The sequence below is a fragment of the Ambystoma mexicanum genome, chromosome 6q (assembly GCF_040938575.1).
Source record: "Ambystoma mexicanum isolate Mex_15411 chromosome 6q, UKY_AmexF1_1, whole genome shotgun sequence".
Classification (NCBI taxonomy): Eukaryota; Metazoa; Chordata; class Amphibia; order Caudata; family Ambystomatidae; genus Ambystoma; species Ambystoma mexicanum.
In genome coordinates this window covers 1359739171-1360027528 of record NC_090937.1, presented here as the reverse complement: position 1 = coordinate 1360027528, position 288358 = coordinate 1359739171, and the positions used below count along the sequence as shown (strand labels likewise).

General features: G+C 43.2%; 1 protein-coding gene across 1 annotated transcript; it reads left to right on the top strand.

Moving 5' to 3' along the window:
- Positions 1 to 85068: 85068 nt before the first annotated feature.
- On the top strand, positions 85069 to 276697 carry C6QH4orf50 (chromosome 6q C4orf50 homolog). Its single transcript, XM_069630223.1, has 11 exons — positions 85069 to 85100; positions 137971 to 138109; positions 139512 to 140207; positions 183961 to 184371; positions 187648 to 187704; positions 193365 to 193436; positions 210539 to 210668; positions 219548 to 219684; positions 234465 to 237659; positions 242377 to 242499; positions 276476 to 276697. The coding sequence occupies exons 1-11, from the start codon at positions 85069 to 85071 to the stop codon at positions 276695 to 276697; spliced, it is 5214 nt and encodes a 1737-aa protein (XP_069486324.1).
- Positions 276698 to 288358: the final 11661 nt, after the last annotated feature.

Sequence of the window (288358 nt, the reverse complement as noted above, 5' to 3'; positions counted from 1 at the left end):
AGTATGTGTGTCCTTTCTCTTTGTTGATGCCAGGGTGGCGGGGCGACGCCACGGAAAGGGAAGAGGCGGGGTTACCGCCTAGGAGTTCAGTTGGGCGCGGATAATAAAGAAGAGTAGATCTCATTTACCCCTGCTCCCGCGTCTCATTTCATGCACCTGATTTATTTGCATGCTTTATTGATCACGGGGTTCCGATCCCGTCGGAACCCAACACACTGGAGTTTCTTCCTTGATTTGTTTACATGCATTGATCTTTGACCAATCCGTCTTTCAGGACAAATTTGAATAATAGTCTGTAACTCAAATCCCTGGCAGCAGCAAGTTCTTCAGCTGGCCAATTGGCAGACGCCTTAAGCAAAGTAAATGTATCTCTGGACAGTACTGCTTGTAACAACTGATTCTGATCAACACAGGTGGGGTGATCACAGTCAATAATGACCTGCAATTCCTCCCGGAACATCACAGGATCTTCTCATATCTGTAGAAACCTCTGAACAATGTTAGACAAATCAGTAGTGCTCCATGCGGCATGCACAGTCACTAGGGTATCACCTCCTCCCGGGAGCTGTCTGAGCGGGAATACTCCAGCACTGGTATTAAGGGTTGTATTTGTAAACCCTTCAAATGTGCCTGAGGACTGTGAAAAGAGTTTAGAAATCAGACCTCATATTTCATGAGTAAATGGACCAACCATATCTATTGTGGTACACTGATGATACTTTGGCCGTTGACTAGAGTCTGGACTAGCCAGTTGTTGGTTGGGTGTTTCATTAAGAATAGCCGGATTGTAAGTATCCAAGATATCTTCTGGACTTTCCTTTAACAGGTGCTTCCCTTGGAGTACAGAATATAATCCTGTGTACTCAGTTGTATGGGTTAGTACATGCAGGTTTGACTGCTCAGTTTTCAAAAATTGTACTTGCTTCAATGCCTGCGTCTTAGATTCAGTGTGTCTCTTAGTAGCTTCGGTATACCAGCCAAGATAACTATCTGTAAGAGTGTAGGAGTAAGACTCTCCCATTGTATGTTGATTGGCAAAGACTTTTCTTATAAAAAAAACAGGGTTTTTTGAGGAAATCCTAGATAGCCCTATCTCTAAAAGGAGGTTCCCTGCCTCAACAAAAGTACCAAATGAAACTGTCTGTTCCAGAATGTCCGAAGTAAAGTACAGCATCCTTTGTCAGAATCCTAACTCATCCCTCACAAACTAAACTTAATATAAGGTGAAAAGGGAAAATGTCTCTTGGCTGGCCACCTGCAGCCCTGTATTGTAGTTCTCCATTAAAGTTAAAACAAAAAGGAAAATTGCTCCCAACAAATGAAGTTCCACAAATTTCAAAGGGGTTGTTTATCTCCCCTTTGAGTCTTGCTGGCTTCCAGGTACTGCGATGAAGAACAACAGCCTGGGCGCCTTTCCCAAGCTGTGTTGAGGGTCCTAGACCCTAGTGAGCAGACCCAGATTCCAGGTACTGCGACAAAGAACAACCTGGATGTCTTTCCCAAACTGTGTTGAGGGGCACAGACCCTTGTGAGCAGACCCGGTTCCTGGGCACTATAATGAGGTTGGGATGTGGGTCTTCTTTCTACTAGCAACAGGTCCCAGCCCCTGCTTTCTGTAGCCACTTGGTCCACTCTCCTGCCAAATGGGGTACTCAATACTTTTACTCTCAAAGTTCTTTTCATCCACTTTCACCCCAACCCACAGCCTTGGTTTACGCTCCTGCCAAGGGCTGTGTGTCCAACGCTCACATAAAATGTTTGTATTCCTCTTTAGTGCTGTTTTGGGGCGAATTCCCCAGTGTGGGTCCCAGATCCCCTTCACCTTGTTACTTTGTCTTGTGAATATTCATGTAGGTCAGTCCGACTCTGATTCTCCCCAACCCCGGGCTTAGTGATCCTATTACCAGCAGGTTCTTGGCCGTTGGCCTCTGGTTGTTTGTGGGTCTCCCAGGATCTTCTGCGGCGTCTCCAGCTCTCTGGACTCTTCTCAAATCTCCTGCCCGTCTCTTCAGTTGTTCTATTGTGGTTTTTCTGCACTCCAGCACCCCCGGTTACCAGCAAGAGTGTTTCCTTCTCTTTGGTGAGCTTCCTGCTTTGTGGAGCTCTCGCGGATGCACTTCTCTTCCTGATACTGTCTGCTTCTCTGGTCTGACCTTCTGTGCATAGTCTGACAAGCTCTGGCTCTGTGCCAAGATGAAGATGCCATGGTTATCTTCCCTCACTTGTTTTGAATGACAGCTGGCCAATCGGATCACTCGAGAGAAAGACTAATGCGCTTATATAGGCCGTTAGCCCGCAGGCATCAGGGCGCGTTAACACAAACAAAACACAAACTATCTAGTGATCTTAGTGGTGCAGCTAGAGGAGTAAAATGTCTAAAAGTGGGATTACTTGAAGAGGTGAGTCTTCAAGTATTTTCAAAATTGTAGGTGATTCTCCTGTAGTCTCAGAATCACTGGAAGGGAGTTCCACATCTGAACTGCCAGCACAGCAAAGGATCTGCCCATTGCTGATTTAAGATTGTGTTTGGGGACTGCAAGCAAATTTTTTCCAGCCGAGCGCTGCTGTCTCTTCTGCATATAAGGTACGATGCTCTTCTTCAGATAGTTGGGTGCTTTCCCAAAAAGGCATTTATGCATGAGCGTGAGGGATTTAAACCTAATCCTCTCTTCGACTCCTAACCAGTGTAGCGCTTTTCTAGCCGTGTTAATATGGTCTCTTCTCGTAAGGTGCTTGATTAGTCTTACCGCATCATTTTGAATGACTTGGCAGATGTGTAGATCTTTAGCACGAGCGCCTATGAGAAGGGCATTGCCATAGTCTAACCTAGACAACACCACCGGCCTGGCAATGGTGACCAAGTTGTTTTCGCACAAAAAAGGTCTAATAATCCTCATGAGCCGCAAATAGTAGGCTGTGCTCTTTCGCAAGAGGTTGGCCTGGGCTTCTGAGTTAACAGAGGAGTTCATCATCATACCCAGGGTTTTAACCTGGCTGGATACTGTTATGATGGCCTCTTTGATCTGAAATGATTTGTACTCCCCCCACCCCCAGTTTAGCCAAACAACATGCGTTCCATCTTAGAATCATTGAGGCACATCCAGTTGGCTTGCATCCAATCATCTATTTTACTGTATATAAGTCCTATCCTTTCACTGTCTGCTCTATGAGATCCATCTAGCTCTAATATTAGCTGAATGTCATCAGCGTAATCAGTGAAGAAAACTCCGGATTCCATCAAGATGTCACACAGTGCACGCATATACAGATTAAAGAGCATAGGTGAAATGCTAGCACCCTGGGGCACTCCAAAGAGGATTAGAGTAGGATCAGAAAAATAGTCTCCCCAGAGAACTCTAGCTTGGCGATTCGTGAGAAATGAAACTAGCCACTTCTGTGCTATATCCGAGCAGCCCACAATGACTCGCAAGGCTTTGACCAGTAGATCATGATCGACCAGATCAAATGCTGCACTAAGATCAAGAAGCATCAAAATCCCAATTTTACCCCTATACATGAGTCGTAGCATGTGGTTTTGGAGATCCAGCATGGCTGTCTCTGTGCTGTGTGCCGCTCTAAAACCCGACTGTTGGTGGTGTAGGGATGCATGGGTTTCTACATGGTCTTGCAGCTGCTGGGTAGGTATTTTGTCCAGGATTTTAAGTATAAAATTAGAATTAGTGATAGGCCGTAATTTCCCTGGTTCTTTGGGATCCAGCCCAACTTTTTTCACTAAAGGTGTAATGGTAACCTTTTTGATTTCATCAGGAACTAAACCCTCTTTAAATGAGGCATTAATAATTCTTAGTAAAATGGGAGCAAATTGCTCTTTATTTTGAAGGATGATGTTGGGTGGTAAAACATTTTCTGCACAAGACGTGGGCCTCATGTGACCAAGCACCTCCAGTAGCTCTGTTTCAGTTATGGGGGTGAAAGGGAAATTCTCCTGTCCTTGATTTCTAACCATCTTCGTGGTGCTAATGTCCTGTTTAAGTTTATTCCTGGCGTTGATAATGTTCTGCCTGGCTTTGGCTATTTTGGCAGAAAATGCATTTTGCATGGTATCGCAGTCTTCTTTCGATAGTGACAAAGGCGGGGTAAGGTTTTGCGGTTTCTCTACACTCTTGAGTATTTCAAAGAGTTTGCTGGTCTTGTTATCAGCTAATTCAATTTCCTTGTTAAAATAGTTGGCCTTGGCTAATCTTATTTTATCTTTATACTTCTTGTTTGCTGCTTCCCATCTCTCTTTATTTTCAGTGGTCCTGTCTGAGTGCCACTTCCTTTCAATAGCTCTTTTTTCTTTTTTAGTGGTTTGTATGTCCTGATTATACCATTTCTTTTGATTGTTGATTTTCCTGGCTAACTTAGATTTGATTGGGGCTATTTCGTCTACTAGTTTTTGTATGTGAGTAGTGTATTCTGAAGCAAAACATCACATGTGTCCTGCTCCTGAAAGGAGGCGAGTACTGCATTTAAGCATGGCTGGATATATTCTGATGTCAGATTTTCGAAATTTCTGCTGGTGACCTTGACATGCGGGTTATGTGTAATCAAGGGAGCATTGAGTTCTATATTCAAAGTGACTAAATCATGGACACTTCAGATACATGGCTCAGTCTTGCAGTTTTGGTATTTTAAATTATTGACTATAACCCAGTCCAATTGAGTTCCTTGAGGAGTGGTGGCTACCTCATTTACAATCATGAAATCTAGGTTATATAGTGCTTTCTCCAACGAGATAGCTTCCTATCCTTTGAATCCCCCCGCCAATAGTTGAAATCACCTACCACCAAGGAGGATGTATTAGTGGATTTCAGATTGACTAATTGGGAGCATAGTTCATTAGAAAAATCAGAACTCAGTGATGGAGGTCGGTATACAACTATTAAATTGAGGCAACTATTGGGGGTGAATGTCAGTTTCAAATGGATGGTTTCACAGCCATCACAAATAAATGAGGCTTTAAACAACTTATTATAGCAACACCCCTTCCCATTGCTCCCTCTCTGTTAACATTATAAATAGTGTACCCAGATGGGACCGCTGTTTCGCAGGTGGGACCTATAGGGTCCTTCAGCCATGTTTCTGTCACACAGCATAAGTCAAGATTTTTTTCCAGTATTAGTTAATTTATGTTGTGTGCATGTTTAACCAGTGAGTGTGTATTGAGCAAGCCCACCTTAAGGTTTATGTTCTGCTTGTTGGTTTTTGGCATCACCTCCTCATTAATCTGATTAGAGGCAGTGAACTCTGTAACCCCAACTAGTGAGCTGCTTGCACTATTATCTATATTGACCATAATGGCGCAATTAGCGCACAACAAGAATGAGATGAAAACAGTACCTTGAATGGGACGAAAGAGGGGTGGCAGAGCAGGGCACACCCGGAGCAAATCGGAGTTAACCGGCCCCTACGCGCCGGCGCTTACGCACCTGACGTAGAAATAAAAGCGCACAGGAACTACAGGTTTGCTGGGACTTGTAGTTTTCATGTGTTTCAGCTGCCTTGCAACACACGAACAAGGTAAAATGCTCTCCTGGCCTCAAATCGAATCTAGCAGGTCCTTGCCTTGCTGTGCACAAATTTAGCCAAGATACATTGACCAGATTTACAAATTTAAGCAGTTAAAAACTTTAAAATCAAATGAATCCTAAAATGCTTAAAACACACAAAAGTGCTGCTGTATTAAAACGAAATGCTAACTAGCGTTTCTGCGTGCCCTGCCTACTTCCAAATCAAAAAAATAAATAAAATCAAAAAACAAAAAAAACAAACAATGTAAATGCTAATAAGTGTTGCTTCTGCCTACGTGAAATCGAATCTTTGGAACATCTCCTTACTACTTGCACGCAGACAACAGCAAAGCGGATCGTGCATTTAGGAAACTATAGTCCTGCGAGCCCAGAGTCCCGAGATTGGTGGTCATTTGCCATGGCCGGTAGTTCTGTGAAACTAAGCTGTGCCGTAGTTGACTTCATAGACTCTCTAGATTTGGAAGCGAACGTATGACCATGGTGGTATAGTGGCGAGCATAGCCGCCTTTCTGACCCCCCTTGTATTTTTTAGCTATAATGTTGGAGCGCCACAGCTCGCATCATATCGGCTGACTTTTGATTTTAGTAAAGGAATCAACAAAATCACCAAGTTGTAACAAAAGTCTGATGTCAAAGTGTGTTCCTTGGTTCGCATCATTGATCTTCATTGCTCTTGGCCTCTTCCTTGTCACAGTTTTGCTATTATGCAACCTTGGGTCTTCACTTCCCAGTGGTCCCTCCCTGGGATGGATAGCAAAAATACATGGGGGTACCCGATAGGGCGGTAGGGGAAGGTAGATAAGGAGAGGTGGGCGGATCAAAAGGGTACTGTGTTCTCCCGGGATCGTCACTGCTCTGATTGGAGGTTTCCCTTCCCATGAGATTCTTCCTCTGAGTACCAACCCCAGGGGGACTCTCAGGTAGCAGCCTCACTTCACTGGCCTCATGGAAAGGGGCTCCCCTATCAAAAGCAGTGACAATCTCTTGGGATTCATCACATATCCCATTCGCGTTGGTGTAGGAGTGAACCATTCATTGCTAATACTTTTCATAAAATTGTTATCCTGTCTAAATTTAATGTACCCTCCTGGGAGAAGTGTCTAGGTGACTCATTCTGTGTATATTCGTGCCATTGTTCCAGGTAGTTAAATGCTTTTGGCGAGTAGTGAGTAAACATGAAGTGTGGGAGTCTTCCTTTAGGGAATTGGAACTTGTCTAGACTTCCCTGAATCCATTCTCTTGTTGTAAGACAAGTTATGGCTTATTACGGATCCAAGTCCATTCCTTACGCCATCTGCATCGGGACTCGATCGAGTCCCGTGGCCGGCGACGTGGGTCCAGCTCATCAGCTTAACCGCTCTGCCACGTCTATTCTGAAACTCAGAGACTCATGTATCACACCCAGCCTCTGTTCCTCCCCAGTACAGAAAATTCAGGAACACAGGTGTTGGTCAGATTCAGATGACTGCTGGTTCACAGACTATATCCTGCATTACACTACCCACAATGCAGAGCACTGTATTCAGCTTTTCAGAAACACAAATGGGTAAGAGTCAAAGATAAGATACATAATCAGTAGAAACAAAGCCTATAACAACTCCCGTACTAGGACAGAGAAGAGTGTGAAATATAAAGCGGGATCCGGACTGTCATCAGTTGCAAAGGTATCTGATGAAGCCCTGGAATGATTTATCTCCTTTCCGACCAACCGTACTCAGCAGGTCAAAGTTAGCCCATATCTTTCAGACTCTATGGGCCCCATTCCGAGTATGTAGGTAGCCATGCCGCTTTTAGTGGCATGGCTACCCCCATACTGGGTACTGGGTTTGGGTTCCCTGAATGGGGAAATACCGGGCCATTCCGACCTTGGATGGTCCGGTATTTCCCCATTCAGGGAACCCTGACCCTGTACATTCCCATTCCCATACGAGCCCCCATAGGGCTCAGTGGGAATGGGGAGGATGCAAACAACGGGCCCGTTAATGACGGGCCCGTTGTTTGCACCCTGGTCTGCTCGCGGGACCCGCTAAGGAGATCTCGTAATGGGGCGGTAGGGGGATTACGGGGCCGGCATCTCTACCGGTCCTGTTATCCCCCTACTGCATACCTCGTAATGAGGCCCCATCTCTTTTGACTATGGGGTGCCCAAGGGATCCTCTCCGTCCATGTTGCTGTTCAACGTTTATACTCGCCCACTGTTGAACATGTTTTCGGAGTTTGGCCTGTGTTATCACTCATATGCTGATGACACCCACATTTATGTACGGCTTAAGCAACCATTGGAGGCAATGGATCAATTATTATTCTGCGCAAATAAAATAAAACCTGGATGCAGGAAAACAAGATCCAACTAAACCCATCAAAAATGGAGGTTAATGTATTCGGCTCCATAAAAAAGGTAGCAAATGCCCTGCAATCTACCTCTTGTCCAACTTTGGGGCTCCCACAACATTTTATGATACAGTAAAGAACCTTGACTGGATTTAGCAATGCATGCCAATCAGACGGTCAAATCTGTGCACTATCAAATAAAACACATCAAACCCCTACTGACTCTTATTGCAGAAATAGACCGCCCGACAGTGGTTGGCATACTTACAAACTCAAAATTGGACTATTGTAACGCTCTTCTTATGGGTGTTCAAAGATTTCAAATACAGAGATTGCAGGATGCACAGAACTCTGCAGTTAGGCTGATTTTGGCACTGTAGAAAAGTCAACAGTTTCACATTATTGGAAATCTTCCTTGGCTTCCAGTGCAGCAGAGAATCCTGTTTAAGGTTCTGTGCCTGCTCTTTAAATGTATCCAGCATATTTGATTTACACAATCCAATTTCATCACCCAAATGGATCACTTCGATCTATGGGACAGGGCCTTTTGCCGGTCGCTTTTGTTAAAACTACAACATGGGGTGGTAGGCGTTTCTCCTCTTTTGGCCCTCGCTCTTGGAATTTTGAACCACTGGACCCGCGATGGATTGAATCTCTACCTGTCTTCAGGAAGCAACTGAAAACAAATCTTTGGGCCTCATTACACGGTAGGTGCTAATTACCACCCCATTCCGAGGTTGGCGGGCGGTAATTCCCCATGCCGCCATGCCCTTCCTCATTCCCATTTTTGCCCCATAGGGCATAATGGGGAAGGCTCTAATTACGGTACCGGTATCGTTGGCCTATGGAGAGCACCGGGAAGTGCGCCTGGCGACCCTTGGCCCTGCCGCCATTACCACCATCTTACTACTAGCCAAGAAAAACATTGCCCACTCCAACTTCCCTCTTTTGCAGTTTGTCATCCCCATTGCTCTTGTTATTCTTGGAGCCCATGTTGTCCTTGTTCCCTCAACCCTTGTGCCTTTGACCCATTTCAGGCTGCCCCACACCCTCTGGTCTGGCCCTGGCACTTGTAATGGGTCTGCCCAGTGTGCTCACCACACTCACATCTTTAACAGGCAATCTTGACCTCTTCTGTACTTTGCTACCATTTTGCCTCCCCACCCCCATTCTCTTCACCCCACCCACTCTTCCTTCTTTAAGGGCTTCCAGAAGCACAAATTGACACCGCAACCCCACCAACCTTCTCTTGGGCCATCACTGCAACACAATCCTTTTTTGGGTGCGTTTTAACCCCATCTGACCTGCAGATTTCCTTTTCTGCGGATGTCACTATGTGCCTTGCCATTGCTGGACCACTGGACAGTCCATGTGGGTCGGCGTCACACATCATTGCTTTCTCCCTCCATTCCCCACAATTCCCCAATTAGTGGGATTGTTGCCTTTCTCAGAGGGGCCTCCTTCTGTACCTTCTGTACCTCACTAGCCACTTTACCCATGCTCTGCTTTGAAGAACCCTGTGTCTACAATCTGACTCCAGTTCAAATTTGATAGCTGCAATCCCTAAAGATTACCAAATATAAATCAGCCTAGATGAATGGAGTGCAATGAATGGAGTTGCAGTGTTGTCTACACCTGAGGAGTAAACACCAACAAATACATAAGTGTTAGACTTTGCAAACCACAATAGCCTATCTGGGCCATCATCACGGAAATGTTTCGCTGGTGCAGAGCAATTTTGCATGGAAATAACAGATGGGCCAAAATACAATGTAAGAATACGTATTTGCACTAGGGCACATTTTCCCCCCATATCAATGAAAAATAGCACTTGCGCCAGGACAAACCTATGTGCAGAGGCTCCAGGTGTTACCTGCTACCTTATCTTTTGACAATGAGTGATGTGAGAAACTAGATTGTGGTGTCCTGAATGATCACGCCAGGCCTTGGTGAGGTTAGTGTCTTTACCTCTATAGAATGCCTTGTTCTGAACACAGTTGCCTCACTTCAGCGCATCCTCTACATTTATAAGGATCAGTTCTCACAAGCATGTATGCATATCTTATTTACAGGATCAGTATTCCCAACACATCCCTGTAGGAGGAGCGCCGGGGAGCATGTGCTTCGCACACTGCTCGTGCTCAAAGCGGCATGGCACGGGCATCTGCACGTGCATGTCCGCTTTGGTTGCGCGAGAGCTGATACCTCGGCCTCTGGTGAGACTAAGGCCCTCATTAGGACCCTGGCGCTAAGTGTTTAACGGTGCTGTAAAAGGCTGCAGCGCCGTTAAACACTTAGCGCCTTACTACGAGGTCCCTTTGCGGGACCCGACCTGAACGGCTGGTCTAGACCATCTGTTAAAGTAGGGACCCGCAAAGGGACCTTGGTGCTAAGTACGGTACCGCAATTTGCGGTACCGTACTTAGCGCCTTCCCCAGTCCCATTGAGCCCTATGGGGCAAAAATGGGAATGGGGAAGGGCCAATGTTCAATGGGGAATTACCGCCCCGCCAACCTTGGAATGGGGTGGTAATTCCCCATTGAACATTGGTGGACTCGTTACGATACTGGCACCAACCATGGTGCTAATAGCGCCATGGTTTAGCGCAAGTATCGTAATGAGGGCCTAAGTCTGCCACATCGATATTCTTTACAACTCTAACAAACTGGAAACTTCTTTCACTTGGGTCTTATTAAGGTGGATCTGCCTAGAAATAGCAATGAGGGTTGTGGATAGAACCTCTTCAGCTTCAGGCGTTACAACCTTTCAAGTTGACGACATCTATCTATCTATCTATCTATCTATCTATCTATCTATCTATCTATCTATCTATCTATCTATCTATCTATCTATCTATCTATCTATCTATATTTGTTTTTGTATAGCGCAGAATCGCCCGAGGGCCTCAGAGCGCTCACAAGGACGAAACGGAACAGTCAAGGACAAGGAAAACTGGTGGAAGATAGGTTTACAGACAATAAACGGACAGGATAGAAAACTACTCCTTCGTCAAACAGCCAGGTCGTTAGCTGCTTTTTAAATGTGTTAATAGATCCACAGTTTTTTACAGAAAGAGGAAGTGAGTTCCAGACCTTAGGGGCCCAGAAGTTAAAATTGGTACTGCCAACTCTTTTTAAAAGTTGACGTGGTTCGAATAGGTCCTAATAGTTGTTTGAGCGCAGGTTTCTCCTAAAGAGAGCTTTCTTTATTTTATCAGAGCAGTATTTTGGTGCGGTACCAGATATACATTTGAAGACTAACATTGCCTCTTTAAATTTAATTCTTTGTTCAACTGGGAGCCAGTGAAGATTCCTCCTCTCAGTAGAGATCTCAGAATGTCAGCTCATACCATTCGTTGCCCTAACCGCTCCATTCTGGATGGTTTACATTTTTTTTTATATTGCATTTAGAGGTGCCCATTAATAGACTTTTACAGTAGTCTAGTTTTGAGTTTATAATGGCACCAGCAATGATTGGGCTTGGATAAATATGGGCGAATTTGTCAAAGAAGATTAGAGAAAAAGGCACGCATGGATTTGAGATAAGAGGCATGCCTTTTAAAAGATAGGTGAGAATCCATAAAGATACCCAGAGTTTTTACACAGTCAGATACCATAATATTGCTGTTGTTGATTTTAAAGCTTTGATATTTATCCTCTAGTAGTTTTGGTCTCTGGGGTGTGCCAATTATCATCAGCTCGGTTTTGGCCTCATTAAGGGCCAACAAGTTTGATGCCATCCACTTTTGTATGGCGTAGAATGCCTCTCTTACAACATGTGCGTCTTTTATTTCATAGTCTCCTGACAGAGTCAACACCAACTGGGTTTCATCTGCGCAGTTCGTGAACCTGACACCTAGGGTTCGTAACATGTTGCATAATAATTTTCAGAAGATGTTAAAAAGTAGAGGCGACAAGCACAATCCCTGTGGGACATCACCTAGTAGAGCAATTATTATAAGTTCCCCTTCACGACTGCTGCCGATATGGGACCCAAGAAGGATTTAAACCAGTCTGCTGCAGCATGAGAGCATCTACTGCAGTGGTCGAAGTGTAGGAAAAGAAGTAGTGGAACTGGCCTGCATCGCTCCCCACAAACCACATCGCCACACACCCTCCCACGAACCATACAAACCCCAAAACACATGCTCCTCCTGTTAAGGGGAACGTTCAGTACAGTGCACTGAAAGTGCAAGTTTTAACTTCTTCCTGCACTTTTATTTTAAAATGAAACCATTCCGGAACGGTTTCTTTTTAAAATAAAAGTATAGGAACATAAAAACTTAATTCAAAGAATTAGAGGAGTGGTTGAAGTAAATGTGGTCTCTGAAAACACATAGGGCCTCATTCCGAGTATGGCGGTAGGGGGTTAACGGCACCGGTAAGGATGCCGGTGCCGTTAACCCCCTACCGCCACATTCCGCGGTCCCTTAGCAGGTCCCACCAGGAACGGCTGGTCTGACCAGCCGTTCTTTGCGGGACCCATTAATGGACCAGGGAGCAAATAACAGGCCGCTATTTGCGGGCCCGTTATTTGCTCCTTCCCCATTTCCATTGAGCCCTGTTGGGGCTCAATGGAAATGGGGAAGGTTTTTCTGAATGGGGACTTATCGGGTCCTTCAAGGTTGGAATGACCCGGTAAGTACCCATTCAGAGACACCGGTCCCGGACCCGGGCTTGGAGGCAGCCATGGTGCTATTTTATCTTTTGAGATGTGTTTGATATAAATGGACTGCAACATATAAGAACATGCGTATACTTGCTTTGTGCATAATGTCAGTATAAGAATACATGTCAAAACTGGATCTGCCAAAAATGCTTCTATCCTGATGTAAGAACATACTCTTGTTGGCTTTGCCATTAAAAAATGCCATACCACAATAAGAATGCCAATCCAGACTGACTGCAGCAATGTAGGTCAGTCTAGACATGTTATCATGTGTTCTTTATCATAGATGCCCTGTAAAGAATACCATGCCACCTGCCTCCTCTAACATGGAAGCATATTTCCTTATCATGCAAACACTGTCCCTTGGATCCTCAATAGTCTCTAGAAGTAGCCAGAATCTGGCACAAAGTGATATATTAATAAAGTTGTATTCTAATACCTTCTGCTTTGTGTAGGCATTGTTCCATAACACCTACCTCAAATGGAATGCACCCACCCTTAAAATAAAATGCCTAAGTCAGACATCGTTCCTTACAGCCTTGATTTTTAAGCAGGTATCTTCCTGTAAAACCTCTTATTTTCAGGCATCATTTCATAACCCCTCCCTCAATGGCCTTGTATCTTCCCTTATAGACCCACACATCAGGCAAGTATCCTCCCTGATAGCTTTTATCTTTGAGCAGGTATCTGCCCATTAAACCTCGCTCCTTTTGCAGGCAATAATCCATAAAGCCTAATTCAGTGGGCAGACATAGTCCCTTTAAATCTGCCCAATAAAAATAGCCATTTACGAAATGGATGAAGCTGCCACAAAGTGAGGCTGCTCGTGTGTTAAACCCTTAAGTGGCAAGAGACTTGCATAATAGCCTGGCACTTTCATGTGTACTTCTTTCAAGATTTCTCCACGTGCCAGCAATGAGACTGTTTACCAGACGGTTTGGAAGGTGCCCTGCTCCCTTGAATCGACAGCAGTAGATGCTGTAGTCTATTCACTTATGCAGAGGTCCCCTGCCTCCCACATTGCCCCTTGAACATGGCTTTCTCCGCACACTTGGTTTTCTTTCGTTTTTCCTTTTTTCAAATATCATTGAATGGATTCATAGCCAGAGTTAGCTGATCCCTCCGCCCCCGAAGAACTTTTAATGTTTGTTTTATTTTAGCAGTTTTCGATCGTAATCATTGGTCTCCCTCGCTTCTCACTGTCCCCCTTCTCACCAAATTTAAGAACAAAGATGTATTAGCCGCACAATAAAATAGGGCATTCACAGAAATAGACAAGTTGTGTACTGTTTTTGCTCGACTGCTGTGTTAATGAGCCGGTAGCATGCCTTCCATATTACATTAACTCAGTTCACTTATCGGTTTGCCTCAAAGTGTGAGCATGTTTTAGAGTTTTGGAAAAAATATTTTGCCTTTAAGAAAACGTGGTTATTCTGATATCTTACTTTCTTGAGTTTTGTATAAAAAATAACGCCCGAACAAAAAAAAAAAAGAACAAAAAAAAGAATACCATGCCACAATAAGAAATGGCAAGAGCGATTGCACCAACATGCCAGCCTAGCCATTTAATAATAAAACATGCTCCTTTTAGACATAAATGCCTGGAAGGTGCGAAAACCGGTGGTGGGCGCAGCAGCGCAGTGGCAGGGCCTTGATTTACATGCTTAGGAATGCAACTGGTGATGTTATTGGACATTTAAAAAGGATGAAGAAAAAGTTGAACACATGGAACAAGCAAGAAGGTGAAAAAAGAGAAAAGCTGGCTAAAGAAGTAATAACTAAAAGCAGAAAAAGGAGTCAAGAAGACATATGCTCAACTGAATGAGGTATTGGAATGTGAAAAAGAGAGTAAATAAGCAGTAAGAAGTACGAGGTAAGTGAAAAAAAAGTAGAGAGGCAGAGGTGCTGGAAAGTGAAAATTGAGCAATGCTGTAGTAAGAAGTATAAAATAAAAGTCTAAAAGGAGTAAAGTGGGCATAAGTCCGATCCAAGAAGGTATAGGAAATTTTAAAAAAGGGAAGGAGGAAAAAAAAGACGCAAAGCTGGAGAAAGTAGGAGTAAGAAGTACGAGGTAAGTGATAAAAGGACTAAAGAAGAAGCGGTGTTGGAAAGGAAAAACAGAGTCTAAAGTGTGAAGTCAAAGTGCTAAAAACAATAAAGAAGTAGGACAGATTGAAGGTGAAAAGAGGTTTGGGGTCTGCCCTCCCGAGATACTCTGCAGCTCTTAAGCCAATTGCTGCATTGTTTTGCCTGTATTCTAATTTTAGCATATTCCCCTGCTGTAGGCAAGGGGTCCCCCAAACATGTTGAAATGGGCTCCTACAAGCTCTGACATATCTTCAGACAGCCTTATGTGAGGGAATTAGGAGTTTGGCAGAAAAGCTTTATTGATAAAGGGACGGGGTAAGATGGTTTGGGGTAGATGGTGCCTGGGGGAGGGTTGCACTTACCACAGTTCTCTGGTCATACGTCTCCACAGTAGTGTACAGGAGGGCGGAGCGACCTCTGAACGGGCCCATTAGATTCAGTGCTTGCCCTCCGGCACCTTAAGTCGAGATAGCTGCACCTTGATAAGGATGGGGTGCAGGATTCTCTTACTCCAACACCACTCAATAAGGACAAGTCAATGGTTTGGCAACGGGAAGTCTGTTTAATGATAAGTACAAAAAACGGGTAAACAAATGGAAATCATCAGACCTGCGATCGCCTGTCTCGCTTCAACTTCCAAATTCTTCATGCAAACAGTAACCTTTATAGCAAATTCTCATTATCATTGACGTGTAAAACTCATAAGTTTGACATGCAATTCTATTAGTTGGAAAAGGTAACTTAAGTATAGGTGCTATATCTGTAGTGTGGGGATTGGATAACTCTTATCGGGAGGGCGTCTGTGCCCATCCCTCTACATCACTCATGATAGACGTCACTAAAAGTACAATGTCTCATTGGCTCTACTAGCTATAGGACCCTAGATTATTTGGACCATTGTGATTGGGTGGGTTACACCCGTAGGCTTAAATCTTCACTTTAAATAGCAGCATGCAGAATTGTCGCCCAGGTGCGGGATGGCCCAAGATTCACCCTGCCTCCCTTACATCCATCACTACCCTCAGGCCCATGTGTCAATTAGTTGGCTGAGGATGGCTTCGAAACTGTAGCTTCTTATCGGGGAAATTTATGGCATCCTCTGGTTTTGGGTGACATCAGGCATTGGTACCTCTTCGCGCTTGGCTGGTCACGTGTCAGTACACTGCGAAACTGCTTCATTTTCCATCTATTTGCATATTTGATTCTTTGTTCGGCCTCGCCACCTGCCTGGGCCTCCTTATCTCGACCTTCAGGGGGCAGGCTTCTATGTTCTTAGGTTTCAATTCTTCGGAGTTTCTGCTTTCCTCCCTTCCTTGGGTTGACCTCGAATTCCTAGCCATGAGCTGCTTCCTGCTAAGTTTCGATTCCGCTCTTTCGTCCGACCTTGTGCTGGTACATGAATCCTGGCCTGTTAGGCCCCTACCATCCTGGGCTTAATTCTGCTTTCGTAAGGAGTCGCACTTGTATAATGTGCTTCTTGAGGTAGACATATAGTTGGCGCTTGCCGTTCTATCCTCCTACTAAGCATTGCAAGCAGTACCATTTCCTTTGCATCTTACATTCCAGGCATATTTACAAGCATTTGGCCAGTTACACATTTCCTTCCTTCTCTCAATGGTTACGTTTCTTTAAAGTTCAGCGTTGCTTCTTCTTCTATGTCCATTACATCATGGTTCACAACATTTCGTCTTTGTTTTATCTCCTTTTTGGTTGTCATTTCTTTCATCTGACCGTCTGTCTGGGCCGTTGTGTCATCACCATTCACCTCCAATAAGAGCCCTTTGGGTCTCTTCAGGGACAGTTTGTAAGTGGTCTTCATTTCGCGTCAGCTGCTGGTATGGTTGTCTTAATGGGTCCCTTGCAGTCCATGGTTGTCTGGTTATTGGCTCTTCAATAGGTATACAAGTCCTTCTGATGGGTACTGGTCAGAGCCCCACTGTGGCTCTCTGTTGGTTCATTTGCTTCTTATACATCACGTATCTTGGTGAGTATGCTTCTGGTATCTCGAAATGGGTGGCTGGAGTGCAGGGCAAATTTGGGACCTCCTCTACACACCCCCCTCTGGTCGGTTTATCGACCACTTGTTCTTCCTCTTTCAGATTACTCTTACTTGGTTCTTCTATATCCAATACTTCGTCTTCTGGGTTTGTACATGATGGTGTGAACGTGTGTTTCTTTGGAGTCCATACTTTTATCACTCCTTTCAGGCTTCCTGCTGTTCTTACATGTTCGTCTTTGTTCCAGGTCACAAGCTGACATTGTCCATTTGGGCTGCAATAGATCCATTTTCCTTCATAATGTCTACATCTTCTGGGATACACAAATTTTGTTCCTTCTGGTGCAAATTCGCTGGCCTTCACAAACTTTCTTATTTCTTCATCAGTCAGGTCTCTGGGCTTCCATCCTGGTTTGACATCGATCATGATCTTCATCCTCATGGCTTTCTTTGCACTTTTCTGGCATTCTGTGATGATTATCTTGATAACACAAAACCCTAGTAGTATCATCAATAGTAAGGCTCCCAGAAACTTGAATACATCTGCCATCCATTGTGGGACCCATGAGAATAGTGTTCCAAACCAGCTGTCATCATCTATCTCGTCAGTTTCGTAGATCATCTGGCTCTGTAGTGTTCTGTTTGTCAGCATACTGATGGCTTCTGTTAAGGTTCCATTTTCTTCATCATGCGAAGGTATAAATGTGCAACATGATTCTCTGATTTTTGCACAAACACCTCCAACCATCGCTGTGATCATGTCAAGTACATATCTGTTCTGGAGAGTCATCAATCTGATTTCTCTTAGTTTCTCTTTAATCGCGTTGAATCCCTTTATGGTAGTGTTAATTGTCTGCAATAACTCCCATCTGGTTATCTGCAACCATTTATTGTTTGCTCCAACCTGGAATCTTGGCATGAGGATTGTTGCGAATACTGATGAGGTAAGACTAAACAGCCTGTTTGCATGGGATTGCATGAAATGCTTCCTCTGATTTGGCAGAAAAGTAATTCTCTCTCTTTATTCGGGATATCAGTTCCACAGATCTCCTTTTCCTCAGGTGAGCATCTGCTTTCGGGAAACTGTTGATATTCAGGTCACTCTTCGGGATCACTAGTGCAGGAACGTGGACGTTCACTATTGTGCATATGCCTCCCCAGTTTTTCGGCAGTCTGATGTATGCTTTGGATCCACATGCCCAGTAATGATCCATAATTACTGCAGTTCCATGAGTCATTCCTGGAGCTTCAAAGATTTGTCTGCAGTTCTGATTCCCTCCCATCTTCCTCGTGCCATTGTTCGTGAAGCACAATTTCGGGCTTTCCCACAGCACTATCTTCAAGGGTCCTCCTCTGTCCTCGACCCATGTCAGTAATCTTGTGAGTTTCGGCCATACAGGTCTGCACAACCTCTGTGTGTTCTCTATTGCTTCCTTATAGGCTCCATAGACCATCCATGCTCGGCAGATCACTGCTCCTTCTTCCCATCCGTTTGGTGAAAACACTGTTCCCCAAATCTGCATTTGGCCTCTGTTCTTCCAATTTTTTGCCTCTTTTGGAGTTTTTCCTTGGACATTTAACTTTGGGTTCACTTCCCATCTGATTGCTGTTCCTTTAACTCCAGGCTTCTCGTACCTGATCACATGATTCCTAGTATGGGCTCTGTTTCTTGTCATAATGTCTTGTATATAATCATCTTCATCGGGATAATTTGTCTCGGTTGCCCATATCAATGAGGCATCTCTTCCCATGAACTGTCCTCTGGTGTTGCACATTGCTACGTGTGCTGTCGGGACGTCAATTTCTACAGCCACGAAGATCTTGAATTTCCACATGCTGTACGGTAGAAGTGCACAAACGAAGCATTCTCCTTCTGATTTTCTTCCAACTTCTTTCATGTGCTGGGACCAAATGTTGTTTCCTAGATGTGCTGTGCTATCTAGGTAGTCGTTCAGTTCACTGTTATCTTCATGCAGGCTTCTCTTGATTCTCAGTGTCTTCCTGTAGTTCGCTATAACTACATCTCTAAACGCGTCTGTGTGGCTTTACCTTGCTGGGGGATTCTCGGGCACTCTGGTCGATGGAGCAGGTTTCCTTCTCTGCATCGATGTGGTAGGTGGAGGTTTTGCAATTCTCTCCTTCTCTTCTTGCATCCTTTTCCTGCCCTCTATAAGTGTCTTTATTAGCCACAAACCTGTAACTGGCCCCATGTATGGCTGCATCACGGTCCTGGTACTTATTCCTTGTGTTGGAACTTGTGTGATTGGGCTGATTGTTCGGTAGGCAGTCTCGTGCTCTCTGCTGCCTTTGCTTGAGGTTCTGCAGCCATTGACACATGCCCTAGTTCGTGTGCATTCGGTGTATGGGTGCGTGTAGTAGTTAGTGCTATATTTTCATTCATTCTGTGCTGACCCTGTCCCCAGCTTTTATCTTCATTCGTTACCTCACGTGTGTGTGTATTACTGCTAATTAGATTACATTTTAGTTCATTTACCTTACCATCAGATGTTCTTGGGACTGGAATGACTATATAGGGTCTGGGTGCGTTTGTGGGACTCATGCGTACAGTATCAGGTGGATGCACTGCAATTGGACCGTTTTGTGCACCAATAACGAATGCAGTTCTGATTGTTAATGACAGAAAGACAATGATAATCACCATGCATATACATATAATCACGCGGTATGAGAGGTGGCAGCATTTCCTTCCAGGGAAGCCGGGGCGCCCCTCTGCTGGTGGGATGACCAGGTTACTGTTCTGGACCCCCATTTCAATCATCACAAAAGGTCAATGTTTATTCTTTTTTTTTCCCAATTCACTAGCTAGACTATGGAGAATAGGTTACACTAACACTTAGATAAGTCACTTTTACTTTATATATTCAAAATAGGTAAGTTCCTAGTCCACCCCCTGAATCTGCTTCAGTCCTGAAAACATGCTGGAACCTGTTCTATGTGAAAAAATAGAAAACATGGAGAATCAAAAATCAAATCAAAATAAAAATAAAAAAATAACAGGTGAAGTTCTTGTCTCCGCTCCCTCGATCTGTCCCACGGCAGAAAGATTAAGTACTTTGACTCTGTCTCCTGGATCTGTCCCACGGCGGATGGTTTCACTGGAATCTCCTCATGTAGTCTCTCTGAAAGTTGGACAGCTCCACTTGCAGCAAGATTCTGTGGAGGAGCGTTCCCATCTGTACGACGTTAGCTGGATCTCTGATGAAAGTGAGGACGTCAACCTCGACAGGTCTCCCCATCATTTCCGGAAAGTCAGTGACTAGGCGAAACAGGACGTTGTGTGCCAGTCGGCTGTCCTCGGGTGACAGGGACATTTGTCTTGCTTTGTTGGATTCAAGATTACAAGCCCTTATTTTGACGTGCACAGTCCTTACACTTTACTGCCACGTGGATTGTGACCAAGTAGTTCAGCTTAATCCACAGTTGGGTCAAGTGTTCAGTGTTCTTTGGTTCTCTGATGAATGTAAGAGTGTCTGTAGTTCTCCCGATAAGAGCTGGGCACTCTTCGAGTATGCGAAAGAAAAGTGTATAAGTGAGTTCATCTATGATTGCCTGTTGCGGAAGCATTTGTGTCCTTATCACTGTATTCTGGCAACGCAATGAAGGCTTCCGCGATGACAATGAGCAGTTGCCAAATTACTTTCTTGTTGGCAGGATCTTGGATGAAGTCTGTGACACTGGTGACTCTCCCTACAAATGATGGATATGTCTCTAGCACTAATTGGAAATAGGACAGCACATCCCTTGTGATATTTCTGCTGGGTAACACCGTAAATGCTGCAAGGCGACGTCTTGCTCTTTGATGAGTCAAGATGCTGTGTTTAGCTCTTGGCAAAGTCTTTGATCACGATTTATTTGAGTCTTGTTTTCACTGACGCTTCGGTGTGTTTGATTTACAAGTTCGTTTCAACAAACGTGTTGTGGCTTAGATGCGCAATTGTCTTCTTCACCCTACAAATGCATAGAGTGTCCATTATGTCCTTATCCCCTTTTTTGCTTAGAGGAACTGTCTAGTTTAAGCCACATCTTGCAAAAGAGTTTGTGTCTTGTCTTTGCTGCTCATGCGTCCTTCTTCCTCATCATGGATGTCGTCTGCATGTGCTGAGGTTCTTTCCTGTTGTCTGTATTGTTTTCGCGGTGGGGTGCAGCTTAAGGGCTTTCTCCAATGCAGGGCTTAATGTCATTGAGAAAAATCCATGCTCTCCTGCCCTTCAATTTTACTTCTAATGAAGTGCAGTCTTCTATGATGAAAGGACCATTGAATCTCGGCTCGTCCCACCTTTTCCTCGTGTGGTTCTTGATTAGGACTGCGTCTCCAGGGGAAACAAATGGAATATTAAGACCTTGAGCTGGGTCTGTTGCAGTGTCTTCTGCAATGCTTTGTGCTGTGCTGCACCCTTTTAGTCGTCGCTGCAGTTGATCTGAAATTATAGTAAGGCTGGATGGCATCCAGTTCAGGTACTCTTGTAACTCGGTTCGCAGGACCTCCCGGGTTGGCTGGGCATCGCATCTAGCTCTATTTAGTGGGGTAAGTTGGGTATTCATTCTCCTTCCTGTGACTATCTCGTGCGGCGTAAGATGATGGTCGGAGCCTGGTTGGTTCTGAAGAGCATACAATGCCAGTGGAAGGCAGTGCAACCATCCCCTCTTTAGTGTAAGCTTCAACTTGGCTATCCTTTCCTTTAACAAGCCGTTGAGCCTCTCGCAAATACCATTACCTTCCGGATGATACGACGACGAGAACTTGTGCTTTATACCAAGCAACCAGCTGATCTGCTCAAAAACTGCGTTAACAAAATGAGCCCCGTTGTCAGACCTCATCACCTCGCAAACCCCCCATCTAAGGAACACTTCCCTCACCAGGAATTTGGCCGCATAGGTAGAGTCTGGGTGCGCACATGGTCCTGCTTCTATCCATCTAGAGAATGGAAACACCACTACAATTAAGTACTTTTACCCGTTACACACTTGGATCATGTCGACGTAGTCGATATGTAAGTGCTGAAAAGGCCCATTTGGCCGGGGGAGGACTCCTCTCACTACTTTTAATGTGTGCCCAGCGGTGAATTGCTGGCAGTTTATGCAGTTCACCATAAAGAATGCAACATGCTCTGCTAAATTCGGTATAAACCAGTCTTCTGCAAGCGTTGCTGCTAAGTTTTCCTTTGTCATATGTATGGGGTAATGTAATTGCTCCAATGCTATTTTTAGTAGGGCTACAGGCATGACTGGTTTACCAGTGCTGTCTTGCCGCTACAATCCGTCAGAGGGGTTTAAAGAACACCCTCGACGTTTCCAAAGGTTCTTTTCATCTTGAGGTGCCTCCCCTTGAAGTTCCATTAGTTGCGTCTGCCCCATATTACTATAGGCTTCTTGTGTGGTTCGTGCTACCATCATCCTTTCATGGGTGCACGCCACTTCCACTTCCATGATTGTCTCATTTTTGGATGCCATACGCTTGGCTTCCGTGTCTGCTGCGTGATTTCCGTGCGACATTAAATCGTGGGTATGGGCAGCGCATTTCATGACCGCTATGCCCAGTGGGAGCTGTAGTGCCTTAATCAGCCTGTCCAATAAGGCTGCGTGCTGCCCTGGTGTGCCGTCCGCTCAGAGGTAGCCCCTCCTTTTCCAGCACACTTGGCCTGCGTGCACTGTGGATGTCACATAGGCGGAGTCACTGTACTCTGTTACTTCCTGGTCTGCGTGATTCTCGAATGGTGAGTATCAACGCCAATAACTCTGCAGCCTGTGCTGAGTAATGGGATGGTATTCGTGCACTGACGAGTACTCGAAAATTCTTCGTTTGCTAAGTGTTTCATCACAGCTACGCCTGTGTATCTGTGTCCGTATTCTTGGTCGATTCTCGAAGAACCGTCAATGAAAACAATCTCTCCTCCTGCTAGGGCATTTTCTTTCACCCTGAGGATTTCACCATAGAATTCCTCATAGTTTGCACAGTCATGTATTGGTTCTCCTTCAGTGACTGGCTCGGCTATGAACGTAGCTGGGTTTACTGTTTTACATCAAACTATTTTGATTTATGGATTAGATATAATCACCTCATAGGCAGAAGCTCTTTGAGATGTCAACGTACCCTTTGGTTTCTCTAAGATGGCTGTCGTCTTCTCTATAGCGAACGCTGCGGCAGCTAAGCTTTGTTCGCATGGGAACTGGCCTCTCATTACTGGGTCCAGATTCCCACTGTAATACGCCAGGGGCTTGTACCCCAACAAGGTTCTCTGAGCAAGCACTGCTGTCATAATGCTGCCATCTGTGTGCGTGAACAGGTAGAATTCAACTGCATAATTAGGAATTCCGAGAACTGGAGCTGTACAAATCGCTCTCTTAAGTTCTGTAAACCCCTATTCCATTGTCTTAGTCCATTCAATCTTTTCCTTTGTCACCCAGGCCTTCTTTAGGGCCTGGAGCAAAGGCTTGGTATATGAGCTGTAATCGAAGACCCATGCTCTAACATAATTGCACAGGCCTAAAAAGCTCTGCATTTGCTTTACCGTGAGTGGCTTTGCTGTGATCAAGATAGCTTCAGCCCTTTCTGGGGTTACCTTTTTCCCCTCATGCAAAATTAGCTGGCCTATGTACAGCACCTCTTGTTGACAATATTGCAGTTTTCCTTGTCAATCTTATAACCCTTCTCAGCCAGTACAGTCAGTAGCTGAACTGAATCGCGCCTGCATTGTTCTTCTGTTGTGCTGCAGATTAGAATGTCATCCACATACTGCAAGACGATGCAAGAAGAGTCTGGAGGACTCTGTTAAAGATGGACAGGGACTCACAGTACCCCTGTGGCAACCTCGTGCTTTTCAGACGCATTTGTCTGAATGTGAACAACGTCAGATCTTGTGAATCACGGTGCAGTGGGATTGAGAAAAAGGTATTTTTCAAGTCCATCACTGTGAAATACTTTGCCTCGACTGGTATATTACATAAAATTGTAGATGGATTAGGGACTAAAGGGAACTCGGCTTCAACAATATCGTTTAATGCTCTTAAATATTGGATTAGACGCCAAAACCCTCCCTTTGATTTCTTGACAGGATAAATCACTGTATTACATGGTGACTCTGACGTCACTAGGATGCCCTGTTCCATCATGGCAGAAATGGTCTTCGCGATCCCTTCATCCACCTCCCTGGACATGGGATATTGTCTTGCTCTTGGTAAAATTGCTCCTGGTTTCAGCTTAATTTTCACTTCTCCCACCCCCTTCAGAAAGCCTACGTCATAAGGTCCTGTAGTCCATACTGAGACAGGCACTTGGGCCATGTCATCATCAAAGCATTCAGGACGTACCAGTGCCAACATCATTCTCTGAGGTACTTCTCTTTTAATCACTTTTACCCAAAATATGAGACTCACTGCCACCCTTGTCTCCTCTGAGTCTGGTTGTTCTTCAAACAGATCGTCATCGGTGATGTCAGTCACTCGATACCCTTCTTCATTGGCGATAATCGCACACCATTGTCTGCCTTCGTCATCGTAGCCTTCAACTAGTGCTATCCTACCTCGCTCTGCTGCAGCATGTATCATCAAGGGAAATATTTGTCCCTCCTCTTCATGCATTTGTATTCTGGGCCTGAATAGAAATTCGTCAGGGTTTCTCCTGGCCTTGTCTGCAAGGCCTGGTAATCCTGCCATAAGTACATGTATGCCATATGTGAAAACCTCAGGTTCCAGCGGTATAGCTCTCATGGCTCTGTGTCCTGAATATACCCTGGTCATATTGCACACGTTCGAATAATGCATTGCCGGAGTAGAGCATACTATGCCCTCCTCTGTAAACGAGATGGCCATATTCAATTTTGTCATTAAATCTCGACCCAGAATGTTTACTGGGCTCTGACGCGAATACAACAAAGGTACATACATTTTGCATTCCCCTATGGAGACTGGGAGTGCATCTGTAAAGGTGTCACAATGCCTGCCCCCGGAAAGCCAGACCAGGCCCAGCAACCCCGGAAGCAGGCATCATGCCACTTGAAGCATGCCCAAAAACCCCAGTTAGGGGCTATTTGGCTACAGTCCTGGCACCTATGGCGCCAGGCTCATAAGAATAAAGTCAGTCCTGGCGCCATGGGCGCCAGGCTCATTACAGAAAATGTACCTGATGCAGACCATGCTGCATACCTACCTGATGCAGACCATGCTGCATGAAGCCACAAGCCAAATGAGGCTTAGAGGGACTATTTTACCTCAGGGACTCCTTTCCTCTCGGGTGGGGCTGTGGAAGAATACTTACCTGGGACTTCTTCCAAGGCTATCTAAGCCACACCCGGACAGCCACAAGTGCTTTGCATTATTCTGCGTGCTGCAGCGTAACGCTCACCGTGTCTTCAGCAGCTCCAGTCTTCAGCCACGCCCGCTTCAGCCCTGGAACACCTGGAACAAGAAAAGGAGAAGGAGAAGAGATCAGAACAAAACCCTTACCTGAATCCTTGACCCAGCACATCGTCGATCTGGAAGAGAGAAGCCTACACAGGTGCGTTGCCACGCACCTCGCAGCGCCGCGCTGAACTCACCATCCGGGGCTGCATTCCTTTACTCCATCGCGAACCCAGCATCTCCAGGCCATTCTTCAACACCTGGGGGGGAACAAGAACAAATAGGTGAGCAAGGGCAATACAAACCACCCCCAAAGACTTACCTGATTACCACAGGGGGTACTCACCTCATCTCGGGTCGGCGCAGTCAATCCTGCATCACCGCCGCACCCCGGCCCCTAAGGGGAAAACAAGGACAATACAACCTACCCCCAAAGACTTACCTGATTACCACAGGGGGGTACTCACCTCATCTTGGGTCGGCGCAGTCAATTCTGCATAACCGCCGCACCTCAGCCCCTAAGGGGAAAAAACAAGGACAATACAACCTAACCCCAAAGACTTACCTGATTTACCACAGGGGGGTACTCACCTCATTTCGGGTCGGCGCAGTTAATTCTGCATCATCGCTGTACCCCGGCCCCAAAGGGGAGAACCACAATAGACTTACCAGGATCTTACCAATTGCCACTTGGAACTCTTCTAGTGGTTTAAATCTGCAACCTGCAAGGAATCTGGCAGAGTGAAGATCAGACTTTTGAACTCTTACGAACGATTGGACTTTAGAGTCAATACTGGAACTCGCCAATTCCTCCACGCCAGTGAAGTTACTGGTCACCTACGCGCCCCTGCGCTCGACGCAGGATGGAGAGCTCTTCTTTCCAAATCATCAGGTGAGATTAAGAGGGGACTTCAGGAGTGTTCTGTGGGCAGACAAGGGGAGTGGGAAGGCGGGTTAACGCTCAGATTACGGGAGGTTAATTCCCCTTCTCCATTGCAGAAAGATATTCGTACGAGTCCAACAAACGAAGCTAAGTGGGTCTGTCCAGTCTGTCATCTCGGCTCTATGTGTTACTCTGGTGGAAGCAACAGCGGGCCAGTCCAGATCGACGCCCCCATGGAAATCAGGTGAGCGTAACAAAAGGGAACTCGACTGTGAGCTCCTGTAAAACTCTGAGTATCTATAGCCTCGCCGGACAAGGATAACTTGCCTTCTCGCATGCACAAGCGTGTTGCACCTTTGTCAACTAAGAAGGAATATTCTTTACCCCCTATGGAGAATTTCACCCTAGGTTCCCTATTAGGGTCTGGTGTCACTGATAGGAGAGATCACATCAGGGTTCCCAGTGAGCCACCCCTTTCAGAGTTTGTGCCCTGAGACATTTGCGGTGGTGCCTGTTGGAGTTGCCCTCATGGCAAGATCCCCATGCTCAGGGGTTGAACCCCCTGCAGCGGTGCACCCTGCTGAATGCCTGGTGCTTGCTGCTGCACTGTGTGATTCTGTGCACCGCCCTGTTGGGAGATTGCAGGTGGATTCACCGTGCCTGCTCACATTCCTTGGCTATTTTGCCATTTAGGGTTCTGCATGAGCGTGCCAGATGCCCCGTCATTCCACACAGAATGTCCCCTATAGCTAACGTGACACCCCCTGTCATCTTTTCTAACTCGTGTATCCACTTCCCAGCTCCCGATGTCAGCATTGGAAGCTTATTCTTCAGGTTTTCTCGATCCATGTGTGGCCATGGAATATATTACGGCCTTGCTCCCCCTTCTCTAACAGCGGAAATTGGAATGTACAGCCTTCTTTCTTCTTACCCATAGTTCTTCTGTCTATCGCTGGGGTAACATTCCCGCATCGCTGTCTACCTGGCAATGTCCTCAACCTGTCCACATAGGCGGGCGCCGGCACCCCACTCTGACCATGCGGTGTTCCTTCGTGTTAGACTGTAATGTAGATTCAGATGTCCTTGGTGCAGACTCGCTAGCGTCTGACCATTTTACCCCTTTGTCCCTTGGGAGCCGCTTTTCACGCTGCCTCCCTTCTTCATTTGTTTCGCACTCCGTCTCCTCTCCGGAGTCGGACAGTGATTGTTCCCAATTCACGCAACTCCTTGCATCATCGTCGTTCTTACTGATTTCTAGCCTATCCAGGGACAGTCTCCTGCTCCCACTACTTCGGGTGACATCCTCAGTGTCATACAGCTGAGTGCTTTCCAAGTGCTTGTCTTCCCCTTGGGATATTGATTCTAACCCCATTTCATCATATATTTTATCGATCGTTTCCCCAATGCTTCTGGTGTCGAAGTCATCCTCAATATTCGTCCCACTATTGCCTGGTACTGAATCGTACGTAGGGAAGAATTCTTCAATGTCTTCCCATTCTACAACAGGATTGGGTTTTTTAACTTCCCGCTCCAGATATTTGAGATTGCGTCCCCTCTGTCTACGCTTACGTTCAATATCATCATTGAATTCTTTGCGCTTCCTCGCTTCTTCTCTGACCTTATCTTATTCCCTTCTCCTTTCATTTCTAGATTCACTTGCCCTTCTAACTTCCTCATCCTTTCGCCTCTTTATCCCTTTTTCACGTGCTCTTTGCCCTTCTTCCAATTTTTCCAGGTTCTGCCTGTACTTGTCATAGGCTGCACTCTGTTTGCGACTGAGCTGCTTTCCTTGCTCTTCGCAATATAGCTGTTCTCTCCGTAGCCTATCTTTCCTTCTTATTCTTTCATCCCTTATTTCCCTCTCCTTCTCCTTCTCCCTTCTCTGTGTCTCATCCGACTTTTCTCTCGGTCTCACATCGTCACTTCCTTTACCATCGAGTTTCAACAGTATCTGTCCTCCCATCCGTTCGTCTTTCGCGAATGCTATCTCATAAATTCTGTCTTCGCTTCCTTTCCATTTTGTTCCCTCTCTCTCCTTATCGAGAGGTGCACTTGTCTGTGCCTGATCCTTCCTCTCATCATCGCGTCTCTCCTTGTCCTTCGGGACTGCGGAGGTGAGATTCTTATCCTGATTCTTCCCTTTTCGTCACTACTGTACATAGGTGACTCATATGCGGGGTTGCTGTACCCTGCAGCTGCCTTGAGCTCTCTTAATCGGTAGAGTCCCTCTGACTTACTTCCTTCAGTTTCTGTTTCAGGCGGGGCAGGTGGCGCGGTAGGCATCTCACCCCCCTCCATGCATACATTTAATATCCAGTCTGCCGGTGGCTCTTCATCTTTCGACTGTGTGAACATTTTCCAAAGTTCTAGACCAGCAAGGCGTTTCTCTAGTTTCTTGCCCGTATATGTGGCATGCAAACAAGTCATCATATGTTGCAAGACGGCTTTAGATAAGGACCTGTTCTGTGGCCATGGCATGAACATCTTGTGGGCGGTACCCTTAACCCACTCTGTACTGTATTTCTTAAGCTTAGGTGCATATTTAGGCAATTATTTACATAAGTGTGCTAGCGGAGTAATATCTTCCATGCTTAAATCTGTTCTAGTAATACTTTCATGCAACTTTACCACACCCAACAATATGAGCGAGAACCAAATATCGCAAGCTCCAATCTAATCTTTTCCTGCCAAATTTTATATCACCAATTTACTCAGAACATCAATTCATGTGCGATTCCCTCTCAACTAAAGAATCGCGTAAAATCCCTTGATCAATTTCAAACAACAAGGAGACAAATTTCCTTACATGTGACACATCAACAGAACATGTATGACAAACGTTAAACAGACTAGACAGACACCAGCTGGACACAGATATCTCTACCTTATAATCCATACCCTGACATGGAGTTCAAACGAACTCCTTTTACGACGTCTTAAATCGTCGTAGTAGCCTAATCTTTCCCTATTATGTGAGACTATGAGTTCACGTTTCTTCTGACTGCTATATTAAAGTGCAGGTACAAGGTGTATACTTTACCTCGGGTGTCCTCCCCGGTATCCTCTCTCTTTATCTCAGGTGTCCTCCCCGGTATCCTCTCTCTTTATTTATTCAGTTATTCTCGAGTCATTATCCCCCTATATATATATACAGTCTTCTCTACTTCTGATTATTTTGTTTTCTCCACCTCCCTCCGTTACCTTTCCCCTTACTTGTTCTATTGCTTAAGGACATGTGCCAAACCATCAATTTTCATTTCACTCACCGCTCGCATCGTTCCTCTCTGTGTCTTCAGGATCACCACCTTCTTTACCGCCTTCTTTCGGTCTTTCGTCTGATTCACTGCCCATAGGAATGGAAGGGTTTATGTTTTTAAAACGGGTGCTTCAACCCACTGCAGTTTTTTGGACAGTATTACGCTATCATTGTCCACTGGAAGCTTCACAGTCTACTCGGCCAAAATGGCGAAGGACTTGTGATATTGCGGAAGACTTAGGGCCTCATTACACGGACGGCGGTAAGGGTTAACGGTCATCGTTAATGGTACCGGTGACCGTTAACCCTTACCGCCTTACTACGAGGTCCCTTTGCGGGTTGGAGACTTTAACCCCTGCTTTTTGCAGGCGTTAAAAACCAACCCGCTAAGGGACCAGGGAGATAATTACGGTACCACAATTTGCGGTGCCGTAATTAGCACCTTCCCCATTCCCATTATGCCCTATGGGGCAAAAATTGGAATGGGGAAGGGCAATGGGGGAAGGGGGAATTACCGCCCCACCAACCTTTGGAATAGGGCGGTAATTCCCCTTTCCTCCAAGGCGGTGCCGGTATTTTACCGGCATGGACCAAGGTGCTAACAGCACCTTGGTCCACCGCCGTCCGTGTAATGAGGCCCTTAGAGTTACTTCGTGTCCACGGTCAATAGGTGTCTTATCAATAATCAAAATTCAATAGTTGATGGTCAAAACCATCCTCTCTGCTACCAAGTGTACTGGAGGGTGAAGCGACCTCTGAATGGGCCCATGAGATTCAGAGCTCGCCCTCCGGCACCTTAAGTCGAGATAGCTGCACCTTGAGGAGGATGGGCTGCAGGATTCTCTTACTCCAACACCACTCAATAAGGACAAGTCAATGGTTTGGCAAAGGGAAGTCCGTTTAATGACAAGTACAAAAAATGGGGAAACAAATGGAAATCATCAGAGCTGCGATCGCCTGTCTCGTTTCAACTTACAAATTCTTCATGCAAACAGTAACATTTATAGCAAATTCTCATCATCATTGACGTGTAAAACTCATAAGTTTGACATGCAATTCTATTGGTTGGAAAAGGTAAATTAAGTATATGTACTATATCTGTATATGGTAACAGAGTGTGGGGATTGGGTAACTCTTATCGGGTGGGCGTCTATGCCCATCCCTCTACATCACTCATGATGGACGTCACTAAAGGTATGACGTCGCATTGGTTCTACTAGCTATAGGACCCTAGATTATTTGGTCCATTGTGATTTGGTGGGTTACACCCCTAGGCATAAATCTTCACTTTAATTAGCAGCATGCAGAATGGTCGCCGAGGTGCGGGATGGCCCAAGATTCACCCTGTCTCCCTTCCATCCATCACTACCCTCAGGCCCATGTGTCAATTAGTTGGCTGAGGATGGCCTCAAAACTGTAGCTTCTTATTGGGGAAATGTATGGCATCCTCTGGTTTTGGGTGACATCAGACGTTGGTACCTCTTCGCGCTTGGCTGGTCACGTGTCAGTACACTGCGAAGCTGCTTAACTTTCCATCTATTTACGTATTTGATTCTTTGTTCGGCTTCGCCACCCGCCTGGGCCTCCCTATCTCGACCTTCACGGGGCAGGCTTCTATGCTCTTAGGTTTCAATTCTTCTGAGTTGCTGCTCTCCTCCCTTCCTTGGGTTGACCTTGAATTCCTAGCCATGAGCTGCTTCCTGCTAAGTTTCGATTCCGCTCTTTCGTCCGACCTTGTGCTGGTACATGAATCCTGGCATGTTAGGCCCCTACCATCCTGGGCTTAGTTCTGCTTACGTAAAATGGAGTCGCACCTGTAGAATGTGCTTCTTGAGGTAGACATATAGTTGGCGCTTGCCGTTCTATCCTCCTACTAAGCATTGCAAGCAGTACCGTTTCCTTCGCTTCTTGCTTTCCAAGACTATTTACAAGCATTTGGCCACTTACACATTTCCATCCTGCTCTCAATGGTTACGTTTCTTTAAAGTTTAGCATTGTTTCTTCTTCTATGTCCATTACATCATGGTTCACAACATTTCGTCTTTGTTTTATCTCCTTTTTGGTTGTCATTTCTTTCATCTGACCGTCTGTCCGGGCCATTGTGTCGTCACCATTCGCCTCCAATAAAAGCCCTTTGGGTCTCTTCAGGGACAGTTTGTAAGTGGTCTTCATTTCGCATCAGCTGCTGGTATGGTTGCCTTAATGGGTACCTTGCAGTCCATTGTTGTCTGGTTATTGGCGCTTCAATAGGTATACAAGTCCTTCTGATGGGTACTGGACAGAGCCCCAATGTGGCTCTCTGTTGGTTCATTTGCTCCTTATATGTCATGCATCTTGGCGAGTATGCTTCTGGTATCTCGAAATGGGTGGCTGGAGTGCATGCCATATTTGTGACCTCCTCTACAGTAGCAAAAGTGCAATAGGCAGACCACCACCTGAGGAGGTAGTGCGTTTATCCAAAATGTTTACACTTTCTCTAATGTGGAGGGATGTGTGTAGAATCCACACGCAAACTACTCGTTTACGGATTGGCAGTTTCCAGGGTGGCTTCCTTGCAGTGACAGGAGCCAGCACACAGGATGCATAACTGGCTCATCATGCACACACACCCGTAGCAAAATGCGACTGCAACAGAATTGGTGTAAATTACAGAAAAGGTCGAATTACGATTATCCAACATTTTCGGTAATTATCACCTGCTGGGAATCTGGGTCTATAAGTTCCATGCTGCAAAATAATGACAGCATGAAACAACATTTATTTAGCGCCACTGTACTTTCATTACACACACTGAAAGCATTTGCTTAATAAACTACACAAGTTATGGAGATTCTTTGACACAAACATTCAGCTGGTTATTGGACATCAACAAACCTTTTCTTTTGTCAAGCTAGTACATATCATGAGTACATATCATGGGCAGTAACACATCTTTGAAAGGGGGCTGTATTCGGTTACTCACTTTAATTGATTTTGAGGTTGGCCTAGATGTGCAAGATAACTGCTGCTGCTTTGGTTGTTCACGTATAAGAAAGGCTCTGCTACTGATAACAGAGGACATGTGTTTGCCAGGTCGTTAGGGTGCTGGCTGCAGAGCCACGATGCCATTTGTGGATCTCGGCCGAGCAATGTCTTTAGAAAAGGGCAGTGCTTGCTCATCCGAGCCACCAAGCTGATTCTCAATTTGGAAACAAATTGCATCCACGGCTCTTCTCATGAGGCTTTGAATAAAATATGTGCACTTTGAACTTGCTACCTCTGAATACATTGAACCATTTATTTCCAAAGCACTGCTGTTGCAAGTAGCCCAAAATAGCCCAAAGAAACCCACCTGCTTACTCCCAGAATTTCTAGTACAAACAGTTTTTCAATAACACAATTGTGCAGGAAATAGTCGAAATTGGCAACCCTTCATGGGAGGGAGCAACACACACAAGGGGCGTGCAGGCAAAGGAAGGAGCTCTACGTCAGTAAAGATTGAAAGCATGTGTTTTCAGACAAGGCCTGTGATTGTGAAAATCATTGTAAAACACCACACATTAACCCACCAGGGAAACGCAAAGTTATTGTCTGATGGTGCACATTTATGCCTGAGCATTTCCATTTACCATGTCAACCATATATCCTGCTACTGAACAGCCATGTTTCTTTCCTGTGCTAGCAATGCTTTGCCACATAGGTGGCACTAGCACCACCAGATGCTCCAAAACCAACATGGAATGTGCAATCCTAAAATAGGGCTATTATGTCTAGAGGATGCAAGAGAGGAGATCAGTAAGTGTATAGGAGAAGAGTATAGGAGAAGTGCAAGGTATATACAAATAGACAGTCAACCTGTTGAAGTTATATAACTACCCTATAGAGCTGTAATCAGGCAACGACCTACGGGCGGGGGGAGTTTCAGCAGGTAGGCACCAATAGTCCACGTTGATCTAAAGAGCATAGAGGGCAAAGACATCATAGGTTTTGAAAGCCTGCTTGAACAGCCAGCTCTTGAGCGAATTCCTGAACCTCAGGTGTCTTTCATTGGACCTCACGGGGAGAGGGAAGTCATTCCAAAGAGCCACGCCTGCCTGCATCAGGGATTTGCCCCCTATCCTTTTCTGCCTTGAAAGTTTCAGTGTGATTTTCATGATGCACGAAGAGGACAGGTGTCTGGCAAGAAGGTGGAGTCGGATCGTAGACTGAATGTATGAAAGACAATTCTTCCAGACAGTGCAAAGGATGCCGCAAAGAGATGAAAGGACAGTTGCTGCTTGATAGACCACCGTTGAACTGAGCAGAGTGTAGTAGTGGTGCAATATAATCCCTCTGTTTGAGGATGTGGATCATCCTCAAAAGTAAGAGCGTTATTATTGTTCTCCCTTGTTCCCCTTCCTTGCCTCGTTGCGCTCTGAAACACTTGTGTATGAGCGCGATACAAATAAAATATCAATATTAGCAGACTATGTTTAATACTGTGCATTTACATTTTAGGGAGGCCCAGTTTTAGACTGTTGCGTTGTCGAGCTAAGGAAGGACCATGGCCATAGAGGCTTCAACTTTGTGAGACATGTTCAGCAAGTGAGATGACATGCTAAAAGGTGCAGCTGGTTATGAGAGTTTTTGTGAGTTTATGGTTGGTTTGAGGATGTGGATCATCCTCAAAAGTAAGATTGTTGTTTTTGTTCTCCCTTGTTCCCCTCCCTTGCCTTGTCGCGCTCTGAAACACTTGTGTATGAGTGCGATACAAATAAAATATCACTATCAATATCCTAGTAGACTACGTTTAATACTGTGCATTTACATTTTAGGGAGGCCCAGGTATAGACTGCTGCAGTAGTTGAGCCAAGGAAGGACCATGGCCATAGAGGCTTCAACTTTGTGAGACATGTTCAGTAAGAGAGATGACATGCTAAAAGGTGCAGCTGGTTATGAGAGTTCTTTGTGAATTGATGGTTGTGGCTTTGGAAGGATAGGTTGTCTTCAAAAGGATCTTCAGGTTGCTGCTGGAATTCTTTTATTCCAAAAAAGGTGCATCCTCTCATTTACCATTTCATAGAATACAATCCCACCCAACAATTATGGGAAAAGAAACAGACTGTGTTCAGAGATGAATCTGTCATTTATTTGAATCAATCCAAACCAGGATGGCCCTCAAACTTTATTTTGGAGAGGTCACCACAGTAACATACAGACATTGGGAGCTGGTCAATCAAAGAAAATCAAATTGCCAGCAACATTCCACTCCATTCACACACATACATGATTATATGAGTGAAACAGTATTCTATCTACACATCTATTTCTAAATAGCACAATGTAATTTACATTTCCCTTTGAGCATTGCCGCTTATCGGCAAGTGGGTTTAAATATTTTGCAAAGCATATACATCTAACTGACTTTTTTTTATGAATGAGAAGGTACACAGAAATTATGATTTTCTGAAATGCAACTATTCCCACAACTCTTTTGGATGATTCAGGTGTATCTGATTCAGGGTTCTCTCATTTCAAAGAAATGTCATTGGTGATTTGTGACTTTTTCTTTGAAATTACATAATTCTACATGGGATGGAAGTGATAAGGCTAAGGTCCCTTTCATCCCACTATCTCTTTTTTAATATCTACGCTTTCACTGGTGTTGATTTATACATTCTCGGATACTCTGATAAGCTATGAAGCATGTGCTGGGGTTCATAGCCCTAGTTAATGACTAAACCTTTGAAAAGACACATGGTTCAAAGTACTTTGCTTTGCATTTCTGTTTAAATTAATCTTAGTTTGTCTTTAAATGTGCTCAAAAAGTAAAATATGTTTCACAACACTCAATCTGTATTCAATGGTTTATAGTTTATTAGACACTATGCCCTGCGCACAGAAAAATGCTATTCGTTCTACAATAAATCAGATCTCACTTGGGCATGAATATAATGAGAAAGCAAGATGCATTTCACACTCCATTTATAAGGCATTCTGTTTGGAATAAGTTCCTCTCTTAATGACTCCAAACCCAGTTGCACCCTCTCCAGGGACTTAGAAGACAACATATTATAGAGGACCGACTTATTTGATTAGTCCAACAACATTGCAGAAAAAAACAAACTGGATATCACATGCAAAACCTTGTGTTTACTCTAGCTACTGAACATTTATCAAACGATTTCTACTACTTTGTCAGGCTCCACTTCCAAAAGATGGCAAACACGCATACTCTGCACTGTACATTTGTTAAATCATTGAAACAATATAATCAGTAATTGATTAATGAATGTGACCACAAGTGTTCATGATGGATTGAGCACCCGGATGAATATCCCTTTTGTCGATCTTTAAGTGGGATTGAAACATGTAGATGCAGTGTTATGCAGAATCTGTACTGGCAATTGTTTTCCAGTGTTATTCTGCTGCTTTTTTCGGATGCTCTTAATATTTTAATAAATGTCCTGCTCTCTATTCTTTATTTTACTGTGCACATAAGTAATTGTGTGCTTAAGCATGGCACTTCACCCTTTTTGGCGTGTCTTTTTCCCATGAATGTGTTTGTTACTATTATCTATTGTCAATCAGGATATATTTTGAGTATTTTATGTCTCCTATATATTGATATACTTTAAAAAAAAAAAAGAAGCTTTATAAAATAAGTATGTCTACAATTACCTTGTGGATAGCATTATATCTTGAGAAGTAAAGGCATATTAAGAGCCTCCCTTTTAAAGTATCAGTTAACGACTGTAAACTGCCACAGAAAGCACAGAAAGTTATTTTCGAAGGAAAGCCTAGTGAGCCCTTTAATGAAGTGCTCCATTAACAGTAACATTTCTCTGTTCTGCTCTGTGCTGGCTGTATCAAAAGCCATAATGACTTCACAGCTGTACTGTAAAAAGTCATGACAGTTCTGATGTTATGCTATTATTACTGGTGAATAGTAATGTCACAACTGTGCTCTAACATATATGCTATCGGACCCCCTACTGCATGTTATACGGATATTTCAAGTCACCTAGGAGTTCCGTGACCAAATAGAGGAACAAGACCGAAAGCTGAGTTCCTTTATAAGGCCACTGAACACTAAGGTGACTTGCAATTTCCTTTTTAAGCACAATAGGGGATATTGTATTCGTTATGATACATGGCCATACACCATTATCCATTTAAACCTAATTGCGGGAGTGGGCACAGCCTACAATGATTTCCTATTGGAATGCAGGACGAGACATACACGACCTTAGCACTTAGGGGACATAGATTTGAACACCAACTGGCATACGTAATGCAGAATGTAACCATTTTTAGTTTGGGCAATTAGGTGGCACTAAAAGCGCCACTTTAAATGCCGAAACCATTATCGTTAATATAAGAGCTTCAAATATAAGCTTTGACTGAGGGTCTGTAATTTTCATTCCAATGTAAACGACATTTGAGGAGGGATACACTGTTGTAATCCCTCCCATTCCCTGCCCCTAGACAATGCATTCCCTATGGCTAATACCACCCATTCTTGCTCTCCTCGGAACTCTTTGATTTTGAGTGAGCTCTTCCATGGAGGTAGCCATCTTGGATGACTGTCTCTAAGGAAGCTGTTGGGAAACAAGCCAGCCATCTTTGAATGAGAAAGATACCATGCATCTTCCAAATAAAATAATACATTGTTTAAAATAGGTAAAGTCATTTGCATTTTGAGAGCTTGTTTTGATTTGCAATAAAATGAGGGCTAGTTTATTGTGAAATCATATTAAATTCACCATTATTACAAGTATGGGATATTGCATTTTATTGTCTTTTGTTATGCTTGCTGAATACATAATAAAATGTGCTTTAAGACAAAAAGCCAGGCATGTTGCTGTCACTGTTGCAATCAGCAGGATTAATTCCCTGGGACTCATGCTCAGCCTTCTAGCCTGCATTTCTCACCCACACGGGGCTGGGCTGCTTCTGAGACTGCCCGCTCGCGGTCTTGCAGTGAAATCCCATTGCCATGTGCCGGGCTCTCACAGGGAGGGGCCTGAGGGGAATGCCCGAGGGGAATGCTGCTTGCTGATGCTTGCTCATATGACTCTGGCCGCAGACTGCTGCCGGGGTTGCCCTGTGTTGCAAGCAGGAGCATAATTTCCCTGGGACTCTTGCTCAGCCTTCTAGCCTGCATTTCTCACCCACACGGGGCTGGGCTGCTTCTTAGGCTGCCCGCTCGCCGGTCTTGCAGTGAAATCCCATTGCCATGTGCCGGGCTCTCACAGGGAGGGACCTGAGGGGAATGCCCGAGGGGAATGCTGCTTGCTGATGCTTGCTCATATGACTCTGGCCGCAGACTGCTGCCGGGGTTGCCCTGTGTTGCAAGCAGGAGCATAATTTCCCTGGGACTCTTGCTCAGCCTTCTAGCCTGCATTTCTCACCCACACGGGGCTGGGCTGCTTCTTAGGCTGCCCGCTCGCCGGTCTTGCAGTGAAATCCCATTGCCATGTGCCGGGCTCTCACAGGGAGGGGACTGAGGGGAATGCCCGAGGGGAATGCTGCTTGCTGATGCTTGCTCATATGACTCTGGCCGCAGACTGCTGCCGGGGTTGCCCTGTGTTGCAAGCAGGAGCATAATTTCCCTGGGACTCTTGCTCAGCCATCTAGTCTGCATTTCTCACCCACACGGGGCTGGGCTGCTTCTGCAGCTGCCCACTCCCGGTTTTGCAGCTAATGTATTATATTTTCAAAATCCTCTTAAAGTCTTAATTATTTTAAAATATTTAAATAAATGTGTGTTCTTACAGAGCCAAATAAGAAATATTGTTTTTATAAAGTTGCTCAAAGTAATCAAAAGCACTAATACATATTCGTAAATTATATTAGATCGGATAGTTTTGTAATATTGAGATCGACTAACAGGAAACTTGAACATAAAAAGTCTGTCACATTTACACGTTAATTATATTACAAGATGGCCGCCAAGCCTCAAACTGAGATAGATCTGCCCAGACGCCTTGAATCGGAACGTTCTCCACCTCCACACCTTCTAGATGCTACTGGTTGATTTTGTGGAGGAAAAGGGTGGGCTGTTCAGGAGCAGTTAAAAATTGCGGCACCGGTACGTCACCTGTCTGTGACTGGTTTTCCTCTGGTATGATCAAAGTCTGCTTCCCAAAGAAGGAAGCAAATAAGAACAATGACAATGTTCTTTAAGCAGGTTTTATGAAAGGCAAAGAAACGTCCTATAATCTAACAATTAAAAAAAGTGCTTAATTTGAGATGTGTGTTATATGGTACCACAACTTTATTAATAAAATAATACTATTATAAACACGTTTTATTATTGCTTCCTTTCTAAGATTTCTAGCTATCCGATTTCAGAGTGCAAAGAGGGTTGTGCTATTAAAATGCTTGGTGTTTTGGAACAGAAATGCAATTATTCAAGCGGGAGGAGAACATGGAAACAAGTCAAGTATTAAGTATGTGCTTGCTTGCTTTCGAACCACTAGCTAATAGATACGTGCGATTCAACCTGTAATCGGAAGAAAAAGGGGTGTAATGGGAAAAATTACACATTTACACAAAATCAAATGTTCGGGTAAAAGATGCACTGCTGCTCTCCTCACAAGGAACGTCTGAGCTCTCCAGGTGAGCGGCTCCTGTACGCTGTGTAAGGGCGCTCAGCTTCTGCTAGGCTCAGAAGAAAGCACCCTCGCAGGGCACGGAAAATCAGCATGTCGTCTGCCTGGCATCTGCCGGCGCTCGCAGCTACTGTGGGACAGCCTCCCCCTCTTCACTGGACGGGATTTCTTTCCCCAGGCCGAGCACTTCTGAACTCTGCCCAGATGCTTACACTGTCAGCCGCTGTGGCGACACCTGTCAGTGCAGAGATCAACGGGAGGAGGCGGAGTGAACGCTTGTGTGTGTTAAAGCTGTTGCTCTCCTTGAATTGTTAAAAAAAGTACTAAAATCTTGGCTTCTAGCGTCTTTGCTCTCTGCACATAATAGCCCAGCGCTGTGACCCACAGCAAGCTAATCCCTATGGCCATTCCTACCCAGTTCCTACCCCTTCCGCACAAAACTCCACCTCATGGGAAATCTTTGGGCGTGCTTTAATCAAACTTACCACTCAAAGTGCCTGCCAGTGTTTTTTTCGTGCAGCCCTCTGAGAGCTAATGACTAAATTGGAGTTGTAAACTTGCTACTGGTCAAATAAAAATGCCTAAACTAGGTCTGCCTTCATCCACTTGATGTGTAAGTACTATAGTGTCCTTCACTGAAGTCCTGTTAAAAACTGGCACTGGCAAAGACAATTTTGGCTTGTGTGTAAGTATTAGGCATTTGCCAGGCAGTGCTATTGGATGCCCAGGTACTCGCACCATTCTGCACTCGCTAGGATCAATGTCCAGTTAATACCACTATGGCTGTGCTTGGCAAGTAGCCTTTTTCCCATGCCCGCGCAAAAGTTCAAACAATTGGCATTGCCAATGCTTGTTTTAGCAAAAGTACCCATTCTCCAAACAGGTTCTGTAGACAGACATGATAACACTCTCATTAATTGTTGAAAGTGAATGATCCTGTAGTCGTTGTTCCTCCTTACCCTGGCATGGTGCAGTTTGTTGCAGTGCATTACGGTGCAAATATCTCGGAAGTCGTGCATCCTAGGGCCTTGAAACGTGGTTGGGACATCGAGTTTTGTTCCTCGTGTCGGGCCCGGTTGAGAAACAAAATGTTTTTCTTTCCCTTCCTGGTGAACATGGTTTACGGCTTCGTTGGCAGGCACCATCTGGCAAAAATCCTCTGGAAAAGTAATTTTACCTGATGCGGCAAATATTTTTCTTTCCCTTCCCAGTGAACATGGTTTACGGCATTGTAATGCATTGTAACGCTTATTTAGAAACAAAAATGTTTGTTTCCCTTTCCGATGAACATGGTTTTTACGGCTTAGTTGGCAGGCACCATCTCGCAATAATCCTCTGGAAAAGTAATTTCACGTGATGCAGCAAAAAACTTCTGGAGTGCTACCTGCCTTCACGTTCGTCTCTCAGTTCCATTCGCCTCTCATATATTTTTTGTGTCCCTTCCTGGGCAACATGGTTTGGGGCTTTGTCATCATGCCACAAACACAATTTAACTTTTGCTGAAATCTGGGGAAAGGAATTGGGTGTCCAAATGTCAGGTAGCCAGTAATGTCCTCCGTAGGGTCCTGACAGGTAACTATGCAACATTTGGTGCAGATTGGTGAAACAGTGTGGAATTGCATACGGGACAACGCTTCGCTAAGCCACAAATCCCCACATTTTGACTTTTGCTGAAATCCGGGGAAAGGGGTGGGGTGTCCAAAAGTCATGTAGCCAGTAATGTCCAGAGGGTTCTAACAGGTAACTATGCAAAAATGGGTGTAGATTGGTGAAACAGTGTGGAATTGTATAAGGAACAACGTTTCGCGTCACAAACCCACACATCCACAATAAACCTTTGACTTTTACATATATAGCTAGTTCTGAATATGATGCATGCTTGCAGTAATACATTATTCCTACTTTCTGATATGTCACAGACAACAGTTTGAGCCATCGAACCAGAAATAGTTAAAAGCGTGTTGTAAACTGAAACACCTTCATTCAGAATGCAGGCCTCTCGATCTGGAACTCATGAAACTAAACCATGTTATTTTCATAAATAATTAACACCGGTTTGTTGCAAAGACGAGTCAGAAGGTTGATTCTGCACAAAAGGCAGCAGCTCAAGACTGCCAGAGCTGGAAACTTCATCATAAAGATAAAGTAAACAGCACCCATGTCATGCAGCACTCTTTGGAAGTAGGAAGTGCAGTTTGCCAGTCTGCTGAGGGGCTTGAAAACGAGAACCTCGGCCTGTTGCACGGCCATGTTAAATGCCAGCGGTGCCAGGCGCATGATGAAGGAATACTGCTTCAGCGAGAGGCGAGTGGAACCGGCCTGCAAACATTCAACCCCCGAATGAAAGACGTGGAGAAGTCGGAACAGAGACTGAGAGAAGCCCCACAGAAGTCCATGGAGTCGGACCCGCAGCTCCGAACCAGGTAAAGGATTCTCAATGCAACAACAGGCAATTATTGTAGGAGAATTACGTTTTTTTTTTTAAAAAAAAAGCAGCCCATACAAAGTTATTGAACATACACATAGGAGCACATTTTGGATTTCCCGCAACTTAAATAAAATGCTTAAAAGCCCTGTGTAAGACTTTTACGCATTTTGTTTACGTCACAACTAATTTTTAACAATTTGCATGGCCTAGAGAAGGGGCAGATTCCACGTTATAATTCCACCTTCCTCTCCGCCATGCAAATACTCCAGCATTTGCGCCAGCATGCATTTTCCTGCTGCTGCAAATGCTGTGTATTCCTATGGAATTGCTCTGCCTGTTACACCAGGAAAAGGCAGGCATATTCTGTAGGAATTCATTGTAAACGCTGCCTGCCATGAGCACAAGGCAGTTGGGGGGTACTCATTTTGCATTGCCGAGGGCAAAAGGATGGCGTACAATATTGTACACCAACCTTTTGCAGTTGTCTTTTGCACTTTGCTGGGCAAATGTTGAAAATTACGCTGCGCGTCAGGGTGCAAATGTAATGGGACCTCTCAGCGCCAGCTGGCAAGCGCTATGTGGCATGAATTAATAATAAGAGCTGTTGTGCGGTGTTGACAATGGGCACAAGTACATCACCTGATATTACATCTTCCCCCAATATATTGATATTGTTTGTGACTTTGCCCTTAACTTCTCCAGGCTCCTATGTTCGTGTGTACATTATCAGAAGGCTACTTATTTATATCAGTGGAGTAGCAAACACGAACAGTTTTAGCTTTTGTGTCTGCACTGGATTGCCATTTGCCATGCACTGCCATGACATCATTAACTGACTATAAGATGTGAACAGCTGGGAAATGGTGTGAGTACCTTGCCATATAGCGGCAGTCCCCGGCAAATGCTGAATTCATATGTATACAAGAGCCAAAATGTTTTGCTTTGCCAAAGACTCATTCAACAGCAATTTGGTGCAAGGTACAACTGTAAGGACACACGTATTATAGCATCAAAACTCTATCCCAATACAGCTCAAAAGAAGGCTACCTGCACATATTTTCTTCCCCTACTGAATGGATTTCGCGCTGCAGGGGGTATGAGGATGAATAATGGTTAAACCACCTGCTCAGCCTGAACACTTCTACAAACCAACAGTGATCCCAATCATAAAGGTAACACAGGCACAGCCAAGATATACACCTTTTACAACTTTTGTGGTAATGTGGGCAGAGAGAAGGCTATATAATCTCCAAAGGGGTGTGCATGTGATCCGGTAGTGACCCAAACAGCAAAGTATAATGGTCCAAAATAAAGGAATAGCTAATCAAGGTTTAATAAACATGTATACACTTTAACTTAACACACCAGTGATCAAATAACTATTAAAAACGCTATTAAACCCACCCATGTAAGAGAGGACACAGAATATGCAAACATATTAAGATGCAGCATAATGGCTAATGAAAATGGGGGAAAAGGCAATATACAACCAATTAATTAAAAAAGGATATGCTTCAGCATTTCCAAGTCATATCAGGTTGTGCCCTTTTATTCCTGTTTCTGAGGACAGCACCTGATTGAGGCATTCCTACTCGAGGGAGGTGTTACCCAACCTCACAAAGGATCAGACGAGAGCCATACACATGCAGTCTCCAGCTCTACCAGTTGGCAGGGCCAGGCTCTCTGACCAGAATACATATAACAATAACACAGCTGAGCTAGGCTCACAGAATGATATCAAATTGATGTGTCTGTAATAAGCTTGAGAAATGCTAGCCACCATACCATAAACTCAGGCATGGCTGATATTTAAAGTTTACAAATGCCACCAGAATAGTAACGCTGTCAGTTATGTGGTTTTGGAATAGAGGTGCACATCTTAAATGCAGCCCCTGTGCTGCAGTGACTTGGCTTTCACTGCAGCTGTCAAAAAGGGCACCTGTGAACTTTGAACCTGCTCACTGTCACTGGGGAGCAGGCACTGCAGATCAGGATACTGACTCAGCAGGGCACCAGTGTGTACACTATATTTTTGGCATGGAGTTTGCTGAAAGGGGAGCCTAGTCAGCTCCTTTTGAGACAGAATTACCCACATCATTTTATCTATATATATATATATGTCAAAAGTTGTGTGTGGGTTTGGGGTGCAAAGCGTTGTTCCTCATACAATTCCATACCGTTTCACTAATCTGCTGCATATTTTGCATAGTTACTTCTTAGGACCTTCTGGACATTACTGGCTACCTGACATTTGGAAACCCCACCCCTTTCCCCGGATTTCTGCAAAAGTTAAAATTTGTTGGTGGGTTTGTGGCCTGCTGATGAAGCCGTTAACCATGTTCACCGGGAAGGGAAACAAAAAATGTATGAGAGGCGAATGGACTTTAGAGACGAAGGTGAAGGCAGGTAGCCTTCCAGAAGTTTCCACATTTTGGCAAGTAAAATTTATTTTCCTGAAGATTTTTGCAAGATGGTGCCTGCCGACGAAGCCATAAACAGTGTTCACCGGGAAGGGAAACAATAAAATGTTGTTTCTAAACAAGCTTTACAATGCCGTAAACCATGTTCACCGGAAAGGGAAACAAAAATGTTTGCCGCATCAGGTGAAATTACTACAAGATGGTGCCTGCCGACGAAGCCGTAAACCATGTTCAACGGGAAGGGAAAGAAAACATTTTGTTTCTCAACCGGTCCTGACATGAGGAACACAACCACGTTTCAAGGCTCTAGGATGCAAGATTTACGAGATATTTCCAGTGCAATGCACTGCATCAATCCAGGGCAAGGTGGAACAGCGACCTACAGGATCATTAATTTTCAACAATTAATGAGAGTGTTATCGTGTCTGGCTACAGAACCTGTTTGGAGAATGGTTACTTTTGCTAGTTCCCAATAAAGCAAGCATTGGCAATACCAATTGTTTGAGCTTTTGTGAGGGCATAGGAAAAAAGTCTACTTGCCAGGCACAGCCATATCTGTCTACAGTACCCGTTCGGAGAATCAGTACCTTTGCAATTAATAAATACAAATTAAAAAAATGCAGGATTTCTACACCATTACCAGAAGGCATTTCCTCATGTTAACAGTTTGGGATTTTTTTGTAGGCAATTGTGCGCGTGACACTGTTGTTCAAGCAATTTTAATTCACTGTATTTACCCTTTGTATTCATGAGATGCAAAGCAAGACGTTCGGGTGGACCCAAAATACACGTATCAAAATACAAAGAGCTGGTGACCTGAAATCCAGAACTAGCTGGATTTGGGCGATTTTGCAGTGCTGACGGTCCCTTGTCAAGTATTTACTTTGCAAAAATAGGTGGTTTGTCATTGTGGCGAAATAAACATGCCTACATATTTAAAACTCTGCAAAATTAGAAAAAAAGAAACAGAAAAGTGTTTCATGCTAGGTTTTGGCAGTGAACCTTTAATATGATCTCTACTTGCATACAGCACGTACAAAAATGTAGCCAGGAGGTGCAAGCACTAACAAGCAAGTGTGGTTAATACACCTTCTACTAGCGATTAACAGTGATGTAATTAACTTGCTGCTTCCATCCTTGACTATGCTCTGGCATTATATTTTTTTATAAACTGAAACACACACTTCTAAGTAGAAGAGGAAGGGAGACGTTCCCACTGCGATCATAAATTGTACAGAATCAGTTGAACTATCTTGTCTGCTAGTGACACAACAAACAGCCAGATATGACTCAGCAGAAGAGGAAACATGTAAGCACTGCAATAATTGGTAAAATGTGTAATAAAACATTGAAATATCTGGCATCAAAGGAAATGGCAGATTTGTCTATTGCTGTTTTGCCTCCCAGTAACTATCCATGGATGCATAAAACTTAATGAAGCTAAACACATCAACAATTACAGATGGTTTACCAACCTAAACCATATTTTTTAACATTAGCAACACTGAGTGGCAACCACAAATGCACTGTTTTGGGGTGAAGGGAAGAAAGGAGACAGGAATTAAGGTGGCAGAGTGTTAGGTAAGATTTTCACAGAACTGGTAAATCTTCCTGACCTGGGTCAACCACATGAACGTTTTGCTTTACTAGTGGGATATTTTTCCTTAATACCTCTGTGAGTGTGAACCTTTTTCCGCACACACAGAATCTTTTACTCTTTTTACGGGTGTCATTTATTTGACTCTCCATATTATCTTTTTAAAGTTATCCTCTCCCACAACATATTGCCAATAAGTGCCTGTTGTTGCTGGGTTGCCCTAGGGGCTCACCTTTTATCTTTCTTTTGCTAACCTTGAGTGAACTCCAGTTCCCAAGGGTAGAAAGGATCTTTGGATCCCTTTTACATTTTATTCTGTGAAGCCAGCACACCCCACCTTATGTGGAGTGCTAGGGAGATACACTGTATCCCCTTTCCCATTAAAACTGTAACAATTCTGTTACAGGTACAAGCTTACCTTCAATGGCTGGTGGCAGTTATACCTTGTACCTTGTACCTAGCCTGGTGTGTAAGACAATTCGGAAGTGTCGGAAGTGGCCTTCCATTCCTGTTACGTTGTTTCCTATGTTGTTCCTAGAGAGGTGCGGTTTGACACAGTCCTTGCGAAGGTCCTTTCCTCTGATACGATTGTGAGCCCATGGCAGTGGGCAGTGAGCGGCTTCGAGAGAGCGGCTACGAGAGAGAAGTCCTGCAGAAGTCCTCAATGGCTCTCAACCCCTCAGTTGACTCGCAACTCTCCTGCTGTGCTGCGGTTGCGACCGTAAGGGGTCCCCTGCAATTGTGGATTGGCTCAGTCCGGCTGGCTAACGTAGGTTGCTATGAGGGCTTTGTTTGCTGTGAGCAACGTGTGGGCTGAGTGTGGGCTGAGTCTGTTGGAGTTGGTGGGGCAACTCTGTAACCCTCAACCCAGGAGGTGAGGCTGCTCAGCTCAGCTTGCTCTTTTGAGAGGTGGTGTTTTACTGCCCACATTCTCCCTCATTGTTTGATGTTTTTTTTGTTTGCGTGCAAAATGTCAGCCGCAAAAAGTCAGCCGTGTTATACTCACGGATCATTGGTGCACCTGTGTCATTTTTCTTCAGGGGCTGCAGGCTTTTAAGCCTTTGACCCGAAATTCAAGGTGACTGGAATACAATTGTAGAATTGTGTAATTGTACGTTCCTGCCCCATTTGGAAGGAGGTCACCTTAAGACTACCTTCTATTGTATGAAACTTGGCTCTTTTAGGGGCTGTGGCAGAGTGGCAGTGTGTCACAGTGACTGCAGGCCTTTGCCTTTGAGCTGTGACATCTGCCTGAAGTTCTTTGTGGTGATTGTTTTCACTATACTTTGATTCACCCCTGGATTGCATTACTAGTGAACCATAGTAATAGCTTCTTGTATTATGGTTACCTTGAGAAGTGGCTTTGGGGCCAGTACCTGTGATATGAAACCTGATCAAGCTGTTAATCTGGGGGCTGGACCACACTTGAATACCGACTTGACACATAAATCCCTGCCTGTACTTATTTCTGTGGTGGACTTGCCGGTGGATGTATTTCCTCTAAATCCTTCACACTCACATTAAGGGACTTTGGATACTTTGACAAATGTTCCTTTAGAGGCTGGACGGCTCGAACTTACAGATGCATAGTGCCTCCAGGAGCTCCTCTGACTATGAGAAGAATTGTCAGATTCCACGCTTCTACCCCCCAACCCATTGGGTTCTTTAAATCCAGTGCCCAAATGGGGAAATTTGGGTTGGCTGGTGGGTTGGGGGGATCATTCTCGGACTGGGGTACATCTAGGATGCCGTCTTATTGTAACAGATCTAATGTTTTTGTCTTTGGCAATTGTAATGACGGTGAGCCCTCTAGGAATTTTATTCATCATCTGCCTGTAAACAATGGGGGTCATTTGCCACAACAAGGCCCTGTAAAGTTCCCTCTTGTTATACCACAACAGGATCTAACTCAGAAGAGCTGTTTGGAGGACTCATTCCACAAGGTGGCTAATGCTACTATGGACTTGCTGCAAGATAATATTGACTTGGATTAATCACCTGCTTTGCCCTCTCAGGATAATGCTCTCCCTAGACTGAGTACAACAATAAACTCCCCGAATGTTCTGTGTACTTTAAAATCAGGTATATCCTGTGAAACCCAGCCTAAGAAGGGGATACCTAAAGGCATGTCTGAGATGGGGATATGTGAACTAATTTCCCCTCTTTTGTCTAATTTACACATTAGTTTGAACTTGGCATTAAAAGCCTTATGTGATATGCAGGAGAATTTGTGGGGGGGGATCATGGCAGCTCTGCTGAAAGCCTTTAATGATCTTACTCTTTTTTTGTCTAGCTATGAGAACCAACTTAATAATCTGAATTCTATTAATAGATCTGTGGCTATGGGTTGTAATGCTCAGGATGATTATAATTCTAGATTGTTGATGCTGGATGAGAAAATGTCTGTAATTTTGCACTTTTGGTTAGACCCCACGTAGACATTGTAGAATGTTGCCCCAATGGTGGGGAGCCTGAACAATTTGAAAGAGTTGCTCATGCTCTGTCAATGGATAATCAGGTTGTGAAACGCATGGACAGTCCTTCAGCACTGTTAGAAGCTAAGGGTTGTTTGAATGATAGTGCTGCTGAACATGAGGCAATTTCGGTGGTTGACTCTATTATCTCTACTCCTGCAAAGGATACGGATATACAGTCTGTGCCTGCTAAGTCTATAAGCAGCAAAAGGCGTAGGAAAAAAGCAAAAAATACCAACAAAATATGGCCTCTGTAAAGATAAGGGGGAGAAATTCCAACCTCAAGGCCATTCGTAATTTAAATCATCTGGTAAAGAGGGCTCTGTCGAACTGATTGAGGAAGCTTCTGAGGTTGTAGCCTTAGTGAACAGCACGGGCCTGGTTCCTATTACTATTAAAGGCGATGGAACACCTTCGAAGACTCTCAGCCCCTCACAGAGAACTAAAGGGGGGAGGAGGATGATAATTTGCTGGAACGGCCGCAAACTAAACAGACTAGAATGACAGCGTTTGGTAAGGTGATCAGTGCACTGCATGCCCGAACATCTACTGGATTCTTGCAGCCCAATGTGGCTATTAATGTCCCAGCAGCCAATCTGGTGGCGGATATTGGTCTTTCTGGGATAAATCAGGCAGATAGACAAGTGGCTCATCATAGGAGAGATCTGTTGGTGCTCAATGTTGTGGTGGGACAGTGCGGATCTCTGATGGATGGGGCCACAGGTCCAGTTCAGGCACAACAGGTTAGTAGTAAGGCTCCTAGTCAAGTCTTGGGTGGAGCTGTACCGATCACCTCATGGCCAAGTTTGGGTGCACAGGCTGGTTTGGGGGCTAGTAGGGTGGATGTGAGTGAAGCTGTGCGAAAGGTCAAAAGGTGACTAACCTCAACAGGGTAGGATTATTGGCTCTTTTTTAAGGCAATTCCGCTTCTTAGATCAATAACTACTGATGATATAGATGCCATATCTCTCCCTAGAGTAGCTAATGGTAGAATGCTCTGTAATTTCCACTCAGGTATGGTTGCTACCATGGTTTGGGACCAACAGTGCAATATACAATCCATGGGATTTGACCTCATGGATCTGCCGATTTCTACTAATGCAAAAACGTTTCTCTCTTTTGTAAAATCTGATACATCTATCCCAGAAACAGTTGTGGAGGTCTACATCTGTATCTACGGGTGACTCTGGAATTGTAATATCTCTTATATCTAATCTTCTGGGTAATGGTCAGGATTGGTCTCAGGCTAGGTATGGTACATTTATGACAGGATAGTCATTGGAATAGTGTCGTGAATACCTGTGGTTGTTCTAACTTGTATAAGCTGCTGCTTAACTCCTCCTGTGCTAGTATTCCTAGAATATACTTACTTCAGGAGACTATGCTGATGGCCAATCCTGTACTAGAGGGATACCATACTATCTCTTGTCCTGCGGTTAGGGGGAGGAGGGGTGTCCTAGAGGAGGTCTTAGCATTGCCATTGATCGTAACTTGGGTCTTTCGTGGGAAGTTCGCTGCTGCTCAGAATGGCTTTTGGCAATTGACTTAAATCTGGGAGCTGGTTTCTCTCCGATATTGTTGCTTAATCTTTATTGGAATCCTTTGCGAGTTACCTCTGACATTATAGAGGACGGGATTGGAGAAATTCTCTATTATTGGATTCAGAGGGGATGTGGCTTTCAAATCATCTTGGGAGGGGATTTCAACTCTTTTTGTGCAGAGGGCGCCGGGTTGAATTCACTGGGGGCTCTTCCCTCGGTGCAGTATGTGAACCTTAGGCGAGGCATTGGACGGGATTTTTTTCTCAAGGAGTGGGACTTGTCCTTATTGGATCATTTGCCTTCGTCTCGTGCCTCTAAACATACGTGGCATAGAGGAGCGTCAACCTCACGTATTGATTATTTTTATGTCTCAGATGGTATTAGGAAACAGTTCAGCTATCTAAGTCATCTTAATTCTGATTTGGGTGATCATGTGCCTATCTTTTTCACCTTGTCTATTCCTATGTTTACCCCTTGTATTAGACCTGATCTTGCAGGATTGGAATGTAATAATAGGAGTACTACAGTGTTGTGGAATAAGAAAATTGTACGTAAATTTAACCATCTTCTTTCTGTGTCACTTCAAAAACCTATTTCTGTGTTATATGGCCGTGACCTTGAGGTTAGCAGCGGTATTTCTCCATGTAGCATTATCCTGGCTTGTATTAGCAGGATTAGGGACTCTACCAGTTTTGTGAGTCTTAATAAGAATAGTGTTGTAGGAGATGATAGAATTCTATCCTCTAAAGTCCGCAAAAGAAAAGAACTTGCAGCGCTGAGGAAAGGTGCATTAATACCCTATGAATATGGGAAACTCAAACGTGCGATTATCCTGAGGCATAAGAACTACGTCAAATCCCTTAGGATGGACACGTATTTTCTTTGCCATAAGAATATGTTGGAGTCTCTGAGTAAGGGCAAGGATGGCCACTTTTGGTCCACGGTGAACAGGCTGTTGGGGAATGTCATAGGGACTGCCCTATAGACTCAGCTTCTTGGGTTTCTTTTTATACTAAGAAATATGCTCTGCCCGTTGCTTTTGGACCTTTGGATGACTATGATTTGGGCTCTCCTGTGAATGGATCTTGTAATTGGAACAAGGAGGATATAGCTTGGGTGATTGCCAGTCGAGCTTCTAAAATCTATGTTCGACCATGTCTTTCTGTCTCATACGATCCCTTCTTCCTGGTCAAAGTCAATTATAGTACCCATTTTCAAAAGGGGTGATAAACTTGATTTGTCCAACTATCGTCCTATAGCTCTTACGGATGCCACTAGTAAGTTTTTTTCTATTTTGCTGATAAGGGACCTTGACTAAATTATTAGAAAACGTAATCTTCTAAGTAGGTTTCAGGTTGGGTTCCGTGCTGAGCTTGGTACTTCTTTGAATGCATCTATTCTTTCCCACCTTATACATTATGTTAATCATTCCGATGTTGGGGATGTTTATCTGGCTTCGCTGGATATGACTAGTGCCTTCGATGGGGTGATTAGATCAAGGCTCTGGCATAAAATGCTATCTTTGGGTATTTCTCGTAAAATGGTCCAGTTGATTGCTCTACTTCACTCTAAAACGTCTGTCTGTGTACGATGAACTGAGGACGGTGTTCTTTCTCCCGAAATACCTACCTGTAAAGGTGTTAAACAAGGATGTACGCTGGCCCCTACACTCTTCAACCACTATACGTGCGATGCTGAGGGACTGTGGCAGGGTCCCTTCATCGCACCTGCAAGGTTGGGGAGTGTTAGGTTGGAGTGGATGGCCTATGCGAACGATTTTATATTGTTCGATAGATCCCCGCGAGGTCTTAGAACTAAGATGCATCTCTTCTATGAATATGCAGTGAATAATAATCTGTTCCCCAATGCTTCGAAATCTAAAGTCCTGGTTCTATCAAGAAGAATCAAGGACATTCAATATTCTTGAAACATGGGAACTGATACTGTGGAGCAGGTCAAGACTGTAATTTATTTTGGATACCATTTGGCCAACAGGGTTTGTATAAATTAATGGAAATTTATCTTGAATGATAAAGTTAAGAAACTTACTGCTCATATGAAGTTCTTAAAGCACAAAGTATGTAAGTTTTCTTTACTTCCCCTGAGACGATATTATCTGGCCAAATTTGAGGCAATTCGCCTTTACAGACTTGACCGTTGCTCCCAGAATATGGGTGACCTCTTGAATACAATCCAGGGAACTCTATGCAAGAATGTACTTGGCCTCTCTATGGCTATCCCTAATGCCATCATTAGACATGAGTTGTGTCTGGTGTCATTGAAGGCAAGGTATGTCTGAAGACAGCTTTCTCTCTTCAGAAGAATAATTGCTTCACCTAAAAATTCCCTTTATGAGAATCTTAAGGTTGCTATGACAGTAGGATCTGTACCATCATTGAATGAGCTTAATACACAGATGTGTTCTGTGTTGTTGTATATCTGTGCATCCGAAGAGGATTTCATTCTTAGACCGGGGCATGTTAAAAGAATTCTGTTTAGGTCTGACTGGGCTGAGACCATCAATTGTATTCATTCATATACAAGCTTTGTGGAATATTCTAGGTTTACCCGTGCTATGGAATGTCTGCCTTTATATATTGAAAAGTTTCGCTGCTCTGCTGTACACATACATTTCATGCGTTTTAGGTTTAATCAACTACCTGTCTATGAGAAAGTTAAGTGCTGGCGGAGCATGAAAATGCCAGATGACTCTAATGGACTAAACAATGAATATAGGTTTTGTGGGCTAAGCAATACCCGTGAAACCCTGAAACACTTGGTAGTTGAGCGAACGTTCTTTGATAAGGAACGATTTGGGTTTTTTAAGGATAACACCATTGAATGTTCAGAGGTACCGAGAAATTTGTTTTAGTGTTGTTGTATCTGGGGCACTGCTATTTCCTTAGTTTTATCACTAAATCACTTTCTTGTATGAAAGTTGAATAAGAAAAACTTGTCTTTGGAAGTATAGCATTTTTTAAACTGAAGTCATTCTTGCAAAGTGAATTTCTGTTCTCTTTTTTCTTTGATTTTAGAAGATGTCTCTTGTTGAATGGTATTTTATTCTTTTTATAATCTCTTATCCTCTTCTTCTTTTGTATTATGTTGTGTATGGTTTTCTGTAAACTGTAAATGTAACAATAAAAAAAAAAGATACCTTTTTATTAATTTGGTGCACCTTTACTGCGGGCTGTGTGCACAGCTGCAGTAAAGGCACCTAAAGGTGCTCATTTTACCAAATGGCCCCTTTCTTCTTTTTTCGCCATCTTAGTGTTTCTTGTCCTTTCTTGTACCTTCCACACAATTCCTTTGTGTGATTTTTATCTTCGGCTGGAGTCCTCTGGACTCCCTGCCCAGGCTCCAGTCTGTCTGTGAGGGCAGAAAGCGAGGGAGGAGTCCAAAACTCCACAGCCCTTTGTCTTCCTCCTTGCCTGAATGGGGACAAATCCCAGTGGGGGTCTGGCTGTCCTGATTGGACAACCAGACCACCCCTTCTTGTAAAATGCAGGGAGAGAATGCAGAAGTTGTGCTGTAGTTCCTGTTAAATACTGCGAACCTTGAAGCTGAAGAGTAGTCGACCACTGGTACCAAAACAGAAGGGGATGATGAAGGAAAAGCGGCTGACACGATTTCCAGCGACCGGAGAGCCTGCTTTGTAACCGGAGTCTGCTGTAGCCCTTCCTTTCAATTGACCTGGGGACTCCAAAAATGACGACCCCGACCCAGAGCCTGGTGAGACCCACTAGACTCAAGAAGACCTCCATTTTGAGCCACCCCATGCATTGCTGTGCCCTTGCGTTGCTGCAATACCCCAAAACTCTGGGACCTAAAGAAACTGGTCTCTGCAATTCCTGGTGAATATCCAAAGATACGAATTGAGTCCAAAATGTCCCCTCACCAGAGTGCTGGACCTTTCTAACCATGAGAATTCAACCGCAATTTTCTGTCTTTTTCTGTGCTCCTTGAAAAGGCACCAAATCCGCACAACCGCTTTCAGCCATGAGGAAAACCTTGCATAGAGCCTTCTTCATCGATCCCTGCTGCAAAGTTCCTTCTGAGGTCTTGTTTTCAGTCGCCACAACAAGGAATCCACTGAGCAGGTATTTGGGTGCAGACCCTGAAGTCCCCCTGCTGCAAAATCTTCTTCAATGCTGAGAACGGCGTTGGCTTGGTTATGTACTTACCTTAAGTCTCTTAGGATTTCTGTGTAGCTGTGGGGTGTTTTCTGTGATGGGGAGGCCTCTCATCCACGTCACCCAATCCCACTGCTAGAATTCTTCTAGGGTGTCTTCTGCGAACCCCCTGGACACTCTTCTAACTCTAACGTAAAGTACTCACCTGTTTGCCCAGTCTTCCTAAGGAACTCTGACTTTTGCTACTTAAGACCCTATCCTGACAGTGCCTGTTGGTCCCTAGATCCTAGTGACCCCCCTTCTGCCACTGAGACCACTCATGCTCCACGAATAAGGGAAAGACCTTTAAGGGAATGGGAGTTTTGCCTAGAAAAGAAAATATGTGTTTAAAAGTTATTTACTTGTAAAGAGTTGGTTGGTAACTGTAACTCTGAGAGTGAACAGTTAAAGAAGTTCTTACTTACCTTGGATGTGTGATGCACTATTCTTCAAAGTATGGATAACATCTTTTCTTCCTTCGACACTCTTTTGCCATTCTAATAGAAAGTAGATGTGAAGGCATATTACTCACCTGTGATTAGGTTGTGCCTCTAGCCAAAAGTAATGTGTTGGTTTCACCAGATTATTCCTGCAGGGTAATTGTATGTGTGTCCTCCAACTGTTGCTATCACCAGATTAGTCCTGTTAGGATAATTGCATGAGTGTCCCCCAACCGGTTCTTGCTTCCCCTGACTTGCTGTTAGCTTGTCCAGAATAAGTCTGAATTAGGTTGTTGCCTACCTAGAATAACTTTGAGTCATTCAGTAAAAGTGTAACATTAGGGTTTACTTTCCCTGTGTTATCTAACCCAGAGTCTGTGGTTCTAACTGTCCCTTATAAGCTCTACATCAGTCACTTGTATAGTTGGAAAAGATCTAACCTGGACTCCTTGTGAGTTTAAAAAAGTATATGGGTTTAATTTACCTTGAGTTAGCTGTGTGCCATCCCACAAATAAGTTATAAGAGGAACTGCTTATCTCAATCTGTGTTTCACTGATATCAAAAGCACCTGTAATTGAATATTAGATCCTTATGTTTTACTCACCTATTAAAACTGTGTGTTATCACAAATGTAGGTATAGGTTTTTACTGTACTTAGAATAAGTGTTGAAAGTATATTGTCCAGTTGACTGATTATATGATTTGTACTGAGAGTCATTGTACAACTGGTAGGGTCTACTGCCCTTCCATTGCTGAATGTAATTGTGAAAGTAACCATTGTTTTTTACTCCCCAAGAATAGGTGTGACCTATCCTGAATGTTTATGAAAATGTTTTCACTTCCCTAGAACTACTGTTAAGCGTTCCAAATAAGGTCTATACTTTGGTCTGTATACCTTCAAGCATAGTGTTGTGTTTTTAATAATTGTGATTTCATTTAATGTGTTAGTACTTATTCACCCCTAGATTTATCTGGGCCTACCTGTATTTAAATAAATCATTTATTTTTACATACATAGTGTTTCAGTGTTTCCTTGGACCATTTGTATTACAATTTCATGTGTGCTGATTCTACAGCCCTCTCTCCCTCCTAAAATAAGCCTGGCTGCTCTGTCTAAGCTACCATGTACTCAGGTGGTACAGCCTTATACTAAGAGTGAAGTCTTGTGCTGCATCAGTTGAATGGTTTTACTAAGTCCTTAGGTGGACTTCAGAAAAACTGTCCTAACACAGAGGAAGCTGCAGAAATCTGATGTGGTATGCGGCAGAGGAAAGGAGGCAGGGATGGGAGGGGGGGGAAGACTTTGTATGCCACAGAACATGGCTGCTTAAGAGTTTGGAGATTAAATATAAGCCACACTGCACATAGACACACCAAGAACTAATATAATGCTCGCACCCAGCCAACTCTCAGAGACTCCCGAATGAACTTTAGAAGGAACATACACTGGCACATAGTCCATAAATCCATCGACACTACATAAATGCACACCAACACAATATAATCAAACACCTACCAGTCATCCAAGGCTCTGGACCCCCTTATGGATACAATTAACCAGTGTGCATGACTGCTACCCCACACTAACTTCACATGACCCACACAGCCAACACAAACACTAGCACACATCTGAGGCACTGAGTCATACCCACTCGTTTACAACAAGTGGGGCCTCTTGAACCAACTGCCACACGCAAGACAATGCTCACAGACGCCAGTTCTTCCTGGTTCTGAACCTATCCTATCATCCCCAGCCCTCTTCTCTTGTAAAGCCACGTGAGCGCCTGGAGATTGCACTTGGGTGGTAGGGGTGCACGGTATTCATTAACATAACATAAAATAAGGGCCTAGCAATAGCACACTAAAATAATTCTTTAAAGGTGGAATGTAATTTGCTCTGATAAATAATTCACAGTGTCACCCCATTTACATTGAACAGGTCAGATTACAATTGCACACACACGCATATGCATTCTGTAGTTCATGAGATAAAATGGCTAGTAATTGTACCCATGTCATGAGGCACCTTGAACCTGCCATGGCTCACTTGGCAACAGTGCTTTACATGCTAGAAGTAGCTGCATAATTATGCGACAACTAAACAACGAGTTCTAGGTTACAAAATAGCCGTGGCTGAAAAGCCAGGACTGACAGAAGTGTAACCACTTTGCAGCTCTCCTAAGTATTTCTCCTCTACACAATTAGGGAGTTTTGTGTTCTGGCAAAATAAGATCAACAGCAAAATTAAATAGTAAACCTTAAACGGAACATCTATGTGCATACAGAAATAATACAAAGCTTGCCAGGGGCTATCAGCACTGAAAGGGGTGAAGCCGATGAACCATTCAGAAACATCAATCATGCTCTTACATTGTTGCTTCCATTCTAGAATGAACTCTGGAGTTATTTTTCTACACATCTCAGCGAAAGGGTAAGGGAGAATCGCGATAGGTGCAATACACCTTTATTAGGGATGTGAACTCAAAGTGGTGCATTGAGTTGCACTGAACAAATGGCACTGGTCTATGGAAAATACAGTGCCACTGTGATTTGCTGCAAGATAACATCAACATGGTTTCCACATGTGCCCATTCATGGTAAGCACTGCATAGAATGAATTGTAAAAAGCAGCTTGTGCCAGTAAATGAACATCCGAGGTTTTTGAAGTCGAAACTAGTAGTAGAAGGATTATGCTTAGAATTGAAGTGGCTTGGGCACACTTTGTTAAGAGATATTTATTGCAAAGTGGGCTCATTTAAAGCTTAAAATAAGCCCTTTCCTTTAACAAGACTGACACCAATAGCTGCCCCATACCATGTCATCATTTGCTGTGAAAAGAGTGTCTTGTGGGGGCAGCGTGGGATGGGTTTGGCGTGGACAGTAAAAGGTGTTGCTTTTAGCATGCACACGGGTCTGCACTGTGTGGGGACATAGTCAAACCCCCTGAATGCTGTGTGTGTCTCCTCACATGTCATGATCTCGTTTTCGAGAACTCTCATGTCATTCGTGTTGCCTCACAGATGGTGCTAAAGCATGACCTATGGGCCAAACCTAACCATGATGACACAATAAAGTCCTGTACAGCCTACTTTTCTTTGGCTTGCAAAAAGTACTTAGGGCCTCATTACACGGTAGGCGGTAAACCATGGTGCTATTAGCACCATGGTTGCCGCCGGTACTGGAGGAAAGGGGAATTACCACCCCATTCCAAGGTTGGCGGGGCGGTAATTCCCCCTTTCTCCATGGCCCTTCCCCATTCCCATTTTTGCCCCATAGGGCATAATGGGAATGGGGAAGGAGCTAATTGCGGTACCACAACTACACCAGCCATTAAGGTCCGGTCCCGCAAAGGAACCTCGTAGTAAGGCGGTAAGGGTTAACAGTCACCGGTACCCTGACCGTTAACCCTTACCACCTTCCGTGTAATGAGGCCCTTAGCCTTCAGTGCTGTTTATCATTTCATTAAAACATCCATACAATCGGTACATGTAAAAAAGGAACATAGAAGTGCCACTTTTATCAATCTTGAAAGAAATATGTGTGTGGTATTTGGAATAGCACAGACCTAGCTCCAGGGAGCATAGGAGCGCTTTACAGAGAATATTTACTGAATTAGAAGCATGGAGAACATCAGGTGCTGTACATACAACAGTAGTTTGTGCATACTCAGACCCGTTTTACAGAAAACGTGCACCGGTGCCGTGCAACTGTTTCACCATCACAAAAATATCACCTGTGCGAAAATGACAGTGGGCCGTGACAGCATTTCTGTAATACGGGCCTATATGACAGAAGCCAGGAAGTGAAGGGGGTAACTCATAATTAGTACAATGCCAGACATTACACTAATTAGTTGTTGATTAGTTGTTTTTTCATTAGCACCCGGGATGAGGGAAGCCAACCATTCAGGTTTCTCAGATCGCAGTCTGAATCCCACAATCCCAGCCCTTGTTCAAAGCAGCCTGATGGCTGCTTCCCCACCCCACTATCTTCCCCCCACTCTTCTCTGCCCTTAGATCACCGTTTTCTCCATTCCCTGTCCTCCTCCCCACTCACCTCATTCTTGGAAGTGGGGCTCTGCCTTCCAGCTCCAGAGCAGCCATCTTAGGTAAGATGCGAGGCATCACATTCATTCATACAAAATACACCCCGCGTTTTCAGATTTAAAACCCAGGCTAATAGCAATAATAACTGATCTGGCGTGCTGGATTGGGTGGTAAGGGCACTGGCTCCCATTGCTAAGGCTTTCACTGCGCTTGGGCCCATACCTTAGCCCCGGACCGTTACCACCCAAATCCACCCATCCAGTTACGGATGTTATTGCTATATTATTTTACATGCTCACAGTGTAATAGAGGGGTGGAAATCCCCATTCCTGTACGGAAGGGACAGGCCTGGAAATCCCACGCCCAATAACAGAAGAGTCACAGCAATTGACAAAGGTTGGTGAAATGGGGGGATTGTCGAGGTGAGCCACTGCCCCAAATAACAATTTAAAAAAGAAAATTCCATTTTTTTTGGTACATTGTTTTCGTTAAAACATGCCTCGAGTAAAAGGTTTTCGATAAAATCACATGAAACCTTCTCAAGCTTCACCAGATTAAGACTAAAAAATATGTCACAACTGACGTCTCATTACACTCTTGATTATGGGAAGGTGGGGTCGGTTAAGGGATTTATCTACACATAGAACCTATAAGGGTTAGTTTCTACATTGGTCATGCTTTTTCTGATGGCTCCACCCGAGACCACCCCTAAATTGATTACAGGTAAAAATACATCATCACAACAATGAACTATTGGCTAATGCAACAGGGGCAAGACAGCATCATTTGAGAACTGTGATTGGTTGGCATTGGGTTTACCAAACGAGACTACTTTGCAGTTCATCAGCACATGAGCAACAATAGTGGTGGGGGAGTGGCATCAAGGTACTGTTTTACCCAATTAATAAGACACCATCTTTGATTTCCTAGATCACAAGCCAGGATATTTGGCTTTGAACATGGCTTTGTCTTGTATCTTTGTTTTGAGAACTTGGTGGGAGTGAAATCCTTGGCCTATCTGAGTCTGGAGTTAATGAATAGCTACTTTTCTCCAACTATAAGTCACCTGTGAGGAGGCCTTATTTTGGATTATTCTGCTCGACCTTTCCTAGGATATTAGCTCATATTAATATGGGTGACCTTACCCTGGCTGGCCATTGTAGAGACTTGTTTGAGCTACATTTCCTTCAATATTAAGCCTTAATTAATGAGAACCTGGCTTTCACGGGCTGTTTGTTTCTTTGGTTAATCTAAAAGAAATGTGTCTTACCCTTGGGAATTATTATCTTCTGTTATCTTCAGTGTCAGTCCAAACCTCCCTTTTCCATGGTAACCTTGGAAGGAGTTGTGAAGCCATTGTCTGGTCTGCTCAGGATCTGTATTTTCAGCTGAGTCAGCGAGCCAAACTCCCTGCAGCCTTGAGGTTTCTTCTATGCCTCCCATTCACTCGAACGTGGCTACGCTGTCCATTTTATCCAAAATGGCCACTTCTAACAGTTGCATTTCTACATTAACCAAGCTTTGCATGTATCTTATTTGCGTTTAAGTGTATACATTCGTTATGATATGTTTTTCTAGTATCTATTGAATGCAGGTAAGATTCTTCATGTCTAAATGCAGTTTGACCTAATGTCTGTGTATCTTCATGGTGAGTGCATATCTGCTTTGTTTCTAATGTGCCTATGTGTGTCAGTTTAGCAGTGCTGTCACTTAACTTTTGTCATCTTTGTTATAGCATGTTTATTTCTTCTAGAGCTTGTCAATTCATCTCTTGTACAATTGATCCAAGTTAAGGTCAGTAGGGTTGCCCTAGTGAATAGTGTCTCTCGTACTTGCGATGTGGCTGTGGTGAAGGGGCAGATGCCATAAATGATGCACTCCTTTTGTTCCTATGATATTGAGGTGGGGGAGGGGTCGATGCTATGAATGGGTAAGCCAGGCACCCTACCAGCAAAAAAGCCCTTATTCCCGGCACTGCTGGCAATGATGGCAAATTCCCTCATGGAGTCATATCGGACTCCATGAATGGGGATTTACACCGTCACCTCCGGCACTGGGATCCGGCGGTAATGCTGAGTGCCGGAACCGGTATCTACCTTTGCTGGTATCCTGGCGACTCTATCGCCAGGATAATGGCAAAGTTAGAATGTGGCCGATAGAACCCTATTATTTCCTGGACACATTTATCTTTCAAATGAACATTGACATTACAAGTTTCATATTGTTGACCACAATTTACTGATAAATGTTCACTTACAATTATCTCAGAGTGTTCTATGAATGAGAAATACAAGGCCACGTTTTTATTAGACATATTTTGTAGGGTGGTGGTCAGCACCTCAGATCTGCTGTCAGCCCACCAGGACCACACATATCATCTAATCCACAGTTTAGACTTATTTCTCAGTTTCAGGAGGTCCGTGTTCCAAACATGCACCAGGGCAAAATGCCCTTCCTCTTGAGGAGCTTGTGATGAACATCATTCAGACAGTGCAAGTCTTCCAGAGTCAGTTGTCCGCATTCGTCTTTCTTTGCCTTCCTGGTCTTATGTCATCCTTGATCTTCAACCTCCTGGTCTCAAGGTATACTGCATCTTCATGGTATGAGAGTCCCAGATAAGCATGAGGTTGCTCCAGTAGCTGCATCAATGTTAATAGTCTCAGTTTCAGAGCAAAATGACAGACCTCTTGCTGATCTCCAACAGAATGCCACAAGCTCTTCTGTGGTGGGCCAGCAGAAACAAGCTGCTTACTGGAGAACCTTTAGGGCACTTTGTCCTCAATTGTCAGCTGTCAAGCACATGGAGTCGACCTTTCCTGGCACCAAATGCCAAGGATGGTTCTACTCGTCAGTGGTAGGGATGAGTCCTCCATCCGAACCTGAGGAGCCTTTACTTTCATGCCTATCTACTGAGATGAGGAGATACAAGGAGTGAGATCTGTCAAACAATTATCTGAATGTTTTTCTTTCCACCAAGAGGTTGGCCACCAGGTCTTCCTATCCCTGCATGTGGTAGGAGTTTTTCCCTTGGTACAGCAATGTATGGTCTGGGCACCTTGATCTGGGAAACCTTTCTGGTTCTTATTTTTCTGCTTTTCTTGGTCAAGGACCTTCAGATTACCACTTTGAATGGGTACACAGCTGCTATTCTGGTCTTTAAATGGACCACAAAGCAGGGGTTCATTAGCATACTGTCAAGCGGTTTTGCAGGGGCTATCACATTAGTTTCCACCATGCTGGTGCATTGTTCCTGTATGGGATTTGAACATTGTATTAACCTTTCTCATGGTGGCTCCATTTGAGCCCTACCATTCATGTTATTTCAGTTTGTTCACTCTTAAGGTGATTTTCCTAGTCACCATCACTTCTGCTAGGTGAGTTTGTGAGCTACAGGCTTTATCTGTTAAACCTCCGTACCTTGACTTCTCTCGAAATGGCTGCGTTCATTAAAAGAACTTCCCCGACAGGTCACTTTCATCGAACAGTGGCCTGTCTGGGAACTGTGCATGCGTTTACTGTGCACAGTGCAATTAGGAAGAGGCGGTGGAGTAAGAGTTAATAGGATTTTTGGGGAGGGGTAGGTGTGTGTGTGTGTGCGTGAGGTACCTTTAGGCATGCATGTTTTTAGGAATGGGGGTTGGTTGGGGGTATAGGACTTCAGTGGTGAAGGGATTTCCCCCCACCAGATACATGTTTTGGCATGGGGCGAAGGGGTGGGGAGGGAATAGGGGCTGCTCTGTGTCCATCCCATTCGGGAACTGGTGGGAACGGGGTGCAACAAAGGAAAAAAATGATTCCTTGCAGCACCGACATCAGACTCGGGCATCCCCGGTTTCGATAAAATTGGCCTGCGGGAAATCAACAGGAGAAGGTTACTCTAGGCCCTATAGTCTAGGGTGTGAACACCCTTCACTTCTATGGTTGTGTCAGACTCATACATGTCCTCTGGTTACATCTTCTTGTCTCCCCTCCACCTCAAGTATCTATGGCAGGCAAGAGGTTTCACTGTCTAGACACAGAAAGGGCTCCAAACGAACATGTCTCTCAGATGAGGGACATTGAGGAAAGATAAGCAGCTGCCTGTTGGTTATACTGGGGCTCAAACACGCAGAGCTTGTTACTAAGCACACCCTCTCCAGGTGGATTGTTTACTGTAGAGTTTTATGATCAGGCTGGAAAGGAATTGCCTAACAGTCTTAGGGCCCATTCTTCCAGAGACCAGCCAACCACTTTGACATTGCAGAGGAGAGTCAATTTTGGAACATATGTTTGGCAAACATCACAGCTTGGATTCCTTGTGAGCATGATGTAGGTGGTGGTTTTCTCCTTCAAGTTCTGCGCTGCTTCAGGATTGTACCTAAAATGAGGAATCTGTGAGAGGAACAAATAAACTACCTCCCAGCAATGTTCTTTCTGATGGATTTCTCATTTCACCTATTGATTCATAGGGCCTCATTACGAGGTTGGAGGTAGTCATGGCGCTATTAGCGCCATGACTACCTCCAATACCGGTACCGAGTCCGCCCTCGTTCAATGGGGACTTACCGGTCTATTCCGACCTTTGCGGGACCGGTGAGTCCCCATTGAAAAAGCCATTCCCCATTCCCATTTGAGCCCCCATAGGGAAGGGAGAAGGCGCTAATAACGGTACCGCAAATTGCGGTACCGTTATTAGTTCTGAAGTCCCTTAACGGGCCCCGTCCATAATGCCTGGTCAAACCAGGCGTTAAGGAAGGGACCTGCTAAGGGATATCGGAATAGGGCGCAAAAGTGATTACCGGCACCAATGTCCTTAACGGTGCCCGGTATCCCTTTGCTCCCACCTCGTAATGAAGCCCATTGTCACACTATGGCCATGATGTGCAATTCCCCATTTCTTCCCTGCTACGTTTCTGCTTTATACATCCTTGACATACATTCATACATACATCACCCTCCCAATCTAACCCACATAAGTATAACTCATACACCGCTTGCTGTTCTGCATTCCTTTACCAGAGGGTGGGAAGAAAAAGGTGGAACTGAGGTCACAGGGCAGAGCTGGCTCCATAAATACCATCCTTGATGCCATGCAGCAAAGACGGTGGGCGGTGTTGGTCAGTGCAATAGTGCTTCCCCTGAGAGCCGAAAACATTTCTAAAACCAAATATATGCTGGAGAATTAACATCTAAGATAGGGAATCTCTGGGAAGAATAATTAATACAAAAAAGTACATTACTGAGAGTAATTTATTCCCCTAGAATGTTATTTATGCTTCTATGTTAAGCTTTGCATCTTTTTATGCAACCAATGTCCTAAACTGTACAAAATGTATGGCATTTAAGCTTCCTGTTATTGCACAGTTTGGACTTTTCCAGATCCATAGCCACCTTTCTCGGAAGATACAGAGCCAAACAATGTGATCTGTATGGCTGGAAATCTCATGCTAATCATAGGGAGAATTAAGGAGTATCACACGACTACCGTAACACATTCCCAACATGCTGAGTGTGGGTCTTCAGGTAATTAGGATGGATCAGAGTACCATCTTGATAGATCACTAAACATTGATCAGAATAGTCTCTGAAAATGTAATTATAGAAACCTTGGCCGGATCAATTTTTAAAATGTACATGTATGTTCCACTAACAGCACCTTTCCCAAAGTGCTGACTGCAATATGAGCGATCATTGAGTCCATGGATCTCACTGCCATATTGCAGGGCTGCCTTGATCCTTTAAGAGATTTCACATATTCCTCAGAAGTTCATTGCTCCTTGGCCTGCATGTACTACTTGCTGACAAGATATAGGATATCTGAACGTATCCAGCATGATATTGGCTAGAATGCTCTTTGACCATTCCCCTATCACTATGATGATGACTATCTGAAGCACAGAAAGCACATTTTCAGTCATTTTAAGTAAAGCCCCTGCTGGATCAGTCCTTTCAATCCTTTCTCGTATAAAAAGAAAATGGTATTGGTAGACAATGAGCCTCATTATAAGTTTGCCGGTCTGGGAACTACGGTACCGGTAAGCTTGCCGGGCAGCGTAGTTCCCGGACCGGCAAACTACGAGTTATGCTCGCGGATGCCTTTCTCCCGGGCAGAGCGGCACCCAAAAGCACAGCATGTCACATGCACCAGCACCGTTTATAACGGTGCCGGTGCATCTGACCACCCCATTCCCATTCAAATGGGAATGGGGAGCATTCCGTTCCGGCACCCGCGAAAGGGCAATTACAATTGCCCATTCGCGGGTGCCAGAAATGTTCAAAAGTTTGGCGGCAGCCTACCGGTTATACCAGCAAGGCTACCGCCAAATTTCTAATGAGGCCAAATGACTTTTATCGGTACCCAGTCATTTTACCGAAAATAAAACAGAGTGGTAAGTTTTACCAAAAGCCAAAATACCGAAAAGTATGCCAAACTTTAATTAAATATATATATGGTAGTGGAGTAAGGGGTTAAACTGGGTGGCGATGGGGTTGGAGTGGGGTCAAAAGGATAGAAAAATGAGGGGCCTTGGGTAAACCCCCCAAATAAAAAAAAAACTATTTGGTATTGTTTCAGTATTTTGACCACTCTGAAATATATACTTTACCATATATCAAAGTAATTCGAATTCCTAAAATAATACTTATTAGCACCCAGGGCGAAGGGAGCAGCCAATCAGGTTGCTTGGACCGCAAGATGAATCTACTGATCCAAACCCATGTTCCATAGAACCTGAAGGCTACTTCCCCCGCCCGGCTATCTTCCCTACATCCTCCCTCTTCTTTTAATTTAACCGTTCCCCACACTCCTCTTACCTCTTTCTTTAGCAGCGGCCGCCACCGACTGCTTCTGCCGCTGTGTGGCCACCATGTAAATGGAAGAGTGGCTCTGTATGGAGCCCCGCCTTCCAGATCAATGGCAGCCATCTTGTGCCAGTATTTTCATTCTATGAATGTAACAAGCACTGCATCCCATACATTGAATAAAAATACAATTTTTTTAGCACCAGAGGTTCCCGCATTAGAAACTTGGGGTGCTAATCGCATTAAAACACCCGTTCCAAGGGCTGGGACGTGTGATGATGTCTTGGAGCCCTTGTTAAACACCCTCGCTATGCTCGGGTCTTTAACTCGGGCCTCGGACCGTTATCACAGTTTCCAGCCCTTAGAACAGGTGCTTAACACTTAATTACATTAAATAAGCAAGAGGGTTAGTTAATTACTCTAGAAAAGAAGTAAGCAATTTCTGTGAACACATAAGCACTGGGGAGTTACGTTATGTACCTTTGTAGGAAAAGAAAGTCCTGGGCGCTCAAATACATGAGAGAAGGAGCGGGGGCCCTGGCTTCTGCCATGGTTGACCAGGACTGAACAAGGCCCTTCCAATTTCACCAGAATAATAAAAACTGAAGGGTAACCCACAGTGTGAGGAGCAGGGCCAGCTTGGCATGGACATAAGTAAGTCTTCTCATAGTCAAGTTTGGTAATTAATTTTTGAATGATGTTCTATCAGCTGTATACAGGTGTTTCAATATGCGGGAGGTGAGTAAAGTTTGGTTCCCACTCCCTCATCTTCCTAGGGTCCCAAAAATGTACACCACGTCATGCTCGTTTTCATAAAGTAACTTGAATCCAATGATTCTAAACTAAATGTATCAGAATCATGCTATATCTTGAGTGGAATAGAAAATATTATCTGGCATACATCTATTAAGACTGTACTTCCACAATCACTACATTTCACGACACTCCTCTCATCTGTTGAAGGGATGACATCATCAGTGAATTGAAGGTCCCATCTAGTGGCTAATTCAAGTCTAGTGGCACTTGAATTAGCCATGTGTTTTATGATGGTGTGTGTTCTCCAGAATAGACAGCATGGACAGAGCACAGCTTACAAGAGTCAAAAATGCATATGTTGAATGTGCTCAAAAATTGGGCAAATCCACATTAACATATGGTCCCTCCAAAATTATGTGAGTTTTGAAGTTGGTTTCCATAAAAAATAACCGGATAAGCTGCCCCACAGTTACTGAAACTATCCCAAGACCCCTCGGAGGGTGGTGAGCTCTATGCAAATCGCAAGAGACTTACTCACTGTGCTCTCAAAGGCTGTCAAATTCCCTCACCTCTGCTCCTTCTACTGCCTCCTATCACTGGACTATATGGATAATCAATTCTTGCTAACCTCATAGCCAGCTGTCTTCTGCCACATATACCTGTGCCTGATAATGAATGACCAGGCAGAATTTAGCCCTCTGAGATACATGCAAAATAACCTTCAACAATTCTTCTCATTAATATATAATGTGAAACCCAAGATATTGGTTGGCCTGGTTACCCTGGTTGCGATAAGGGGTCTTAGAAGGTCTGGAGCAGGGATTATTTAGGGTCTTTTGCAAGACAATCATATAGCTCTCCTCAAACAGTAATTGGACAGCTCCAGTGGTCTCTACCCACTTTTCTCCATCAAAAGGAACATACCAGGTGGTATTTTGCTCCGTCTACCCTGATAGGGGCAAGAGGGGTAGGACATCCATGGATTCATGCCTCCTGTTCGCTCACAATAGACCATTAGTTTAGTTTTGGCATAAGGGGCCTAGGCAGAACTAGACAGAATTATGCAGCTTGAAAGGGCAAGTAAAGCATTTCTGGTGTTTTATTCTATGAAGACATGTTTACTATGCTGCTAGTGGAGACATCAAATGTATCATTGCCTGAGGTCATTGTGAGTGCCTTGAAGCACTCAATAAGCTTTCAAAAACTTCACAGTAAAGAAGTAGACATATAGCAGCTAGGTAGCATATATATAGCAAAACAGTGCTTTCTAATGGGCCCTAACACATCATGTGTTTCTCAGCTAGCATTTATCTGTTCATTTAAACATATACCTGCTAGAAGGTAGTATATTAAGGCGGAAAGGAGGTTAAGCCTGCAGCATATACATACACACATATATCACAAATACATATCTAGTTTCATTGCAACAGTGAGTGTATTACAGACTACCCTATATATGAATCTAGCAATTGGCTTTGTGTAGTGAGTCCGTGCAAGTGGCCTGCTTCAGTCTCTGTAACAGCTGAATTACACCGCATCTAGAGCTCCTTCGCCCTTGGTCCTCGGTAGGACTTGATAACCACCTAGACACCATACAAGGTGTGTTTGGGAATTTACTCAGTCCAGAGCTGCTTGTTAACATCTTCCCAGAGCTTGTTTTTTAGGATACCCTTGGGGATAAATAAATAAAACAACGTAAATATGAAGCTAGAGGGCCATGGGGTCTGTGAGCCGAAGAAGCCCAATTAGGGTAGGCAGAAGGGTTTTTTTCACAGTGGAGACCGTTGTAGAAATACTTTATGAATATCCCGTCCTCTGTTAAGCCAGGGCTGATGATGGGAGATGCACGGATGGGGTCTCATGCAGGGTCGGACTGGCCCATAAAATTATCTCGGGCACCAATAAAAAAGTGGCCCGCAGTTGCAAATGTCTATTCGCTCCTTTTGTGACACTGTTTGAATAGTAAACAAGGGCTCGTTTTTTTATTACGTGTGATGCAAATTGTGCATTTTAAAGAATATTTATTCAGCAACACTGGTCAAAACTTCTAGCCGCGAGTGAACTAACTCCTCAAAGTGGCCCAAATTTGCCAAAAAAGTGGCCCACGCTGACCAATAAACTGGCCCATCCCACCAGTTTGCGTTTTTGGTTCGGCCATGGGCCTAATGCCCTGTAGGCCAGTCCGAGCCTGGTCTATGCCATGGTTTGATTAACACATGCTTAATGAAACTGTTTTATGTATTTTAGCTGTATATTTCAATGCCAGCGCTGCCTTTGGAACTGTGACAGTCATTCTTTGTGCCTTGCTTTATGTTCTTTTGTTTTTCGCCTCATATGAGAAAGCATACGCAGATGCTTGGACATGTCTTGGAAGCAACCTTTCGTTAGTTGCATGCCTAGCAGTCAGCAGATTTGCTGGCTAAAGCACGAGGCATTGTTTGGAACTATTGGTATTAGAAGTTGGGAACATTGTAGTACAAGTGTGGACATGGTTCATGTCCCAAGTGGGGATAGTGCTGGGACTCGCGCCAGTAAGTGTGATTAGCGAGATTGGTTGAGGATTCACTTCGCGCCTTGAAACACTTGTGTATAGGCACGTTACAAATGCCATATCATATGATATCATTGTGTCAATAAAGTGTCTTATTTTTGTATTTCCGAGGCTCGTCATTTCTTTGCATTCCACAAGGGATGTTGTGTTGCGTTTTACTTATCTGATCTGAAATATTTTCTGTGCAATGCCTTGTTTTCTGCTTCTGCATTAGGGTACACATGGACTAAAAACAGCTGCACTGTAAATATAAACGGCAAGAAATGGTTGTAAACATGACACACAATGGCGCCTTGAGGCCTATCTATTATTACATGTGTAGTGAAAGCAGAACATTGTCTCTGGGCACAGATACAGAGACAAGTGTGGCGCTCTGCTCCCTAGGCTCGTAGATAAAAGCTTCTTCCAAAATCGCATCTGAAAGTGTTCCAGCCCCCACTGGAGCAGACATCTCTACCCGACTCCTTGGGCGGGAGAACACTTTACTGGCTGAGGGATTGAAGACCAAGATGTGACTGGGCTTCGCCCACTCTGCAGGGTGCCATCAGAATCGACCCACTGACCTTTATTCCTAGACACAACCACAACCACAGGGGCATTCAGATATGATCCAAAACAACCCTGGTGCCTCTGAATGATGATGGCATGCTGACGTATGTTTGCCAGCCCACATGAAACCTACCCTGATAATGGACGTGATGCACACCTTTGGGAAAGGCACAGGACTGCTTATAAGTCCACAGTGTTGTCTATTACCGCTGCAACTAATCACATGATGGAATCAAATGGGTGCAGAATTTGTGAAACCTCAATGGCATACTTCTGCACTTTGGATATCATGCAATGCAAATGCTCTACAAGGTGAACTATTTGAAAGCACTTGTTACACTCAGGAACATAATTACACATTTAATATGACTCTTCTGTAGAATGGTGGTTACTCTCAAGGTTCCGTAGATTTTTCAGACCATAGCCTTCTCCCACATACAGTACACACATATAGTATTCGGATACATCATACAGATGCTCCAGGTGTAAAGGTTGTATTATTTGTCATCTGTAACACTTTGGGCCTCATTACGACTTTGGCGGTAGCCATGCCCTTATTAAGGGCATGGCTGCCACCAAAACCAGGTCCGGGTTCCCTGAATGGGGAATTACCCGGCCATACCGAGTTTGTAGGCCCCGGTAATTCCCCCCACAGGGAACCCGGGCCTGGACCTTCCCCCTTCCCATTTGAGCCCCCATAGGGCTCAATGGGAATGGGTGCGGGAGCTAACAACGGGCCGATTACGACCGGCCCGTTGTTAGCTCCCTGGTTCCCTCGTGGGACCCGCTACGTCCACATCGGGTCCCGCGAGGGAACCTCGTAATCTTGCTTAATGGGTTTAACGAGTCCGCCACCATTAGCGGCACCCGTTAACCCATTCCGCAAAGGTTATAATGAGGCCCATTGTATTGTATTGCAACAAAACGCATTTAGCGCAACTACGGCCCATAGGCGTCTAGTCCCTAAACAAACATAAAGAAATTGAAAAAAGGACGATCTAGGAGGGAGAAGAGCCAAGTTAAGTTCAAACAGATGAGTTTTAAGCTTAAGAGCCTATATGGAAAGGCAGATATTGCCCAATTTCCCTGAGGGTAAGCAGAAGTCCATTCCACAAAGTGGGAGCCAGAACCGAAAAGGAACGGCCCCCAATCGAGCACACTGGTAGCGAGGCACTTATAATAGTGAATAGGACGCTGATCAAAGGGTCCTGGCAGGATAGTAAGGCTATGAATTATTTTTCAAATAAGTGGTTCCTGTGCCATGAAGGGCCCGATGTGTCACACAAAGGGTTTTGAACTCCACTGGAGTCCTTAACGGCAGTCAAAGAAGTTGTTGTAGCAGGCCCACAGACGGGGTCATCCTGGGAGCATTAAGGGCTAGCGTGGCTGCAGAGTTTTGTAATACTTGCAGTCGCTGCACCTGTTGTTTTGGTTGCCGCAGGTAGACCCTGTTACAGTAGTCCAAAGATCCCATGATGACTGAGGTAACTACTTTAATTCGCCAATCACCAGGGAGGAGAGAAAGAATCTTCTTGAGCACTTTGAGTTTCCTGAAACCCGTATTGCAAACTGCTACTATCTGAGTTTCACGGGAGCCGGAATGCAGAAGCCTCACCCCCAGACTCCTGACACACGTACCAGGTATAGGGCATTGGCCAAGGGAGCCAGGTCAAAACTGAGAGCTCCAGGTATTAGCATCTGTCTGGGGACCGAACACAAGAACTTTTTTTTTTCCCCCAATGAGATTTAACCAGTTGGCCGACATCCATTTGCCAATAAAGGATAGACAGTCTCTCAGGTTACAGGGGGCTCACTAGTAGGGGTGTCCAACCGAAACACAAGCTGAGTATCATCAGTGTATGTGAAAAAGTGAAACGCCAGACTCCATGATGAGATCTGCCAGTGTGCGAAGATATAGATTAAATAGAAGCGGAGAGAGAGAGAGGAACCTTGCGGCACCCCACAAGAAAGAGACAAAGAGGAGGAGCGACAGGCCTCAAAAGAAACAGTCTGGATAGGAAATGAGGCGGACCAGGTAAGATGAACCCCTGAAATCCCTGCCTGTATGCCTGATCTACTGGTACCAGCAGGCCATCATTCATATTCTTTGCTGCAGTGTCTCAATCACTATGCTCGCATACATTGGGACATACACCACATAAGTGTGGCAGAATCTCTGCTGCCAGCCTTTCCTATATTTAATTTGCAAACCCGTTACCCCAGTCGCATGGTAGGTTTACCCAAAACCAACTCTGAGCCATCAACCTTCCCAAACAGCTTTCACCGTTCTTTAACCCACAATGCAGCATTCTGTACTTAGAATACATTTGATGTATACACAATGTGTAGTTGTCCCGGACTGAAACAGCATCTTCTTTCAGTCAAACCCCCAAAATCAAATTTCTTGGGCCTCACGCATAGCGCATAGTACTACATTTATAGAGGTTCCCCGTGAGGAGGCCTGTTGTATTGCGGAGGCCCTTCTGGCTGTATTTCATTGAGGGCGTTGCTTCACGTAATGTGAACATCAGCCCAATATAAACAATGTACATCTAGTCACCATCTGTTCTTCCAGACTTAACTCAGTGGCCCCTGACTGCTGTCCAGCTTTACTATTTACCCGTCATTATAAATTCAGCACACTGAAATCACTCTTCATATTCCGTTATTTCAGAAAACATACTTTAGGATCCGCCAAATGTCAATCCAATTGAAACCAAACATGTACATTCTTTTCTTGACAGTCAGGAGATAGAACAACCACAGTAATGTCATTACTGTCTCCAAATGTAGAGATGGTGATCTCTAACTCCCCACAGCAGTGTGCTTAAGCTGTCACCCACTGAAATTGTCATATTGTAATAAGTAGCAGGCCCCCTTACTGGATGAGCTATAATTCTGCATCTTTTGTGTGAGGTGTACATGTTTAGGCAAGCATGATCTGGAAATCCTTTTGAAACAGATCAGATGGAAGAATAGGAAAGTCAACCATCAAAAGATTAAAAATGTAGAGAGGGGAATTAAGGAAATGGAACTGGCCTACTCCTGCCATAAAACAGAAGGAAAAAATGAGAGAGCTAATTAGTTAAAGGTATGGCTTCAATAAAATACTTACTGAAAAAGCATGTCATGCATATTCAAAACAAGATGTCATTATTGTGAGGACTGAGAGAAATGGAGTAGACGGCTGGTTTACAGGCTAAGACTAATGAAATACGAAAGAGTAATTAATGCAATTAAAACTTGTAATGGCACAATGATAGATGACCTGCTGGTGATCAATTAGTAATTTTTGTAAATTCTATGAAAGGGTATACACAAGTAATATAGAAATTAATGTAGAGGAATTGGGAAACTTCTTTTCTAAATTACACTTGCCTCCACTTACTCAACTGGAAAGGGAAAAACTGGCAGAAGACCTGACAACAGAAGATGTAATTAGTGCTGCCAATGGCTTGAATACCGGGAAATGCCCTGACGTAGATGGTTTCCCAGGAGAATTTTTTAAGACAATGGGCCTCATTACGAGGAATGCGGTAGAGGGTTAACGGCGCTGGTAGAGCTGCCGGCGCCGTTAACCCTCTACCGCCTCATTACGAGGTCTGCTCACGGGTTCAGCTAAGGACGTCTTGTAAAACCAGGCGTCCTTAGCGGGACCAGCTAGCAGACCAGGATGCTAACAACGGGCCCATCATTAAAGGGCCCGTTGTTAGCATCCTCCCCATTCCCATTGAGCCCTGTCGGGACTCAAATGGGAATGGGGATGTGTCTGGGTCCGGGTCCCAGGAAAGGGAATTACTGGGCCCTCCAAGGTCAGAATGGCCCAGTAATGCCTCATTCCTGGGACCCGGACCCGGTACCCTGTATGGGGATAGCCATGTCGCTAAAAGCGGAATGGCTACCAGTACCTCCATACTCGTAGTGAGGCCCAATATCTGAGTGAATATGCAAGATGTTTGAAGCTGCATATGATACAGCGATGCGTGAAAGTCAACTACCAGCAACTTTAAGGCATGCTGGTATTTCTTTGATTTTGAAAAAGACAAAGAGGACTAACTTCAGATTGTACACAGACTAATAAGCCTTATTAACCCAGACTGTAAGATGCTCGTGGAAGCCATGGTGAAAAGAATAGAAGTAATAGTTTCACATATAATTGATGAAATCCAGGTTGGCTTTGTGAAAGGTCATCAGTCGGCTGTGAATATGAGACCATTTTTACTCACAATGTCAAAGGGAAAAACAATGAAGACAAATGTGGCAGCATTATCATTAGACTGAAAAAGCATTTGACTGACTAGAGTGGATATTTCTATTCAAGACATTGAAAGTGATGGGTTTTGGCCGAGAAGTCTTGAATCCAAATATGTCCTTCCTTAAGCCAGGGAATGAATATGGATGTACTCTCTTTTCTCTATGTGTTGTATTGGCTTAAGAACCGTTGGCAATATGCATGATAGAGAAAGTACAGATCAATGGTCTGAACTATGGGAGCGTAGAACAGAAACTATGGCTTTACACAGATGACCTTTTACTAGTACTTCAGAATTTAGAATCTACACTGTCAGCCCTAGTGGAGACAATCCACAAATAAGAAGACGTGTCAGGATACAAAGTGAACTGGTCAAAGAGTGAAGCCTTGCTGATTTTGGAACCTTGCCAAAAGTAGCATGTTATTTATTTTGGCTTCAAATGATGTCCCACAAAGATGAAACATTGAGGTATTTGGCTCAAGAACAACCTAGAGAGGATGATGATCTTAAGATAGATTGAGGAAGATCGGCGCCAATGAATCTATCTCTATGGGAAAAGGTTAACACTCTAAAAATGATGGCGTTGCCAAGGATTAACTAGCTACCTGCTGTTAATGATACCCCTTTCTTGGGAGAGAAGAATGTATCAAGAAGTTGTCAGGGAGCTTCAGACCTTAGTGTGGGATGTAAAACGTCCTACACTGGCTCTTCGACAGCTACAGGAACAATTTTTATTTTATTTTATTTTATTTTGCTTGCTATATAGATTGAATTTTGTAATTTTCTTATTGTTAAAAAAGGAGTAGACACGTTATTTACGTTTTAGTTACTGTATCGAAAATGTTGGATTTATGTCACTCGCTTCTTCAGAGAGTGCAAAGCAATGGAATCTGAAGTTTGACATATGATTTATCTGTTACCATCAGTTGCATCAGGTTTTGAGGTGTCTGAGGCTCTACCTGTCTGAAGTACTAACAATTTTCGGAAGGTCCGTGGTGTTGGCTATGGATAAGTTGCCTGACAGAACCATAGAAAACCAAACCGGTTGCCCGTTTCCAATTTCTTCTACTTTTCCCTGTTTATCGGTTGAAGATGTGATTCAGGTAAATTTATGAGGCCTTCACCTGGGGGTCCTTCACCATCCAGAGCCGAGAGGGACAGCAGCAGCGGAGTACTGAAACTTTGTGCCTTAGGTCAAAACCACCACATATGACCTAGAACTCCGACCCCACCCCAATTCCTCCAACACAAAGTTGAAGCCTTATTAGATATTTTACATATATGTTGTGGGGTTAGATAGCATCTAAAACATATTTTATATGCTGATACCTTGATTGTGGCACATTTCGATCATTTGTGAGCCCTCCACCAAATTTGGCACCATTCCGTCTCTGAAAGTGTGACCGCCAAATCCTTTTCCCATCTTTCCATGTATGGGAGCCTATCCCCTGAAGCTGCATTATCCAGAATATGGTACATTCTCAAGAACGCTTTTTGTGCATTATCTTTCTCTATTGTAATTTCTAGCCCTACCGGCTCTCTGGACCCAGCTGCCTTCACTTCCCTATGTGTGATCCAATACCTGATGTGGATATAGCGAAATCGTTCCCTCTCTCCCACATGAAATTTTGCTTTACAATCTTCAAACGAGAGGGGGATTCCTGCATTATGAAAATCTGCCAAAGAGATTGAATTTTGTCTATTCCAATTATTTCAGAAACTATCCCTCAGCCCCGGCATAAACCCATATTTGTACTGCATTGGCAGGAAGGGACCCAACCCTACTGATACTCCCTTCGATATCATTGCCTAGTTGCAGTACCTAAATGTGTTTTTAGTTGCTTTCTGTCATCCACACAGGTGTTCCCCAGCTCCTCTAGAACCATCAAGGACCACATTGACACCCTCACACCAGCCTTGGCCAATTTCTGCAACCACTCTTTTACCACTGAATCTTTCCCCTCTCCCTTCAAGCACTTTCTTGTGCACCCCCCTTGAAAAAGCTGTCTGCCGATCCTTCCTGTCCGGCAAACTACCGCCCAATCTCTATCACTCCTTTTCTGGGCAAACCCCCAGGAAAAGCTGGCCATCTCCCAGCTTACTCTCGACACTTAATCTGTTGGCTGCCTCCATGACCATCAGTCTGTCTTCAGAGCAGCCGAAGGCACAGACACTGCATTCCTGAACACCCGTGAAGTTCTGCTCTCTAATCTTGATTCTAGCTTCCATCTGTCCTCATCCTTCTTGTTCTTTCCTCTGCTTTTGACACAGTCAATCATGCCATCCTGATCAATCATCTCTGTTAGGACCCTGGTATCATGGATCAGGAACTGGCCTGGTTGACCTACTTCCTCTTGGACCGACTCTCCCAGGTCCCACTTGGGTCTTTTCTCCACAACACCTCTCTGAATATGTGGTGTTCCCCAGGGCTCTAACCTCTCACTCTGGCTCTTCAATGTCTATTTGGCCCAACTTATCTTTATCCTCTTCTCTTATGTTCAGTGTTATGCGGATGACACTCAGCTCTCCTTCAGGCTGCCCTCAGCCACCTCTCTTTTCTCACTCATTCCTAAATGTCTATCCACGATTCAGGAATGGTGCACTTCCAGCGATCTCTGCCTTAATTCCATTAAGACTGAGATCCTTCTCATTGAGACACCTGCTCCCGCATTCCCTCTCTCACTCTGGCTGCCCTCCTTCGGCCCTCTTCACCTTCCTACGAGGCAAAAAGTTGGTGTCATCTTCGACTCCACTTTCCCCTTCTCTCCCCACATCACAGACCTTGCCAAAAAGGCCCTCTACCAGCTGCACCTCTTCAGAGGTATTCTTCCTTTTCTCACTTTACCCAGAAGCTCATTTGTCTCCAGAGCCCTGGTTCTCTCTAGGTTGGACTACTGTAACAGTCTCTTTCTCAATCTGCCTTCCTGTACTCTCTGCCCTCTGCAACTAATCCAGAACAGGACTGTGCAATCTCATAATATCTCCCTTTGCATACCACCCCTTCTACCCGCCCACCCTGCTTATCACGCAATTCAAGGGGTTCATCGCCATGGCAAAAATTAACAGGGAAAGGGGGTGCCTCTGACAGGTGCCTCTCCTGATGCTAATCAACACCGATGATAGCCCATTAATGTTACGTTTCATAGATAAGATTTGGAAGTTTGCCAATACCATATGAATAAATCGTGACTCCACCTCAAACACTTCTAACATCCAGCACTGCCACCGACATCCTCTGACCTGACCGTTTTTTCCCCATTTAATGAAAATAATGTCTCTCCTTGTATTGTCCTGGGTGTTACACCCCAGTATAAACCCGGATTTATCCGGGTGGATGATTTGGGGTTATACCACCATCAAACACATAGCCTAGAAGTTGGCATATATTTTGGAATCACCATTAAGCAGGGATATGGAGTGATTACTCAAGCATTCAGTTGGGTCCTCACCAGGCTTAAGAAACAATGACGAGGCGGTGTTAAACAATTTAGTCACCGGCTGTTGTAGCCACGGTTGAACCATCCTGTAATACCCATTTCCAAAAACATCAGGCCTTGGTGTTTTGTTATATGGTCAAGCATCTATCACTCTCTCCACTACCACTGACAATCATCGCCTTTGCAAAAGGTGCTTTTAACAGGCCAATAATATCTGACACCTCAATTTCTGTCACTGGTCAAAACTCATAGTGTGACCTTGGGTTATTCACTTTTGGGTCAGCAACATCATATTGCGTTGGAGTTACTTTCTCAGGTTTAGTATGTTTAAGAGTGATGTCATCGCTGATGTTCTGAATTTCACCCACCATGACATCCTGGATGGCCATACACCATGCCTTATCCTTCGTAAGTTTAATAACAGAAGGACATGGGTTGTCTAGTTCTTCAAGAATCTAATATAACTCTCCGGTATCTGATCTTGCATTCTGTTTTGAGTCATATTCTGACTTCCTGGACTGAATAATAGCAGACTTATATTTCTTAGATGCCAAGGCATATGTCTCCTTATTTTCAATGGTTTTACGTTTGATCCAAGCTTACGTGTGATAAGACTTTTCATTTAGCCACATAACGAGTTTTCAGAGGGGCAATCTGATCCATTGTCTTTGCCAGTGAGTTATGATATACTGGCTAAGTCATCGGCCGTCTCATAGTTTGCTAGGCTGTGTGGGAGAAATACGTTGAGAGGTGTAATAGCTTCAGGGGTAATCTTCCGAGCATTCCTAGACTCAAAAGTAATTCTTTCAGGTCTAGCTTTTTATGGCCGCATGGCTGACATAATGGTGAAATGAATACAAATATGATCTGACCAAGGGCATGGCAGGAGTTCAACTTTATCAATAGAGACATTAGTCCTGGAAAGCCAGTCCAGAGTTTTACCCTTTATGTGTGTTGGTCTATGCACATGATGGGTGGTGTTCAAGTCACTTAACAATGACTCAACCTATAATACAACAGAATCAGTACTACAGATTAAAATCAGCATAGACCACAAAGATAGATATGCTTTTATTTATTTATTTTTTAAATTGAAAAACTACAGTTTGAATTATACTACAAACTTTTGTTTCAAAGAAGCCAGGAAAACTCATCAAACCAAAAACCAACATATCAAATCAGAACTAATCATATCAAATCAAAAGGCAAGAAGAAAAACACCAGAAGAAAGTAAGGAAATCCAAAAGAGCACAGCCAAAGAGAAATGAAGAAGACTAGAGCTCAAGATGAAGGTGAGCTTCAAAGCTAAACTAGCCAAGACAAGTCATTCACAGCTACCATTCTCTGGAGCAACATTCCTTAGACGCGAATTTAGAATTTAGAATTTAAACATCTGTTTTTAGAATCATATCGAGTTCACGGTAGCACAAACAAGTTTTATGTTGTAAACAGAAATGATCCTAGCCCACCACCCCTCCATGTCATCGTCCAAGGGTGCAAATTGACCAAGATGTAAAGATCGTTGGGTGGTTGTTCGCTGACATTCGACTAATAGATGTTTAGCAGTTTCTATCGAAGATCCACAAAAACGACACAGATTGTCTTTTAAAGATTGATCCCTTCTTTGCCATAGAACTTCCTTGGTTTTTAGGATGTTAGCTTGAAACCGTAAGAATTGCTCTCTATGATGACGAGATGGACAGTGTGATAGGTAGCAAGCTGGTTCATTTAATTTCCTAGATTCATGATCCATCACTTTTATTGACTTCAGCTTTTTTCTTGCGTCGTTATTAATGACCATGCCCAATTATCAAATTTCTTTTTTGCATGTTGTGGGCGAGATAAGAGTTATTCATTCCTGATGTTTGCTGCAGATAGATATGCCACTAGTTTTCCGAACCATGCACTAAGAAGATCGCACTTATTCGGCATCTGGTTGAACACAAACAATTTATATGCAGGTGCTGGCGCATCCAAGGACATTTTGCGCAGAGTTGCTAATGAGTTCCATACCATTTTCATGTGTAGAGAGTTAGTGGCTAATTCGTATCTCACAGTAGCGATAGAAGTTGACTGTGGAAGCTTCAGCACTTTCCGCCAAAAATTACCTTCTAAGACGTGCTAGATTTGCTTGCTTATATTCCAACTTGCAACAGCACCAAAGATTATCGCTGGCACGACTTTTTGTTGATAGAATTTGATGACAGGCTCTAACGAGAATTTACCATAGTTCCTATTAATTTTTACAGCTTGCAGAGTTAGTTTCTTCATCTTTGAAGTTAATTCTGTGATCCATTGCTGTTCTCTGATGGAATTATTAAATTGGATACCCAAGTATCTTATTGTGTCAACAGATGATATAAAAGCTTCTGCAATTTTCCACCTAAATGATTTGTCTTTTTTGCTTCTAACATTTCCAATAGAGACAATCTTTGTTTTGGTGGTATTTATGGTTAGTTCATTTAGAGCCATATAGTTTTGCAAACCCGTTAGTAGCCTCTGCAGCCCAATTTGCGTTCAATCCATCAGTACCAAATCGTCCGCATAGACAATACATTTGATTGCGGTTTGGTTTATCTTGGGCGAGAAACATGGAATTTCCATAAGAAAAGTTGGTAAATCTGCCAAAAACAATTTAAATAGCTCGACTAAGGGGCATCCCTGCTTGACACCTTTTTCGGTCATGATGGATTTGGAGAGCAGACCACTGTATTCAGCCTCATTTTGATTGAAGTGTGGGCATGTAGTGCCATAATTGGCTCCAAAATAGATGCAGGACAACACCATTTTCGCAATTTAGCCCACAACAAATTGCGATTCACACCATTGAATGCTTGTTTCAAATCGATGAAGGCGAGATGTATCTTGCCATTTGATTTTAAGGTTTCCAGTTTTAGAATTGTAAGGATGAGTACGTTGACATCTACCCCAACTCCCTTTGTGAACCCAGTTTGCCATATGTCATTTATTTGCAGGGTTTCTGCCCATTTAGCGAGTTTGATACGCAAATTTGAACCAAATATTTTTCCAATCGTATCTAGCAGGGCAATTGGGTGATAGTTGTTTGGATCGTCCCAACTGCCCCGCTTATGGATTGGCACAATAATCGCAGTCCTCCAGGAGTCAGGCAATTTTTTGGCCAGGCTAATTTTGATGAAAAGTTTTCCAATAAAATCTGCCCACTCGCTTGGATGTAATTTTAGATCGATGATTGAGATCAAATCTGGCCCAGCAGCGCGCAAGTTCTTTAACGCCTTAATGGCAAGAATAAGATCATCATGCTCCATCAACACGTCCCAACGTGTGTCCACAGAGCTAAGCGTTGTTACTTCTTTGACATCCAAGGTTTGGAAGACCGAAGAAAAATGCGATTCCCATATGTCACCAGATATGGTGTTTATTACATATGGGGTACTTTTGGAAAGATCCATATTCAGTATCTTCCAAATATTGCGGGTGTGCTTAGTCATGATTAGACGAAGCATGTGTTCCGCACGATCTTGCTCAATGCGACTTTGCCCAATTTCTGTAGGTCGTACGTCTTGCTTTTATCGCTTTTTGGGCCTCCATATTTGGTAAGCGTTTCTTTAGTTGACTTATATTTTTCCGCATAGCCTTTTTTTCATCGTGTAACACCTTGCAATAGATGTGTTGGTGAGACCGACCAAGATTTTGTGACCCGGATCCTGGCATTTTAAAGGCAGTCAGCAAGGCAATGTAATCAGACCCATGATTATCTGGAGTGTTCATAAGCTTTTTACTAAGCCCTTGGATCTGATTGCCACTTAGTCGTAGGCGATTTCCACTAGAATTTACTTCCAAAATGGTGTTGCTAGAGCAGCTTTGCTGAGACATTTCCACCACTATGCAGAGTTGTAAAAGGCAATGATCACTGTATTTCATGTGTATATCGCGCATAAACATGGCCGTCTGCCAACTACTCTCTCTATCTTCAATCGAGTCAAGAGAAACCAACTGATACTTCCCCGAAGAATGCTCATACTTGAACCAAGTGCAGTTCAGATCCCCACAGCAAATAACTGATAAGTTGTTATAGTTCAGCATTGCATCGTCAATTAACTTAGTAATTGCGGATATAAGGGTGTCTGAACTAATCTTTGTCGGGTTCCAGTAAATGTTTATAATCAGAAGGTATTTTCTCGCATTAGCATTTTTGCCAGTTGTGTGCATGATTGTACCTTGTACATATGGGTTAAGATTTTTTGACTCGGGCACAGACCACGATTTTGATATCCTCACCATTGTTATGAGGCCAGAGCTTGGGCGGCCTTTCGCATTTTTTACTGCTGAATTTAAAAACACAGTGAATCCATCGCAGGTGGGAGGTGAGCAGAGCCAAGTTTCTTGCAAACATATAATAAAAACGTTTGCCAATGGAGTTTCAAAATCATTGAATAGATCTTTGTATCCACAGGTGTTCCAGGAAATAAGTAAGATTGAGTTGTCAGAGTTATTTAGTCATGGCTAATGTTGGTTTCTTGGCCTGTGATCCCTGGTATTTTTCCCAGTAACATTTCTTTGCGGTGCTTGATGTGGTCTAGAGGTCAAAGCATTGCTCATAGATTGTCTTAGGAAGGCCGCATCCACTGGTTTCGTTGATTTCTTTGATCCTTCTTTGGAGCATTCAGGTCGATTTAGAAATTCACAATCAGGCTCAGGCAGTATTTCAAAGCCAAAGAACAACAGTTCATTGCAAGCTTTTAAAAGGGTGCTGCGTACCGTTGCTTAGTTGATATGTAACAGGACTTGATCTGAACATTTTTCAGTGGCATACTCCACGATCCGTAGGTCGTCAGACACAATCGTTCGCAGCGAGGGCACACACTTCAACAGTTTCATAATGTTCGTTCCGTTTAAATTTACTTCAGCGTCGTCACTTTGAATGTTTTGTAGCCGTAACTTTCGGCAGCCGAGTGGATCTTTGCGATGGACCGTCTCATGCACTTGACTTTTGAGGTGACCGCGTAAATTGCATTGATTTGCGGTAAATTTAGGGTTCAGCTGCGACACCACTACCTGTGCCTGGGGGGATTTTTCCGAGCCCACAGAGCCTCTTTGCTGAGGCGCCGTCATTGATTTTATTAATTTTACGGCATCCTTGTTTGGGATCGCATCAGAAAAATTAGATGGTGTAACGCGAGAACAAGATGAGATACTTACTACATCATGCTCATCTTGCACTGAATATGTGGACAAGTCACATACATTTGTTGGTATAGAGGCAATTGTTGTGTTACTAGATCCCGAATCAGAAATGATTCTTCTGCGTTTCAAAGAGGGTTTAGAGTTGGCATCACTTTGTAATACAGCGTCCACCTTTGACTTTTTGTTATTTTCTTTCCGTTTAAATAGGCTCAGTCTCGGAGGCGTTGAGAGGTTCCTTATGAACGCTTTAGTCTTCGAGGTAACAGCTGGTTTAGACATTTTTAAAGGTTTTATCGATGTACCACAAACCTGTTTCCCAGCCGATTTAGTAGCAGTCTTTGGTGGCTCAGTTGACATGGTTTTGGCAGGGCCGGTAAAAATGCCAAAAGAGGAAAATTGGCTGTCTGGAGGTGCAGGTTTTGTTTGACGGTTGTCCGAGAGATTCTCAGTGCTGACGTCTATTGTAGATATAGCTTTCAATTGAGCTACGTGACGTCCTGCACAAGTGTCATTTACAATAGGGAGGACAGCTGTAGAAGTACTAGGCAAAGACTTCACTCCGTCAGTCCAAATTGCGTTGTTAGAATTCTTTTGTCCCTCATTATCATTACAGTTTAGCAAATTTCTCGCAGTCTTTGAGTCGGGATTATATGATGTTAGGCCCCCAGCGAGACATGTATTGGTGCTGTTGTTACAGGGAGCATCCTTTGCACATAACATGTGGCATTGACATTGTCGTGATTGTTTCATCATATCGATCACGCCGTCGACTAGTTTCTCCTGTTTATGGCTATTTCGAAGGGCTAAATTATATTGCCTTTGTTGCCATTCCACTGTTCGTTCCACTTCTGACTGGATCTTGTTTTTTAGAAACATATTTGATTTTTCAACCTCACCCATTAGGTTTGCTAACAGCACACCTTGGTCTTGGATCTTTTCACCTAAGGCTTCATAAAGTTTGACAAAAGGAATCATCGCCAACGAGGAAGCGGCTAGGACGTTGTTATGGTTTTGCATCGCAGCGGCCGCCAAGATGCTGGCTTTTGCTGGAGTTTGCCCACTTTTTTCTCCCCCACTTGACGAGAGGCTTGATGAATCATTCGATTGGGCATATGTTTCGTTCATCAGATAGCCTTTCCTGGTCGACTCAAGCCCATTGATGGTTTTGCTTTTTTTGTTTTGCACTGTCGGGGTACTTGTGATGTGCTTAACATGCTCAGGCGTTGAAGATGAAGTGATCATTTCGGGTTTCCGTGAGGCCATATTCAAGGGCTTTATATTACTTGTCTTAGAGCATGGGGGCTTTATTAAGCCCTGGAGTGGCTGAGCAAGCTGTTGTATGATGTCATCACGGTGTTTGTTCAGGGCAGATATTGTAGCCAATCCATGTCGAAGGTCACGATCAGGGCGATTGCTAACCGCAATCAGTTGTGTGTTATTCGCATGTTGCGATCGTGAGCTTGAAATTGGCAGCGTGCATCCTTGCAACGATGATTCGAGAGGAATATCCGCAAGGTTTTGACAAGTAATTTGATCTTGTAAGTCAGTAGAGAGCAATGAAGAGGATTTTGTGATTTTATTTGCATCATTATCAAGTTGCTTTCGGTTTGATGTTGAGTGAAAGCGTAGCACCTTACCACCGGAAGGCGCCAATCCAGAATGAGCGGCGTGAAATTGAATCTGATGAGTGTTTGTTGTTGTTGTAGCATCTGGCAGCTCATGGATACATACTTGGGCATTTTCCGGAGAACAAACCGTCGCCTTAAGTACAGCGACTTCACAGCTTTGGTCATCAAGCTGAGCAGTGGCTCTTATGGATCCATGAGCTTTTGTCACAAGAGGACATATATCGCCGTCCTCGACTAGAGCCTGTTCCGGCTCACAATACGCATGGCCAGGCAGCTGAGAACTATCTGGACGCTCTTGGGAAATTTGACTTTGCAATTTTGACAATGCAGATTCAGCATGCTCATTTGATGCAGATACAGCATGAGATGCTGCCATCAAATCGGCGTCCGTAATCTCGAATGGAGAGAAAAACGTTTCCGGAGATATGGGACTCGATATTTCCTCATGAAGTGCACTATTCATTTGTGAATGTGATAGTGGTATTAAGTTGGACAAAGATAACAATGTCGGTTGTGGAGGCAAGGATGAGTTCTCATGGGCGGGCTCCTGTTGCAGCTCAAGTGCGGGGAGACCGTTGCACTCATATGCGGCAGGTATTGGAACGTTGTTTTTTAGCACGGTGTCCGCTGGAGTTGCTTCTTCAGACGAGCCAGTAATTTCAGTAGGTACTGTGTCAGGGAGCGGGATTGGCTGCATAGAGCTGTATTTGAGCCCGTAGGCAAGAAATTGTCCGCCCCTACACATATTGCAGGCGCTGCGGGTGTATCCAGCGTATTGGACAAGCCACTACTGATACTAGTGGACAGCTCACTTGAAGTAACCAGAATCGGCAAGGTAACAGTTTTTTTGCTTACCTGCCCGTTTGGTATTGCATTCTTGTGTAAGGCGGTCCATGGATTCAGCATGCAGCGCTGCTGAAGGGTTTTGTTGTGAGTCTGCGGCCCGATTTTCTTGTTCATAAGGTCCGTCATGGTGCGGACTGGGGCAGACTGGGAAACTCGCCGCCGAACTCTGCGCCGCGCTCCGCGCTGACACAGTGTTTATGTAGTAAACACTGAAGTAGGGCTCAAACGGCAGAATCACGTCGTGCAGCTCCTCAAGGGAAAAACAAAGCGGACTGGGGCAGACTGGGAAACTCACCGCCGAACTCCGACGATATGCTTTTAAGCACAGCAAGCAGCAAACAGCATACCCATCAATTGTTCGTGAAATTTGGGCATCAATGCAGGAGGCCAATATAGAAGTACAAAATTAACAGTCGTTTTGGGAGCAATTTAACATGAATGATTTTAGACCCTGATGGAACTTGAATATTCACCTCATGAATGTCCAAATATGATTTACAGATCAGTGTAACCTCCCCACCTTTGTCCAGCTTCCTATTAGCTCTAAAAATATTGAAGCCTACCGGAAGGGCCATGGATAACGACGGGCCAGCTACATCACGGAATCATGATTCAGTAATTGCACAAATGTCAATTTGATGGGTAAGGATGTACTCTGCAACATATGTTGAGTGTTTAACTAAACAGCGAGTGTTGAGTAGTGCACATCTAATAGGCTTAGTGGTCTTTCATATCCCTTTGATGGTGATAAATGCAGTTGGCTTATTCCTACCATCCACTGGCTCATTCACAGTGTTGGGACAAACTCCCAGGTAGGGTTGAGGACTACTCGGAGTTTGTGAACTCATGGAAGGCTCAACTCCTTCCTTTCCGAAAAGGAATGCAGGCCCAAACAGACAGCAAGTTCAAACTCCGGTTTATTACTTCCAAAAACCAACAGGGATCAGTGCACGGATAGAAGAAATCCAGGAATATCTCAGTGAGCTCTGGCTCGCAGGCCAGTTTTCATCTAAAACCACATCATATTGACATCCCAACTTGGGATCTACTCCAGAAAACCTACCATCACCTGGGATTGGCCATTGAGTGGTAGTCTACCTATAGTGGGCCTTATACATGTTAGTTCACTGGCTCTTACATGTCAGGTGGCTGGCCTGGCCCATCCCCGATGATCTAATACTATACAGTGTTGCAGTTTGAGGGTCTTACCATTCGTTCTTGCCCGTTGCTACCTACCCCTGGGGTCCTGAACTGTGAATGGCTAGAGCTGGTCTCCCCAGGCCAGGGATTCGAAATGGTGCTCAGCTCAAGGTGTACCCTTTCAAGGTAATAAGTATAACTATGTGTCTACATTGTAACTTGTGTGCACCAAGAAAGACTATAAGAGTGCTTGTTCTCATCATGCAACCCTCGTCCCTTGCTGTAACGACTTTGTTGCAAGCTTTTGTCTGGTGGTGTGAGACCAATGCTCTTTCCCAGTGCCGGTTTCGACTCATCATTCAAGCTGCAGAGTCACATGTTCAGCGACTCTGTTTTGGGTCTCCCGAGCACCAAATTACTCTAATCTATGTGGATTTATTTGTATTCATTGTAGCTGATGTTACTGCCGTTCAGTGAATGGAATGCCTCTTGTATCTTGGTGGCCTGGGCAGTCAGCGCTGTCCCACACAGTTACACATCTGTTCAGTCTGAACTCAGCTCAGCTCTTGCAGAGATGGTTGTGACCTACTGTGATTTTCCTAAGCCATGGCATGGTTTCTACATGCTTGTGTTATTGTATAGTTCTCCATATGTTAGTAACATATTGGTCCTGTCAGGTCCCGTAAGTGCTCCTCCAGTTCCAAAGGTTATTTGCATGTAAGCATCTGCAAGCTTGCTCAGGATCTCTTGCTTCTTGTGACTGCTGCGTTGCTGCGATGAAGCTAATGACAGAAATAATAAAGCGAAGGCAGTATGTATATGTATCCATCTTCTAAATTATAGAACTGTTCTGCATGTGCTCTTCATGTATTTGGGTGTGTGAGTGTGTCCTGATGTGCTGAGTGCATGTGTGCTTCGTGTAAACGCTGCTATGTCATGGTGTCTCTAATGAGGTCAGTAGTGTGGCTTTTTGGCACTTTAGTCGAGACTGTCAATCGCAGTCTCCTTAGTCGCATCCTGAGGGTCCTCGTCCACTCTAGGTAATGTTTGCACTGCTCCTGAGCTATATGGTTGGCGGAGTGGGCATCTTTCTGCATACTTGTCTGCCATGGGAGCACTAGGGATCAGTCCGAAATGGTATGGGCGATCATGGTATTTGTGGTCTTCTTCGGGGCCACGTGTCCTGTGTGAGGGGGAACAGGGGCAAGATTTGACCATCCCTCTTTATTCCTACCATTCACTCGCTCATTCTCAGCAAATGCAATTTCCTCCTGGCAAGGAAAAATGTTAGCTAGCAGACAGATGAGGGGTAGGTTAAGAGGGTAACTCGGAGGTGAGGAGGTAAGCTTTTAATTTGGTTTTGAACAAATCCATGTGGACTGTTTTTCAGATGACCAGAGAAAGAGAATTCCATGCCAGTGAGGAAAGAAGATAGAAAGAACGGAAGTGAGAGGAAGCACCAGAATGGCGAGGAGCCAAAAGGGTATTTGAAGAGGCAGAGCAGAGATTACAAGAAGGCTTGTAGAGTTGGATAGAGGAGGATAGATACAGTGGTTCCTTACTCTGGATACATCTGTGAACGAGGAGAAGAAATTTAAATCTGCCAGTTTTGCATCATCAGCCATCTTGCCTGGTGACAGTACAAGGAAGTAGGTGTGAAGTGAGGGAGTTCAAAGAGAGTCCTGGTAGCAAAGTTAATGATCTTGTCAAGAGGAAAGAAAGCATAGTTGGGGCGACCAAATAGGAGGTTGGCACAGTAGTCCAGTTTAGAGAATACAAGAGTGGTTAAGAGATGCTTGGCGGTGTTGAAAGGAATGAGCTGCCTGACTTTCCTAATATTTAGGAGGTTGAGGAGAGCTGTTGTTCCAGTTTTGGTGATGAAAGTAGAGAAGGGTCATAGATGACACAGAGGCCTCTAGCTGAAGAAGAGTAGGGGAGAGTGTCAGGTGGGAACTGGAGAGGCAGACAAAGAGATGGCAGAGAGCATTTGGCCGAGAAGAAGAGCACCTCTGTTTTGGTAGAGTTTAATATCAGAGTTTGCAAAGGCTTCCAATATTTAATGGCAGAGCAGAGCAGAGTTAAGGAAAAGAGAAGAAGGTGTTCAGTAATGTAACACTTTATTCATTCTATTTTTTAATGTATAAATTAGGTCCAATAATGCATTGGTTCTAACATAATTTAATCTAAGAATAGTTTGCATTTTCCTGGTTGGAACATTATAAATGCCATATATCGAGAGGGCTTCAATGATTGAACTTCCGACTATCAATGTTACCATAGACATCTCATCAGGTATACTGTCATTTAATTAGGAATAGCTCTTTCAATGGCTACTCATTAATACTTACTGCCTGAACAGGAAGATGTTATTGTTGTCCTAAACATAATACTTTTGGGGGTTCATTTCATTTTGTTAGTGTGTTGTATTGGCAGGGTCCAATAGGAAAACCTCACAAACCTTTTGATAGGTACAATATTTGTCACTATACTGTAATTCCGATGTTTCTATTTTTAGTTAGGAGTATAGATGTTAGTCTACTACCATAAATTTGTGGTTTTGCTTGGTTTTAGCTTTCACAGAGTTCTGATATAAACAGACTGCTTGCACCATCCAATTATAAATGCGCACAATATTGTTATTTTTGTGTGTAGTATGCATCAGTAGTTATGTCCCTTTTTGTTTTACATTTTTATAAAAGCCTTGTTTGACTAAAAATAGCTCATTTGAGGATCATACTGTTTTCTGATCAGAATTTGTTCAATTTGGTGTTTTTAATGTAATATAAAACACTATCACATATGTATTAACAGCTTTATGTAGCTTGTAGTTAATTCTAACGTGGTGCTCTGATATATTTATCTGGTAAGGTATACTTAGTTAATCGTATTTATCTCTCTACTTTCATCCTTTATTTTCTGGAATAGTTAGTCTTTAAAGAATGTATATAAACATGTTTTCACTTATTCCCAGATTTTGTAGGTAAAAACTCCTTTGTCCTTTTATGTTTTGAGCAATAACAAACGATATTATATGATAGTTTATTTATATAGCGCCTATACACAATGTGTTTCAAAGCGCTTCACGACAAGGGGGGGAACACAGGAACATAAAAAACATTCTTACAGGCCATGAACAACAAGAATGTGAAATCAACTATCGTACTCGGCCTAGCGACATTTCAGATAGTGCAAGTGCTAAGACACATATAGGGAGGAAATGGGCACAGACAGGCGACTACCGTACTAGGCCTGACGATATTTCTGGTAGAGCCGGAGAATTACACGAGGTGAGGGAAAGAGGAAGCGAGAGGAGGGAGAGGAACAAAACAAGCAACTATCGTACTAGGTCTGATAATATTTCAGATAGTGCTGGAGGGGGAGCGAGGGATAAGAAATAAGAGAGGGGGAGGAGACAAACGTGTTGCTACTATCATACTCGGTACAATTCTGATAGAGTAAGTGCACAGAAAAAAGGTAAGCAAGGGGGGGAGAGAAAGAGAAGGGGAAGGGAGAGGAGAAGAGAATAGAATATAAACAGTGAAAAGAGCAGAGAAGCAGAGGCGAGGGCGAAAACACTTTCAAACTGCAATGTTCAGCCAGTGGGTCTGCATCACTGTTCTCATCTGAGGCTGTTTCTGGAAAAGGCATTGTGGAAGAAGTGCAAACCTTTTTATCCCTTGAATGGCGCTCAAGGAACCAAACCATTAAGTAGATCCTCCCACATTTCCCTGCTCGTACCTGAGCTTGTCCAATAAAGATTTTAAAAGCACAGATGGTTTTCTGTCAAGGTGATATTGCAACATTTGCTCACCTAACATGGAAGCACTTACTAAACAAAGAAAAATAAAAAGAACTCCTGTTAGGTGAATACTTGATGCTCAAATGCAACCCTTCCCTAAATATGATACATATACTCCCAGAGTTGTTTTTCTTTTCCAGAACTTCAACCTCAAAAGGGCAGCACCTACAGATTTATAAAACACAGGTGCCCCCTTGAAGCTGTATTTCTGTGATGTCTCAAAACATCTGAAATTCAAAACTGCAATGTTCTGCCAGTGGGTCTGCATCACTGTTCTCATCTGCGGCTGTTCCTGGTATGTTCCTGGTAGTGCTATTCTAGTGGGGTTTCCATTACAGATTTGTATTTAAACTAAGCAGCCCACCAGCCTTTCATGCATTCAGTAAGTAGGCTTTAGTGGACTTCATCGTTTATGTATATACAGAAATGTGTGTTGTCTCTGCAATGCCCTATTTTGTATGTGTTACCTGCCAGAATAAAAATGACGCTCTATTTATTATAGGGTTTATATTTTCTGTTTTTATAAGCATTTTATGTGGACTGTATTTATTTTAATTTATAACTTATACTCACTTTGTTCCTGCGAGTAAAACATTCTGAGAGTATTTGTTCTGTATAGTTTTATGTGTTGGATTTTTAGAAATTAATATTCTGATTTTGTAAATATATATCTGTAACTGTAAACGATATTTACATTGAATGCTTTTAGCTTATTGATTATTTTTCTGTGTGCTGCAAACATATCCCAGCTCGTTATTTGAATGTTCTTTTCCGCCTGGTTGAATCAGTGTTATTGATTTATAATGTCTGCCATCCTTGTGCCCTGTGTTATTCAATGAATGGGACTGTACATATTTTTTCATAATGCTTATTTTTTAACTGGGCACACTTATTACACAGGCGGTAAGGTAGCTTAGCTGGCTGGGCACTCCATTCTGTGATCTGTGTGTCATCTGCAGGTCGCAGGTTCAAATCCCAACAAGGCCAACTCAGCCTTTCATCCTTCCAGAACGTTGGTTCTGTGATAATTGTATGTAAAAAAAAAAAAAAACTATGTACACTGCTTTGGCAAAAGCGCTATAGAAAATAACAAGTCATTATCATTTATTGCACAACCTTATTTGATTATTACAGCTGTCTCTGTTATGTCGGTAAACTTACATTTAGGTGTAACATGAACTGCTGTGTCTTTTTCTTATTAAAAAGTGATGCTTTCAGTGTTTATGCATGTCTAATTATATTCCTCGTATGTGTGTGATGAATCTCATATCTTTATATAACTTTCTTTTGACTTTACTGTCTTCAATATAATAGGGAGCTTTCCTCTAGAGGCTTATCTGTTACTAATTAATTATGCTGGGTCTTGTGTCCTTTTGCTAGTAAGAATATAATTATTTATTATATGCACCTAGGCCTTCTGAGGGATAGTGTTATATTGCGATGTGCACCGTTAGTGCTTAATTCTGCTGGGCCTGTTATTAAGTGTATGTCTTACTAATAATTTAGCATCCATTTGGTGTGAGCTTTATTTATGTGGCTTTGTATGTGGGTTGCAATTACTAAATACCCAGTGGTAATTATTATTTTTGTTTGGTTAAAAGAGTAAACAGAGTTTTACTGGGTGAAATGTTTTGACCCTTTGCCCAATTACTCATTGGTCTAATTAATATAATTGAAATGCATGCAAGATTGTATTGATTGTGCCAAAGCTTACCTTCTTTCTTAATTAAGTAAAGGTGCGCCTCATTTTTACTCAAACATATCTTGTAAAATTAATCGTTTTACTTATTTCCAAGTTGTAAAAAAATGTAATTTTAAGGAGTGTTTTTTTAATAAATAAATGTAACAATTGCACATGTAGCAATCAGTTGTTTTTGCATCTATCGTATTTTTGGAATTGGAAGCAAGAACATGTTTATTTTGGTATGCCTTATTAATATTTCTATCTATGTGTGTTTAAACAACATAATTTGATTGCACTGATGTTTGCTATTTTAAGGAAAGGTTTTATCGGATATGTTTTCCAATAAAGATACATTGCTTAATTAGTTATAATGTATACAGTTACAGATTAGAGCCTCTATGTTTTTCATACTGGAGTATTTTCCTTCCTTGTTTTAGGCTGTAGCTTGAAATGCTCTGTCTTTCTAAGAATTTCTGAGATTTTCAAATACACCATTTGCTTGAGGTAGGAATATCTATTTTCTGCTCGCTACTGTGTAGAAAACATGCTCCATGTCTTTTGTTAGATATTGGACAGACGCTTTCTCCAATTTTTTGTTGACCTGTTTCCTGACTTGTGTTCATTTGTTTTCTCTTTTAAGTTTCTGCTTGCTCTCTGTTTATTGTTACATTATCAAGCTGATGTTCTGGGATCTGTTTGATGACTCTGTGTAGTTAATTGTATTCAGTTTATTTCAGCAGTGGACCACCTGGGGTCTGTTTCATTCTCTGCTGGGTGATTTCCCATGAGCATTTTCAAGACACTACTCTTTATTCCCCTGCCTGCTCGTATTAAGTTAGGAGTGGATTGACTTACTACTCGATTAGTTTCCAGAGCACATATTGCAATGACATCAAACTGAAGTCTTAACAGTTAATACTAACTTATATTATATATATGATATATATTATATTATATATTGTATATTATATAATATATATTATATATAATATATTATAATATATAATAATATATACCTTATTATTATATATTATATTATAATAATATATTTTATATATATATAACTATATTATATATATAATAAAATATATTATTATATTACATGGACACGGTAGCGTCCATGTAGTTATGGTTAAGTTGGTGTTTTCATAGGAAAAGCACTTTTTGGGTGGCTTATAACTTCGCTCCCTCTGGACGAATCCTCACCAAACTTTGCAAAAAAAGTATATGGCCCACTCTGAATTTTTTTTGCAAAGTTTGGAGAGGTTTGGTCCAGGGGGGGGCAAAGTTTCCCAAAACTTTTGTTTTTTCCCACAGACATAATGGGAAAAAACTTTGCGCACGGCTACAGCCCGAACCGCTGGACGGATTTACAGATTTACACCAAATTTGCGGCAGGAGCGGTGGCTTGGTCCAGAAAGCGTGCTTTAGCAAATTTGGTGTAAATCCGTCCAGTAGTTTTTTAAAAAATGACCAAAATGTAAGGCAAAAAAATTAGTGATATCTGTGTTCGCTTCGCGGACGGACTTCCCTGTTCGGACATGCAACGTGTTCGCTGATTGGGTGGTGTGGTGCGTGATGCGTGTCAGATTTTCTCTTGCGCCCGCCATCTTGCACTCGCCGCCGACCTCGGACAGCGCGGTGAAAGTTGAATTAAAAATTGTATTTAGTGGCGTGTGTTGGTGTGTAAGAGTGTTTGGGGAGGGTGGTGGAGTATGAGATAGGTTCAATGTTGTATTTTTATTTATGTGCTAGACGCTTTTGTTGTGTTTGATTTGTCTGCGGACAACACAGCTGTTCTGGAATGTTCGTAAATAAACAGAATGGATTCGGTGTGAAGTTGAAAGTGTTCTAAGAACACTTGTGGGGTCTTGGAATGTTAGCAGTGGGTGTCCTGGAGACGTTGTGTGTATTGTTCGTTGGCAAGCTGAAAGTGTTCTAAGAACACTTGCGGTGTCCTGAAATGTTCGTACACAAAGAAAATGGGGGTGTCTTGAGGACGCTGTCCGTATTGTCCTCTGGCAAGTTGAATGTGTTCTAGGACCTTCCTTGTGTCCGAGGACATTAAAATGGTTGCAATGCTTGAATCTATGGGTGTGATATGCTGCGGTGGTTGTGGCCAGGGTATAGAATGTTGGGTGCATGGCCATTTGGCCATGTACCCAACACTCTATGGCCAGCCACAACCACCGCTGCATATCACAGTCATATGCCATGCACCCAAGGGTCTATGCCCTGGCCACAAGTATAGCAGCATATCACACTCATAGTGGCTAAGAACACTCGTGGGGTGTTGGAATGTTCGCAGGGGGTGTCCTGGAGACGTTGTCTGTATTGTTCGTTGGCAAGCAGAAAGTGTTCTAAGAACAGTTGCGGTGTCCTGAAATGTTCGTACACAAAGAAAATGGGGGTGTCCTGAGGACGCTGTCCGTATTGTCCTCTGGCAAGTTGAATGTGTTCTAGGACCTTCCTTGTGTCTGTGGACATTAAAATTTTTGCAATGCCTGAATCTATGGGTGTGACATAGTCATATGCCATGCACCCAAGAGTCTATGCCCTGGCCAGAAGCTCTGCAGCATATCACAGTCATATGCCATGCACCCAAGAGTGTATGCCCTGGCCAGAAGCACCGCAGCATATCACACTCAGAGTGGCTTATAACTTTGGGTCAAAAACAAATTTATAAGGAACAATGTTTTAAGCCAGTATGGGTGTGATATGCTGCGACGGTTGTATTTATGATGTTATACTTACTATTTGGTTTAGTAACGGGAGTCCATGTTTTTCTTGTTCATTTCTGTGATAAAAGAAAATAGCATGTTAGTATTAGTATTTTATAAAGAGTTATTACATTGTACAATCAACATTTTTTCTTTTTTTTGACCCTCATATTTAGTCGATGACAAACGAGAGTACTGTGCAATTTGCTCAGTTTCTCTGTTTGTTGCTAAAATCATTGGGTCTGTGGGAGAAAAAAATCCATGTTGGATTAAAAAAAACCTTTTTCTGTTATGCTACAGTTTATTTGTTTGTTTGTTTTCAGTGTTTACTTGTTGTTTCTGGCTAATGCTTTATACATTGGATTGTTCCAGTTTTTAGGAGCAGCATGATATTAGGTATTTGTTTGGATATTGTACAGTTTTGAAGCAGTTAGATACCAGTAGGCGTATTCTAACTGTTTATTTTTTTATATAATTTCGTGGTATTGATTTATCTGGATGAATATTTCTAAATTTTGCGACAGTTAGATACCAATTGGTGTATTCTAACTGTCTATTTTTTGATTTATTTGAGTAGTCCTAATTTATCTGTTTAGTTGTTGTAGCATCTTTGGGCAGTTAGATAGCTTTTGGAATATTGCGACAGTTTATATTTTTTTACTACAAGTGTACTTAAGGTTTAAGTACAGTTTAGTTATCAAATTTTGGTTTTAAGAACATTAAATAAGCGTTTGTAAGATTTGCTGGTAATCTCTGCTTTAGAGTAATGGTACTATCATTACATTGAAACCATCCACATTTCTTTTTTATATATGCAGTGTAGTGTCCTGAGTTGTTTGTGGCTCCTGCGTGGTAGATGACACCTATTGATGTGAAGGTTTTCCTACCAAGTGATATTTGACCATGTGTGAAACCAGTGAGCTTGCAGTTTTTTTTGGTACCATCTGCATTGTAACGTAGAAGCATTAGTATTACATATTTACTATGTGTTTGTATTACTAACGTGGAGCGATTATGTGAATTGCAGGTGGAACATAATCTACCGTGGTTTGCATTTTGTACAAGTTGCTGAAATGGAACAGATTCACAATTAGGTATTGATATATACACAAAGCGCTCATTGGGGATTTGTTCTTGTGTCACATTGTTGCAGAGAGTGCATGCGTGTTTCTGGAAGATTTCATTTATAGGTATGTTTTTGTTTTCCAGTACTTGTAGTAAGTACATTATACATTCTTGTGGATCTTCCTGTGAGTTTATAGTGAATTTCACCATTCTAGCACAGTAGTCCAATTGTTGACTTATTCCATAAACACTATACATGTTGTCAGGATTGTTTGCTGCATTTCTGTGAAGTACTAACATTTGCAAACACAATGAGTCTGCACTGTGTAAGTAAATGTTCTCAACAATTGGTGGTAATTGAAATCGAATATTCATTGCTACATTTGCGTAGCAACTTACACCAACTATATTTGAGAGTTTAAATGGACCATGTAGTTCTGTATCTGACTTCTTTTTTTGGAGTTTGTCTTCCTTGGTTTACTTTCCCTAATTGATTCTTTTTTGATTGTGGTACTTGATGAAGTTTTAGTTTCTTTTACTCTTTTTGGAGGATTTGCAGTGACATCCTGTTGCATTTCTGTTTGATTTAGTTTTCTTTTAAAACATTTTCCTTTTTGTGGAACAGGATATGTTTGTAGATGGGGGTGTATAGTGAACGAAGTCTATTGTATTCTAAAATGCAAGGAATATCAGCGTTTATTTTACTTGCATCAAAGTTGATTAGAAATAGACCGTCAAGTGTACGTAAGTGTGATAGTGATACATAGCTCATGCCTTCTTTGAAGACTGTGTTACCAATGTCTGTCATTGCTTTGTCTAAGGTAACACCTTGTGATTTATAAAGGGTGACTGCGTTTGCAAGAGTTAGAGAAAATTGTTCTCTGCGTACACACATGTCTTTGAAGAGAAGGAATCGAGCTGTTGAGCATCCTATTCTTTTAACTTCTCAAAGTTTGTCAAAGAGAATATTGACAAACTGAATTTTGTTGTCACGTGGGTATGTTTGAAAGCCAACAACTGTACCCAGTGCTCCATTAACTAGTCCTTGGTCTACGTCAATGTTACGTTTCAGCATTACTCTGCAGTTTAAGGATAATTTTAATATCTTTTCCAAGCCTGCTGTGTTTGAGATTGATTTTTCTAAACTGTTTAGTCTTGCTGTGGCTTGGTCACACATGGGTAGTGTCATTCCATGTACATCTAGTTTGTCTGTGGCGCTAATTTCCATTATTGGTTGCATTTCTTTACTTAACATGATTTCATTGAATTTGAAACAGCTTGCAAGAGTTGGCATTAAGGCCATACAATTGAGATTGTTGTGGGCTAATTGTTCCATAACATCTGTAGCACATGTATTATCACCATACAGTGCATGAATGTGCCGGGTTTTCAATATTGCTTCTGCTTTTGTAGAAAGTATACCAACTCTGATACTTTTTAAGATGTTGGCATAAGTGAGATCTGCAGATTGGCGCATGTTTTGTGTTAATTCTCTGTATTGGAAATGTTGCCAAAGGTTGACATTTCCAATGCTGCCAACAGTTTTACGACAGAGTTTGTGTCCTAATGTTTTAAAAATAGGCTCACCTTTTACAGGTGTCAATTGAAGAAGATCTCCGAAAACAATAATGTGTTTTCCTGCAAAGAGCTCTTCATAGTTTGTTTTGAGTACTTCCTGTAATCTGAGGTGAATCAAAGCCAACATTAGGTTGGACACCATGCTCACTTCATCTATTAGTAGTATTTTCATTTGTTTTAATACTCTGCGTAGTTCCATTGCAGATTCTGCAGAAAGTTTGTAATAATCTAATTTGTTTTGGTGTTCTACTGGCAGGAGTAGTAATCGGTGTAAAGTGACACCACCTATGTTGTAGGCAGCTAAACCTGTGGGGGCAGTGACAATAGCTGACAGTTTGTTGTTTGTGAATTGTTGAAGGAATTTACTGATGATTTTGATTAGGAATGTTTTGCCAGAACCAGCTTCACCACTGACATACAATAGTATAGGTTTGTAATTTTGACAGGTGCATTCTTTGTTTTCATGTTGTACACCATGTGCAATTTCTTTTGTTACTTCTTGAAAAATGCTACGTTTCTCATTGTTTAGCTTTGATTCTAGTATAGTTAAGTCTTCTTTATCTTCATACTGACACATGGTGTTTTGTACTTCTATCATAGCTAATTCTGCCTCATTTGTTATTAGTGGGTCTCCCAGTGGTTCTTGGCTTCCTGTGACAGATGGTTGACTACTGTCAGGAGTGTCCTTATTTAGTTGGGCCTGGAGTTCTTTGTGTTGCTGTTCATTGTGCAAAATTGTTTTGTACTGTGCAAAGTTTACATCAGTTATACTGCTTTCATTTACTTTCAAAGCGTCTTCATATGAGTCATAGTTATCTAGTATTTCTTCTTCTTTTCTCCATGGTTTAAAGAGTTGTAGCAGGGACATATAATATACTTCTTTATGTTGAGGAGTCTTTAATGACAATTTGATATGATTAATTAAATTTGGTTTGGTGAGTTTTACTAAGCTGCCTTCACAGTTTCTTACTTTGTATTTACGGTTTTGTTCATCAGGTTTTATATTATTTTTGTATGTGTAGTTTTGGGCTATGTGGTATATACTCATGGTTTCCAAAGTGGTACTCCTGTTTGGGTAGTATGTGTCCAATAAATTGTTTTTTAAAATGTCTTGGCTGTTGGGATCATGTTTGGCTATTGTTTCTATATCTTCGTATGATTTTAGAACTCTTTTTCTAGATTTAGCTCGACCAAGACTTAGCCATACTATATTTGCAGATTTACCATACAATGCAGTACCAGTTAATCGATCAGCTGCTTCATAGGATCGACATTCTCTATGGGACAGCATTTTTATGCCCAAACTGTATAATTTCTGAGACACTGTTTTATCTGATGACAGGTCATTCCAGAGATCTTGGAGCTCTGTCTTTTCAGATTTGGTTAAGTATGCTGTGACATATCGAATTGTCTGCAATGTACTGCACGTCTATATTTGCATTCCATAAGTAGGCAATGATTGCATTGTAATCATTGATATATTTTTCTTCTTCTTTTCTTTTTATGCAATATGTATTTTTAGGTGACTTACCTTTAACACTATGTCTAACTGAAGACATGAGGTTGTTCGCTTGACCTGTATTTGTGACTGGTCCAGGGAAACCAAATCGGCATTTGGTGTAGTATTTCCCTTTGTTTTTGTATTTGCGACAACAATATTTGCCACATTTGTGTCTCTGGAATTGTAAAATTTTTGCATGAAGATCACTATTTGTGGATTCTGATGGAATTTCACAAGTGACATATTTTTCAATAAACTGTAAAACAGTGGCATCACTATCTTGACCAAATTTAGGAGCATCTTTAATCCATAAAAGCATGTGGATATGTGGTGCTCCTCTGGCTTGGTATTCTTTTCTCCAAAAGAAGTGTTGCACTTCTCCAAGGGGAGGAACAGTTTTGTTACAAATAAAATGTAGCATAGCAATGAAGCGATGGTGAAAATAGCGTGAAACATTAACAGGATCCAAAGAACAAAGTTCTCCAGGTGTTAGTATATCTATGTTTGTTTTGTTTTCGTTTGATATGCGTAGGAAAGCATGTAAATCTTCCCATGCATATTCTGCACAACTTAATGTAACAAACCAGTGGGTGGGCCAAGGTTTCTGATCGTACAACGTACATCTCCATGACGTCGAAACCAGTACTCTTTAGTACCAAGCATATTTCCTAATAGATTTGTAAGATTTGCTTGTAAAACCTCATCTTTTGGTGAACTTTTTGTAATAATTGTGTAGCTGTCATATTTTGAAAGTGTGATCCTGATTTTAATATGTGTGCAACTCCGTAACATAAAGTTGCTAGTTCACTTTCAAAGAGTAGGTGGAATATGTATTCCACATTTTGTCGAAATCTGGGATCTTCAGAATACATTCGTAATGAGCGATATTCTGATGCTGATATTTGAATAGGTCTATCATCGTATCTTCCTCCTTTGCCAGTAGGAAAGAGTAGAGGAAAAGCACGTGCTTCTATACTTTTTTCCCATATGCTGATTGGTGATCCTTTTGTTTGACGCATTTGGTACGTGTCCAGTGCATCTTCTATGGTGTAATTAGAGTACAATGGATGAATTGTATAATGGTCTAAAGTGTTTGATATTGTAGCAGGATCTAGGAGCTCAAATTGACTAGCTTCTTGTGTCTGTTCAATTATTTCACTTGTATCTTGCAAGTTTTCTTCAATATTAACTTCTTTGTAATATTCATTGTTCTCTTTAAGTTCTTCTCTAACTTTATGTAAATCTACCAGTTGTTGCCAAATTATTTTTTCTTTTGTAGGTACTCCATTTACCAAGATAATTAAAGATTGCTGCATTGGACGTTGCACTCCGAGAGTGTAAACATTTTCTTTTAGATCTAATGGTAAATACACTACTTTTCCACGAATACCTTTCACTAATTCAGAGGGAGGTAATTTTGCAGTTTTTGGTTGAAGGCGTATTATTGCTTGAAATGGGTGCACTGTTTGAATTATGATGCTCTCATATACATTAAGTTGTTGAAGGGGTTTTAGTAGTGGATACAATTCCAAGTTATTTGTGATAGCACGTGAAGGAGTTTGGTTGTTGTCAAGTTTTGTAGTGCAGTAACTGCAAAGTATTATGGGGTCAGTTATTTCGTATTTGTTTTCTGTTGTAAGGTAGAGAGCTAATTCAAACCATTTAGAATCTTCATTGTCTTCTATTTTGTATGATAGGTCTATAGTTTTTGTGCTACTTTTATATAAAGTTCTGCAGCAACATACACACATGTAGTTTGGTACTTCAGCTGAAGTACTTTCAAATTGTAGTATTTCTTTTTTGTATGTCTGTAGTGAAAGGTTGCCATGTGCAGAATTGTTACGAAGTTGGTTGACAGCTAATTCACTTCCAAAATATTTTGTCTGGATATAGTCGATTTCTTCTAGGAGGTCTTTTGCTGTACCATGTAGAAGAATGTTATTTAAATTGGCTAGTACTAAAGCAGGACTTTTAGCATAGTACAGTTTATAAACTAGATTTCTTATACTTGCATGATGTGTTGATATCCTTTTGATATGATGGAACTGTGTTTTGCAAGTAGGTCCTGTAATGCAGGCCAAGGAATGTCCTTGTAGTCCTGTGTACTTGCGTATTGGACAAGCATCCATATTTTGCAGTAGTTTAATTTTGATTTTGTCTTTGGTTTGAATTTGTGATTGAGGAATTGGCGTAAAGACTTGACATTTTTTTTGGGAATGTTACACATTGAAGTGCATGGCCATTTGTACACTAGATGTTCTGATTCAGTTGAATGGAGGGGTAAACCTACGTTTTCAGGGCATTTTTTTGTAAGGAGTTCTTCTTGTCCCATTATGGTAGTATTAACCTTTTCATAACCTCGGCCACTGCTATGTATGGCAATTGTATTTGTTTGCTTTTGTTTGTAGGCTTCTTCATTAAAGTATGGTTCTGTGGTTGTAGTATGACTCCATTCACCTCCACAGATATTTAAGAAGTTATTTCTGTTGACATTTAGTTTATTGGGAAGTCTTTTTTGTAATTTAGTTATTAGTTTTGTTAGTGGTTTCATTCTGTTTAACACTAAAATAAATAACTTTGTTTTGAGAAGAAGTGCACTGTCTATCAACGCTTCTAAGATTACTTTCCTACGATAGGTTTGAAGTCTTGAACCTGGTTTCTCTCCTGTTTTCATAAGATTTTGAAGGACTTTGTGACAGAACATTTTGGCTAAAATACTTTTCTTGGTATGCTTACTTTGTACTATATCAAGATTTATAGAAGAAGTTTTATTTGTAGTGATAGTTGATTTTCTGTTTTTTGGGTTGTTTTACTTTTTGATAGAGGAGGGAAAGTTTTTGTACTAGAAACTTCTTCTGTTTCACTACATGACTGTATTAGCTGTTGTGTTTCAACTTTTTTTTACAAATTCTGCTATAGATGGATGATGGATGTTCATTTGCTCTACTTCTGCGTCCCTTTCTACGGAGGTGCTTTTTGGTAGGCATTCTTTAGGGTCTGTTGAAAAAAATACAGAAGGTATGGGTTGGGGTGTTCTGCAATGCATGTGTGGTGTGTGCATGAGTGTTTGAGTAAGGTGATAAAGATGTATGTAATGGTGTGTGATTGTGCATTGGGAAGTACAACTAGTAGGGATGGCTATTAATGTGTTACTAAACTGGGGTTCAGATGACAGAAAAAAGTAAGCTAGTGGTGTGGAGAAGTATAAATAGTATATCTAAAGCTATACAATTAAAACAGTTGTTTTTTCTACAACATCTAAATTCTAGTGGCTGAGTTGGGTAATTTGTGTGTCGAAAAATAGGAATTTGTGGGCCCTTCTGCCAGTAAATCACTGTTTAAGACGGGGGGATTTTTGGTCAGAATGGTGCAGAATCTCTATTTTTAGGCAAAGAAATAGCATGAATTAAGCTTACAGTGTGAGTAATAATTCAAATATTATGGTAACATTCTACTTACTTTTTTTCTAAAATGAGCTGCTTGCTTCTTAGTTGTTCTTTGTAGTTCCAATTCGGCTGCTTCTTTTCAGGAGAATGGTCTTCACTGCAATTGTAAAAGAAAGAAATTAGTAATTTGGTTTGTATATAGCACTCTTTTTAATTTAGACATAGATTATTTAAATTGAAATGCTCAGCGCCTTCCTTAAAACATCAAAACTATTTTATTTATTTTATGACTAACTGTAGGAAAGAAAATATCTTCACTATGGCTTGTTAAATTCATAATGTACCACTGTATACCACTATTCCTGCAACTAAGCTTTTCCACGTAATAGTGAGTGAATGTCATAGCCTGCTTTTCCACGTAATAGTGAGTGAATGTCATAGCCTGCGTGTCCTATATAAATGTAAGTAATTATATTAACTAAAAAAAGTAAAACCAAATATGTGTTTGTACAAATATTGTTCTTTGAGATTTGATCATAGAGTGTGCATGTAATTTTGTTTGATTATATGTAGTCTATATATTGTATTTGAAAAAGATTAGTTTAACATTATTTGCGTGTGTGTGTGTGTACGAAGAAATTAAACGGTATAAAGGTTTGTAAGTCACAGTTCATTTTAGGATAAAGAAAAAATGATTGTAGATTCATTTTACAGATTATACAAGGTAGTCGGTTAGAAAATGTGTTCATGCACTGTATAGAAAATATGCATACCTGTAGTTTGTGTTCATGCATATGGATATGGACGAAGCTGCAAGTAGAAATCTTGGAGATTTGTCTAGTATTTCTCATAGATCGTGCTTGCCAATGGTATGAGACTTGTAGTCTGAGAGATTCACTGTACATTTGCAGTGCTGATCTATGATGATGCAGTTACATGTAGAGGTCGTGGATTTGATTGGTGGATTGTCATGTGATTTATTAGCTACATCCAATGAGGGAATGGCACAGAGAGTGAAGTGGAAAATGGTAGAAGGGCTGTCCATGTTACGACACGTTCGCGGACATGGCGGTAGTTCCAGGACACTGCGTATTACATCCGGGGAATTTGGGGTGGGGAGGCATGCAAATGAGATTGAATGTAGCAAGGGATTGGTCAGTAAAGTTTAGTGAGTGTGTTGTTCTAAGAGAGGTTTTCTCTGATATTCTTTTTGGTGAGAGAAGAACAGATAGCTATGGCTGAGTGTTTCAAAAAACAGATTGTGTGGATTTTGGGAGACTCGTGGATACATTGGTTGAAGGTGCATGCAGAAAGTTGTGTAGTATCTATACATGGCATGGAGTGCGTGGAATGAAGTGGCTGGACTTGCTACCTCTCTGTGCAACTTTGAAGATAGAGGAACATCCAGACATAAATGTAATTCATTGTGGAGGGAACAGTTTAGGACATGTGTCTGCAATTTGCAATGAAAGAAGGACTTCAGAAGATCATGGATATGTTTCCAAACTCCAAAGTTATTTTTTCACGGATTGCGCAGAGACAAATGTGGCTTCGTTCTTTCTCATGTGCTCCACAAATGGAGAAAGCAAGGCGTAATGTCAATAAGGCTGTTTGTACTTTCCTAAGAGATTTTGCCATGTTCTCTTTTCACAATGAAAATATTATGTTTCGTAGTACATACATTTTTTGCAGAGATGGAGTCCATCTTACTTATGCTGGCAATCAGATTTTTCTGAGAGATTTACAAAATGCATTGCAACCTTTTTTAGAAATGCAGCATCTATTTTGAAGTAGGTGTTAAGTATTTATAATTTTTGACATACAAACACCTCCCAAAGGCTCTTTTCAGAGCCACCACTGCCTCCCAGAGAAAAAAATCAATGGTTACAATAGGGCAGCACCCCAATTTTTTTTATTTTCGAGAACTGTCCACAGACTTTCAAGAAATAGAAAGGGCCCTGCATTCTTTATCGTTACTTCTATTTTTTAAGTGTGAAAGGCGGCTCTGAAAAGAGCCTTATTTCTTTTGTGATTTTTGTTATTTTGTATTTTTTTGGTTTTTTACACACAACACACTAGGAGAGGAGGGGAAAGGAGGGTAAAGAGGGGACACCAACCACAGGGATAAGAAAGGGTGAGCTGAGAGAAGAAGATGTAGAGTGGGTTTTATTTGGGTAGTGAGCAGGTCTTCTCGTGCTCTGAGACGATAGTCTCAAAAGCACTCCGAAGTCACTCCCCCCTACAGAACACTGTGTCACAGTACATACATACAACTTTGACCCTCGAAAGGTAAGGATCATCAGAATTCTGTATGGCCTGTGAGGCAGCTTGAGGAAGACGCTGTCCCACAGAGGTGTTCCTTGTGGTGACAGGATCAGAAACGGAGGATGAAGTAGAGGCAATCAACCGCGAACAGCTCCAGTGTGGAATGAGTTCAGGTGTCGCTTCATGGTCGTAGTCCCAAAGCTATACGAACCATGCCTCCCGCGACTGAGTACCATTTTGCACTTGTTGCAGGTGACACGGTTCGCACGAGCCTTAGGACCATTCCCATGAACGGTAAACAACCGCCACACCCAAGAATCACGCCGCGGGTGGCTAGTAGGGATTTCCTCTACCTCATTCTAGTCATCCTCTTCTTCCTCCTCTGTATCCTCACTCCTGTTCCCCTCTTCAGGCCCTTGGGGAAATGGTGGTGGTGGAGGGGGTGGGTGTGGTGCTGAGGCAGATGTAGCACCATGTGGTAATAGTCGAGCCATGGATGTCATAGGCTTGGAGATGGAAATCACAAAATCTGCAAAGTATGCAGCAAAATGCAGTGTGCTCTGTGGAATAGTCAGAAACACAATGAGAATGCGCTCTAGGGCGTGGTCTTATATAGGGGTGCTTGTGCACGGGTCGCAGACATGCGCCATCCGCAAGACAGATCGAACATCAAAAAAGGTTCAAAAAGTCACAAAAACTATGTGGAAAGTTGGGATTAGTATGTGGGATTTGTGGTATGGTGATTTATTAATGAGAAATATTGTGGATTACTTGGAAATGTACTTTTAAACTGTTCGGGGACACGAACAGTGTCCATATTTAGAGCACGAGGTGGGCGCGGTCACATGATTGTTTTGTGAGCATGTTCGCTAAGGTAGTGGCCGTCCGCAGGACACCCACTGTACGGACATTGTTTTGCGCATGCGTGTTGATGTTCTACGGACAGTGTTCGGGTCCTGAACTAATTAAAAGTGCATCACATGTAAAACGAACAGTTACGGACAGCCGTTTGTTCTTAGCACAGTTTAATTTATTTGCTAACAATTCGGACAGACATATCGTTTCAAGCACACCTCCATTTTCGTTTATTTACGAACAATTCAGGACACCACAAGTGTTCTTAGAACAGTTTCTGCTTGCTAGCGAACACTACGAACAGGCATAGTGTTCGTAAGGACACCTCCATTTTTGTTTATTTACAAACATTTCAGGACACTACAAGTGTTCTTAGAACATTTTCAACTTGCATGAGAACATTACGGACAGATGTAGTGTCCTCAGGACAGTTACATTTTTGTTTCTTTACGAACATTTCCGAACAACGGCGCTGTCCGTGGACACCTAAATTGGTTTCATCACAAAGAACTGAAAGTAATTACAACAGAATATAAGAAAAGTAACTTTATTTCATATATATATACAATTATGACTGGGAAGGTGGGGCAGAAACGGAAACAAAAACAGGAGAATTAGGGATTTCTAGATAACTGGGATCAGGTGAAGAAGGGAAGGAAAGCTCATTGAAACGCTTTGGTCCATAGACAGGGTTTGGGGTTAACTGAGTGGGGGGGACAAGTGCAGGTTGGACAATGGTGTGCTGTTGGTGGTTTCACATGATTTTCAACAAAGTTTTTCAAATCCATAAAATTTTGCATAAGGTCGTCCATTTTTTGATTAATCTGTTGTAGAGTGATATCCTCTAATTGATGTTGTGAGATGCTTGGAATTTTTGTATGGTCTGTAATAAAAAAATGTATATGTTAAATGTGTACAAAATAATATTTATTAATTGGTTTATATAGTAAAGTGTGTACCATTAGGTGGACTATTTTCTAACATTTCCTCTCGTGGGAAATGCTCCTCTAGCCAGTCAAGAGTACTACACATTTCTGAGAAAACAAAAAAGTAATATGTTTTTTTTTCTAATATAGAAAGTTTATAAATATATGAGTAAAAAGAAGTGCACTTACTATGTCTGGTGAGATATGTAATCAGTAGTCTATACGTCTGGTCTTGCTGTTGGTTGTGGAGTGTCTGTGAGGTAATTATGGTGGAAGCCACTTTATCTTCTTTTGGTATATTCCATTTTAAAACATATTGTATTTAAATGAATGGTTAGTGTGTTACATATATGGGTTACATTTTTTAAGTATTACTACATATACTTTGTATGTGTGCTGTTTTGTGAATTTGTTAAATGTTCCTATGTTATGATATAACTATTACACATACCCCCCCAGAGTTTGTAGGTGGTGGTACTGTTGTCCGAACATGTCTGCGGACCGTCAAATTCAGTAGAAACGGTTCAGTATGTTCCATATTATATGTACATAAAGTCAAAGTTATTATTGTTAAGTTGTGCTACTAAAAAACTATGAAATTCAGTAAAAAAACTTTGTTAAAGGGACATTATGGTTAAGTTGTGCTACTAAAAACCTATGAAATTCAGTGAAAAAACTTTGTTAAAGGGACGATATGGTTCAAAGTAAAACCAAAAAACCCCTGAAATTCGGCAGTTATGGTAAGATAAGCAACCATAAGTCGCGCCACCGTGCACTGCTAACACTAACACCCAGGACATCAAAGATGACATCACCAATGGCATTGATGACATCACTGATGACATCACATGTGCATTTACTTTTCATGAAAACTCTGTACAGGGGATTCTTATAATGCTGACCACAAACTGTCAAGGATCATTGGGATAAATATCATGAGCTAATTAGTGCATTAAGCAATGCATTGATATAAATAGCATTCTGTTATGAAGTTCTATACAGTATACTAAGCTACTCATGCAGAAACATAGGCATTGTGTGCAGCATACATGATGAAGGTGCAATATTCATAATCTTGTCATGTTGAATAGTGAAATGATAACTGCTTTCTTATTAGAGTTTTGCGTACTGTGAAACATGTAATAAGTAGATAATAAAACCCACTTAATACATAATTATTACAGACAAAACACAAAGAGACAACAACACATACAAATATGAGTATATACAGGGACAGTGAAGCAAACAAAAAAGCAGAAGTAGTAGCAGAAAGAGTTCATAACCTAACTGATTGTCTTTATGCAGAGAAACTATTGCTCTGTTTCAAAGCTGCTACTTACGATATGTTTGTGTATCACATGATGTGACTGCACCCAAAGGAAAGGAGAGTGAGTACAATGTATACAAATATGAGCATATACAGGGAAGGTAGAGTAATAAAAATAAAACTATGAGAAAGTGCTGATAACCCTAATGATTATCTTCATGCACAGAAAGGATTGCTTAACAATAATAACTTTGAATTTATGTTCATGTAATATGGAACATACTGAACCTCTTCTACTGAACTTGATGTCCGCAAACTCTTTTAATGTCCGCGGACATGTTCGGAGAACAGTACCACTACCTCAAAACTCTGGGAGGGTATGTTTGATTGTTATATCATAACATAGGAACATTTAACAAATTCAAAAAGCAGGGCATATACACATTATATGTAGTAATATATAAGAAATGTAAGCCATATATGTAACACACTAACCATTCATTTAAATACAATATGTTCTAAAATGGAACTTACCAGAAGAGAATAAATTGGCTTCCAACATAATTACCTCACAGACACTACAGAACTAAGAACAAGACCAGACCTACAGAGTACTTTGAACATATCTTACCTGAAATAGTAAGTGTACTTCATTTTACTCAAATATTTATAAACTTTCTGTATTAGATTAAAAAAAAATGTATTATCTTTTTTTTCTCACAGAAATGTCTAGTACTCTGGAATGGCTAGAGGAGCATTTCCCACATGAGGACATGTCACAAGATAGTGAAACTAATGGTAAACAGTTTACTATATAAACCATTTCATTATTATTATTTTATATACATTTAACATATATATATATATATATATTTTGTACAGAGCATACCAAAATAGAAAATACCTCTGAAGAAACTGTTATGGATAACACGCTTGACAGCATAAAAGAAAAAATGGATTTATTGTTGACCAATTTTAATAATTTGAAAACTTTTGTTTAAGATCATTTTAAAACAAAAACCTCATACCATTGCCCCACATGTACTTGTCCCCCCTCACCATATCCCAGTCAATTATCCCCAAACCCTCTCCATAACCCAAAACGTTTTGATGAGACTTCCATCCCTTCTTCAACTGATACCAATCATGTTGAAACCCCTAATTCTCCTGTTTTTGTTTCCGTTTCTGCCTCACCTTCTCTGTCATAAATTATTAATATATGTTAAATAAAGTTACATTTTTATATTGTGTTGTAATTAGTTTCCGTTTTAAAAAAAACAAAAAACAATGTAGGTGTCCGTGGACAGCGCGGGTGTTCTGAAATGTTCATAAATAAACGAAAATGGAGGTGTCCTGAAGAACACTATACCTGTCCGTATTGTTCGCTAGCAAGTTGAAACTGTTCTAAGAACACACGCGGTGTTCTGAAATGTTCGTAAAGAAACGAAAATTAAAGTGTCCTGAAGAACACTATACCTGTCCGTAGTGTTCGCTAGCAAATTGAAACTGTTCTAAGAACACAATTGGTGTCCTGAAATGTTCGTAAATAAACGAAAATGGAGGTGTCCTGAAGAACACTTTACCTGTCCGTACTGTTCGCTAGCAAGTTGAAACTGTTTTAAGAACACACACGATGTCCTGAAATGTTCGTAAAGAAACGGAAATTAATGTGTCCTAAAGAACACTATACCTGTCTGTAGTGTTCGCTAGCAAGTTGAAACTGTTCTAGAACACACGCGGTGTCCACAAATGTTCGTTTGACGTGTGACGCACTTTTAATTACTTCAGGACCCGAACAGTGTCCGTAGAACATCAACACGCATGCGCTAACCAATGTCCGTGCATTTGGTGTCCTGCGGACAGCGCTTCCTTCGCGGACATGTTCGCGAAGGGATCATGTGACCGCGCCCACGCTAATCACATGTTCTGAATGCGGAATGGTCCTAAGGCTTGTGCGAACCGTGTCACCTGCAAATGATACTCAGTCGCGGGAGGCACAGTTCGTACATCTTTGGGACCACTACCATGAAGCGACACCTGAGGTCATTTCACTCTGGGGCTATTCGCAAGGTTGTACCTTGCGAAGAACATAGTAGATTGATTTCCTCTACTTCATCCACCATTTCTGATCAAGTCACCACAAGGACCACCTGTGTGGGACAGCGTCTTCCTCAAGTTGCCTCACAGGCCATACATAATTCTGATGACCCTTACCTTTCGAGGGTCACAGTTGTATGTATGTACTGTGACACAGTACTCTGCAGGGGGGAGCGACTTCGCAGTGCTTTTGAGACTATCGTCTCAGAGCACGAGAAGACCTGCTCACTACCCAAATAAAACCCACACTACATCTTCCTCTCTCAGCTCGCCCTTTCTTATCCCTGTGGTTGGTGTCCCCCCCTTTACCCTCCTTTCTCCTCCTCCACTAGTGTGTCGTGTATAAAAAACCAAAAAAAATACAAAATAACAAAAATCAAAAAAAAAATAAGGCTCTTTTCAGAGCCGCCTTTCACACTTAAAAAATAGAAGTGAAAATAAATGAAGCAGGGCCCTTTGTATTTTTAGAAGTCCGTGGACAGTCCGTGAACATCTAAAAAATTGGGTTGCTACCCTATCATAACCATTGCAATTTTCTCTGGGAGGAAGTGCTGGCTCTGAAAAGAGCCTTTGGGAGGTGTTTGTATGTCAAAAATTATAAATACTTAACACCTACTTCAAAATGGATGCTGTAATTCTAAAAAAAGGTTGCAATGCATTTTGTATATTTCTCAGAAAAATCTGATTGCCAGCATAAGTAAGATGGACTCTCTGCGAAAAATATATGTACTACGAAACATAATATTTTCATTGTGAAAATCTCTTAGAAAGGCACAAACAGCCTTCTTGACATTGCGCCTTGCTTTTTCCATTTGTGGACCAAATGAAGAAGAACGAAGAAACATTTGTCTCTGCGCAATCTGTGAAAATATTACTTGAGAATTAGGAAACATGTCCATAACCTTCCCAAGTCCTTCTATCATAGCAAATTGCAAAGAAATTCCAGACACATGTCCTAAACTGTTCCATCCACAATGAATTACAATTATGTCTGGATGTTGCTCGGTCTCCAAAGTAGCACAGAGAGGTAGCAAGACCAACCACTTCATTCCACGTACTCGATGACAATTTACTTCCACATGTGGAAATCCAAGATCTACATCTACTCCACAGATTTCTGCATGCACCTTCAACCAATGTATCCACAAATCTCCCAAAATCCAAACAATCTGTTTTCTGAAGCACACAGCCATAGATATCTTTTGTTCTCTCAGCAAAAAGAGTATCTGAGAAACTCTCTCCTGGCACACACACCCACTAAACTTTCCTGACCAATCCCTTTCTGTGCTCATTCTCATTTGCATGACTTCTGAACCCAAAAATCCCCGGATGTAACACCCGATGTCCGCGAACTACCGCCATATCCGCGGACATATCGTAACATGAACAGCCCTTCTACCATTTCCAGTTCACTCTCTGTGCCATTCCCTCATTGATGTAGCTAAGAAGTCAAATGACCATCCACCAATCACATTCAAGACCTCTACATCTAACTGCATCATCATAGATCAGCACTACAAATGTATTGTGAATCTCTCTGAGTACAAGTGCCATATCATTGGCAAGCACCATCTACAAGAAATACTGTACAGGTCTCCAAGATTTCTACTTGCAGCTCCATGCATATCCATATGCATGGACACAAACTACAGGTATGCATATTTTCTGTACAGTACATGAACACATTTTCAAACTGACTTAATATTTTTATTTATTTATTTATTTATTTATTTATTTATTTAATTACTTTAATTTAAGCATGACATTGAGGCACTATTACCTGGAAGGGCTTAGTTATAGAAATAGTGGTATTCATTGTTACATTATGAATTTCACAAGACATAGTAAAGATATTTTGTTTGCTACAGTTAGTCATTACAATACAATTTGTTAATTAAGAACATATATGTATTGAACTGGTGCGACGTATCTTATGTAAATAAGATAGTTTTAATGGTTTTGAGGAAGGCGCTGAGGATTTCAATTAAAAAAATCAATGTCTAAATTAAAAACAGTGCTATATACAAACAAAATTACTAATTTGTTTCTTTTACAATTGCAGTGAAGACCATTCTCCTGAAAAGAAGCAGCCGAATTTGAAGAACAAAGAAGAACTAAGAAGTAACCTGTTCATTTTAGAAAAAAAGTCAGTAGAATATCACCATAATATTTGTATTATTACTGAAACACACTGTAAAGTTAATTCATGCTATTTCTGTGCCTAAACACAGAGATTGTGCACCATTCTGTCCAAAAATCCCCATGTCTTAAACAGCAATTTACAGATAGAATGGCCCACAAATTCCTATTTTTGGACACACAAATTACCGAACTCAACCGCTAGAATTTTGATATTATAGAACAAACAACTGTTTTAATTGTATACATTAGATTTACTATTTGTACTTCTCCACACCACTAGCTTACTTTTTTCTGTCATCTAAACCCCAGTTTAGTAGCACATAAATTCAAGAATACCCATCCCTTCTAGTTGTAGTTCCGAATGCACAATCACACACCATTACATACATCTTTATCATCTTACTCAAACACTCATGCACACAGCACACAGCACACATACATTACAGAACACTCCAACCCATACCTTCTTTATTTTTTTCAACAGACCCTAAAGAATGCCTACCAAAAGTCAAGTCCATAGAAAGCAACGTAAAAGTAGAGCAGCAAATGAAAATAAAAGTGTCCAACATAAGCATCCATCTCTAGAAGAATTTGTAATAAAAGTTTAAACAAAACAGCTAATACAGTCATTTAGTGAAACACAAGAAGTTAAAAAAAACAATTAACAGAAAATCTGCTATCACTACAGATAAAACTGCTTCTTTAAATTTTGATATAGCGCAAAGTAAGCATACCAAGAAAAGTATTTTAGCCAAAATGTACCGTAACAAAGTCCTTCAAAATCTTATAAAAACAGGAGAGAAATCAGGTTCAATGCTTAAAACCTATCGTAGGAAATTAATCTTAGAAGTGTTGATAGACAGTGCAATTCTTCTCAAAAGAAAGTTATTTATTTTAGTGTTAAACAAAATGAAACCATTAACAAAACTAATAACTAAATTACAAAAAAGACTTCTCATCAAACGAAATGTCAACAGAAAGAACTTCTTAAGTATCTGCAGAGGTGAATAGAATCACACTACGAACACAGAACCATAATTTAATGAAGAAGCGTACAAACAAAAGCAAACAAATACAATTGCCATACATAGCAGTGGTCGAGGTTATGAAAAAGTGAATAATACCATAATGGAACAAGAAGTACTCCTTACAAAAATATGCCCTGAAAACATAGAATTACCCCTCCATTCAACTGAATCAGAACATCTAGTGTACAAATGGCCATGCACGTCAATGTGTAACATTGCTAAACAATTTTTCAAGTCTTTACGCCAATTCCTCAATCAATATGTAAAAAGCAAAGACAAAATCAAAATTAAACTACTGCAAAATATGGATACCTGTCCAGTGCGCAAGTACACAGGACTACAAGGACATTCATTGGCCTGCGTTACAGGACCTACTTGTAAAACCACCTTCCATGATATCAAAAGGATATCAACACATCATTCAAATATAAGAAACCTAGTCTATAAACTGTACTATGCTAAAAGTCCTGCTTTAGCACTAGCAAATTTAAATAATATTCTTCTACATGATACAGCAAACGACCAACTTGAAGAAATTGACTATATCCAGAAAAACCATTTTGGAAGTGAAAGCCACTTACAGAATGAAATAGCTTTAAACCAAATTAGCAACAATTCTACACATGGCAACCTTTTACTAAACACATACCAAAAAGAAATACTAAAATTTAAAAGTACATCAGCTGAAGTACCAAACCATGTGTGTGTATGTTGCCGCAGAACTTTTTATAAAAGTAACACAAAAACTGTAGACCTATCATACAAAATAGAAGACAATGAAGATTCTAAATGGTTTGAATTAGCCCTCTACATTGTAGCAGAAAACAAATACGAAATAACTGACCCCTTAATACTTTGCAGTTACTGCACTACAAAACTTGACAACAACCAAACTCCTTCATGTGCTATCACAAATAATTTGGAATTATACCCATTACCAAAACCCCTACAACAGCTTAATTTATATGAGAGCATCATAATTCAAACAGTGCACCCATTTCAAGCAATAATACGCCTTCAATCAAAAACAGCAAAATTACCTCCCTCTGAATTGGTAAAAGGCATTTGTGGAAAAGTAGTTTATTTACTATTAGATTTAAAAGAAAATGTGCATACTCTAGGAGTTCAACGTCCAATGCAGCAATATTTAATTAATATTAGTAAATGGAGTACCTACAAAAGACAAAAAAATATGGCAACAGCTGGTAAATTTAAATAAAGTTAGACATGCCTTGCAATATCTTAAAGAGAATAATGAATATTACAAAGAAATTAATATTGAAGAAAACTTGAAGGATACAACTGAAATAATTCAAGAAACACAAGAAGCTGGTCAATTTGAGCTCCTAGATCCTGATACAATATCAAATACTTTAGACTGTTATACAATTCATCCTTTGCACTCTAATGACACCATAGAAGATGCACTGGAAACGTACCAAATGCGTCAAACAAAAGGATCACCAATCAGCATATGGGTAAAAAGTATAGAAGCACATGCTTTTCCTCTACTCTTTCCCACTGGCAAAGGAGGAAGGTACGATGATAGACCTATTCAAATATCAGCTTCAGAATACCGCTCTTTACGGATGTATTCTGAAGATCCCAGATTTAGACAAAATGTGGAATACATATTCCACCTACTCTTTGAAAGTGAACTAGCAACTTTATGTTACGGAGTTGCACACATATTAAAACCTGGATCACACTTTCAAAATATGACAGCTACACAATTATTACAAAAAGTGCAACAACATTTTTACAATCAAATATTACAAATCTATTAGTAAATATGCGTGGTACTAAAGAGTACTGGTTTCGATGTCATGGAGATGTATGTTGTATAATCAGAAACCTTGGCCCACCCACTTGGTTTGTTACATTAAGTTGTGCAGAATATGCATGGGAAGATTTATATGATTTCCCACGCTTATCAAACAAAAACAAACCAAACATATGATATGATATGGCATTTGTAACGTGCCTATACACAAGTGTTGCAAGGCGCAACGAGGCAGGGAGGGGGGAACAAGGGGAAGACAGACAACAATCCTACTAGGCCAGGTGTCATTCAGACCGCGCAAGTGCAGGGGTTGGGGGAAGGGAAAAAGTGCAAGGGGAACGGGAGGGGGGATGTGCAGTACAAAGTAAGTAGAATAAAAATAAATAAATAGGGCCAGCTGGTGGCAAGTGCAAGGTAAGTGCAGACAAGTGCTGGGAAGGGGGGGCTGTAGGGATACAGAGACAGTCCCGCAGTGCAGGGGTTGCCAGGGAGGCAGTGCAAGTGGAGAGTGGCTGGGCTCAGGACCGGGGTCGGTGAGAGTGGCCCAGTTGCAAATTCAGTGCACTTTCAGTGAAGAATTTAGCAGGGGAGAGGGAGAGAGAAAGCAGAAGCAAAGAGGAAGGTTTTGAGGTGCTTCTGGAACCGGAGATGGTTCTCCTCAAGTTTCAGGGAGGCACGACGGCTGTTCCAGAGGGAGGCCCCTGCTGCGGAGAGAGATCTACCCCCAGCTCGTTGCTTCGAGAAGCGGCTGACCCTGAGGGAGTTGGAGATGGATGAGCGAAGGGCTCGGGAAGGAAGATATTTAGGAAGAGAGAGTTGAAGGTATTTAGACCCCAGGCCCCAGAAGGCCTTGTGGACAATGAAGAGGGTTTTGAACTTAATCCTCGCAGCCACTGGGAGCCAGTGTAGAGATTTCAGTCCTGGAGAGATACGGTCCCTGGGCTTGAGGCCAAGGACAAGTCTCGCAGTTCTGTTCTGGATGAGCTGCAGAGGGCGGAGAGTGGAGGCAGGCAGATTAAGATAGAGGCTGTTACAGTAGTCCAGCTTCGAGAGAACCAGGGCTTGGGAGACAGTGAGCTTCTGGGGGAAGGAGAGGAAGGGAAGAATACCTCTGAGGAGGTGCAGCTGGTAGTGTGACTTCTTAGAGACGTCAGATATATGAGGAGAGAAGGAGAGTGTGGAGTCGAAGATGACCCCGAGGTTTTTTGCTTTACAGGTAGGCACAGGAAGAGGGCCAAGAGAGGCTGGCCAGAGAGCTGCAGGGAAGGAGGGAGTGGGTGTGCCGATGAGTAGAATCTCAGTCTTACTGGCATTAAGACAGAGGTCATTGGCAGAACACCATTCCTAGATAGCAGACAGACAGTCGGAGATGAGGGAAGGAGAGGAGGAGGCCGAGGGTAGCCTGAAAATGAGCTGGGTATCGTCCATAGATATACTAACACCTGGAGAACTTTGTTCTTTGGATCCTGTTAATGTATCAAGATATTTTCACCATCGCTTCATTGCTATGCTACATTTTCTTTGTAATAAAACTGTTTCTCCCCTTGGAGAAGTGCAACACTTCTTTTGGAGAAAAGAATACCAAGCCAGAGGAGCACCACATATCCACATGCTTTTATGGATTAAAGATGCTCCTAAATTTGGTCAAGACAGTGATGCCACTGTTTTACAGTTTATTGAAAAATATGTCACTTGTGAAATTCCATTAGAAACAACAAATAGTGATCTTCATGCACAAATTTTACAATTTCAAAGACACAAATGTGGAAAATATTGTTGCAAATACAAAAACAAAGGGAAATACTATACCAAATGCCGATTTGGTTTTCCTAGACCAGTTACAAATACAGGTCAAGTGAACAACCCCATGTCTTCAGTTAGACATAGTGTTAAAGGTAAGTCACCTAAAAATACATATTACATAAAAAGAAAAGAAGAAGAAAAATATATCAATGATTATAATGCAATCATTGCCCACTTATGGAATGCAAACATAGATGTGCAGTGCATTGCAGACAATTCTACTGCAGTTGCACGATATGTCACAGCATACTTAACCAAAGCAGAAAAGACAGAGCTCCAAGACCTCTGGAATGACCTGTCATCAGTAAAACAGTGTCTCAGAAATTATACAGCTTGGGCATAAAAATGCTCTCCCATATAGAATGTGGATCATATGAAGCAGCTGATCGTTTACCTGGTACTGCATTGTATGATAAATCTGAAAATATAGTCCAGCTAAATCTAGTAAAAGAGTTCTAAAATCCTACGAAGATATAGAAACAATAGCCAAACATGATCCCAACAGACAAGACATTTTAAAAAACAATTTATTGGACACATAATACCCAAACAGAAGTAATACTTTGGAAACCATGTCTCTATACCACATAGCCCAAAACTACACATACAAAAATAATATAAAACCTGATGAAAAAAAAGGTAAATACAGAGTGATAAACTGTGAAGGCAGCTTAGTTAAACTCACCAAACCAAATTTAATTAATCATATCAAATTGTCATTAAACACTCCTCAACATAAAGAAGTATATTACATATCCCTGCTACAACTCTTTAAACCATGGAGAAAAGAAGAAGAAATACTAGATAACTATGACTCATATGAAGATGCTTTCAAAGCAAATGAAAGCACTATAACTGATGTAAACTTTACACAGTACAAAACAATGTTGCACAATGAACAGCAACACGAAGAAGAACTCCAGGCCCAACTAGATAAAGAAACTCCTGACAGTAGTCAACCTTCTGTAACAGGAAGCCAAGAACCACTGGGCGAACCACTAATAATACATGAGGCAGAATTAGCTATGATAGAAGTAGAAAACACCATGTGTCAGTATGAAGATAAAGAAGACTTAACTATACTACAATCAAAGCTAAACAATAAGCAACATAGCATTTTTTAAGAAGTAACAAAACAAATTGCACATGGTGTACAACATGAAAATAAAGAATGTTCCTGCCATAATTATAAACATATACTACTGTCCGTCAGCGGTGAAGCTGGTTCTGGCAAAACATTCCTAATCAAAATCATCAGTAAGTTCCCTCAACAATTGACAAACAACAAACTGTCAGCTGTTGTCACTGCCCCCACAGGTTTAGCTGCCTACAACCTAGTTTGTGTCACGTTACACCGATTACTACTATTGCCAGTAGAACACCAGAACAAATTAGACTATTACAAACTTTCTGCAGAAGCTGCAATGGGACTACGCAGAGTATTGAAACAAATGAAAATGCTACTAATAGATGAAGTGAGCATGGTCTCCAACCTAATGTTGGCTTTGATTCACCTCAGATTACAAGAAGTACTCAAAACAAACTATGAAGAGCTCTTTGCAGGAAAACACATTATTGTTTTCGGAGATCTTCTTAAATTGACACCAGTAAAAGGTGAGCCTATTTTTAAAACATTAGGACACAAACTCTGCCGTAAAACTGTTGACAGCATTGGACATGTCAACCTTTGGCAACATTTCCAATACAGAGAATTGATAGAAAACATGCAGCAATCTGCAGATCTCACTTATGCCAACATCTTGAAAAGTATCAGAGTTAGTATACTTTCTAAAGAAGCAGAAGCAATATTGAAAACCCGGCACATTAATGCACTTTATGGTGATAATGCATGTGCTGCAGATATTATGGAACAATTATCCCACAAAAATGTCAATTGTATGGCCTTAATGCCAACTCTTGCAAGCTGTTTCAAATTAAATGAAATAATGTTAAGTAAAGAAATGCAACCAATAATGGAAATTAGCACCACAGACAAACTAGATGTACATGGTATGACACTACCTATGTGTGACCAAGCCGCAACAAGACCTAGGCCCTGATTCATGGATTATTTGCACCGAAAAAAACAGGATTTGTGCGCCATTCTGCCCGAAAATCCCCATTTGTTTAACAGGGATTTGCGGGCAGAATAACGCATAGAACCCGTTTTTTCTTGTGCAAATAATCCATGAATCAGCCTCTAAATAGTTTAGAAAAATCAATCTGAAACACAGCAGGCTTAGAAAAGATATTAAAATTATCCTTAAATTGTAGAGTAATGCTTAAACGTAACCTTGACGTGGACCAAGGACTAGTTAATGGAGCACTGGGTACAGTTGTTGACTTTCAAACATAACCACGTGCAACAAAATTCAGTTTGTCAATATTCTCTTTGACAAACTTTCAGAAGTAAAAAGGATAGGACGCTCAACAGCTCGATTCCTTCTCTTCAAAGACATGTATGTACGCAGAGAACAATTTTCTCTAACTCTTGCATACGCAGTCACAATTCATAAATCACAAGGTCTTACCCTAGACAAAGCAATGATAGATATTGGTAACACACTCTTTAAAGAAGGCATGAGCTACGTAGCACTATCACGCTTACGTACACTTGACGGTCTATTTCTAATCAACTTTGATGCAAGTAAACACTGATATTCCTTGCATTTTAGAATACAATAGACTTCGCTCACTATACACCCCCCATCTAAACACATATTCTGTTCAACAAAAAGTAAAACGTTATAAAAGAAAAATAAATCAAACAGAAATGCAACAGGATGTCAGTGAAAATCCTCCAAAGAGAGTAAAAGAAACTAATAATTCATCAAGTACCACAAGCAAAAAAGAATCAATTAGGGAAAGTAAACCAGGTACTTCTTCAAAGAAGGAAGTCAAACTCCAAAAATAGCAGTCAGATACAGAAGTACCTGGTCCATTTAAACTCTCAAATATAGTTGGTGTAAATTGCTATGCAAATGTAGCAATGAATGTTCTATTTCAATTACCACCAATTGTTGACAATATTTACTTACACAGTACAGACCCATTGTGTTTGCAAATGTTAGTACTTCACAGAAATGCAGCAAACAATCCTGATAACACATATAGTGTTTATGGAGTAAGACAACAATTGGACTACTGTGCTGGAGTGGTGAAATTCACTATAAACTCACAGGAAGAGCCACACAAATTTATAATGTACCTACTAAAAGTACTGGAAAGCAAAAACATACCTATAAATGAAATCTTCCAGATTTCATACATGTGGAAACATACATGCACTCGCTGCAACAATGTGACACAAGAACAAATCCCCAATGAACGCTTTATATATATATCAATACCTAATTGTGAATCCATTCCATTTCAGCAACTTGTACAAAATGCAAACCATGGTAGATTATGTTTTACCTGCAATTCGGATAATCGCTCCACGTTAGTAATACAAACACATAGTAAATACGTAATACTAATGCTTCTACGTTACAATGAAGGTGGTACCAAAAACAACTGCAAGCTGACTGGATTCACACATGGTCAAATATCACTTGGTAAGAAAACCTTCACAACAATAGGTATAATCTACCACGCAGGGGCCACAACCAATTCAGGGCACTACACTGCATATATAAAAAAAGAAATGTGGATGGTTTCAAGGTAATGATAGTACTGTTACTCTAAAGCAGAGATTACCCGCAAATCTTACAAATGCTTATTTAATGTTCTTAAAACCAAAATTTGATAACTAAAGTGTACTTAAACCCTAAGTAAACTTGTAGTAAAAAAAGTAAACTGTTAGAATATTCCAAAAGCTATCTAACTGCCCAAAGATTCTACAACAACTAATCAAATAAATGAATACCACAAAATTAGAGCAAAAAATAGACAGTTAGAATACGCCAATTGTTATCTAACTGTCCCAACATTTAACAATATCCAAGCAGATAAATCAATACCACTAAAATATATAAAAAAATAGACTGTTAGAATACGCCAATTGGTGTCTAACTGTCCCAAAATTTAACAATATCCAAACAGATAAATCAATACCACTAAAATATATAAAAAGAATAGACAGTTAGAATACACCTACTGGTATCTAACTGCTCCAAAATCTTATAATATCGAAACAAATAAATAATATGTTACTGCTCCAAAAAAATGCAACAAGCCAATGTATAAAACATTTGCCAGAAACAACAAGTAAACACTGAAAACAAACAAACATATAAACTTTAGCATAACAGAAAAAGTTTTTTTTTTAATCCAACATGGATTTTTTTTCCCCCACGGACCCAATGATTTTAGCAACATACACAGAAACTGAGCAAATTGCACAGTACTCTGGTTTGTAATCTACTAAATATGAGGGTCCAAAAAAAATGTTGATTATACAATATAATAAGTCATTACAAAATACTAATACTAACATGCTATTTTCTTTTTTCACAGAAATTAACAACAAATACATGTACTCCAGTTACTAAACCAAACACTAAGTATATTATACACTCTATGCCCTGGCCACAACCATCGCAGAATATCACACCCATAGTATCTTATAACTTTGTTCCTTATAAATTTGTTTTTGACCCAAAGTTATAAGCAACTATGGGCCTCATTACGACCCTGGCGCTAAGGGGTCTGCGCCAGCGTTAGCTGCGCGGACCCCTTACCGCCAACTACGAGTTCCCGGAGCGCCATGGTCATTTTTCCGCCCGCTTTTTGCGGGCGGAAAAATCCATGGCGCTCTGGGACCTTGGTGTTAATTACGCCACCGTACTTTACGGTGGCGTAATTAACTCCTTCCCCACTCCCATTGAGCCCTATGGGGCCGAAATGGGAATGGGGAAGGGTAAATGGGTCAATGGGGACTTACCGCCCCGCCGACCTCGGAATGGGGCGGTAAGTCCGCCATCCGCCATGGCGTAAAGGGACTTTGCGCCATGGCGGAAAAGTCCGCCGATGGCGGAAAAAATCCGCCAGGGTCGTAATGAGGGCCTATAAGTGTTATATGCTGCGGTGGTTGTGGCCAGGGCATAAAGTGTTGGGTGCATGGCCAAATGGCCATGCACCCAACACTTTATGCCCTGGCCACAACCACTGCAGCATATCACACCAATAGAGTCAAACATTTCAACTATGGCCTATGGAAACTTTTAATGTCCGCGGACATTATGAGTGTTCTTAGAACACTTTCAACTTGCCAGCGAACAATACAGACAGCGTCTTCAGGAAACCCCCTACGAACATTTCAGGACAACGCAAGAGTTCTTAGAACACTTCCAACTTGACAACGAACAATACGGACAGCGTCCTCAGAACACCTCCAGTTTGTTTATTTACAAACATTTCAGGACACCACGAGAGTTCTTAGAACACTTTCAACTTGACAACAAATTCAGGACACAGCGAGAGTTCTTAGAACACTTTCAACTTGGCAACGAACAATAAGGACAGCATCCTCAGGACACCCCCATTTTGTTTATTTACGAACATTTCAGGACACCGCAAGAGTTCTTAGAACATTTTCAACTTGGCAACGAACAATACGGACAGCGTCTTCAGGACACCCCCATTTTGTTTATTTGCGAACATTTCAGGACACCACGAGTGTTCTTAGAACACAATCAACTTGACAAAGAACACTACGGACAGCGTCCTCAGAACACCCCCATTTTGTTTATCTGCGAACATTTCAGGACACCGTGAGTGTTCTTAGAACACATTCAACTTGCCAGAGAACAATACGGACAGCGTCCTCAGAACACCCCCATTTTGTTTATTTGCGAACATTTCAGGACACTGCAAGAGTTCTTAGAACACATTCAACTTGCTATCAAACAAAACGGACAGCATCTACAGAACACCCCCTACGAACATTTCAGGACACCGCGAGTGTTCTTAGAACACATTCAACTTGCCATCAAACAATACGGACAGCGTCTTCAGGACACCACCTGCGAACATTTCAGGACACCACAAGTGTTCTTAGAACACTTTCAACTTGCCAGCGAACAATATGGACAGCGTCTTCAGGAAACCCCCTACGAACATTTCAGGACAACGCGAGAGTTCTTAGAACACTTCCAACTTGACAACGAACAATACGGACAGCGTCCTCAGAACATCTCCATTTTGTTTATTTATGAACATTTCAGGACACCGCGAGAGTTCTTAGAACACTTTCAACTTGACAACAAATTCAGGACACCGTGAGAGTTCTTAGAACACTTTCAACTTGACAACAAACAATACGGACAGCGTCCTCAGAACACCCCCATTTTGTTTATTTATGAACATTTCAGGACACCGCGAGAGTTCTTAGAACATTTTCAACTTGACAACGAACAATACGGACAGCGTCTTCAGGACACCCCCATTTTTTTTATTTGCGAACATTTCAGGACACCACGAGTGTTCTTAGAACACAATCAACTTGACAAAGAACACTAAGGACAGCGTCCTCAGAACACCCCCATTTTGTTTATTTACGAACATTTCAGAACACCGTGAGTGTTCTTAGAACACATTCAACTTGCCAGAGATACGGACAGCGTCCTCAGAACACCCCCATTTTGTTTATTTAGGAACATTTCAGGACACCACGAGTGTTCTTAGAACACATTCAACTTGCTATCGAACAATACGGACAGCGTCTTCAGAACACCCCCTACGAACATTTCAGGAGACCCCAAGTATTCTTAGAACACATTCAATTTGCCATCAAACAATACGGACAGCGTCTTCAGGACACCCCCTGCGAACATTTCAGGACACCACAAGTGTTCTTAGAACGCATTCAACTTAACATCGAACAATACGGACAGCGTCCTCAGAACACCCCCATTTTGTTTATTTGCGAACATTTCAGGACACCACAAATGTTCTTAGAACACAATCAACTTAACAAAGAACACTACAGACAGCGTCCTCAGAACACCCCCATTTTGTTTATTTGCAAACATTTCAGGACACCGTGAGTGTTCTTAGAACACATTCAACTTGTCAGAGAAGAATACAGACAGCGTCCTCAGAACACCCCCATTTTGTTTATTTATGAACATTTCAGGACACCGCGAGAGTTCTTAGAACACATTCAACTTGCCAGAGAACAATACGGACAGCGTCCTCAGGACGGACAGCGTCATCAGAACACCCCCTACGAACATTTCAGGAAACCATGATTGTTCTTAGAACACATTCAACTTGCTATCGAACAATACGGACAGCGTCTTCAGAACACCCCATACGAACATTTCACGACACCGCAAGTGTTCTAAGAACACATTCAACTTGCCATCGAACAATATGGACAGCGTCTTCAGGACACCCCCTACAAACATTTCAGGACAACGCGAAAGTTCTTAGAACACTTTCAACTTCACAACGAACAACACGGACAGCGTCCTCAGAACACCCCCATTTTGTTTATTTATGAACATTTCAGGACACTGCGAGAGTTCTTAGAACACTTTCAACTTGACAACGAACAATACGGACAGCGTCCTCAGATCAGCCCCATTTTGTTTATTTATGAACATTTCAAGACACCGCGAGAGTTCTTAGAACATTTTCAACTTGACAACGAACAATACGGACAGCGTCTTCAGGACACCCCCATTTTTTTTATTTGCGAACATTTCAGGACACCACGAGTGTTCTTAGAACACAATCAACTTGACAAAGAACACCAAGGACAGCGTCCTCAGAACACCCCCATTTTGTTTATTTGCGAACATTTCAGGACACCATGAGTGTTCGTAGAACACATTCAACTTGCCAGAGAACAATACGGACAGCGTCCTCAGAACACCCCCATTTTGTTTATTTACGAACATTTCAGGACACCGTGAGTGTTCTTAGAACACATTCAACTTGCCAGAGAACAATACGGACAGCGTCCTCAGAACACCCCCATTTTGTTTATTTAGGAACATTTCAGGACACCACGAGTGTTCTTAGAACACATTCAACTTGCTATCGAACTATACGGACAGCGTCTTCAGAACACCCCCTACGAACATTTCAGGAGACCGCAAGTACTCTTAGAACACATTCAACTTGCCATCAAACAATACGGACAGTGTCTTCAGGACACCCCCTGCGAACATTTCAGGACACCACAAGTGTTCTTAGAACACAATCAACTTGACAAAGAACACTACGGACAGCGTCCTCAGAACACCCCCATTTTGTTTATTTGCAAACATTTCAGGACACCGTGAGTGTTCTTAGAACACATTCAACTTGCCAGAGAACAATACGGACAGCGTCCTCAGAACACCCCCATTTTGTTTATTTACGAACATTTCAGGACACCGCGAGAGTTCTTAGAACACATTCAACTTGCCAGAGAACAATACGGACAGCGTCCTCAGGACGGACAGCGTCATCAGAACACCCCCTACGAACATTTCAGGAAACCATGATTGTTCTTAGAACACATTCAACTTGCTATCAAACAATACGGACAGCGTCTTCAGGACACCCCCTACGAACATTTCAGGACAATGCGAGAGTTTATAGAACACTTTCAACTTCACAACGAACAATACGGACAGCGTCCTCAGGACACCCCCATTTTGTTTATCTGCGAACATTTCAGGACACCGCAAAATCTTTCAGGAAACCATGATTGTTCTTAGAACACATTCAACTTGCTATCGAACAATACGGACAGCGTCTTCAGAACACCCCCTACAAACATTTCAGGACACTGTGAGTGTTCTTAGAACACATTCAACTTGCCATCAAACAATACGGACAGCGTCTTCAGGAAACCCCCTACGAACATTTCAGGACAATGCAAGAGTTTATAGAACACTTTCAACTTCACAACGAACAATACGGACAGCGTCCTCAGGACACCCCCATTTTGTTTATTTGCGAACATTTCAGGACACCGCAAAATCTTTCAGGAAACCATGATTGTTCTTAGAACACATTCAACTTGCTATCGAACAATACGGACAGCGTCTTCAGAACACCCCCTACAAACATTTCAGGACACCACGAGTGTTATTAGAACACATTCAACTTGCTATCAAACAATACGGACAGCGTCTTCAGAACACCCCCTACGAACATTTCACGACACCGCAAGTGTTCTAAGAACACATTCAACTTGCCATCGAACAATATGGACAGCGTCTTCAGGACATCCCCTACGAACATTTCAGGACAACGCAAAAGTTCTTAGAACACTTTCAACTTCACAACGAACAACACGGACAGCGTCCTCAGAACACCACCTTTTTGTTTATTTGCAAACATTTAAGGACACTGCGAATGTTCTTAGAACACATTCAACTTGTCATAGAACAATACGGACAGCGTCTTCAGGACACCCCCTACGAACATTTCAGGACAACGCGAGAGTTCTTAGAACATTTTCAACTTGACAATGAACAATATGGACAGCGTCCTCAGAACACCCCCATTTTGTTTATTTGCGAACATTTCAGGACACCGCGAGAGTTCTTAGAACACATTCAACTTGCCAGAGAACAATATGGACAGCGTCCTCAGGACGGGTACAGAGTCATCAGAACACCCCCTACAAACATTTCAGGACACCACGAGTGTTCTTAGAACACATTCAACTTGCTATCGAACAATACGAACAGCGTCTTCAGAACAGCCCCTACGAACATTTCAGGACACCGCAAGTGTTCTTAGAACACATTCAACTTGCCACCGAACAATACGGACAGCGTCTTTAGGACACCCCCTACGAACATTTCAGGACAATGCAAGAGTTCTTAGAACACATTCAACTTGCTATCGAACAATACGGACAGCGTCTTCAGGACACCCCCTACGAACATTTCAGGACAACGCGAAAGTTCTTAGAACACTTTCAACTTCACAACAAACAATACGGACAGCGTCCTCAGGACACCCCAATTTTGTTTATTTGCAAACATTTCAGGACACCGTGAGTGTTCTTAGAACACATTCAACTTGCCATCGAACAATACGGACAGCGTCTTCAGGACACCCCGTACGAACATTTCAGGACAACGCGAGAGTTCTTAGAACATTTTCAACTTGACAATGAACAATATGGACAGCGTCCTCAGGACACCCCCATTTTGTTTATTTGCGAACATTTCAGGACAACGCGAGTGTTCTTAGAACAGTTTCAGCTTGCTTCGAACAAAACCGACACATATTGAGTCCTCAGAACACCCCCATTCAGTTTATTTAGAACATTTCAGAACACCCGTGATGTCCGCAGACAAATCGAACACAACAAGAACATCTACCACATGAAAAAACACAACTTTCAACCTATTTCATACTCTCCCACCCTCCCCAAACCCAGTTTCTCTGCCCTGTCCGCGGATGTCCGCGAATCAAAGATGGCGGGTGCCACTGAAAATCTGATGCGCTTCACGCTCCACACCTTCCAATCAGCGAACACGTCGCATGTCCGCGGACATGACGTAAGCCGATTGGCCAATCAGGACACTGTCTGCGGAGCGAACAGGGAAGTGTGTACGTGGACCGAACACAGATATCACTAATTTGTATGACCCACTTTTTGGTCATTTTAAAAAAAACTACTGGACAGATTTTTGGGACCAAGCCGCTGCTCCGCTGCTCAGTCTATGGGAAAAAAAGACATTTTGGGACCCCCCCTATAACTTTTTCCCCCCTGGACGAATACTCACCAAACTTTGCAAAACAATTCAGAGTGGGCCATATACTTTGCAAAGTTTGGTGCGGATTCGTCCATGGGGAGCAAAGTTATAAGCCGCCCAAAAAGTGCTGTTCCTATGTATATGTATATATATATTATATATTATATATTATATTATAATATATAATATAATATTATATATTAATATAAATATATAGTTAATAATAACTTCTCGTGCCAGTCGCTACCACCTCTTTAATATTCGCAAAGTCCGCCCCTCTCTCACCTTCCATGCTACCAAACTTTTAATCTCCTCCCTTATCTTCTTCTGCCTCTTCTACTGCTCTTCCTTATTCTTTGGACTACCTACTTCTCATCTCGCCCTCCTCAAATCTATCTACCATTCTGCTGTCCGTACCCTCTGTCTCCTTAACCCCTGTGACTCCACCTCTACTTCCCCCTCTTCCCTTGGCTGGCTTCCATTTCACTCCAAACTTAAATTTCACTTTATCTGCCTTGTCTTCAAATCTCTCCATGGTCTTGCTATCCCTCATCTCTCCTCCCTCCTCTCTTTCTACTCTCCCTCCCGTTCCCTTTGTTCAGCTGACCATTTCCTTCTCACTGTACCTCCATCCCCTTGTGCCCCCTCCCGTTTCCTTTCCGTCCAACTCTTAGCCCCCTTGCACTGGAACTCCCTACCTCTCGCAATCCGCTCTATCCCTACCTTCTACTCATTCCGCACATCCCTTAAATCTCTCCTTCTCCATTCTCCCCCTTGAAAACCCATCTCCTTCCTGCTTCCCCTCCCTCCTTTATCTTTCCCCTTGAATATCTTCCTCCCTTCCCCTACCTCTTCACTCTCACCTTTTCCCCTTCCCTTCTCCTTCTCCTCCTCACCCCTCTCCCTCCCACACATTCCTACTCTACTACTCTCCCTACTCCCTTCAGTTAATTGCTCTTCTTACTGTTTTGTTGACTGATTCATATTGTAATTTGCTTCTACCGTTATATTGTTTATGTTTCATGTATTAAGTTGTTAAATTGTGCAGCGCTTTGGTGTAAAGCGCTATATAAACAAATACATACAATTCAATACAATAATAGTCTTGAGTGAACATGTGATTCATATGACTTTATGATGGACCACTTATGTCCAATGGCGAATAGCTTGCCAGTGATTTTGTGAACATCTCTTGAATCCTGTTTCGAGACCCTGTGTATTATGACATGATATGATAAGACATTTATAAGGCGCCTATCCACAAGTGTTTCAAGGCGTGACGCGGCAAGGGAGGGGGAACAAAGGGGAGACAGAGACAGTGATCGTACTAGGCCAAGTGTCATTCAGATCGCGCAAGTGCAGGGGAAGGGGGAAGAGGAAAAGTGCAGAGTGGGAGGGGGTGGGGACAGTGCATTACATAGGAAAAAAGATTGTAGGTTCAATTCATGGTACCCTTGAAGGTCATAGATTATATGGTCAGAGTCATCCCTGATGAGTAATGGCGCAAACCTACACTTTCTACATATTGTACTCGCCTTGACAGCTCAGTGGGTTAAGTAGCTTATTTCTAGTTATGCGCATGCTGGTTTCTTCGTGTCTTATATCGATAGAGCTATCTAACACACACACACTTTATCAGTTGCTGAAGAGGAAGATTGATCTTGTTTTCAGGTCTTTATCACTTGAGAGAGGGAACCACTGTCACAGTTTTGTACAAACCCCCCCGGGGCTCTTCTTAACCCAATCATCTGACCCCGCCAAGACGAGGCGTTTAGTAATACAACCAGAGTAACCTTTTATCTGACTGCATCCCATTGAGTTTTACTTGTGGTGGTTCTAAATACATTCAGTATCTTGGGCCATACATCTCTATTTTGGTGTAAGATTTGGCCTGTTTCAGAAAAAGAAATCGAAGGATTATTATTATTTATAAAGCCAGATTTCCCTCTGCTGCTTGTATAAGCAATTTTAACATGTATATTTGAAGTGTTTCTTGGGGTGAAAGGGTCATTAGGTGGTCTTTTGTCCAATTAACAACGTTAGGTTTCTGTTGAGTTAAGTCTTAAGAGTGATTAAGCAGGTTTAGTTCTGGATATGCAGCACTGCATAATGCTCTTCGTTGCTTTTGGCAGACCCCATATGGCTGGGTCACCACACTCCAATAGTAGCGTATATCAGATGGTATTGTTTACATCCTTAAACTGCAAATAGGATAAGGGCTTATTAGGTCAATTTAAGGGTATTAATTAATAGTGCCTCACTTAAATTCAGCAATTCAGAACTACAAAACAGGATATGGTTTTTCCGTCCTGTCATTATGATATTTTGTTGATATTTTTATCATGTGTCTGTAGAGAAACACATACACTTGGCCATTTTGTAGACGACTACGGTGTAAGTAGGCCATACTTTGATTTACAGCACCTTTTAGAATGTGTTGACAGGAGAGTACCCATTATTATGACTCATCTTTGTCATCTTTCACAACAATCCCATCACACTGAAATAGTCTTTGATTGCTCTGGAGGTGCTCTGGGATCTTATCCAAACAGCAGAGAACCGAATTCTCTCTCAACATGTTATAAACACATTCGCTTAAGTGCTGTTCTTCTGAGGCAGTCTACAATACATGCACAGTAATTACCTTTACAAAGACAAAGCATTTGTTTTTAAGGTGCCTTAGCACCTGAATGCTTTTTAAGTGCACGGGTATTTGAATTTGATCCTAGAGGTCATCACTGTACCAACATATTTTGCATTAAGTTTTGTAAGCACCATTTATATAGGTTCTATTGTTATGCTCTGTGTGGATGCAGCTGTGTTTATGTCAATAAATGATTATATCAAAGGATACAGTGTCCAGAGTTTTCTATTACTTTTGCTATAAGGTATAGGTCCACAACACTGGGGAATTCACATAATGGAATGTAGGTGCCTAGATGCAGTGACCGGTGCCTGTTGCAAAGTGGCACACAGAAAGACTCATTTGGCCTCACAACTGTTCAAACAAATTAAAATATGCACAGTGTATTTTATTTTGATATTTTATTTTATTGTTTGCTTGTTAGGTGCTATACAATAAGACAATACTGTTTCAAAGCGCCCACATGGCAGGGAGGGATAAAGGGTGGGAAAATACATTAAGATCACAATATTTAAGAGTGGGGGTGGAGGGAGAAGGGGAGGAGGTAGAAGGCACAAACCTACTATGCCCTGTGAGTATTCAGAACCTGTAAGTGCATCAAGGAAGAGGGGGTATGTGCTGGGGAGTCTGAGCTCATGGATGAGCCACAGATGAAGTGCAAGGAATGTTGAGTGATTAAGTGCTACACAGATTGGGGCTGCGGGAGGTGTCAGTGCAAACCACCAAGGCGGAGGGTGTTCATATGCAAGTGCTGTGGATAGACAGGCGCTGGTCAGATAGGTTTCGGAGGTCAGGGCCCCGAGGATGCATAAGGGCCCAGGACACCGATTGCAGTAACTGTGGGATTAGCAGAGGAGAAAGTCTTAAGGAGCTTCTGGAATTTGAAAAGGTCCTGCTCAAGGCACAGAGGGAGGGGGAGGCTATTCCAAAGGAGGGAGCCTGCTGAGGAACGTGAACGACCACGTTTGGCAAAACGCTTTACACAAATAGAGTTGGTGCTAGAGGAACGTAGTGGCCTAGAGGGAGAGTATTTAGTGCGATAACGTTGAAGATAGTGTGGTCCCCGATATCAGCCAGCCTTCTGGATGATGCAGAGGGATTTTAATTTATTCCGTGCAGCAACCGGGAGCCAGAGAAGACTTCTTAGTGCAAAGAGATGCAGACCCCAGGCTTAAGGCCAAGGATAAGTCTTGCTGCCCTATTCTGGATTAGCTGGAGGGGACACAGAGTGGAAGATGGAAGATTCAGGAGGAGGCTGTTGTAGTAGTCAAGCCTAGAGAGAACCAGGGCTTGGGTCACATTGAGACTCTGAGGGAATGTGGGAAAAGGTGAAATTCCTTTGAGAAGGAAAAGCTGAAAGTGGGACTTCTTGGCAATGTCCTGAGTGTGAGGGAGGAAGGAGGGAGAAGAGTCGAAGATAACTCCAAGGTTTCTGGTTTCAGTTGAAGGCGCAGTGGGAGAGCCCAAGGAGGTAGGCCAGAGTGAGGGGAAGAATGAGGGAGCAGAAGTCCCGATGGGAAGGAGCTCAGTTTTACAGGTGTTGAGGCAGATATTGTTGGAGGCGCACCAGGACTGGATGGCAGATGGGCAGTCAGGGATGATGGAGGGTGCAAGAGGGTTAGCAGGGAGTTTGAAAAAGAGCTGTGTGTCGTATGTGTAACACTGGAAGTTGAAGGAGAAAGAGGCGATGAAGCATACAAGGAGAGCAAGGTAAATGTTAAAGAGCCGGGGGAGAGTGTAGAGCCCTGGGCGACACCACAGCTGGAGAGGGAGGGAGGAGAGGAGAAGGTGCCCAGGATGACTTGGGAAGATCAGTTATTGAGGAAAGAGGTCAGCCAGTCCAGTGCCCATTCCGAGATAACAAGGGTATCGTGAAGCCTTTGTATGAGGATGGAATGGTATACTGTGGCAAAGGCAGAGGAGAGATAGAGAAGGATAAGGGCAGCTGGTATGTTGGAGTACAGAGATGCAAGCAGTTCTTCACGGGTGTTTAGAAGAGATGTTTCTGTGCTTCTGGATGCTCAGAATCCAGATTGATGGTCATGGAGACCACCAAGAATATCAGTGTGTGAGTTCATTTGGGGCAAGGCCAGCTTCTCAAGCATCTTCCCCAGGAAGGGGGTGATGGAAAATAGGGTGGTAGCTGGTAGGGCAGGTTGGGTCTGAAGATATTTTTTTCAGGAGTGGGCGCTCAAAGGAGTGCTTAAGGGGGAGGGGAAAGATCTAGTGGCAAAAGAGTGATTGCAAAAATCAGCGAGAGCAGGTGTAAGAGAGCAAATGTTATCGATGATGGTCCTGGATGAGCAAGGGGAGTTTAGAAGAGACCTTCATGGAGCGGACAACTCTGGTAACTTATTCACGTGTGAAAGGGGAGAATGGTGAAAGAGAAGGGAGGGGCATGGAGGTGAGGGGTGTGGGATGGGTTGTGAGGGTGTTTAAAAAAGGTGGTCAGGATTCCCTGAGTTTTGGTGGAAAAGTGTGAGGCCAGTGCATTGCAGAGGGCCTGGGAAGGAGAAGGGGAGGAGGAGATACGTAAGGGTTGGCTAGTTCCCTGCAGATCTTGAAAAGTTCAGACATGTTGTTAGATGCTCCGGAGACCCATGCCTGTATGTGGGATCTTTTCTTTGCACGGATGGTGAGTCTGTATTGCCTTTGGAGCAGGCGACATACCAGTTTGTCAGAGGATGAGCCTGAGGTTCGCCATTTCTGTTCTGCTCCCCTGCACTTTCATTTTTGGGACGCAAGTTCGCCGGCGTACCAGGTGTTATGCTTAGAGGCAGGTTTCAGGTGGATCCTCATGACTTGGGCAAGAATGTCAAGAGTGTTGGTGATTGACACGTGGAGGTTGCTGAGAGCAGAGACAGAGCTAGAGTCAGAGGAAAGGGATCGGGGGGTGAAGGTGGAGGCGAAGGTAGCTACAGTCACACGTTTTATCGGGCGGATGTTAGTGAACAAGGTTGGTGCGACTTTAGGGGGGCAGTCAGGGGGCCAACAGGACCCAGGTTGGTGGAGAGGAGAGAATGATCGGTCTAGGAATGAGGGGTGACTAGTGGGGGGAGAGAGAGAGGTGTATGAGGGCATCCAGCGGAGTGGATTGGCCCAGAAACAGAGAATGGAGAGGGAAAGCGAGGTGCAGAGGTCAGTGAAAAGAATGGATGCAGAGCCAGGGGAGTCAAGTTGAATGCTGAAGTCACCCAGGAGGAGGGGTTAGAGGTGGATGAAAGTAAGGAAGAGCAGAAGTCAGCCCATTCAGCGAGGGACAGGGTGGTGGTACCTGGAGGCCGGTATATGGTAGCAGTGATCAGGGTGGAGATGGGAGAGATGCCCAACTTGCAAATCAGGCTTTATAGGAAAGAATAAGACTGGGTAGGTAAGATTAAGGAAAACCCCGCCGGTGCAGCGAGGTCAAGGCTTGGAGATGATCTTGAAGCCGTCAGGGAGGAGGGAGTCAAAGGCAGTGATTTATTAAAACAAGCAGAAGAAAATAAGTTCCTGAATTGCCTCCGAAGGATTGATTTGACTGGCAGCTTGCTGATCAATGAAGCTCAGAGCCAACCCTATTTGCAGAGAACACTTGCAAGCAAATCTCTGAGCATGTCCCAGTCTTCTTCCAATCAGCAAACTATATACATTTTGGAGTATTACTTCCAGAGCAGGTATTGAAAACAAGGCAATACATATTTTACACTGTATCTTTTGTAGACTGCAAATGCAGGAAATTATGTAGAACTCATTCTCTCATTGAAAGACTCTCTAAGGTCTTAACCCACTGCTATCGCTTATGGGAACCGCAGTGCTACTTTCAATCTCCTCTTTTCCATTGTCATACTCTTTTGCATTGCCATACTCGTGCACAGCAGCACATTCCTTTCATCAATGCGCCTCTTCTGGACCAGGAACAGATACTGCTATATGTTCATGTCCTACAGAGTCTCCAGAAGGTCTTTTTTTGTCATGGCCCCCTCAGGTGAATAGCACTTGCTTTCCAGGTCATATATATGGGTGCAACTTTAATATGGTTGCTAGCATGCCACAGTACTCACTACTCAGGCACATCACTCCTTAGGCGCCTACACCAAATTCCTTTTCTGACATTCAGCTACCCAAATATGTATATTATAATTCTTCTTCTTCTGTTATAACGCGCGTAATACCATTTAGTGGTTTCTAAGTGCGGGATTGGGATTCAAACCTTTGTTGCGCTGCGTTGTCTTGCTTCCAAGCCAAATACGTTGCAGTGAGCCATGCTTCCTTACCAATTATTATTGTTCAGCATATGGATTTCACCTATACATGTATTTCATAAAAATAAACTGTAGCGAGGTTAAGAAATGTTATCTTTAACTAGCCTCTAGCCTAATGCTTGGGCTTATATAACAAAGTCACAAAAAATAATCAAACTCAGGTCCCTCCTCCCGGAAAACACCCAATGCTGTGGAAAGAGACATCAAAGTCCTAACACTGCACCCAAAAATGAAATTATGTGAAGTCGTGCCTTTCTGTGCATGTGCAGGTAAGAGAACAAATATCCCATTATTGATTTAGAAGGACATATACCGTGCTTGCCTTGGAAACAAGACAACATGGAGCAACACAGATTCGATTCCCGGGTCCGTGCTTAGAAACCTCTGGGTATTGAGCACTTTATAAATAACCTATCATATCATATCATGAATAAGGGATTATTGAACATAATATACAGCATATTCATTAGAATGCCCACATGAGAAACACTGCCTCACAAGTACTAGTAGAAAATTAGCAAAATCATTACTCGACCCAATAGAGCTATTAAGGAGATTAAACGACTATACCCCACAATCCCCCACTACACACTTTTATAAATAGTTGCCTGAAGGATCTTATATTCTTTGGGATTGCACATATAAGATTCAATGAAACAAATATTATTTGGACAAGAAGAATCACAATAAAGAATAAGCCTATATTTAAGAAAATAAAGTGCTCAATATTGATAAAGGATACTCTTTTTTTCTGTCTACAGTGTGGACATATTAAGTGTATTCCTTAAGTTCATTACATGTGCCTACATAAAACTGTGTATGCAAAGAGACTGCCATAGGACTGTTTTCAAAACTATGTTTAATTAGGTGTGGATGGGAAATGCATGTAATAATGGGTACCTTGACAGATGGGCAACCTGAGGTTCTCCTAAAGAAATATATATAATTGAGATATCAAAACATTTAAAGTAATGCGATACAATGTGCTTTGGGTAGTTTATAATAAACAAATTATTTATGAAGATGACATTTCCATAATGAAAATATAGCCAAAAGCATAGCACAATGCACTTTATTTGAGCAGATCGCTTACATTCTATGCCCTTTTGAGCGGAAGAATGTTGTGGCCTTTGAAAATGGATGTAGACACCATATAACACCTACACATGGTTCATCTATCAGTGACATCTCAATCTCCAGCCTGACTGATTGGTAAATGCCCCGCCAGCTAAACAACAGGACACAGTAAAAAGCTTCTCCCCCATGATATATACCTGCGGTCACTGATGCACTGCTATCATTATTGTCCGCTACCATTTAAGAAGGGGACATTTTTGGACTCTATAATGTTCCTAATCTGATCGAAAGTTTTTCCAGCCCAGAATCTTTGATAAAGCATTTAACATGGTTTTGAGGGATGCCTTGCCAGTCTCTAGTTGATACATTAGGCAGTTAGTTTTAAATCTTTTCAGCATTAATTTCACCCGACTGTTTACCTGCATAGAAGAGAATCAGCCTAGAAAGCCAAAAAAGGTACTACATGAGAGGAGCAGGGCAAGAAGGTGTGTGCAGTACAAAAACAGTCAAGGAACTGGTATTCAAACAATACAATTCTGCATTTCCTTGATTGAGGATTCTCAGAATTCATCAGGCAGTCATGATATGATATTTGGGATACTCTTGGTAAAGTCATATGGAGGTTTCCCAGTGTCATCTTATTGGTGTTATGCCAATCCCCCCTCCCCTCCCCCTGTACTCGCCTCCGGGGTTCCCCACGCCTATTTTACACCTGGAGTGTATGGCTAAAACAATATACTATGAAAGGAGTATTAGCCGACTCTGCTATATTTCTTAAAACATGAATGCCCAAATAATCAACTCTGTAATGATTGCGCCTTGACAGAAATACAGAGCTCATCAGTTGATCTGAAAAGTCTCTGATGCCCTTCATGAAAGGCACTTTTTTTAATATTAAAGATCAAGAGAAGATGAGCCGAATCCAGTTGGGAGACAGACACATTCCATGGCAGAGTAGAGCTTTAGGACAAAATCATCTAATTGAGCTCCTTATTTTACTTGTTTAACTCATCGGTCCAAAGATGCATCTATTTACCTTGGCAACAACAAATCCCAAGCGATTAGAAGAATTCTGGCCAGAGACACACTGAAGGTCCTCTCGCTCCGGTAAAGGCAAAAACCTGTGTATAGGCACTACTACCTCCCCTCGCTGTGCATGCACATATATAGCAGGAAAGAGAATGTTGAATATTTTTCTGCTAATCTTTTCTCACCATGAGAACCTTCAGGGGGAGGCTTATAATATCTCTTCTGTTGACCATCTGGGTTCACTCTGGAAAGGATGCCCTTTCTTTTTCACAATCCTCCTTTGACCCACAGGTATTATAATCTTTATCTGCAAAGCAAACTGGTAGGGTCATCTTGTGGCATACCGTTTGATCTTAATGTACTCCTATACCCCCCAACAACTGTTCAGAAAAGATCTAAAAGAGAAGATGTAACAAAAAAAATGCTCTGCACACAACAAGGACTTTGCAGATAAAATAGAGTAGCAATGCCTCCCCTCTCCATCCCACAATGAACAAGGAGCTTTTACCTATTACACACCCAATTGCCACACCATCTGAAATCTGCATGACCCACTGATCAGACTCTGCTCCAGTCGAGGATTCAGGCCATGCCCAAAGATGGGCAGCACAGCACTTCATGACCATTCCCAACATTCACATTGAGTAAGGGAACTGTGTAGGCATTTCATTCCAACAGCCCACCATGATTGAGGCCTATGTGCTGTTCATAATATGGTGAGTAAAATGGAACCATTGAAAACAATGTTGATATTTGTATCATGTTTGTAATAACCGATGTCAATGTTTGATACTGATAACAGACCTATGTGGACAATATTGGATGTCTTATTCCATATTTAGGAAGTATCCCATTACAATAGGAGCAGAATATGATACTGCTCAAAGTTTAGGTGATAACGGATGCTGATATGGGCAACATTCAATGCATAGGTTATTGGACCAATTCCTGATGAATAAGAGACTTCATTGTTCTTTGGGAGCAACTGTATGGGTCATAATCTCTTAAGAGCAATGTTCCTTATGTTTTTATTCTTCTTTCCAATTCAGGACCCAGGGTGGCTCTTATTGTATATTTACCTGAGCCGATAATTGTTACTCCTTTTCTAACCACTGCGCAGATCTGACCCAGGGACTTCTTAGGTAACTAGTACTACATCAGTTTCCTATTTGAACTTCTTTTCTGTCAATCAGGGTTTAGAACATTGAATCCCTTAGGAATGTGTGAAAAGTCTAAAAAGTCAGTAACTGTCATATTATTCCTATTCGGAAATAAACTACAAAATTCTCAATTAGACATATTATAACAGCTGGTTGCTATTTATAACACAGTATGCTACGGTGAGAATTTTAATCCATTTTTCCTAATTAAAAGGTATTGTTGGGATGGAAATGAATCTATCCCACCCCCCCTAGGCTCTTTAAAGTGCGGCGAATCCCGTACAAAGCTGTGTAGTGTGCTAGGGGTGAGAGGACCGTGCTATGAAACTCAGCACAGATATAATATAGAGGAAACGATAGATGCATAGAACCAGTGCGTGCATAGAAAGGAACGCCATTTTTGTAATTATGGTAGATGCATAGTCTTGCATGGCCTTGCGGCACAACTTTAGCTCCATGGAAGGACTCGACTGGGCCCAGATCATTAAGACGGGATGAGCCCGCACAGCCAGTTCTCACAGATGCTTCCCCTTGTCCCTTCACTGTTGCAATCACTTAGTATCACTAGGAGGAATGCGCCCTGCAAGGCCATGAGACTCCACCAGGCTACTCACCATGCCCATTCATCACAGCCAGACTACCAGTAGACCCCTAACCCCCACTCAGCCTACCCAGAGCCATGGCACACACCACTGACCCGATCCACAGACCCCTGCATTCTATGATAGTGAATGACCCCAGCCCCAATCATAAAACAAATGGCCATCAAAGATCTGAGCATGCACGGCGGTTTCACCTCTCCACATCAATACTTCCTTTGTAGTGCAAGGTACACAGAGGGATAAATTATAGACCACAAAGCGGGTGGAGGCCTTCAGTGCGAGGGGTGCGATATCAACAAAGCACAGAATGTGTGGGTCAGCTTGACTGTATTTCTTCCTCCATTTCACCTGGCACCAGTCCTCAAACCTTCCCGGTGCAAACCACAGTGACACAGTAGTAGGCTTAGTGTATCATAGCAGTGCTGATATTGTAACGTATGAGGAACCTGACATTCACTCCTCGGAGAGATGAGCCCAGCTGACCCACGTGGGAACTGACAGACGGCGGAAATATGAACCATGGAGCAGGTTCATGCATATGGTCTCACCAATCAGTGGTGCTAGTTTTCACTGTATATTGATGACACTACACAGTCTTTTAAGCTTCTGCATGCACTAGGTTAAACCAGAACGTTCTCGATCAGCAGAGTTCTTTGCTGATACCATCGTATTCTGCACAATTAAACCTTGTTATCCTTGCAAGCAATGTCTTGGCCTTTTTCCCTAGAGGGTTGTATTCTTTCTGGCGTGAGCGTAAAAGGGGACTTGCCTTCATTATGTATCTATCTGTAGAATGCATAGCGGTTGGCCATTTGAGCATCAAACTTGCCCAACACCCACATTAGACTGCCTCTCTGCAGCCAGATCTTTGGATAAAGAGTGTAACAATCTCCAACTGCTTGTGTTTACATTACAATGAACCCCAAATCAGATTTCAATAAAGTTATTACCAGTCTGCAACCAGGAGATTGGATTTAAATCTCCATGAAAAAAGAAAAAAGAAATGTTGCAGCTGTAAAGAAATGATATGTGGATTATTGTGCAAACATAATATGATATACACATGTTTTATATTTAAAGCTTATTATTGCTTCCTCAGTGTTGGAACATCAAGACATATTATTTAGCAATAATATGATGCCTATTGGGGGCGGCATGATTTACAATGAACAAAGACACAAACACCATTGTGACACATAGATAGCATGACCTTTTTCTAAAAGGATATTGTGATAGCTATATTTAAGGATTTGAGACCATCATCTGTTATACAATGCATTCACCACACCATAGACCAAGTCATGCCAGGAAAGGCCACCTGCGTATATACAGATGGTGTTGTCAGTCTCCGGCCCCCTCAGCAGAATAGGTCTGCATTCACTGGAGAGAATGTGTGATTACTGAAGACCAACGATAACCACTGCAGACCCTCTTTTACCCATCACTTTTTCTTTTTCTCAGGTCCACTTTTTTTCCGTTTTGTTTTGCTTGGTTGCGTTCAATTCCTCTTCCCTTTGGCCTGAATTATTGTGTTCTCTCGCTCGATGTAAACTGTTTATCTAATTTTATTGTTCCTGACAAGTTTCTCAGTTATTGGAAAATAAAATTAGAAATAACAAAAATCTAAGAAGAACACTAGATTTACTCTTGCATCTCATGTAAGGGTTTGCTAATGTCACATGTCCAGTATTGGATAGAGTCATAGGAGTTATCTGCTTAAACATTCTTGTATTTCTTTTTTTATAGAATGAAGGAGTTAGAACTATCTGAGAAGAAACTTCTAGAAACAGTGGAGCAACTGAATGGCGACATGTACTTCCTGGAAAATGTCAATGTACGTATTAAGGCCAGGCTTCAGGATATCCAAGATGAACTACAAGAAGTTGTGAGTATCAGTGTGAGGTATTTAAACCAGTAATACCCCGGGTGTGAGGCTTCTTTTGTATCCCTTTTTCAACTTTTCCGCTAAGCCCTTAAGTGAGACACAAAGTTAAGACATTTCTTCAGCTACTGTCATGATTTTCTAGATTAAGTGGAATCTAGACCTAACTTGATTTTTTCATATGAAGTTTTGCATGATTTTCTATCTGCAGCTCCCTTCCCCATCCTTCTTCACACACATGTCCTCATTACAGTATTGCAGTGCTCTACACTAGATATTCACCTGCAATAATGACAATTCTGTGCATTTGTTGTGGAAAATGTGGATACCCAAGATGCCCACATTGTTACTCCTATTGTGAGACCTGCGTATATTTGTGCTCCTTAATTTGAAGCAATGGACTGGAGGTGGTACCTTTGCCACCGTCATTTTGGGCCCGGGTAAAAATATGCAGAATTCCAACAAGGAATTCCAACCCATAATCATGCTGTCTTTTCCACATGCATATTTCTTTGATACCACATGTTTCTGTATCCCTACAGTCCCCCTACCAGCCCTTGACACCTGATGCCCGCACTTAACCATGCACTTGCCACATACTGGCCATTTATTTACTTATTGTTATCATCTTTCCCATGTACTGCCCTGCCTCTGCTCCCTTCCAACGCACTTGCATGATCTGAATGACACCTGGCCTAGTAGGATCGCTGTCCGTCCTCCATTTGTTCCCCTCCCTTGCCTCGTCGCGCCTTGAAACACTTGTGTATAGGCACGTTATAAATGCCATATCATATCATATCATAAAAATACCATATATGCCTTTAATGTGGTGGATGTAAAAAACAGGCAGTATTTAAAATCCCATCTGCTTTTATCATCTCTACCTAACTTATAAGTATCTCCAAGTTATCATAAAAATTGCCAAATTCCCAAATCTCTTATTTTTGTTATAAAAAAGTCACAAGAAGTATATTGGCAAGCAATTATGATTATGCATGTTTAGGTGTATTCCTGAATTAATCTGTAATTTAGAAATCAATATGATAATGACTGGTGGTACAATTGATCAAGTCCTATATTTATACACTAAATAATAAAACTGATTCAGGAAGATACTGAGTAAGTGGCTGATTCACAAAACCTATCCCAGGAGGAAGCTCAATTTACTCTTTGAAAAAGTAGCAAGGTTTCCATCAACAGATATTTAAAAAAAAATAAAAAATGCGAGCAGTTAACAGGAGGATTTAGAACTTTTATTTGAGCACATGTCCTGGATTAAGTTATGCACAGTTGCAACAGTGGATTCTTTATGAATAATCCTCACCCAGCTTGAGCCACATGATATATGTAGAAATGGAGCGTGACTGAATCCCCTTACTTTTTCCCTCATTCACTGTCTTTGCAGAATCAAGCAAAGGAGAAAATGGAGAGGACACATAAGGAGAAGGTGCGGCGATTGCAGGACCATCTGAGAACAAAAGAGGGTGAGATCAAAAGCTACCTGGAATATTTTGAACATTATAAAGAAAAAAGGAGGCAGCAACTGAGAATGTTGAGGGAACGTGAGCATCACCTTCAAAATCAAGTGCTCAAACTAGAGAAAGAAATAGTAGATCGTAATGCAGTGTCAGTTTTCCTGATCACTGAACATGGAGAGACTAACGGGCATGGAGACGTGCTATCCGCTGTTCCCGAGAACTTCATGGCTCACAAGGAGCCACTTGACCTAAAGGATGACCAAACCATAACCAATGATGCAGAGAATCACTGGAAAAGTCAAATACAAAGACTGCAAAAGGACTTGAAGGCACGTCTTGAAAGAGAAGACACCACTAATAGAGAAAAGGAGGAGCTACTGAACCGGCTGCAGCAGTCTGAAGACAATGAAGACTTTCTCAATAGGAAACTCGAGGAATTTCGTTGCCGTATTTCTGAGCTGAAACTGAGTGAGTATAATCTCCAGCAACTGGTGGAGGATCTTGAAGAGGAAAATGGAAAGTTACAAAATGAACTTAAGGTGAACTCGGGAAAAGAATCTGAGGGGAAACCTCTCAGTGGGTCAGAAGAAACTGTGACACACACGATTGTCACCACAAACCCAGTAAGTAAATGAAATGTCTAAAATGTATAGTTTTTACTGCACACTGACATAGAATCGACCATACAGGTGAGCACTGCAGAGTTATATTTTGAAAAATAATTAGTCTGGAAAACTGATTTGCAATCTAATTGGAAGTAGTGGGCTAGACTTGTTTTTTTTTTGTTTTGTCTACTGAGTTAAATTAAATTTGTTTCTTGCTCTTATTATATCATGAAACAAATTGAGTGGATAGACACAGTATTCAATCTGTTTTTAGATGGATATTTTGTTGAATGAACAAAGCTGAAGGTGTGATCAAAACGGTTGCCTGGATTACCTGGCACAGTCCCCAGCATCTGATGATGTGTACCATTTACAAACTACATGTCCATCCAAAGCAAATTCCTAGTTTCTGATTCCTCAATATTAGTTTTTGTGAATAGCTTTATGTTTAGGTAAGTCAGAACAATGTTAATGTTAATGTTAAAGGATATTCGTACTGTGCACTAGCACCTCCGGAGTGGACCCCTGGGGCTCTGGCGGCTCTGAAAAAAAGGGAAGGGGGGTAAGTTAGTGGGAATAAGCTGGAAAAGTGAAAGAGAGCAGTGATGTGCTGTTGGCGACCTCAACCCGGTTAACTCAGTTGGCTGGGCTTGGGGTGTTTTTCGGTCGTAGTCGTTGTGTGCTGTTGTGGTAGTCTATGTGCGGTTTGTTTTGCTGTTGCAGTGTAGTGAAGTTTGTGCGGATTGTTGTGTTACAGGCTTGTGGTTGTGTTTGGTTAGAGTTTGAGAAGTGTATGCAGAGATGTGAAATAGTTACTGGATTGGGTAATTGGCATTGCTGTCTGGAAGCGAGGTGCAAAACGTTCATATTGTCTCCAGGTGGGGCGCGCGAGCATCTCTGCATCTCCATCCAGATCTGGGACCGGCTGACACCCAGAGTTTCTTCCACACATTATGCCCACTCACATTCATACCCTTGTCTGAGTTCGGCCCCGGCCATCTCCGTCCAACCTGTCTGTATGCCACTCTGTCATGCTGTTATTTGTGTTTCCTTTTTGAGTGTTTAGTTTTTTCAATTTGGATCTGTGATGTTGAAGAGCCAGGTTTTTAGTAGTTTTCTGAATTGTAGGAGGTCTTTGGTGTTTCTTATTTCTTTTGGGATGCTGTTCCAGGTTTTTGTGGCTAGGTGGAGAAGGAGGAGCCCCTCGTTTTTTCTTAAGGTATGGTTTTTGTTCCAGGCGGATTTTGTTGCTTGATCTGAGGAGTCTCGTTGGCTTGTAGATTGTTATTTTCTTTTGTAGGAATTCAGCTCTCTGTCCGCTGATTGCCCTGTGTGTTATGCACATTGATTTGAAGGTGATGCGATGTTTGACTGGGAGCAAATGTAGTGTTTTTAGTGCTGGTGTGTTGTAGTCTCTTCTAAATAGTTTAGAGTCTGGCTGCTGTATTTTAGACGCGTTGTAGTTTCTTCAGGAGGTATTCTGGCATCCCGAGATAGAGGCTGTTTGCATAGTCGATTCTTGACATGATGAGGGCGACGATTATGAGTGTTTTATGGGTGAAGGATAGGAAAGGTAAGATTCTTCTTGTTGTGTGAAGGAGAAAGAAGCATTTCTTGATTAATGCATTTATTTGTGGTTCTAAGGTTAGGGTGTTGTCCATCAGGATTCCCAGATTTTTAACTACCTTGATGATGTAAGTCAGTGTGTCATACTCTAGAGAATGATTTGTGATATTGTGCCAGCCATCTAGCAGTACATAAATGTAATGTGTCACAAAAGGCTTAAAATTAGGCATATGTTGATGCAAAGTGAAAACTATTTTCATCATCTTAAATTTAGGAAGAGTTTAGTAGGAGTGAGGATTCAGAAAAGAAGTCAGAGTAATTTTCTCTCAATTTTATTTCATGATTCTTTGTCTTAAAAAAGGACAGTACAGGTCATTCATTGACCGGGTGCCATATGACTGCACAACAATAGTCATCAAGCACATTAGCAGCAGTTTTGGGTATCACATGCTATCACCATGGTAATTCGGTACTCAAATACATTCTGAGCACAACATAAATCCTCACTCAAACATGTCATTCATTAAAGGCATCTCACATGTCCGCATATCTATCTAAAATGTCCCTCCTGCTGTAAGATACTTTTCTCTTGCTGACAGCTTGACCATATTGTGTAGCCAATCACCAGAGGTAAGACTTTGCATGACTTTCCAGTATTTGAGTACCTGTTTTTGTTTACCAAAATTAAGGTATGATAGTACTGCATCTTCCTACCAACATAGAGATGTAAATCCCAAACAGTTAGTCATAATGGATGTTTTTTTTGGGCAATACTGATTCCATAACCATCTCCCTGCTTTGCATAGCCTCAGTCCAGAAGTATGCTACTTTGCCACATTTCCAAGAACATGTGACTATTAACTCTCACTGGATTTACCATATGCCCGTGGGCACAAGTTATGCTTTCGACAATTTGACAGGTGACCAGTACAGGCAATGGGCAATCCTCTCTCAGATTTAGGACCATTTCCATACAAGAAGCAGCAGCAAGGGCATTTTTCAATAGTGCATTCAGAACCAGGGGGACAAATTCAAAGTTCCAGTACTCAAGTATTGACAGTCCGCGGCTTCCACACCATTGGAGGTTAGTACTTTGTATACAGGTGATGCTGATAGCAGACTCATTTGCTCCAGTCTAAGCAATGTTGGGGAGGGGAGCAGTGGAAGTAATTGACTCTAGCTAGCGTATCAAATACCAGCTTGGTGAGCATGTCTCCTTGTTTAATTATTTATCAACTTTCACTTGAACTTCAAGTATTCAAAGTCAAACTGAGTTCCAGAAGACTGAGCATCACTCGTTTTTGCAAAACACGTATCTTTCCCATTTTCCATTGAGGCTACATGTTACTAATTATTGATGCAGTCTTGTTCCAAAATGAAGCCTCTTCAAATAGCATAGCATTTTCACCAATTGTAGACACTGCCAGTTTTCTTTCTTTCTTTGAGAACATGTGTAATTGTTGGAGGCATAGGTCTAGGAGGCAACTGTCTAGACATAGACACTAAAGTCTTAAGTGGGTCTGGTGCAATTGCTCCCTGTTCAGTCGATATCCCAGTTCAGTTATGTAGGGTCAGACTGCTTGTTCCAGTGTTTTAAACACCTCAGGCTAAAGTCTCTGTCATATATGACAATACCAGCATAGGAGAATTCACCTTCCTTCACACTCATTTTCATTCTAGACATTGGAATCCTTGCATGCCAATGAGCTCCCCTAGGAACCCAATGAGCAATTTCAGAATGTTCTTAATATCATTTGCTCTCCCAGCTCCTGCATTCAGTGACCCTTTCAACAAGCTTATGCTCAATATTTGTTATCAGATTGTTTGGAATACATAATAATCATAATAACCAAACACTCAAAACTAGCCTTTCACCACTTAATTCCCAATACTGGCACATTAACCACCGGTGACATGTCTGAGATATTGGAAGGATCCAGGAATATTCAACAACACTAGAAGGTTAAGCATATTGAGTGATACCTTAAAATTACGGTCCTTCAATTACACCACTGATATGCCTTCATATTCTGTGCTTCTGGCTGCTGTGGGCTTGATAGACATGTCTAATGAAGTAGACGAGAGGGAACAACCTGGCCTAGATCCTTGATTTAGGAAGAAGACATGTTGCTTAAGCTGCAACCTCATTGTACAAGATAGACAACAGTCACAGGAATTGAGCTCCAAATCCACATTTATAAAGGACCTTTACAAAATATGACAACCCCATGCACTCTAACGCTGTCTTAGCGTCCATGCTGACAGCTGCCATTGACTCAGGGATGTCTTTATTTAGATGGATAATGCACACACACAAGTTCTTTTTTCAATTATATCCCTTTATAAAGGTAGTCTATTTCTTATAAATAAGTCCAGGCATGTCTTTTTCTATTTTGTTAGTGATTGATTATTTGGCATATAATTCATAAAAACAGTTCCCCGGATTTCAGCACAAATTTGTTTGTGGGTTTGTGGCTTGACGAAGCATTGTTTTTTATACTGTAATGATTTATTGGATGGCCATCCTCAACCCAGGGAGTTCCTTCCATCCCCAATCAAGGTGTTGATCAATAAGCCACCAAATAGATTCTTATTTGGGTAAATAACTGACCTGTATAATTCCACTCAGCTTCCTCCACCTGTGCCACCAATAAGCCAGGAACCAGACCAGTGTATAGAATAATATATATATATATATGTTTATTTAAATGACCAAATGAATAACAGTTACACCACTGTGACACAAGCCACCAATCTTGTGACACAACACGATGCTTCCCCACATAGGTAACTACTTCTTATCATTCACTAGCAAATATATCTGAATAACATTTGACTTTCACTGAATACACGTTTACTTTTAAATCACAGTGCACATCGCACAGAACACATAGGAAACCTTGAAAGCATATAGTCATCTAAAATCAGCCCCTTTGTCCCTTGTTTACCTCAAAGCAGTCTCAAACCTTTCTGCTATGGGTGATAATTGCTCACCCCAGAAGATAGTGGATTTTATCAACTGGAGAATGATGCTTGGAGAATGACGCTTCAGTTATGAAGTGGGAACACATAGGAATGTAGCTTGGGATAAACCATGTTTTATTTTGAAATGTAGAGTTTGGAACAATGGGATGCAGAGGGATTTGCATTTTGGACAATTTCACATTCAAAAGGATGGCAGCATGTGGGATTTTTGTTTTTGGACCAGATGACCCCGTTGTGCACTGACACAGTCCGGGGAAAGGGGTAACAGTAGGGAATTTTGTTTTTAGGGAACAAGACCCCTTTCCTTAAAGGAAATCTGGGTTGAATGGAAAAATAGAGTTATCCAATTGTTTTATAGGCTAGAGTCCTTTACATTGGGAATGATATTTGTTAATTTTGAATGTTACCAAGAATCATTCTGTGATCTTTCTATAGGGCAATTATTTGAGTTAGTAAGGCAGTCAGTTCCTCCACACATTCAGTAACAGTAGGATCTATTATTCTTACATGGCAACATTTGTTATTAGCACAGGCCAGGTATTAGGACCCTCTTTTTGGACAAGGTAGGGAGCTCACTCCTCAAGACTCTATTCACAGCAAGATCCCACCAGCCACAGACCTCTCTCAGATGGATATTACCAGTTTCTTCCAAGTGAAATTCTCCAGTCCAAAGAGATCAGCAAACTCCAGCAATTGTGCAAGTGCCTGTCTCTCCCGATTTATCCACCAATGTCATAGGAAATTAACCATATATAGGACCTATGACACCATCCTCATTATGAATCTTCCCACACATTGGATTGGACAGTTATTTTCCTCTCCCTCCCGAAGTCCAGCCTCTGCCAGCCGGTAGGGCAAGGGGTTTAGGAGGTCTAAATTATGGATGGCAACTTCCTTCAATTTATGGATAACCACCATAATATATATATATTTTTTGATACAGCAATTTATGCCGGACCTGGGGACACTGATTTGATCCCAGCATGACCTTCCAGTGGCAAGCTATAATTTTTTGTGGTCTATTCACAGACCCAACTAGTTATGAATATGAAACTTCACCCACCACACATTAATTTTACTTTCTATCATTTCACTGACTTTTGGATTTCTATCATTTACAGGAATACCACCATCACATTTTTCTCTGTAGATCCAATTCCATACCTTACATAAAGTTGATATTTACATAGAACTGACAGGCTTTTTGTGATCTCCAAAATGAGGCCTGGGTGAGCTCAGGGCACTGCATGGTATACTTCTTATTAGGGAAAAACAAGTCCAATGTTAATCAATAGCAATACCTTAATTGCGGAAATCTTTGTTTTCACATTCCTCAAGCTCAGTAAGTTGAATTTCTTAAAAGTCACATGACATGGTGGCTTAAAGTCATTTCAGCCCTGCCATTAAGTGCCTTAAAAACTCTCTGTTTGAAGCCAAGCACAGTTTATGGTGCTATAAAAGAGGTCCTGCTTGTATTTCTTTGCAATTAACTGAAAACAGAGCACATTCCTTGAATGCATCAGCCAAAGGTCTCCAGGGCCATGAACAGCTAAACCCTGTCCATCTCACAGTTCAGTGGAGAAGATGCAAAGCAAAGCCACATGTACAATTCTGAAAGAAATGGCTGTTTAAATCACTAGCTTTATTGTCCTTGTAACCTTTCTATACATTGGAGCTTAGTCCCTTTGTTCACGTGTAACTATTTCTTAAATCTGACAGTTGAAAGAACACAACTGTTAATTCTGAATGATTCACTAATGCATTTCTATATGCTATATAAATGCTAAATTATTATTATTATTATTATTATTATTATTATTATTATTATTATTATTATTATTATTATTATTATTATTTCTGTTTAGTATGTGCAGTGTCCACTTTGAAACAAAGTAGGCCTTTCCATTTTAAATAATGTCACGGTGCATGGAGGAAAGTAGGTGTTTTATTTATTTTAAATGAAATATGTTGCTTGACTTTGCGGTTCCATATATGCAGAGTTCCTTTTTATTTCCCAGATTCACAGGATTTCAATGTATCTTTTCCCATGTGTACTGCTGCAGTTTTGAATCTCAATCATACTGTGCCTTTTCCATTTTACATGAAGTCAGCATTTTCAGAAACACATGACTTGGGAGTCCATTGTGCACTTTCAGTAATGTACCTTTCTATTTCTTTAAAAATTCCTCTTTTTGTCATTTTCAGTAAGGCCCACTTTGGCATGCACTAGGCCGCAGTTATATACTATCGGGTTGGAGCTGGCTTCTACATTCCGGTGTAGGCCTTTTACATAAGACAGTTTAAATCTCGCAGGTTAGCCCTTGCTTGGCCTGTTGATTCAGGTTATTCTGGGGCTTATTTTGCACCCCACAATACAATTTTGCACTGTTCCACCAATCTGCACCAAAGTTTGCATAGCTACCTGTTAGGAACCTCTGGACATTATTGGCTGCATGACATTTGGACACCCCACCACTTTCTCTGGAGTTCAGCACAAGTCAACATTTGTGGGTTTGTGGTTTGGTGAAACATTGTTCCTTTTACAATTCCACACCGTTTCACCAATCTGACCAAATGTTGCATAATTAACTGTTAGGACCCTCCAGACATGGCTGACATTTGGACACCCCACCCCTTTCCCTGTATGTCAGCACCTTCACACATGAGACGGTTGCCTGAAATCCGCGAAACATCAATGTGGTCGTAGAAGGACTGGCCCTCAACCCTAAAATGCGTGGTTTCTAGGACATTTGCACTGCAATGCACCACAACAAACTGTACCATGCCAGGGTGAGGCAACAGGGGAGAGAGCACAGTAGGTCCCAGCGTGCAGCAGCACTCCAACTCTCGCTTCTTTCCAACGTCTGCTCAGGGGTATGTCAGCCAGCTGCACAAATCCATTCTCAGTGCAGTTTACTTCAGAGGGCAAAGCACATCAAATGATAAGCGAATCGGAACAGTGACTTACAGGATCATTGACTTTCAACAATTGATGAGACTGTTGTCATGTCTGTCCACAGAACCTGTTCGGAGAACAGGTACTTTTTGCTAGTAAAGTATAAATACATATATATAAACAATAGCTGTTCCCGCCATAACATACACCATTCTAGCATATCTTAAAGGTCAATATCGGTCAGAAACACATAGGGCCATTTATGTACCCCGTCTTAAATATTTGAATTACCACTGATCACTTCCAGGATGGGGGCAAACGTCCCTGTGACTTATTATTGGTAATTTAAAATGCTAAACGTATAGGAAACTGCCTTCTTTTGAATTTGAAAGGCATATTTGTATCAGATGGAATGAGAGGTATGCACGGTATAAGAACACTATCTAAGTTTAATCCATTGATTACACAGGCCTCTATGATGTGTCTATGTAAACTACAAATTGTCAACCTTGCTTCTTTGCATAGTCCCTGTGATGGCATAATATTGCATAGTAGCATAATTACAGCATCTAATTTCAGTTTTAGCTCGTGAGGATGCCTGTGTCCTACAGTGTTTCGCTCTGTAGAGACTGAAACATTGAGCCAGTATTTAACTGTTCATTGACACTGCAACCACCATGCCCTGTGTGAAGAGAAGTGGGGGTGGAAAGAAGTAACTTGAAATTATTTCCTTCCACCCCCATTTCTCTTACTGTAGTTAATAAATAAGAAATGCTTCTGTGTCTTGGAATTTAATCTCTTTTATGTTTTATTTAGACTTGAGCATTCATATGGCTTTCATATTAAATACATTGTGCATTTATTCAGACATATCATAATGTTTTCCAGAATGATTAAACAAAATATGCTTTCTTAATTTTTCAAAAATGTACACAGATGTGCACTTTGCCATTTGGAAAGCAGAGGGTAACTTAGCACAGATATACATTTTTAAAAAATTTCCACAGATATGCACTTTGCCATTTGGACAGCAGAAGGCAACCTAACACTGTCAAATTGCATCAGCTGAGTACAGAAACATGCCTAGGCATTTTATATATATATAGATTCTCACAAGTTTTAAACCAAATTTTGAATGAAATGGCTGATAGTAACAACAACATATAAAATGGACTCATACATTAGCCTTCACCAACCAGATACAGTAAATGTAGGGCCCATGCGAATTACATAAGTATTGGCCTGACCAAACTTGTTTTAAAATTATCATATTTTAAAATGATCATATTGCATCGTTTATCTTACATATTCTCCATTTCAAAAATTCCATGCCCATAAAGGCAAGTTGAGCATGCCATACTGAATGAAATACACCCATAGCTCTACTTTAATACAAAGCCCTAATACGCAGGCTGAATCCAGCAGAATTTGGCCATTGGAACCAGGTTTGTTAATAACTACCAAGTCTGGAAGATCAACTGAGAAGAACCCCCTGACAGAATTCTTTTTTTTTTAAAGTCTTCTTATTGTATTTACTACATGAAAAGAAAGAAAATGAGAAAACACAATATAACAATGACAGGAGCAGATACAATAATAGAAAATGACCAGAATCCTTTGGGATCACATCTTTGAATTACATAGCATAATACACCAGCGGTTAGATGATAACATTAACATGGATAATGTAGTCCAGGGACATCCAAGACCTCACCTAAGACCCAAACCCACACATTACACAGACCATCCATAGTATGTGCATTAACTTGAATAAATAATACAGGGCAAAGCTAACCAAATTTCATTAACAATTACGTGATGCATGCCTTCCCCACAGTGAATAAGGTAGATTCCCTTTATTAACGTGGGGAATGTACATGAGCTAAACCAGCAGCTTTGTGCCGCTTACATACCACTCTTGCCAATGGCTCAATCACCAACGCAAATATCATCGGTAACAGAGAACTGTCCTGGAACGTGCGTCTCTGAACTGGCCATGTTGAGGATACAAGCCCATCCACCCGTACCCTACATGTAAACCCTTCATATAACAGCTTAAACCAACCCAAACATCGATAACCCAATCCCATCCTTTCAAACAAGAAAAAACTGTTGTGGGAAGATTAAGGAGTTTCTTTAAGCTACACAGTCTATATGGTTGGTTGAGAAAAGGAGCTCTAGCTGGTGCCACCTGTCACAGCACGTGCTGGCATGAGAGTTAACCCACTAAACTCCCATGGCTAGTTAACGTTATTCGAGGCAGGACGAGGTCGAATGGAATTTTGTGTAGAATGTAGTAACACAAAGCAATGATTAAGAATGACAGTACTTTGCATGAAGCAAAATTATACGCCTGGAGGAATATTGGAAAAAGTGTGATGTCCCAGCTAATGATCTCATACATACTTGGTCGCAGGATCAGGCCTATCAAATCAATGTGTAGAATGGCAGGAACCTACGCTCCTCTACTGCTACAGTACTTGTCCCCCCACAGATCTAAGATTGCTAAATTTGGAGGTACCAGCTTTGATTCTCAGGGTCCTCTGCTCTGGATCGTACTCCCGGCTGCTATACGCCAAATACAGAATTATCATCTTTTTAAAAAGGCTATAAAGACTCACCTTATCAACACAGAGTAAACCTTTGACTTCCCATCACTTCATCCGGTCAGTCTTTTAATGTTCTGTCTGTCTTGTTTTCGTTTTCTGTGTGCCCTGAGGCCCATGGGCATGTGGAGCATAACAAGAATTAAAATAAATAAATAAATACAAAGACAAGATCATTAGTGGCAACAATTGTATCTAGCCATGCAATACACCAGGTTCTTAATCAGAACAAGTGGCATATTCTCCTAAGCGCTCCGCATTGTGATTTGATATATAGAAAACATTACATGCACCAATCAAATGATGACCCTCTGCTGAAAATATCTATTTCACATTTACTTATGATTGTTCATTTTTCTTGTCTCTTTGTAGTCTTTTTTAAAATACCTAACATTTCCTACCCTACCCCAACCCTTCAAATCTCTGTCTCTGGACTGACACTATAACAATGCATTTTGCATATTAATTTTTTTGTTTATATTGCGACATTTGTCTTTTGTTTTTTGTATAATTTAATCATACCTTAGGATGACATTTAATGCTTACAAATTGTCCCACTTTGAAAAAGGCCATTGGCACAAACACGTGTCGCATAGTGGACATTTGCCACAACAATACTTTAACGAACCAGTGAATAAACGTACAGAAGTAAACTCGCGCAGAAAGCATGGCAGTGTTTTATCCCATCCTTTCCAACACCTGCCATTGAAACTCACAATAAATGGAGTAAAACGTCCTATAGAAGTCCAAACGGACTATTGCCACCCATCCAACGATTCCCTGAACTTGTAGAGGATAAGGAAAAGCCTCCTGAGATTGTGAGCAATGCTCCTGTCTGCAATTACTTCAATCTGGTCTGAGTGTAAAGGCTCCTGGTCCACCCATCGAAGAAGATGAAGACGGTGAGCTAGTTTAGTACACATAATCTTAATATCCACATTGATCATAGACAACGGCCTATTGCACCAACAATCAGCTCTTCCATGCATGCCTTAGGGAGGACTACCAGCAAGGTCTCCAGCATAGACCCCGGAAACCGACCCAAAGCAAAAGCTTCCAGATAACGCTCCAGAAGCTTTGGAGCAAAAAGATCCTTACACACTCTTTAAACACCCACCGTTAGGCCATCAATTCCCAGACTCTCACCCACATTTAGACGATCAATTGCACCCACTACATCCTGCAGCCCTATAGGGGCACCAAGCTCACCCTCCCTTTTCAACCATCAGTCTATTTAATCACATCTCATCCAACCATCCATCAGCACGATCCAAAGGGAAACCCTTCTATAGTACAACCTCTTCTAAATGTCCCTGACCTCCCTGCAGATATCCTCCCTATCAACCACAATGGTACCATTCAAATCCCTTATCCCATCACACAGCCACTTGCCCGCTCCCTCTTCACAAACCAGGCAAGGAGCCGACCTGCTCTATCACCTTCAAAGTGTTGCCGCGACACATATCCCACATATTAAAAAGCATTCACGTTATCTGTAGTGACTAAGCTTCCCCTGGACTCCTAGTAGAATGCATGGAATCTTGGAGTGAGTGACAGAGAATGCAGCTTGGGAGAATGTTGATGTATGAATGTTTCTCTGAGAGTCAGTTGGAGATGTAGAGCCCCTGGGAGAGGATGCCAGTGTATGTTGTACATAACTTATATGAACCTGACTTGATGTACTTAATGTAATGTATCTGAACTTGATTAAAAGAGTCACTAGCCATCTTTGTGCAGGATCCCATATTTACATTATCCCGTGGTCGGCCAAATCTCTCTCCACCTGACCATTGGAAGCCTGCACATCCCCCCCCCCCACATTCTCATTTCTGTAAACCAACCATGTCCCCTTCCAGCCTCTAGGCATTATAGGTGAGCATTCTCCATACCCCCACCCTGGCAGAAAAACAGAGGCCTCTGATAAATACATTCAGCATCTCCCATTCAGTACACCGATAGGCAGTAGATCCTCAGTTACGCTCAAGAAACTAAGAATTCTCATTTTGAAGGGAAGATCTAAATGCAGCATCCGGCAGCATAGTATTATTGAACCTCCACATCGGCATAGGTGCCACCTGGAGCGCTTCAATATTTCCAACCAAGTGGTGTGTGATTAGATAGCGTCCTGTCCAGAATTTTTGCACCCACAACCAGCCTAGCCTCATGTTCCCCACAGAATGCATAATCCAGAACAATAAGAATCACAGTGTGCCGAACCACGTTTAATCACCATACATCAATATGTAGCAGATCGGATATAACCCGGGAGAGTGCCTTAGTCGTCAGGTTGTGCGGCCTAGTACTTTTGCTCATTATTTATTTATTTATTGAACATTTGTATGGCGCCCATACAGCAAGAAGTGTTTCCAGGCACCACAAGACAAAAAGGGGGAGGGGCATGGGAGAAAACAACAATAAAACAATAATAATGGTCATTTTCTAGGTGTTTCGTAAGGATTTTAGCCATAAACTTGCAAGCACTGTTTATCTGTCTTATAGGTCTGTCATTAGCACATTGAACAGGAGATTTGTCTCTCTTCAGGAAGATGGTAATTGGGGCATGTCTGACAGTCTTTGGTAAGCAACCAGATTCAAGAGATTTAGTGAGAATTTCACAGAGAAGTCGGACAATGGAACATGGTAGTATGCAATACAATTCTATTGGCAGTCCATCTCATCCAGAATTCTTAATGGCTTTCAGAGCCATAATTGCCATACAAGTTTCTTCCAAGTTTCTTGCTAATGATGCCGTAGATGCCCTGGATGCAGAAATCTCATTGCATACAATCTTTAGCATTCAATGGGGAACAATTGAACCCCCACCATTTGAACCCACTTCTAGCACCTTTATTAAAGTTGACCATCATGGTAATGTCAATGTGATCAGAGAATGCAATGCTGCCCATGTCTGAGTTCAAGACATTCTCTTGTATACTCTAACATAGTCATGATAATGACTATACAGCAATGGGACTCATGATTATGTAAAACATTATATTCACTTTGCCGGTGATTCAGAGTATGACATGTTTCATGCCAACTCAGTGTAGAAAGGTGCTCAATATATCTTTGTAAAAACAGCCCATCTTGATATTGAGGGCATGCATATTACCAGTCTCAATGGGCATACCTTCTAACACCACTTTCGCCATTAAATAGTGCTGGTGCGGGTGCAGGTGTGTAATGAAGATTTGTATCAAATAAAATTGCTATGCCCCTACTCTTTGCACCATAAAAACTTGATATTCCCTCTGTATATGCTTACTTACAGTAAAGCCCCTATATCGTGACAACAGGTATGTCTCTTGAAGAAACACTGTGTTAGCCCACTTTCTCTCAATATGCATTGAGGCCTTCTTCATTTGAACAGGATAGTTAAGACCCTCATATTTACAGGAAAGAAACGTGATGTCTGTTACCAATGTCACTTGCAACTAATCTGTACATTCACGACTGTTCCGTGTACCTAATAATTCTCCCCAATAAAGACCATACCCACAAAAACATGGAAACCACAATGAGGAGAAAATGAAAGCAATGCAAATAATTTAATGGTTTGCTTCTATAATGGCAATTCCACTTACATAAGATTCACACTATGCGAGAACTAAAACATTTGAAAATGGTCTATGGAAAGACATCTGCCATTACCTGCAGCTGCCACTGCCACTTCCAGAGAACTGAAATCTCCTTTTAATACTTTCTAGGTCCTTTACCTCATTAACATTGATTTCATAAAATGCTGATTATGTTGATTTTATTTTATTTAGTTTAGTACACTTTCAGCCAGTGCTAACATACAATATAAAATCCAAGTGCGATGAGGTTGTTCCAACTACCTTCCCCAATTGTATCACCTTACGGCTAACTTGGCACTACATCCCTATTGCAGAAGCTGAGAATGAAAAGGTCTTGAGAAGGAGTACATATTTCTCTTGGTACCATTATTTTCACTTTTTTACAATCTAATTGCATATCCTTGCACAAGTGGAAAATGTTGGGGAGGGATTGCATTTTTTTCATTGAAGGAATTTTTAAGAGGTAATTCACCGCACAATGACACAGCATTTACTGGAAGTTGCTCTCCTTGGGAATACTTCATGCATTAAATACCTACAGGGCCATAATCTGGTGGACGGTAAAAGAAAAGCAGTATTTCAAATTCCTCCTTTTATTACTGTTACTGCCAGAGTCATAATGAGGCCCTAGGAAAGGAAGATCAAGCCAGAAGTTCCTCTCTGCCAGTGATGCTCAGCTCTGGAACAGCCTTCCACAAACAAGGAGGCTACATGATGTACTTCTCACATTCAGGTTAGCTTGTAAATTCTGCTCTTCAGCCAGGTATTCCCACCTCCCCCCTTACAGTGTGTGGCGCATTATAATTTACTGATATACAAATAAAGCCTGGGGACTTATGCTGGTGAGAAGTGTGTAAGAGGCACGCATAATGTAAAGGTACAAAGAAATGAAGAAGCAAAATACCTGAGGGAGATACATCTTCTGGCTGGTCACTGGATTTATGGCAACGGGGATGGAAAAGTAACAGGAACCTCTCTGTATGCACCCTTCCTATTGGCTCCCATGATTAAATTTGTTTTCGAGTATGTAGTATAAATGGCCTTTTGTGGCCTCCCTGCACTCCACGGCTCCTCAGAGCCAGCTCCACCTCTCCCCTCAACCTGACTACCCTCGCTGCACACGATTGTTGCTTCCCCATGTCAATGAGGCCCAGAACACCACATTTGAACCTCTCCCCCAGGGCAGCCTAGCCCGGGCACAGGCAAAGGGCACTTTCCATATGGTGCGCACCATCCTTGTTTGCCCGTTCACATTGACACCCCAAGGCCTGACAAATCGAATGCTTAAGGACCACGCACTCAGATGGTACAGTTTATTCACATGGTCTTCAAAAATGTAGCCGAGCATCGTCGAATCCCAGACTCATGGAGAGCGGCAACGATAGTTCTGATTTTCAAGAAGGGCAATAAGGATGATCCATGTAAGGGTGATCCATGTAACTACCGCGCGATTGCCCTACTTGATGTGATAGGAAACGTTTTCGGTTCTTTCCTACTCTCAAAATGTAACGTCTGGACGAAACAATTTAATTGGCTAGATCCATTTCAAACAGGATTCGTCAAACAAATTGGAACTACAGAACATCATGCTGCTCAGTATACTGAAGGGTCAAATTCACCAATCTGCGAAAAGGATTTTCATAGCTTTCATAGACTTGGTCCAAGCATTCGACCAGGTCGACTGAGAGCTATTGTGGGGTAAACTGAAGAACAAAGACCGCCCTGCTGACATTGTGGAACCTTTGATGTATTTACATTCAGACACAACAATTAGAGTGCGCCTAAATCGTGCCGGAGCTCTAACATCAGCAATACCAACTTCGAGAGGGGTAAAACAGGGATGTCCGTTGGCCCTGGCCATATACAAATTTTACATCTCAGACCTCCCTGAGTTTGAACCAACTGTAAGATCTTTCCCTCGAACTATAGGCAGCACGAAAGGTTCCAGACTGCTCTATGCGGATTACCTTATATTGATCGACCAGACGGAAATAGGCCTACAATGCCAATTGACTAGCTTACAGAGCTATGTCACCCAAAACCATCTGAAGCTAAATAAGGAGAAGACCAAATTAATGACCTCGCACAGAAAGCAGAAAGGTAAAACTTCATTTAAATGGGCTCTAGGCCAAAATACCATTGAGCAAGTGGAAATGTTCAAGTACTTGGGAGTTACCATAAATAATTGTTGGCCAGAGACACCGGCCCAGGAAGAACTCATGGGAAAATTAAAAACTCTAACTACCCAAGCGAGAATAATGGACAGGAAAGTCGGCCGATTTTCTCTGATCGCAGCAATTAACTTCTATAGAGGGAAAGTAGTTCCTTCCCTAACTTATGGAGCGGAGCCAATGCCAAACATCCCTCCAAACCTATTGCCAAATCTGGAAGGATAATTTTGGCGGAAATTATTCAACCTGCCTAACTCTATGGCCCTCCCATTGATGCGACGACAAATTAGTTTGTCATCTCTGGCCGTAATTGTGGAATGGAACAGTCTGGCCCTATAACACAAAATTATACTTCCAGAAAGTCTCCTAATTCTCAAAATTCAATGTGATGAAATTTTGGCCAAGACAAATAATATGCTAACAGAATGGGCTGAATTGAGAAGGAAAATAATTGAAGCAGTGGGATGTACCGAGCAGGACTGGATTCTGAACCCCAATGCGCGTGAAGAAGAATTTGTTAGAGATGGACTGGATAACCACCTTAGATAAAGCCGCAGTTTACAAACTTAATAAGGGTATACCTTCCACCAGTATGAAAGTAAACTGCACTTGAGGCTATCTAAGGAAGTTCCTCAAAAAGTCCTACAGAGACACATTTCTGAAAATGTGTTTGAATCTAATAAATATAAATGAGATAAACGCAATCAGAGGTAAATCAGAAAAGGGTACTTGCCGGCTCTGTCTATCGCAGGACAAATTAGAAACCATTAAACATCTAATGTTTCACTGTGATGGGACGAAGACATTTCGAGAAAGATACCTAAAAACATTAATAGAGGATGTCAGGACTATGAACTAGGAGGAATTATGGGAAGCCCTGAGGTCAGGAACCAAGACAGCGTGGATTATTGCAGCCCTGTCTATGATATGGTCCATAGTTGCAGAAGCGAGTTCACCAGAGCCATCTTGTGAGCAGTCTTAATAAAAAGCAGTAAAAAGTAGTATGAAGGACAAATTAACAAAAACTTAACAAAATTGTAAAAGAAGACGGGGACAAAGAATATAACTGAGTCAAGGAATTAACTTTGGGTATGAAGTTTGGAGTAGGCCCCGAAAAAATTTAAGATAAACTACCAACAATACAATATACATTCCTGAAGTACGAGGGACGGGAACCCCTGATAGTCAAGATTCTAAGAAGGAAGAAGTTGAACACTTTTTTAGAACCAGACAGAGAAGCAACTCCTATTGATTCAAGACGAGGAATTTTGGAATTGTGGAATTGTGTTGTATTGTATTTGTAAAAATTGTTAATTCAATTTAATTGAATAAAAAAAAAATGAAAAAAAGAAGCAATGGGACAGATTTCCTGACATAGGAGCAAAAGGTGCCACTAGTGCCACCCTGGTGAGTCCTTTGTCTGGAATAATTCCTAAACTGCGTGCCTGGTCCAGTGATTTTGGTGGAGAGCCCAATGAAGTTGGCCAGATACTACTATGCCAGATATTGTGGGTCTTCCCAGAGAGCAACATCTCTGTCTTTACTTCATTGATCTTAAGTTGATTCCTGTTCATTCATGCCTCCACAGTCAACAGACTGCATGCAGAAATGCAAGAAGTGGGGGTGTTCATGTTGTTTAAGCATAGCAAGATTTCTGTATCATCAGCATATTTGTAAAATAACATGCCGTCGGGTGGACTAATTTAGGAAAGGTCTGTACGTAAAGATTTGCGGGTAGAGGTAAAATGGTGGAACACCATGTGATACCTGATGTGATTTGGACTTAAATGAACTAATCAATCAGATAAAAAAAGCCTCGAAATCAGTCTAAAATATGCCAGTAACACTGAATGTTGTAAATGTGCTCCCTGAAGAAATAAATATGAAACCCACCTCCACCTCCTGCCTGGCAATATTCTTCTTTACATCTAGAGAGTTCAATAGCCTTACATAAAAAAACGAGGGAGAAATACGTCCCTTGGAAGGAGAAGAGTGAACAGAGGCAGTGATGTCCCCTCGCGAGGTGGCAATCTCCTCCAGACTGCAGCAGGGCCAGCTAAAGATACTACATAGAACATACTATACGTGCACACTCCTGTTCAGATGCGAGAGGGCGAGGGACACTGTGTTTATGTTTCAAATGCAATGAGGGCATCTTCTTCCATATAATATGGGAATGTGCCAGATACAGAGATGTTGGCATGTGGTCCTGGGTAGGCCTGAGAAAGTGGTGAGTAGAGAATTGGAGGTATACCCGTAGGAAGTGTTATTGGTCATTTTGGGTGAATCGACGTCTGACCGCTGTGAGAAACTGTTTTTATCTATGGCGCTGATCTTGGCCAAGTGGAACATTGCAATATTATGGGGAAGTCCAGAATCACCTGCTATAGGCAAATGGCTTGTGGACATGGACATCAGCATGTTACTGGAAGAGAAGGTTTACAACTCCCGAGGATGTCCCTAAATGTTCCTTCAAATCTGGGGTAGGTGGATAGAGGCGGGATAGGGGAAGGGTGGTCTTGATTCAACGTGAGGTTGGGGGATGTAATGGATGAATCACCTTTGACCTGTACATATGATGATGAAGAGGGACCCAACAATATCCTGCATTTTCATTTACTATTGCTGTTTGTTTTTAAAAAACAGTAAAAAAAAATGTTATTAAAAACCATCTGAATCATGTAATACATTCTAAAAAATAGAATGTTTTATGGTGTCAAACACTACGAGTAGATGTAAACAGACCAGCATTCTAGTTTCATCCTTGTCCTCCAACCAATTTCAATAATGATAGTAGATATTGGATTGCTAAAGAAATCTGCAACATCATCAGATACATCAGGAGAGTGTACACATTTTGTTTTAGAACTTCTGGTGCACTAGACCTTATCCCATACTTTAAATAGCCCCTTGGATAAATTAATGAACAAAATATGTGTTTTGTAAAGAAATCTTTCTTAGCTTTGAATATATTTTTCTTATAATTACGGAGAGCTACTTTGAACTGAAAGTGGTCCTCATCTGACTTTGAATTTACCATTGTGCCAAAGGTAATACACTTATGAAGTTTCCTCAGTAATTGGGTTACTTTACAAATGTTGAGGTGTCTCTGTGTTTTTCTAGTTTTCACCAATTTAGAAGGGTAAATAAAATAAGGCAGACATATTGTGATCTATTCATTAAACCTGTCTTTGGTACTTAGCGTCTCCGAAGAGCATTAGTAAAGGGTAGCCAATCCCTCGGCAAACACAGACCACCCTTCTTGGCGGGGATGTCTACAACAATATTCCCTTTACCGTAAGGAAGAAAACTATGGGGAACCTGAAATATCTGCTCCATGTAAATTCCCGGCACATTGATAAGTAGTAGTAGAATTAGTAGGAGTAGTAGTAGTAGAATAGTTAGTAGAAGAAAATGCAATTAAGGGGTTCTGAACCCATTGAATCAAGCTAAAAGTGCTTAAAGCTTCAAGCAGTGGCTTGGTACGGGGATGTTCAGTGTACCCTAAACACACGTTTATGTCACCCATAATAAAGGTGCTCACTTGTTGGAAGGGTGTGTGTGCAATCACTGTGATAGTCAATACATGAAGGGTCATATTTCGGCAGTCTGTAGCCAGCAGTAATATCAGTAGATACATTCTGTGTACTTTGTCATCGGGCATGACGTAAATCTACTTCTTCATGGAAACAAGGATTCAACTTTTGAAATTGTAGCTCAGCCTTATGGATCAAAGGTACTCCACCACCTATTCTCTTTAATTTGTTTTGGAATAATATTTCATAGTGGTCAGGAATCATATCATTTAGAAGGTTGGTGTTATCTCCATTTAAACTGGATACCATAATAGCCAGAAACGCTAGGTCTAAATCTCAATCTAAATCGAAATAAATTCCAAGATCATGGATTTGGAAGGGGTTTTTGATTACAGATCTTGGATTTGCTAGGAAAATGTGTAGGCTTTTTGTGGGCTGTGATTTGGAGGTGGGTAAGGTCTGGCTAACCCGATATAGGCGTCCCTGAGATACAATTCAGGGCATACTAGTAATGTTATGGCTAGACAATGCGGAACATCTGGTGAATAGACTACTGGATGGAATCTAGTGATACAGGCCTCTGTCTTGAAGGCTGTCCTGAAATGAAATTATCAGGATTTAATCTCAACATTTCTGGACCTCTTTTTCAAGACTGAATGCCAGTAGCATGATACCTCTTCATGCTCCTCAATTATCTGTTCTGAAACAGCAGGTGGTAGGTACTATGACAGATACCAATCCACCACCACATTGGATATAATCACTTGATCGAGTGACCTATTAACAGCTGATTCTGAAAATAAGTACTATTCATATTGCCTAGAACTCATGCACACACTTAACAGTTTTAAGATGCACTAGACTAGCTAGCTGTCAGTTGTCACTATTAATTTCAAGTAAGGCCAGAAAGGACACAATAGTGCCACCAGTGGCTGCTGGATTCTTTCACTGATAATTGCTGCATATTGCTTCAACAGTCTATTACAAGATTGCAAGGGCGTGGCCCATTCAAGTGCATCACCACCTAAAAGGGCCATCACAGAAGCGACCCGTTTATGGTCACTAGGAAACATGTTTGAAAATAAATTGAAAAGTTCAATTTACAATGAGCTTGGAAAGCCCTACATGTACTTGGATCACCCTTAGTAAAGGATTATTGCACTACTGATATTTTTCATCTTCCCTCAATTCAGTAGTATTCTCCAGATTGACTAACTGTTTTATCTAGATACATTTCAGATTTCTGTTTTGTGTTTAAGTAGGATTTATTTTCCATCCTAACCTCAATATTGTGGACCCTTATTCGTTTCTAAAACCTTGGCATGGATGGATGTAATAGGCCTATTTAATGCTGAGATGATTTCAGATCTTATTCCTTGTGTATAATGACCCAAGAGTAACTTAGCTTGTGTTTGTTATTTTGCAAGGCCCATCTAACTATCACAGTGTCAGTAGATTGACGCTGATGGGTCCTTGGCCAACCCAACAGCATCCATCTCCAATGTATGTCTTATCGAGCTAGTTGCCTGAAAGGAGGATGCCTTTCATGAGTTGGATGCTGTTCATATTGAAATGTTCTTAGATCAGCCATGTGCTCATTGGTCTGAGGTGTGGATGGACATTTTTATTGCTAACAAAACCCCTGGGTTGGAGCAATAAACAAACAAAGGCGCCCTTCCCTGTTTGGCATTCCCTTTTCTGGCTGTGTGGGATCTCTCTTCCTGTGTGCAGTTCATTGTGCATAAGAACTCTGTTTGACATACAAGTCCAGTTGTCTGTCACAATTGTCTGATATGTGTCTGCGAAGTGTGGCCTCTCTCATGCCGGTAAAGGAATTGTGTGACAGTCACTGGGGAAATATGGGAAGGCCTATATCAAGTGTCTCCACTTCTCACTTGGAAGCATCTAGTTCAGCTTGAGTCATCTAAGCACTCTTTGTAAGCACCCCATCTGAGCTTTGAGTCTGAACCCTGAACTAGCTGGGCCGTCAGCCCTTGCCTTATTTAGCCTTTGGGTATTCTAGAAGAAACCCCCATCCAGATGGACGCTTGTATCAGCGCCATAGATTACATCACTATTGTTAATGCCAAGGCCCACATTCAGACTCAGGCCCATGGTTCACAGAACCACAAAGGCCCTCAGAGAAGGTTGCAAGAGCCACCTGGTGCAGCGGCACCGTCAGCTGGTTGGAATGTGTAAAGAATTGGAAGCGGCACTTTGCCTGCGACAGCCATAGTTATCTGCAGGAATAAATGCTGATATGTGTGTGCAACATCTTGTCGACAGACACAATATCACAGATGAACCATACAATTGCACTCCTTCAAGACAACACATACTTAGCCAACTAATGGTTTATTAACAAGTGCAATCACCAGGACGCAAATACAGGACTTTGCATGGCACTAATCTTTGATAGCAGGAGTATATTGACCACCACTTGACCTATGTCTGTGATTTCCAGCCAAAGACTTGGTAGAGACCTCGGCGACCAGTCCTCTTTGGAACACAGGGCAATATATTGAGGATTGGCAAGGAACCCGAAACCCGCATTAATAAAACTGACCTGATCTGGTTATGAGGTTTGGGTCCTCTCTGTGCTCTTAAGAGATCAAAGCGAGTAAGGCACCGTTTGACTAGCAACACACGTCGAAGTCTGCAGGGCATGCCACGTGTGCAACTTTGTGCTGTCACATGTGTCAATAACAATAATAACCATAGGTTATCAAATAGTACATTTTGCTGGATTCCTTGCACTTCTGTTTTTATGGTCAGATGTCATTGTCCTCAGGCAATCAGCTCCGGAAGAACGAGAGGCCAAGTGAACCGCGCCGGGATTCAAACCTATGATGAGACGTTGCGGAGATGGCCAATCTTAACTGGGTTTGCAGTGGAAGCACAGCGTCCTTCGTTTGACGCGAATGTTACAGTGTGCAGAGCTGTGAGAACAATGGCAGGAAGTGAAGGCCTACCTGAATACCTGAGGACAAAAACGTTGCAAGTCATTCCAAATGATTACAAAGTAAAGAATTGACAACCGTGTAGAGTGCAGCTAATCTGTAATATGTGTTGTCTCTGCTTTTGCACTATTCATCACTATTGAAATGTGCACTGCAGTGCTAATGATTATAGAGGTATTGCAATGCTTAACTGGTTGTGTGGCATCCTTTGCAGCTTTGCACTATTGAACAAGATCAGGAGGGATCAGTGTTAGATTGCATGAAGTGCAAATATCATATCCCAGTGACCTCCATTATTGATTCTCGAATGCCTTCTCCCAGGGCCCCAGTACCTTCCCTCCTTCTCATATATGGTCGGAGGACACACGAGCAGGTAGTCGCATCTGTAACCGATGTGCTCAAAATGCTATCTTTTCACTTAGCAATTTGAGGGCAAGCACCGGCTACGATGTAAAATCTTCTGAGGGTAAACATCTCTCCAACAAGGGCTCCATACCCAAAATCACTTTGGGCAATTATTTACTCGGTGGTCGATTGGGAATCAGTACATTTTTGGATGGGCCTGCTCTCCTTTTTTATTTACAGAAATGTATCAGAGGTCAGAGAACCACCAAGAGCCACTGGTCTTGCCCGCTTCAGCATTGGAGGAGGCTTGGGGATAGGGACCATAGCTCCCAGAAGCCTTTGCAATCATGCAAGTACCAGAACGCCCCAGTGGCCATCTTGGAGACAGTTCTATTTCCCGCCACTGGCTTCTGCTTTCTTGATGTTCTCACTGGAATGGCACAGAATCCTCAGTGTCCTGGCCTTCACTCCTGATTCCGATTCTCCACAGCCTTTGAACGCTCTCATGAATCTTCCAACTGCGCCACAACTTTCACGCGCTCACCTGGATGTATGCGCTGCAGTACCTGACAAAGTACGAAATGCGAGTAAGAGAAAACTCAGCGCTGGTGCCGATAAGAATTGGAATCAAAGCATGGAAAGAACATGTAAGGGGAGAGATTTAAGACTTCTGCATGTGAATGCAGACCGCCACATGCCAATAATCTAGAGGTTTCCATGCTGCTCATTGAACCGACTGCATGTGACCTGCACGCTAACATTGAACGCTGCAGAGTTGATCTTATAGTTGATACACTGGGTATATCACAGAGCGTAGGGGTCCTGGGATGAAGTCAGCTTTATCTACTCACCCAGTCTGCTCTCTCATGTCAGAGTGGAATTTGCGTCAGCAGCCAGCACGTGACGACATGACCATCATGAACATCGAGGTTAGTCCAGACTGCCTGTCATATCCACGTCCTTCCTCGCTACACCTACTGGAGCTGTGGCGCTTCTAAGTACAGCGTTGCATTAGGTCCAGGGAGAGTCCATGGGAACGTGGCCTAGTACAGGCCGACAGCTCCCTCCTGCAAATGAATGCATTACAAAACACCACGCCCAAGAATTCCGCCTTCCTGGGGATTCATGGACGTGCTAGCATGGAGGAATAAGCAGAAGTCACCAGGGAAATGCAGGAAAGCAGGGCACACACAGGCACTTTGCCCAAGGATGCCGTTGCTTCACAAGACAGGCCAGTGTTTTAGCTGTTAGAGTAATCGTCTTACATGCAGCAGTCTCTCCATTACTCCTTACAAATAGGGACATCGACACCCAATAAAATCTAGTATTAGACAAGGCCACAAGAGGTGCCACACCAGGACATCCTCTTGCACCAATTCTATGACTATTGCACACCCTTTGCACACCAGAGGTTCCACTTTATTTATATTTGTTATTGTTTAAAGCGTGGAACTAGCTCGAGAGGAGCGGAGCATTGAGTGTAGTTTTCCAGCATTTGGGCTGGTGTTGTTTAACACCGCAATACTGTGAGTTGGAGTGTGTGCCTCCACTGGAATTAGCCCTTGATCAGGTGTTGTTGAAAAAGCTGTGTTTTGGGAACCCTGCTAAATTGGAGAATTGTGGGGAATTTAAAGCCGACACCGGGATCGAGTTCCAGACATGATATGACAATTACACTCCTTTCCAAACCTCTGGCCTGCCCAAATGATAGTCCTAAAGTTGTTTTCATTATGTCATATCTTGATGAAAAAAGCTGCTACTTCTATCAATCCCGTTAGTAGATAGGGCAGAAGCATTGCTAAATGTTTTCCAGGCCTTTAAGACGGACATGGAGAAGCTTTTTGCTTAAACGTAAAATACACAAATGTTGACAGTAATCAGCCTTTATTGCCATTTATAACACATTTTAAACTACTACTTGTAGAGACAAACTGACCAGATTTGAAGGGAACCACCCTGTTCTATCAGGGCACGAGAGGAGAAATAAAATATACATTGGGCCATATTGGAAATACCCTAGATAGTTATGAGGCTTGTGAGACTACCAGGTCAATATCTGGTATCTCACCTGGCCATGCCTTGTCCATGAGAAAGGGGAGGCCACACCAGTGCAATCTAAGACTGAAACCACACAACAGTCGGAACCAGCTAAACCCAATAGGTTTTTGGGAACCTATAAGTAAGGAAGAACGTGTGGTCTCAGCAGCTTTGGTCAATGTACCGTAGCACCCAAAGGACCATGGAAGATGGTAGGTGCAGTGGAGAAGGTGCCACCTGTTGACCAGCAGAATTTTGGAAAGAAGGTAGTTGAATTGTCAGAAACGCAACTGTCAAAGCTTCCCAGTACAAATGTTGTCATTCTTGACACTCACATATACCTCTTCCAGTGTGGGATTAGCCTAAAAGAATGTGGACCGAACAAGTCATTGCATTGCTAGCACCTGTGCTCACAAACGAGGCCTTTGAACTGTTCCAAAATGCTATACAGAGGAGGTAAGAAATGATGATGGTTCTGAATTAACTTCTGGTCTAGTGAACGACTTAACCCAGCTGGTCACAATGACCAGTTAAGACGCTCACACAGAACAGCTATATTTTCATCTAATAGATGCCCCTCAATTAGAAATGATTCTTGCAATATTATGGTTGGTATGCCACAATCTGTGCATACAATAGAGGGTGCACACTTTATTATTTGAGTCCATGGGCCTCATTACGGGTCCAGCGGTAACCCTGGCAGTGATACTGGTGGGTTGCCGCTGGACCCGAAAAAAATTACTGGCGCCTTACTTCCCAGTAACACCGGGGGAGTACAACCCTGGCAATCGGGGAAGTCAGGCACCAGTAATTTGTAAGTCCCCATTCCTACAGCACCGGCACCATCGTTAATGCTGCCAGTGCTTCCGTGAAAGCTTGTCTACCGGGGCTGCTGTGCCCGGCAGGGTCAGCCCTGCCGGGGACAGCGGCTCTGGCAGGCAAACCTGTTGTGTGCTGATCCGGAAACAACGGAGCCGGTAGGCTTACTGGCACCATTGTTTCCGGACCGGCACACTTGTAATGAGGCCCCATGTTCTGTAAAATAACTTCTTACAGTTCACTCCAAGATCATCGGGTACTACATATTCATTGCCTTTTAGCTGATACCACAGTATGGACAGTATGGAAAGTAGGGTCACAAGTAACCTTCCCCCTGAGTGTTAAGGCAATTAGAGACATATTTCAGAGGGAAAAAGCTAACACTCTTCATCCTCACAAGTCAAATGACTGCCAAATATACTTGATTCTAGCGGCCCTCTTACCCTGTATGTGGATGTATGTCTTCATGGCGCCTATAGATGAACACTTCAAAGAATGCTTAAAGAAATAGTTTGGTCAAAAAATATTATTGTCCCTATGGGCCGGCCATGTGTTTTTAATCATAATTCGATCGATCGTACAAACATTTCCTATGCACCTTACCCGAGTTTTCGTCTCTTGAACACAAGAAAAATCAGGCAGCAGGGCGTGGCCATTTTGTGATAATCCTATCACTTGCCGCATTGTCCTGGGTGACCTGTGTTTGCGGCACTAAATCATATCTCCGCCCCTGAGCCTGACATCACTAGACGCGTACCGCCCATTTCACAACGCCAAAGCACGTCTCGTGTCAACATTCTCTGCACCTCAGCTAATGACGTGTCGCCATGGAAACGGCAGGAAGCCTCTTTCCTCGACAAGTATAAACAGCGTTTCACAGCACACAACAGCAGGTTTTCTTTTCCATTCCTCTCGCTTTATTTCTTTGAGTATTCTGTGACTTGTTTCTGTGCTCTGGTCAGTTACCTTCGTTGCTTGTAGCCCGTTTGAACAGATACCAGTATGACCGCTAAAATGTTTTCGTTTTTTTACCACACTATGGCAACAATATGAGCCTGAGTATTCCGAGGAGGAAGAATTACTGGAAAGAGCAAGCTCTGTAGACGATGGGGATTTGGACAACAGTTGGGTGGACATTTCAACAGATGAAGAGCCTGGACCTAGTCGCATGGACGGTGTTTCCACCTGGTGTACCTGCAATCGGTGCGCGCTAATGCCAATCGAGGTGGAGAACTGCTGCTGCCGAGAAAACTCTGGATGCTTGTCCTACATATCGTAAGGCCACTACTATTTCTTGGTTGTCTCCTATATTCTTGTAATTTCAAGATATCATTGTCATATCCGTTTAGTCCTGCAATTCTTTAGTAATAGTCGCATAAAAGTCGTTCAATATTGTGCAGTGTCTAGTTAGCATTTTTCATGGCAAAAATGCCACTGTATACAAGAATTGTCATTGACAACTAAGGTTTAATACACTTATCTTGGTCATTTAAAAACAGATTGTATCTTTCTCTTTCATAGGTAGTACTGGCTGGTGGCCTATCGTTCGTACACATGGTGGCTTCCTGGGAGGATTGGACACCGCGTTCGACGAGTAATACCCGCCTGTGTCGTTGGCGCCATTAGACAAACTTTCCCCAGCTACATTGGTCAGTACAGGGGATTTTCCCTCGCTGAGCTGCAACCAGACCTTTACAATGTCTAGGGGGCCATTGCTCACATGGCCTCCTCAGACCCCGTGTCTCCAGGCAGGCCTCCCCTGAAGCAGACTGTGCCCCTGCAATCCACATAAGTGTGTCTCCATTCAGCAGTGTTCCGGTGCCTTGTCTGCACGCCTCCCACCCCATCCATCCCACCCGCCACTATCAAAGGCAGTTCGCACCATTCGATGTGCGCTGCCATGGGGTGCTGTCAGGGGCGCTAACGGCCAAGGTGCCAAACAACATGTATACTTCAAAAGGTATCCACGCCCAGGCGCCATTGCTCACATGGCCCCCTCAGACCCTGTGTCTCCAGGCAGGCCTCCCCTGAAGCAGACCGTGCCCCTGCAATCCACATGATACCACAACATATACATGTCATTCATTCACAAACACACCCCTTTTTGTTATTATTTATAAACCACTGGATATTTACCATGAGAACATCTTTGAGCACATCAAGTCAACTCGTGAACGTGCTACTCTGTGACCGCTTCGGGTGAACTCGTCAGTGTGCTACCTGTGAACATCTCCCTGTTCTCCTGCCACTAATTACTCTGCTTGCTGAATCCAACTGTTTGTTGTAAATGTAAGGGCATGTATCCTAATCATATCTCCTTCATTTGTAAATGTATATCTATTCCAAAGTATCTAACTCTGTACTGCTATGTTAATTAGTATCATTGCTATTGACTTGAGTTTCTTTTGTTATGTTATCGATATATCAATTTTTATCAGTGTCAATTGGCATCGTATTGCATCCTTCGCGGACCGTGCCTATAGTATAAGCATGTTTCCTTTTCGTGCATGATAGAACATTCAAGAGACGAGTAACATGTTCTGATTTTCAACACATCAATGAATCGTTTGGGAAATTTATCCTATAATACAGATGCACACGCAGAACTGGTTTTGCTGTGGTGCCCAAAAGAAAGCGTGAAATGAACAATGTATGTATGGTCCAATTCATTCTTTCTCACATGCTTATGCAAAATATTTTTTTAATATTGGTGACCTTTATTTTGCAGAATTTACAACAATGCCTGCATGTTCTATTTTCGGTTGCCCTTCGCAGACCCATGACAAATCTGAAGGCATTACAATGCATGTATTCCCTAAGACTGTTGATCGAATAAGAGAATCGGTCAGACGTTGCGGATATCCACCGGAAGACCTTGAAAGTAGAGTCAAACAAGTCTTGGAGGACAAGAGGGGTCATCGATACTGCATTTGCAGTCTGCACTTCTCACCGGATATGTACGACACATCCTTGTACACAAAGAGGAATCAATCGAAAACAACTCAGAAATTGCTCCCAAACGCTATTCCGACTTTACTCGTGAAAATGACACCACAGGTGAGTCACGCTTCCGGATTTAGCTTTACGCCTGTATTTTCGGTGTAAATGCCACTTATAGTACTTTCCATATTTATGTGATTGAATAGCTGTTGAAATAATGACTTTTTTGCTAAAAAACAGTCCTTGTTTTGTAGAAACCCACTTAGAAAAATGATTTATGGGGACGGATAACTATGCTATATTATGCGTTTCAATAAGTGTAATTTTCTCGTATTCAGTCTCCTTGCATGCCATTTTGTAATGTTGGAATTTCTAAATCAAATAATACTTTCCCTTTACCACTCCATGACTATCCACCGAATATGAAGGAACAAGATTCAACATCCATGTCTTGCCTGGAGTCATCAACCACTTTGAGCGCGTATCAAGTAATTTTACCTAGCTATTCTGTTCCAGACTGGATTTATGTACGGAATTCTAGATAATGTGATCATATTTTTGCAACGTATCATTGCATTACACAATGTTTCTTTACCACTTTACTGTTGATAAGTACCTTTGTCGTCTTTCCAAATTGTGTGTCCCGTTTCCAATCGTTTCGACCTCACTAATGAAAGTACTGTGTTTTAGGGAGATGCTGAAGCGTCCACTACAATCCGAACACCCCTCGTAGTAGATCCGGTGTCAGGGGTATGGGTCATCATAGCTCAATAGGACGAGATAATCTGATCATATTTTCGCAACGTATCCTTGCATTGCACAATGTTTCTTTGCCACTTTACTGTTGATATGTACCTTTGTCGTCTTTGTCCCGTTTCCAATCCTTTTGATCTTACTAATGCAAGTACTGTGTTTCAGGGAGATGCTGCAGCGTCCTCTACAATTACATCATCCATTGTGGTTGTTCCGGAACCAGACCATACAGTTTCTCCGGAGCCAGAGGTATGCACACTGACAGTACCATTGAATAAAAGAAACTCAGTCTAATTAGATGTGTAAAGCCAATGACTTATTTTAAATGGATACTATTTCTTGTATACAAGATCTGTATATTGAACCGGAGGAATGTGTATCAGAGTCGGTCAGCCAGTTTGCTGATGTTAGAGTAAAGAAGGTTTCAAAGAAAAGAAATAAACATAAGGTTAGTTATAAACACTTTCTATTGTTGGCAAAAGTTTTGTGCCAAGGCCTTCATTATAAGCTTTTTTTTAATGTCAATTGTACAACACTGTATGTTGGATTTACACTGAACATCCCTTTTCCTATCTGTCCTGTAGTTGCCCAATCGAGTAGGACTATGCAGACACAGACACCGATACAAATGACAGATGCTGCTTGCCAAACTGTTTTCACCATGGAGGACCTATTCATTGAGGCATGTCATGTTCACACTCGAGATGCCTATGTCCAATGGCCAGAAAAAGAATTCAATAAGACCGGCGATTCCAGAAAAGTGTTCTTGGACCATTGCTACAATGCGCCCGCTCCGCCATAGGAAGGTGCAATTGAATTTATAGAAGATAGTTTTACATTACTCAATGAACACTTGACACAATTGACACCCACCAAAAAAATGCCCCCCAAAAAACAGTCACATTGATGTTTTCTCCTATCTATCGTCAAGTAACAGATGTTGAAATGACAGAAACTGAAGCATCAACACTATTGACTGACGAAACAGACAAAGATATCGACTATAGTATGTCCTGTTTTGCTGATATGTCCACCACGGGTCAGTCCGAAACAACAATGTTGCCTGATGACAGTATTATAAAAGTGGCCAAATACATAGTATTCAACAGCAGCTTGATGGAGATTATAAAGATGCTGAAATGTGTGCATTCAGTGGGAGGGGAAGTATGTGGAAAGCCATTGGTGAGCGTGACTCGTCTAACACAAGGCAGTAACCTGAAAATACATGCCATCTTTGAAAAGTCACATAAAGCATTTTCATGGTCCGCTCAACCGATGCTGGGGAAACTGCCAGCTGGCAATCTACTGCGTGCAGCAGCTTTACTTTTCAGTGGCTGTAGTTTCACGAAGTTATCCAGTTTCTTTCAGTTTGTCGGGAGTCCATTTCATTTCCAAAACGCAATACTACAAATACCAAGGTGATTATCTATTCCCTGCTATCAGTGATGCTTGGAAAATTGAACAATTGGCTATTGAAAGTAAATACCCGGACAAACGGTTCAGGCTAGTCGGCGATGGACAGTGTGACAGTCCCAGATTTTCTGCTAAGTACTTCACCTACCATCTTCAGGACATGGAAAGTAAGAAAATTGTGAGTTTGGTGGTCGTGCAGGTGTCCCAATGTAAATCCTCGGTGGCCATGGAGAAACTTGGTTTTATAAAATCACTGGAAGATCTACAATCGAGGGGAATGCAAATCGAACTCATAGCCACGGACAGACACGTTTCAATAGCCAAGACAATGAGAGAGCAGTATCCAAATATTAAAATCTCGGCTGCAGGGAAAAAAAAAGGTTTAGAAAGTATTTTGCAATGGGCCCAGTCTTTCAGCAACCATCTTTGGTGGAGCTCCAAAACATGTGATGGGTCTGTAGAAATTCTACTGGAAAAATGGCGCTCACTGATGCACCACTGTTCCAACGTTCACCACTGGACAGAAAACCAACATTTCCACCAATGTGAATATGGCCCTTTGTTCCCAGAGCAGGCACGTAAGAAGAAGTGGTTGATACCATCTTCACCTCCACACAAAGCCCTTGAGAAGATTGTGTCATCCAGGGGATGAAATGTAGGACTTTACTAGCGGTATTGGCGCATAACGAGAATGTGGGCCGTGATCAATCTAGGACAGCTGGAAACTTAGGGATGCTTCGCTACAATATGGCCTTTACAAAAAGAACCAAAAATGGGTGGTCAAGCCAGTATATGATAAAATGGAATTCGTTTTTGTGAAAGATCTCATTGTTAATGTCATTGAGATGCATAGTCATGGAATTGCGCACAAATCTGTTCAGAGCACACATACATTGCCACAAAACATTGCCAACGTGCCATGTCCACCCAAAGCAGAGCTTGTTAAATCGTTCAAATCCCGTTTGAAATGAGGACCGTCTGTTTTTATTTTTGCAAAACATTTTTCTATAATCTGTATAAATAAAGTATGCATTTTGTCTTTTTAAATCTATCCTCTCAGTCCTTTTCTTAAAAATATATTGCAATTATTACAATTGCTTTCATATTTCAAAATTTAGTTGAGATACTGTGGAACCTTCATTTTTTGTGTTAATGAACAATAGGTAACAGTGTGTAAGAATATTTGGGTTTTGGCAGTTGACTTGCAATAAAGTTCAGCAAAAAGCTGACTAACTGCTGGACCTACAAAAGGGATTAGACATAGGCCACAAAACATTCTAAGCACGCAAGAAGTACTAACTGTGAAAACATGCCATGGGGTAGGAGGCCATGAGGTAAGCAGAAGTGGCCCTATTGGCAAATTTCACCTACAGCTTAGCAGCGCCATGAACAACGAGCGGCCCCCTATTTCCTGAGCCCGTGCTTCAAAATTCATTTTCTCATGGATGCGTTGACACGGGATGTTGCAAAGTAAGAATGTACGTTCATTTTGAGTGAAGGTACCAGCTTTGAATTTTGGCTTAGGAGCTCTGTGAGGCTCCACGCGTCCCTCACACAATATAAGGTTCTATTGTTTTTTGACCTTGAGAGGCAGGGACCATTCCGAAAGGGATTGAATTGAAGGGGGGTGTAATAAAGTATGATATGATAAGGTTGCCCATTCCGAAACTGCAACTAGTTACATATAAATTCAGTTTTTGAGAAAACGTTGACACGAACGGAGGATTCTGCATCACGGTCTGCATTACGCCTAGAGAATGGAAATTGCGAATATAATGTAAGTTTCTCTTTAGATGATTTCATACCAGAACTAATCGAAATACGAATAGCTGACCGTTACTGATGGGTGACATTGTACTTGTTCGTTCTGTTTGGCATATTGCAATGAAGTGCTAGTACTTCTATCTACCGGGCAACAGGCAGAGGCGTAGACAGGGTAGGGCCTGAGGGGCAAGGCCCACCCAAAATTTGTAGACGTTCACTCAGCAGCACTGTGTAGGAATTTACAGATGTTAATGTCACTGTGGTGGGCCCAACTACATTAGCTTCAGGGCCCGCTTGTTAGACAATCCTGGCCACGCCTCTGGCAACAGGGGCAGGCCCGCATCGAGGCGCATGTAGACCACCACTTGTTTCTCCCTGGCTCTACGCTAATAAATCATTACATTGTTTTTTGTAACATTCTTTCCCCAGTTTACGCAATACGTTTAGAGCTCAACATTTTCATTCGCACTATCCGCGGAAGCAAATAGCAGAGTACTTTGATATTCCATGTTGTATTCTCTCGGTTCACATTGTGTCACCACTGCGCTAATAAAGGAAATGAATAATTGTAATAAAGATCGGCCACTGAGACACTTTTCGATTTTTATCTTTTGCAAACAGGTACATCGTGCCGTTCTGCGATTGTCATCTATTCCAGCTCCCGACCGATGGCTTCTTCAACCGCCAGCTGCAGCTACATGTCAATCGCTGGATCTACTTGACCGTATTTTGGGATGACAGACAAGGTCCAATCTGTCTGTACGTGGTACCGGCGGTTAGGAGCAACATAACAACCTTTACAGTGCTCTAGTGCCAAATTGAAGCACCAGCCTTGCAATTCACCGTGCGACAGAAGTGCTTCGATTACCCAAAACGAACAACCTGTGTACCCAAGAGGAACAGCGCGTGACTCACGATAAACATTTGCGGATTTATTAAACGAGAGCAAAGAAATAAAGTTCTATTTTAATTGATTGGGTCACACGCCGATTGTTATCGAAACATTTAATGTGAAATAAATGTACTTTACCAATTGTACAGTCTTGTTTTTTCCTCTTAAAGTACAGTTCATATTCCTAATTGTGACGCGCCTCGCTGTGAGATGATGTGTGTTGTTTTCCGGGTTCTGCGTCTAGTCGCGTAGGTGACTACTGGGCGCGTTTGGCCACGCTGCCCAGCAACGTCACGGAGACAGGCAGAGAATATAAATGATTTGGTGATGTCAAGCTCAGGGGGGTATATGATTTAGTGCCGCAAACGCATGTCACCCAGGGCGATGCGGCAAGTGATAGGATTATCACAAAATGGCCGTGCCCTGCTGCCTGATTTTGCTTGTGTTCACGAGACGAAAACTCGGGTAAGGTGCATATGAAATGTCGGTACGATCGATCGAATTATGGTTAAAACCACATGGCCGAACCATAGGGACAATAATATTTCTGACCGAACCATTCCTTTAACAAAGAGACTTAGCCAACAGAGTTATGAGGAAATTCCAAATCTCTGGTTACATCGCCACTTTTTTGTTTTAACGAAGGAATCGGATTTGCGACATATATTGATTCTTTAGCGTTAAACCGAATAAAAATAAAGAACTGCTATCCACTGCCATTGATCCCAGTCCTGCCAGATCAGCTCAAAGAGGACAAGTCTTACACCAAAGTGGATCTCAGATGAGTCTGTTATCTTGTCCCTGTACAGGAAAGATACGAATGGAAGAGGTGTTACCCAAAATTCGAGCTATAACTTCCAGGCTATTATGCATGTCTATGCAAAAAGGCCGAACATACTCGTCCTTGGCACTTAAGGGGTTTAGCATCAGGTTATGCGGTTCGGCCTCTGCAATGTCGCTGTCACATTCCAGTATGTTATGGACAAGCTTTAATGTGATGTCTCGGATGTTTTCAAAGTAGTATGTATTTACAAAATGTTTTTTAGTCATACCTTGTCAGAATGCATATATCAATTATCACATATGAGAAGTGCTAAAAAAGATCACCTATTTGCAATATTGGAGCCGTTTCACCCATGTCATTGAAGTGGAATTGTTGGGATTAGTTCTAACACCATTAGGGGTTTGCATGGGCACAAAAAATCACCAGGCAGTCCACCAATGGCTATCACCAACATCTGTGATGGAAGTGGAACAGTTGTTGCGCTGCTCAAGTTTCTACAGAAGCTTCATCCGCAACTTCTCTGACCTTAAATACCCCATTAACAGTTTATAAAGAAGGAGCAAAAATGTTATTGGAAGGGCATAGCAGACCATGTTTTTTGGATCTTGAAAGAATATGTCACCATTTCCCGTATCCTGCTTCATCCTAATCCAGCGCTTGCCTTCAGAGTTGAAGCATATGCATTGCCATGGGTACAGTTATTTAACAGTGCCAATTTGAGTCTGGATTGCTCCACCCAGTCGCTTACTCGACCCAAAACTCCAACTCCACAGAGCTACATTATGCAGATAAAAAACTTGGGGCAATGAACTCTCCATTTGGAGAAGGCAGGCATTGCCTTCTAGCAGCTTGCCATCAAACCACCATTTATACAAGCCATTAAAACTATCAATGCTTAAATACTGAAAAGGCACTCTGTTCTGAGGAGCCCTGCTAGACCATGTCTTTGCTGTTCATGGCTTCATAGGCACTCATCCACCAGGATCAGACAACGGAAAGGCAGACGTATTGTTTAGAGTAAAGATAGATGAGAAGAAAGAATTACTTGAACAACTGGTGCCACCTGATATCATGCCTGCTGAATACATCATAGGGGCCCTCCAATATCAGCAGTAGGAAAAAGAATCTGAAGCACATTTCGTAAATTTGGGATTGTCCTATCGGGGTAGCAAACTGTACATACCTACCAGGAACATATGCCCCAAAATTATGCAAGAGTGATTCTTTATTTGTTTATTTGTTTGTAACGCGCCATATGATATATGATAGGTTGTTTATAACGCGCTTAATACCAAGAGGTTTCTAAGCACGGACCCGGGGATCAAACTTGCATTGCTCTGTGTCTTCCTGCTTCCAAGGCGAGCGCGTTGTCCCTGAGTTATCGTCCCGAGACTAGCAAGTAGAGAGTCTTTAGGTGTTTCCGGAAAACCAGGAGATGGCTTTCCAGTCGTAGGTATGTAGGCAGGGTGTTACAGGACTGGGCAGCCTGTGCTGGAAATGACTGTTAATTTCCCTCACTCTTTTAGCTCTTAGATTGACCAATCGCTGGGAGTAGCTTGATGCAGAGATCTGCATGGCTTGTATAGTTTGAGACTATCTTTTAGATACAGAGGCATTTCCATAGAGGCATTTATGGGTCAGGGAGATGACTTTGAATCGCATTCTCGTGACGACGGGCAGCCAATGCTCGTTCCACATACACAAAATGTGATCTCTTTTTTTTCACCTCACATAATCCTGACTGCCTCATTTTGGATCACTTGGAGTTTGTGAATGCTGTCTTTGTTGGCCCCAATCAGGAGGGCATTGCAATAGCCGAGCCTGGGCATAATAATGGGCCTGACCACAGTTTCACAGTTATTAGGTGTCATGAAGGGTTTAATTTGCCTATGTACTCTCAGATGGTGCTGGCATCTCTTGACAGCCCCACATACCTGGGCATCAGCCCGGGGCAGGCTTCTCGGAAGCTGCTCTTGATGTTCAGTGTTATGTATTTGGGGTCCAGTTTGGCCTTGACCTGCGCGGAAGTGAAAATCATGAGCTCGGTTTTAGCACTATTAATGCACATCCAGTTATTAGTCATCCAGCTCTTCATTGACTCATATATGTTGGGTAACCTATCTGAGTCATTGGCATAGCTGCCACCTAATTCCATCAGGAGCTGAATATCGTCTGCGTAATTAGTAAATTGAGTCCCCAGGTTCGTCAATAGCTCACAGAGGGGCTTGATGTACATGTTAAACAAGGCAGGCGATAGATAAGCTCCCTGCGGAACTCCACAGTTTATTTGGTCTGGTTCCAAAATGGCGTTGCCTCAGCGTATGCAGTGATTATGTGGAATCACAAAATAAATAATCCAATTACAACGAATCCAAAATAACTAATTCCAAAATAACAAATTTGGGGAGAAACTAAAAATGGGGTTGGGAGTGGAAATAGTGGTTTTGGGGGTGGGGGAAACGTATTAGACACTACAAAAGGAATGTGTTATTTTGGAATTAGTTGTAATTGGATTAGTTATTGTGTGATTCCACTAAATGACATATAACCGCCCCAGCACATCCTAGTTCTCCTGTAGCTCAGGAAGGAACAAATCCAATCCATAGTGTCTTTTGAGATGTTTCCTGTGGTTACCAATGTTTCCAACAGACATTTGTGATTGAGCAAGTCGAAAGCTGCCGAAAGATCTCAAAAAATTAGTAGCCCTGACTTGCTTCAGTCCATGGTGTCCAGCATGTATGTTTGGAGGTCTAATATCCCATCCATCTGGAGACCGGACATCGACCAACACACCATGGAGAAGAAAGGTAAGCCCTTGAGGCTTGCTTTAATGCAAAATCATGCTGGAGCGCACTTTTCCGATTTTCCACCTAAATTGACTATTTGTGCTGTGCTCGAGCAGCAGCTCTCCGCTGCACTTTAATATGTACGCCTCTGTCTTGGCAAATGCTTGGCCTCACCTTGCTACATCAGTGCCTTTGTGGTTACTGGCCATTCCAAGATGGCGGGCGTGCGCGCACCAGTGTGCTTGGGCCTCTGCTACTAGCCACAGTCCCTGATTGGCTGGGTTTAGGTTGATATTGGCCAATGGGAGAGCCAGCAGATCTATTGTGTAAATAATGTGTGACTTGTCTAAATTCATGCAAAAGCTCATAGACCCATCAAGCTTAGGTAATAAGGCAATCAGGGAAGCCCACTCAGCCATAAGATTTATCAATCCCATTTTCTACACTTCTTCCCCGGATACATTTTCTTCGGGCATTTGGAAGTCGATAAGTTATCTATGAAATAACTTTATCCAGCAGTGCTGTCATTTTTTTTATTGTGCATATTAGCCAAAACAAATTTTGACTTTTACACAGATTACACAATAATTTACATCATATAAAACAAATAAAATAATTACTTAAGACTATACAGGCAAGAGCAAACATATAATTCTGATTATAACCCTACATACAGACGAACAGGTGAAACATTTAAAAAAAAAAGAAATGTAGAAAACACCACACAGATATACCATTCTCCTTTGCCCAAGCGATAGCTCACTCCACCAGTTTATATCAGGACATGGTGAACTAATTTTAGATCTTTAAAAAATGTGGCCACTTCCATTGTCAAAAAGACTTCATTGCCTGAGATAATTCTCTCCCACATATCATCCGGGTCTAGCCATCTCTCCCTAACAAAAAAACTCTGCTCCCTAACAAAAAACCTCTGCAGTCTCCTCCTTCTGAGTTCCCTTATCCCCAAGCAAGAGAGCACAAGATGTTTAATTGTGTGTTTGGAGTTCGTATCGCAGTCCTGACATATGTCGGACAGAAAGCCAGTCTTATCCCTAATATGAAGGATCTCAAGGGTTGGCAAAATGTTTAGTTTAAATCGCAGGAAATTCAACCTTGTTTTAGGATCCGGAAATGTATGTCGGTAGGTCGGTAGAAGAGCTCTTGGTTTATCATAGGCTGAAAAATTCATAGAGAGATTTGCTGAACATAACCTATTGATTGTCCTGATCCAATCTCTTCTCTTAATACATTCCTTAGATCTCACGGGATTGAAAATCAAGGTGTCTATATCTGAAACTGCTGAAGCAAGGATATCTGAGCATTTGAGTTTGTTCAAAAAGAGGTTGTCCCCCATAAGCATTTGAATATGAACATCCTCACAAAGAGAGTCCGCTTGAGGGACATTAATCAGTCTAAATTGCGAGACCCATTTTAATTCCATGATAGTTGAAGAGATAACAGGCCCATCTCCTGCCGGGTTTATCTGAAAAGGTCTTCACTTCATATTATTTTGTGTAGACAAAACACAGGTATGCAGGGAATTTCTTGGATATCTTCTTGACTTGTGATAAAGGCCATAGACTGGTCATTTTATCTATTTTCCATAACCTGTGAATATGAAATCATTGTCGGCCAGAATAACAGGTCTATTGTTCTTGCTTTGGTTTCCGTCTTTCACTTTGTTTACACAAAGGGACTATACGACATGGTTTCAGTTACTCGCTTCTCAATCTTGAAGCATCTTGTCAGCGCAATTCCTTTACCAGAACTGATGACTGTTACATGTCTCTCACTTTCGTGACACCTCACTGAATTTGTGCTCGTACAGCATTTGGTACTTATCATTGGAGCCACCCTCACAAGTGCTGTTCCTTCAAAACCACTTTACATTGTCGGTCCCCCTCACTGACTCCATCGTCTCCCAGCGTCTGGTGCTTTGAAGAAATCTCCTGTTTTACGAACACTCCCAGTAACTCTGATACCTCACATCATGCCTTCACAGTTTCTATATTGTAGTTTATGTTTTTGACTCAGGGAACCACTTGCCAGCTGTTTTTCCTCCCAGCATTGAGCAGCTGGATTCAATCCTTTATCTTCTTTTTTGTCTACTAACTACATGTAGGAGCTTCTAACCTTACTCCTATGAGTGGCCTGCTCCTCAGATCCAAATTACCCTCTGGTTGAGTAGATTGATGTAAACTAAAATGGAACCGTCGATAACCAAGACAGAAGCCACCCAACAAAGATGTTAGACGAAATAGCCCTAATGAGGATGGTGCCAGTGGCACAGCTGCATTTGCTTTTTATTAGATATCTTTAGCCACTGCAGTTACATATTCCTACAAGATAAATATTTGGTTCAGGACATTTTTATGGAGGGAGAATAAGTGCAGAGTTTAACCCACGTACAGGCAATTCTGGTGCCTGAGGAAATTTCACTCAGGAACAGCATGTTGGACTCGTTAGCATTCCATATAACACAGCTGGCAAAAAACAGTGAGATTTTGGCGGAGTTAGACCATTTATATTCTCTTATTGGGGATATAGAGAGCTACTATCCAGCTGGGAAGATGTTTGTTGAACGCAGAAAGGGTGGTGAGTGTGAATTGGGCTGGAATAACGCAATAGGAATTGTCAACATAGGAATGCATGACCATAGAAATGAGGACATGATAAGCATATGATAAGTTAGAGCTTTGTGTTTGTAATTTTGAGTGAATTGGAAAACTAAAATGGTTGATGGAGGGGTCAAATATATCTATGGATGAAAAGCTGGATTCAATCCTTTGGGATATTGTGTTGTGGCCTTCTTGATAGAGTGTGGGCTAAAGGGCCACCCCAAATCATGAACCCACCATGAGAGAGAAGATGCAAGGGAAATAGGGTGACAAATTGGACAACAGGAGACAGTCAGAACAAGGTGGAAAGAATGGAGAAGCAGATGAAAATGGTTCCCTGAATGATTGATGGACTTTCCTGCATGCAGAGATCAACATTTGAGGCTAAGGTGACTTTGGGAACTGGCCACTGGACCAGGGCTGGAGGGTTAAGCATGAGGAAGAGGATGGACCTTGGTGGCTTCTATTTAACCAACAGACAAGGAATCTGCCAGGCAGGGCACACGTTTTAGGCTGGGGATTTAAATTATTAAACAGTTCCTTCCTTCCTTCCTTCCTTCCTTCCTTCCTTCCTTCCTTCCTTCCTTCCTTCCTTCCTTCCTTCCTTCCTTCCTTCCTTCCTTCCTTCCTTCCTTCCTTCCTTCCTTCCTTCCTTCCTTCCTTCCTTCCTTCCTTCCTTCCTTCCTTCCTTCCTTCCTTCCTTCCTTCCTTCCTTCCTTCCTTCCTTCCTTCCTTCCTTCCTTCCTTCCTTCCTTCCTTCCTTCCTCTGCCTAGAATGATTTATAGAACAATAATACATTGACACCCATTAGGCATTCTTCTGCTGCCCTCTCCAATTCTCCCTCTCTCTTTCGATCTGTATTGTCTCTCTTACTCTTAATTCTGGGGCTAATACCCTTTTACCCACAGCACCAATTAGGATGACATTTTTCAAAAACATTGTTAGACTTCTGCCCCACAAAACTAGAATCTATGTCAAACTATAAAAAGATTTAAAGGGTCTAAAGAGGTGTGTTCCCCATTTAAGAACCATGTAAATATATAGAACAGCTATTTACCATGTGTTGGATGAAGGAGAAGATGTACAGAGCCTGGAAGAGAGGTATGAGTAGAGCCACTTTTGAAACTGATACAGTAAGGAAGGAGAAACATATGCACTCTTGTTTGAAAGATCTCAATTGTCGTCTTGATTCTAGGAGCAGTTCACCGTAAGTTTGAGATGCTTTTGATTGGAATCGCGATCTTCATGTATATTCCATATGTAAGGTGAAACAGAAATGTACTGTTTGTTAAACTAAAGGGAACATGAGTTTATGAAGTAAATAAAAATGTATTGAGAAGGGAACATGTATGGATGATGAAAGAGCAGTGTGAGCTAGATTTGTGCAGATAATGGTACCATAGTTAGGGAGAAAAAACAAATGTTTTATATAAAATCTCAATTTGCATCATAGTGGCATGAGTGGCACTCGAAGATTGAGATTCCAATATAAAAGTGAAAATAGAAACCAGCAATTTCAAGTTTGGTCAGGTGAAGGGAACATGTACGATGGGTATGGGATAGGTTTCCTTTTGGATTGGATTCTTTATAACTATGTATCTTGATGAGGGCACTATCAATGATATGTTTTTGTGAAATTACACTTATTATATGTAATTGAAAATATCCTGACCCTCATCCTCACAGTCTCTGTTCTGTGTTCCAGTCTTTCTTTCTCATTGCAGTGCCTCTTCCTCATCATAATCTGTGTACCACTTCCTCGTCACAGTCTCTCTTCTGTGTTCCAGTCTCTCTTTCTCATGGCAGTGCCTCTTCCTCATCATAATCTGTGTACCTCTTCCACGTCACAGTCTCTCTTCTGTGTTCCAGTCTCTCTTTCTCATGGCAGTGCCTCTTCCTCATCATAATCTGTGTACCACTTCCTCGTCACAGTCTCTCTTCTGTGTTCCAGTCTCTCTTTCTCATGGCAGTGCCTCTTCCTCATCTTAATCTGTGTACCACTTCCTCGTCACAGTCTCTCTTCTGTGTTCCAGTCACTCTTTCTCATGGCAGTGCCTCTTCCTCATAATCTGTTTAAGACTTCCTTGTCACAGTCTCTCTTCCGTGTTCCAGTCTCTCTTTCTCATTGCAGTGCCTCTTCCTCATCATAATCTGTGTACCACTTGCTCGTCACAGTCTCTCTTCCGTGTTCCAGTCTCTCTTTCTCATTGCAGTGCCTCTTCCTCATCATAATCTGTGTACCACTTGCTCGTCACAGTCTCTCTTCCGTGTTCCAGTCTCTCTTTCTCATTGCAGTGCCTCTTCCTCATCATAATCTGTGTACCACTTGCCCGTCACAGTCTCTCTTCTGTGTTCCAGTCTCTCTTTCTCATGGCAGTGCCTCTTCCTCATCATAATCTGTGTACCACTTGCTCGTCACAGTCTCCCTTCCGTGTTCCAGTCTCTCTTTCTCATTGCAGTGCCTCTTCCTCATCATAATCTGTGTACCACTTGCCCGTCACAGTCTCTCTTCTGTGTTCCAGTCTCTCTTTCTCATGGCAGTGCCTCTTCCTCATCATAATCTGTGTACCACTTGCTCGTCACAGTCTCTCTTCTGTGTTCCAGTCTCTCTTTCTCATGGCAGTGCCTCTTCCTCATCATAATCTGTGTACCACTTGCTCGTCACAGTCTCTCTTCTGTGTTCCAGTCTCTCTTTCTCATGGCAGTGCCTCTTCCTCATCATAATCTGTGTACCACTTGCTCGTCACAGTCTCTCTTCCGTGTTCCAGTCTTTCTTTCTCATTGCAGTGCCTCTTCCTCATCATAATCTGTGTACCAATTGCTCGTCACAGTCTCTCTTCCGTGTTCCAGTCTCTCTTTCTCATTGCAGTGCCTCTTCCTCATCATAATCTGTGTACCACTTGCTCGTCACAGTCTCTCTTCCGTGTTCCAGTCTCTCTTTCTTGTGGCAGTGCCTCTTCCTCATCATAATCTGTGTACCACTTCCTTGTCACAGCCTCTCTTCCGTGTTCCAGTCTCTCTTTCTCATTGCAGTGCCTCTTCCTCATCATAATCTGTGTACCACTTCCTCGTCACAGTCTCTCTTCCGTGTTCCAGTCTCTCTTTCTCATGGCAGTGCCTCTTCCTCATCATAATCTGTGTACCACTTGCTCGTCACAGTCTCTCTTCTGTGTTCCAGTCTCTCTTTCTCATGGCAGTGCCTCTTCCTCATCATAATCTGTGTACCACTTCCTTGTCACAGCCTCTCTTCCGTCTTCCAGTCTCTCTTTCTCATTGCAGTGCCTCTTCCTCATCATAATCTGTGTACCACTTCCTCGTCACAGTCTCTCTTCCGTGTTCCAGTCTCTCTTTCTCATTGCAGTGCCTCTTCCTCATCATAATCTGCGTACCACTTCCTCGTCACAGTCTCTCTTCCGTGTTCCAGTCTCTCTTTCTCATTGCAGTGCCTCTTCCTCATCATAATCTGTGTACCACTTGCTCGTCACAGTCTCTCTTCCGTGTCCCAGTCTCTCTTTCTCATTGCAGTGCCTCTTCCTCATCATAATCTGTGTACCACTTGCTCGTCACAGTCTCTCTTCCGTGTTCCAGTCTCTCTTTCTCATTGCAGTGCCTCTTCCGCTGCACAGTGCCTCCTCCATTTCTCATCAGGGTTTCAGCCTCTTCCTGATATAAATCTCTCTTAATCTTCCTTATTGCTGGGAAAAGTGAGACACAGGGATTGGCATTTGGTTATGCCCTGGGTAAAATGGCCAAAGGGATCAACCTTGGTGAAAAAACTCATGTTGCGTAGATTAAGAACATACTTTGATAACAGTGCATATGACATCAGTTATGATATCAGACAAATCAACTGTGTGGTGGGAGAGGCAGCACAACAATACATTTGAATTAAGTTAAATAAGTTAAGTTTAACAAAACCCTTCAAATTCAGAGAAAAACATCAGATGATATGACGTTAAGGTGCAGGTTTAATGCAACAAAACCCTACAAATGTGTTACAAACTATACCACTTTACCTATAATCCACCCGTTTCACATCCCATAATAACACTGATAACATCAAAGTGTGTTTATGGGCTGCACAATGGGGTGGGGGGGCGCGTTTAAGTGGTGTAGCATTAACCATGCTCCTTAACGTCACTTCAACTCAAGTGTTTTTCATTGAATATATATATCACCTTTCTTAGGTTTTCTTTAACAGTCAGAGTACAACATTTAGTAAATTCTGCCTGTCTGCCTTGTAGCCGTCACATCAATGTTCATTTTACCTTTATGGTAAGTCTGGATTTACAATAATGTGTGACCTAATTTTGCTTTTCAGGTTCTTAAAGCCCGAGCACTTGCTCAGAAAAGAACTACTGAAGAGGTGGAAAGCGTAAACCAAAGCTCAAGAGATGTTCTTCTTAGGGTATTTGAGGGACAAGGCCTTGGATCCAAAGATGTCCTCCAACGCAACAAAGACCTTTTCAAAGAACTACAATACCTCTTTCAGACCATGAAATCATTAAAGTTTCAGTCTGAGGTGGCTGAAAGGCACAGTGCGATTTTGGAGAAGGAGCGGGACACCATTGAGCAGGACTACCAGCAAATATTGGGCGATTTCGAGGGACTACAGCTAGGATTTGATAAAACATGCTGTCAATATGTGGCTCGGGTTCTGGAGTTGCAGCAGTCAGCCATGCGGAACACACATCTGGAATCATTTTTTGAGAGTTTGAATCAAGCTATTCAGGTAAAATTATCTACGTGGCACAATATTTAAGCAGTTTAAAAACTGAGTGGCATTGAGACAGCTTTGTGTATATAGTGCGTAGTTGTAGGGGCCTTCTATAACATACTCCATTGTTTGGTGTAGCTTAGCCCCATTTGTAAACCATTCTATTGTGACTGGATTTAAAAGACTTAAAGATACAGTGCATTTTATAAGTAACAAGTTATGTTGCACAACATTAAGACCACAAAGAATTATGTATGATATATTGGTGATTTCTGGTGCTTCAAATTCGGTGCTTGTACTAGGCTGGTGATTTTCACCTCGTTTTGGGATCTCCGAGGCTTGTACCTGGATGCAAGTACTGGACTGATAGTTCTCATAAAATATTATGTGCCATTCGGGGTATGTTTGGCCTAATGGTTGTTTTGTATATAATTACCTTATTGATAGGTACAAACACAAATGCCTGGGGCAGGTGCATTCCTGTTCATGGATGGGATGAGTGTCTGTCCATGGGTTTTGGATATTGATAAAGGATGGGGCCAGAACTGGGGTTGTATCTGTGTATAGGCCAGACTACAGGGAGCCCCAATTGCTTGTACTGTAGGTTGGAGATATCAGGGTACACCATATGCTATGACCCTAATGTTGTGCAGAAATTGGCACCCATAGCCAAATGAAAAGCAGGATCGTTGCATTGAACGGCTTAAAACCCCCAAGATGTAAGGAAGACATCTGCCCTCCCTCCATCATTAAGGAGTACACTGAGGTCCTGGGCCCTTTCATCACCTCCTTCATCAATGCCTCTTTCTCCTTGGGTCTGGTCCCCACTAGCCTCAATGAAGTCTGAGTACTCTCCCTTATAAAAAACCTGCTCTAAACCCAATGATACCGAGTAACTATCGACCGATCACAACAGTCCCATTTATCCTGAAAATCTTGGACAGAGCAGCCAACATTCAAATTCAGCACTTCTTGGAATCAAACCACATCTTGGGAATGTGTCAGTCTGGCTTCCGCCCAGGCCACAGAACTGAATCTACCCTGTTAGACCTGAAAAACCAGTTGGATGAGTTGAGGGATGAAGGCAAGCCTGCCCTTCTTGTACTCCTGGATCTCTCAGCTCTCTTTGATCTGGTCGACCAAGTCACCACCTCACTATGGCAGCCCATTTCTCTCCAGAAGCTATGACTTGGATTGCCTCTTTTCTAAATGAAAAAAACCTTCAGAGTGTTCACTGAAAATGCTAGTGTCTCGCCTGCATCTATCTCCTGTGGCATACCAGAAGGGTCCTGTGGTTCCCCTACACTACTACAACATATTCACCAAACCCCATTTGGCCTTCTTTACTCCCTCGCCATATCCTACACCAATTACACAGACGATACTCAAATCCTCTTCCCTCACTGGTGACTACCTGGACGATTCCACCTGCTCAATTATGTCTACTCGACCATCCAGGCCTATATGACCATCCATCCCCTATGTTTGAACAATGACAAGACTGCGATCCTCCTTGCAGTGATTAAGAAGCTCGATGCACAATATGCAACTGTCATCAATGGCAATACGATCCCAGTATCTCCTGCAGGGAAGACACTGGAAGTGCACCTGAATGCAAAACTCTCCTTAACTCGACAAGTGAATGCCATTGCCTCCTTTGTCGCCTATGTCACAAAGCTAATTAATGCATCCAGAATTTTCCTTTCACAAGATTGCTGCTTGACAATTGCCTGTCCATCCATAGGATCCAGGCTGGACTATTGTAATGCACTCTTTGTGGGCGACTCGACCTCCAACATCCACAAAATGCATATGATTCAAAATAATGCTGCACGGGCAGCAATCAACATACCCAAAAGAGAACACATTTCAGCAGTAGGAAAGTCTGCTCAATGTCTCCTGATTCATGAACGGATCACTTTCAAAACACTGTCAATAACGCAGAGATGTCTCAGCAAGTCTGCACCCCATACCTCTCTGACAAAATACAGAAAGTTCAATCTACCAGACCAACCAGAATGGCCTATCCTCACAGACTCATACGGCCGAAATTCAAAAGGACAAAGGCTGGTGGCTCTAGTTTCCTGACAGTGGCAGCCACAGTGGAACGCTCTACCGCCAACTCTGCGAGTGGAACAATCTTACTGGGGCTTCAGACGAGAATGAAAAACGTGGCTCTTTGCATAATTTCGACTGAGCTTCTCCCCTCAGGCACTTGACTTACTTCTTCTAACAGGGGTGTAGTGAGCTTTAAAAATGTGAAAATAAATAAATAAATATTAGCTGTGCACAAAAGATGTCATTGTATTAACTTCAGCACAATTGAGGGGTTTCTCACAATGAGAGCATAGCATGAATTCACAGAAGGAATGCACGTTCGATAAGACAACCAGTTCAGGATCCTTCTGCGTCTCTTTGTGACAGGCCCAGGGTGATGCACAATTTGTGAGAGGGTCTTTTCTGACAGAAGTAGTTTAGTGCTGCATGCGTTTCTTTCACTCAAAAAGGGCTAGATGCTTCTTTCCTGTTTGTTATATTTCATAATGACAGGCCATAAAGGCCCTTTGCAGCGTGTTGGGAGCCCAGACCACGTTATCCTGAAGCTAATGTAAGAAAGGGGGTCAGCCAGCGCACCATTTGCACTGGAGCATGGCCCCGGAGAAAAGTGCAGGTCAACTTTGTGAGTTAGGTGACATTTGCCTTTTTAAGCTTAAAGGGTGCTTGCATTTTACTTTCTTTTTTTTTACTTGCAAGATTCATTTTTGAGACTGCCTATTGTGTGTTTGCGCTATTTGAAATTCTTTCCTAAGTACTTATATAAAAATGCACTTTTATTTGGAAAAACGAATTTACCCTAACTATAAACATTTAACAAAAGATTCTGTGAACACCCTCTGATGCCGACATCTATGGGACGTAGAAAGCTAATAGGTTATTTTTATTTATTTTAATTTTATTTATTACATTTGTTACACGCCCAGATCCTGGGGTATCACGGCGAGGTTTCAGACATCTGTGGCATACCATCTCAACATAGTACTTTGAGTTAGTCCAAGAAGATATCAAAACTTTGTTGGGTGATTTTTCAAACTCGATCTGAAACCATTCTTTGCACAAAAAAGGAAGACAATAAACAAAGGGCCTGATTCATTGAGCGTTTTTCCATAGGATTGCACCATTATAAAACACTTCTTTGAATTAGTCCAACATGTTTTAAGATTTACAAATAAACTGGATTCCATTGTTTTTAAAAAACCCAATCACAATAAATCTCTTTTGTTCTCATTTTAGGAAGAAGGACAGGCGAAACAGCTCCTGAGACTCTGCTCTGCTGTTGAAGAGTTTGTGGTATGGTGTACTATGGCATACGGTATTGTGTAAGGGATTTCAGTTCATACTAACGAATAGGTTGTGTTTTCATCCCAAAATGACTGTGAGTGAGCTAGACCAGTGAGCGTATTAAACACTCAACTCAGAGAGGTGGTTGTGTGACATGCACGCATTTAAATAAAAAAACTCTTTATTTGCTTTAATGGAACATAACAATAATAAGTGTTGCAGTCAAACAGCATTGCAACATGAATCAGACGTTGCAATATAGTCCCATTACCCAGTATGATCGCCTAGAGCCCCCCCCCCAACGGTGTGTCCCCTTCCGTGCTTCTAGCAATAGGTGCAATTTATAAGGATCTCAAATGTTCTGGGGTCTCACGCCAGGGTATAGGGTGGTGCAGTGTCTTGCGTCAATGTCATGACCATAAAGAAAGTCTTTTTTCCATTGTTCAATATCCGGGGAGTGGCGCTGTTCCCAGATTTGCCACCCTCCTTTTCCTCTTGTATATAAACTTCCCTTTATCACTTTTTAGTAGCCATAAAGTGAGTGCTCTGGTAGCGGCCGTAGCCCAGAGGGACAGCATCGATGAAGGGAAACCATATTGTTCTGTGCGCCTTTTGGTGTCTGTCCTTCATGCCCCCATTTGTCTCAGGCAGTGCCCGTTGCCTCCCCCCTCCCACATGCCCGCCCTTCCCCTCTCTCCCCTTCTACCATTCCTTTGTCCGATAGCTGTCTACGTTACATTACTGTCTCTGATTCCTTAGCCAGACATAATCCCAACTGTACATGCTTCCCATTCCGCCCCCCTGCTCTCTCTTGAATACCCACCAGCCCACCTCTCTGCCATCCCTTCCCGCATGATCCTTGAGTCACTCTCCCCTGTTCCCATGTTAGTCTTGGGGAGTCCTGTCATCCTGGGTTACAAACATCGTCTGAACCAGTGTGGTGTGACATGCAAGTAGAGATTCGAAACCTGGCAAGACTGCCTCAGCCCTTAATCCTTCTGTGTTTGAGAATTTGAGTTCCAATGAGTAAGGTGGTAATAAGATCTCTTATTACAGCAATTAGAATCGTGAGGAATCTGGAATAAAGAAATATATGTACATAAGCTAATTTAGTATTGAGGACTTCCATGCGTTATCTTCCATCTCCGTCTGTGAGGGACGTGTTTAGCTTGGTGATGGTCCAATGCATACTAAGCTTTAGACAGGCTTAGGTGGGCAATGCAATATGCTGGCAATGAATGGATGCACACAGTCAACAGGCTCCCGCGGCTAGTGAGTCGTTCGTGACAATTTTCAAATGTAAGCATGATGAGGTAACACATGCTCCGTAGCACAGCGTCATTGGAAACAGCTGATCCTTACCATCCGTCAGTCCGGGAGGGCCCTGCTGCCAGAGCGCCATTCTGAGCAAAGATGCCGCTCAGTGTGGGGCCTGTAGATCCCTCAGATTCATTACTAAGGGAGATACTAATGGTGATTTCTAAAGCAGATGTGATCACCTTCGCTCTGAAGAGCTCTTGCGGAGCTAGTTTCACCCCAACATATTTCTCAACACAACAGGAACATTTGAGATACATTGAAAGATGTGGTCTGGAATAAACAGGGGTGTCTAACTCTACTGATCTGAGGGTCAAGGAGGGACATCTTTCAATTGAGCTAGAACCTAGGTTGCAAACTGGGGAATAGGCAGAGCTGCTAGAATTGAAAAAGAAGGTAAACGGCAGATTTACACAAAAGGATTCTGCATCATGCTGAAGGTGAAAACTTTGTGTCTACGAGGAAAATTCGAAGGCAAGATTAAGGATAGGAACTGCAGCCTGGATTGTGTCACCTCTATCGGGGAACTTTCAGATCACCTTTTCTGCGGGCAGCCATTAACAGGTCTATGTGATTTTGTCAAAACGATTTTATTGAATTCGATTTTATTCATCTTTTTTTTTATGATAGATGTTGTTGCAAATGTATCCGCCGGGAGAGACCCCCCCATAAGCCCACTATATTATTTATTCACCTAAACCCACCCCCACATTTATTTGCGGCAAAATTCATTAAAATAAATATAATGAAATCGACTTCTATGAAATTTGCCATGGCAAAACCTCCTTATCCCCCATTAACGGCATGGCTCTTCTCTGCTAGATTCCCTTCTCTCCTGCATCTTCAGTGTCAGCACCACAAGGCCTCCGGGCACAGGAACTGTTTAGGAAACCCACGAAAATAACATAAAATGCATGCTGAAATGAATCATAGAGCTGTTTCTGATAAGTCCAGAAGACCAGAGATTTCTGGCTATTAAAGTTGTGATCCGCTATAGGCAATCTTCTGATGCCACTCAGTATTCTAATCCACTCTGTTGCAGTTGGAAACCGATGCATTGGGCCTCATTACGGGTTTGGAGGCAGCCTTAATAAGGGCATGGCTGCCTCCAAACTCGGGTCCAGGTCCGGGTTCCCTGAATGGGGAAATACCGGGCCATTCCGACCTTGGAGGGCGCAGTATTTCACCATTCAGGGAACCCCGGACCCGGTACATCCCATTCCCATTCGAGCCCCCATAGGTCTCAATGGGAATGGGGAGCATGCTAACAACGGGCCTGTTAATGACGGGCCAGTTGTTAGCATGCAGGGCCGCTTGCGGGACCCGCTAAGGACGTCTGGTAAGACCAGGCGTCCAGAGCGGGTCCCACGAGCGGACCTCATAATGAGGCGGTATGGGGTTAACGGCACCGGCAGCTCTACCGGCGCCGTTAACCCCATACCGCCAGGGCCATAATGAGGCTCATTATGTTAGGGTTATGATATGCCATGAAGGTCTGGGCAATGGGCCCCATATGTGGACTAGTATCAGCTTAGAATAAAGTATCGCAATATCTTAATATGTTTTATCTTGGCTGTAAAACCTGCGTAATGAGTTAAGCTGGTGTCTAAAAGACAAGCTCCAAACCTGTTTTAGAGAAGGTTCCCCGGGGAAGGTTCTGTTGGGAGCAAGAAACTGTACACAAATCAAAAGTGGGATGACTTTTTGGATAACAGTGAAACTGCTAATTTTAATTGTAATTCTGGAATATTTAGATAAGTTATTATTTTTAAAACACATTTTTGGCACAGTGTGACACACGTCACCTTTGTACTGCTCATTGAGATGGCCTGAGGAATTCTGTGGCCAGGGAAAGCCAGCAGCCACGTGATGTGACCCCTGGAGCTGTTACATGAGGGATCCCCAGGAGCTCTCACAAGCCTTCTCTGTTGAACCCTGTTACATGCACTGCAGTCTCCCTTGCAAGTACAAATCGATACCGTCAACTGCCAGGAAATATCCCTTATAGGGAGTGTGGGATGGCGGTCATACAGTATTCGTGTGTCTAAAATCAGAGCCATAACATGTTACAGGGCACATTATAAGTGCTGGAGAAACAAAGGGAACTCCAGAACCGGACCACTGATCCACCTGTGGAGTTGGCCTTGGTGACCTGTTTATCTCGGTCGTGGGAAGCCCAGCATGGCCCATGGAGAGTATCCTGATGAAAACTACACAGCACATGAGAAGGAACACAGGCTCAGCATGTCCGCACAGATCACAAACAAACAAACTAATTTGCAGAGTTGCCAGTGGAAACCCTGGATGAGACTAGAGCATGACACCAAGATGAATGACAGTCTTTGTCAGATCTCGGAGCGAACATGCTCAATATCTAAACATAAGTCAAAATATGGGGCATATGCTTGGGGAGGAAGGGAAATCATTTGGCACGTACCAGCTGCAACAACTTAAACAAAAGTAGAAACAGACCCAACAACCAGCACACTCCTTATAAAAGTAAGCACCAAAGATTAACTACAAAAACAGGCAGAGGCCTCCTGACTGTGAGTGTGCTAAGACAGCATTCCAGCGTGTCAGCGATGTGGCAATGTGGATAGTAGTGGGAGAGACAGAGCAGAAGAACCTGTGGAGGTCAAGGCAAATAGGCTGCATATGGGCAGAGCTAAAGAACAGGAGATGCTAAGACAAGTGAGCCACAAAGTAGGAAGGGACATTATCCGCTTATAGGATAGGTTAGAGTAGAGAGTCTGCTGGGGGCCTAACCCACAGAATCCAGGCATTAAAAAGAAAAAGCCTGAGAACATCCTGCTGAGGGCTCCAGTCCAGATACTTGCGCTAGTGGCAAAGCCACCAGAGCCATCTAAATAAGTTTAAATATTGGAGAAAAACCTTGGGTAGGGGTTCTAATTACTGCAGCCTGTCCAATACCTATGTAGGGGGAGAAAGTCTAACTCAGAAGATCCTGAGGACAAGTTGGGAAAATTGCATGGGCTTACCCTTGTAAAGCATGGAAGAGACATCTAGGGAATGACTGGGAAAGGTATACATTCTTGCCTTGATAAAGCTTCAAGACCCTTAGGGCAAGAGTGCTGACAGATGTCATGCCACTTACCTGGCGCTCTGTCATATCATATCATATCATATCAAACCTGCCATCTTCCTCTATGCTGACCTTGGCAGACAAATGGAAAGAGGGATACCATTAGCACCAGGAGGATACAAAGATTTAAGAAATAAGCAATTTGTTTTGTGAATGTCTCTGCTATGACTTTTAAGAGGAGCAACATAGATGCATAATGTGATGAGTATATGCTTCTGAATTTGTACAATGTACTTTAGACTCTGCCTGCAGTTTCCTCCACACTAAACCAGACATAGAAATCATTACATAACAAGGTCTAACACAGTACCTTATTGCTTATGAGTTTGTTAGGGTGAAAAGTGAAGTGATAAGCTTCAAAGAGGCTATTTAGTAATATTAAGATGCATGCTTTAACAGTTTGAGGAGAATTTTTGGAACTGTGAAAATGATTGTAAAATGTTGTGGACCTATTCACAGTTATAAAATAGAAGTAATGGAGCACAGTTCCCATTAGTTCTCATTCACGTCTACCTCTGACTAAACTGATACCGATAAATTACATTCAGTTTAACTATTTTAGTAGCATTCTGAGAAGATGTATGCTCACATATAAAACATTTGTAAATATAAGGCTTGGGCTATCTTGTTCTCACATCTCTGAATTGCCTGATTAAGGAGTGATTCACAATGCCCTAAAACTCCTAACCATTATCCAGATTAGTTCCTGGCCCAAGCTAGACATACACAGAGAGGGATTAAAAAATGAATAAACTTACACCACTGTCCGGTGGCGGTCTCCAGATAGCCACACAAGGCACAAGGACATTCTTTCCCTTACTAGCAAGGGCAACACTTATGCTTGAAATAGAAAATAAATGTTTCTAGTTTGCAGCCTAAAAGTGGCGTTGGGGTGCATCACATAGTAGAATGTGTCCATGTTATTTATCATGCTACAATGTATATTTTTCAATTTCCAATGGGTGGGCTGACAAAATAGAAATACTAGAAATACTGTTTTGTAGTGGTTTGGAGGACTCCTGGCTACAAAAACAAGTTTGTGGTGGGATTTGGTTGCACAGAGTGACCAACACGTTTTGCTTTGGTGACCCCTGGATCCTTCTTTTATTAAGTTTGCAAACTGCTTGTTAATTCTCATTGCTTCACAAAAATCTCACCGCAACTAGTCTTCAATACTTATAGTTAGGATTATGAAAGCTGCCACAAAATAGATAACATGATGCTGTTATTTACATTTGTTTTCTTTCAGAAAGCCCAGGATATATGGGGAAAATATAAAGACTTACTGTATTGCCTTTCTCATCTGACATCTCAACTTCAGGTAGGAGTGACACACATATACACTTTTCCATGTTGGGGTTGAAAGAGCACACATGTGAGATAAATGTGTGGAATAAGTGGGAAAAATCTGCCTCCCTTTCGAACAGTTTTTAAGCTTGGTTCGCCACAAAGAGAAAAAAGGGAGGACCCACTGCCCTCTTCAGGGAATATCTGCAACATGTATGGATAAAAAGGGCGTCCTTCACCTGTACAGCTGAATTTATGCACATGGCAAGTAGGACACTTAGCAGATAGCACTAAGATCATCTATGTCCAGATCTGACTGCCAACGTAACGCTGAGGTGCTCTTGACTGAATAACTCATATCTAAATAACAGTTCTAGTTTATTGTATGAAATACTTTTTTCAAAAAATGCAAAACTAGAATGTGTTATGGCTACTTCTAGATTGCAATACTTTTGTGATATATTACAAAATATTCTGAAACGTTTATTGGTGTTTGGTGTATCATATAACAAATAAAGTGTCTGACATGCTGGGTAATAGGGCACTTGTTTCCTAGTAATGGTGTATATCCAAAAATGTTCCTGCATCATTAGCTGTGTAACTTAGCATAACATAAGCAAGATGCAAGAACATTTCCTCTGCTAAAATGTGAATAAAACTGATGTAATTACATTAACATGTTTGGTTATATATGTTCATAAATCCTGACATGGAGATCAATGCCAAATTACTGCCGGATTCTAATGTGTGTCAGATGCTTTACTCGTTGCATAAGTCAGAAAAACAAACAATGAATTTCCCTGGAGTATGTGTGCAATAACGACAAATATTTCTCTTACCCTATGTAATGTTTATCTGCAAATATCAAAGAAAACTATCAATTTCAGTAACACATATTTATACAACACATAAACATACATTGAAAGACTAATGTTTCTCATCAATAATGTGTCACTGTCAAGTGTTCACTCATGCATTACATTCATGTCACTTTCAGTAACCCATATCACCTTTCTGGAACCATCATTCAGAAGACAGGTGATGAAAAGAGAAAACATATAGGCCAGAACTACATTCACCAGTAGACATACAGGATTCAAGAATGCAAAGTACAATTTTAGTTGTTAGTCACACTTTAAAAAAATATATTGAAGTCATTTATTTTTTTCTGCCAATGTTCAGGTCGTTAAGGTTATATACAGTTACAGAAACAAAAGGGTGACTAGCTCCTGAGAGCGGATCTGACTATATGAGTTTTGAAAGTCAAAGCCATGCCCAGCACCTGGAGAGGGGAAATCAAAGACAAATGGAGACTGGTGTGCTGTGTCATTTATTACGAAAAGGGCACACCTGCGAGATGCAGGTAGTTTATTACTTCCATGAGAGCCAGCACACACACATGACAGTGTTTGCCCCACACCAAAAGCATTTTGAACAAAATAATAAACCCACAGCCAGAAGTGCTGAACACATTAATAAAGTTAAACTGTCTGAAGTAATTTAAAGTGGTGCCTTGTCACATTGAAACAATGCAGTGCATGGGCCAAATAGAAAGAATAAGCTTTGCTTGTTTTTAACCATGAAAACCTATTAGGCTCACAGATCAAAAGGCCTTGTGGGACATACTCTTCGGGGTAATGTGCAGCCCCCCACCTTTGTGAATTCATTTCAGGTGATGATATTTCTTATAAATTGCAGTCATAATACCCGTAGTGGCCGAAATATGGTGTGTTGGTTGATAAGAAACAGAATGGCTCCCATCACAACCCAGTCTGGTCTCCAAAGAAACCTCTTTGCAATTAATGTGTTACCTTTGGTCCTCAGCTCCTCATAAAACATAGCCAGATGGTCAGCCAAATAGAAGCTCAAGCAATGGAGGCGCTCTGTGCTAATATACCCAAGCTACATATTAGCTAAGATGCCAGCTAATATCAGAGTTTCACCATCCCAGGAAATGAAGCTCAAAGCTGAAAACGTACAGATGCCCATTAATATAATGGGACCCGGAATCAATACTATTAATTCATTTAAAAACTAATTTTGCTCATAAATCCGCAAGATTTATGCAGGATTTATGCAGATTTATGTAGCCAAACCGACACCTAATCAACCATGTGCCTTACACATTAGGAACTCTAGATTAGGCTCCAGATTTGCCCACACAGCACGTCAATTCCACAATCGCATCACCTCACCTAAATCTTCACCCACGCTAAGCACTTTGCACTACAGCACCAACCTAGCAGATATGAATACCATCACGCACAAGCTCATACTCAACTCCAACACAAGCACGTCACACTCACCTGAAGACTCTGCTGTCAAGGGTGCCCTTATCAATGCCAGGTCCCTCACTGCAGGGACGTCATATAGGGGTCACCAGAAGTCGCAACTTCGACCTCTGAGGTCTCCCTTGCGACCTCTATGGTCTCCCTTGCTAACTCTAAAAAATAACATTAAAAAAAAATTGTTTTTTTTGTTTTTGTTTTTTTTTGTAATGCGAGTTCCTAGGCTGTGGACAGCACCATGTGGCTCTTTACTTCTAGAGTGGCTGGCTTTCTTGTTCAGGCCCCTTAAAAAAAAGAAGAAAAATAAGAACAGGAGTGCCACAAGTCTAACACTTAACAGCACTGACCCTAAATAAGAAAGAATAGCAATACCAAATAATATGTCTTCCTGGAATTCTATACAATAATTGCTAGACTCATTAAAGGTTTAGTTCAGGCACACTTCAGGGGGTGAGTCATTGATTTAGTCTGTTCTTAAATGCCTCAACTCAGCCTTTCATCCTTCTGAGGTCGATAAATGAGTACAAACACAGGTTGGGTTATATTGGGTGTATATTTTTTCTATTTAAAGCGCTTAAGCTTAAGTGCTATATAATAACACATCATTATCATTTGGTCATGGACGTCTGCTTGAATTCACAGTAATTTGTTAATATGGCCCTATACACACTGATCTTAACGATACATATGGCGATCCATTCTTGTATGAAATGTGCATCACATTATAGTGATATTGTAACCATATTTTTCGTAGTGTACAATGCTATGTGATGCCACTTCCTGTTTTGTCAACGGGTGAAATGTTGTGTTCCATCGCTTCCCGCTATATCACTTCGGGGTGGGGTCAAATGACATCACTTCCTGTGATGTCATCAGGGGGTCAAGGGTCATGTGATATCACTTCCGCTACCCCTGGCATTTTGGTGAAATGAAGTCCCTGCCTCACTGCCCACGCACTTGATATTGTGGACTTCATCACAACTCAAGATTTAGACTTCCTTGCTATTACGGAGACCTGGCTGCATGCTGCATCAGAACCCCTTCTCTCACTCGCCATACCTAATGAATATACCATCATTAGATGTGACTGTAACACCAACCAATGAAAAGGCGGTGGTGTTGCCCTCATCCATAAAAAGCCTATCAGTTTGAGAATCATACCCAATCAACAGATCCCATCAGCAGAACTCTTGTCGGTCAAACTTCCTATCTCACATAACCAAACCGCCACCTTGCATCTCATCTATAGGCCACCAGGACCCGTCACCACCTTTGCAGACGATATTACATCTATCCTAGCAGACAAAACTAAGACCAACTCACAAATTATGTTATTAGGCGATTTCAACCTGGGCTTCCAAGACCCTAATGACCCTAAAGCTTTAGACATTGCTAGCTCACTTACTGACCTAGGCTTTTCCCATTGCATCCTTGAACCTACCCACGACAAGGGAAGAATCCTTGATTGGTTGGTTGACCTAAACTGTAGCATCAACTCAGTAGCAAACGCACCCTGTGCTTGGTCTGACCATCACACTATTCTCTTTAACATCACAGCCAACTACCAGCGCTCCAGACCAGACACTGCACCTTCAATTTGTATCAGAAACAAAAGGAACATAACTAGAGATAAACTTCTCCTCCACATCCTACCCACTCTGAATAATGCTTTATTATCCTGCTGGTACCCCACAGTCCTAGTAGATACCTACAATGACACCATTCTTAAAGCGATGGACGCCATTGCCCCTGTTAAATCCTGGAAAGCCAAACCATGTGCACACCTCAATTCATGGTTCACGCCACATCCAGCTTAACTCTTCCTTTGACAAAACTAATCATACCCCACACACCCATAAACCTTTCAGCTTCTCACCTCTATCCCAGAGGTAGAAAACATCATTAGCAAACTCATACCCTCCAATTGCCAGGGCGTCTCATGCCCAGCTCCCATCATAAAGGAGGCATCCCACGAACTAGCGCTGTTCATCACAGTGCTAATAAACACATCATTCAGCAGAGGCCCCGTACCTGATTAACCTTAAGGATGCCTGGGTCATCCCCCTTCTCAAAAAACCTTCCTTATACCCAAATATACCCACTAATTATAGGCCCATCACAACCATGCCGTTGCTGCTGAAAATTCTAGACCGAGCAGCTTATTTACAGATTCAGGATTACCTGGAACGTAATAATCTCCTTGGCCTCGGACCATCTGGCATCCGTCCCAAGCACGGAACAGAAACTGCCCTTATCGACCTAAAAACTCAAATTGAGGACTTGAAAGATAATGGCAAGATCGCCCTCTTTTTACTACTGGACTTATCGGCAGCCTTTTATTTGGTGAACCACCAAATCCTGTGTCGACATCTCAAAGTGGTAGCCCATTTTGAAAGAACAAAGAAATATCGAGGCTGAGTACCACAAAGGAAATACAGCAATCACGGGCTAAAAAGATTCACAGATCTTTTATTACTGTACAGTTTACAAAGCAAAACAGATAGCTATCTGGCTCCCAACACCTTGCAGTGTGTACCAGCCGACAAGGAGAGGTGAGAGAGAGATGGACATCTAAACATTTGTGCTTTTATACAATTTGTGTAATATTGTCCAGCCTCTCTTCACATTAATAATTCGTGGTCTAGAGTTCATGCCTAGTTCACATGCAGATTATACAATATTATGCGAAGGATTGCATAGGTTTGCATTTCCATGAAGACACAATGGTGATGTATGTTCTCAGATCCCGCATTAAGCCTTGTACTAAGTTCCTTCACAATGTAGTTCAGCCAAAGTATACGCTCGAAGCTTGTTCTTCATTGTCCCAATGTTTATACAAGGATGAGGCTTGTGAGCGCAGACAACACTTGAATGACAGTTCATATGAAGCACAAGGTCTCTTTGCCTAGTCTAAACAGTCGGCTCTCGGATAAACCTAAACATTAACAGAACTCAAAGGTCGGAAGGCTAGGGGCGCTGTTGCGCACGAGAGAAGATGGCGGCTCTCGTGTGAGCTCCGGCTAGACCCAGTGCCGCAAAGCCAGAAAAGACAACTTGCAGGCTCCGGTTACCCGCGATTTTTGCAGAGAACGGGTGACAGTATCTTCAGATACCCCACACGAAATTTCAGACTGATCGGTGCAGGGACTCCAGAGATAGAGGCCCGGATGATCTTCGGGCGGCCCAGAGACCGGCGAACGGCGGGAAGAGAGAGGAGCCCCGCCCTGGCGTGGCACCATCGGGCCGCTCCTGCCGTTCACTCAGCGTGAGGAAGCCGCGGCTACCCCAAATATCGTGCATCGCCCACTTGCCCACCTGCTGCCTTCTTCACATGGGAACCTGAGCAGCCCCGATGGGTGAAGGCCTGCCCTGGGGTCAGACCGCACTTGCAGAGGTAGGCCCCCTCGCCTCGACCAGCACGCCGCCTAGCTATCCCCGAGTGGGCCTCCCCGCACCACCTACGCGGGCCACCATCTCCCGGGGACTGCTGACCGTAGGCGCACCGAAACTAGCGCTCCATTCATCCATATATGACAGTGAGAAACGACTGCCCCCTCTAATAAAGCCGCAACGGCAGATATAGCGCAGAGCGAATCGTGGTGGAACCGACACGGCCTTCCCACTGAGCGCCTGGATGACCCGCATCTCCCATTTCGAGGATGATGCCCAAAAACTTTGGTCCGAAGAAAGGCAGAGGAACCATCGACAAATTCACGACCGCGATGCAGAGAGAAGCGGAGCCCGTGACGGACCAGGAAACGTCGGTGCAGGAGAACCAGGCGGCTCCGGCTACGATGATGGACCCCCAGGCCGTTTTTCGGGCGATGAAACAGGGCTTCGCTGCACTCACAGACAAATTAGATGGGATCACGGCAAGTGTCACCAACATTAAGTCACAACTTGACAAGACAACCATGCGCATTACGGAGGCGGAATCCAGGATATCTGGCACTGAGGACGCTTTAGAGGCCCTGAAAACCACTGTATCCACAATGGCTATCGAACTTGGAACGGGGAAGTCCAAATGTGCAGATTTGGAGGCGAGATCCAGGAGAAATAACATCTGCATTATTGGCGTTCCAGAAGGCGCCATGAAAGGGTCAATGGAGAAGGCAGTGGAAGATCTCCTCCGCACACTATTGGGTGATCCCGGATGGTCACTGATGTTCATAGTCGAGAGGGCGCACAGATCACTGGCCCCGAAACCGAAACCCGGGGCTTACCCTAGGCCCATCATAGCACGCATGTTAAACTACAGGGACAGAGATCTGATCCTTAAAACCGCCAGGGAAGAACAGGAGCTCAAATGTGAAGCAAATGTTATCCGCATCTTTCCGGACTTTACCTTGGCGGTCCAACAGGAAAGGAAGCTTTTTACAGGAGTCAAGAAAATGGTACGCGAACGGCAAGTTCAATACGCAATGCTCTACCCCGCCAGGCTCAAAATCCAGCATCAAAACAAATCCTACTTTTTTACATTTCCCAAAGAAGTGGCGGCCTTTATAGAAACGCATATCCCACCGAACACGGGGCAATCTTAAAGTGTGGGCGATTTGAACAAGACTGAGACCTAAATATTCTCATTCCGTCCTCGAAGTGAAAAGGGAACAACAACGCCTGAAGCCTCCACCCTGGACGCCCGCATCTGGGACACTAAAGTAGTATGTACATCTCTATTGGCTATGGAAACACCGTCCCGGAAACCAGTAGGATGTGCGAGAGCAACGTGTGTAAACCGGACACGACACCTATAAGTGAAGCTGGCTTGGGCTCTGGAGACGCCGAAGCCCCCCCTGTAGCAGGTGCTTGAAATGTTGTTGGGTGGGGAGGGATGGATATCTAATGGCACAGTTGAAGTTTGGGGAACTGTGAGGGTGGGGGGAGGGACTTACACAGGAGTTGCGGGGTTTAGTTATACAAGAAAAAGCACACAGATTTCAGACATGTCGTCATTCCATCCCACAATGGCAGATTATAAGAGGCCGCATGGCTTTGTACACCCCACAGACAATGGCTAGCTTGGGCAAAGACAACATCAATATGCTTAGCTGGAATGTAAGGGGCCTGGGATCTAGGATTAAGAGGAGAAAGATACTGGCCTACCTCAATAGACACGCGGCCAAGGTGATCTTCCTACAGGAGACGCATACTGGTCCGCGACAAAGAGGACAATTGATGCCTAACTGGGGCTCGCATCAGTATTTCACGACATACTCCAGCCGGGCTAGAGGGGTAGCAATTCTGATTCACAAAACACTGCCTTTTGAATGTATAGATGTTGAGTGCGATCCGGGGGGGAGATATGTCATGCTTCATGGCAACCTATCTAATAAAGAATTTGTCTTTCTGAACGTGTATGGTCCAAACAACGACCAACCAGACTTTTATGCCTCAGTGTTTGAAAAATTGGCAAGATACCCGACAGCCCGGGTGATTTGTGGTGGGGACTTTAACACAATATTGGATGTACATCTTGATCGCACATCTACGCAAGCTAGAACACTGACTAAAGCCGTGCAAGCAATACACCTACATATGGCTGATCTACAACTAAAAGATGCCTGGAGAACATTGAACCCGATCGGTAGGGAATACACCTATTACTCCACAGTCCATGACATGCACTCCAGGATAGACTTATGGCTCATAGATGTGGACAGCATGGCATGGGTCACAGACTCCGCTATACACCCGAGAACGTATTCGGACCACTCACCGATACAGCTAACACTAAGAATCCCTGGTCGGGTCATCTCCAGACCACCTTGGAGATTCAAGCCGTCAGCCCTGAAAGATCTGGTCTATAACACCTCGATGAAACAATATATACAGGACTACTTCGATAACAACGAACACTCTGTCTCTACCCAGTCTATACTATGGCAGGCGTTCAAAGTCTGCATCAGAGGTCACTCGATATCCGTAGAGGGGGGAATCCTTAAAGACATTAGGAATAGGTTAAGTAGGCTAGAATCCCAAATAGCGTCCCTGCAATCACAATATGCATCCGCTCCGTCACCCCTAATCAACTCTGAGCTAAAGACCAAACTAAACGAATACACCGAGACTGCAGAACAGGAGGTCAGATACTTTGATCGACCAGCTGCAGCCCGTAGATATGGGGAAGGGGAACGCCCGGGCAAATTATTAGCTAGAACGGTACGCATAGAGAATGGCCCCACTACCATACCATGAATACAGATGCCTGATGGCACGGTAACCACCGACCAAGACAAAATGAAGGAGACCTTCTATGCCTATTACAAAGACCTATACTCCCTGCAAAGCACTGCAACAGATGAAGAGATTGAGAACTACCTGGCCCAGATTCCCACGACCCTGTTAGCGGACACCACCAGGGAAACACTTGAGCTACCCATCACCGAACCCGAAATACTCGATGCAATAAAAGCTCTCCCCAACAGGAAAGCACCGGGTTCAGATGTGCTAAGCGCTGAGTTCTATAAAGAGTTCAGTAGTGAGCTGGCTCCCAGGCTCCACGCTGTGTGGATGGAGGCTCTGGACACAGGGGAACTCCCCGAGACCACCAGGGAAGCTATAATTACTCTCCTGCTAAAATCGGGGAAGCCCCCTGGGGATTGTGGATCATACCGACCGTTATCCCTAATAAACACTGATGCCAAAATCCTGGCCAAAATAATAGCTACTAGGCTTACACCACTGATGCCGTACATGATACATGATGATCAGGCGGGGTTTATATTGGGCAGATCTACGGCAACGAATATAAGGAGATGCCACCAAATCATTGCCACTATTCCCCCAGAAACCCAAGGTATAGCTGTCTCCTTAGATATGAGGAAAGCATTTGACACTGTCTCATGGCCGTTCTTGTTCGGGGTGTTGCGGAATTATGGATTCGGCCCAAACTTCATAAGGTGGATCCGAATACTTTACATGCGACCATACGCTAAGATCAGAATTAATGGATCTTTTACAGATATACTTGAACTACTGGGGGGTACTGGGCAGGGCTGCCCACTCTCCCCACTACTCTTTGCCCTGGTTATTGAACCCCTAGCGGACATACTCAGATTCCATTTTAGCACATTCGGGATATGGCTAGAGGGTAAGCCACATATTATAACGCCTTATGCGGATGATATCTTTTTATACCTGAAGAACCCAGACCGCACACTGGGCAGGGTGCTGGCTGCAGTGAAAGAGTTCGGTGAATATTCGGGTCTTCGCCTAAATCCCAATAAGTCAGAGATATTCCCACTCACGGATGCCACCATGCAGCCTCAGAGTCTCCACGGCCTTATATGGAGTCCTTATACATTGTTTATTTAGGTGCGACAGTCACCAAATCCGCTCAACTCTCCCGAACACTAAACTACACCTCACTGGCAGACGCACTTTGCACCAAAATAAAGCGCTGGAATGCCCTTCCAATATCAATGATGGGTAGGATAGCATTAATTAAAATGATCATTCTGCCTAAGCTTTTCTACCTGTTCAGTACAGTACCGGTGTGGCCGGGTCGCACACTATTTTCCAAAATGAATAGTGCATGTATGGCGTTTGTGTGGGGAGGTCATTCGGACTGAGCTGGAGGGTGCTAACAGATACGTATCCCAGAGGTGGCCTAATGGCTCCCGACGTGGAGTTGTATTACCTAGCAGCACAGGCACATTACGCTTCCGACTGGGCTACATGCTTCCTCAACCCTTCCCCCCACCCCCTCCCGCGAGGGAACAGGAAGCGATACTTGCCCTACAGGAAATCACTGGGCCCACACCTAAACGATACAGCACTATGCATCCATCCAATGTCACGATCACTGCATGGGCCAAAATAAAGGATATGTTTGCAGGCGGCAAACTATACCATCCAAGCATGCCAATATGGGGCGACCCCCACACACCCTTCCCCTTGGACAGTGCGGTGGCAATACATTGGACCGCCAAGGGAATCACACAATGGGGACAGATGTTTCGGGACAAACAATTTGTGGAGTGGGATGAGATTAATGACATGGTAGGAAACACAAACACACACAGACAGCAATTCCAAAAGATTGCAACAGCCACACAACGGATCTACCCATCATTCCCAAACAAACCCAAAATAAACATGGGCCTCGGTTACATATTCACGGGGGGGACTCAGAAGGTTACGGCCTCCACTCTCTACAAAACTATAATGCAAACACGCCCGAAAACACCCCACACCGCAAAGGCCGCATGGGAGCGTGATCTGGACCAGCCGATAGAAGAACAGGATTGGTCTCAGATCTGTGCACTGACTAAGCTGGTGTCCTGCAACTCGAGATTCAAATTGATACACTATAAAATTGTCCATAGAACCCACTACACACCAGTGAAACTCAAGCGTCTATATCCCACTCTCTCTGGCAACTGCCCAAGATGCAACTCTGAAAATGCCAATATACACCATATGCTGTGGGACTGTGTAGAACTAAGTCAATACTGGGCCGGGGTCTGTGGAGCTCTGGATAAGATGGCGGACCAACCGGTTGAATGGACACCACAGTTGTGTATATTGGGGGCGATTGGGAAAATGAACCCAACTTGGCGAAAACTTCTCAATTTGAGTCTGCTGTTGACAAAAAGGGTCATCCTGATGAGGTGGAAAAACGCTCGCCCGCCAACAGTAGAGGACTGGAACAGAGACATGCTGTGGGCTAATGACACCGAAGAACTGTATATAGATTCAGTTATGACCCCCTCTAGACCCAGGAATATATGGACACGGTACAAACAGTATCTAGCAGAGCAACCAACCCCTGAGGATGTTAATGTAATGTGAAATATATGTATTATGATCACTGTAATTGAATGTCGCAAACGTAACTGCATAATCTGTGTGCAAAGTTAAATAAAGTTGTAAAAAAAAAAAAGTCGGAAGGCTTGGTTGCAAGTCGAAAACATAGTCCACCATTTTCGAACAAAGAACATACGAGTGGAAATCAAAATGGAGGATGAATCTTAAAATGGCGGCGGAGTTAACCCAAAAATCAGAACTTTGCAACGTGGTTTTCCGTGTAGCGCGAATAGGCTTAGGCCAATATAAATACTAAGGAGGCACTATATAATTACCGTTTAACAATTTTTCAGAGGAAGCTACCCCTTGGATCAGATCCTTCTTGGCCAATAGATCCATAAGGGTCTTCTCCCCCTTTACCTCCACTGAACCATCTCCAGTCTTATGTGGGGTGCCCAGGGATCTTGTGTTTCACCCACGTTATACAACGTGTTCACGAAACCAATCTTTGATATTCTTGACTATCTAGGTGTCACCTACACTAATTATGCGAATGACACCCAGATACTCATCCCTATCACGGGTGACCATATAGTTGACACCAAAGCCTTAAACGATGTTTACCAGGTCATCCAGGCTTCGATAGCTCAACACAAGCTCTGTCTTAATGATGATAAAACAGAGCTCCTCATCCTGAGCTCCTCCCACCGACTCAGAAGATTAGACCACACCTTCAAATCCTTTATCATCGATGGCAACACTATCAAGGTTACTAATGACAACAAAACTTTAGGTAGCTACCTCGATTCCACCTTATCTCTCTCTCGACAAACTAATGCCGTAATTTCAGCATCTGTCTACACATGCAAACTCATCACATCCTGCCGCCCATTCCTTACCACAGCGAATTGCATTATCTTTGCCAGAAGCCTGATTATGTCTAAGCTGGACTATTGCAGGGCCCTTTATCTAGGGATCTGCCAACAAAACCTTAGCAAGCTTCAGGTCATCCAAAATAATGCCATTAGGGCTGAACATTAGGGCTGAACATCCCTCGGAACCAACACATAACGGACACCAGGCGTAATCTGCGCTGGCTCTCAGTAGCCCAAAGATTCTCTCTCAAATCCCTTGCCCTCACACATAAATGCCTGGCCGACAAGGCACCTCACTATTGGCAAGCCTGTTCTCCCCACAAACTACAAGTCGGCCTCAGAGAGCAGCCCAAGCTCATTGCCTATCCGTACCCAGGTTCAAATTACAGAAATCTGGTGGGGTTAGCTTCTCGGTCCTTACTTTCAAACTGTGGAACTCGCTGCCCACCCCACTCAGATTAGAACCCCCCTTCCATGCCTTCCAGAGCAAAGCCAAATTGTGGCTCACTGCTCAAGACTCACATTAAATATTACTGCATCTTTTTTATACATTGACCCAGTTCCTTCACTGCAACTGCCTTATTAGTCTGTCTGTAAATTCTATATGCACTGTAAATTTTAGTATTTGATAATGTATAGCATGTCTTGTAACTGTATGTTGATGATGTTAATTTAACCTAAGCTATGCGCCCAGATGCCCTTGGGCCAGGCGCGCTATACAAATAAAAAAAATACGAAATGCGAAATAAGATCATTAAAATGGAAAAATGTTTTACAATCATGACATATTGATCCACCATATGACACCAAATTCGAATTACCTTTGTTAATAATTCTTAAAATAATTCAAGTTGTATATTCAGCTTTCCATCTAGGCTGGGGTACTGAGAAATCCATATTTCATCAAGAAGTCATGCTGATATGATGAAATAAAGAATAAACATGTTTTTTGAATCCAAAAGTGTGATTCCTGATTACCCCCACCTTTTTTTGTCAGAATTATGATTTGCCTAAGGAGAATATTACATGGAGCAGATTTGCTTTCCAAGAGGCTGGCTGGGAGATTTTTGAAAATGCATGGGGGCTGATTCTCAATCAGCGCCTTCAAAAATATTTTAAAGTAAATATAAAGTTTTCCCAAATGCGATGAGAAAAGTCCCCTAGCATCATTCCCCTGCTAAATATCTGGAGTGGGAGAGATTGGGGAGGCGGTTTCCAGTAGGGTGCACTCATTCCAAATAGAATATCTTGCTTTCCCACTATATTTAAAGTAAAGTAAGATTTGACTGCTTTTAGAAAACATAGGCCTTTCTGTGCACAGAGCGCAGGGGCTGATAAATTGGTAAATCAGAATAGGAATAGGTTATTGTAGTTTGCTGGTGTGAGCTTTATCATATGTTCATGGTCGTAAAACTGATGGAGATTACATTTAAATAAGAACAACAATGCTTTTTCTGTGCTGTGAATGCTGCGTAAAACAGGGAGCCCTTCCCATCGCTGACAGTGTAGCATTTTGTAATAGTTATATTAAATCCTGCTATATTCACCGGTATAGCCTAACACTTTGGACTCTGATTCAGTAGGCATCCTTCAAACTCTAAATAGAAAATTGCTTGATGATTTGAGACCTGTGATAGCTATTGATAGATGTGAAAATTATAGATTCCAATTTATTCCCCAAAGAAAATCATACTAATATAATATACATCCTCCTCTGTCTTGGCATTGCATGGTGGGGGAAGGGCTCTGCACCTGTGGCATCTGACTTCTGAAGTGAATTGGGAGGGGTACCTTTTATTAGGAAATCATAAAACCATGTTCCTAGATTGGATGGGTGAAGCATTAGCCTGTGCATTCTTACTTGATAACATTGCCTCCATAGCCCAAACCTGTACAATTAGATACCACTGAGTATAGCATGCATTCAAATTACATGTGCATGCTAGAGCCCCACAACCCCATGCTAACACTGATGTTAATATGTATACTCACATGTCATTTTTCTGTGCAACTCTCTAATACCAAAACTTGTTTTTGATAGTGGAGAAAATAAAAGTTTTAATCTGCTATTGATCAACAGAAAGTAATTATAGATAAATGATAAGTGAAGCTTGAATATACTGACAGATAAGCGCCATAAGAGTTGGCCTTGTATTATTTCGGATTAGAAACGTTAGAAATATATGTCATCAGTATGGCGTGATTGAATGGGTGTGTCAACTCATGGCGAGATTGTCATAGGCAGGCCAATTTTAATTGTGTAAACAAATCATCATAGTTTAAGTATCTCATTGTGGTGACTTACCCTTCATAAAGTAAGGGAGCCACCTTTGGTTTTCTTTTCATTTAAATAAATGTGAGTTTCAATGATATGCAGAGCTTGTCTTTTGTCCCATAATTGTGGTGAAGGGATGTATGACAAATTACCGGTTTCCACTTAGTGAAAAGAGTGACTTATCAACTAATATCTTTACAGACAGTCTTCCAGGCTTATTTGTTAGTTCTGTGAAGGGAAATATTCTAGTAGATGTAGATGTCACAAGTTCATCCTTAAATTGCAGCTGAGTGGATTAAGAAACAGAAGAATAAGAACACAGCCATTTTAGTCATGTTCGAATAATTAATACTAGGACCATTAAAAGGTTTAGTCCTGATTACCAAATTGGCAGAGGGAGCCAGCCAATCTGGTGGCTAGGAAAGCGAGCTTGAACCGCTGGTGAAAGCCTGTGTTTCATCCCACCTGACGGCTGGCTCCCCCACCGCCCTCTTCCCCACCCTCCGACCCCTTATTATCTTTTTTTAATTATTTTTTTATTTTTTATTGTGGCACAAACCAAAACATGTTTTTTTTCACAAGTACAAAAAGAAGACTTTCAAAAAATAAATTTACAGTTTTACATCTCATATTTAAAGCTCAGTAAAAATAAGCATGTTTCTCCAATTTCTTATCTTCACTGCTTCTATCTAAATGAATAGATGAACATTTTTAATTTCGAATGAATCCTATCTGTTGTAGAACTCTAACCACGTTTATGGTCAGCGCCGTTTCATGGCCTGAAGTCATTCTCACCCAAAAGTCCTCCGATGACAGCCAATCACTTAATAGATGCTCCAATGACTGGTCTTTTGGGTCCTGACATTTTAGACATAAGTGTCTACTCCTTTCACCCCATCCCCAACGAGCAAGGACTGATCCTGTACGTATCAAACACAACCGGTGTCTAAGAAAGTTTTGCCTCCCTTTTACATCTGGGAATTTCATCAAATAGTTAGCTAAGGAACTGAGACTCTTGTCCGTTGGGGAAAGTGAGGGTGCCACTATAGAGGATCGTGTATGATCGATTGTCATTATCCAATCTGATACTAGTAGCTCCCTCTTGATCTTCATGGTGTTTGTGGTTAGAGTATCTATGTCACTGTTACATCTGGAAAGGATTTCTTGGGATACTTTTTTTAAGTCATGCAGTACCCCCACTGAAACACAGCTCAAGTGAACTAGTAGATCTTCATATAGTGTATTACGCCTTGGATTGATTATCTTTTTTTTGTTATTCCCTACCCCCCACTTACTTTATTTTAGCTGTGGCGGCCGAGTGCCACCGCAGCCGCACTTTTCCGCCCTGCTCCCGACGGCCGTTAAGGAAAGGGAATAGGGGCTCCGAACGCAGCCCGCCTTCCTTTTCCATGGTGGCCATCTTTAGACAGTATTTTCAGTCATTCATAGGGATGCGCAAGGCATTCCGTCAATGACTGAAAATACTTTTTTTTAGTTCCCTGGGTTACTGCTTTGGTAGCCTGGGGTGCTAATGACCTTCAGCCCCTGTTCCAATTGCTGGAACGGGAATAATGGCCTGGAGCCTTAGTTAATGGTCCTTGCTTCGCTCGGGTCATTAACTTGGGCTGGCGGGCCGTTACCCTCATTCTAGCACTTGGAACGGGGGGCTTGACGCCACAGTAGAGTTTGACAATCCATGGTAGAGAAGGAAAAACTAACATGATTAAGATCCTCATCTGGCGCATTGAGGGAAGCAAAATATTCTGGGCCTGATTCATGGAAGTGCCTTATAATGGCGCACTGCCATAGGAAAACCTTCCATGAATCAGGCCCTCTAACTATGCGTTAGCAAAAAGGGGCATTAGATTAAAAGTAAAATTAGGCAGCAAAATAGTATGCCATAACAACTACTATGTGGTGCATCATGCCAACAAATCCACAACATGTAAGTACAATTTGCTCATAAACCTTGATACTTTTCCAAGTTATTCAACTATTGCTCTTTTTAGGGGGATAATGGAAGAGGTAGGGCTGCCATTAAAGCCACCAAAGATATATATCACTGTTCTAAAGTCAGAACACCTGGGTAAACATGTGGACACATGAATTGACACTGAAAAGAAATGTGGTACCAGGGAACTTCCATCATGACTATCGACTATACACAAGAACCAATAATACATGTTCAAAGAGGTGGAAGCCTTGCAATGATCCTATGCAAAATAGCCGGAAAGCATATGCCTACAGCCAAACTAAATAGTTTGCACTTGTATTGTAATGTGTCTGTTTGAGTTCTCTTGTAGTCAGGGGTCAAGTCCTAAAAGTGGGGGGACTCATCAACAAACGCACTGGCATGTGACGTCACCAGAAATTAGCATATCAAGGTGAAATATGTACATTTCATTAAATTTGCTTTGCATAACCACCCACATTGCATAGGTTGAATGGCATTTGCCTTTCATAAAATCAGCACACACACAAAACCAGGAGAGGATATTTTCTTCTAATAGTGTTTTTGAAAAGGTTAAAAGGTGTGCATATTTTAAACTCCAAGAATCAATGCAAATGTTTTCACTGGAACATGCAGTACCGAAATGAGACATTTCACCTTTAGTTGTTTGTTATTTTTCATCAGGTTATATAGTGCAGTGGTGCAGTGTCCGCCATACAAACCATACGATTGCGGTTCGGTCACTGAGGTTGGCTTAAATTAATAAATTTAAGGAAAGCTTTCAACATTTCTCATTTTAGCTGGGGGGGACTTTACTGTACCCTCGACTTTAGCCCTGCTTGTATTCCTATATCACCTGCACTATGCATTCCAATATTTTACTTTGATTGGAAATGTGTAATTGGGGTGAGCTACAACGCTTGAAACATGGGCTGACTTATTCTTTGACAGATCTGTGCTTTCTTTTTGTCCTACTGCCTGTATTATTTTTCTTTTCAGATTGGATATGTGTTTTTTGAGGATGAACTACTGCGATTGAAATGGCAGACGGCTGACGACGGGAACAGAAATAACGCTAATCAATCGTCACCTTTCACACAAAGTGCCAAGGATCCTTCTGCTACCTCAAGTAAGTGTGAAATGAAAGATGTAGGTGTTGCTTGGCTAAAAGTGCTTGCCAGCAGGAAAATACACTTTTTCATTTGTTTTCTCTATGGAGCTAATGACACATGTAATTGAAACAGAGCAAGTATCATGTCAATGGTATAAATGCAGTAACGGCCTCATTACATGTTTGCCGGTAACGGCAAGCGGTATTACCATTACCGGCACCTGATCTGCTGGTATTACCGGCAGATTACAGATGCCGGCAAAGGTAAATAATTCCTCATTCCATTGAGTATAGGACTCCATGGGTGGAATGCCTGTATTACTGTTGCCGGTAATACCAGCAGTTTTTTTGCCAGTGGGGTGCCTGATATACTTCCAGCTTTTAGCTGGAGGTAAATCAGTCACTCCACCAGAAAACGTGTATCTTGCCAGTGCAGAATAGTGCCGGTAAACGCTATTACCAGCACTTTAATTCCAGACTGGAAATCTTATAATCTCAAAATGGGTCATCCCTGTGGTTTCTTCTTTCAAAGAATGGAGGCCTACTCATAGTTTCCTTATCTAGTGAAGTACAGGTAAATGCCAATGACTGTACTGATGTCCTAAAAGGTTTCTTAAGAAATGTCTGATCGGCAGGAGCTCACCGAGACAACATTGGAAGACTCTAAACCCGACTTCTTATGCATGACCGAAACTTGGTTTTCTGCTACTTCCTGTCCTTATATTGTGCAAATGCGCCCCCCAATATAATATTCTGCAGCTAGCTCGACCTGCTTCTAAAGCTGGAAGGGGGAGGGCGGCTAAAACGTTTAAAATCTCACTAAGCTGCTCCATGGTCACTTTGACTCACAAGCTGCCTTGTGACCTACTCTTGGTCAGTATTCAAGCCTCCCCAGTTGTCTGCATTCATTTTCTGATAGTTCTGATAGTATACCGGCCACCAGGATATGTCACCAACCAATTCCTGTCCGACTTTGCACAATTGGTGGCAGACCTTTCCCTAAGTCATTCAAAACTTGTTATTATGGGCGACTTCAACCTGCACCCTAACAACCCAAGCGATCTGCAGGCTAAGAAACGTGTGGCCTTTCTGACTGACTGTTCTTTCACTCTGAGAAACCATTTCCCCACCGACACTGGAGGGAATCAGCTGCACCTACTTTTTTCTGACTTGGGTGGATTTGATATTTTAAGCCCCTTCCTATGTCCTGGTCTGATCACTGTTTGCTTCCCTTCTCCATCCCCTCCCAGGTGCCTAAGCATAAACCTAATGTGTCAACGCAGACCCGTCGACACTGGGCTAAGGTCTGCCCAAATTCCATCACGGATCTGCTCACAGCTCTCACTCAGAAAGGGATAGTGAGGAAACATAAAGATCCCTGTAATGCCCTGATAGAAGCCCTACATGAGACTGCTGATGCTCTGGCTCCTCTCAGATCCTCACTAGGTCGCTCCAAGCACTCCGCTCCTTGGTTCTCGGCAGCACTCAGGCTACTTAAACAACAATGCCAACAGGCTGAATGCAGATGGCATAGTTTTTTTGACCACTCCGCCAATATGACTTATGCACAGGCCGGCATTAAGTATCAGACTGCTATAAATAAAACCAAATCCTGCTATTTAGCTGTTAGGCAGAAACCTGTGTCGTTCCCTCTGGGACCATTGCAAAAGATTTAAGACTACAGGTGGTTGGCAGTAAACCCAATTGGTAGCAGTCTGTACCACCCAGATGTACCTGGTAGCTGTGGTTTAGCAGTCAGACTTCTCTCAAGAAGAGTTGGGCAGTATACATAGTATTCACAATAGGTCAAAAGAACACAGTAGAACAAGCAAACACTGACCAGAGCTTGGTGTAAAAGAGATATAATTATTTATTTAAAACCACATCTAGTAAAACACACTGGCACTAATATCAAGCAGTTCAAAGACACGGTCACTAAAAGATATACACTCCCTTCAACGATTAGTTTAGACAAGTCTTAAGTAAAGCAACACTTATTTTCAGACAGTGGTGAGCGCTTAACGAAGATGGCACTCGAATCAATCGGTTTACAAGGGAGAGAAAGGCAGAGCAAAGATAGAAACAGATCCCAACACTTTCAGAAGAACACAGTAGGAGGAGAAGGCAGGTTAAAACCGTAAAGTCAAAGTTAACAAGGCCGGACCCACTTTAAGCGGCTCCGGTCGAAATGTGTCCAAGGTCACACGGTTCAAAGTGCCCAAAAGTCTCGCAATACGTTCAGAAAGAGTTGTACCAAAAAGAAAGGGACCAGTTACATGGTCAAGGTGGCCAGCCCAGTCCAGAAGGTTAAGGGATTATTGTTACCTTGTAGCAATCTTCAGAAAGGGAGGCCTGGCAGACACGGTACCTTAAAATGGTGAGAACGCTCCAGCGGGGGCAGTTGTTCCTGGCAGCGGGTGCAAGTCGGTGCTTCGTCTGGAGGAAGAGAGGATCTCGTCAGGGAGGAAAGCAGGAGTTTGTTGCACTGCCAGGTAAGAAACCAGCTGCGGAGTTCTCAATTAAAAGGAGCAGTCCTTTTATTCGCGGTCCAGTGGTAAGTGGCTATCCGGTTGCCGGGGTGCTTGGCACGGGCAATTCGACCACAAGATGTCCTGGGATGCAAGAAAAGAAGGTAAACTGGTTGTGCCCACCAGTCAGGGGAAGAAGACTCTCCAGCAGGGAGATCTCCTCTGTCGTTGGGAAGTGGTGAGTCAGTTCAGCAGGGCTCCACCGGTGGTGTTGTCGTAGCAGGTCGGCTCAGCTTCTCCCTCATTGGATTTTCAGGTCCTGTGGCGACTTCTGAAGTTCCAGTCCAAAAAGACCTGCTTTTATGCAGCACACCTCCATTCACTCAGCCTAGCTGTCAATCAAACATGCTAAGTGGTGAGCCGGCCGGCTCACGACGTGGGCCAATCACACCAGAGTGCGACTTGAGTTACCAAGGTAACTCAGTCCAGGGTGCCTAAACCCCCTCCCACACCCCCCGTGGTACCCAGACAGAGTGGCATCACTTTTGGAGGCTTCTGTGGAGAAGCCCGCCAAAACGTGGAACAAAGGGCTCGACCTTTGGTTTGGAGTTACAGAGGCGAACACAAACGCCATTTTAAAACCGAGTTCTGGCAGAAAATACCAACTGGTGAATTAATATTAAATAAATAAACCGGCGGTATGTTAGAAGCTATGTAAAAAAGTAGCCTCCAACCATGGGAAAATCCCATAGAGATATATTTGCGGTTGAATATAAAAAGTAGTATCCACTGCCACCAGCCAAAATTCAATGAGGGGGGACAGGACAGTGCCCCCTCGAATGACAGACCCTGGGGCAATCGAATTGCCCCTACCAGTACGTCCACAATATGATGGTTTGTACTGGTTCTGTTAGTAATTTGGGACTAGTAAAGCCAATGGTGACTTTACATGCCCTGGGAGACAGTAGTCAGTCCCAGGGTAGGGAGTCTATGGTGGGGGGTCACTATGACACCCCGGTGTTACTGCACGGAGGGTGCTGTGTAACACATATAGAAAAAACACATGAGACCCTATGGAGTAAAGGACCCCATAGCCCATAAAACACATTAACATTCAAAGGAACACCACAAATCATGTCCAAAAGTGGGAGAAAAATAGTCTCACTCTTGGCAGGAGAAAAAAACAAACTCCAGAAATCCAGCAAAGCTGCTGGGGGACTCACTAGGTTAGGAAATTCAGCCTAAACAGAGAATTCTCCCTAACATTAGCCAAGCATATTATGACAACGTCATGCTCAGATAGGGAATTGTTTCAAGTTTCAAAAGAACTTTCTACCCCAACACATCCTCTACTAAAGGCTTTACAGACACAAGTCCACTGTGATAATATAACCTCCTTTTTAGGGGCAAAATTAGCAATATTTGGGTCCTGATTAGTATAGGAAGATCGGACCCTGTACACCCTTACCCTGTCATTTTCAAGGTCCAGGAGACACAAACCAGTGCTTTTCAATTCAGCACAGTGACAGACAATATGGTCTCCACATCACTGCTGAAACATAAATTCGCCTCTCCTATGGACCCGGTCATTCTTTGTATCATTCAAGCAATTTCTAATAAGCCCATTTCTCTTTTTACTGCTGCTTTCCAAAATTCTTTTTTGACAGGGCTTATTCCAGAGGCCCTCAAACATGCAGTCATTTCTCCACTTCTAAAAAAGACTCACCTTGACCCAGTAGTAGTGGAAAACTATGGCCCAATTTAGTTACTTTCGGCTCCTATAAAACTGATGGAGTCAATTGTGACCTCTCCATTTTCAGACTTTTGGGAATCCAATCAGTTACTCCCTCCTTTTCAGTCAGGCTTCCGTCATGGAATGGGCACAGAATCTGTGATGGTTGCTCTCATGGATGACATTACCCAGCTTCAAGACCGTGGAGAGGTGGGAGTTCTGATTCTGCTCGACCTCTCCGCAGCTTTTCATACTGTTGACCGTCAGATCTTACTTCAATGTCTTCAAAAGGTGGGAATATCAGACACTCTGCTTCAGTAGTTTGCTTCCTTTCTGACAGACCAAACAGGCGCAATTAGTCTCTCTCCCTCCTTTTAAATCTCTCCCTATGGAATTGAATTGTGGGGTTCCCCAGGGCTCTGCTCTGTCTCCGCTCTTGTTTAATTTATATATGTGTTCTCTGGCTGAATTGATTGCTGACCATGTGGTACACTTCTATTCATATGCTGATGATACGCAGATCCTTTTTCGTTCTAATGCTCCAGCCTCTGATCCTCCCGCTAAACTGAAAGGCTGTCTATATGCGGTCGGAGTCTGGATGGCAAAAAATTGGATCAAACTTAACAGAGACAAAACAGACATCCTTCAGGCTGGATCTAACAATTTAGGGATGCCATGGACCCCTGACTAGTGGCCGACCTCCCTAGACCCCTGTCCTGAGCTTGTCCTTACAGTGAAAAGCCTAGGTATTAAACGTATGGCCAGTGGCTCCAGAGATGCTCACATTTCTTCCATTTGCCAATTTGGCTTTACTAAATTAAAAGTCCTAAAAAAAGTTGTACCCTTCCTTCCACCTGAATCTAAGCCTAAGATTGTTACCTCATCCATCATGGGCTCTGTTGATTATTGCAGCGGTATCTATCTTGGTCAACCTGAGTCCTTGTTGCAATGCCTGCAGATTCTTCAGAATGCAGCTGTCTGCCTCGCTTTGGGTGCACCTAGACGTTCGCACTCGCAGGATCTACTATGTCAACTACACTGGCTTCCTTTTAGCAACCAGGTTAAGTTTACGATCCTGTGTCTGGTACACCGAGCCACTCTCAATGCTGGTGCAGAATTTCTATGGTCTAGGCTCACTCCCTATAGCCCTAGTAGATCCCCTAGTAGATCTCTTTGTTCTGGCAGTCAATCTTTGCTGTGTATTCCCAGATTACTCAGTTCCCTGGCTGGAGGAAGATCATTCACGGTGCTTGCCCCTACGCTTTGGAACACTTTGCCACTAGGCCTTTGTAACACTCCCGAATATATTCTATTTTGGAAGAAATTAAAGTAGCATCTATTTTAATCCTGCCCTGGATTTGTCCTCACCTGTCCGTCACAAACACATTGATGCCTTTTTGGTCTTTTTTCGCGCTCTATAAATTGCCATTGAATACAATACTCAGAACCAGGGGACAACACAATACATCAAAGAAGGGAGTAAGCCATCCAACACTCACATGTGTATTAGGTCAGCTAAGCAATTCATGCTAAGATAAATCAACACCAGCACTCAAATAATGCATCTAATTAAATAGAAAACAATAATTACAAAACAATAATCTATGCATTATTCTTTGTACATCTCAAACATGTTGTGCAAGGCAATATAGGTAATTTCATACATAAAAACAACTTTCACTTGAAAAACATAAATATCAATTTTAGAAAAAATAATTGTGCAGCAAGGTTAGTACCACATTGCAAGTACATACAGACGCAGACCAATTTAACTATAGAAATAATGGAGGGAAACAACATCAATGGCCACTATGCAATCATTGCATGAATCTTTTTGACAAGCCAGATTGGTAATGCAAGTGTCCAGTGTTTGATCTGAGGCTTGCCCATGTGGCTCTCTTTAGCCATCAGACTATATTTTCAGTCCTTTGAAATTGGTTTTCTCTTGTGAGTTTTTAAATAACAAAAAGTAATGAACTAATATATCAAATGTCGACACTCTGCGTTTCGGCCAGACATTTCAAGGAACAACCATCCCAAGTGTTCCTAGACAATATTGACAACAACCTTCATCAGGACAGGACAATTTCTTCAGTTTGAGGATAAGTTCTTGGCACCCTGGAGAGTGTAATCTCTAGTATATTTAAAATCTACAAATTAGACAGATGGAATTACACATCAGAGTTAACTCTATACAAGCTTATATTTATTATTTATTTGTTTGTTTTGGTTATAAAATAACCTTTACAAAAGGAAAAGAGGAAAGAATGACATACCACAATGTGAGTCGTAATATATATATATATATTTGATACCTGTTGTATAAAAGTGGTCCCAAAAATACAGAACGTTATGGGTACAACATATCTGTGGAGGACAACTTCTGAACGTGCTAAATGGGTCAGCCCTCCAGCGTGTAACTAATTATTCCTTATTATCGAGCTAAAGGCATTTCCAAGTGTGTTTGAAATGTTTTCATTTGTTGGTCAATGTGCACTGAATGCACGTTGATATACTACACAAGCCTCTTTCTTAGAGAGTTAGGTGAACTTTGACTCCAACTCCCAACAGGTAATCATAACATACACAGCCTCTCTCTTAGTGCATTCTATGAACTCTAACTACACTTCTTAGCATGGATACTTGAAACACACAATTTATTTCATGGGGACTCTGGGAACCATGACATCCGTTCCTATATGTGATCTTGGTTCTCTCAAACTCTTTGCAAAAGTGTTCAGGGACTGGACACTTCACTTTGCATTACACCATGTTTTACACTTTAACAATTTAGCACTTCTCTGTACAGAACCTATTATTTAGAGTGATACCTGAGTACACACTTTGGTTCCCACAATGCAATGTTTCTCCACTTCAACACTTCTCCACACAACGTCTTCCTCACACAGAGATAGGTATACAGACTCCAATTCCCACAATACAGCATATATCTATTTTAGTACTACACACATCCTCTTCCTCAGAAGGATGTAGAACATGGATATAGAAAGACACAATGCAATGTTTTTCCTCTGAGCTATATCAGGCTTTGTTCTTTCACATCTGGGATAATGTCTGATGATGCTGATCTTCAATGTCCATGCCTCTCTCATTCCCTACTCTCCAATCGCATCTCCACTTGGGTGTTCAGTATTAGGCATTCACAGCTCATTCCCCATTTCTCCCCATTTCTGTTTCTCCCTGTGCCTTAACTCCATGTGTGTGCTCCTCACCTAGGTGGGCCTGTCTTTACCTCCCACTTGCTAGTTGTCTTCTTGGGACACCGCTTCACTCTCCAGAACTGGTTGGGAGAGAGAGGACTTGTTTCTGGGTAATTGCTATTGCATTGCATTTTATCTTAAAACCTCCCTGTAATTTGGATATGTGTTAAGTGGTTTATAGTCACTATTTCGAATAACATTTGGTCGAAAGTCAAAATGTCTAAAAATAAATGTCGATAAAAAAATGTCGAATGTCTTTTTTTGTTTGTTTTTTGTTCAAAATGGGGGGGTTCCCCCAACCCTTTTTTAAAAATGTTTTTTTCTGTTTTAACCCTTTTTTTGCTTGCGGAACCAAAAAAAACATAAATAAAAAAATAAAGCTTTTTTTAGACATATTTTTTTTGACATTTTTGTCATTTGACCAAATGTTTTCGACATTTTGACTGGACACCGTGTTAAGTAATGTCTGGTAGAACATACACGTATGGTTACAATATGTAAATGTATTTACTTTACCATAGTGCAACCTTGCTATGCGCCACCATGAACCACTAAAAATGCCCAACCTGTTTTATATTGAAATATTGAAAGTATAACAATAGAATGCATTAAGCTGAAAGGAAAAAGTCGAATGGCATAGGATGGAATTGCTATTTAACACATTATAAGCACAATATAACTCAAATTGAAAGGTTTTAAAAATCAAAATTAAACGGACATGTACTTGGTCTTTTAAGCATACTCCAACTCTCCTACCTTTATCCTACCAGAACCTTTATTAGACCAATTCCTTGAGGGGTAAACATGGGTAAACTCCCTGTACCCGCCTCACGCTTGCCCAAATCCTACCCACCAGCGCTGCCTCCACTCCCTTTCTCCTTCATCGACGAGGTATAAACATACACATCTTCAATTCTATAGTTAAGAAAGTGAGTTAACAGATTAGTTGTATGCAACATTTTAATGCTCACGTTGTTTGTGTTGGCTATGATGAAAAATCAAATATGCAGATGTTCCTAAAGGTTACGAACAGTTTTTAACAGCCCAAATGAATATAGATGATTGTTGATAGAGTGTGAATTAATTTGCTGGATTTAGGGCCAGTGCCAAACCCAGACGCTCATCGTACATTATCATTGATTATGAATAATTGCTGCCAAATGATTGTGGAATGTAGGGTATTTAGGTTATGAGTTGTTCTTTGTCATTGTCCAGGGGATGATTGCCATTGATTACCGTATTGCATCATGGAAGCCGATGCATCAGCATCAATACTGATAAGTCTATCAATAGTGAGGGGAGGCATTGATTGAAACGAAAGCTGAAGCAAGGAACGTTTTGTATGGACCCTTTAAACAGTCTGTTGTTTGGGAGTCGTCACTGCGCATGCTCTGTTAGTTGTGTTGTCGTAGGCTTTTGTGTGCATTGTATCAAGTCAAACATCAGCATGCCTTACACAATGTGTCCTCTTACCAGACGTGGCATCAGCATGTGACTATGGCAATCTGCATCATGACGACGTTTCGAGGACACTTCACTTCGCACTATCTGAACACAACTCCAGCCCTTTGTCAGAGGTCAGCGGGGACATGACGGAGGCTGACAGTGGACAGGTAAGGTAACAGCAAGGCACTACTCGGATTTCTCCCTATTAAACATCTCGGGGCTCATGTTCACACTCCCTAAAGTGGGGCATAAGATCACGCTGTAAGCCGGCCTCACTTTTACACTTTGGGACATTTTCATTTTAAATGAAGGCAGCCAAGAAGCGGAAATGACGTTTCCTCTGTGCGTTCCTCCTCTCCTCCTCCTTCAAATACTACATGGTTGAATGCCAGCATGTATCGCCTGCATTTAGGTAAAAGCAAGCGGGTTCCATATAGGAATGCTGTCTTTCCTTGCTGTCTGGGAATTTTACAAGTTGTACAATACGGAGAGCAACATGAAAGGGTAAAGTCATTTTCATCTGTATTTCCTCTTTCATTTTGCACTCTTTTTTTGTGAATGTGGATGTGGAAAGGAGTATGTATGAGACTTGACAGCATGTGATAGATAACGCTGCTGGTCATCTCTACGCAATTACTGCTTATTACAAAACGAGCCGAACAGTGTGATGAAAATGATTGAAAGCCGGCAACCCTTGCAGAGAGCCACCTGACGTCAATGGGTAGGCCAGTGCAACTGTAGCAAAAGTGGCACTTTGTCCGAGTTGCACTTCTTTAATTACGTGCCAGACTATTACGCAATTTGGTGCTGTAGAGGGGTCTTGCAGCCGCTGGTGTAGTAGTAAATGCACCAGCATTCTTTGCAGCAAAATCATACAAAGCGTTCTCACTGTGCTTTAAAACATTTTGCATAGAAAATAAGGCCCGCTGCTCCTGGTCTGGTGCATGCCGTGTTCCAACACATCTACCTGGGAAAGCCTCACCTTGAGGGACACCACAGAATGTCCACGACTCAGGAGTAGTCTAGAATTTGGGATCAAATACGATGCTCTTGGTAGAAGTAGGCGGGATGTGACTGTCCCTATGGGGTGCAAGCTGGGGTGGACTGGGAAGCAAAAGAGGCCCTGGAAATAATGTTCAAAGTGGCCCCATATGACACATTTTCAGCAAGCCCAACCCTTTTCCTATGATAACATTTGGAAATAAAATAGGATACCTCACAAAAGAGCCTGAGGGTGCACAGTCCTACAGGGAAATCTACAGAGTTCCTTATAGACCAGTCCACCACAGGGTGCAAGGAGTGCGGCAAGGACCGCATCCGCTTGCCAGTGGCAGACGGCCAGGAAACAGCACACATCAGAACGGTGAGTTCATTCATTGGAAAGGCGGTTGGAATTGGCAGTGGCACCTTTCTCCTGACCTAGTGGTCTCTGAGGGACCCTTAAAACGTGCAGTCACCCTTGTGGAGTTCTTACACCCCCTGAACAACCAGGTAGCCCTCTAAAAGAGCCTTATAAAGTCACAACTGAGACTACAACACTACACACCAACAGTAATATGACTCATGGCATGTTTGCGTCCAGGTGTGGTCAAGATAAGTGTTTCCTATTATGGTGCATATGTGTAAGGCTCGGTGACAGCACAGAGTGGCTTCTTTGCTCCTGGGATGAACCGCCATCCCTGCCTGTCCTACTGTCCGAGTCTGGATGGTAGGGGTCAAGTGGGGAAACCAAGTGTGATATCCTCTAGTAGTTACGCCTTCATCTCTGTTATGCCAAGTTCCTTAGGTAGGGGAAACGTGCAAACCCAGAAGATGGCGTCCTTAAATGTAAACTCTTTCTTTTCAGTCGCTTTCCACAGCTAAAGCCACTAGCCTAATTGAGAGATGGCCCAGCCAGAGTCTCGCCAACACAGTTCTTTTTCTTGTTAGTCAAAGATCAACATTGCAGCCCTTAGTGATGAGAAGCCATTACTGCAAGCTGGCCCTTATACTCGACCCCCAGCATTAGTCCCGCTGGATATTTCAAATTCATGTACGTGCTGCATCACTACGTACATCTTTGTCATAAGGTCTCACATTGTGTTGCCAATTTTCTCTGCCTTCCTTTGCTCTATACACTGGTTGGGTATCTGTGCGTTAGGACTTTAGTTCAACAATTTTTGCATTTGTATGTGCGGCTTTTAATCCTTTGATTTCTCAACACATTACATTGTATTCTTTATTCAACTTGACCCTTTCTCTAAGGATTTTATAATAAAAGCATTGCCCTCATTTAGCTTCTGAGGCCTCTGCGTCTCTGAGAAGCCCTTTGTATTTCTTCCTGTGTGAATAATGGGGGCAGTCCCTCTGAACTGCTAGGCCATGTCACCTCTGCACATGATGAGCCTCATCAGCCTTTCATATTATGGAAGACAACCAGCCACATGCAAATGAGTGTTGATTCTGCAACCAAGGAGAGCAGTCCAGCCTCAATTCGTAGGCCACATGCCCTCTGTATGGAAATATACTTAATCCCATAGATGTCTTGGTGGCCACATCAGTGAGGTGCATGTTGATCTTACCAATGACGCCCAATGTGGCTGAAACATAAATGAGTTTGATTGTGGTCTTGTACACAAGAAATGTGACCTGCAATTTGGGCTGACTGACACTTTTGGGGGAGACAAAGCCTGATTTGAGCATTTGTTTCTGTAATGGTAAAGCAGGTTAAAAAATGATAGAAAGTATTGCTGCCTGATGAATTTGCTAGTAGTTGTGATTTGTTTAAAGGTTTTGCATCACTCATAAATTTTGCAAATCCACCTGTAGGTCCATGGATATTGTTTGGAAATATATCTAGATAACTTTCCCCATATGCAGGAGCGTGCAACAATGTGCAACAACGGGTTTCTCTAATTTTACTTTGCTTAAGCTTGGGAAATGAGCTTGCTGCTATACCCTAGTAAACGGAATGCTTGGCTAGGACAATGCCAGACATATTGCTGAACCAAGTACACTAAATGTTTCCTCTGACGCTACCAGATGCACCAGACTTCATACTCTATGTATCACAAAATAAACAGACCACACAATAACACTCTCTGGCATTTTACCGTCATTTAGGAAAACAAAATAAAACAAACACAGAGCAAACATCAGAGTTGCTTCTCATAACACCTCCCAGAAATAGTAAGAAAAATCCAAAAACAGTTTAGAAAAAATGCAGTTTTCAGAATCTGTTAGTGCATTTATATCCGTAATACATTGGCATAGACTTTCTTAACTTTCCCCACCAAGATAATGATTTCTCCTTCACGTCCAGCAAAACTGACTTCTCTTTTAGTAAACCTGGCAGAGCACACACATTTTTGTATTCAACCTTGAAATATAACTGATCCTTTAGCATGCCCGGAAACTCCCACTTTCCTACAAGTGACTTTCTGTGCACAGGAAAACACTTCTGTTCTCTGGTGTATGAAGAGGAAATGGGTTCCCCCCCTCGTATATAATTTGACCCTTTACCAATTGGAATACTGTAAGGTCTAATTAGATATTTCTCTTTTATTTTGTCACCGATGCTTACCAAGAGTTCAGTGACACTTTGTCTGCATGGCCGGCAGAGAGATGTCTTCTACGAAGCAGGTGGTTTCTCTTCCACTGACAGCTGCCTACTGTAGCTCAGCCAGGATCTCGCCCGTCTCCCTCCTTTCTGCACTGCCTCTGGCTCCTGACTCAGTCTGCAGTTTGCCAACTCACAGCCAGCCAGCACATACACTCAGTACATTTTCTTTTTCTCCTCTCTTCCATCTTTTTCTTCCAACCAATCTTTCTCTGGCCAACCCTCTTCTTTCCTCCTCCCCCAGCTTTTAAGCTCTCTTTTCTTCTGTGCCCCTACCTATATTTTCATAAAGCAAGCATAAGGTTTCACCACCCACCTTCGTGCATCCTGCCGTGAGGTCAACAATCAATAAAACACCTCCCCTTTTAGTCAACCCAACGAATTTTCCAAAACCCTTTCTGCCGTCCCATAATTACCTTTATACAGCACTCTTTCTCCAGGCCGGATGAAATATGCTACATAGCATCCTGACATCCTCAGTTTTCTTTTTCTGTTTAAACAAAGGAGCTGTTTCTGCTAGTGCACACTCTGCTGTTTCATTGTGCTCTGCCACGTACACTGCAATTCACTCAAACTGTTTGCATTTATTTTCTAAACCCACATCACTGTTCGAATAGTGCCTTTTCACCCACGGCCTGCAGTGTGGGCTATGGCCTAAGCAACTCCAGTCTAATTACTAATAATTACTAGTATTAGTCTTGTTAAGGTTAGTTATTAGTCAAATTAGTATTTAGTAATGTTAATTGTTAGTAGCCCTACACAACACTGTGCTGAGCTAAGTCCCAAACTACCCCCATCTTTAGTTCACCTTTAGTGTCTCACATCATTACGAAGCCACACAACAAACACGTGCTGGAACATTAGCACCACGTGCTGCAACATCAGCACCCTTTCTACAGTGTCACGCACAACCTCCTTGCTCTGGATAGAGTGACTCGTCCCAAGCTAAAACACACTTCCAATGCACAAAGGGGTTGAAACCCATTTGGGATTGGGCGTGGTCTCATGCCCATCTTTAGTTCACCTTTAGTGTCCAACATTATTACTAAGCCACACAGCAAAAATGGGCTGCAACATTAGCACCACGTGCTGCAATATCAGCACCCTTTCTACAGTGGCACACACAACCTCCTATAGGAGTCTGTTGTGTGGCTGAAATTAGTGCATGTTTGAAATTCATGCACTAATTATTCCTACAGGATGAACAGATCTAGGTCCTGATCTTGCTCTGGCTAGACTGACTCGTCCCAAGCTAAAACACACTCCCAATGCACAAAGGGGTTGAAATCTGTCTGGGATTGGACCTGGTCTCATGCAGAAGGGATGGTACCTACCCTCAACTGCCCCTTTTGGGGAGTGACAAGCCTCATTTGGATATTTTTTTCCCTCCATTGATGGTCCATGGAGATTAAAAGAAAGATAGCAAAGAAGGCCGCTAAAAGTAATTGCCAGTGGTTATGATCCCTTTAAAGCTTCTCTATCCATCAGGCTTAAGTGTTGCAAAGTTACCCTAGGTGGCATGGGCATGACTAGATGATGGTTCCGAGCTTGCTGTGCCTAGAGGCTCAACCTACACCACACTGTTCATGGCCAGTGAGGCTGAAACATGTCTGAGGTTGGTTCTGGACTGATTCCAAGGGATGTTACCCTGCAGATGGGCTGGATCTCCACTTTTAGGTCTGTTCTCCCCTGTCTCGCCCCTTAATGTGTACTTAAAGAAAACGCAGAATCGCTGGCAGATCTATTTGCTGTATCTAAACTGTTAAATGTACCATATTCACTTAATTTGCCTGTGCAGACCATTATCGCTTCAGAAATTCAAGAGCTCTGAGCGACTGTTGTTTTTTCCCCTCGCTCCCACCCTCCTTGAGCGCTTTGAAACACCTGCCAGTGTATAGGCGCTTTACAAATAAACATTACCAGGTGTGACTAAGACTCACGTGCACATGATTTTGCTTCTTTGAAGTTATTTACACCAAACCAAAAAAGGAACATTTGCCTCATTGTGTGCCCAGCTTGTTTCATATTTGGTGCTAATCCGTCCAGTGGTTTACAGTGAGCGTTATTTAAAGGGTGCACCATTTTTCCTATTGAAAAATAAATGAGACTAGAGTGAAAACAGTTTTTTTTTCAATGCTAAATAACTTTTGAACTGTTGGACAGCTTTGCTTTCCTCTTTGAAGGGGTCTGTGCCAGACATTGCTTTGGGACACTTTGGGTCAGATCTGCTCAGCATGTCAAAGTTATTAGCATTATTATTTTCAGAAAAATGAATGCAAATTGGTTTTATCATATGAAGGAAATGAGGAACCTTTTGGTCGATACAAACTACTGGACCTTAGTGACCTTATTAATTTGAGAAATTCCAAATACGTGTCACATACGAATGAAGCGGGAAGCGAAGACAGTAGGTTCCTCCCCTCCGTTTGATTGAAATAAAACAAGGTTGCTTCAAAAAGTCATGCGCCAAAAATGATTTCAAATAACACACTTCGTAAGTCCAGTGCTTTCCAATCATTTTTTATTGGATGTTTTTTTCGAGTTGGTTGCCCTATACGATGACACGTGTTTTGGTGATACAATCCGCCTTTCTCAAATCAGGGCCAAGTTTTAGGCACGGAATAGTAACAATTCAAATTCTCCCTTCAATTTGTTTCCATCTTTGTTCAATAGGTCATGGGTTAAATCCCCTCCTCCTCAGTTCTCAGCTTTCGCTGTATGTCTGTCTGATTTCACCTTTTTCTAGAGAAGAAGTAACCAAAACAACAGTGATAGCTATGCTGCTAAGAAATGATCATCCAGTACATGACTTGTCTATGCAACTATTGATTGTGGCACTTCAAATTGAGTTGATGGTAACTTTTCTTGAATCATGGAATTGCTCCTGTCCCTGTGATCCATTGCCAAGCATGGGCATCAGTGGGTTGGCATTGTCTATTCCTCTGTCATTATGTTTTCCCTCTATCCCATCTTGTTAGGATAGCGTGAGGCCAACTGGTTGGACAGTAAAAGCTGACATAAATATGTCCAACTTTCTCTGTCTATGAGGCAGATTGGGAATTGCCTCACTTCTCCTCTGGTGGCACAAATGAAGGACAAAACTACTCATTTGCTTTTACTTCCTCTCCCTCTTCCTCTTTGCCAAGTAATACTGAATGGATACAAATACAAATCTCCTTTGTTTTGTGACAACACTGGAGCATGCTAAATACTGCCATCTTAATGCTTATATGCCAGTTGCAGTTTCCGGCAGCTGATCCTCTTAATTTCTGTTTCTAGCAAATCAATATCTGGTGAGCTATTGTGTATTTTTTCAGCAGAATACAGTAGAGTTCTGTGTGCACACACCCATATATAGCCTAGAATCCATATCATAGAAAGGACAGGCACCAAATGCTGCTATAGAATTCACTGCAGGACCCACACGTCAGATATCAATTGTCCTGGGCAGAAATGTGTCATTGTGTAGTGGTAGTAGTGTAAGGACTGCACCCCCTGTTCCAAGGTACTTAGCCACCTTTAGGGTTAGGGGATCTCTGGCCATCTTTATTTGCAAGTACCACTTTATGGGAGAGCAACTAAAAACAAATCTGGTCCTTGATACTGAAAAACCTAATCAAATGAAACAGTAAGAAAGAGACCCACAGTAGATTCCAACTTGATGTCAGACAAAGAAGGTTCTGAAGAACCTCTGATACAGACAAGAACCATTCACTCAGATGTCATACTCCTGCAAGCATCCCAGTAACACTATATAAGTACTGGTGGTGGTTCTTAAGGTAACAGCATCAGTACCAAAAACTATCAACAGTGTTTCTTCATCCCTTTTATCTGGGGAGATGCCACCTCAACTGGTGCACAAAATGAAAACACTCATTTTCTTCCTTTTCAGGATCTGGTACTACTGACTATATTTGTCTGTGATGCTAGTAAGTATTTAGTAAGTATTTAACTGTGCCACCTAGTCAACTTGTCATCAAAGACAGAATACACCATGTCACTTTCCTCCTGAAAATTCACAAGTGAATTCATATTTTCCTGCTTTTACTCAAGATACAAATCTGCAGGTATCACAGCGCTGGTACAGAGTCAGTGATGAGAGAAAATTACAGACAGTATATACCTTAAATTATACTTAAAATACAGACAGTATGTAGCTAAATTAAGCATACTTGTTAAACAGCCACGTTTTTAAGAGTTGTCTGAAGGCAAGGTGAGATGTTCCGTTTCTTATGTCACCAGGGAGAGCGTTCAAGAGGGTGGGCGCAGTGAGGCAAAAGATTGAATCCCTGGTGCGCTTGCGGTTGAATCTAGACATGCAAGGCTCCTGGTAGGACGAGGAGCACAGGGGATGCACAAATGCTTTAGCTATGATGCGGGGGATGAGGTAGGAGGGGGAGGTCTGGTGTAGACAATGGTGGGTGAATTGAATTGAATTGAATTCTTGCTTTAACCGGAAGCCAGTGCCCTGCTCTTCTTGTGGTGGATATGTGGTCAGAGCGCTCTAGACCTAGTGCTGGCCTTAGTGCCTTATTGTGTAGCAGCTGAAGTTTAGCAAGGTTCTTGGTGGAGGTGCCTGAGAAAAGAACATTACAGTTATCGAGCTTACTGCAAATGATGACGCGTGCACGAGTCAGGCAGTTCTTAGGGGAGATTCATTTCCTACTCGGGGGTGATGAGTTTGGCAGTATGCGCAGTGGAGGATGCAAGATCATTGATATGCTGGGTCATGTTAAGTTTGGACTCAAGGTCAACCTCCAGCGTCTTTACATGTTTGGAGACTTGGATGAGTGTACCGTCGATAGGAAAGGAAGGGCAAGATGGGTCTGTACGTATTAGAACCCATGCTCTTGACAAATGACCACAGTTGTCATTCATGCAGCACTGTCATTGGGAGTGAAAAAGATCCACTCTCTCCATCTGCAAATCAAATAGGACCCTGTGTGGTCTGTGCATACTGCAACTCAAAATGCATTACAGAGCAAGTGTCTGTATGACACTGCAATGAAGCATAAGTTGCAGTGTCTAGAGTGCATCTACCAAATATCTGCAAGCAATTAGATGCTTTGAAAGTGAGAAGAGTAAAAGGTTCTCTGACACCATGACCTGTCGTTCGCATGGGCCACAGACCAGAGGGGAACTGGTGTGCCTTCTCTGCTGCAAAAAATGCATCACGGCAAGGGTGTCACCCACGCTACCAGACGATGGCATTGGCAGCTCATGTCTTTCCCTTTGGCCCCTAACACTGTGCACCAGACGGAGAAACAGGCTCCTTCATGGCACCCTGTTCCTGTCTGCGGAATGTAGTACAGCAATTTGCTTAACTGTGGCAAAATGACACTGTTTAAATTGACTGACAGTTTTAGGGGGCAATGTACTGGTCATTTTCTGTGATAATGTTCTTATCTGGGGCCTCAATGTTTTGACACTGGCAAATGGCCGGTCAGTTTTCTGCGGCCAATGTGAATACGTTATGGGTGTTTTCGGAGGACATTGTAAAACTGCCACAGAAATTTCCTGAAATCAATATCGAAACCATGCTACTCTTGTGCTAAACTGGGACAAAACCGCGATGACACTGTTAAAGCTAGTATGGCAAACTCCTGTAGCGAATGTAGAAACTGGCATGATTGTGCTTAAATGGGGCAAGCAGGTTGGAACTGCTAAAACCAGTATTACAATGGATGATTAACTGATAGACGCAAAACTGCCCTGGCAATGTGCCAATTGGCATGACAATGTCTTAACGGGCGTGCTGGCATATCTACACTCTGTCACTTATGAGAATACTAGGGTGTATTTGAGATTCACCCATAGCAGGCGGCACATTGAGCGCTGCATTGTAAGCAGCACCCTATATATTTTAGAAACTCACCTATATGTTTGATCACTCTGGACGAATTGAGTAATACTGACTTAAATACACTTTGGGAGTAATCTGGCATGTGGCAAAGTACCCTTTCTGTTCTAGCAAATGTTATTCAAATTCTGATTTGTACATTTTATTAAAATGCACATGAGTCATTTGGCATAGCTTTTAAAACTGGCATACATATACCTCCTCCCACAATATTTAAAGTGGTGTAGTTTCCAGATGGCCATATTTATCATTGCCATTTTCCCTGAATGTAATAAGGTGCATGCATCATGCCCGTTTTCAGTGATGTGGCAAACAGATTGGTCTTCTGAGCATTCACTGTGTCTATTGAGCACACTGTTTTCTAATGGGCACGTACTGTGGTGTTGCTATGAACCTTTGCAGACCTGGCATCTGACGGACATTTTATGTGTCCTTTTTCATAGCTTCCTGTAAATTCTATGGTTTTCAATCTAATTTTCTTTTTAGAATAAGGCTGTACCATGTGGGCCATTATTTTGAAACTAATTCTTGTGTTTGAGAAACTCGCTTTAAGCCTCCTAGGATTGGTCAGGGCCTCCCCCTTCGCTCAGTGGCTAACTGCGATTCGGGTTTTCTATTTCTGCCCCACCTTTTATAAAGTTCATCAGACAACACTGATATCTGGAACCTCATTGAGAAGTATCTTGAAGGAAAAACTCTAGTACGGGTTGCATTTCAAATTCTTATAGCATTTTAAGGATCACAGTTCTGCAAAGATGTCATGCTAATTCCATTACAGCAACATCAGCAGACCTTCTGGGCGATTAGTCAGTTTTTAGAAATCTGAAGCGCAGCTTTTTGCCAAAGCAAGCAACTTCTCATGAAGATGCTTGCTTTGTCAAAGGAAGTGCTTTGCAATTTGTTTGCAGAAGGCTTGGTGCATATATGCATTCTGCTCCAACCTGTGCAACCGTGGATTTCATAGACTCAAAGCCAGTTTGGAAGGTGGGTGAGCAGGAAAGCAGCCAAATGTAAACATGCCTCTGTTCAGTATTTGCACTCGTCCTTTCACAGCACCCTGTCCTCTCTGCTCTTCTAAGTCGAGAGTCACATGTTGAGCTCTCACCACCACTTCCAGTGGGTAAAATAAATAAGAAATGGTTGTGAGGGTGGTGACACGAATTTGTGCATGTGTGCAGGCCGAACATTCCAAAGCTTTCAAAGTTACAGCATATCTTTTGAGTAGTTTGATGGGTTACCTCTTTAGCACTCTAGACCCTGAGGCATCTCTAGGTCCCTGAAAGCTGCATATTATGCCAACCAGTTGTGAAGGAGGTAAAGCAAGGTTTTGAGACCCTAAATCACCATGAAGGTAATTTTCTCATATTTGGATTTCCTGTTCTCACAAAATATGCACTGCCACAAACACATTACTTTTGAGAGATATTCTTGATATTGCATAGTCGGAGACAACAGGATGGGCAGTTGAATCACTTGCTTGAAAGCTAACCCGATAGAGGTTCCGAGGCTCAATTTCCTGCTGTCCATCCCACTGAAAAAAAGCTTCAAGGAAGACTTTCCGTGTATGCAGATTCCACAAAGAAATAAGAATGAGCAAAACATAAATGTTCATCACATTACTGTAGAATGTCCTGATGTGGTCCATTACTCAGCTTTCCTATCAGATATATTGCATGGTTTTCACTTCCAAAGATGCTCAGAACTCAAGTGGTTCTCTTGGGTAGCAGCGTGGTTAAGATCAGTCTGAGAAGATCTTGCAGATCTTAAGTGGCTCTCTTGGGAAGTAGGAGAGGTGGGATCGGTATGAGAAGTTCTTGCAGATCTAAAGTGGTTCACTTGGGAAGCAGGATGGTTGGTATAAGTATGAGAAGATCTGGCCGATCTCAAGTGGTTCTCCTGGGAGGCAGGAGGGTTGGGATCAGTATGACAAGATCTTGCAGATCTCAAGTGGTTCTCCTAGGAAGCAGGAGGGTTGGGATCACAATGAGAAGATCTTTCAGAGCCCAAATGGTTCTCTTGTTAAGCAGGAAAGATCAGTATGAGGAGATCTCACAGAGCTCAAGTGGTTCTCTTGGGAAGCAGGAGAGTTGGGATCAGTATGAGAAGATCTTGCAGATCTCAAGTGGTTTTCATGTGAAGCAGGAGGGTTGGTATCAGTATGAGATGAACTTGCAGATCTCAAGTGGTTCTCCTGGGAAGCAGGAGGGCTGTGATCAGTATGAGAAGATCTTGCAGAGCTTTACTGGTTCTCTTGGGAAGCAGGAGAGTTGGGATCAGTATGAGAAGATCTTGCAGATCTCAAGTGGTTCTCTTGGGAAGAAGGATGGTTGGTATAAGTATGAGAAGATCTGGCCGATCTCAAGTGGTTCTCTTGGGAAACCAGGAGGGTTGGGATCAGTATGACAAGATCTTGCAGATCTCAAGTGGTTCTCCTAGGAAGCAGGAGGGTTGGGATCACAATGAGAAGACCTTAGAGAGCCCAAATCATTCTCTTGTCAAGCAGGAAAGATCAGTATGAGGAGATCTCACATAGCTCAAGTGGTTCTCTTGGGAAGCAGGAGAGTTGGGATCAGTATGAGAAGATCTTGCAGATCTCAAGTGGTTTTCTTGTGAAGCAGGAGGGTTGGTATCAGTATGAGATGAACTTGCAGATCTCAAGTGGTTCTCTTGGGAAGCAGGAGGGCTGTGATCAGTATGAGAATATCTTGCAGAGCTTTACTGGTTCTCTTGGGAAGCAGGAGAGTTGGGATCAGTATGAGAAGATCTTGCAGATCTCAAGTGGTTCTCTTGGAAAGCAGGAGAGTTGGGATCAATATGAGATGTTCTTACAGATCTCAAGTTGGTCTCTTGAGAAGCAGGAGGCTTGGGATCAATATGAGAGTATCCTACAGATCTCAAGTGTTTCTCTTGGGAAACAGGAGGGCTGGGGTCACTATGAGAAGGTCTTACAGATCTAAAGTGGTTCTCCTGGGAAGCAGGAGGGTTGGTATCAGTATGAGAAGATCTTGCAGATCTCATGTGGTTCTCTTGGGAAGCAGGAGGATCAGTATGAGAAGATCTTGCAGATCTAAAGTTCTGTATGAGTAGATCTTGCAGATATCATGTGATTCACCTGGGAAGCAGGAGGGTTGGGATCATTATGACAAGATCTTGCAGCTATCAAGTGGTTTTCTTGGGAAGCAGGAGGGTTGGAATCAATATGAGAGGATCTTGCAGATCTCAAGTGGTTCTCTTGGGAAGCATAAGGGTTGGTGTCACTATGAGAAGGTCTTGCAGATCTCAAATGGTTCTCTTGGGAAGCAAGAGGGTTGGGATCTGTATGAGTTGATCTCACAGAGGTCAAGTAGCTCTCTTGGGAAGCAGGAGAGCTGGGATCTGTATAGAAGATCTTGCAGATCTCAACTGGTCCTTTTGGGAAACAGGAGAGGTGTTATTAACATGAGAAGATCTTGCAGATCTCCACTGGTGCTCCTTGGAAGCAGGAGGGTTGGTATCAATATGAGAGGATCTTGCAGATCTCAGGTGGTTCTCTTGGGAAGCAGGAGTGTTGGGGTCACTATGAGGAGATCTCACATAGCTCTAGTGGTTTTCTTGGGAAGCAGGAGAGTTGGGATCAGTATGAGAAGATCTCACAGATCTAAAGAGGTTCTCTTGGGAAGCAGGAGGATTGGTATCAGTATGAGAAGATCTTGTAGATCTCAAGTGGTTCTCCTGGGAGGCAGGAGGGTTGGGATCAGTATGAGAAGATCTTGCAGAACTGATATTGTTCTTCTGATCCTGAAATTGGACAATTTATAGCATGTGCCATGGCAATGCTTTACATTTAAGCATTCAAGACAAAAGCTTCATGAATTTGTCCCTTCATATATGAAAATCTGTTGCCTACTGCTAAAGCAGAATGTTGTTTTATAGGATGTATTTGATTTGGTATTGGCCAATTTGACCAATTTGTTTGACCGTATTGCCCATTTGATTGATTTTAGGCTGTACGAAATGATCGTACAACCCAAAATTCGGTCAAATGAGCCATACGGTTCCATTATAGCGAACAAGGGGAACAGGAGTTTCTGGGGTCTCCTCTGCTTCTCTTGCTCACTATAATGGAAATGGGGGTTGCAGCAGTGTCCCCCGCTTCCAGGACATTGGAAGCGAGGGATTAAAAAAAACAAGCACATTAAGGGACCCTGCTGCATCAGTTCTGACCCACGTTGCAGGGACGAATTGACGCCGCAGGGTCATATGTAAAGTGGATCGTGAAAGGTAAGTGGGGGAGGGAGGTGGGGATGTATTGGGGAAGCGAGGGGGGATGTATTGGGCGAGGGGGAATGGATTGGAATGATTTTGTCTGCAGCAAAATTGGGTTCGCTGCGAAATTGACTACCGCCAAATCTGCTGTGAACAATTAGTCCACGGCCAAATCATACCAATCCTATGATTTGGCTGTGACACAATTGTACGTGGCTGTCAATTTGGCCGCAAAGACAATGTTGCTGTGGCCAAATCCGGCCAAAATGAAACCCCCCGCACCTCCCCATTTACTCCCCCAACCAACCCCTACTTACCTTTTGTGGGCCGCTCATCTTCTGACCCTGCAACGTCAGATCCATCCCTCCTACGTGGGTCGGATCCGAAACCGCAACGTCCGCTTTTCTTGTTTTTTTGTCCCCCACCTTCAAACCCACGGAAGCGGGGGACACCCCCGCTACCCCGAAAGGCCATCCCTACCAAACATGAGGGACGGGGGACACCCCCACAACCCCTGCTCCCTATGTTTGGTAGTGATTACCCAAACTGATCATTTCCAAACGATCACTTTGGGTACTACCATTTTATAATATGCTGATATGTGGCACATGCCACACAATAACTAAACTGCTCCATACAATGCAAAACACCTTTGTAAAGCCTAGCCTGTGCTGGAAAACAACGTAATTAATTATTGCTGTGACAGGCAATAGGAGTGTCCCTCCGCTATAGATGTAACCAGAAATTAACTACTGATGCGAAATATTGGGCCTTATTCCGAGTCCGGCGCTAACCAATGGCGGTAGTAGCGCCTTGGTCGGCACCGGACCCGTACTGGCACCGCCCTGGTGGAATGGGAAATTACCACCCTATTCCGAGTTGACCAGGGCGGTAATTTCCCATACCCCAGGGCCCTTCCCCATTCCCAAATGAGCCCCCATAGGACTCAATGGGAATCGGGAAATTGCAAATAACGGTGACCGTACTTTACGGTCACCGTTATTGGCTAAAAAGCCCCTTTGCGCCCTCGTTCCAAACGCCTAAGCAGGCGTTAAGGACGAGGGCGCAAAGGGAACTCGGAATGTGGCGGTAAGGGATTACCGGCACCGGTCTCGTTAACGGTGACCGGTATCCCTTACCGCCATACTTGGAATAAGGCCCATTGTATTTTGTTTCTCTTAATTTAAAATTGGTAAAGCCTTTAAAAATTGCCTTGAATTAATGCTTTTATTTTCTTTAAACAGGCCCAGACTCAAGAAACAAAGTCGAAAAGTGGAAAAGAAATATCTATTTTGCTGAGAAGCACTTTTAATCAGCTCAAACAAGGGCAAATGCTGTTATCATCATTTAAGCACCGAAATACACGGTTCCCGGCTGAGGAGCCAACCAAAGAACAGCAAGTAGGCTTCCTCTTGCAGCAAGCATCTATCAACATTCCTTTGGCCACGGTCTCTTCTCATCATATGATACGTGAAGCTGAAATGACTGGCTCTTTCCCTGTCAAATCAGACGTAATTCCACTTTCTGCTAAACCATTGGGTGTGAATGTTCATGCAAGTAACATCACAGGTAGCACCAAATGGTTGGAAAATGATCATCAGAGTTTGATATTGGACATCTCGGGAGTGTATTCTGATTCACTTAAGGATTCCATGCTTAAGCTAGAATTTGAAATCGTAAAGTTACAGGCTGAAAAGTGCGAACAGAAAAACCAGCTTGAAACCAAAGAAGAATTTCTGCAAAAGATCAGCATGCATAATCACCAGCTACAGGAATCCCTAGAGGAGGCCAACAAGCTACTATATATGTGGGCTACAAAGAACACACTGGTTTGGAGAGAAGAACATGGACTCAATGAGCAAAAGCAAGAGCCGGGAGATGTGTACAAGCAGATTGTGTCGATGGATAATAGACTCGAGCCTCAAATGGAAAAAGATCATTGTTTGCAGGGAATGTTCTTGCCACCGAAAGAATGCTCAGGCAATAGCCAGAGAAATCTAGCTCTTAATAAAGGGAATGGCTCTTCCTCTACCATCTCTGCATATTATCACGCCGATCCGGAACATCTCCAGGATGTCCATCATAAAGAAAATCAACCCAGCATAAGGGACTCTGAGGATTTGGAGAAAGAAACAGAAATATGCTGTATTAATCAGAAGACTGAAAAGAGAGAATTTTGCATAGACTCTTACTGGATAACAAAAGATGGCAATGGATTATGCCAAATGGAATCTGAAATGCAAGCTGAGCATAATGCCAAAGACCATCACAGGTCTACGTTACAGTCTCAGGGAGGGTATATTTTCCTAAAGAAACAGTGTTCAACAGGGAAAGAGAAAAGTGACCGTTTAGATAAAGAACCAAAGACAGATCAACATGATTCTGAATACATTTCCAAAGTATCTTTGAATGATGAATGCAACGCTTGTTTAATGCAAACATGCGCATTAGAAAAACAGCTTGATGCGCGCTTCCAGCACCTGTCATCTCTCCATCAAGAGGAGCACAGTGATGAAACGGAAATAGACTCACAAGGGGAAACGAACTCTAGAAATGCAGATCCGCATCTAGGGAACTGCTGTTCCAAAAAACTATGTGCACTAGAGAAAGGGATGGATTCATTAGCTCAGAAAATAGATGCTCTGCAGCAAGGAAAGGAGAGTTATTCTCAGAAACTTCTCTCACTTGAGCAATCCAATTCCAGGGCTATACAGAAAATAGCTGAGCTAGAAGAGGAGAAACACAAATATTCCCAAAAAATATATGTCTTAGAGAAAGAAAACGAAAGCTATGCACAGCGAGTTCATTTATTGGAGAAAGAGAACAGTGGCTATTCTGAGCAGATAAAAACACTAAAAGGACACATGCCAAAGATAGCTCTGTTGGAAGAAGAGAACCAGAATTATGCACAGAAAACCTCTGCATTACAGAAAGATGTCAACAACTTTTCTCAGAAGGTGATAGTCCTGCAGACTGAGAATGTAACCTATTTACAGAAGCTTTCCTTCCTGGAGGATGAAAAGAACAGGCATTGTCAGGTTTCCTGTGCACTCAAAGAGCAGGTCAATACGTATTTACAGAAAATATCGATATTAGAGCAAGACGTCGCAAAAAATGGTATTATAATCTGTGCAAAAGAGAAGAAAAATAATATGTTTCTTGAGAAGTTACTCAATTTAGAGCAAGAGTTTGATATGTTTTCTCAGAAAATACAAGCTTCATATGAAACACATTCTGAATATACTCCAATCGTAACAACGATGCTTGGAAAACCATCCACCAGTAAAAATGATTCTTTTAGAGAAGAAGGAAATAGTACGTCTGTAGGTCAAGTTTGCATAGCTAGGAGCATCCTTCCTGATCATACATCACCTGGACAGTCATATGATGGTAAAAAGAGTGGGGAGAATTCAGGGACAGGAAAGGAAACAGAAGGATTGCAAGCAGAGACAGTTACTCAGAAATGTTTTAGTCTAGAGCAAAAAAAGCTACATTTATTTCAACTCATGTCTGATGTGGCAGAGGAACGGCAGAGGTATTGCCAGCAAATTTCCGAACTGTTGCAGGACAAAGATGAGTGTTTGAAGAAAGTATATCATCTGGAGGAAGAGAAGGTTCGATGCTTAGGAAAAATAGCTGAACACGAGGGTGAGAAGGAAACGCTGCTGGGGAATGTTCTTAAGCTGAACACAGAGAACGAGAAACATTTGAAAGAATTAACTACACTTCAGGAAGAACAAGCAAAATGCTGCCAAATGTTAGCTGAAAAACAGAAAGAAAATACAAAGCTAAGGAACAAAATCTACAAACTTCGGAAAGAAACATCTGAACAAATGTTGGCGTCTTCAAAAGCTGCCGCCAGTATCGTTTCAGAAAATAAGGATCTGAAGGAACTCATACTCCACCTAAAAGGCACATATGAAAATCTTATAAAAGATACTATGGTTGGGATGGAGGAAATGGTCAAAGGTTTAGAAACAGAAAATGAGACTTTGTTAAATAGAATACATCAAATGGAAACAGACAGTGCCTCTGAAATCAGCAAGCATATGGAGCACATCTTGAAGGAAAGGGAACACCTGGTGAATAGAATTGAAGAGCTAGAGAATGAAGCAAGGTCGAAAGAAAATGAAGGTCTCATCCCTAGACCAACAAACAAGGATCTAGTGACATTGCAAGACTCCGGTGATGTGGTTATCCTGCAACAGTCTCCAGCAGTCTATATAATGTCTAATACAAATTCTGATAAAAGGGATGGCAAGTCAGACACGCAGATTAGCTTATCCTTCAATAAGCTTCGAGGTATCTCCGAAGAGCAAGGCGATTCCCAGCTAACTACAGATGATGGAAAGCCGTTACATGGAGAAACACAGGGCCGTATTTCTAATTCTCACAGTGACGTACTGTCAAACTCGATCCAGCAACCCATTCTTAATCAGGTAAAGTCTGCAGCAGATGAATGTCTGGTTCCTTTGCATTTTAATCCTTCAGAGAACACCTAGCAAATACAGAAAATAGGTACAGTCCATTGTTAATGCAAATACATAGCCAAACATGTCAACTAGAGCTAATCTGTTTGTGTTGCCACCTCTCATTCTCATTCTCCTTCTTACTAAAAGCTTTGTGCATCAGTTGTGTTGAGTGGGCCCAATGGATGTCCAGAGGAGGGGCACAAGGCTGTTAAAAAAGGGAGCACGGTAACTGCTTTCAAAATAATATGTAAGCAGTTATGGCATCTTGTGGGGTGCAACAATATTTTTACTCAAGGGCAGTCGAAATACATTTTCTGATTCCAGTACAGTCAAGATGCATCATACAAAAGTTTGAATACCACTGCTCTAGAGCCTCATTTTTAATGTTCACTTTTTTTATTTTTCATTCAGTGTCTATGGTCAGACATGACCTTTACACTTTACAAAACAAATAAAAACAATTAATTATACAATCAAGTTAAAACAATTACATTTAGCTTAAAACATTTCATTTAGATCAAAACAAATAAAATACATCACCAAAATGGTTGACACAACATTCCATTGGTAGTAGTAAAAGAACAATCAGATCACACAAGGACAATTTTCACACAATGTCCAGTTTTCCAGGCTGAAGAGCACCAGCGAGGTTGTAAGTATGAGCCTTATAAAGTGTCCAATCTTTTTCCCACCTTTTGCCAAATGTGAAATGCGGCAGCAGTCATGACTAGAGATTTTTCCCCATAAATGGTACTCCAAGACTGGTCTGATCTGTAATCCACAGTCGTGTGACATCCCTTCACATATATAGCATGAAGCTTACTGCCTTGCATGAGCAAGTGCCTTGCCATTTCAACGGCCAGATTACATAGGTGGCACAGACGCTCACTCCTTTTAAGACCAATCCATGCATCTGTGTTTACAGAGATAGGTAAAATTTTGAGGGGCAAACAGAGAATAAAACACACCCGTTTGGGGGAATACATTTTAACCAAATAATCCTATGGGGTACTTATTTTAATTTCCTGAGTGGAGTAAAGATGATATTTCTGCTTGTTTTAGTGCTTGTTTTCGTGCTTGTTTGCGTGCTTGTTTGCGTGATAGTCAATAGATTGAATGCGATCATGGTCCTTCTATTTCCTTTTGAAGTCCATCGCATATACTCCAGCCAGAGAATCCGGCAATCCCTTCATGCCTATGTTCACACAATGCTAAAGGCCATCTGTTTGCTATTTAGTATGGACTTTGAGCTTGTCCATGTGGACAGCAGTTCCAGCAGTAATCGAGTAATAATCTTCTAGCTGCTATCCGACATGGCCAATAGCCTATAATTATTAAGATCATGTCGTAGCCCTTTCTTGTAAACTGGAATCAAAATTGATTCCAGCCACATAGGGAGGATAGCAACCAGTCCCCCAAATGCAAAGGAACAGTAGCCACAATAATTCAGCCCAATGATATGATATGATATTTTATTTATATCACGCCCATACACAAGTGTTTCAGGGCGCGACGAGGCAAGGTAGGGGCACAAGGGAGGACAGAAACAACAATCTTACTAGGCCCAGTGACATTGAGAAAGTGCAAGTGCAGGGGAGAGGGAAGTGGGAAAATTCAAGGGGCAGGGGTGGAGTGGAAAGTGCTGAACACGTGATAAAAAAAACAATTTGTGCGGCCAGCAGGTGGTAAGTGTGTGAGTTAGGCGGAGACAACGGGTATAAAAAGTGCAGGTAAGGGGACTGTAGGGTTACAGATACAGACCCAAGTCCAAGGGAAGCCGAGACGCAGTGCGGTTATGCAGCTGGGTTGGCAGGGATCTGGGCCTGAAATCAGAGGGTATCCAGATGCCCAGTGCAAAAACAGACAGAGATCAGCAGGGGAGAGGAAGAGAGAAGGCAGAAGCAAAGAGGAGGGTCTTGATGTGCTTCTGGAATGGCAGATGTTTCTCCTCAAGTTTCAAAGAGGCAAGGAGGCTGTTCCAGCGGGAGGCCCCAGGCAAAGAGAGAGATCTACCACCAACTTGTTGCTTGCTTGGAGAAGTGACTGACCCTGAGGGAGTTGGAGGTGGAGGAGTGAAGAGCTCAAGTGGTAAGGTATTTCCGAAGGGAGAGTTGAAGGTATTGCAGACCCAGGCCCCAGAAGGCCTTGTGTACAATACAAAGGGTCTTGAACCTGATCCTTGCAGCCACTGGGAACCAATGAAGAGATTTCAGGGCTGGAGAGATATAATCCCTGGGGTGAGGCCAAGGACAAGTCTCCCAGTCCTGTTCTGGATGAGTTGCAGAGGGCAGAGAGTAGTAGCAGGGAGATTTAGAAAGAGGCTGTTGCAGTAATCCAGCCTAGAGAGAACCATAGCTCTAGAGACTGCAAGCTTCTGGGGGAAGGAGAGGAAAGGGAGGTGCAGTTGGTAGTTAGACTTCTTGGCGACGTCAGAGTTGTGTGGAGAAAAGGAAAGCATGGAATCAAAGATGACACCGAGGTTCTTAGCTTCACAGGTGCAAGCATGGAGAGGGCCAAGGGAGGCCGGCCAGAGAGCGACAGGAAAGGAAGGTGCAGGAGTGCCAATGAGGATGATCTCTGTCTTACTGGCATTAAGGCAGAGGTCGTTGGCAGCACACCACATCTTAATTCCAGACAGCCAGTCAGAGATGAGAGGGAGAGGAGGTGGCAGAGGGGAGCCTGAAAACGAGCTGAGCGCCATCCACATAGTACTGAAAGTAGGAGCACAGAGCAGCAATGCAGTGGATGAGAGGTGCCAGGTATTGGTTGAAAATCCAGGGTGAGAGGTAAGATCCCTGGGGAACACCACAGGTGGAGAGTGAGAGGAAAGGAAGGACCCAAGTTGGACCTGGGAAGGTCGATTGGAGAGGAAAGAGGTCAGCCAGGCCAGGGCCTGTTCAGTGGTCCCGAGGTTATATTGGAGGCGGTTGAGCAGGATGGCATGGTTGACCGTGTCAAGGCAGAAGAGAGATCGAGTAGGATGAGGACAGAGGGGAGATTAGAATCAAGATTGGAGAGCAAGTCTTCACGGATATTCCGGAGAGCTGTTTCTGTGCTCCTGGCTGCTCTGAAGCGAGACTGATGGTCATTGAGACAACCAACAGAATCAGAGCGAACATTAAGCTGGGAGATGGTCAGCTTTTCCAGGAGTTTAGCCAGGAAAGGAGTGATAGCGATCGGGCGATAGCGGTCGGCTGTGGGAAGAGGGTGCACAAGAGAGTGCTTCAGAGGGGAGGTGTTGACTCCAGTGGTCAAGGAGTGGTTGCAAATGTCTGCCAGGGCAGGAGCGAGGGTGTCAATATGATATTTTGGTGGAACAGGGAAGAACCTGTTTTGACAAGACCTTCCCAGATCAGACTTGCCTAGAAATCTCACCAGGGGAGAACAGATGAAAGGAAGAGAAAGAGGGAGGAGAGGTGTCTGCAAGTGAGCCGGGGGTAGCAGAGAGAGAAGCTGGAGGAGGAGGGGAGGACAAGAGGGTGGACAGGCTGTTCTGGGTTTTCGAGATGAAATGAGAAGCCAGGACCGTGCAGAGGGCCTGGGAGGTAGAGACTGCAGCGGGACTGGCCAGCTCCTTGCAGATTTTAAAGAGTTTGGCCAAGTTGTTAGGTATGCCACAGAGACGTGGGTCTGGATGTGGGCTCTCTTCTTAGTGCAAACAGAGAGCCAGTATTGCCTTTGGAGCAGGCGGCGGGCCAGTTTGTCAGATGGTGCACAAGAATTAGAATAGATAGTAGCATGATGAGAGAGTGACCAGGGGAGAGGGAAAACCTGCAGACAAGGCATTCAAATGAGGTGAAGGGCTGCATAGGAATCACAGAGGCAGGAATCCACTCCGGGAAGATCAAGGCGACACTCCCACTGGGATGGCTGGATCTGGGTGTGGAGATAATCTTGTAGTCATCAGGGAGGAGAGTGTCAAAGCTTGTAACAGAGCTGGTCGTGAACCATGTCTCAGTGAGACCGTGGACATGGAGGTCGAGTTCTTCAAGGAGGCGACAGATGTCAGAGGAGTGTTTGACAGCTGAGCGAGATCAGAAAGTCTTTCGGGGAGGGGTGCAGATCAGAGGTAAGCCCTGCAGAGGTGTAAAAGGAGCCTGAAGTGGTGCAGAAAAGGAGGGGGAGAGGGCAGGGTAGCTAGGGAGGAGGCAGAGATTGGAGGCAAGGAAGCCTCAGAAGAGAGGGAAGGCACAGCAGGGCAGGAAGGAAGTTGATGCACAAAGATTGTTACTGTTGTAGGAAAACCGCACATTTGAATATCGGTTTGCTGTAGTATCATCAAAATCTATGGCATCCTAAGTCATACCCTGAAATATTTGGTTTGAACTGTGCAAGCACTATTGTTTAACTATTTGAACTGATTAGCAGCATGGAGCTGTTCCTGGGAGGATGGAAACTGGAGAAGAGTGTAGGCTTTAAAATGCTGCCCGATTGATGTTAACCTAAGTTGTACGCATGCGAACAATACAGTATTGCACCTAGAAATGATAACAGCAAGATAAAATGTGATGCCTACTATCAACTGATGCATGTGAAATCAAGATGAGGTGTATTTTTATAGTTATGTTATTCATTCAGCATCTTGTTGCAAAATCAGTAACATCCCTGCTTAACATGTTGTTTGCACTTAAGGCAATGGTGTGCTTTGCATTAACTGTTGACTAAGAGGATTTTGTATGTGCAGGAAAAAGATGAATCATCTGATGCTCTCTACCAAGAAAATACATATTTACACCAGAAACTGGAGGAAGCTCAAGAAGAGATCATGCAACTGAAGCAGCATCATTCCCAGCGATCAGCAGACCAGGTATGTGCAACTCTGTACACAGTGCTTCATTTGTAAAGGAATAAGTGCCAGGGCCCGGCTATTTTGTAGCACCATTTTGACACATTGGGGAGGGCATCTTTATGCCACTCCTGCTACCTCCCATGGCTGCTCCCAATAGTGCCAACATATTTGGGTTACAGCTGCAACTCGTATCAGCTCTTTGGGGTTAGTGGATGCACTGATTATGGCAGATATACTGTTTACACATACCAATCAACATAACATAAAATAACATAACATACTAGTTGTATCCTCAAATGAAACACATGTTAAATTGCTTCTTTAAACACAATCATTGTCAGCACTATGCTCTGATTATAAAGGTTGCAAGTTTAACTTTTTGACTGTCTAGACCTAGAAAATAGAGCAAACATGCTTTCCTCCTTTGGTAGATTGATGGCCAAATGCAGGCAAAATCATTACTGAACTGACAAACTTTCCTGTGAAGCAATAAAGCAAGACCTTCCTGTTTGCTCAGGACAGGTGCTGCTCTTTGGCAGCAGCCTTTGTCCTGGCACCACCCCACTGCTGGATGCCCCCTTATTGTCAATGGACACTTCTGTGGCACTGCTGCTGGTTATTACAGTAAATGACCGGCTGCACCATGTCATGCAGGCTGACGGGAGCAGTGTGTGGGCTTGGTCAGCACGAATGCCCAGCATTGTTAACTTCCAACTCATTGCTATTAAGGAAAATGGATAACTAGCACTACCACGCCACTGTGGATGAACAGATTCATGTAATAGAATGAGATAGCCCAGGGTGAAAACGCATGCCCAGTTAACACTGTTGCTTGTTGTGTGTGTGCGTAATACTGACAGGTAAAATAACAAAGTTGCTAAAACACCACGTCATAATGAAACCGAGTCTGAGACAATAAGTGCTGGGGCTCACAAATAAGTTGGCTGAGCCCTGGCAAACACCCCCACAAATTAAGCACTGTCTCATTACAACACTGCAAGGCATTGCTTGAGTAGCCAGGTTCTACTCGAGCATCCGCAAATGAAATACGTTAGAACAGAAAAGTTCCATCGTTTCTGTGTTCTGAATTTTCACTAACAAATTACTTAAGCCCATGAGCGCTGGGGGAGGGGTGGACATCCCGGGCAGGGGAGGCTGTTAAAGAGAGCTTTGGCCACCGAATGCCCACAAATTCCAAGCACCAACCCCAAGGCTTTAGGCACCCAAGGTTGGGCACAATTCACACCCGCTCGCCCAATAAATGGCACAGTATCAGGCCGTGGCATGCCCGCAGCACAGTGCAGACATGTAAACATAGGCATGCTGGGGATAGCTAAAGCAAACTGCAAGTGCCTGTGGCAGAGTGCGGGGAGTCATGGCATGCTGGGAAAAAAACTGCCTTGTCCATGGGGGAGCATGGAAGGCAGGAGATTGGAGTGGCACATTGGCAGGCAAGTTAAGGGGATATGGGGCACAGACACCATGGGCCTCCTGATCGGCACAGATTGGTCAGAAATTGGGATTTACAAGGATTTATGAGCAATTATTGGTTAATAGCGCCTATAATTGCTCGGAAATCCTCCATTCTGACTGGCTGAGTAGATCAGAACCTTCTATATAGTGTGATAAAGAAGAATAGATGAATACACTCTTTGACTTGATTTCCATTCCGCACATATCATGAGCCTGTGTTGGAAGATGGAAGGTGGCGAGTATAGTTTTAGGTTACCCTTAAAAAATTGGGGTAGATTGGCACGTGAAAGATGTTTGTAGGGATGGTTCAAGTTTCAATGGGCAACCAGTGGCGACTGACTTACTTGGACTGGAGAAGTAGGCGCTTCTCAAGAGCCTGTAGAAACTGCTTTTATGCCACATTCCAAAATCCTGCTTAGAGGCCAGTATTTAAAGCATTGACTCCAATGATGGTTTGAGCCCTGATGCGAGGCTTTACATAATCCACCCATTGCCTCGTTGGATGAATTGTCATCTGGCAAGGGTGTGAAAGCCCTGGCTTCTTTTATTTGTATTGGTTAATAAAATGATGTTGCTAAATCTTCTGATTAGATTGCCCTTTCAAAAGCTCCATGCCAAAAGCATAGTGGGTACTTGTGCCCTACTGCATCAGTATCCTGATCTGCAGCTCCTGCTCTACAAGTGGCACAGAGCAGGTTCAGAGGTCACAGTTGCACATTTGACAGCTGAAGTGACAGCCAAGTCTCTGCAGGGGTGGAGCTGCATTTAAGATATATACCCCTGCAACAAAACAATGATGATCATAAACAACCTGTGCTGGTGTCAGAGTAAACTAAAATAAGCCATGCCCGAGTTAAGGCATGGTGGATGGGCCTTCTTATAATCATTGCAACCACATCCAATTTGATATTACACATGGGTCAGCTCCCTTGAGCCAGCTCAGCTCTGGAAGGTAATGTGTATTCTGCCCTGACAGGCTGATCCTGCCTAAGTGACAGGGCCTGAATGGGCATACCTCCTCTTTGATCTCTTTGTAAGAATAGGTAGCTCCCTCCTCTGGAGACAACCACACAACAGGCAGCTGTCCAGAGCAAAGGTATCAAAGAAGCATACCTATTCAAAGGGAGTAACCAGGGTGCAGCATTTCTAAGACCTTTGAACCTTGTGAGAATGCAAGGGGGCGGGGTTAGTGTAGACAGGAGAGCTCTGTACTGTGGGAGAAGTCTTCCACCATCTTATTTCTCTCTGCCTCGCTCTCTCTCTCTCGCTCTCTCGCTCTCCTGTCCCCTCCACTTCCTCTAGAGCAAAGCACTTTGGGTGTGATGCCAGAAGGGCAAAGTACACTTCTTTCAAGAACAGTAATTGGACTACTAAGTATCTTCTTTGGACTCAACCCTTGAATAAGATTTTGTTTGGACCCTGCTGGGAGAGCAGTCCTTTCCAGAGTCCTCCAGTTGTTAGGTGAAGGCAGGTATTCCAAGGCACAAGCAAGCTCTGTCCCCTAACCATCCCCAGGGACCAATGAGGATGGACCTGCTGCAATGAGAACAAGACCTGACTCTCTGCCAGCCACAGCAGTACCCAGGACCTCACCATGTTGAAGGGCCCCAGCAGTTGTGGCCCAGCCTCTCCGTTTTTGGGAGCCCAAGAACAAGGACCCATCTTGTCTCTGAGTCCCTGGAGTCGGACTCACAGCAACCTGATGAGTAACCTGTGGCTGGAGCAAGACCTGCCTCTCTGCCAACCACAGTGGTACCCAGGACCACACCATGTTGAAGGACCCCTGCAGTTATTCGCAAGCCTCCCCTGCGTATGGGACCACGAGAATAAAGACTCATCTTGTCCCTGAGCCCCTACATTTTAACTCACAGCACCACGAGAGCCAAGCCAGCCAAGGTCCTAGTGTTTTACACCATTGAAGTGCTCAGATGCGTGTTTTAAGAAATGTTCACCACATTCGGCCCAGCAGGACCCTCTGGAGCAGCCTCTGGCACTCTCCCAGTTTGTGAATTGCTGTCAAGGTGCCAAGAATTCTGGTTCGGCACTGCCGGACCACCAAGAACCACACAAGTGTTCTATTGACTGATAACTGCCCCCTTGGTCCATTTCTGGGCCCTTGAGTCTAGATAGGTCAATTATATCCCTTTTGCACCGAATAAATATCCTTTTTCAACATTGCGGTCTTTTAATTGGCTGTTCTCCCCGGTCTCATTACCCAGAGTGCTTCATCTATTCTATCTTTAAATATTCTGTTTTCCTTCTACACAGGTGGGTTCTTACAGTGTTTTCTAGTTCGTTATTATTGTACATGGTGTGTTTGATTAAAGTATATACATTTTTATAGAACCTTGATTGGATGGTTATACTTCGTTGTTTGAGTTGCTACTGAACCACATTCACACTTGATAGTATACCCTTCCCTCAGCCCACGTTGCCACAAACGTTGAAGGAGTTATAGCTCTTAAATGCACCTACTTTACGTTTATGATTGTGCTGGCTCTTGGTGTGTAGAATTGTGAGAGCTGAGCAGGTGATTTAGCCTCATCATTGTACTCCTGCACAGCGAGAAGCCTCGAGCTTGGCAAAACTAGCGTAAAGCAGAGGGAAGGGTACCTCAAGGTTCATTAGTCTACCTCTATTCTTATAAGTGGCCAGACGAATTCTGGGGAGCACATTAAGCCTCTGTCATCTATGCCTTTGCCCATCTCTCTGTGGTTTGCACTCAGGCATCATTCAAGATGTGTATGTGTGCATACATACAATCCTGTTGTCCATCTGTGCAATGGCATGCTCATTGGCCTCACGCACCCAAAAGTCTTCACATCCTACCTTCACCGTATGTTTGGAATTGCTGACATATAATCCTCATTTGTGTGTTATTACTATTATTTTGGACCACTCCCCTAAAATAAAGCACTGTTGCTGTGTAAAAAGTAATAATAATCTGAGCCAATATGACTCATAATGTATGCACTATGCAAATTAATATGGATTCTGTTTAAGACAGGGCATGAGCCATGGAGCCATTTGAATGGGGGAGAGGGTATATGTCAGGTGTAGTTAATACTCAGAACTTAACACATGTCCCAGTATTCAGAACAAACACAAAAAGGCTTTGGATGCTAAATTCAAACATAAGGGAATAGGTTGAAAATAAAATGAATCCATAACCTGCTATTGAAGTAACTCTAAAATGTGAGCGCAGATATCGATAGCTTGTAGTTGTGAGAGCCACACATTGTAAGTACAGCTGGACACTGGGCTGGACTGTCATTTGGCAAGGGTGTAGTAGCCTTGGCTTTTTTTAGTTTTCTTTTTCTTTTTTAATTGTACATTTGGTTTATTTCAAACTTTTTGTCATAACTGAATCCTTCCTAAAATAATTAAATTCAATCATGGTCCAAGTTTCTTAGTTCTTTAAGAAAAACAGAGATCCAAATTCTTGGTCTGTCCTCATGTGTCCACACTTTATGACAGGTTTCTCTCAGGTGGGTTGCTAGCATAGTCTTCAAAGACCACCTTCAGAAACTTCACAAGGGCAAATATCGCGGGCAAGAAATCCCCACACTGTAACAGACATCAGAAGAACTCTGCCTCACCTATATGCCTTTCTGCTAACAGGGAGCCAAAGAATAATGTCCTTGTCTCTGTTAGGCCTTTACATGAAAGTGTGAGGTGCTTCAAGGTCTCTATTGTCCCCTCCTTGTGACAAAACCTATAGTCTTCTGAACTTCGAATGCTGGTTGTAGGTTGACAGGATCTGGCGAGTAGGGTACAAGTTCATCCTGAACCGCATGTATTGAGTCCTATACCAACTATTTGGAAATTTAGATAAGTAGTTGAGTAGAGAGCCCCAGGACTTGTGCTGTCCTCTCACAGTGGTCTCTAGTCTGTATTGGTTTTTCTTGTCGATAGTTTTCACCCAATCGTCCTGCCACAATTTCCATTTTACCCTTGCTGGGTTGTTAACTAGATCCTCCACTTTAACCTCAATGTGGTCCAATAAGCTTTGGCATCAATTTTTCCATTCCATCAAAAAGACATTTTTGTTCTCCTTTATCACTCTTTCCAATATTTTATAAGGTTTAGGTATATCGGTAAACCAGCATTTTCGGTAAAGCATGAGGGATTTCGTCTGCGAAGTTCAAGCTCATCACTGGTTCTATCCCGAGTCTTGGTGGGAACAGTCTTACTTTAGACCAAGCCTCTTTGCGGTCCGAGAGAAACAAACTGAAGAATGTTAGGGCCATGGAAAACCCTGTTTCAGGCCCCCACAGGTATCGATTGATTGAGACAGTAGACCATGGGCGCTAAGACGGATCTTGATGCTAGTGCACTCCTAGAGGGACTTTATGGCATCACGTAGGTCTATCAGGCATTGCCATGCCTCCAATTTTGCTCACAGGCACTGGCTATCAACACTGTCTGTTGAAGACCTTTTTGATGTCTATGAATCCCACATAAATTATTGTTTTCTTGTTAAAGGCTTTAGCTTTCAGAACGTTGATCAAGAAAAGGTTTAACTCAGTGCCAACTCCTTTCACGAATCCTGTCTGGAGTTGTTTTAAGAGGAAAGTCATAAATAGCTTGCCCAAAGAATCAAGGAGCGCTATTGGGTGGTAGTTCAAGGGATCAGATCTACATCCTTACTTGGAGATCGGAACTACTATAGCAGAACACCATGAATCTGGTATCGTGCCCACCTTCATGATTTGGTTGAACAACTCGAATATGAAAGGACTCCAGTTCTCAGGAGCTACCTTCATCATGGAGTTGGAATTCCCGTCAGACTCCGGGGCTCTGGACTGATTCGCTTTTTGAATTAAGAGTTCCACGTCAAGGTGATCTAGCTGGAACAACCAACCTTGGCTGGGAAACTTGGAGGGAACTGTCTCTTGGTTTGAACAGTTGCTGGTAGACGTCTGTCCAAGCTTCTTCTGTGACAGCGTGGAGAAGGGGGACATCCTCACTTACCCGTCATCCGTTAAGTAGTCGCCAAATCGATCTGGCATCTTTGTTGGTTAGTGCTTTAAGCATCTGTTCTGCATCATGTTCTATAATTTCTGTTTTATGTGACGCCAGACAATTTTTAAACTTTTGTTTTCCTTTTTTCACTTGGATTAGCTGCTGAGGCTCTTGTTTCCCTACAATCGTCTTTACGTCCTTGTTTAAAAGCTTTTTCTCAAGGGCAGTTATCCTATTTGGAACATGCTTGTGGCTTGTCTCCAATGACAGAGCTGCTCTAATAATTTGTTTGAATTCCTGAAGGAGTGTGACATAGTTTATTCCATTTCCTTGCAGTAGCATGTCAATTTCTTTCTTAGAAAACCGAGCTATTTACATTCAGTCATACAGAGGCGATTGGTTCCATGGGGAGTGTCTAAGACTACGTTAAAGCTTTCCTGTCATCGACTGTATCCACCCTTCCGTGTACACTTTAGTAGCGCGTGGTCGCTAGTTGTTTTTCGGATTTCTTCCAAGGATACAATTTCCTGAGTTAGTAGGCTGGAAACAAAAACGTAGTCTAGTATTCTGGAACAATGCCCATTAGACCACGTAGGTTTTGTGGGCAGATCGCCAACTGCTTGACCGTTAAGAATGTGAAGATCATGGTCTGACATCAAGTTCCACCATTCACAAGCTCTCACATCCCCAGGGATCCGAAGATCCCACTGGAGCGGGGGGGAGGCTAGTTGTTTTTTTAATACATCCACATTTCAAATCACCTCCCACAATGGTGCAGTCTGGATCGAAAGGACTCTTCCAGTGATTGATAGAACTTGCCACTAGATCTAAGAATTGGTCGGTGATGAAAACAGCCGGTGTCCAATATATGTTGATGATGAGGCCTCTAAAGATTTCTTTTTCATTAAATTAGTATAAAGATGCAGGTAATTCTATCTCTGAAATGGAAATCTGGTGATCAGATTCCCCTTTTATAAGCCAGACCCCCTGAGTTAGGGTACGGTGATTGGTATTCTAATAATCATTACAGCCTCATCCAAGATAATATCACAAATGTGTCAGCTCCTCTGAGTCAGGCTCAGCTGTGGAAGGTGATGTGTATTAGAGCCAGATGGGTTGAGCCTAACAGGACAGGAACCTGAATAGCCATTGCTCTTATTTGATCTTTTTGCGAGGGCAGGCAACACCCTCAGCCAGGGGCAGCCACACAGCAGGCAGCTGTCCTGGGGCTAGGCATTAAAGGAGAAAACCCATTCATAGGACGTAGCCTCACACCAAGGTGATGTATTTCTAAAGGCCATTGATCCTGGTGGGAATGAAAGTGGGCAGAGTTAGAGTAGTCAGGTGCAATCTGTTCAGTGGCAGAAGACCTCCACCATTTTGTTTCGGACTGCCCTTCTCTCTCTTTCTGGTCTCCTCCACTTCCTCTAGAGCAACGCACTTTGGGTGGGATGTCAGAAGGGCAAAGGCTACTTTTTTCAAGAACAGTGATTGTACCACTAAGTCAGGCTAGCTTTAATCCGCTCACTTGTGGGCTTTTGCCTTTAAAAGAACGGGTCTCCCATCACTTCTTAGATTCACTCCGGATCTACAACTGAGAAGAACTCACTGGACTTCATTTGGGAAGGTTGCACTTTCCAAATCCCTCAGCCTAAGGTGAAGAAGGAGCCATCCAAGGCAGAAGAAATACATGCTCCCTATGCACTCCCAGGGCACATTGGGGGTGAACCTTTGCTGTGTACCTGGACCTGCCACTCTGCACTGTAATCTCCTAAAGCTGGGAGAGCAGAGCCTGCACAGAACCATCCTGTCTTCGAGTCCCTTGGAGTGGGTCTCACAGCAATCAGAGTACCAGGCCAGCTGAAGCTCCCTGTTCTGCCGCACTGAACAGGTCGCTCCATGTTCACTGCACCTTAGACAAGAGGAAAGACGCAGTGCTGGCTTTTGCACTAATGCATAAATCCACACTATTGCTTGCCCTTCAACAAGCTCAATGCCGTCTCGTGCCATAGCTGCGCCTGTCACTTGCTAGGCCCAAAGCTACTGCTCGACACCAGGACCTGCACCAAACCTCTGGTGAGTCACATTCGGCCTCTAACCGTAGATTACAACCATGGCTCGGCCCAGCCAGCCCTCGAATAGCCATCTCAATGACCTTCACATCGCAGCACCCAAGATCACCACCTTTGATGACAGCTGCCCGCCGACTCGAACCCTGGAGCATCACACATTGACCCCTCCCAGTGGCTAGAAGCCTGGCTTGGCCTGGCCCAACTGCAAAGAGATCCCTGCATCGCTGAGAACCCCCCCCCTTCAACCACACAGACCAACCGCATTTACCCTTACTTGACTCAAAATTGTTGTATGAGACCACACAATCCAACATCCTCCAGCTGGGCCTGATCCGCTTACATCTGCGATCGACACCGGGTTCGACATCCGTCAACCCACCAAGAACCGAAACCAGGTACTTTTGACCCCAAACTGCATCCTCAGTCCACTGGGACCCTTTAGAGGGTAAGGTGATCTCAGCACCGCCTTTCACCCAAAGACATATGATTTGCTTGGGGGTTTGTAATTTGCTTATCACCCCTGTATTCACGCTCATAGTGCTACATTCTGCATGGTGTTTCATTTTCTCTATCTGTCCACAGGGGTGGGTTTTGTACAGTGTTTTCTATTCTATTTAGTTATCTTGCAAGTGGTGTGTTTTATTTAAATATATCTATTTTTGATAGAACCTTGATTGGACATTCCCTTTATTTTGGACTGTTACGCTTTGCTGTTTGGGTCACTACTGGTTCACCTTCAAACCCATCTTAAGAGCCTAGCCTTCCCTCAACCCGTATTACCACAAAGGTGAAGGAAGTGTAGCTCTTCACTGTGCCTGTTTTACCTTTATGATTGTGTTGGCTCTTGGTTTGTAGAAGTGTGAGGGCTGAGTGGGCATTTTTATACCTACTCATACGTGTACTCCTGCAGAGCAGAATCCCATTTGTCATAGACACTAGGCAAGTAGGAATGCAAAATACATTCCAGATAATTGCCCGATGGCTTAGTGTTCATTTCTGTATTTATGTTCCCCTTTTCATCCCACACAATCAGTCGTAAGGCTTTGCAAATGCAATTCCCTAAAATATGGACCATTATATTTCAGGGTGCAATCCCCTTTTGTAGAGAATAGCATAACAATTGCAGTTACAGTTCAACTTGTGGTTTAACAAGTGTGAACATCAAAGTGCAATTCGCTATTCACTGAAACACTGAAAGACATTGCTTCCTAGTTAGCCTGGCAGAAGGGTCCTGCTATGTCAGTAAAAGCAATACCATGAGCAAAGCTGAGTGTGACCATTTTAATTTGCCACATTCTCAGTGCTTGTTTTCACAGTTCTTCTCCTGCTCCATTAGTTTACCACCCTATGCCCATATCCTTCATGATGTCCCCGGGGCCCACCATCCCACAATGAAGTGTCCGCTGTCCACATTCACCCTAGCCCACTTCCCCCTCATCGTTTCCTATATGCTCCCCTTAGCCTCCAGGTCACAAATGTCCATTTCCCATTAAGTCCCCACCACCATCTCTCCCTATATCAGGTCTCTAGTGCCCATCTTCCATCACCCGGTTCCCGGTGCCCATCACTTCAATGTGATTCCCCATGCCCCACATCCTGAGCCTGTGCCCACCTTTCACTCCTACCATCAGGTTGCTAGTTTACCCTTCCCCATTAGGTTCCCACTACACCTTCCTTGCATCAGCTCCTCAGTGCCATCATCCCCATCTGATTATCTAGATACTCTGCCTTGGTTCTTTCCTCAGTGACCACCCTCCCTCATCAAGTCCCTAGTGACCACTCACCCCTAATCATGCATACAGTGTGGCCGGTCCCTTTCTCATCCGGTATCCCTCATTCAGCCCATCAACCTCTGAGTGCCCACATCCATCAATCAGTTCCTATCAGGCCCTGCACACCTATTCTAAACAATTAGGGCCATTGTGGTACCATGGCCAGTTCCCAACGTCCGCCCAGGACCTCTGTTCTTCCAACCTCACCAGTCTTCACTGCCAAACTCCAACCCAATGATACCCTTCTCCATCAAGTCCTCGGTACACTGCTTCCTCACTATGCCCCTAGTATTCAGCCCATCCCATCAGCTGCCAAGTGCTGCTGCTCCTGCCATCAGATTCCGAGCCCACCCCAACTCACCAGAACCGTAACGTTAGGAAGTCTTATGGAGACAACAACCTACAGAGGAAAATAAAAGGAACTTGAACAATTGTTTTGCTCTTTATAAAAAAAGAAATAATACGCATCAAACAAGAAACCTATAATGAGAGGATTCACAAAGCCAGTTCAAGCTCAAAGGAACTCTTCACCATCCTAAGAGAAATGGAAGCTCCTATACCTCAGACAGATGACTGCTTAAAAGACAAACTCTGGTGTACCAACATCCAGAATGCCCCTAACTAATAAAATCTCCTTACTTCAGAAAAAGATTGCGGAGAAAAAAGTCAATCTACTTTCCACAATTAATCACGACAACCTACCAGATTTATCAACTAAACGGCCTCAAAGCTTTAGATTCTCTCAAGTTTCTATCCATGAGGTTGAAAAAATGATCTCCTCCCTTAAACCATCAAAGTATTAGGGAGATAGTTGCGGAGCACAAATAATTAAAGATGCCGCCAGAGACTTAGCGCCCTTTATTTCCAAACTTATTAACTCATCATTCTCATCAGGGACTGTCCCTAGTAACTTAAAGGAGTCATGGGTCTTACCTCACCTAAACAAACAATCTCTGGACCCTTCCATTCCTACCAATTACAGGCCGATTACCAATGTACCCTTTCGTCCTAAGATACATAGCCTTGCTGGATTTGAAATCACAGATAGATGGATTCAAGGAAAATGGGAAAATTGTCCTGCTCCTTCTCCTCGATCTTTCAGCCGCTTCCGATTTGGTTGACCATGAAGTACTGTGTCAACATTTTGCCAATGCTGCTCACTTTTCACAGGAAGCCATCAGGTGGATTAAATCCTTCTTGATCAAAAGGACCATACGAGTCTTCTCTACCACAGATGCTTCCGACCCTATCCCTATTACATGTGGTGTGCCACAAGGCTCTTGGGTCTCACCAACAATGTATACTATCTTCACAAAGTCACTGTTTGACGATTTGGACCATATGGGTGTTACCTTCACTAATTATGCAGATGACACCCAGATCCTCATAACGCTGACAGGTGACTACCTAAAGGACTCGGTCTTAGTGAACAAAATGTACTTAATGATGATAAAACAGAGCTCCTAATACTTAGCTCGACAGCCAATCTGAGCAAACTCAACACAAAATACTCATCCTTCAATATAGATGGGAACATTATCAAAGTGGTAAAAGAGGTAAAAACTCTCAGCTTTTACCTCGACTCAACTCTCACAATGAATAAACAAGTGAATGCCATGACTTCCTCCACATCATACACTTGCAAACTGATCAGGGCTTGCAAATCCTTTCTGTCCAAAGAAAGCTGCATGATTCTGGCCAGAGCCCTAATATTATACAAGTGGGATTATTGTAATGTAATAAATTTAGGGGCTAGCAAATACATTACTAAGAAAATCCAAATCCTCCAAAATAACGCGCTTAGAGCAGCATGTGGCATTCCCAGGAGAGAGCACATATCAGACGTAAGGAGACAGAACAAATGGCTCTCCACTATTGACAAAATTACTCTCAAAACCGTCTCCCTAACACACAAATGCCTCAATGATGCTGCCCCACGATACCTCTCAGAGAGAATTGTCGAGAAATCCTCTTCACGTCCACCAGGACTGCTAATTCATTCTGTCTGACCGTCCCCAGATTCAAACAAAAAAAAGCGGAGGGAAGCAGCTTCTTGGTCATGGCTGCTCAGCTCTGGACTCCCTCCCCCTCTCTTTGAGAGAGGATCAACCTTTTCCTCAATGTCGGCGTAAGACCATAGAGTGGCTGGTAACTCAGGACATTTGAGACACATTGCTGTTCTATGTCCAGTAGCAAATCGACTGGCTAACTCTGCAACCACTGCCAATGACCGTAACAATTTCTTTTGATCCTACTGTGCATAATCTACTGTTTGACCATGTGAATATTACTCTGCTCTAGGCATGTATCTTTCATGTGTAATTCATGTAACTTGTTCAATTGCAATGTCTTTAACCAAAGCTTAATGTATACTTGTATCCAAATGCGCCCTGATACCTTCGGGTTTGGTGTGCAATACAAATAAATAAACAAACAAACAAACATGGACTCTGCACAGAGCACCCGCACATCCAAATGCAGGCAATAAGAAAGAACTGCCTTCCTGACACACATCTAATGGCAACCTCTGCCCTGCTCCTTCTGCTGCCCCTAAACCACTCATAACGGCACCTTTTTACCTGCAGGACCCAACGTACCAAGGGGTATGCACATTGCAAATGCCACGCTATGGGGAGACTCAGTGACATACCATAGAATAACAAAACACATAACATGGACAACTACCCAAGTAAATCAGTGGTCTCTGACATGAACGTAGCCTGCACTTCTCAAGTTCAAATCACACGGCAGGGACAACTCAGCCTTTCATCATTCTGAAGTCCATATACCAAGTGCCATTCAAAATGAGGTAATAATAAAAAACTGTTATTACAGCACTTCGAAGAAAGAGGCACATGGCAAAATAGCTATATAAGAACATATTATTATCATTAGAGCATAACACATAAAGTCAAGCTCATCCATACACAGGCAAACCACACACACACAGTTCTGACTCACTTTCATTGACATAGGGCATCATTACACGGACGGCGGTGGACCAAGGTGCCACCTTGGTCCATGCTGGTAAAATACCGGCACCGCCTTGGAGGAAAGGGGAATTACCACCCTATTCCAAGGTTGGTGGGGCGGTAATTCCACCTTCCCCCATTGCCCTTCCCCATTCCCATTTTTTGCCCCATAGGGCATAACGGGAATGAGGAAGGTGCTAATTACGGCACCGCAAATTGCGGTACCGTAATTAGCTCCCTGGTCCCTTTGCGGGTTGGTTTTTAACGCCTGCAAAAAGCAGGCATTAAAGTCTCCAACCCGCAAAGGGACCTCGTAGTAAGGCGGTAAGGGTTAACGGTCACCGGTACCATTAACGGTGACCGTTAACCCTTACCGTCGTCCGAGTCTCACAGATTGACTTCAAGGAGTCAGGGGTCGAGCTAATAAAGCACTGACACCCATTTACCAAACCTGTTAATAGTGCCATGCACAAAGGTCGATTTTTGCATCAGCTGAACATAGCCATCACCTTATACCGCAAAAGGGACAAGCCCAGTGTGTATCAGCAATGGGATCAAAAGCAGCATCTGCACTGGATTCATCGGGCACTATTCCTGAATGGCCCAGGCCTGATGCAATGGTGAGATTTTAGCAGAGTTGGCACAAGCCCTACTTTAGCTCTAGCTTCAAAACCGCCATTTGCGTCAGGCACACAACCATCCCGCGCGAGCGTCCGCTTCTGCGCGATCAATGGAGGGTCGGTATGGAGCGCGTTTGCTTCCAACTTTCACAGTGGGACGTTAGTTAAGAATTATGGCCACAGATGCACGAAAAGGGGAGAGCAGCAGAGGATGACAGGGACTGTTTCTACTGTATTGTATTTTTCTGGTGTGTCTGTGCACTGCGTGTAGCGCCCTCCCTCATGCACTAAATTCAGTCCATGCTTGTTGATGCGATATGCGATGCCATCAATGAGGCTATTGGTGAAGGATATGGGACGTTACGGGCATCTTATTCATGATGTCATTAGTGCTGTCATGTGTGAGGTCGTCTAAAATTCATTCGGTGGGAGTTAAGGTTATATAGCTACATTAAATGGCACATTTTTTACACTTACTATGTATTGTATGCTGTGTATTTAAAACTGCGTTTTCTTTCAATTGTAGTTTTCATGGAATTTGTATAAACACGGAAAGTAAATAGAAATTCACAATTCTCAACATGCGCCATTCAGTTCAATTAGCAATGATGTCCTACGGGTTACACGTGTTTCGGCCCAGAGGCCTTTTTCAAAACCGGGCATGAACAAAATGAAGCATAACTCAATTTCTTGCAAATGCAGAGGTGGAAATGGAAAAAAAATGGTTGGGGATCCCGCAAGGGCCGGGGTGGGCGGCAAAGTTTGGGTGGGGCGGTGCCCAAGGAGGCAGGGTTTAGGGGGGCTGATTTAGCAGTTGACCTCCGCTCAAAGGAAATGTCCAAAATAATAGTTTAAAACTGCGCTATTTCTTTCATGCTGCTTCTTTTCCAAACTATATATCAATTCCACTTTAAACCACTTCCATGGCACTGGTGATGAGGTACTTCACAATGCGGATAACAGTTTTGACCAGTGTTGCTGAGTAAATATTCTTTAAAATGCACAATTTGCATCACATTTTATAACTCCCCCTTGGGTAATATTCAAACAGAGTGATTTCTATTCGCCATAAGCAACGTTTTCTTTTACTTGAACCACACCAGGTACAGCTCCTGCAGCTGGGATAGTTTCTATGTTAAAAGGGGTATTTATTTATTCATGCAATGTTTGTCGGATACCTGTATGTTTATTTATTCATGCAATGTTTGTCGGATACAGGTATCCGACAGAAATGGCATAAATAAATAAATAATCCGGGTCCATGTATCTGACAAACATTGCATAAATAAATAAATAAACCGGGTGGTGGCTGAGGACCTGGTACTGGCTGAGGACTGTAACTTCCTCTTGTGACTGACCCCTTGACAGTTTGCTCCTTTTTTCCCCCTAGCGTTGACTGTGGCCGGATCCCGAGATCCAGCTACACATCTGGTGGGGATCTCGGATCCGGTGAGAGCCCGCCATCGCTGTGCAAATGATAACGCTTGAAGAAAGTTCAGTCCCGGGTTAATTCCCGTGCTAAATTAAGGCAGCTTAATCTGGGACTGAACTTTCTGTGAACGTTATTTTACCCATTTGCAAGAAACTGGGTTATGCTTCATTTTGTTCATGCCCGGTTTTGAAAAAGGCCTCTAGGCCGAAACGCGTTTAAGCCATAGGACATCATTGCTAATAAAACTGAATGGCGCATGTTGAGAAGTGTCATTTTTTCGTTTACTTTTCAATAGTTGGAGGAAGGGGCTAAATCCATCGACGCCTCATATGCGACATAAGTCACTATTAAACGAACCTATCAAATTCAAGGCACTCAGTCAGGTCGCAGAGAGATTCTCCCGGAATACCCCGAACTCAGACGTACTATGTATAAACATGTTTCACTCACCTCATTTGCGCACACAAGAGCAATGTAACCCAATGTCCCCTCACTTGATGGTCGTAGTCAGCATTTACAGAAGCGATGCATGCAGCGCTGTCCCCACATAGAGTCATATATAAGTGCATTGCTGGGATAGACTTCTTTTTATCTGAACAGATCTTCAGCCAACTCACTCACTTCATAGTTTCCTTCTTTTAGTACAGACGAGGCCTATTCATTAAAGAGAGATCAGGACAAAAGGTTTATCATTTAATCTTATAGAAATCGTAATGTGCTGAGAGCTAGACGTAACTCGTAACCTCAACATTAGTTCTGCCGATAAGTTTATAAGCATCTGATTAATCAAAACACCCAGTCCCCACCAGAACCACTGGGTGGCGCACTTGTGCTAATGTATGAATGGCATGAAAAGGAAATGTTCTCTTTAGTCCGGATATAACTAACATGGTGCACATGTGTCTCTGTCTGCAGTGACTCCCATCCTGTGGGTTTCTGCTGTACCCAGCCTTTTTGGATATGGTTGTGTGGTTGCCTGGCTTTGGTGTTATGCCACCGGGATCATGCCACAGCATGGAATGTTGTGGTGACTGGAGGGTTCAGGCCCAGGGTTTCTAGGGTGGACGGTGTGTCCAGGCAGTTGGAGGACGAACTGGCTAAAGGGTGTGGGCCGAACCAGTTTTTTGGTTATCCTTGCCATCTGTCCAATTGTGTTTCTTGTGTATCCATCACATGTGCTTGGAGGACCAGGGAGCAATAACGTAGCACTATACTTTCACATACCTGTGTGACGTGTCTCGCCTGCGGCAGCGGCGATGCAACAGGTTGCAAGCGGAAAAGAAGGTTGGGAGCATGCTGTGTAGGTGTGTACACCTTACACAGAATCGACACGTCTCTGGCACCATCTGTACTTTGAGGAGAGGCTGGGATCCCTACAAGTTTGCCTCAGTCGCAGACCGTAGAGATCTGCTGTATTTGTAGTCGCCATCCTGCGTGATGTTTCGAGCTCAAGTGGCCATTTTTAAAGGTTTTCTTTGAGACTCACGGATGAGATTGATGTACTGATCTTTAGGTGAGAGGAGAGATTTTGAAAGATGTTCTGATACCCAGGAGAGCACAATGAAGATAGAGCAAGGTGTGCATACTCTGTGCTCAGCATGTTTGCCTCATGGATGAGGATTGTGATCCATTGGGGTAGGGTTTGGGTGCGGTGATGGTTGCCTGAAAAGAGGAGAGGATGCTCTTTGATATGGGTCTGAACACGGTATTGGACCATCACAGTGATGTCTTCTGGAAGTTGATAGGCACTTAATTAATGAAGATTGTTTATCCTTGTAAGGCGCCCTTCAAAGACGCAGCCTGTATACAAGATCACAGATTCCCAAGGCTCTCCACAGAATTCCGCCCAAATCTCTTCGCTAGCGATGTCCAAAACCAGAAAGTTAGCCCACCAGTTGTCCAAAAATGTGCATTATCTGTGCCCCCTTGAGGAGAAGGAGGGAAGATACTATGCCCCGGTACAAGTACAGGGGCAGGGTACAATTTTGGCACTGGTGGACACTGGATCTCAAGCTACCCTTCTGTCCAGAAGGGCCTTTGACGAACTGAATGCAGGAAGGGGAGAGAATTACCAAATTCCTCTCACCTCTCTTCCTGGACAACTGCAGAACTTTGACGGGAAGGAAATTCCCGTTGAGGGGACTGCAGACTTGGACATTAAGATCGGGCGACACAAGTTGAAACACCCGGTCATAGTTGTGACTCCAGAGGGCACCCCTTGTTTACTAGGGAATGACCTCCTGAGAAAGTTGTCACCCCTAATAGATTGCGTAAACAAGGTCCTCTGGACCCAGACTAGCCGACCCATAAAATTAAAACAGAGTGTCAACCATGTTAGTTTAAACGGCACCTACTACATGGTTGAACAAAAATCTGACCAAGTAGAATTTCACTTCCAGAACAACCAAATTCCAGACGTGACAGTAATTGTCATGATCTCTGCTTCCAAAAGGTCAGGGTTTTCCCAACTCCCTTGGAAGCAGATCCATAACCCAGGTTCCGAGGGCCAACAAGTCCCAATTGGGACCTTTTGGACCCAGTCCTGGCGCCAGTGGCACCAGGCTCATAAATATGCCCAGTCCCAGCGCTGGAAGCGCCGGGCTCATAATGCTTGGGTGGACTGACCTGCAGCAGACCATGCTGCTTACTTGCCTGCCAGCTGAGCCTCTGATCCTCTTCTGTTTGGAACTACTTTTCCTGTTGGGTGGGGCAGGAGCCACTCCCTAGATTCAGAACACTGGAACTCTTCTGGAAAGCAGGAACTCTTTTCTTACCTAGGCGTGGCTGTGGAAGGAGACACCTAAGCACTACAGGAGGCTATTTAAACCACACCCGGTGGATGAATCTTGCTTTGCGTTATTCTGCATCCTCTGCAGCAGAACGCTCATCGTGTCTCCTGCATCTGATCCTGGGCCTAAGGAAAAAGGCTTACCATCCTGAATACAGTCTTCAGCAACAACTATAAAGACAAGAAAGAACAGGTTAGCATTACGGTCTTCAGTGACAGCTCTTCACTTACCTGGTCCATCGGCTGTCACCAACGCCTCGCGCTGCATTCCGGCATCTGAAAGACAAAGGCTTACCTACTCTTCGTGCGCTCCGGAGGTCTTCACACTGCATTCCGGCATCTGAAAGACAAAAGCTTACCAACTCTTTGCACGCTCCGGAGGCCTTCGGCGCTGCACCCTGCATCTGAAAGACAAAACAAGGTGCGTTTAAAGACATTGGGGAACTTTAATACTCACGTGCCATTACTCCTTTCCACATCAACCCCAGTGGGTATTCCGGCACCCTGCAGCCGCTCCGAACTCGTACCTGCAAAATAAAAGACAGTTAGAGCACATCGTGAAGCAGGCAACAAGCGCTTACTTACGTGCTTCCAGGCGCTTCTATTCATCACACAGACTCCATCTTCAACTCACTTCAGCCCGTCATCCGCCATCGCCGGAACCTGCAAAACAAGAGACATCATTACTAAAGACTTTAAAGACAATAGAATTACTCGAAACTTACCGTTCGTGCAGTAAATGACGGACAGCAGTCCTCTGAAGTCAAGAGGCCTGCGCTACCGATCCAGTGAAGAAACTGGTTACAGCACCCTGCCCCGAGGCAGATGGAGAGCTCGGCATTCACTTACCTAAGACATCTTACTCTTGAAGTCAGGCATACAGTGCACAGAGGTCCAGCCCAAAGAGCCAACCGGGTGCTACACATCACCTTTGAAGATACGGTAGTCGCCCAGTCAAGACCGGCGCCTCTGCGTGAATCAGGTGAGCGTTACAGAACGCAAAGCCTACCGCAAAACTCTCGCCCAGGCGCTATGGAAACCTCGGATACTGACCACCTAGCCCGGTTACTTGGGGAACTAAGGGCAGAAGTGCATGCAGCTCGTCAGGAAACGAATGCTCTAAGAAGGGAACTAATTATTTCCAAGGAGAGAACAGATGGTCTTGCTAGACAATTGCTACAGTCACAAGCCGGACAAACCCCGTTACCCGCATCAGGGGCAAATCTTCCTTCAACATCCTCTATGAATCCAGTGCAGATCAACCTACCTGGGAATGTACCTCTGGCTCCGCCCGAACGATTTTCTGGTGACCCAAAGAGGTTTGCAGTATTTATCAATCAGTGCCGGTTGCACTTCTTATGCCGGCCAGCAGCCTTTCCAACTGATCAAGCTAAAGTAGCTTTTGTACTTTCGTACCTTAGTGGCAATGCGGCAGACTGGTCGATCCCTCTAGTTAATCAAGATGATCCGGTTCTCCATGATTTTCAAGCCTTTCAGCTTAGTATGGCAGGCCTTGGACAATGAGCTTCTTTCGTTGCGACAGGGTAATCAAGTCCTTTTGGCTTATATTGCATCTTTCAATAGACTAATAGTGGAAACTCAATGGCCTGAGGACAAAAGTATTACGCTGTTTTACAGAGGTCTACGTGGAGAGCTCAAAGACGTTTTAGCCCAAGTAGTGGGCCACAAGACTGTTCGGATTATATAGACTGGTTCGTTCAAATAGATCATAGACTTCAGAACCGGAAGGCCGACCGTTCCAAGTTTGATGCTCGAGTATTTTCCAAACCGCCAACTCCTTCCAAAGGAGTAGACTCCGGGGAACCCATGCAAATAGGGGGTCTGAAAAGTCCTCTAACACAAAAGGAGCAGGAAAGGAGAAAACAGTTGCAATTATGCCTATATTGCGGAAACTCAGGGCACTTTCTTCGAGACTGTCCGGTGAAACCTGCCAAGAAGGCAGTAGGAGCTGCAGTTACCAAAGTTACAAACTCTGAGCAGGGAAACGACCTCGCCCGACAAGAATAGAGGTCCTCTTGCCGAGCGTGAAAACCAGTTCCGTGACCTCGCATTTCGTGATACCTATGGTCCTCATTAGCCCTGATAGTCCGGATCGATTACATGCAATTGAAGCTTACGTCGACAGCGGTGCCATCGGCAATTATGTGGATCATGAAATGGTTTTGAGGATGAATCTAACTCTTTGTCCCAAGGCTGTAAAGGACGTCATTACTACAGTGGATGGTACGGAGATAGCCTCCGGGCCAGTAACGCATACCACTCAAGAGGTGACGCTAGTAAGTCAAGATGGACACCATGAGAAGATCGTGTTCGATGTGATCAAGGCCCCCCAGTTTCAGATTATTCTAGGAATACCTTGGTTAGAGAAACACAATCCTCTGATCGATTGGCGAGCAAGAACGGTCCAGTTTCCAGAATGTGTCTCTACTTGTCACCCTCCACCTGGTGTTGCACTGGCAGCAATTTCTTCAGACTCCCCAGTTACCTCCCGAATACCTTGAATACCAAGATGTTTTCCGGAAGGATCAGGCTAACACTCTACCTCCTCATAGGTCTTATGACTGCCAGATAGACCTGATACCTGGATCTACTCCTCCTTGTAGTAGAATTTATGCCCTCACCGAGCCTGAGAACCTTCACCTTCGACAATACCTGGATCAATACCTGGCGAATGGGTTTATTCGTCCTTCCAAGTCCCCTGCTTCTTCAGCTTTGTTCTTCGTTCCAAAAAAGGAAGGAGACCTTAGAACTTGTATCGATTATCGCTCCCTGAACCAGATCACCGTTAAGAATAGATATCCGTTACCTTTGATCCCTGAACTCCTGGACCAAGTCAGAAAAGCATGCATATATACAAAGCTGGATCTTAGAGGAGCTTACCACTTGGTACGAGTAAAAGAGGGCGATGAATGGAAGACTGCCTTCCGCACCAAGTATGGGCTATTTGAATATCAGGTCATGCCCTTCGGACTTTGCAATGCCCCGGCCGCCTTTCAATATTTTATGAACGATGTCCTCAGAGAGCTCATAGATGCATGTGTTGTTGTTTACATTGACGACATCCTCGTTTATTCTTCATCGGAATCTGAACATCGGAAACACGTGAAAATGGTCCTCGAAAGATTGCGTCAACACAAACTTTTCGCTACGTTGGAAAAATGTGTTTTCAACGTGACTGAAGTTGAATTCTTGGGATTCATATTATCACCTGGCGGAGTACGTATGGATTCAAAGAAGGTCGATGCAGTTCTCAAATGGCCATCACCATCCTCCGTAAAAGGTGTGCAAAGCATGTTAGGCTTCGCTAACTTTTACCGCAGAGTATCCCCGAATTCTCTCGAATAGTCCAGCCCATCACTGCCTTGTTAAAGAAAAACAAACGTTTTGAATGGTCTACCGAGGCGGAACAAGCTTTCCAGGATTTGAAGACTAAATTTATCTCTGCACCAATCTTAAAACACCCTCGCCCCGAACTCCCCTACATCGTGGAAACTGATGCTTCAAGCATTGCAATGGGGGCAGTTCTATCACGAAAGGACCCGGTAACCAATCAGTTGCATCCCGTGGCATTTTGGTCCCGCAAATTCTCGCCTCCTGAAATCAATTACACGATTACTGACAAGGAACTTCTGGCTATCAAGTCTGCCTTTAAGGCTTGGCGGCATTATCTGCTGGGGGCCCGACACACCGTTACTGTGATTACGGATCACCGAAACCTGCAATATTTGAAAACCGCAAAAGCCCAATCCTCTAGACAACTCCGTTGGGCATTATTCTTTGCCGAGTTTGACTTCATAATTACCTATCGACCTGGTACAAAGAACGGTAAAGCTGATGCCCTTTCTCGGATGGGAGTGGAAGAACACTTGATCAACCCTAAACCTGTACCAATCATTCCCGAACAAAGAATTCTGGGTGTAATCGCCACAGAATCCATAGAGGAAGTTAAGGATAAAGCCAGGCAACTTGTAACTCCAGCAGACATACAGAATTGGCATCTGCAGGGAAAGGACTTTGCAGTAAAGGACAACTTATTGTATTTCCAAGAACGATTATACCTACCCAGCACAGATTTACAGAAAAAAGTAATCTCCTGTTATCACGATTCTTTAATGGAAGGTCACCCTGGTATGGCCAAGACCTCAGAAAAGATCAAGCGCTACTTCTGGTGGCCGTCTTGGAAAAAAGATATCAGAGACTTTATAATGTCCTGTGAAGTATGCGCCCAAAACAAGAGTCAAAAGGAAAGACCAGCAGGCCTCTTACGCCCTATTGACATCCCACCTCGCCCTTGGCATACGCTTTCTATGGACTTCATCACCGATCTACCTCCATGCTCCGGATACAATATGATTCTAGTAATCGTGGACTTATTCTCCAAGATGGCGCATTTCATTCCGCTCAAAGGCTTGCCAACAGCAGCAACTCTGGCCCGAGAATTTCTCGAAAACATCGTCCGACTACACGGTTTTCCTTCGGTTCTAATTTCGGATCGAGGTAGTCAATTTATTTCTCATTTTTGGCGAAGTTGCTGTCGGTCGGCTCAAATTGATGTGAGACTATCGACCAGTCACCACCCTCAGACCGACGGACAAACCGAGAGGACCAATCAAACTCTGGAACAGTATTTACGCTGCATGCTGCAACAAACTGAAAAAACTTGGAAAGACATCCTTTGGATAGTCGAATATGCCTACAATAACTCTGTCCATTCGGGAACTGGGAAAACACAGTTTTTTCTTTTGTACGGCAGTCACCCTCGAACCTCGGAGTTGGATCCCCTCCAAGATCTTGAAACACCAGCAGTAGACTACCTGCATTCTACAATCACCCAAGCCTTTAAGGAAGCTGTTTCTCACCTTCAAAGGGCTAAAGAACAATACAAGAAAGGAGCAGATCAATATCGGAAGGAAGCCCCTCAATATCAAGTAGGGGACCAAGTCTGGTTATCCACCAAATATCTACCTCTAAAAGGGCCACGCACATTCAACCCAAGATACCTTGGTCCCTATTCCATCACTACCATAGTAAACCCAGTAGCGGTCAAGTTGGACTTGCCCCCTCACATGAAGATACATCCGGTCTTCCACGTCTCTCTATTAAAACCCGTGCAACCTCAAACCCGACTAACTAAATCTCCAAAACCCATCCTAGTTGATGGAGAACTCGAGTTTGAAGTCAAAAGCATTCTGGACTCCAAGATCTCCAAATCTAAACTATTTTACCTAATTGACTGGAAAGGCTACGGCCCCCAAGAGAGATCCTGGGAACCTGCTGAATATGTCCACGCTCCTCACCTAATCAAAAGATTTCACCGAACATTTCCTGACAAGCCAAAACCCCCGGAGAAGCCCGGTTTGGGAGGGGCCTTGAGGGGGGTACTGTCATGATCTCTGCTTCCAAAAGGTCAGGGTTTTCCCAACTCCCTTGGAAGCAGATCCATAACCCAGGTTCCGAGGGCCAACAAGTCCCAATTGGGACCTTTTGGACCCAGTCCTGGCGCCAGTGGCACCAGGCTCATAAATATGCCCAGTCCCAGCGCTGGAAGCGCCGGGCTCATAATGCTTGGGTGGACTTACCTGCAGCAGACCATGCTGCTTACTTGCCTGCCAGCTGAGCCTCTGATCCTCTTCTGTTTGGAACTACTTTTCCTGTTGGGTGGGGCAGGAGCCACTCCCTAGATTCAGAACACTGGAACTCTTCTGGAAAGCAGGCACTCTTTTCTTACCTAGGCGTGGCTGTGGAAGGAGACACCTAAGCACTACAGGAGGCTATTTAAACCACACCCGGTGGACGAATCTTGCTTTGCATTATTCTGCATCCTCTGCAGCAGAACGCTCATCGTGTCTCCTGCATCTGATCCTGGGCCTAAGGAAAAAGGCTTACCATCCTGAATCCAGTCTTCAGCAACACCTATAAAGACAAGAAAGAACAGGTTAGCATTACGGTCTTCAGTGACAGCTCTTCACTTACCTGGTCCATCGGCTGTCACCAACGCCTCGCGCTGCATTCCGGCATCTGAAAAACAAAGGCTTACCTACTCTTCGTGCGCTCCGGAGGTCTTCACACTGCATTCCGGCATCTGAAAGACAAAAGCTTACCAACTCTTTGCACGCTCAGGAGGCCTTCGGCGCTGCACCCTGCATCTGAAAGACAAAACAAGGTGCGTTTAAAGACATTGGGGAACTTTAATACTCACGTGCCATTACTCCTTTCCACATCAACCCCAGTGGGTATTCCGGCACCCTGCAGCCGCTCCGAACTCGTACCTGCAAAATAAAAGACAGTTAGAGCACATCATGAAGCAGGCAACAAGCGCTTACTTACGTGCTTCCAGGCGCTTCTATTCATCACACGGACTCCATCTTCAACTCACTTCAGCCCGTCATCCGCCATCGCCGGAACCTGCAAAACAAGAGACATCATTACTAAAGACTTTAAAGACAATAGAATTACTCGAAACTTACCGTTCGTGCAGTAAACGACGGACAGCAGTCCTCTGAAGTCAAGAGGCCTGCGCTACCGATCCAGTGAAGAAACTGGTTACAGCACCCTGCCCCGAGGCAGATGGAGAGCTCGGCATTCACTTACCTAAGACATCTTACTCTTGAAGTCAGGCATACAGTGCACAGAGGTCCAGCCCAAAGAGCCAACCGGGTGCTACACATCACCTTTGAAGATACGGTAGTCGCCCAGTCAAGACCGGCGCCTCTGCGAGAATCAGGTGAGCTTTACAGTAATAGCAGTAGGACAACAGACTGGTGATGGGGGGTCCTCTCTATTTCTGAAAATCAACCTTCCTTGCAGTTTAAGGTGGTATTCCACACTGGAAGGAAACACCCTGAAATTCTTTACCAATCCACAATCAGAAACTCCCACTCCTATAGTCCAGAAAGATGTGAAATCAGCTCAGAGCCTGGCTGATATTCAGCAAATTGGAGAGCAGTTGTTCATCCCTGTTCAGTTAAATGATGGGAAGGACTCTGTTCTCGCTCGAGTGTGCGTAAACAATGGTAAGAGCTTCATCAGCGAAGCCATGTTTCGCCAACTCCCAAAAGATCCAGCCATTCCCATATTCAAACTGATAGACAAATGGGAAATGGACCTGGAAGCACCCAATTCCAAACATCTCCTGCCAAGCAGGTGCATGCTCAAAATCTCCATTGGCAACAAGAGCATAGTCCACAATTGTTGGGTCGTGCGAGACGTCCCTGCCGCCTTTTACTTAGGCAGTGACATTCTCAATCGCTTTGCCATTAGTTTGGACCTAATAAACTTCAAAGCTTGGTCCCGATTAGCGGATAATCCCATGGGCTTTGATGATCCAGAAAAAGCATTTAGGTCAGCTCAATTGCTACCTTAATCAGTTGAAATTCAGATTAAAGAGGAAGTCACCATCCCAGAAAGGACCCAACAATTCTCCCTGGAAGTGAAAGCTAAAAGAGGACAACATTTGAAAAACCCTGATGCTTACATACATCTAAATGCTTCTCTGCAACTGCAAGGGTTAGGGGTAAACCCAACTCCATTAGTCAACATAGAACATGACACCATTCCAATAGAGGTGGATAACAGCGACTTAAAGAGTATTACTCTAGCCGCAGGCACCATTATTGGAATGGCGGTTTATGACCGACATTTTTCCATAGATTTAGGTAATGAACTGTTGGGGCCAATCCCCAAGGACTGCTTTGACAGTGACAGTGAGGACAATACAACACCAGACAGGATTTTTACCCGGCATGGGGGGAACTTCCTGGTGTACACTTCTTGCCCTTATGGTAAGGAAGATGTGACTTGTGACTTCAGGAGGGATGAGGTGATTTTCCAGGTCCATGAGGGCTGCCTTTCCCACCTGAAGCCTCCAGTCCAAATCAGCACTCTGACCATGGACTTCTCCACCCAGCTGGAGGAGGCCGCTGAGCTAGCCAAACCAGAAGTCTTTCCAGGCTTCAGGCAGATGGTGGAAGAGAGAGTCAACCTAGCTGATGCCTGTGTGACTCTGGAACAAAAGCAAAAGTTGAAACAAGTTTCCTTGGATTTCCAAGACCTCTTTGCGGTAGACTCATATGACTGTGGTCGCACCGACATTCACACAACAACAATCCCCACGGACCCTGGCATGACTCCTGTGTTTGTGAAGCAATATCGCTTGCCTCTCGCATCAATGGAGTCCCTTACTGAAATAATTAAGAACCTTGAGTCCCGGGGAATAATCCGTCCAGTCCACATCACCTTCAATAATCCGGTGCTGGGAATATTGAAGCCAAACGGCCAGTGGAGACTCTGCGCCGACCTCAGGGAGCTCAACAAACGGGTCCATACTTCCCGATGGGCTCTTCCCTACATTGACCAAGGGCTGGCCCAGATTCAGGGGTCACAGGTATTCACTGCAATAGACCTGACCAATGGATACTGGACCGTGCCTGTCAGCAGGGAGGACCAATACAAGCTGGCTTTTACCTTTGGGGGCCAGCAGTACACATGGACCCGGGCTCCCTTCGGATACCTCAACTCCTTTCAGAAAGCACAGTGGTGTAGAACCCGTGTTAATTTCTTGGGGCATGAGATTACTCCTCAGGGTCTCTGTCCCCAGGAAAAGAAAGTGGAAGCACTTCAGAAACTGAAAGACCCCGCAACTCTGTGGGAACTAAGGAGCCTCCTTGGACTGACTAATTACAGCAGAAAGTTCATTGAGGGCTACGCAGAGATCACCAGACCCCTGATCCATCTCCTCAAGGGGGGGGTCAAGTGGGAATGGGGTCCAGAACAATCCGAGGCAGTAAGACAACTCAAAAGAAGCCTCTCACAAGCGCCTTGCCTAGCTTACCCTGTCAGAAACAAGTAGTTCTTCCTGGAGACGGGGTTCTCTAATACGTGCTTGACGGCAGTATTATACCAAAAGCATGACAAGGTCAATAAAGTAATCTCCTATGCGAGCAAAACTTTATCCTCTGTGGAGGAAAAATTCAACGATTGTGAGAAGGCACTCCTGGCGACGGTGTGGGCATTGAAGAATTACCGCCCGTTTATCCAGGGGGAACACATCATAGTGGAGACTCCACACCAGCCTCTGCAATATCTCCAAAGTGACAGAATCCGGGCCAGAAATATGAGTAATTCCCGAATTACTTCCTGGATTCAATCAATGCAAGGCTTTCCTGTGGAGGTCAGATATGGCCAAAACAAGAAGAGTCCCCTCGCGCAAGGTCAGGCTGAATTGCATGATTGTGCCAGAGAAAACTATCTCGAGGACGAAAGTCTAAAAATAAAGGACAACATGGAGGCATACCTTAATTCCCCCCACAAAGTCTTTGAAGAAGACAAGTGTGAGGGAATGCCCACTGTATATGTGGATGGATGCTCTTACCATGTTGACAACGACGTGGAGAAAGAACTGGTGGCCGGCGTAGGGAACGCATGGGTGAATGAGTCCCCAGAACCCTCCGCTGGATACAAAATTGGCCCCGAAGTAGTCAGGTGGCAGAATTGATGGCTGTGCATCAGGCCATCCTGGCTGCTGTCCAGCATCAACTCCACGAACTGGTCATAATCACAGATTCGGATTATGCACGGAACGGGTTCGTGGAGCACCTGGTTAATTGGAAAACCAGAGGCATGTTATATGCTAACAACAAACCTTTGAAACATGGGAAGTTGATCCAAAACATTGATGATCTGGTCACCTCGAATGAGATGACCATCTATTGGAAAAAGATCAAGGGTCATTCCAAAGTAGAGGGACCAGACAAAACTGGAAATGACTTAGCTGATCAGCTGGCCAAAACCGGGGCCATCCAAGGGGATCCAATCGAAATAGATTCCCTGTTGGGGGAAATCCAGGTCACTGCTATCACTAGGTCCCAGACAAATGCTCACAACGACCTTTCAATTGCACAATGGAGTAGGAGACCCCTGATGCTGATTTGATTACCGCTCAGAAGGGGGATCCAATAATTGGTAAATTTTACCAGCACATTGAGGACCCTGAGAACTTTCCCCTGACGGATACCGACTACATTGGGAAAGAGGACCTAAGAGTGTTGATGAAATGTGCAAAAATGTTCCGAATCCAAGACGGTTTGCTGGTGAGGAAATCCAAAGCTGGCCACGATCAGTGGGTGGTTCCTACCTCATTCCGAAGCATGATGTTAAGTCACGCCCATGATGCTGCCACCGCCGGTCATAGGGGGTTTCACACAACATTGCAAATCTTAAGAGAGATTGCATACTGGCCACACATGGGGCAGGACCTCGACCAATACTTGAAGGGGTGTCTTGTGTGTGCACAATTTCAGCCATCATCCCTCACGCACCGTGCGCCTCTCCAAAAGATGGGGATGACACTGCCATGGTCAGATTTACAAATCGACTTTGTAGGCCCCGTGATTCGCTCTGCTAGGGGAATAAGTACATGTTGACTGTGACATACTTGTTTACCAAGTGGGTGGAATGTCTCCCAGCCCCAAATTGCAAGGCAGAAACTGCAGCTGCCCTGATGATTAACCACATCTTTTCCCGTTTTGGTCTACCTCAAAGGATTGAGTCAGACAGAGGTAGCCACTTCACCAGTGAAGTGATGACAAAGATGTGGGAGATACTGGGGGTCAAAAGGAAGTTGCATATTGCTTACCGGCCAGCTTCTTCTGGGGCAGTAGAGAGATATAACCGAACCATTGTGAGCATATTAAAGAAGGTTGTGGCAGATTCTGGGCCAAGTTGGGATATCCGATTACCTCTGGTCCTAATGGCCATCAGATCTACCCCTTCATCTGCAACCAAAATGTCGCCATTTGAGTTGATGACTGGGCGCAAGATGGTGCTTCCTCAGCATTTGCTCTACAGGACCCAAGAGCAGACACTGATAAATGCCTCCACAACTCATGAGTATGTGGAGAATATAAGGAAACACCTTCAACATGCTTTTGCTTATGCTCAGCGGAGTCTAGAAAGATCAGTTGACAGCATGAAGACCCACTATGACCTGAAAACTTCCAGGAAGGAATATCAGGTGGGGGACCGGGTCTATCTATACAATTTCCAAAGGAACCAGGCCAAACAGCGAACATTTTTGCCTACATGGAAGGGACCCTTTGAGATTATAGACAAAATCTCCCCTGTGGCCTACAAGATCCGCATCCCCAAAGGCGGTTTGGCAGAGGGGGAAGACAAGTGGGTCCACATTAACCAGTTGAAGTGTTGCCATCCCAGGCACACTCTGCAACAACTGGAGGAATCCTCTGGAATCCTAGAGGATACTGTCTCAGATTAATTCAGTTCTAAGTTAAAAGATCCTACATATCGCCTATCAAATTCTGAGTTTCTCAATGTGGGTGTTTTCGTTTTTGAATGCAAAAAGAAATGTGCATGTTCATATGTTTTGACTATAAATTTATATGCCACCCCACTATATCAATGGTGGGGGAGAAATGTCCATGAATAGGTATTGCCGCTCTTCCTTTGTCGTCCTAAGAGAAAGAAAACCTGGAGACGGGCCAAGGAGGACGATCCGGAGACCGGGAGCAGAGACGCAAGGGACCCAGTGTACCACCCAATGTTCCCATCAGGACCGGCGAGGAGAACGGATCGATCAGTACCGGATGGAGGAAAAGATGCTGAACTGTGCCATCTATTGGAAGAAGATGAGGAAACATCCCAGGTCTTGCGAGTCCCATCAGTGAAACAGAATGGCCATCGCAAGAGGGGGGCTTTTGGGATGTTTTTACCCATGCATCCGAGCCCTACCTCAAAAACTGTACAGTACTGACATGGAAAACATCATGATGGCCAGAGCTTCCCAGAAAATGCACAGGGAAATGCATGAAGAATAGGCTGCCACTCATTTTTGCCGATGTTATAGGCACAGAAGGGCACTGCCTAAAACCACCATTGGACTACCCACACAGTAGCCTGAAACCATTGGGAATGGCAATGCTGATTGCCAAAAGCAACCTAGAATTGTGGGGAATTCATTTTCTTAAATCCCAAAAATGGGTGCATTACCAGTACTCACCACTATCAGAAAGCCGGCGTTTTAAAACAACACCAGACTTTTTTTCTTTTTTTGTGTAAAACTGAATAAATGAACCCAAAGCAGGCCAAAGAAAGACTTACTGAGAGGTGGATACAATGTAAAGTTATATTCTGAAGTGACTTGAAGGTTTATAACAAGACTGGCTGAGCTGTGGATTTCAGCAGTTTAAGTAAATGTGGACTGAAAGACACTAAAAAATCTAAATGTTTAAAAGAAATGAGTGACCTACTTTTGAGTGTCACATAGGTTGCAATTGTTTTAATGTCATAGTTTTAAACGTAGAATCAGCATTCCAGCTGCATATGTAAAAATGGTTAATTTTATTTGAATGCAGAAAACTGGGTAATTAAAAGTGACATTAGCTGGGGCCTGGCTTAAGGAACTGAATTCTGCCCACCAGCTACCCCCGGCAGGAGATGAGACTTGCACAACAGCTGTGTTCCCAGGCCTAGGTGCCCTTTTGCTGCTCCCACCAAAAGGGATATGACACTTCCCTGATTGAATTATCTGGGCTCTGCAGGAAATTGAACAAAGCCCTGTCCTGACTCAGGCAAATGTTTTATTATGGGGCCGTAAAAGTGGCTTCCTCCTGGAAGGAAAGGGGAGGAGCACTGCCTGTGAGAGCAAGCTGTCTTGGCAGAACTGGAAAAACCATAAATTCAACCTTGTGCTGGGGGGAAACCACACCCCCGTAGCCAGAATATGGTTTTAGAAAAAGATGAATAACTCATAGTACGGACTTGTGAAAATTATTTAAATGATACCATAATTCTTGTGATTTTTCTGCCCACATTTTAAGAGGTTTTTAGAACCGGTGGCATGATCTGGGGGCAAGCTAGCAGTTAAGAGGGTATTACTTAAAATGTCTGCATGTGAAAAATCTGACACTTCATCACTTAATGTCCATACTCCTTGCGCACATGTGTGTAAATTTGGGGTAATGTCCGATATTACGAAACCAGTTAAAAAGTGCAAATGTTGCCATTTCTGAATGCAAGCTCCCAGGAAGAGCAGATTTGGACAGGATATACCTCCTGTGATATGTGATGGGTGCATGTAATTTTAAACAAATGTGTACCTGTGCAAATATGTCTTTTGGGTCAAAATATAGATTGTGTGCAATTTGACAGGGCTGGGTTCTCTGTACCATAAACAGACCTCATCATGATGACACTTCATTTCATTCCCCCAATCAAGGGGAAGAGGATGAAGTGGCCAATGACAAGTGGAGAGGGGTAGGGCGTAGGAAGCTAGCCTCTCCACCCATTTTCAAAACACATAAAAGCAGACAGTCAGGACAGATAGGGACATTCAATTCCATTTGCTGCAGAGCATGCTGCCGGACCATACCACATCCAGAGATCCAGACTTCAAATCCATCAATCTCCAGAGAAAGCTGTGCAGAAAGATCCAGAAGCAGTGCTGTACCCAGAGAGAGCAGAGCTGACCCAGACCACTGTTAGCAGAACCAGAGAGCTGACCCAGATCACTGTGAAGTGCAGAGACCAGACCAGAGTCCAGTCTAAAACCTGACCAGATCCGTGGCGAGGCCCATTTATTTCAAAAATATATTGTGAGTACCTAGCAGACTGTGCAGAACCAATCTCTTAGTTAAAATAATATAATTCAATCTATTTTAATCTAAGTAGAACTGCCTCCTAACTGTCACCTGTCATTTGTAAAGCTGTCACCTGTCATTTCTAGTTGCTAGCTGTCACTTGTCACTTTGAACTTTAAAATTTCAAATCCGAAAAATAACCTTCACAAAATCGCTCATATCTCTGTGACCGTTTGTCTTAGAGACTTGCAGTAACTTTCCTCTGAAAGCTGGGAATCTTGGCTTTTCAACAAACCTAGAACTTCATTCCTATTTCATACACTTTCACCGCAATCGTGAAAAACGCACTTGCGAATTTGCCGCGATTTGCAAATTTCTCCACGTGTGAAAACAGCAGTTCTTGCTTTCCTTGCTAAAAATTTGTTTGCCTCTTAAGAACCATCCCTGAATCATTGCTAGAGTGAGCCTGGACTAATATTAACTTGATACCACTCACCCTGAACCTCTAGTGGGAATTAAAAGCATTTTAGCATATTTTTCACTTCATTGCCAGCACATATAAAAGCATTTTGGGGCCTGTGTTTCAAACTTCTGTAGTCTAAGCTTGCTGGGGTGAACTGAAATACATTTGATTGCATTTCTGAGAACTGTGTGCTTTCCTTCCATTCCCTTGCATTGCATAAAAGGGGGAGGGGATTGCCAGAGAAAAGTGATTACATTGTTTTGTTGAAATCATATTGAGTATTTTCTGTATTGCATTTTCATTCAACATTACATCCATCTGAACTTATACAAAGCATTCTCTACCACCTTATTCTTCTGTTCCTATTCACAAGTGTGCTAGTGCCAGACTATCCATTATTGATTACTGCTCAGATTCAGTGTGATATTCAATTATTAAATTATTATAAAGTGTGATATATATATCTATTGTTTAAATTATCAAATAAACCTTTTAAACTTGCAAAACAGAACTACTGCTTGGCTCAGTGGGGTCAGGGGGATTCCAAGAGAGGGGTGTTATATAGGGGTAGTCATCCAGAATGCATGAACTGGACATAAAGATATATCAATAAGGGTTTCCATTCAGTATCCCAGACTAGGCATTGACTTAGCTGTAGTGTTGAATTTAATCCTCTTACAGCGTGGACACAGCCTAAAGGCGCTGTTCCCCCTGTCATATTTAGTTGTGATATGACAGCCAAGAGTACACCAGGGCATCTCAGAAGGGGGCGGGGGGGGAAACCTTCCTCCTGCCATGGGCAGCCAAATTATCTAACACAGGCTCCATGGATCCACCAAGAACCTTTGTTATCTCTGATGGTGGAGGCTTTGCATATTAATCAGAGTTAATTCAAACAGGCCATGGGGGTCTGGTTGCAGGATTAACAGAAGAGACAGGAAACCCCAACAACCTTTGATATGTACTGTGTCAACCTGAAGCTAGCTACCGCCTCTTAATATCAAGGGCAGTAAACTGTCATGACTGGGACTACTGTTTACAGTAGGCGTCCCGGCAGGGGGACCCCATTCAAAAGGTACAAGAATGTGGTTTGCAAAAGTCAGAAAGTCTAGTTTGGTTTGCAAAAGTCAGAAAGTCTGGTCTCGCCACAGCTTGAAGGGAGACCTGCCGAATTAATCAGGAACCACAGAGAGCTCATTTACCATAGAGACCCTTTGATCCACAACAGACAGGAAGATGGGTGGGATGTAGTGGATGGGATGCTTTCGCCACTTTACCTTTTCTGTTGCAAAGCACTCCGGTTATGACCTCTTACATACAGGAGATTGTTGGTGTGGACTCATTAAGGTAGGCTTAGCCTACACCAATCAATGTGGCCCATTTGGCTTTAAAAGAGTGTTGAGCCCCTCTTTTGGGCTTATCATCTGAAGACTTTGCATGGAGTAGCAAGAAGAACTCATCATTGGACCCTGGCTGAAGGTACAGTCTGCCTTACATCTTCCGTCAATGAAAGAAGGCCAGGACCCCCAAGAGGGAAGCATGATCCCTCCCCTAAACATCTCCCAGAGAACAGAGGCAGATACTGAATCCAGAGGACCCTCCAGTAGCTCAAGAACCATTACCCAGTCAGCACACAGTGTGCCCTGCTAGGCTCTGCAGCAAGCTTCCTAGGTGGAAAGTGCCAAAGAGTCTCTGAACCAAACCAAGGACAAAGCAGCTGCTGCAACACTCTCAACTTTTGGCCGTCCACCTTAAGGGACAACACAAGCCCAGTGAATAAGTTAGGAGTGCATCAACAAGCATCTACTGCCTTCCGCCTTAAAGGACATTTTCGAGCCAATCGAACCCCTCGAGCCCCTTGAGCTGCAACCGACTGGAACGTTGACTGTTGTTACTCCGCAGTCGCTAACACTGTCCGAGATGCCTCAAACGGTGCTTCAGACCCGCCAACCAGCACTGAGACAACGATTTCTGACCCCAAGCCGACGTGTAGGCCAGCCTGCAGCTGTCCGTCCAGCCACGCTCGCTGAACTGCCTGCCGCCTGATACCCACAGCTGTCTCCCATCTTGAACTCTGTCACAGAAGCTGCAAAGCTCCCTCAAAACGACTCTACACTGTCGAGCACCAAGAACTTCTACCAGCACAAGGTACATTGTGGTTCTGCCCCCTAGTCCTTCTCCAGGGCCCCTAGTGCCATTTTACGAACCATTGCTCTCTTTGTGCTGAAACCAAGTATCCTTGAACTACTGTGATTAATTACTTTACTGACTACCCTCCTGTCAGTATCCAGAGTGCATCCCTTTTCCTTCTTTGAAACTGTCTTTCCTCTGCATTCCTTTACAGGGTGGGTTGTATTTTGCAGTGTGCTAGAACTGTCTGTTGTGATAATACTAAAGTAGATATTTGTATACAACCTTGACTAGACAGTGCCTTTTATCATTGGGTAATAATTGTCTTGTCGCTGTGTTGCAACTAACCAACGATCCATGACCTTGCAGAGATAAGCCTGCCATTCCGTGCGCGTTACCAAAATTGGACAAGAAGGTTTATAATTGACTTGTGTTTGCAATCTGTTAGTATCCCTTCTGGTGTACTAGAGGTGTGGGGCTGATTGATGGTTTAGAAACCGATATTCATTCCTGGCCCACTGGTGCCACAGAAGTTGTTTCATCACAGACTCTATGTGCTATTCCGAAACGTGGATCAAAACCTGTCCCAGGGTGTTCCAGTGATAAAGGTTAAACACATGTAGCAGGCACACCTCCTTCACCTTAAGTATCAATGACCAAGGGCAGGCTATTCTCTAAATAGGCAAGTCAGACGTGGAGAGTTCAATCACAGTACAGTGAGTGGTAAATAAAAGGAATGCCCTAGAAAGTCTATATTTACAGCAACAACACTTGTTACTAAACATAGCACACATCAACAGCACTAGTAAACTAGCCATGTTACGGAAAAGCCCAGTACAGACGGTTATGATCTGCACAGCTTCCTCCCCTGGGGGTTTATGCATACTTTTATACTCCAAGCTATTCAACCCCAGACTATATGTCTCGGGCTGTCAGAAAAGTGGTGTGCAGGTTGCTTGCAGGTCAAAACCATGCTCTATGTGTTGTTATGCATAGCTTGCAGCTAGCTTGCAGCTATCTGTACTGGTATGCCACCTCGAGGCCTAAAACAGCAACTGCAATAAAATTAGAATTTCTTTTCAATTGGTTGAAGCCTTTCACGTGGTTGACCTGGCTTTGCTGATATGTGTCCACCATGCTGACATCTGATGGGTAGCACATGGACAGCCAGTCACCTGAGAAAGCTTCCCCCTGCTGAGTAGTGATCAGGTGGACTTTTCCTGATATCTAATGTGCTAGGAGGGGATACAATGGAGGCAGTTTGGTAGATCGGGGTTCGCGTGGTGATTTTGCTGGATTGGTTCCTGTCATTTCTGCTTCGATCTCGAACATTCGGAATTCATGCAGCCTAACCAAAGGATTTGTTTTTCGTTTCGAATTACATTTTGGGATAATTCTTTTCTTTAGTTGTCAGTTTCCGGGTTTTCATAGGTTGCATTGTGGAAATATTTATGGATGTTTTTTATGCTCTTTGCATCTGCATCTGGGAGCGGTACTTGGAATTTGATTGGAATCTGTATTAGAGACTGGATTTGTGGAGCTGCAGAGAATTCAGGTCGTATGAAATCTGACTGAAGACTTAATTATATTTGTGCCAAGCTTGTGGTAGTGTCCGCTACCTGCAGGAACTGGGCTTACACATAAACTGTCTTAAGCTATTAGCAGGTTCTTTCACGGTCCGTGCCTTTAAAAAAGACAGAGTCAAGTGTTGCATGCTACTCAAGATGGACAACATCTCAGCAGTGCATTATATAAACAAGCTAGGAGGGATGAGATCCAAAATGCTGGCGGAGTTAGCTAAAGATTTGTGGCATTATTGCCTCCAGAACCTGATCTCATTAATGGCAGAGTATCTGCTGAGGACTCTCAATGAAGTGGCAGACTGGAACTCACGTTATCTTGTAGATTCCAGCGATTAGAAACTACACCCACAAGTGTTCAAGAGGTTGCAAGACTTATGGGGCCCATTAGACATAGATCTGTTTGCGTCCAGATTAAACACCCAAACACAGAAGTACTTCAGTTGGCAGATAGACCCGTGTGCAGCTGGCATGGATGCCTTCCTGCAACCATGGAGCAGAGACCTCCACTATGCCTTCCCACCATTTATCATGATCACGAGAGCGTTGCTGAAAGTTCGCAGGGAAAGGGCGAAACTGGTGATGGTGCTGCCCATATGGAAGTCACAGCCTTGGTTTCCAGTAGCGATGGAACTTTCTACGGATTTTCCAAGGACAGTTCCCCACCGGCCGGACCTTCTACTCAGGCCGACTGGGCAGACACACCCGCTAATGACGACAGGCACGCTGCAATTGATGGCCTGCAGGGTTTCAGGAGACGATGGGAATTGCCAGGTATTTCGCAGCTCGCTGCAAACTGCATCAAGGATTCCTGGGCGCCTTCCACGATTAAGAGCTATAACGCGCCATGGAAAGGTTGTGCTCAGCAGAGCTCGGAGCACAGTTTGGATCCCGTTTCAGCCCCTTTAGTACATGTTCTTAACTTGCTAGCGGGAAAATTCCAAGAAGGTAGTGCTTCTAGGACTATAGGGGTGTACAGATCAGCTATCTCAGCGGGTCATGACAAAGTAGAAGGTAGCCCGGTAGGAGAGCACCCCACTATCCTGCGGTTGCTGAGGGGCATCAAGTTGAAAAGACCACCAGAAACAAAATATTCAGTGTTGTGTGATGTCAAAGAGGTCTTCAGACTTTTCATGCAATGGCCGGTGAACAATAGCCTTTCTCGCTCACAGTTATCAGGCAAGCTAGCAATGTTATTATGTCTTACAGCTTGCAGAAGGGTATCCGATGTTAAAGCACTGGAAATTGACAGGAAAATCTTCTATCCAGAAGGGGTGTGCCTTTACCATTGCTAAAAGGACAAAGACCGATTTGCGGATTATTTCGTATCCTTATTTTGAGGAAATAAGAAGCTATGCGTGGCGCAATGCATCAAAGATTACGAGAACGCTACAGCGCAGTTGAGACCGCAAGGGGTCACCCAGTTGCTAATAGCGCGTAGAAAGCCTTATCATGCAGTAGCAGCAGTGAAGATCGCTAGATGGGTACGAGAAGTTATGCAATGGGCAGCGATAGACCTGGCCATTTTTGGTGCGCATTCAGCTAGAGGCGCAATGGCTTCTAGAGCCTTCACAGCAGGGGTATCACTTCAAGATATAATGAAATCAGCAGATTAGTCCTCTGAGTCAACCTTTAAGACATTTTATTTCAAACCTGTATCTGACATAACGAATAGAGTGATGGCGAGCTTTGAACAAGCATAATGTGAGCCTCCTGTCTTGACATAGAATAAAGATTGCCCACGCTGACCGCTCAGGAATTCTTCATTCTATTAAAGACAAGGAGGTGAGCATTATATCCCACCCAGAGAATGGACAAATGTTTAACTGCTGCACGATGTATTGAATGTTCAATTTTGTCTACATGCCCACCCTCATGTACTGTTCTCCATTCCACATAGGAGATGACCAGAAAACAGCGTAGTCGCAATTGACAGTAAGAGAGGTGAAAGGACACGTTCAAATCGTCCATAGGGTTGAAGCAGCCGCAGTTTTGGCAGTACAGTTTACGGTCCCATGTTCGGATGTTGTTCGACAACCAGAAGATGGTGCGAGTTGTTGGCAAAGATTACAGAAGAAAAAAAAAGAGGAAAGGACCTGGGACTTGGGGTTCTTATGGGGGAGCCTGCGCTTTGATAGGTGCAGGGGGAGAGGTTGTGACTACTGGACCCCTGAGGAAGATGGGGGCAGTAGTTTTAGGTTGGACTATACATTTTAGAACTTTAAAACCTCACAGTTTGGATTTTTCTGAACAGATGGGGAGGAAAAAATGCAAAGTTATAGTTTTTAAAGTTATAAATTGAAAAGCTGTATGGCAGTAATAAAAGAAAGTAAAGCATAATGCTCGCCTCCTTGTCTTTAATAGAACGAAGACTTCCTGATCTGTCAGTGTGGGAAATCTTTATTCATCCTTTAAATTAAATTAAATTAAATTAAATTAAATTGGATTCCAAGATGGCCGCCGGCGGAGGAGGTCGCGTCTAGATCGCGCTCCCGCTCGGCCCAAAACAAAAAAGCACGACAACAGTGCAGTTCCGAGGAAACAGATACGGGACCTACCGCCGCAATACCCCAGCTCCTAAGATCCGATACTGGGCGGAGATAGACTGGCATCGCCCACTCCGCGGAATCAGCGCCCCGAGAGAAGCGGCCGCCCCTCTCCCTCCGAGGGAGACTGTGAAGCCCAGAAGGGGAGGCGCTGCAGAGCGCCGCCGGCGGGATCGAGCGCCGGGGGAGGCCTTCATCCCCCGCTGTTGGAGTGGGGAGCCTGAGGCGGCTCAGGGGTGCGGAGGAGCACGCGAGTGCCACACGAGCCACCGAAGGTGCGACGTGGGACAGACCAAGACAGTGGAAGCACCGGAGCACAGGCAGAGCAGAGACACGCTACACAGACAATTTAGTAGGCCTGGAAACGCTGCAACTTTCCAGGAGAGCCGGCAACAGCAACATGAGAGGAGCCCAGCCGAGTCCGTGTAGACACATGGGAGGAGAGGGAGACGCGGCAGGCACCGGTGGCGGATTCCGTAGAGCCAGAGGTGAGCGCACCGGCGGGCGACCCCCTGAGATTCCCCTGGTGCACTGGCCGCCCCCCCATCTCCACACAGCAGTACGGAAAGAAAATAAGCAGAGGGGGGGGCCGCGGCTCTACGGGCAATACAACTGCGGGCAACTCCCATAACAGTGAGGCCCCAAGATAGACAATTCTACCCAACCCCATAGGACCCAGACCTGGCCTCACTGAAGGGGCGCAGGGGCCCTGAAAGGAATACCATATCAGGTGAAAACATTACCGGAAGACACAAGGGGATTCACATAAACAGTTACACCACTATCCCCTGGTGAAGTGCGTGGGGAGGGGCACCAGACCCTCATAAGCAAGGAAAATGTCACGTGCAATGGGGAAAGGGGGTACCACACAGCCCACCCCGCAATCCCACAAACAGGATGCAAGTCTGCTCCAAATGTGGTCCTCGGATACAGGGGCGAACACAAAAGACAGGGCAGGTGAAGAGCCCACAACGGACACAAACGCCCCAAACCAGAGCGCTCTCCCGCCCTCAAAGGATGATATGCGGTCCTGGTTCACAGAGCTACAGGACAGGTTCATGTCCACAGTCCAGGACCAATTTGCCACAATGAGAAATGAGATGAAGCAGGTGGTGCACGAGTTGAAAACAGATGTGGCCAAATTGGAGGAAAGGACAGACACTGTGGAGAGAATAGTACAAAATATAGAAGAGGAGATGAAACAAAGCAGCGAAACACAAGAACATCTGGTCAGGCTCACCCATAACCTAGAAATCCAGTGTGAGGATCTGGAGAACCGTTCTCGCAGATCCAACATCTGCATCAAGTTTGTGCCTGAAACGGTGTCGGATAAAGATCTCAAGGTTGCGATGCGAGAGGTGTTCAGAGACATAGTCGAGGCTCAAGATTCAGCGGACATAGGGATCGACAGAATCCACACTGTGGGGCCGAAAAGAACGGGTGCCCCAGGGGAGGGACCAAGGGACGTACTAGCGGCGCACACATCCTACCCACAAAAGGAACTGATACTTAGGAATGCGCGGCAGCTAGATCACATAAGGATGAATGGAGTCGAAATCCAACTGTATCAGGATTTGGCATCGGCAACACTCCTAAAAAGAAGAGAAATAGGCCCGCTGGTGAGGGAATTGGTGAAGAAAGAAATCAGATATAAATGGACATTCCCCTTTGTGCAGAAGGTCTCCAAATAATGGACATGCAATTGGATGAAACAGATGCGAGATCTGACAGGTCAAAAGGAGATCAGCGACAAAAAAAGAAATCAAATGGATGGGGGAAAGTGGTGTAATCCCTCAGGGGACCTTTAAAGAGACACAGCAAAATAGGACGGATCATCCGTCAGAGGGACAATAAGGAGGAAGAAGAATAAGCTAACCTCAGAACACCTTGTATTCAGTGTCCCGGTGGGGAACCGGGAACAACACAACGGTGGTCAGAGGATGGCGTGGGGTTTAGGACTCCCCGCATAGTTAATCCAGAGTCACGAGAGGGCAGGGAGCGTGGGGCGGAACGCCCAAGGTATCCATAGGGGCCCTGGCTCTCCTCAGGATAAAAGTTACATTTTGGTTTATAGTTGGGGGGGAGTTAGACAGTTGGGGGCGGGGGATGGGGGGGGAAATCTCCGGAAGAGGGAAAAGGTCACAACAGGTGGAAACGAGAGCAAAAGCAGAAGATTAGACGGGATGCTCAGAATCTATTCACAAAATGTACGGGGGCTGAACTCACCGGTGAAAAGGAGAAAAATGGAGGCCTTGGTGAGGAGGGAAAAGGCAGACATTCTTCTCCTCCAGGAGACACATATTAAGTCAGTGGACAGAAAGAAAGTACATCTCAGAGGTTACACGATCTGGGCACAGGCGAACGCAGGGGAAAAAAGAGCAGGTGTGCTGATTGCTGCAAAAGTGGGGCTGGTGGCAAACCTCTTAGATACTCGAGTGGACAAGGAAGGGAGATATGCCTTTGTTAATGTGTCAAAAGATCGTCATAGGTTTACTCTAGTGGCAATTTATTCCCCGAATACGGGGCAAGATGGTTTCCTTAGAGACACCTTGGGGAAACTTTAGGAATTCGCAAAAGGAGAGATCATACTGGGCGGAGATCTGAACCTGGCATGGCGACCCAGCCTGGACAGGAGTGCGGGGGGAACGCAGAGGTATGGGTCCCCATCCAAACAACTTAAACAAAGGATGGAACAAATGGCACTACGGGAAGCCTGGAGAGAACTGAAGGGTCAAGACCGCGGATTCACATACTACTCAAACGTGCATAACACCATTTCGAGGATTGACTACCTTTGGGTGTTAGTGGGACTGGTTGGAAAGATCCTGGGGGTTGAAAAGGGTTCAATAGCGCTATCAGATCATGCCCCGCTATGGCTGGACATTCAAACCCCCGGTAAGGGGAGAGGCCTCTGGAAATGGAGAATGCCACCCAACATTTTAACGGACCAAGTACTGGGGGAGGACCTAAGGGACAAAATTAAGGAATTCTTTGAGTTAAATGACAAAGGAGACGTTCCACTGGGGACATTATGGGAGGCCTTTAAGGCAGTAACTAGGTGACATATAATAGCGCTAAAGGCTACCAAAGACAAACAACATCAGGAATGGGAAAAAACGCTCGAGAAGAAACTGTCAGAAATTCAAGGGGAGCTCACAATCCATCCCACAAAGAGCCTCAAGAAAGCAATGAAACATGTACAGGGACAATTAGAGATGCTCCGCAACAAAAAAGCTGTGAAATCACCCCTTTACTTGAAACAACGGTACTACATCAGGGCCCACAAGGCAGACAAATTCCTAGCGAGGCAACTCAGGGAAAATCAGGAAACAAGGACGATACTGAACATCAAAGACGCACAAGGAACGCCCCACACGAACACAAAGGATATAGGGGATGCGTTCAAAGCCTAATATTAAGAGCTATATGCACCACAGCACCCTGATGAGGTGCTTCAAGACAGGTTTCTACAATCCATACCGATACCAGCTATAGCAGATGAGGACAAGCAGGCCCTGGAAGCTAAGATTACAGAAGAAGAGGTCAGTAAGGCAATAAAGAGCCTCCCAATCTCAAAGGCACCTGGCCCGGACGGCTTCACGGCCCAGTTTTACAAGAAATATGCAGATACATTACTCCCTGTCCTGTCAAGGCTTCTCAATACATTCAAGGACAGTGGTAACGTAACTCCCTCAATGAATGAAGCGAAAGTCCTCGTATTCCACAAAACGGGTAAAGACCCGACTCTCCCGGGCTCATATCGCCCGATAGCTCTAATAAATCTGGAAGCAAAAATGTATACGAAGCTGCTGGCGGCCAGACTATCGTCCCTCCTCACAACACTAATAAACACAGATCAATCAGGCTTCATCCCCGGTAGGCAAACACACAACAACTTAAGAAGAGTAACCCATCTGATAGAAAAAATAGGCATTACCCAAACACCGGCAATATTACTCTCCCTGGATGCCGAAAAGGCATTTGACCGCGTTAAGTGGTCTATCCACTTCAAAACACTGAAGCACATGGGGTTTGGGGAACAGTTTATAAATATGATAAGAGCTAACTACAACTCCCCAGAGATAAGAATAGCCATAAACGGAGAAGTCACAGATAGGGTGCGGATCTCAAGGGGTACGAAGCAGGGCTGCCCCCTCTCACCTCTGCTATACGTCATATTTTTGGAACCCCTTCTACTCAAGATAAGGGAACTAGAGGAGGTAAAAGGGATAGAGATGGCGGGCAGGCAACATAAAGTCATAGCATATGCGGACGACATGCTGGCTGCCTTAGAGTACCCGGGGAACTCTTTACCAAGAATCATAGAAACACTTGAGGAATTTGGGAGGATCTCAGGCCTGAAGATCAATAGGAATAAATCAGAGATTATGCTGCTAGCCGGGAACAGGGAACCACTAGTAGCAGTGGCGGACCAGCTCAGTCTAAAAATAGTGGAGGAGGGCATCAAATATCTAGGGGTGATACTCACACACAGGGTGGATAAGATTTATAAGAGTAACTACACCCCCTTACTCGCTAGACTCAAGAAGGACCTAGAAAGATGGTGCCCGCTTAGGATCTCCTGGTGGGGAAGAATCCAATACGTTAAAATGAACATACTCCCCCGGGTACTCTACTATTTCCGTGCTCTCCCAGTCTCAGTCCCCGCCTCCTTCTTCATAGCTCTCTCAAAAACTATAGCACAATTTGTGTGGAACAAGAAACCCCCGAGGGTTGCCAAAGCCGTTCTTACGGCACCGACAAAGGCTGGTGGAATGATCCTTCCCCACTTTAAGAAATATTATCATGCTGCCCAACTCTGGGTCCTGAAGGAATGGTTGGGGGAGAACCAACAGACAATCTGGATAACGCAAGATAGAGCAGTAGCTAGGAGCCCCCTAGAGGACCTACTGTGGAAGAATAAACAACACAGACACCCGAACCTTCGAGTAAGCAAAGTCATGAGATCAACCCTAAAAGCCTGGGATGTCCAAACCAGAAAGGGAATCATGACCACCCCACTGGCTCCCTTCACGCCTATCTGCAGGAACCCACAGTTCCCACCAGGACAAGAGCCCAGCGGCTTTGAGAAGTGGGAAGTAGCAGGATGTAGAAAAATCTGGGAATTGATCCAAGACAAAGAAATACGGTCTTTTGTGGAATGTAAAAATATGTGGAAGCTAACAGAAGCAGACAGATATAAATACGAACAGTTAAAGCACTGGCTGAGTACACCAGAGGTATTCCAGGCCGCCACTAGGGACTTAACACCATTTGAGACATACTTAATAACCAACACAGGTGACAAAAAACTGGTGTCTACGCTGTATAGCTTCATCTCCACACCAGAAGAAGAAATTAAATTGACATACATGAGAAGATGGGAAACCACACTAGGAGAAGAAATTTCCAGGCAGCAATGGGAGGAATTGTGGACAAGGATCCCCAAACTCACCAGGGCTGTCCAAACCAGAGAAATGTGGCTGAAAATAATCACCCAATGGCACTATACCCCAGAGAGGCTGGGGTCAATGTACCCACATGAGTCGAACCTTTGTTGGAGGGGATGCCAGGCCGTAGGAACCTGGAGGCACATCTGGTGGGAATGTCAGGGAGCAAAGACTTTCTGGAAGGAAGTACAAACGGAAATGACAAAAATATTCCCTGAGGCTGGCCAAATGGGGGTGAGAGTGTGGTTGTGTGGTTTCAAAGACCCTTATGCCAAGAAACTTCGCAAAGCACAATGGAGGAGCTTTATGGGCCTGGTCATCGCGGCATGGGCAACAATAGCCCAAAGTTGGAAGAAACGAGACCCACCACTGACTTACACCTGGCTGCATAAGATGTGGTCCCAAATGACCATGGAAAAGATCACAAACCACCTCCAGGACCAGAACAACGCCTTCACGAGGGAATGGGGACCAGTGCTAGAATACCTGAAATCAGACTATATGGAACAATGGTGCCCACACAATATTAAAATATCGGACATATACAGCACATAAAAGTTCCCGAATAGGAGCTCACAGAGGACCCGAACTCTTCCGGGGGGGGGGGTGGTAAGGGAGGGGAGAGGACTGTTGGGGAGAACACTTGTGATGATGTTTATTCTGTTGAAAAATAATAAAAATATGTTTAAAAAAAAAGGAAATAAGCAAGAGAAAGGGACACATTGAATCAAAAAGCTCCTGAAGAAGGGATTATACTCCCGAAACGTGTCAAACAAATTTATGTGGGAATAAACAGTTGAATTGATTATGATGATTTGTTGAATTGTTATTGTTGGATCAATTTCTTTAGAAAATTAATTGTTGGTTAAACAATGTAATGACATTTGAGAACTGAATATAATATTACATTTTGTTTATTATAGAAATGTATATATCATAATTTTTATTAAATATTTACTTTAAAAAAAGTAAGAAACACTGTTAGAAGCACTGCAAGTAGAGGTGGAGGCATGTTGAACACTCAGATGTACACAACTTAATTATCTCTCCTACTTGAAGTAGTGGAAGTATCCACTGAATGGAATGGTTGTTTGCTATTGTCCAGATACAAATATTGCTTGTTTTTGACCAGGAAGTTCATCTATCCACATATAAACAAAAATCAAATGTATACCTTCAGGTATCCCTTCTAAACTTGCACCGTTTAGTCTTAACAATGTGTGCATGATGGTCCTCTTTGACCTTGTTCAAGTTATGTTTAACCTTCCCCCATTCTCTGTTGATCTTGTATTTTGTAAGCTTTTGTGTGCATCATTAATCCCAATTTCTTAAGAAACAAAAGTGTTTGTTAATTCTTGAATATTAAAAAGTATTACATCCAAAGAGTGCCTCTACATAACGTGGGTATATGCCTATTGCTGTCATATGTGGCTAATGCATATGCATGAAGCGTCACACTTACTTGTTTTTTCATAGTGTATCAATTTTAAGTACTGAGATCTCTTTATCAGAGTTGGCAAATAGATTCTCATGACCTTTCAAAGGATTCAATATTGTAGCCGTCACTTTTCTACAAAGCCCAAGCTCTCTGGTTTTGCAGTAGTCATGGACGCTATATCTTAAATATTCCTCCTCTCAAGCAGTCTATGATATCAATAAATGGGGATGGCACAACCTACAGCCTCCTGTAAGTCATGAATGCTCAATTGTGGGAGGTGTGCCACACTCAATGATTACTATGGATGATGGGTGACAGCCCTGGAGGCACAGCATAAAGTCATTTATAGCGATTAGATATATTTGTATGACGTATCACCCATACTTACTTTAAATGAGAAAGTTCACCGAACCTTTTCCAAATAAAGAGCTGCTCCATAGTGTTCAATTATTACATTCCATAAGAATCCACATTAGTTGTCCATTGTATGGCATGACATGTTTCAGGGCTGCCTGCTCCTTTGCCAAAGCTGGCTCAATAACATAAAATAAATCATCTCTCAA

Bases quoted from the DNA above. Each gene is read 5' to 3' on its own strand.
- C6QH4orf50 (XM_069630223.1), top strand. From the start codon at position 85,069: ATGGTGCTCAGCTCAAGGTGTACCCTTTCAAG. The intron at 138,110-139,511 runs GTGAGTATCAGT...CTGTCTTTGCAG, and splicing joins AAGATGAACTACAAGAAGTT to AATCAAGCAAAGGAGAAAAT. The intron at 242,500-276,475 runs GTATGTGCAACT...TCCGCCTTAAAG, and splicing joins CCCAGCGATCAGCAGACCAG to GACATTTTCGAGCCAATCGA.